This window comes from Arvicanthis niloticus, chromosome 19 (genome assembly GCF_011762505.2).
Source record: "Arvicanthis niloticus isolate mArvNil1 chromosome 19, mArvNil1.pat.X, whole genome shotgun sequence".
Classification (NCBI taxonomy): domain Eukaryota; kingdom Metazoa; phylum Chordata; class Mammalia; order Rodentia; family Muridae; genus Arvicanthis; species Arvicanthis niloticus.
The window spans coordinates 1,145,512-1,430,225 of record NC_047676.1 but is presented as its reverse complement, the minus strand read 5'-3'; the positions used below and the strand labels follow the sequence as shown (position 1 = coordinate 1,430,225).

General features: G+C 48.0%; 6 protein-coding genes and 1 pseudogene across 17 annotated transcripts; 3 read left to right on the top strand and 4 right to left on the bottom strand.

Annotated features, from left to right (window-relative positions):
• The first annotated feature begins 9,712 nt into the window (after positions 1 to 9,712).
• Clptm1l (CLPTM1 like) lies at positions 9,713 to 26,855 on the top strand. 2 transcript variants are annotated; one of them, XM_034523472.2, is made up of 17 exons: positions 9,713 to 10,053; positions 10,579 to 10,679; positions 11,838 to 12,027; positions 13,359 to 13,507; positions 14,554 to 14,632; positions 16,912 to 17,029; positions 17,398 to 17,492; positions 18,139 to 18,223; positions 19,364 to 19,467; positions 20,625 to 20,690; positions 21,167 to 21,217; positions 21,938 to 22,020; positions 22,818 to 22,852; positions 23,535 to 23,590; positions 23,677 to 23,721; positions 24,366 to 24,481; positions 26,289 to 26,855. In XM_034523472.2, exons 1-17 carry the CDS (start codon positions 9,892 to 9,894, stop codon positions 26,371 to 26,373), a joined length of 1,620 nt encoding a protein of 539 aa, XP_034379363.1. In that variant the 5' UTR covers positions 9,713 to 9,891; the 3' UTR covers positions 26,374 to 26,855. The 2 variants fall into 2 exon arrangements, with proteins under 2 accessions (XP_034379363.1, XP_076772446.1); XM_076916331.1 differs by having other exon boundaries at positions 9,748 to 10,053; positions 13,362 to 13,507.
• Positions 26,856 to 35,127: 8,272 nt separating this feature from the next.
• Tert (telomerase reverse transcriptase) lies at positions 35,128 to 56,248 on the top strand. Of its 4 annotated transcripts, none has more exons than XM_034523546.2 (16): positions 35,129 to 35,476; positions 35,570 to 36,893; positions 41,350 to 41,545; positions 43,127 to 43,301; positions 43,927 to 44,106; positions 44,802 to 44,960; positions 46,525 to 46,626; positions 47,361 to 47,446; positions 49,725 to 49,838; positions 50,099 to 50,170; positions 50,608 to 50,796; positions 52,483 to 52,609; positions 53,101 to 53,162; positions 54,244 to 54,368; positions 54,558 to 54,695; positions 55,160 to 56,248. In XM_034523546.2, the coding sequence occupies exons 1-16, from the start codon at positions 35,258 to 35,260 to the stop codon at positions 55,261 to 55,263; spliced, it is 3,372 nt and encodes a 1,123-aa protein (XP_034379437.1). In that variant the 5' UTR covers positions 35,129 to 35,257; the 3' UTR covers positions 55,264 to 56,248. The 4 variants fall into 4 exon arrangements, 3 of the variants coding, with proteins under 3 accessions (XP_034379437.1, XP_076772444.1, XP_034379439.1); XM_034523548.2 differs by lacking the exon at positions 35,129 to 35,476 and having other exon boundaries at positions 35,720 to 35,857; positions 36,472 to 36,893; XM_076916329.1 differs by lacking the exon at positions 35,129 to 35,476 and having other exon boundaries at positions 35,620 to 35,857.
• Positions 56,249 to 68,387: 12,139 nt separating this feature from the next.
• On the bottom strand, positions 68,388 to 82,846 carry Slc6a18 (solute carrier family 6 member 18). Of its 2 annotated transcripts, XM_034523586.2 has the most exons (12): positions 82,553 to 82,846; positions 80,139 to 80,279; positions 79,786 to 79,923; positions 78,910 to 79,091; positions 77,119 to 77,229; positions 75,880 to 75,992; positions 74,180 to 74,308; positions 72,148 to 72,304; positions 70,873 to 71,077; positions 70,323 to 70,482; positions 69,945 to 70,107; positions 68,388 to 68,648 (listed from the first exon to the last, which is right to left on the bottom strand). In XM_034523586.2, exons 1-12 carry the CDS (start codon positions 82,707 to 82,709, stop codon positions 68,457 to 68,459), a joined length of 1,848 nt encoding a protein of 615 aa, XP_034379477.1. In that variant the 5' UTR covers positions 82,710 to 82,846; the 3' UTR covers positions 68,388 to 68,456. The 2 variants fall into 2 exon arrangements, with proteins under 2 accessions (XP_034379477.1, XP_076772445.1); XM_076916330.1 differs by lacking the exon at positions 80,139 to 80,279.
• A 1,677-nt stretch (positions 82,847 to 84,523) lies between these two features.
• Positions 84,524 to 105,919, bottom strand: Slc6a19 (solute carrier family 6 member 19). The gene is made up of 12 exons (XM_034523565.2): positions 105,633 to 105,919; positions 98,390 to 98,530; positions 97,043 to 97,180; positions 94,558 to 94,739; positions 94,343 to 94,453; positions 93,896 to 94,008; positions 90,918 to 91,046; positions 90,621 to 90,777; positions 89,045 to 89,249; positions 88,768 to 88,927; positions 86,802 to 86,964; positions 84,524 to 86,634 (listed from the first exon to the last, which is right to left on the bottom strand). The coding sequence occupies exons 1-12, from the start codon at positions 105,832 to 105,834 to the stop codon at positions 86,431 to 86,433; spliced, it is 1,905 nt and encodes a 634-aa protein (XP_034379456.1). The 5' UTR covers positions 105,835 to 105,919; the 3' UTR covers positions 84,524 to 86,430.
• A 13,120-nt stretch (positions 105,920 to 119,039) lies between these two features.
• LOC117723658 (large ribosomal subunit protein eL13-like) lies at positions 119,040 to 120,627 on the bottom strand (annotated as a pseudogene).
• Positions 120,628 to 143,308: 22,681 nt separating this feature from the next.
• On the top strand, positions 143,309 to 226,917 carry Slc12a7 (solute carrier family 12 member 7). Of its 7 annotated transcripts, none has more exons than XM_076916326.1 (24): positions 143,309 to 143,454; positions 193,052 to 193,146; positions 193,570 to 193,692; positions 197,009 to 197,155; positions 198,436 to 198,490; positions 199,151 to 199,281; positions 200,624 to 200,865; positions 201,958 to 202,169; positions 203,113 to 203,280; positions 203,582 to 203,680; positions 204,930 to 204,987; positions 205,716 to 205,890; positions 206,590 to 206,708; positions 207,102 to 207,200; positions 207,765 to 207,884; positions 208,586 to 208,690; positions 209,164 to 209,332; positions 213,946 to 214,141; positions 214,567 to 214,736; positions 214,843 to 214,974; positions 217,371 to 217,478; positions 219,726 to 219,904; positions 223,660 to 223,793; positions 225,180 to 226,917. In XM_076916326.1, the coding sequence occupies exons 1-24, from the start codon at positions 143,388 to 143,390 to the stop codon at positions 225,269 to 225,271; spliced, it is 3,195 nt and encodes a 1,064-aa protein (XP_076772441.1). In that variant the 5' UTR covers positions 143,309 to 143,387; the 3' UTR covers positions 225,272 to 226,917. The 7 variants fall into 7 exon arrangements, with proteins under 7 accessions (XP_076772441.1, XP_076772438.1, XP_076772439.1 ...); XM_034523626.2 differs by lacking the exon at positions 143,309 to 143,454 and adding an exon at positions 171,861 to 172,064; XM_076916325.1 differs by lacking the exon at positions 143,309 to 143,454 and adding an exon at positions 172,165 to 172,489.
• A 1,843-nt stretch (positions 226,918 to 228,760) lies between these two features.
• Positions 228,761 to 256,900, bottom strand: Nkd2 (NKD inhibitor of Wnt signaling pathway 2). Its single transcript, XM_034523594.2, has 10 exons — positions 256,656 to 256,900; positions 256,524 to 256,559; positions 256,167 to 256,270; positions 236,942 to 237,002; positions 235,702 to 235,829; positions 235,048 to 235,143; positions 234,192 to 234,336; positions 232,740 to 232,824; positions 232,164 to 232,291; positions 228,761 to 230,964 (listed from the first exon to the last, which is right to left on the bottom strand). The coding sequence occupies exons 1-10, from the start codon at positions 256,678 to 256,680 to the stop codon at positions 230,387 to 230,389; spliced, it is 1,386 nt and encodes a 461-aa protein (XP_034379485.1). The 5' UTR covers positions 256,681 to 256,900; the 3' UTR covers positions 228,761 to 230,386.
• Positions 256,901 to 284,714: the final 27,814 nt, after the last annotated feature.

The following is a 284,714-nucleotide window of genomic DNA, read 5'->3' as shown; positions in this document are numbered from 1 at the left end:
TCAAGAGATCGTATAGAATGCAGCAGGTATTGGATGATGTGCCCATGAGCCAAGGAACTAAACCTCTTTCCAGCAGCCTAAGAAGCCCAGAAAGCTGGGGAAGAGTCAATTCTCAGAGAAGAAGGAGCTAAAGACACTATGATCTCAGGTTTATAGCTCCCAAAGTGGAAAAGCCTTGTTCTTATTACTTAGGTCCAAGCAACCTGTTCCTATTGCGATATGTGTGGCTCTCTCACAGAGTTTCCCTTGCCTTCCAACCCTGCAATTACTCTGCTGCTCTTGAGGGAGCCACATCCACTCAATAAGTAGGAATGACAAAGCAGGATTCAGGTCCTACACAACACCCTGGCTGTGGCCTTGCACTCACCAGCTGCACCCATAGAAAGCCAGGAGGCTGTGATCTGCATTCCTTCTGAATTTCTTTCCTTCACTGGGCCAGGGTAAGCATCCAGCCCTTGCCCCATGTCTCTACTGGCCCAAGAGATGTCTGCTTTTGATTTGCTTATGGTGACTTAATTTGTGTACATTTTAATTTTCTTAAAATAAACATGTTTCTGGACAAGTTTGGGTTCACAGAAAAACTAAGAAGGTAAAGACTTTCCACATTCCTCTCTCACCTAGAGTCTGATCCTTTTCCATTACTGCCCCACACAGTAGCACATCTGTCCAGCTAGATTCTCTTTCCTGTGCTGTGCCCTTGACGTTGTGTAGAAAATGCACCTGTGAAGCCTGGGTTTTTTTCCCTTCATACTATTTTCCAGGAAGTTTGATCATTATTCACTTTAGCTTTTGGTCTCATGTGCCTAAAGTTAATTTGTGTTTTTTATATGTAGCCATCTACTGCTCCCTGCTTTTTATTTTAAAGACCCATCTTTCTTCCAGTGATCTGTCTTTCAAGTGAAAGGTAAGTTGACTATACTCACATGGTCCAAGTTTTGAATTCTCTCCACTCTGTTGATCCATCTGCCTGCTCCTTCACTGGGACCAAAGTTTCTTGCCTTCTACAGCTGCCCAACAGGTCATGAAATGGTTTGTCCTGTCAATCTAACTGAGAAGCACCTAGGACATTAGTGACACAGGGATGGATGTGAGGGGGACACATTTCCTGACACAGTTAGACCAGGAGGGAACTGACCTGTTCAGCATGTTAACTCTTCAATAGATTGGCAATGTGATGGTACCACAAGGTGGTAATGAAAGGTGGGTAGGGCTGTCATGGAGAAAGTAGGTCTCTGAGAGTGCCCTCAGCCTGTATCTTGCTATGATTCCTTCCATTTCCTTTTCCTGCTTCCTAACTATCGATGTAAATTGCTCCCCCACCACGACTGACAGAAATTGTACAAAAGGAACAAGTCCTCCTTTTTGGGTATTCTCGGGTACTTTGGTAAAGAAAGGAATGCAGTACTGAAGTCAGTCATGTCAGCCTCCTACATTGTTCTACTTGTCCTGGCTCTGCACTGGCCATTCTAGATCTTTAGAGGCAGTCTGTGGATATAGCTCTGTTTGCTGAGCTCTATTTGGGTAAACTGATTTTAAAATGGTGGAATGTCTCAGCGTTTTGTTATTCTGCTTCTATGGCTCCCTTCCCACAAGGCACCTGCACTGTAATTCTTACACAAGCCCATGTTTTCCTTTCCATGCTTAGATCCTTGGCACTTTAGAGTCTTTCTGGGATTGAGCATGGGCACTGAGCAGGAAGTAATGGTTCAGATCTTTTTCTAAGGGCCTGTACACTTGCCCTAGGAAAATTACAATTCAAGAATTTGTCTTTCCCCATCTTCACTGTATTTTAAACCAAACTTTAGCAGAGTAATTTGGACAAGGGTAGCACTCCTAGTTCTGGTATTCTGACACCACACAGAGAACCACCAGCCCTCTTGGAACACAAGCCATGAGTCTACGGCTAATGCAGATAACCCACAAGTGACCACAGGGAACAGTGACTAAATATGGGGACATTCTGAACAAACCCGAGCTGCCCTCATTGTGTGTGATTTGTGATAAATTCCTGGAAATGTCAATGTATAGTAGAATCATTAGAAATAATGAGTCTCTGCATGCCGGCTAATACTCAGCCCAGGTTTCTCAGTGCCTGGAAAATCTTGGAAAAATGTCCTGAGACCGATCCTACATATGTCTTTTAGGCAGTCTAACAACCAATACTGGAAGGCCAGCCCATTCATCAGACAACCTCTGAAAGCCCCTTAGAAGTTTCTAGTTTCCTCAAAAGTCCTTCAGTGGAGTCTGGCCTGGGTGGAGCGACCTGTCAGCTGTTTTCACCAGTAGGCAGTAGACTCATGGCTGCCTCCATCTGTGGCTGAAGAAGCTCATAGGTTCACAGGCTGTCTTGTGTCTGAACTGCTACTGGTTTTCTTTTTTATTATGAAGAGCCAGGTCAGCCACTATGTTCATGGAAGCCTACCTGGTAAAACCAATGTTAGCCTTTGTAACTGAAAAAGAAAGGCAGAGGAAGTCAGGGGTTGGGGGAAAGGATGTCTCCAACATGTCATCACCCATACCACGACGATGAGAACTGGTATATAACAAGAAGAGTGAGGTGATTCACCAAGGAAACTGATTTTTTTTTCTTTTGTGGATAGAAAAACCTGCAGAGCATATCTCACCTGAAATGCCGTGTTTCTCACTTAAGCAATCCCCCAGGACTCACTCTGTGGGCACTAACTGGGTATCTTACCTTTTAATCTACCTCTGACATCAAAGACTTGGTTCAGTGTAGAGCCTCCAGGATAAGCACTCAGCATCATAAAGATCCCCACTTCACCTTCCAGTCGCAAGTAGATTCCAATCCCCAGTGCTCACACACTTCTATCCGTATTGGCTACAACTTTCCTTCCCCCAACGTTGGGTTTAATAACTTTCCAGGGTGGCTCAAAGGATTCAAGATCTTTTTCCTACATGTCCTGATTTATTATGAGGAATACACTTGGACAGACAGTTACAGATGTCCATTGGCTGAGTCAAGGATGCAGTCCCAGGACAACTGAACATCTCCATGGGTAAGGAATGTAGATCTTCTCCACTGGTTTTATTGCTGTTAAATAATTGTGTCCTCTCAAGTGGAAGCCAGACAATGCCCATGGTTTAGTTATTTTTCTAGTTGTTATAAAAAAATACCTGAGAAGGCAACTTAAAAGAGAAAGAGTTGACTCTGGCTTACAGTTCAAGGATCCAGTCTATCATAATGGGAAGTCCCAGTAACAGAAGATTACAGCAGTTGGTCAAGTTTCATTAGCAGTCAGGAAGCAGGGGAAGATGAATACCATGGTCAACTTACTTTTTTCTTTTTATAAAGTCCAGGCCCCAGGGCTAAGGAATAGTGCCATCCTCATTTAGGGTAGATTGTCCTAATTCAATTTACCTAATGAAGACGACCCCTCAAATATCTATAGGAAACACTCCTTTCTTGGCTCAGTCTCCTCTTCTTCATATTCTTCATGCAATATGACTTTTTGATCCTCACTTGGGAACACTGCATGAACTGACTGAATTATGGGAACTGGTTTCAGCAAGAGGCTGTCACATAAGCTTATCCTTTTTTACCCACTTGACATTGATTCTTGATGGGTTCCACCAGTGTGCCTTGTAGTGAAGTGTGCTCTCTGATGTGCCTGAACAGTTAGGTGCCTGCATCTGCATCTATGTCTTAGGAACCCATTATCTGCTGTGTTTGTGGTAGCTTTTCCTGACTTAGGAAGGGCTCTGTGCCCCAGCACTAGGTCTTGAGGTAGTAGATCCAGAGCTGTCATTATTGCACTTGTCAGGGGGGCAATTACAGAGACAGCCAGGGACGATCCAGTGCTTAGCAAAGGCATTAGCTTGGAGCTTGATGGCCTGACGAGACAACAGATGCAGCCTCATGTCTGCCACAAAAAGAACCATTTCCATGAGCTTGTTGGCTGTCAGAAGATGTTTAGCTCCCCATGAGCTCCAGAGAATGTAATCTATTATTTGCTCAAAACCAGATTTCTTGAGGTAACTATAAACCCCAGACTTGAGTCACACTGACAGCTCTGTGGGAAGCTGGCCTGGCTCTGTGTACAATAATGACAGGGCTGTGTTTTACAGCTGACACTGGCAACCCCATTGATTTCCCTTCAGTAGAATTGGACCATCAATGAGGGTAATGACCCTAGAGGACCAGCAATGTCCACACTACATCAGTTTGCAAACGGTGGAATCAAGAAATCCAAATCTTCTTGTTTAGAAGCCTGCCTCTAGTGCCCACCACCTTCACCCTCCCCCTCTAACTCTAGTGCCCCCCAACCCCATTAAGAGGATAGAAGCTTCTGCTCTACAGCATTGGGGGTGATCAGCCCCAGGACTAGGCAGAGCAGTGAAGAGTCCTGAGCCCCAAACAGAAGATTATAATTAAACATGACCGAATGCACCTGGCAGCCTGGAGTCTGAAATGCAAGCCCTGGGTGAACATGAAGCAGAGGTTTCATGCCTTCCTCGCCTAAACAGCTGACATTTAGTCTCAGTCCTGAGTCACTGGAGACAAATCAGGCCATGTGCACCATGCAAAGCCCAGAGCCTGCCCTACCACCTATTCTCCCGTATCTTTTCTCCCTTACCCAAGACTGCATCATGGGAAAGCCATTTCGGCTCCTTTGTGTCCTGACCATGGCCCAGGATTTTACAAAGGGACAAAGTGTCTTGACTTTGCACTTTCCCAAGCATCCTGCATTATCACTGTGTCACTGCCAGAGTTCACAGTGAAGGCAAACAAAAAGGTTCAGCTATTTTTTTTTCCGGAACCTGTTTTCTGAAATGTTCTAAGGGACTTCAAATGATAGTAATGAGAAGACATTTAAAAGTTAATATATCACCTGCTAACATGGATATGGCACACATTCACATACACATACATGTAAGGGGGAGGGAGCTATGATTGCTGAGGACTTACCTCGGATTGTCTGTAAGAACAGTACATGCTCTTATATACCCATGACGTGTAGTATCTTCTCTGTGAGAATGTAAGAAATGAATCATGTGATTTGGTTTCCTGACAAGGTAAACTTAGAGCTCATCAGAGAACCATAAATAAGTAGGCGGCCTCAGCTGCCTCCTATAGCTGGCAGTTGGTATCTGCTTGTCTGGATGCTCTCAGTTCATCTGCGGGCTGAAATATATCAGGCAGTGCATTACATGACCGAGACCACATATCAGAAAAGGAGACTTGAGGCACAGGAAGTACATTAGGTAAGGCTTTGTGTTCTGAACCGACAGAATGAGGAACTTGGAGAGGGGGCAATACTAGCTACCACGTGATTGTCCCTCCATGAAGAACTGAATGAGAAATTCTGGGATAATAAAAATGTGATGGGGGGGGGTGGGCTGGAGAGATGACTTTGGTAAAGTGTGGAAAGCCATGGCAAGGCCTTACTCTTGGCAAACACTCACCCTTGGCTCTCCTATCTACTATTCTTCTTTCTGCTTACCTTCCATGATTTGCTTGTCAGTTCTCAGAACCTCAAACACGGCCTCACAGCAACCCACCTTAGTAACCCTTCCTCCTGATCTTTAGATTTAGCCAACATCCTGCTAGACAGATGTTTTTAGAACCCCTGGTAAAGGAAAGGCTTTGTGAGAATAACTTAGTTAGACCCCACAGCAGCAGCTAGCTTCCTCCACCTGCAAAGCCCTCTTTCCTTTCCTACCCCTCCCCATACCCTGTTTTCAGAGTATATAACCTGTGTGAACAATAAAATCTTTGCCAGCTTGATCAGACTTCTTGACTTGCTGTGCCTCCTTATTTTCTCCCGCATCTCAGTCCTCTCCACAGGGTCTAAGGGTCCCACTTGATTGTCCAGCTGGCCTGGACAGTAAAGAGCACTGACTGCTCTTCTAGAGGTTCAAAGATCAATTCCCAGCAACCACATGATGGCTCACAACCATCTGTAATGGGATCCGATGGGATCTGAAGAGAGCAACAGTATACTCACATACATAAAATAAATAGGTCCTTTTTTAAAAAAAATGCAATTAGGAATATAAAAACTACTGCTTTGCATGAAATCGGCACGCCAGCTATTTGGTCTTGGCTGATTTCTAGCTTCGGTAAAACCAAAAATAAATCAATTTTACTACTTTGACTCTCCAGTACTCCTTTTAAAATAGTCCCTCTCCCTCTCCACCTCCCTCCCCCCTCCTCCTCTCTGGGTGTGGGTGTGGGTGTACATGAGTGGCCAGTGTCCATGAAGCTAAAGTCAGTGCTGGAAAGGAGGATTATCACTAATGTCTAAACAGACACCGCTACCTAGACTTCAGTTATACCTAGTTGTCCAAGATATCTGAGACTGGATGGGCTGACTGGATGAGCTATGAGAGCAGGAGTCCAGCAAAGGTAGAACACTAGTTTCTGGGATTTGAACAAGAAGTTTCTACCCTGTAAAGAATGTTGAAAGACAAAATGCAAATTCAAGGGGCCCTGATGGAACTGGTGCTTGACAAAGGGTGCCAAGTTGGAATGCTATGACATGCTGACCTAGCTCAGAAGCCAAGCTTCAGTTGGAGCTCCCTCCTGTGCAGGACCCAAACAGGGCAGGGGTGTGTGTGTGTGTGTGTGTGTGTGTGTGTGTGTGCATAGGTACTTGTCCAGGCCCCAAGAGAGATCCACAATAGCAAATCTCTCAGGAAATCTGTGCAGTTGTACAGGCTCTTTTGTAATGAGACCCCAAATGACAAATGCCCCACTCTTGAAGCAAGCAAGGATGACAGCAGAAATGGGGAAAAATGGCCAAGGTGTGACCAAGCCCACTTCAGCTATAAAAATGTCCAAGGTGTGACCAAGCCCACTTCAGCTATAAAAATGGACCTGGGACCTTGACAAAAAAAAAATAGATATTTGAGAAATAGTGGGAATCCCCCCAAGCTCCTGAGTTCTGAAACCACTTCTGAGGACTTCCTGCATCCTATCATTTGTAGATGCCAAGAGCCTCACTCCATCAGTCTACTGAAGATCATAGGTTCATCCACCGGTTAACAAGAATAGGAGGAGTAACCTATGAGCAAGACAATTTTGCAAAGAACTTGAAGGCTTTATGTGCATTAGGTTTACATCACTGAGATCAACTGGAGGGAAGGCCAGAGATGTAGGACTGTCAGATATCACTGAGAGGCTGACAAAATAATAAAAATAAGTGACCCTAAAGAGAAGATTCATTTGACAAAGAAGTCTCGGATGTGTTGAGGCCCACACTCTGCCTCAACACTTTTCCTCAACACTTTTGGGGCTAAGTGCTCTGGTCAAGAGAGAGTGTGGCTCTTGGGGCAAGAGACGCGAAGAATGGAGACAAGACAGGGTGTGATTCAGTCTCTTCTATTTTCTCAAGTCTCCCTTCTTGAAGAGAATTCTGAGGTATTTATATACACAAGCAGGAGAACACAGGTGAAAACATTTTACCACGTGCACCATACAGCTGAGGTCACTAAACAGCAAAACAAGCTATGTGGGATAAACAATGTATTTATCAGAGTGTGCTTCAGCTGTTATAGGCTTTTGACAACCAAGTCTTTCATCAGGGTATATGGTTCCAGATGGCTGCAAAGTTGATCTAGCCGCTTTCTGCTTAAGTCAGCTCCCAACACGGATGGATCCAATGATTCTGCTCCAGCCCCATAGGAGTTTGTGACCAAGTACCACCCCTGTCTTTGTAACCACAAATCCTGCCTCAACCTGTTCAAACCTAGCCAGTTTCCCTCTGATTCCTCCCAAGCCCTGTGCTAGCAGGTTTGATGTCAGTCTGATACAAGTTAAGAGTCTTTTGGGAAGAGGGAAACTCAATTGAGAAAATGTCCCCCCACCAGACTGGCCTGTGGGAAAGTCTGTGGTACATCTTCTTGATTGATGATTAATGTGGCAGTGCCACTCCTGGGCTGGTGATCCTGGGTGCTTTTGTAAAACAGGCTGAGCAAGCGATGGGAGTAAGCTAGTAAAGCAGCATTCCCCCATGGCTTCTGCTTCGGATCCTTCCTTGATATCCTTCAATGATGTGGAAATATAAGCATAATAAACCCTTTCCTCTCCAAATTTCTTTCAGTCATGGTGTTCATCACAGCAATAGAAACCCTAAGATACCCTTAGGCTGAAACAGGTGATCCATTTCTGAATCCTTCAATTTAATGGCACCATTTTTACAAAATGCCCAGTCACACTCCTGATTGCATGTGTGAGAAACATGAGAATGCTGTAACAGGGTATGCCTATGGGAACAATGAGCTCCAAAACTTCAAGGGACAGTTTGTGAGACCACCATAGAGTAAGGAACTGGTCATTACTGAAAAGCACCAATTGCAACAAGCTTCTAAAAATAAGAGGAATCATTTTTTGCCCCTTCCTTGATCTCTGCTGGCCACCATTCTGGGCTCTGTCACAGCATGGGCCATGTCACCCTAGAAATTGTGTATACCATAAACCAAGAAATATTTAAGGAGATTAAAATGAAGCTCAGAAGAACCAATCCCTGTTACTATTCATAATACTCTGTTATGCTTGCAGACAGGAACCTAGTGTAGCAGTCCTCTTAAGAGGCTCTACCCAGCAGGTGACTGAAACAGATACAGAGACCCACGGCCAAACATTAGATAGAGCTCCGGGAGTCTTATGAAAGAGTTGGAGCACAGATTGAGGGACCTGGAGGGGACAGGAATCCACAAGAAGACCAACAGAGTCAACTAACCTGGGCCCTTGGGGGCTCCCGAAGACTGAACCACCAACCAAAGAGCATACATGGGCTGGACCTACAACCCACACTCCACATCATGTAACAGACATGCAGCTTGGTATTCATTCAAGTTCTCCCAATAAGTGGACCAGGGCCTGTCCGTGTTGCCTACCTGTGGATCCTGTTCCTCTAATTGAGATGCCTTGTCTGTCCTCAGTATTGAGAGAATGTGGCCAGTCCTTCAGTTACTTGATGTGCCAGGGGTGGGTTGGTACCCAAGGGGGCTTCTCATTCACAGAGAAGGGGGTGAGGGGAGGGGAAGAGAGTGGGGGCTGGCATGGGGAACTAAAGTGAATAGATAATTAATGGACCCGGATGGTTTTATCTAAGTGGCCTCCCCTCTGGAGGAGAGTGGGGGCTGACGTCGGGATATAAATTGAGTAAGTTCATGAGCCCAGATAGTTTTATCTGATGGGTACTGCGTGCAAGTCCGGAAAAGGTCTCCTTGAGACATAACCTACCTCTGCATATGTTAGACAGGACTAACATTTATATTTTTATTACCCCAAAGGAACTCATTATCCTGACAAAAGGGGCAACTGACCTGTAAAAGGTCTTTTTGACCTTTTCTGGCCATCTTGAACTGCACGTTATCAACACAGTAACCTCACACCCGAGAAATCAGTATTTGAGTTTCCTGGGTCTCCTCTGTGTTTTCCTAACTTTTGGACGCTACCCTAGACGTTGAAGAGCTAGGAGGCCAGCATTATGGTCCCCGCCATCATCCTAGAGCGCCGCCATCAACCTGCAGTAAAGCTGCAGGGGGCCCAGAATAAGGAGAGCAACCCACAGAAAGGAATCTATCCAAGAACCGGGCCCACCTGGGCTCCCCGAGGCATGCCGGGAGGACGGCGCAAGAGGCTGATGTCACGCACGCGCGCCAAGCGTGCGGTCGCGCGTGCGTGGCAGAGCGCCTGGCTCCCAGAGGGCCGCGCGCGCCCACTTCCGCCGGTGGCTCGGTTCCCGGAAGCGGCGGCCGGCAAATCCAACGAATCCCGCGGCGCCGGGTGTGGGTATCGGGAGCATGCGGGGCGGCCGGCGGCCCGCGCGAGGCGCGTTGGTTTCCCCGCGGCGGAGGCGGCGGCGCGCGGCGGCTCTCCCGTGAGCGGCGGGCGGCGGCCCTCGGCCCGCAAGTTGCGGCGCCATGTGGAGCGGCCGCAGCTCTTTTACCAGCTTGGTGGTGGGCGTGTTCGTGGTGTATGTGGTGCATACCTGCTGGGTCATGTACGGTATCGTCTATACCCGTCCGTGCTCGGGTGACGCCAACTGCATCCAGCCCTATCTGGCCCGGCGGCCCAAACTGCAGGTGAGCGTCGGGGAGCCCCAAGAAGGCGCACCCCGGCCAGATACTACCACCCCTACTGACACTGGTCAGAGACGGGTTTCGGGCTCCCAGCGTTGCCCCTTATCACTGATGTCACTGTCCAGTGTTCTGATTAGGTGGCAGTCAGAGCTGGAGTTGGGACTTCTATGTTCTCTACTGCCCTCTTGTTACCCCTTGGTGCCCTGCTCTGCCCGATTATAACTGAGACCGAGTTGCCCTACACTTATGAACTAACGGGACCCCAGTGGAAGCTACCAGATATCCAGTCATACTCGAATCAGGCTGCTAGCTCTGCCCTCTCATCACCTGTGCCACTTCCTGGTTCTGGTGGGAATTCAGGACAGGTCAACTCTACAGTTAGGTTCTTTGTTCACAGCAGTGTCACACAAAGCCATTTTGCCCAAGCTCACCCTCTGAGAGGTAGCCCTTAGATTGCTACCCTCTCACAATAGTTACATGTTTTCTGTCTGGACCTTTTGGCTTTTCATTCTTGCTCACTCTTTCCAGCTGAGTGTTTACACCACCACACGGTCCAGCCTTGGTGCAGAGAACAATGTGGACCTGGTCTTGAACGTGGAAGACTTTGATGTGGAGTCCAAATTTGAAAGGTGTGGATGTGGGACACATTGCCAGAGAGGGGTTCCAGGATGTCATGAATAGCATTGTGTATAGAGTGAGGACATCCTATACGAGCACTCCTGTCTAGGGTCTGTGTAAACAGTCAAGCTCAAAGTAACAGGTGCTGAGTTTGCCACTTAGAAACTAGCTTTTACAGCTGTCTGGTGTCAGTGTGGTTTACCACCGCCCATGTAGTCTCCCAAGGAGTGATACATTGATCTACCTAGTAGGAATAGTTCACCTGTTACTTATAAGTAAGTGACCTTTGGCATTAGAGTATAGATCTCAGTGTTCAGCTATGTACAGTGACTTTTGAGAATTAACATGGTTTAGCATTTAGCATATGATTTTTAACTTGTAAAAGTTCAAATAAAATTTGTAAAATTACTCATCAAATCAAGGTCCTGTTCTGCCCAACAAGCATCGAGCTCACTAGTCAACCAGTCTTCAGGTCCCACCCATTGTCCAGGCCTATCAGCCTGTGGCCCAGGGTAGTTATTAACTACCGATGCCTATCTTGAAATGGAGGTTGGATCTCCAGGTGCCATTCACTAGTTTTATAGGGGTAAATCCTGGCTCCTGCTCATTGACCCGTGCCAGGATAGTGAAACATTCATTTTGGAGCCTGGAGGAAGTTGAAGAAGCATGAACCGGTCCTGGGCTCCGCTTCTGTTTGCACCTGCCAGAAACACCACAGTGGAGCCGTGTGTAGAGTCAGCCCTCTCACTTCCCTGGTGGAGACACCTCGTTTTAGAAGCTTTAGAGGAGTCCACACCCTGTGTGCTTTCGTAGCAGTTCCCACTGTGCCTTTTAAAGCAAGTTGTAGTCCCTTCTGAGGCTCTAACGGAGGTGGGGAGCGCTGTAACTTTCATAGTGCTTGGGACACAGTAGTGTTCTGACGTCAGTAAAGTCACAGGCAGGTGGGTTTCATTTTTAGTAGTTCTGAACTAAAATTAGGGCGTGTAAATCTAAAGAGATGATTAGCTGACGTGTGTATGAACAATGTAAGATAGTATGGTGGTGCACACCTTTAATCCCAGCTACTTGGGAAGCTGCAGAAGGAAGAACTTGAGTTTGAGGACTGTCTGGGCTACATAGTCTACATGGAACCTAACATATGCATGTTTAAAATGACCCTTCTGTTTTAGGACAGTCAATGTTTCTGTACCAAAGAAAACAAGAAACAATGGGACACTGTATGCATATATTTTTCTACATCATGCTGGGATTCTGCCCTGGCAAGATGGGAAACAGGTACACGTGGTCAGTACTCTGACTACCTACATGATCCCCAAACCGGAAGAAATTAACTTGCTCACTGGGGAGTCTGCTACACAGGTAAGGAAGGTTCTTAACAGATCATCACTGTAGCAAGCTTGTCTGCTTGTTCAGAGTTTGTGTGCATGTTTATGATGGCAGCTTAAAGGAATTTGAATGAATTATCTTTCATTTGAATTGTATCCCATTGATTTGTAGATACAGTACATCAGGTTAGTGATGAGTGGTGATTCATAGCATTCTAGCACACTCCCTCTCTGGCTCAAGGCCTTCTGCATCTTTGGCTGAGTGTGTATGCCTTCTCAGAAGGCATACACTTCTTCAGAGTTCACCTGTACTTTCAGGTGAGAGTCATCATATACACACAGGCACATGCATGCACATGCACACAGTGTAGGACTGCATGCCTGGGCATCTATGCTTGTAATTCAAAATTATAGGAAGGATATAAGTACTATTTATATTTTGTTCACCGGTAGAAAACTCTATGCAAAAGAAATTTTACTCAGAAAAGTGGTTGTTCAGCCCAGCAAGATTCCTGATTATCCTAGTGCTTGAGGCTGAGACAGGAAGGTTGCCATAGCTTCCAGTCCAGTCTGAACTGTAGACTAAAACTGTTGGAGGCAAGGGAATCATTCATGGGCCCATGGCAGAAAACAGATCTTCACTGTCTGAGTTCATATTAAGTAGAAGCTAAAACAAGTCATAAAATAAGAATGATGGCAGCTTTGCAGGAAGCAGCCATAGTCTAGGGGTGGGAGTATATTTTAAAACTCTCTTCCTATTTGTGGTTCCCCACTGTCTCCTTGGGGGCAGGTGGAGACGGCTTCATGATGGTAGTGTTGGGAGCCAGCTGGTATCTTGTTTGTGATAGGTATGAAGCTTCTGGAACCATAAGCACAGGCTGTGGCCATTGTCTGGGAATGTGAAGCGCTGTGTGAGAGCTGTTGTTCAGGAGGAAATAGGGTAGTGCTGCTTCCCAGCCGAGTCATCCTGGTTTGAGATAAAGCTGATTTGCCCAGAGTTTTCTCCCTGGGTCTAGTTTTATCTAGAACAGATGTCTGATCCTGTGCATCTCCAAGATTGCACTGTACTCACTCACACCTGCTTTCGTATTGTCTCTTGGTAGTCTTTCCCTAGCCAACAGGGATGCAGGCCTCCTGTTAGATCCCAGTCGCTGATCTCTCAGTGCTGCTTCCTCGTGGTCTCGTAGAACCAGGTGGGAGGAAGTGCTCTGAGACTGGTAGCCCGAGGTCACTAGAACAGCCAAGTAGGCCTCCTTTCTCACTTTTGCCTGTCTAGGGAGCCAGTGGCTTCTCAGATGGATGCCAAGACCACTCTGTTGCCACAGTCTGGTCTTAGGTAGTATAGCCTCAATTTCCATCCTGTAGCAGGAGATAGAAGCAGAGAAGAAGCCATCGAATGCCCTAGATGAACCCGTCTCCCACTGGCGACCGAGGCTGACCCTGAATGTGATGGTGGATGACTTTGTCTTTGATGGTTCCTCCCTGCCTGCAGATGTGCATCGGTACATGAAGATGTAAGTCTCAGATGGAACTCAGGGAGGGCAGCTACTCTTGGAACTGAACTGATAGCAGAGCAGGCATCAGTTTGGTGAGCCCAAACAGAGTGTGCCATACCTGAGTTTCTTGGCCCGGCATGTGTTGTGAGCTGCCCTGCCACAGAACCCATTGAGCTCTTTGCTTAGCCACCAAGAGGTTATGATGATCAGGGTGGTTGACAGGATTGAGGGAAAGAGTGAAATTCCAGCTGGGACATCTTGCTCTTTAGTCTAGGAAAGTAGCCCACCTGCACTGAAACAAAAAGCATAAGTTAGCTGTGGCTACTGTGCACTCTTGGCCTTGTCCTGTCCTCATGCTACCTGGGCCGGGAAATGGGGGATTGTGTAGATTTCCTCTCTAGCTTGTGTGCTTGCCATCCTTAGTTATGTGTACCTGTGATGGTGTTCACGAAGCCCAGTGCTTCATGGTGTCATGTGCTTCTGAGATTGGCTAGCTGAGAGTCACTGCTACTCACAACAGATAATTTCTCTGGCATTGTCAAAAATTCCGTATTTTGTAAGATTTAAATCTTTATGTGTATGTGGTATTAGGGAATCAAATCAGGACATTGTACCTATTAAACAAGAACTCCTCTACCACTGAGCTAAATCCTCAACCCTAAATTTTTTTTTTTTTTTTACATAAATTCTGATTTGTGTACATGCTTCAAATTTGAAGCATTTGGTACAGAAATGGGAAATGGCCAGCTCTGAGCTTGTCTCCAGCCTTCCTCTCACGTAGCTACCGTGTATGGGTAGCTTCCTTCCAGGCTACCCTGTGTCCTACCTAGTGCCCTACCAAACTCACTTAGAGGGAGTTGTGTGGGTCTTCCTACTTGTGGCTATAACTGTTGTCATGGGATGCTACCATCTCTTGCTTCTGTTTGGAAAGTTCTGAGATTCTAGTAGCCAAGATGCAGCCAACAGTGATGCTGGGTGGGATACTCCTAGTTTCTCAACACATTCAGTGACGCAAGGGGATAAATCTGACACGGATTTTAAGTTGTTGTGCTTCAAACCTCCAGGATTCAACTTGGGAAAACAGTGCACTACCTCCCCATCCTGTTCATTGACCAGCTGAGCAACCGGGTGAAAGACCTGATGGTGAGCTATGCTCTCTGTGCCTTGCTCTGGATGCAGCACAGAACTTCCTTCAGAGTGGAAAGTGATGCCTCTTAGCATATGTTGGGCCCACATAGATGTCTCAGTACCTGGTTGGGCTCTAGTGCTTGTGGAAGCTGCTTGTGGGGTCTCCTTCTGGTGATAGACTCTTAGGGTGTTCATCAGGATGTTAGGTGGTAGTCCCACAGAGCTCCAACAGAAAGGCTGCATGCCTGCTCCTAGTATGTGAGGCTTGTGATGCTTCATAGTTTCTTGCACAGTTCTTGTCCTGAGGGATAGTCCTGCTGTGGGACCAGAGATTCGTATCTGAACCAAGCCTAAGATGGAGCCACAACTCTTAGTATAGCCATGAGCAATGCCAGTATCCTGGGGAGGTGAAATGGCTACTCTGATGCTCTTGTTATAGGCAATAAAGATGCTGTTTTTCCAAAGAGAACAGTGGTGTTTTGAGAGTAGTAGAAATGTGGCTGAATTTTGGCTTTGCGTTATAAGGAGAAAAACAGTGGTTAACACCACATCAAGTACCATGCTAAATACCTCCTGTTCATTGTAGTAGTTGCTGCCAGCAGCTGTGTCAGTGTTCTTTGCAGTGGAAATAAGTCGGGATAGGAGAGGAGAGCTTTCTGGGGTCACAGTTGAGCAAAGATTATAAGTGAGCACCTGTGTGCCTCTCCCACTGTCGTTTGTTAGTGTTCCCTAACAGCCAGCCTAGATCTCCTCCTGAACAGAATCAAGGCTTAGAGAGCAGGGAACTTACCATAGGATTCCCCTCAGAGCTGCCTGGGCTTATTCTGTCTGTGGCTCAGTATGGCAAGCCCCCACAGTCCCTAATACAGGGTCGTCTACTTTCCTTGGGTATCACCTTCACCTGGATGACCTGTGGGTTAGGGACAGGGCATTCTGTAGTAAGGACGTCTGACTGACTCCTTCCCCCCTTCTCTGACTTGGTTTCTCCTTATTTAAAGGTCACGACAGTGGGTTCTATAAAATGTACAAACTGTACTTTGTAAACCTGGGGCTGTCTAAACATACTGCAAGACTGCATAGTGCTGACTTCTTGTGAGCAATTGGGAAATCGTGTCCAGTGACTGCATTTTTGTGCCTGGGTATCCATATGTAGGTAGAGGCAGAGGCTATAGGCCAACATCTGCAGGTTGTGTGTTCTAGTGGCCCTTCTTGTTAGAATCCTTACATGCTATAGTACCTTTGGCAAACCCTTCTTAGACATAGGAGTGAGCACATAGGCAACTGGCTTTGCTTTGGTGCCTATTTTTGTGTCTTTTGCTTTGTCTCATGTGTGCCATTTCTCAGGAATATTGTCTTTAGGCGACAGCCTAGTCTGCTAGGGTGGCCCAACCAACAAGCTGTCTGATGGAATCTTACAGTGTCATCCCTGGAACAAGTCTGGCCATTTAGGGTGTGTTCAGAAGCCTCTGCTACCTGCAGTACAGCAGGCGTCTGTGTTGCGAAGAGCCCCAGCTCCTAGCTACCAAGTCCTAAGCCTGGTGGCTGCTTAACCCTGACACATTTCAGGTTGCTAGCTCCATTGTGAGTGACCATCATGCCTCTGACACCAACAATGTTGGTGGCAGGAGGTTGGGGCAGAAGATTAGATGGATGATATGTATCAGCTTCTGACATGTCCTGCACAATCAACATGACCACATTCACCTGCTACAGGGTGTGAGTGAAGAGCTGTCTCTTCATGGTTCACCTGAGAACATTTAGGCATGCCCTGCTTGTGCTCAGTCTCCCACTCTTCTAGGACAGGGCCATGGCACCTCAGCCAGGCATTCTTACCTTCTCTTGGCTCAGCTAGTAAGCTGAGCAGTTTCTAGCCAGGGCTAGTTGTGAGCCTATCTTCTAGTTCTTGGGGTTTGTGCAGCTTGAAAAATGCTGGAGACACAGGAACAGGGTGCTGCTTAGTTAGAAGTAATACGTTGGGATGTAGCTGGTGAAAGGGTGAGTGCCCACTGATGTCAGTGGGTGGTTCAGATTGGAGACAGTAGCCAGCAGGCAGAACGCCATCCCGTGAGAAAGGCTCAGTCTGAACACAAAAGAGCCTAGGAAGAAGAATGACCTTGCATCAGACCTTGAACCCTGTAAGGCCCACTGTGGCTAGCAAGGAGCTGCACAAGGTTATGCAGGGACCTGTCAGGGTATCAAGGTTTATTGGGATCTGGTACATGGCTGCAGGGTGTTGCACTGAGTCCTGGCCTTGTTTGATGGCCCTCCCTCACCTCTGGATTTCTTGGTGGCAGGTGATAAACCGATCTACCACTGAGCTGCCACTCACAGTGTCCTATGACAAGATTTCACTGGGGCGGCTGCGCTTCTGGATCCACATGCAGGACGCCGTGTACTCCCTGCAGCAGTTCGGTGGGTGCCCCAGGGCCCTAGGCCAGGGTGGAATGGGGTGTTTGGTGAATCCAAGCCATGCTGTGGCTCCTTGTTCAACAGCTAACACAGACCCACGCTGCTGTACTTCCTGCTAGGGGTCATTTGTGGGGGGTCACCTTTGGCCGTGTGGTCAAGAAGCGCGCAGTGCTTCAGCTCCTTTTATCCTTTAGAATGTGACTGTAGGAGTTAGCTGAAACTGGCTCTATTCAGGACACCGTATTTTAAATGCTACAATTTCTGTTGACTTTGACTCCAGACAAGATGTACATTTTCTACAGTCGGAAGAATATGCGTGACATTAGATAAGACTAAAATGGCTCTTGAATTATAATGTGTTTTTCTTACAGGGTTTTCAGAAAAAGATGCAGATGAATTGAAGGGAATTTTCGTAGACACCAACTTATATCTCTTAGCATTGACCTTCTTTGTTGCAGCCTTTCACGTGAGCTGTCCCCTGGGTTCTTGTCACGGGGAATCTGGACAGACACTGGGGTGGTTCATTGGCCACTGGCACCTATAGTTGGGGTCAGTTGACCTAGGTCCTGGTTCTGCACAGCCTCTGGTTCCTTGTCCAGGTGCCAGTGCCTCTAGAACTGTGTAGCCCAGCTAGGAAAGTGAGTGGTCCTGTGTGTGTGTCGTGTGTCACGTATAGTACACAGAGAAACTAGAGAGCTCTATGACAGTGTGCTGGGTACAGTCAGGGTGCAAAGTAGGGAGGCATGGGGTATAGTGGACCTTCTGGGTACTAGTTACTCCAAAGCAAATGTAACTTTATAAGGCCACTGTCTACAAGGGTGACTGTAAGAGGTCATACAGTGAGAAACTGAATGTTATAAGTAATGGGTAAGACCTAGGTTGGAGTACCTAGTTGGCCACAACCCAAGATATACTCTACCTGGGATTTGAGTCAAAGATGTGTGTTTGAAAAATGTCCCACTAATGTCTCCCTCCAAGTTCCACAATTCTGACCTTTGAAACGTGTAGCGATGGGTTTGGGCTTAGTGTACTTGTAGACTGCCTGGTCAGTCAGTGAAAGAAGTGCTGTAAGTAACTAGACTGCAAGCTGCTGTCCTGTCTCTGCTTTACAGCTTCTTTTTGATTTCCTGGCATTTAAAAATGACATCAGTTTCTGGAAGAAAAAGAAGAGCATGATTGGAATGTCTACCAAAGCAGGTAGGGCCCAGGAACAGTCCACCTGCCTGGGGCTCCCTGTGAAGCTTGCAGCTCCTGCCTGCTCCTCAGCAGTCCTGGATTTGTGTTTGGCTATGAGATGCTTCTTAAGTTAAGTTATGCAGCATAACCCCGGGCCCTGTCTCAGCAGTCAGTGAGCATCTCCGAATCCCACTGAGGCTGTAGGCCATGGGCACAGGCCTTCTAAATGAGGGTGCCTATGGAGGCACAAGGTGCATGATCCTGTTAGGCAGCTTGGTTGCTCATAGATTCCAATACAGCACCAGACCTTCTGTCAACTAGCTCCTTCCTGCTTGATAGGACTCTGACTGCTGGCTTTAGAGTCAGTTTTCAAAATAAATCACCAGTACTTGGAGCAGTGTCCTATTCAGTGAGGCCTGAACTTTGCAGAATCATTTCACTGACTAAGATCCAGGATGATGGGTTTGCTGTATAAAAGAAGGGGCAGTGGCTAGTAGGTAGAGTTGTCATGATGGTAGCAGGCTTTGAGGTAAGCACAGGTGCAAGTGTAAAGGATCGAATTAAGAGGCTGCTCCAGCAAGAGCTGGACCTGACGGGCAGGATCTGGCCCAGTGAGTGTAAAACACAAGGCTTCCAGGGAAGCCATTCAGTGTCTCATCAGGCACCTGTGGAAAAGCTTCCTGTGGAATCTGGTAACTGTAGCCCTGACCATACTATGTCTGCAAAAGCACATACTATGTGAGCAAAAGCACAGCTTTATAAAAGAAACTCTAGAATGGTACAAAACAAGAGAGTATAGAGTATGGAAGCACTCAGCCCTGGCAGCCAACCAGTATCTGTGCTTATTAGTGTCTTGACTGTCACTCAGATCTGGTACCTGCTTAGACCATGCCCTCTACCCTCCACTCCACTCTGGCTTCTGGTAATTAAAGTGCTTTGAAGAGTTGCAGGGTATCCCTTTTGTCTCCCCTGGTGCTAGGCATAAAACCCAGGGACTGTGTGCTCTTAGGTACAGGCTCTTCTGCTGAGCTCTGCCTCCAGCACAGCTGTTTGTGGCCAACTGGAGAGAGGGGGAGGGGAGACAGATTCACAGGTGGTTGGAGGTATGTGCAAGGGATAGATACAGTTTGCCCTCACCTCCTTGTGTGTTCATGTCCCCAGTGCTCTGGCGTTGCTTCAGTACTGTGGTCATCTTCCTCTTCCTGCTGGATGAACAGACAAGCCTGTTGGTGCTGATCCCTGCAGGTGTTGGGGCTGCCATTGAGGTGAGTCCTGGGCACCATGCTGGGTCAAAAGGACTGGGATTTCTGTGAGGTCTGTGAACTTCAACACTTGCTCAGCTGCTGTGAGTGCTGAAACAGGCTATCTGGGGACCTACACACCTCGAGAAACAGGGTTAGAGAGGCAGCTGCTGGGTAAGGAGGTATCTAAGGGTACATCTTGGAACAGTAGATCATGTTAGACCCATATTAATAAGTTTGATAAGCTCTAAGTGAAACAGAAGGATGATATGACACTGAAAACGCTCCTGGTTTGATAGGAAGTTGGAATGGAACACTCATGTGGACAGTAGTTAATGCCACTTGATACCTTGTGACCCTGTGCTGCTGTGAGGTACTTATAGAAAGGAGCCATGGGCTCCAGCTGTATATGTAGTGGAGGATGGCCTTATCGGACATTGGTGGGAGATGAGGTCCTTGGTCCCGTGAAGGCTGGATGCCCCAGTGTGGGGGAATTCGAGGGCAGGGAGGTGGGAGTGGTGGGTGGGTAGGGGCACACCCTTATAGAAGCAGGGGGAGGGGGATGGGATAGGAGGTTTCAGGGGGGGAGAATGGCGAAAGAATATCTGAAATGTAAATAAATAAAATATCCAATAAGAGGGAGGGAGGGTGGGAGGAAGCCATATGGGGCCCAGTCTGGAAGGAAGGCACCAAGCAGGCCAGATCCAGAGGCCTAGTTCTCAGAGTTGGTTCTGTTGAGAGCCTACTCTTGTAAATACTTGTCAAGATATGGGTTTCACAGTAAGGTGCCTGTCACAGTGACAGCCTGAAAATCCATCTCGGAGGCAGTGTTCTAGACCTGACCTTAGTAAATTCTGCTGGCACAAAGTTACAGTGAGGATGTTGATCCTCAGGCCATGGATCCTAGTGGGTCTAGGGAAAGACTTGGGGCCCAGGATGAAGACTGGCTAGATTTAGGGTAGGTGTGAGTACTGGTTTCCTGGTGTTTTCCAGAGACTGCACATTCCACCTAGTGGACAGCCATGAGTATATGTGGTGCAAAGCCCTCCCAGTCCACAGATGGCCATGAGGGGTGGAGGGAAGAGGGTCAGTGACTAGTGGTCCTCACCCAGGGGTGAGGGTACCAGTCTTCCTTATCCAGCATCTCACAATTAAATGTACATTTCCTTGTCTCCCTTCAGCTTTGGAAAGTGAAGAAGGCATTGAAAATGACAGTGGCCTGGAGGGGCTTGAGACCTGTGTTTCAGGTGAGACCTCTCGTGACTACTCCAGATACAGCTTTTCCTAAGCAGACTGGCCAGGCCGTCAATTTGTAGTCCCCTTCAAGTTAGTGCCGAACCTTCTGGACATACTTTATCCTGTCTTTGCTACCTGGTACAGAGCTTCCCAGCACACGAGCACATGCATGCAAGAGTCTCCACGGGACGGGAGGGGAGGGTCCTCACACAGGCCGGCTCTGCGGTTCGTAGCTGTAGGACTTCACTAATAGAGCCCCATCAGTTTTCTAATCAGTTGCTAATTCTTCACCTGATTGATCAGAAGACTGGGCTGCCTTTTTGATGGTGGAACAGGCAGGAGTGGCCAGTGCCTAGGCCAGAGGCTGGGTACAGCCAGTATTGGCACTGGGGTAGTGCAGTGGCCTACACTGTTTATTGCTCCAGTGCCAGCTTTGCTGTGACGATGGTCTCCTGAGTCAACTGACACTATGTTAATCTTACAACAGTTTGGCACCCATAGTGAATCCGAGAGGAAAACTGAGAAGTATGATGCTCAGGTAAGCAATTGGGGACCCCGTGACACCATAAGATATTGGGTTCTTGTACTAATTTGGGGGAACCTGTCCTAGGAATGCAATGGAACCAGCCTGAAGAGCAGACCCAAGAGTGAGCATGTTGGTGTACCCTCGTCCCAGGGAAGGAAGGAGCTCCCAGGCTACTGGTTCCCAGTTTGTCACCTGGACAGTTCCTGCTGCTTAGGAGATCATTTCTCCTAGCCAGCTGTCTTCTCTGTGCATCATACAGAGGCCACAGGAAGTCCTCTAGCACCCTAGTAGCTTCCCACTGCTGCTAGGGAGTGGGACATGTTGGGTTTAACAGGATGTCTCGGTGTAGGATGGTTTTGGTGTTTCAGTTCAAAGCTCCAATATTTGCATTTTAGATTTTAGTGAGATGATAACAAATACCAAACCAGAGTAAATACAGGGCCTGTGGTGCAGGTGCAGCTTGGGTCTATGACTGCAGGTTTCCTTGGTTTCTCCTGGCTGAATCTGCCACTCTGATGCATCACAGTCACTGCTGCCCATGGTATGCATTGCATTCAGAGTCTCGATTTGGGGGTCTTGGCAGAATTGCATGGCCGTTAGACACAGTTGTGCTGTTATCTGAAATGTTATTGGGGTTCCACCTCTTTTGCTTGCTCTTATTGTTAGATATGATGCATCTGCTGAAGTGGTTGGTGGTTGGGTTATTTAACTGGAAGCTGCCTTTCCTCGCAGGCCATGAAGTACTTGTCTTATCTGCTCTACCCTCTCTGTGTCGGAGGTGCTGTCTACTCTCTCCTGAATATCAAGTATAAGAGGTGGGTGCTGCAGAGTTCACACCCTCAAGTCTTCTCAGCTGAAAGCCTAGTTTGGTTTCTGAACACAGGGCACCTGCACCTGGTAACCCAACACCAACCCCAACCCCCCCAACCCTTGGGCTGCCAGGAACTTAGGTCCCTTCTCAGATACAGGCCAGGATCTGCTGTTGCTCCGAAAGTCAGTACTAGGCCTTTATCTCCTCTGGATTGTGAAGAGGACAAGAACCATGACATGCCCTTATACATCTCAGGAAATCAGAGGGTATAGGGACCGCATGGTAGACAGAGGAATGCATATCTTCAGTCTGGGAAATGCAGGCTTTCCCCTGCTTCATCACTGACTTTTGAGTACAGAGGTTGAACAGTTGAAAGAGGAAAAAGCTAGCAGTAGGCTGTTGCTGTGTTCATTGGTTTCATCTGGACAAGAAGAGTCAGAAGGACTAGGAAAAGAAGGACCCTGTGTCAAGTGGAGAGACGTGGGCAGTGTGTTTCTAGAGTCAGGCCAATACTAGGATGGGTGAGTAGCATGAGCCAGATAGGGTAATACTGTACATTGGTTCTTATCTCACTGAAGTACAATGAATGTACAGAATGAAATCTGTTTATTCAGATTATTCAGAGTGTTGTCTCCCCACATGAGTCTGCTTCCATAGAGAGTTATCTGCAGGCTTCCTTGGCATCCCAACTACCCTGGATGTCAAAATAGTTTTTCAGGAGGGTACTTTCCTTTCATTTTAACATTCAGCAACATGCCCACGGCCTCTCTGGGGCTCACAACTCCTTTACTTCTATTTCAGTTGGTACTCCTGGCTCATCAACAGCTTTGTGAATGGTAAGTCCATGTGTCTCCTTGGTGATAATGTTTACAGTGGGTCCTCCTTTCCTGTTCTCTCCATCACTTGTGGGACAGGTTTCTAGGATTAAAGACTAATTAGTCCCTTACCAGTAGAGTACATACAATGCTGAGCACTGTGGTGCCTGAGCACCAAACAAGCCTGTTCTGAGCTTGAGTAAATACTCCAGTGGATAGTCTATTTCCTTTCCTAAAAACAGGCAACACTAGCATTCAAATTCCATCTGACATTTCATCCATAGAATTTCCCAGAGTATGTTGTTACCTTTTGTGGACATTCTGGGAGGCTAGTCGATGCCCTGCTGCTCTGTGTGTGGTTCACAGCACATGGTCTCTGTATACTGGGTGTGTCCCATGGCTAAGTGTCACAGAGTTGTATTCTCATGCTTTGGGGGTTACTGATGAGCAGTAAGTCAGGCAGCCTCTTCTGGATGGCCATGCTTCCAGGGATGAGTCCCAGATTTAATCCTGGTACCTTCCCCAATGCACCTCTGATGACCCTGTTGCCCAGCAACAGGGGATCCTGGGGACAACAGTCAACAGCAAGCTGCACTGTGACAAAGCCAGATATCTTTTGGAAGCCGGGTGTCCTGGTGTTCATAGCCATTCACAGCAGAATGTATGTTTGGTTCTTTTTCATGGATGTTTTCTGTTTCCACAGGTGTCTATGCCTTTGGCTTCCTCTTCATGTTGCCCCAGCTTTTTGTCAATTACAAGGTAAGGCCAAGGAGTCTCTGCTAAGGCAATACCCCTATCTTCTCTGTGTTTCCTCTGGCTGACCTATGGTCTCTTCCTTGTTTCAGATGAAGTCAGTGGCACACCTGCCTTGGAAGGCCTTTACCTACAAGGTAAGCCACAAGTCTATGCCAAGAGTGGCTGGAAGACCCTTTGCGGGGTACATTCATATGAGCTCACCTATGTACACAGACACACAGTAGTTTTGGCCCTGTCTGCTTTGTTGAAAAACAAAGACATCTTTTCAGACTCTGAAGAGCCACAAACCATGCAGGATGAAGGTTCTCATAGTCATGGTAAGGGAGAATTTAGAGTGAAAGGCCATGTTCCTTTTTTTGGCAACATTATCAAAATGCAGATTTTTGGCCCAGTAATTGAGTGTTTGAAACCAGAGCCCTGTGTCTTCCCAGCAGTGCCCAGAACCCTTCCTAAAGGGTTGGTGAGGCTGAGCGAGTCAGAAGCAAAGTCAGTTCTCTAAGGAGCCAGCCTCCGTGCTGCTCTGTCATCTCTCCAGCTAACTCCTTGGCTTCAAGCCCAGAAAGCTGCAGATCCTTGTGGGCCTGATACACGTGGGCCTGGAGCCTGCTGTCCTGCTGGTGCTGCTCTGCTACCTCTGCACCAGATGCTCACTCACTTGCTGTGACCATTACAGTTCTGGGTCCCGTTCTTCTATGCTGAGGGGCAGCTCACTGACTTGGGTTATAAAACATAGGGCCCCAGCTCTGTGGTAGGTTCACTGCTCCATCTTGCTTTGCAGGCTTTTAACACCTTCATTGATGATGTCTTTGCCTTCATCATCACCATGCCCACATCCCACCGGCTGGCCTGTTTCAGAGATGATGTGGTCTTCCTGGTCTACCTTTACCAGCGGTGGTGAGTGTGTACTTGGAGCAGCACCTCCTCAGTTTAGAGCCCTGAACCTGTCTGTCTTTTCAGGCAGATTTGACACGTGGTGACTTTTCTCTGTTGCCCAAAAATAGGTTCCAGCTGTGTCTTGTGATAACACAGTGCAGGAATGTTCCCTGCACAGTTGTTTTGAGAGTCTAGCAAACAGTCCTCAAGCACAGGGCTCCAATATGAGGTAGTGGTGGGGTGATGGTCTTCTCTTAGGCTGCATACCCTGCAGATGAAGGTCAGTGGTTCCCTCACCTGGGCCTGGACTGTGCCTAGCAGCAGTAGGTAGTAGCAACCTACTGAGTTGGGTCTCAGATCAACAGCACAGCCAAGGAAGAGCCTCTAGGACATAGACTAAAATGCAAATGCTTACCTGCCCTCCCTTCCCCTCTGGGCTGGCATCTGGCCTTTCCATCAGCCCCTGCCTGTGGGCTGTGTCTGGGGTAGGGCCAGGTTTGGGGATTTCCTAAAACACCCCTTAAAACTGATAGAGGTTCAGGCTACCCATCTCCTCTGACCTCAGAACTTGAGTCTGTGTTGAGGAAAAGACTCCCGTATGGAGTGTTGCCGCCTCACCTCCCATCCTTCAATAGCTGGCAGTAAAGGTTGCCCCACCCCCACCTCCTAATCTCCATATGGTGACAGCTCCTTCCTCTAACTTCCTAAGCTGTGTCCATCCAATGCAAGATGAGCCTGTCTTCCCAAAGCTACTTCAGTTGCCTGCAGATGTTCTTGGGCTAGGACTGTTTACCCATGCACTTGTGTTTCTGAGAAGGATGTTGTCTAACACAGTACCACATCCACATGCTGAATGAGTGTTGCTCGCGCCTCCCGTGTCCCCCCTCGCCCGTGGAAGAGAAACATGAGAGGCAGAATTCGGGTATCACCACAGCGAGGCTTTAATCTGTATCAGCAGACGCGGAAAGACGCGGAAGGGCCAAAGACAGGAAGAGGCACAGCTTAAATATACCCTAGAGTGACTTGTTCACTTCTGATTGGCTGTTCATTCATCACCCAATATTATGCCTCGGGATTGGCCTTTGCACCTGCGCAGATAATTGTTTACTAGTGGGAGGACACGATGTCCTCGCCATCTTGGAATGGCGGATACTGACATGGCTCACTGCGGCTCCCAACAAATGAAGTCTGGTTCCTAGGTTTTCTTATCTATACTTGGTTCCCTGACACGCCTGAATGTAGCAGTAAGCTTGTGGGGAACCCTGGCTTACCTGGTGCAGGGTTGTTCTTAGGAGTCTCATATCAAGCCAGAAAGGCCCTTGAAGTGCTTCCAAGTATTTATGCAGAGACCCAGTTCCAAATCTTTTGGTGACAGTGGGCTTCTTTAAAGCTGAGGTCTGGTTGTTTGTGGGGCTCTGCATCTCTCCTTCCCTTGGTGTCTTCCTAGAAGCAGGGTGTGTTGCCAGAGTGGGAAAGGAAGTCTCAGGATTGAAGAGTAGAGCCACTGGGGGCAAAGCACTTAAAGCCTCAGAAGTGTCTAGAACTACTGTTTTTGTAACCGTGCCTGGAAGTTTTCACAGTTCTCCACATGGAGACCTCTCCAGGCCCCACCCTAATGCAGGGCTGCTGTCCTTCTCTGGTTAGCCTAGCTCACATTTCCTAACCCTGCAGAATGGGGCACAGGAGAGATGGGAGGCAGCCCCAGGACCTATGAAGGTGCCAGATGTTGAGGTGGCCCAGATACTGAAGGATGTTTTCAGAGGAGCTATGTTCTCTTGAGGACATAAGGACTTGCCTTGCTAATCATTATCCATCCCTACCATTGCAGGCTTTACCCTGTGGATAAGAGCAGGGTCAATGAATTTGGGGAGTCTTATGAGGAGCAGCCCAAGCGGAAGTCCCACCCAGACTGAGCATCTCGGCCCAGGCTCCCAGGCGGCCTGCACAGCACAGTTGGGCCATGAGTATTCCTGAGGGCTTGGGAGAATTTCTAGATACCACATCTTCTGCGTTGCCAAATCCCTCTGAGCATTTCTCAGTATCCCTGGGCACCCTCTCTTCTTGTGTTCAGAAGGAACCATAGCACTTAACCATACACCCCACATGAACTTGGGTCTTGGTGATGGTGCCAGTGGGCAGTCATCAAAGGGTAGCTCTCAGTGCATGAATGTCCCATGGCAGCCAGTGGACACACCTAAGCACGCAAGGGTAGGGAGCATGATGGATTTCCACGTCAGCTTGTCCAAGGGCTCCTTATGTGGATTTCACACACACAAAAGTCATTCTGTACCAACTCTGGGATCAAATGGCTCTTTTTCCCTTTTGTTTAAAATTTGATTGTTTAAAGCTTAATGTATGTATGTTTCTATTTTAAAATAAATTTCTTTGGCTGTGACATTTTTCTTAACGTCTAATAATATAGAAAATATTGCAGATGTTATACGTTAAACCTTTCTCAGAGATCAGTGCAAAAGATAGGTTTGTTTCTCATTGAAAGGAGCAAATGCCCACTGTATTTCCCAGATAAGGAACCACAAACGTCCTAGGAGCTCACATTGTCCTTTAATGGCTGGACATAGTTGCCAGCATTCAAGTTGGCCATATTTTTAGGAGAGATGCTGTGGAGAGGAGTAGGCTGCAAAGTGCTTCCAAAGGCAAGAGGAATGTGCTGGGAACAGTTGACATGTGCGCTGGTAACATGGGCCTTGGCATCCCTGAAGGTTTGTGAGGAGTTGAAAATGGTTTCTTTTGCTCCTCTACAGCATTCTTCTTCTCTGAGAGTTGGTCACCTGGAAGGCTGCTCTAAGTGGCACACATTCATCCTTATCTGTACCTTCCTGGATGAGATAAGATTCTGGGGTAGTAAACTGAAATCCAAGTCTCAGTATCAACCTGGTTCAGTGATTCAAAAGACAAACATTGGTTTCAGATAGTCCCTTTAATATTACCAATTAAAATGCCAATGCAGATATGCAGTCTCAGATACGTATAGTGGGCGACACATCCCCAAGGATCTTTAAAGGTACCCCATCCAGTTGTTGCAAGGCACATGGCATTCAGGGGTTCATTACACCTGGGTCCTGGGCTAGAAGGTAGGTTTGAAGCTGAATTGGAGGTCCTTGCCAGGCAGAGCACAAGTCAAAAGCAGTAGGATTTGCTTAGGGTGTATAAGGTTGGGTAACCTGGGCATGGAGGGGTGCAGCTGCCCACACCTGTGCCTGTGATAGCATATCCAGTTCTGAGCACTGAGGGAATAGAGGTTTCTACATACCAGTATTAGAACATTCTCCTTCCCAAAGGAACAATGAGAGACAGCCCTGACCCCAGAAGCTGCTTCAGCATGGTAACCTCTGAGAGACACAACCATGGAAGGACCTTGGGATGCTACACAAAGTCAGCTTACACTCCATGGCTCAGAGCAAGTGTAAGATGGGTCTCCATAGATGAACTCTGAGGAGGGACAGGTCTGGGCATGGGGACTCTGGGGACTTTCTTACCTTTTCAATTTCTCAAGCTGTAACTTGTATTTCATGGCATACGGCCCACTGGCCCACCCTTATCCTTTTCCCTTGCCCTTCTACTCCTCTTGATGAGAAGGATCCTGTGATATTGTCTCACATCCCACACACACAGACACACCCATTGGCATGCACAAGCCAAACTGACCCTTGAAGACAGTCTTCAAACGTTCCCACTTGGACTGTGGTTAGATAAGAAATTTGTCCACATATTTTTCATTCGTGGACTGAGGAGCTAATGAGTGCCCAGCTCAGTAGTACAAGTTTTCTAAAAGGATTGTGTTTACGTTTTCACAGAATGAGGGCTATGGTAAAGAGGTCTAGTTCAGACTTCACTGTGACTGACCACATGTACCTTTTTGTGCCCTCTTTGATAATTTGGATGGTCCCTGAGATGGTTGTTTCATTTTCTGTTTTTCCCTTGTGTGTATTTGCAGTGCTGTTATTGTTGGGTATGGCACACACCTGTAGTACCGACACTCAGGAAGCTGAGACAGGATCTCACCTGGGCTCAGGAGTTCAAGGCTAGCCTATGAAACATAGACACCCATCTGGAAACAAAGCAGCAGTCAGTGGAGCTGAGCTTCCAGCAAACTAGTTAGAGCCGAATTGACGCTCTGAAGAAGAGAGAACGTAGACAGGGTACTGAACAAATAACGTTTGGGAAAACCTCAAACATGATGAAAACTAGAAGAGGTGTAGATCCAGAGAACTCCGAGGGAAAATAAATCTCCAAGTTACAATGGTACTCATCAAATTGCTGAGATGCAGCCACAGAAAAATCTTAAAATAGCCTAAAACGATTTGTGACTCTTAAAGCACAGAGAAAATGAAGCCAAGGCTGTCTTGTTGGAACAACTTGAGGTGACCTAAACCACTGCAGTGAATGCATTCTGCTAACTTAGAATTTGCTACCCAGTATAAATACAGTTCATATCCTAAAGGGGTTTCACAAAGTTCATCAACACAAAACAGTAGCAGAATCGGCTAAGGGGGGGACACACTGACAGGAATTCAGAGAAGTGAGGAGTGCTCATATGGGGACATTACAAAATGTACTTTCATGTTGCTTAAATCATTTTAATTGGCAACCACATCAAGCTAAATAAACAATGTTTTGAGGTTCATAACATTTGGAAATTATGTCTACACTAGCAGAGAAGGCAGCAGTAACATCCCAATTGCTAGATTCTTACAGAATCATGAGTCACAATGGCAGAGAGGTTCTGAGAATGTGTCCTTATGTAAACAGTATGCTGTAAAGCTGAGTTGGCTGCAGTATCACTAGGCAGTGTTGTGCCATAAGATTACTATCACATACGTGGACCAGTGATGACCAAAGCATCGTTTAGCGTTTTGCAAATGAAGCTCAAGTCACATATGACTAAACTGACACAGTACAAATCAAAGGTACACTGGGGTAGGTTAGAAGATACATACTATAAACCCTAAAATTTCTAAACCAAACACATGTATTTCCAATAAGCCATCATAGAAGAGTAAGTACTCAAACCAAGTCATGCATAACATAATCCCAGCCTTTGAAAAGCAGGATCAGGAATTCAAGCCTAGCCTCATCTATTTGTGAGGTTAAGGCCCATTTGGTCTACCTGAGAGCTTGTTTCAAAAAAAAAGCAAACAGGTGAAAACAAACACAAGAGAAGACATATGTAAAATAAAGGAAGGGTGGATGGGTCAAGTAAAAAAGAGTAAACAAGTCAAGGCATCCTGCTGGTTACATTAAATATAAATGGTTTGCACACCTCCAATTAAAGGTAAGGATTGTCAGACAATTAAACCCAATTGTGTACTAGCTTTAAGAAACCTGTTTTTAATATAAAGGCAAGACTAAGTGAAAGATGGCATTCATATTCAGCAAAACAAAGCTAGGCTGAGCCTACTGATGTCAGGGAACATAGGTTTTAAGAGAAAAACATTACTAGGGAATAAAGTATGTCTTCTCACCAGTTTGTCATAGGAACATGGCAGTCATGTTTATATGCCCAGCCTCAGAGCTTCAAACAAGTAATCAGAGATTGGCCTAGAAAGAGAAAGTCAAACAAACCTCTATCCATCCAATAACAAAGTCTCACAGCACTGATAGCATGAGCATCCAGAAGGTCTGTAGGGAGAGGCATGCAGAACATGCTTCCCATACCACCAAGTTAACATTCACAGGGCCCTACCCCCACAGACACTAGCAAAATAGATTTCTAAAAGACACCAGGAAAGACCAGATTCCTGGCAGTAAGACAATTTAAGTATCACACTTTGAAATAACCCATGGATCAAAAAAGAAAGCATGGTGACATATGCTTGTTATCACACTACTTGAGAGGCTAAGGCAAGGGGGTCACCATAAATTTGAGGCCATCTTGGGCTACATTAGACCCTGTCTTTTAAAAGGGGGGAGGGGAATCTAGAAAATATTTTCACCTGAATTGAAAACAAAATACCAAAATGTATACCTGTGTGCTAAACTGAAAGTATGGCAGTCTGATAATAGAAAAAAAATGCTGTGTCTATTTTACTTCAGAAACTGAAAATGGTTTAAATGTCCAAGGTGTCTCTCTTAGACTAAAAAAGGAAAAGGAAATGAATCTTGAAGTAAGTTGGATATAATAAAATCAGAGAAGAATTCAAATAAACAACAGAAAACCCACACTGCGAGCCAGGAACTCCAAAGCTGGTTCTTAAAATACCAAAGAAACTGCTAACAACACCAAGTGGGTGGGTGAAGCAGAGACACCAGGTCACCAGGTTCTGCACATTTGGAGCAGTAACAGGAATGTATTATGGGTGGCTTTGTGCCAGTCTATCTGACAGTTTAAGCAAAATACAAATTCTTTGACCTCAGACTTGGGTACTTTTGAGCATCTCTTGCCCTTTGAAACATTGGGTCTGCTATTAAAAAAAAAAATCTCACAAAAAGAAAAGCCCAGAGATGGTTCTTACTTCAGAAGTGCTTCAATGTCAGAAATCTAGCACTGCTTAACTCTGAGACCTGTCCCCAGTAAATAAGCATTTCCCTCATTCCATTCCTGAGAGTCTGGCTTTTCTGGGCACATGAGGAGGAGGGTGGCCCTCTGGCCACAGCTTTCCATGGATGTGTGTCCCTCAGTGGTCCCTGAAGTCTGGGGAAGTCACCCTTGGTGAAAAGTCTGTCTTCTCTTCCTGTAAAGTTTAGGCTTTTCTTCATTGTGTAGTTCTTTTTTATTTCTTTTGGTAAGTGATACATTAATAACGCATACATGTCTATTCAACAGTGGGAAAAGTGTAGCCTGTTTTCCACATGTGTGCCTTCCTGGCTGACCTTGTCTTTCAATCTGTGCTGTGTCTAACTTCCTTAAATTTACTTCATATTGTCTTTTAAGATAAACTTTACTTGATACTTGGTCCATTTATTAAACATCTTGTTCCTTTGACTTATATGGGGGGGGGGACTATTTGTTTATCTTTTGTTTTTTTGAGACAGGGTTTCTCTATGCAACGGAGCATTGGCTGTCCTGGACTCACTCTGTAAGCCAGACTGGCCTCAAACTCACAGAGATCAGCCTACCTCTCCCTCCTGAGTGTTGGGACTAAAGGCATGTACCACCATGTCTGGTGCAATTTATATGTATGTTTTATCTCTATTTGTTTCTCTAGTCTTCTGACCGGTTCTTCAGTTAGATTCTGCCTTCCAGCTTTTGCATTCTAAACATAGCTCATGTCATGTAATGAATCTGTTTCAGTAGCTATGGAGTTTCTACGTCTAACAGCACTGTGGGCACATTTTTCTTGTTTCTTCCCACATTCATTCTTGTACTTTCTGTTTGGACTTTTTAAATTTTGTTCTGTCTTTTTAATTGAGATAGTCCTACTTGGTAGCTCAGAATCACTTTGAACTTCTGTCAATCCTGTTTGGGCCTCCTGAGTTCTATGTGTTTGGAGGCTTGTTTGATTTTTTTCCTTTCTTCATACATATTTTGTTAAACTATGAATTCTAAGACTTAAAATGTGATGTTTGTTGTTATAGTCTAGGGAGGACTTGAGGGCTTGGCAGGAACCAGCACTACTTCCAGAATTGTGTATGCACACAAACACACTCACACACACAGACACACACTCACACAGAGACACAGACACACATGCCCACAGACACACAAACGCACTCACAGAAACACATGCCCACACACACTCACACACAGACACACACAGAGACACAGACACATATGCCCACAGACACACACTCTCACACACAGAAACACACACACACACACAGAGACACACACACCCTACTATGGTGGGGCAGAAGCCACATTGTGAGGATCAGAAACGTAGAGTAAAAGACTGGAAGATAACAAGCGGACTGTTGTGGGTATATTACACAGGATGGTAAGTCCTACCATATGTCTTTCAAAGATCTTTCCAGCTGCTATTAAATTGTGGCACGAAAGAAAACAGTTAAAAACCTCCTGCAGTACAGGAGAAGAGGTTGTAGTGGTGAGATGCAGCATGCAGAAGCACTCAAGGCCATCTCACGGTGGCTTAGGTAAGCCTTCCTCTGCTCTTGAGCAATGGCAGAGTTGCCGCTTTACGGAGGAGATCAGGCACCTTCTTTAAGGACTGAAAAGCTGAACAGTCTTTTCTCAAGTCAGAAGCCAGCAGCTTCATCTTACACCACCCCTCTCCCTTCCCTTGCTACTCATGATTACAACCAGCTCACACTGGATCTGATGATTTGCCCAGTTTGGAAGAAACATCTCTTCTGAAGGGCTTCACAGATACCCCATGGTCCGAGAAAGGACCACGTAGGCTGGCCAGTCCTGTGCTTACAAAGGGAACAATTAAGAAACCTAAGTCCATACGCAAATACAACCTTTCCAAGACCCGAGTGGATGATTTTATCTTACTGGTTTCTTATAGCTCATCAAATAACTTCCAGGGGCTCAAAAATCCAAAGATGTGAAAAAGGAACTGAGTTCTGTTTGCCAAGCCGTGGGGATTAAATAATGACATTCAAAGAGATTTTTGTGCCCTAAGTACTTTTTATTGGTTTTCATAGATGGTTTAATGTGCAAGATGAAACAAACAGAGATGGGAGTGATATCAGCATGGATTAAGGTGGCAGTTGTGAGGGAGGAGTACTGAAAGAACAGGACAAGGTAACCTACCTAAGGAGAGACCAAGTTGGTCAGTGCCAGAGCTCCTAAGCCCAGAACGAGTATACACTCCTTAGCTGCTGTTTGGGAAGTCGGAGTCCCCAGCCTTGGGAGCTATAAAAGTGCATGGTAGCATTCTCTCACATACTTCCTGAGCTGTTTGATGTTGAAGCAGTGGGTATGAAATTGCCGTGACAGTGACAAACTATGTAAATGAGAATTACTGTTTCCACGTTTCCACCTTGGCCACTAAGAAGTAAACAAGTTGCAGTGATCTCCAAACATGGCAAGCTACAGCAGCGCAGCAGCACCATTCAGAGCCTTGCCCTGGTTCTGGATGGGGACGATCCAGCGGGAACCACGGTGCCAGCATGTTGGGGTAGCAGATTGGAGCATGACAGGTCCCCAAGGATCTCCTACACAGACTCGGGGTCCTCTCCTCTACCTCCTTCCCTGCAGTGTTTATAACCTCTACCACTGTCTGTCTCTGGGTTAGCCCCTGGGGTGCAGCCCCTCCCAAAAGAGTCTCTACCTGGCCTCATGTCTCTAAGAACAGCTTTCTAAAGCAGGCCTGTTGCAAGAAGGCTCTCTTTTACTGGTTTCCTCACGGACAACTTCCTGCTTCAGTTTCTTCTAGTCTGTTTTTATTTGATTCTGACACTTGAACCCAGGATCTTATGTGTAGTCAGGAAGTGCTATCCCCCTCCCCTCCTATTGTTTGTTTTTTGAGGCAGGGTCTCCCTTTGCCCAAGTGGACCTTAATCTCAGCATGTAGCTGGCCTGGTTTTGAATGCCTTCTCCGTCCTCCTTCTACCTCCCAAGAGTCGGGATTACAAGTATGCACCACCATAGCCACCTCTATTCTTATTTTTGAGACTGTTTTCTGTGCTGGTTTCTTTGGGGAACTACACTAAGGCAGCTTCATTGTTGCATAAATTTCTCAGCTCAGGCCCATATCTCCTAAGTAGCAGAACTAAGCAAATCTCAAACACACCCCTCGAAAAGACTGATGCCCACTAAATGGGCTTCTAAAATAGATCCTGTAATCCTGAGCATTTACAAGGCGGCAGACCTCCTATAAGGGAGTAAATACAAAAAAGCGCCTGTTCAAATGCTAGGTCGGTGGATAGAAGCAATTTCCTCAGAAAGCTGAAGGCACCAAAGGTTATATTTGTTAGCATTTCAGTGTTTGCCAAATTCAGCTACTGTGGAGACTACAGATTCCCTATTTCCCAGAGATTCAAAATTCAACGGCCCCTCTCTAACTATGACTCAGGGTCGTGTCGTCACCACATTATGCCCCACCAACAACAACCTCCACTCCATCCCACCCCCTGGCCTCATGAGTGCAAGTACTATTGCAGCTGCCAGCCCAGGAGACGGCCATTCTAAGGCTGTGTGTGGTTGTCTGCACACTCATGCGCCCTCACCCAGTGGTCCTGGCCTTGCTATGATGCGCGAGTTGAGGTGATTCTCTGGACCCTGGGGTGAAGGCTGCTGGGACAAAGAGAAAAGCTAACGCAGAGCTTTACCTAGCCTCCTTCCTTTGGTGGTGGATGTTAACGGAACATATTTGGGGTCTGAGAGTATGGCAGCACCACAATAAAGCCTTAAAAACCTGTACAGTAGAATTCCGGCTGTAACCATGAAGCCTGATTGGGAAGAACTGTGATTGCCACCAACCCATAATCACTGTGTCGACCACAACAGGCAGCAGCGGCCAGCTCAGGGACAAGCAAAGCCTTAGGTCCCTTTGCCTACCTAATCTTCAATACGCCTCGCCCCAGTCTAGACCACCTGGAGGCCTCCAGCTCCGGGCGAAAGGGGAGCCCGAGAAGCATTTTGTAGAGGGAAACTGACTGCGCCTCCCTTCGTTACTCCTACACTTCCGGCAACCACTGAACTTGAACACACCAGGTCAATCGTCCCCAGATGTGGGACCATCAACGGAAAAGTGCTACAGCTGCGATCCCACCCCTTCCGCCTGGTCCGCCTGGATCCCGCCCCTTCCTCCGTTCTCCGGTTTATCTTTTTCCGCCGCGGGCTCTCAACGGCCGGGATCCTGACTATTTCCTAAGCACTCCCCTGCGTCTTGGTTTCCGCACGTGGGAGGCCCATCCCGACCCGTGGGCACGATGACCCGCGCTCCTCGTTGCCCAGCGGTGCGCTCTCTGCTGCGCAGCCGATACCGGGAGGTGTGGCCGCTGGCGACCTTTGTGCGGCGCCTGGGCCCTGAGGGCCGGCGGCTTGTGCAGCCTGGGGACCCGAAGGTCTTCCGCACGTTGGTTGCCCAATGCCTAGTGTGCGTGCCCTGGGGCTCACAGCCTCCACCTGCTGACCTTTCCTTCCAGCAGGTGGGCCTCTGGATGGGATCTCCATGGGTCGGGGGCGGAAAGTCGGGAGGACGAAGGATAGCTCATGTGTCAAGACCCTCTTCTCCTTACCAGGTGTCATCCCTGAAAGAGTTGGTAGCCAGGGTTGTGCAGAGACTCTGCGAGCGCAACGAGAGGAACGTGCTGGCTTTTGGCTTTGCGTTGCTTAACGGGGCCAGAGGCGGGCCTCCCATAGCCTTCACTACTGGTGTGCGTAGCTACTTGCCCAACACGGTTACCGAGACCCTGCGCGTCAGTGGTGCATGGATGTTGCTGCTGAGCCGAGTGGGCGACGACCTACTGGTCTACCTGCTAGCGCACTGTGCACTCTACCTGCTGGTGCCCCCAAGTTGTGCCTACCAGGTGTGTGGGACACCCCTATACCAAATTTGTGCCACCAGGGATACCTGGCCCTCTGTGTCCGCTAGTAACAGACCCACTCGAGCCATGGGCGGGAATTTCACTAACCTTGGGTCCGCACACCAGATAAAAACCAGTAGTCACCAGGAAGCACTGAAACCCCTGGCCTTGCCATCACGAGGTACGAAGAGGCATCTGAGTCTCACCGGTACAAGTGTGCCTTCAGCTAAGAAGGTCAGGTTCGATCCTACCCTGAGAGTGGAGGACGGACCCCATAGGCAGGTGGTACCAACCCCATCAGGCAAAACATGGGTGCCAAGTCCCGCTGAGTCCCCCAAAGTGCCTACTGCAGAGAAAAATCTGTCTTCTAAAGGAAAGGCATCTGACCTGAGTCTCTCTGGGTCGGTGTACTGTAAACACAAGGCCAGCCCCATATTCCTACTGTCATCACCACCCCAAAATGCTTTTCAGCTCAGGCCATTTACTGAGACCAGACATTTCCTTTACTCCAGGGGAGGTGGCCAAGAGGGGTTAAACCCTTCATTCCTACTCAACAACCTCCAGCCTAGCTTGACTGGGGCCAGGAGACTGGTAGAGATCATCTTTCTGGGCTCTAGGTCTAGGACATCAGGACCACTCTGCAGGACACACCGCCTACCAAGTCGATACTGGCAGATGCGGCCCCTATTCCAACAGCTGCTTGTGAACCATGCAGAGTGCCAGTATGTCAGACTCCTCAGGTCGCATTGCAGGTTTCGAACAGCAAACCAACGGGTGACAGACACCTTGAATACCAGCCCACAGTACCTCATGAATTTGCTCCGCCTGCACAGCAGTCCCTGGCAGGTGTATGGTTTTCTTCGGGCCTGTCTCCAAAAGGTGGTGCCTGCTGGTCTCTGGGGTACCAGGCACAACGAGCGCCGCTTCTTTAAGAATGTAAAGAAGTTCGTCTCGTTGGGGAAGTACGCCAAGCTATCACTGCAGGAACTGATGTGGAAGATGAAAGTAGAGGATTGCCTCTGGCTCCGCAGCAGCCCAGGTGAGCACGGCTGACCTCCAGCGGCTGACCTCCAGTTGAAAGCACCGTCGCGACCTTGAACGACCTTGAGCTTGATGACCCGCCCAGAAAAGGGAGACAGTGGGTGGCAGTAACCCAGGTCCCCAGTGCTGTGGTGGCTTTATGCAGTCAATGGCTGAACGAGTCCCATCAGATGGTCTCTGACTCCAAGCTCCCTCCAGGTCACCTTTCGAAAAATAAGATTATTGTCCAAGACCTGGGCATGTCCTCAGTGCTGGGAGGCGGGGGGTGGGGCGTGGGTGGATGGGGGGGGGGGCTGTCTTTCTTCCAAGATGGAGAGACAACCAAGTGAGCTCGAAGGCTAGATTTAAAGGGTATTCCTGGGTAGGTGACCTTTATCTTACTCCATCTCTAGAGGCATTCCATCACTGGGGCATGGAAGCTGAAAACTTACTGGGAAGGTCTGTAAACTTGCTGACCCATTGTCCTTGCTTCAGGCTAGGTCAGCTTCTAATGGCAGGATAGTTTCTGACTAGCTACCTAAAGCCTGGGTTTTTGTTTTTGGTTTTTTTTGTTTTTTGGTTTTTTGGTTTTTTGTTTTTTTTTTTTTTATTGTAACTTCCTTGCCTGGATTTGCCCAGTTCTTAGGCCTGGTCTCCTAGACTGCCAATTTGAAGCCTGTAAGGAGTCAGCCTGTCTCACTACTACAGGTTATCCATAATCCCCCTGTGGAACGGTGCCTCGCTGTTAACAATGGCAGGCCTACACGGGAACCCACTGTCCTTGTGGGAAGTGGAGTGCCTGAGTTTCAAAGGTTCTTCTGGTTCTCCCAGTGTGCACATGTGTGCTTTAACTATAATGTTGCAGCTACTTGGTCCACAAAGGGTAGGGTGAAGATGCCTGTCCCATCATAGGTATGAGAAGGGACTGTGGTGTGGAGCCTGGTGCATAAAAGGAGGACTATCTGTGTAACTTGGGAGGCTGCAGAGCCTGGACTCCCATGCCCTCCTTGCCTGGTTTTCTGGGTTTAATGTTGGGATTGGCCCACTGAAGTTACTACTTGGCCCCTTCCCTTTCAGCCAACCCTCCTGTTACAACCTGTGCATGTATGAAAGGGACCAAACTCCTATCCTTTTTCCCTTCTCCCAAACTCCTAGGATATTAACAGCTTATGGGGAAAAGATGGTAGAGCCATGTTATCCACCATGGATGATCTTGGGAAGCTCTGAAGTAAGCCTTTAAAAGTACATGTCTGGCAGAGTGTGGTGACAGACACCTTTAATCCTAGTACTCAGAGGCAGAGGCAGGTAGATCTCTGAGTTCAGGGACAGCCTGGCCTACAAAGTGAGCCCAGGACAGCCCAAGGCTCTGCTGCTAAGAGAAACCCTGTCTCAAAAACAAACACACAAAAAGCATTCCTGCCCTGGAGGTGATAGGGCACACTTTTAATCCTAGCACTCTGGTGGCAGAGGCAAGAGGATCTTTAAAGAGTTTAGGGCTAGCCTAGTCCACAGAGTGAATTCTAAGACAACCAGGGCTGCACTCAGAAACCTTATCTTGAAACAAACAGAACATCCTGACTCTCCAGCTGCAGCAGAGCCTGCTTGGCTATTGCAGGTCATCCCACCTGAGCACTGACATCTCATTCCTTCCAGTCTCTCTGGCTCCCTTACCCACAGCTGTCAGCATGTGTTGCTCAGGGTTTCTGAGACGCCCCTGGAGGAAGAAGATACTATGCAGCACCTCTGCATCATGTCTCCTCAGACAAGTAGAAGCTCTCCTTATTCTGGACACAGTCTCCTTCCTGCTTAGACTGGACTTTGCCAGATCCAATCCATTTACATCCAGTTTTATGATTGCCTTTCCAGACTTGTTTGAACATGTATGTCTCTGCTGCTCCAAGAACCCCTTTGACCTTCAGTTTATCTGTGGAAACTTAAGCATGCTCTCTGTTAGAGTTTTCTTTAAAATTTTATTCCTGTCTCTTCAGGTTCATTCTGGCTTTCCACCACTACCACCACCACCCCAACATCATAGGTATTTGACTACATGTTTCCTTCTGGATACTGCCTTAGCTGCACCTAGTGCTTCTGTATGTGGCCATTTTGATATCAGTGGTTTTGGGGTTTGGAATATATATTTTTTTTCTAGAATTTTTTTTTTTTGAAAGTGCTGGAAACTTGCACCTCTGAGCAGGCAGTTTTTCTAAATGTTCGCTGTATTTCTGAATCCTGAAATTTTTTGTGTCCACTATGCCAAATATATACAGGTAAAGTCCACATCCTCTCTGGTCATGAAATAGGAAGAGGGCTTGGTTCCTCACTGGACAGCTGGGCCTATTGCATCTTACTCTGGTGGTAACATGCAACATTGTTAAGTGTGTGGACTAGTTACAGATTTTTATTTATTTTATGTTTGTTTATTTGAGACAAGGTTTTACTATGCAGTCCTAACTGTTCTGTGACTTGTTTATAGACAAGGCTGACCTTGAGCTCACTGAGATTTGCCTGCCGGAGTGCTGGGAGGTGTGTGTCACCACACCCAGCTGGAATTGTTATCTTTCTGATTAGAGAATCTTTGATTACCAGGATACTAATTACATCTCTAGTAATATTTTGGGTTGGTTTTTGTTTGTCGGTCTTGTTTTTTGTTGTTGTTTTTTGGTTGTTTTTTTGTTGTTGTTGTTGTTGTTTTTGTTTGTTTTTTGTTTTTTGTTTTTTTTGAAACAGGTTCTCACTAAATTGTTCAGGCTGTCCTCAAATTTGTAACCATCTTTTCTCTCAGCTTCTGGGGAAGCTGGGATTAAAGGTGTGAAAACCTGCAGAGTTTCCATCTACTTCATTAGTTTTACATGTATGTGTTTTGCTTGCATGTATATCTGTGCACCACTTGCACGCTTGGTAGCCACAGAAGCCGGAAGAGAGCATCGGCTCTCCCTGAACTGGCGTTACAAGATGCTTGAGAGCTGCCACGTGGATGCTGGGAATGGAACCCCAGTCCTCTGAAAAAAAAAAAAAAAGCAGCCAGTATCTTAACAGCTGAGCCATTTCTTTAGCTGGTTTGCTCTTAACTCTTGCTGGGCCCCTGGTGTCCTGCTATCTGAGCAACTGTAAAGTGCATTTCCTCGATGCACTTGTTTTCATTCTGTCTTTACCTTCTAGCAGTAAGAACTGTTCTCACTGTAATGCACTGATCTCTGTCAGCGGTCACCTGACATTTGAGCCTTAACATACTTGGAACTCTGCAGCTTCTCCACTAGCTCCTATCCCTCTGCTGATTGATTTAGGTCTGCCTTCAGCCTCTTTGTTCCCAAATTAAACGTCATTCTTGTTGTTTTTTTTTTTTTTTTAAGGTCACTGCTTGTTTAGTTTTAGCCTTCCACACCATCTTCTCCATATATTGACTTAATTTATTGATCATTTTACGTGTATGAATGTTTTGCCTGAATGTATGTATGTGCACTATGACAAGCCTGGCGCTGGAGCTGACCAGACTGGAACTACAGTTACAGGAGGTTGTGAGCTACCACCTGGACCTCTGCAACAGCAGCCAGTGTTCTTAACCACTGAGCCAGCTCTTCAGCCCTGTTTCCATCTTTTCTTTGTTTATTCTGTCTTCTAGCTTGTATCTCCTTCAGGGATTCCTCTTCTCCTTCACAAGTTTCCTTTGTATTCATCATTGCTGGTAAACCCACCTTTACTTGGATAAAGAGTCCCTGTCCCCACCCCCCGCCCCGTGGTATCTGAAGATACACAGAATGTATACAGCTGTTATGGTGCATGGAGCTCACATGTCCAACATGGCAGTAAGAGCAGCCTGTTCCCTACTTTGTCCTAGGTATCTCTGAACTGAAGTACTCAGTGGCAATGGGTGTGTGTGGCCCGTGACCCGATAGTATAGCACCAGCTTCCACTGAGGTTTGCCTGTGTATGTGTGTGGAGGTCTGAGATTGATGTCTTCTTTAATCACCTGGAGCTTGCTGATTCAGCCAGAGTCCATCTGTCTTAGTCACTGTCGTATTGGTATTACAGGCACATGGCACCACTCCTGGCTTTTAAATCTGATGATTGAACTCCGTTTAGAGTTGGTAGAAGCTAGGGTTTGCTAAGTCAATCTAGTCCAAAAGAATCACGGGATAGTCACAATGGTGCTAGGTCAGATTCAGAGATTGGTAGTGAATGGCTGCTTATTGGGGGATGAAGGATGTCTCAAGAACATTTCTCTTTCAGTCGGCAGCATTTCATCTGTAGTCAGTAGGCCTGCAGGATCCCCACTACAGACCAGGCTTTGTCATGGAACTTTAGTTTACAGCATGAAGAAAGCACACACACAAAGGTTAAACTAGTTTATTAATACATTTTATTAGAGCCCAGCATGTCCAGAGCAACACCCCGTGGGCTCATTTGGGGACCCATGGCTTCCATGCTGGACATTGCGGGTCTGAGTTGAGTCATGGACGTTGCGTATCTCCTTTCAGGGAAGGACTGTGTCCCCGCTGCAGAGCACCGTCTGAGGGAGAGGATCCTGGCTATGTTCCTGTTCTGGCTGATGGACACATATGTGGTACAGCTACTTAGGTCATTCTTTTACGTCACAGAAACCACATTCCAGAAGAACAGGCTCTTCTTCTACCGTAAGAGCGTGTGGAGCAAGCTGCAAAGCATTGGAGTCAGGTACCACACAGCATCTCTCCGATATCGGTGCCTCCTGTTTGCTTACACAGAGGCTCCGATGCCCACAGTGTGTTGTTGTGCCCGTGCTCTGCCTCAACGCTTTGGGGCTAAGTGCTCTGGTCAAGAGAGAGAGTGAGGCTCATGGGGCAGGAGACTCGAAGAATGGAGACAAGACAGGGTGTGATCAAGTCTCTTACAAAGTCTCTTTTATTGAAGGGAATTCTGAGGTATTTATACGCTTTTGCCACGTGCCTTGTAGGCGCGTGGATACCACGTGCCTTGAAGGTGTTGATATGACGTAAGCCTTACAGGCATCTATAGCGTGGACAGCACGTGCACTGTGTGCCTTGCAGGCGTGGATACCATGTGCGCCTTACAGGCATATATGGCCTGGATAGCACGTGGACAGCACGTGAACTGCATGCCTTGCAGTCGTGGCTACCACGTGCACCTTGCAGCTGGGGGCAGTAAACAGCAACACAAAATATGTGGGATATCAGAGTGTGCTTCAGCTGTTGTAGGCTATTGAAAACCAAATCTCTTATCAGGGTATATGGTTCCAGATGGCTGCAAAGATAATCTAACCACTTTCTGCTAAAAGTCGGCTCCCAACAGTGTGTGGCACCTGCTAGCCTGTGCATGGACCTTGAGGGCATGGACTCCCTGTAGCCATCAACTGGAGACCCTGCTTTCTTGCCTGAGAAATCATAAGTTGGATCTGTACCACCTATAGGATCACTATAGTAGGAGAGCATTTTATCAAACAGGAACAGAGCTGAGGATTCCACCTCATGTCTACCCCTGAAGGAAGTGTCTCCTCAGTGGGAAACCACAAGGGTCCACCCTGAGAAGTGGCTGAGGTTCTGTGAGCTGGAGTTTGCTTTCTCAGCAGAAGGTACAAAGGCTGAGCTGAGGGGGCAGAGGAGCTGCCAGGCAAGGCTTGCAGAGAGACTACCATGTTAACTTTCTTTTTCTGTTTGTTTTTTGTTTTGGTTTTGTTTTTCTTTCAAGACAGGGTTTCTTTATATGGTCCTGGCTGTCCTGAAACTAGTTCCATAGACTGGGCTGGCTTCAAACTCACAAAGATCCGCCTGCCTCTGTCTCCCAAGTGCTGGGATTAAAGGTGTGCACTGCCACCACCAGTTTTCTTGAGGTCCAGCCTTAGCTATGTATCACACATCACCCACCCATTGTGCTTGTAGAGATCCTTAGCAGCTAGCACAGGGCTTCCTGGGGTCAGGCAGAGACACTTTTTGCTTTCATACCTGTGCCTAAGCCTGTATATCCACAAGAGTCAGCAGATTGCTTCAAGTGTCCTGGCCAGTGGGACCCCCAAGAAGGGAACACCAAGGGCAGACTATGGGACCAGATGTCCCTGGTGCCAACACAGGCTACATGTCATGTACCCTGTCCAGACAGTTCTATGGGGTGTCTGGTTGGTGTGGGTTGCCATGGTCCTAGATGTAGCCCCATAGCGTGGTCGGGTGTCAAGTACTCCAAGTTCCCAACCACCCTGATGGGATGTGTCTCGTGAACTTCCTGCATGCTCCTATCGTAACTCCACGGTGCTCTCTGTAACAGGCAACACCTTGAAAGAGTGCAGCTACGGGAGCTGTCACAAGAGGAGGTCAGGCAGCACCAGGACACCTGGCTAGCCATTCCCATCTGCAGACTGCGCTTCATCCCCAAGCCCAACAGTCTCCGGCCCATTGTGAACATGAGTTATAGCATGAGCACCAAAGCTTTTGGCAAAAAGGTGAACTTGGCCCCTGTACTGATCTATACTCCGACTTAAGTAAGGGCTCATGAAGTTCTGAGGGGGGCTAAGTAACTTCTTGTTCCTGAGTCTAAAAATTCAGCATATGGAAAGGTCTTAGAGATGGTCTCAAGAGCCAGAGGACTTGGGACACAAACCCTGGAGATCCCTCAGGGATCCTGCCAGGTAAGGTAGGTACTATATGGCCTCTATGCTAGGGGGCAAAGTAACCAGGGGCCAGCTGCCACCCATCCCCACGTCTGGATGTCAGCAACAGCTCTGACCCTTACCGGTGCCTGTGTAGTCATTAGTAATGCCGCAGAGGACAATGTGAAACTATTGATGTCTCAGCTCACCTGGAGGACCTCTGTGAGTGAAGGTGACCCTGAACTTGACTCTAGCCCAGTGGGAGTGTTTCTAGAAGGCAGTGCCCCTGGGGGTGGGTGAGAACAGGTTGAGGCAGGTTGGATGAGGGTCCCAAATACAGTCAACTGACTTAGTGAGCTAGGTCTTCTAAGACTCTGGCTCTGGGCTGAGCTATAGGAGTCTATTTTGAGAAATCAGGGTGGTCAGGGGGCAGTCTGCCAGGTCCCTTTCTAATGTGTGTTCTATGGTTCTGGCTCAGGCCCAGCATTTCACCCAGCGTCTCAAGACTCTGTTCAGCATGCTCAACTATGAACGGACAAAACACCCTAACCTTATGGGGGCTTCTGTACTGGGTATGAATGACATCTACAGGACCTGGAGGACCTTCGTGCTGCGTGTGCGTGCTCTGGACCAGACACCCAGGATGTATTTTGTTAAGGTGATCATTTGGACTCCTGTCTCTCACATTTGCTCTCATGGTCTGGGCTCTAGGGACCTCCTTGGGGTAGCCAACAATGGGTGAACCTGTTGCAGCCTCAAGCTGGTGATTGGGAGTGTTGGCCTGCTATCCTATACAGGCCAAAAATGTTATGGCCTCCTGTTCTCTCATGATTAGGAAGACCTCATTTGGGGGGTGTGGAGGGAACAATAACTAGCTCCCAGGACAGTCTTGAGCTCGATATGGATTCCCTGGTCAGTACATTCCAACCTCTCTGGGCTCTGCTCTGTGGGCGATCCCTTTGGATGCTGGGTCCTTTTCAGAGAAGTAGCCAAGCCTAACTACCACCAGGGCTTGGATGCTTCAGTATCTATGTTAGCCAGGGGCCCTTGTAAGCCTTGAGGTTCTTCAAGGATAAAGTAGGCTTTCCTTGTCCTAGGGCCTCAATCTGGACAATGGGATAGAGAGAGGACTATAGTCCCACTGTACCCCAGGGTCCTTTGTCTGGCACAGGAAATCTGTGGGATGCGAATGTGTGGTAGTAGAGTAGAGAAGCATGGGGTATCCTCCTGCATCTCTCTATCTCCTGCAGGTTTGCTATGGGCAGGTTGGAACCCAGGCACCAAGGACAGAGCCAGGAGGACACCTGACCCTGGATCCAACCACGCTTAGTAGTACTCACATGTATTTTACAGGCAGATGTGACTGGGGCATATGATACCATCCCTCAGGACAAGCTCCTGGAGGTTGTTGCCAATATAATCAGGCACTCGGAGAGCATGTACTGTATGCGCCAGTATGCCGTGGTCCGGAGAGATAGCCAAGGACAAGTACACAAGTCCTTTAGGAGACAGGTAAGACCATAGTGGACTCTTGTCAGCACTGTGAGCATGTTAGTGGCACAGGCCTGTTCACATCATGGATATCTAGTATCTCTCAGTGACACAGGTGTGGCTGTGATAGGTCCACATTTGTGGCATGTCCATGAAGGCACGGGTGTCCATGGTGCCAGTGGTCATTTGTCTGACCCAGCCTGCCTCCATCTTTGCAAACTCCCAATGGAGCTTCCCCTTCCAGGAGATACCTGCAACTATCCTCCCTCAGTCTCTATGGCAGCTTGAGATGTATGTATCCAATGATCTCTTCAGTAAGCAGGTGGGGTCTGCAGGTTTAAAGGTGGCAGAGTTTGCACTTAGGCCTGAGAGAGGCACAGGTGACTTCCTTTGCTTCTCCCTGAGGTAGGACATACAAGGCTCACAGGCACACCTTATACATGTGTGAGTATGTGCAGTGGCCATATGCCTTCTGTGCCAAGGGCATATTCATAATCACTCCACCCAGGAGATCCCTTCCCTGCTTCGACCAGAGCATCCACCATGAGCCTGTGGAGGGGCTAGAGGACAACATGGCAGAAGCTAGTTTTCTCTTGTCTACCATGTGGATTCTGGGAATTGAATTAAGTCATTAGGTTCGGCCCTGGGTGTCTACTTGTTGAGCCTTTGATGCTCCAGCCCCAGGTCAACAGCTGAAGTTACACATTTCTCTCTAAGAGCCCTCTGTAGTGCCATGCACATTCTGGCACGTTGCCAGCTCACTCTTCATTTATTTATTATAATTTATGACAACCTCTTGGTTGTTTAAAAGCATGTTACTTAGTTATTTTGAAAGTGCAAGCATTTTCTGTATATCTTGCTTCTCTTTTCTAGGTTAATTCTTGTACTTTAACTACTGTGGGTGACTTGACATCTGACACTGCGACAGTGCCACGTGACACATGGGATTTTTGTTCATTTTGTGCTATCACGTGTTAATGGTATATACGTTTCATTACGATAGCTTCATACGTGTGTATAATGCATTTTGACCATATTCACACGTGCATGGGAAATTTTAAAGTTCAAAGGCAATGTGCAATCTCAACCTATGAGAGAATGAAGCAGAAGGGTTGTAAGTTCGAGGAGTCAGGGCCACTTAGAGACTACAGCGATCACACCTCTGGATGCCTCACACCTGGCATACTTGGGCTTGGTCCCATGAGGTATCAGTAGATGGCGCTGTATTCCTTCTGGTGATATCCTGTCTTGCAGACATGGGTCTTGATGGCCACTTTGATAAAATGTCAGGCCTCCTAGAGAGTCTGTTGCAGGAGATGAAGGAGCCATCTTCCCCCTACCCTGTCAGCTCTGCCTCTTGGCCACACATTGTCTCTGTGGAGAAATCAGGGTGCTGCTTGTGTTGCCATCATTGGTAACCACAATTACGGAGACACCTGGCCCGAGGGAAGTTGACTGTGGTGAGGGCTGCTGTTTCTTTGGCAGAGTGGTCCCACGTCGTTCTGTAGTTGGGCTGTGCCTGGCCTGGCCTGGAAACCATTTGTCCTCTGGTTCTTCTCAAGTATTCACCTCTTCTTTGCTACAGGTCTCCACCCTCTCTGACTTCCAGCCATACATGAGCCAGTTTGTGAAGCATCTGCAGGACTCAGATGCCAGTGCACTGAGGAACTCCGTTGTCATCGAGCAGGTCCCCATGCTTCCTATTAATGAGCCACACCTGGGGGAGCTTCCCACCTTTACTTAGCTGCTTGCTTCAGTGCAGAAATGTGACCAACAGGCTCCTTGGTAGTGGGTACCTTGAACAAGGGTAGCAGGACTGGTAGCAGTCCTCATGACCTAACCAGAACCCTCCGACTTAGGGAGGGCATGCTAAGAGTTACTGTGAAGTGCCCTTTACACCCTCTTGTCTCCCATACCCCAGCTGTTCCATGAGTGAACTGGTAAAAATATCTTCTTCCTCAGTTTTGATCTCACGATCATCTGACAGTTCACCTGCTCTTGGAGGACAAGGTGGACTTGATCTGTGGTCCCTATCTTGGCCCATTATGTCAGAACCTGTGTTTCCAGAAGCCACATACATCTCCCACACAAGTCAGTGGTTCTACAGAACCTCCTTTCATACATATTCTGCCTTTGGGGCAGTCATGCTGAGACTTTTGGACAATTGTCTCTTGGCTCATAGGGGTACTGTGAGCTGTAAGGTTCCAGACCTAGTGCTGTGGGTGCAGAAAAGGCTACATCACTGCTTTGTAAGTTACATACCCTGTCACCTTGAGTCAAATTCAACCTAGCCATTCAGTGACACTTGACCCTGGCTCCACCCCGACTTTATCATAAACACTTGGGCTTAAATGTGCATATGGTGGCAGCCCGGTGCAGCCTTCAGCATCCTGATGCTACTCTGTCTACATGCTTTTCTAGAGCATCTCTCTGAATGAGACCAGCAGCGGCCTGCTTGACTTCTTCCTGCACTTCGTGCGTCACAGTGTCATGAAGATTGGTGGCAGGTGGGCACAGGCATGGGGCAAGTGGGCAAGAGAGGCAAGACAGGTAGGTAGAGGCTATCCTGGCTGCTGAGCAAGGTGCCTGCTGACTGGCTACAGCAGTTAGAACTCTGAGTGGCTGCCTCCTCCTCTCCCTTCCTCCCTGCTCCTCCTTATAGAATATTCTTGCCCTTGTGCTGCTGGCTTTTGGGTGCAAATATGTATCAAAGAAGGTTCTGTAGAACCACTGACTTGTGTGGGAGATGTATGTGGCTTCTGGAAACATATAAACACAGAGCTGCCTACCCATGAGGCCTTAGGAGCCCCTGGATAAGCATGGCTCCAGTGAAGTTAATGATTTTGTGTGCCTCGAGCTCATGTTGCCACTTTGTCAGAGCGGCACCTCACCTGTGCAGCCAGGCATGGGGCACATAGAGCACCGAAGAAGAGAGTACAGTGCCCGTGGCTGAATCCGCCCAAGACTACCATGAGTTATGAGCCAGACCAGGCACTCTTTTTTCTTTTCTTTTCTTTTTTTTTCCCCACAATTTGGCTTTATTCCAGAGGCGCAGGATGGTTTGACGTGTGTAAGTCTGTAAACACATATAATGACACAGGTGCTCCTAAAGATAAAAACCACATGATCGTCTCAACAGATGCAGTAAAGGCTTCTGACAATAGAACTCAGAGGCTCTGTAACTTAACATTTACAAAATATGGAACACACTGTAAAATAATCAAGCTTATAACTCATTTTTAAGGAGAGAGAGAAAAAAAAAAATCCCAGGTACTCTTTAAAAAGCACAGCTGTGGTGAAGAGGACCCAGGCTGGCTCTGGGCTGAAGCTGCCTACCAGCCTGCAAAGACCTGTTCTGTGAGTCTGGATCAGATGTGAGGTTGAGTGCTTGAGCATTTGGTTGGGCCTCTTGTACCCAAAGTCCCCACCTGGAGACTGGTACAACGGTGTGCACATGGCTCCTTTATGCTGAGCAGTAGGAACCGACAATGAGTACCAGTGACCGGTCAGCACTGCTCCACTCTGCCTCACGTTTGGGGGCCAGGGGTCCCAGCCCTCGGGTCAGTCAACAGGGTCTACCAAGAGAGAGAGTGGGGATGGAGGGACAAGAGAAGCAAAGAATGGAGACAAGACAGAGGATCTGATCAAGTCTCATTTATTGAAAGGAAATCCTGGGTATTTATACGCTTTTCCACGTGCCTTGCAGCCGTGGACAAGCAGGGGAACACAGCTGAAGACGGTTTACCACATATGCCTTGCAACTGGGGGCACTAAACAGCAAAACAAGATATGTGAGAAAAACAAGATGTCTATCAGAGTGTGCTTAGCTGTTGTGGGCTGTTGAAAAACAAGTTCCTTGTCAGGGTATATGGCTCGAGATGGCTGCAAAGATGATAGCCGCTTTCTGCTAGGAATCGGCTCCCAACACACCCATACAGAACAGGATTCCAAGGTTATTAGAGATGAGCTCAGGCAGGACAAGGAGTGGTTATCTAAAGTCACAATATATTTTAGGATATAATTGGAAATGTCAGATGAGAATGCTGGGACACCACAAGCTACAAGTGTGCAACTGAACATATTTTCACAAACACAGCCAAGGGAAGGGTGCTCCTGAGTCCTGATAGCACTGAGAACAGATTTATGAGTCTACGTCTGTGTGGCAGGAAACTTAACCTACTCCTCATGTGGTTCACTTAAAAGTCAGATCCATGTGCACTGCGCCTTGGAGCTTCCTGGTGGTTACTCTAGAGGATCTGAGTAAATGTGAGGGTGCCTCCCTGGGTGACTGTCTTCTCCTGACCATCTGATGACACCCACCCCTGCCAGCAGCTCATGTCTGCACCTGCATGTATGTTTGGTTCTGTTGTGTTCTCTGAGAAGGCGCTAACTTTTTCACACAGCTGTCACCAAGAAGAATTATTATTTGCTAATGATCTATTGTGAATTTTCCCCCAGATAAATATTCGGTTCAGGAGGCTCATTGCTTGTTATTCTTGTGTCAGTTTTAGAAAAGCCGTGGAGTCAGGAGACAGGGATGTAGTCCACACCACCCCAGGTCATAGCGGGAGTGGGGAATGGAAGAGATAAGGGTGGTACTTAATTTATTATCCTCTTAGGTCTTAGCAACTGACAGTGGTAGATACCACTGTTTGTATATGTGACCTGTGAACATGTTCACTGAATGGCATCTGTTTATTCATGCATACACGGGGAGGGGTGTCAGGTACAAGTGTGAAACTCACCATGGCTACTGCTTCTGACCATAACCATCACCATTACCAGGTACTACATGCAATGCCAGGGCATCCCCCAGGGCTCCATCCTATCCACCCTGCTCTGCAGTCTGTGTTTCGGAGATATGGAGAACAAGCTGTTTGCTGAGATACAGCAGGATGGGTAAGTGTTTCTTCATTTTACTGCTCCCAGGGGCCGGGTCACTGAGTGGGTGTCACAGCTGGTCTATGTTCCAGACACAAAGGCCATTGCCTTCACTTCATGAAAAGCTGTCAAGCATCCCAGAGTCATTTCTGTTAGGATAATAAAACTGTCATTCTCTTCTTTTGAAGAATCACTTTGTTTTGTCTATGTGCATTCCTATAGGTTGGCTACTGAAAGGTGGATGGTCTGTGAGACCTCTTGATGTGTCTTCTTTTTAGGTTGCTTTTACGTTTTGTTGATGACTTTCTGTTGGTGACACCTCACCTGGCCCAGGCAAAAGCCTTCCTCAGGTAAGGACCATCATGCCTGGGTTTCTGTTGTATGATCAAGATATGTGAGGAGGTCTATCCATAGGCAAGCAGTCTGTTGTTTAGCATTTGCCGATAGGGGAAGCAATGCATGTCTACAAGCGTCTCAAAGTAACTACAAGAAAATAGGCTTTAGGGGTCATAGGAAGAGGACTCCTTGCAACATGGATGCTAAGATATGACCCACAGAGTCAAGTGAAACTTTCCACTTGTCTGAGGCTTGGCCAGATGGCCTTATTGCTCCATTGCCTACACAGAAGACAGGAGCTAGGCTACAGCCCAGAGCAAGACTGCCTGGTGTTCCATCAGGGTACCCACAAGCATCTGCTCTCGCTGGTCCCAGAACACCTCTGAGAACTTCTGTGGCATATGCTGGGTGCCTCCAGGCTCCCATAACCAATGTTCCTTCTCTTATTCAGCACCCTAGTCCGTGGCGTTCCCGAGTACGGCTGCATGATAAACTTGCAGAAGACAGTGGTGAACTTCCCTGTGGAGACAGGTACCCTAGATGGTGCAGTTCCACACCAGCTACCTGCTCACTGCCTGTTTCCCTGGTGTGGCTTGCTGCTGGACACTCAGACTTTGGAAGTATTCTGTGACTACTCAGGGTAAGCACACTGAGGAGCCATGAGGTCATAGGAGCAGATGGTACTGTGGGTACTACATTCTGTTTTCTAGACACAAGAGATCATGAGGCCTTATGTGATAAAGGCCAAAAGGTGTCCCCTTCTTCATGGAGATGGGCATGGGTAATATAAAAACATCTTCAGCCTTGTCCCATGTCTCCTGCAGACCATGGAGCCAAGGTGTTCCTCTGTATGAAGTATAAGGGGCTTGGAGGGGATGGGAGCTAATCTCCATCTACCAGGAGCTCACAGCCCAGATTTTGGCTCAATATAGATATGAGAGATTTGAGATGGACACCGGCAAAAAGAGCTGGACCATTTTTTTATGAGTGAAAAGCATGAAAATTCTGACATTACGGTACAAGACGGACAACCTGCCATGTTGACAGCTGTCTATTCTGAGCTTAGATCCAAACTCCCTGTCTCCATTGTGCTCTTTGGAGGGTTACGTTGTAGGGGAAGAGTTGGGTGCAGACAAGCTATCTGTACAGTGCCCTCACAGGCCTGGGCTTCTCAGCCTCCCTACCTTTGTATGCTGAGTTGGTCCAGTCCCTGGGATTCAGCTCGGACTTCTTGACTTCACCCTCTGCCTCCCAGACCCACTTTTGCTGCCCCAGCCCCTAGCACTCTTGGGTGTCATGGAGTCATGGGTAAATCAAAGAAGAATTTCCCCTCTGAACATACTGCTAGAGCCAGAAAACAACACACCCTTATAGGAAGCCAGGCTGGCCCTGGACAGGGGCCATTAGAGACTGTATGTAGATCAGCATGTCCCTGCTTCCAGAGTCCATGTTAAGAGTGGCTGTGATCTCACCCTCTGAGGCTTCAGTGTGGCTGCATCAGCTGAGCTCAGTATCCTTCCGCCTGAGCCAGGGACAATGTGTCTGGAGATCAGCCAGAGTTACTAGCAACATTCTAAAGGAAAAGCATCATGATAGGAATTCCTTCTCCCCAAACCGCAGCTCACATACAAAGTGCGATGACAGTTGACAGAACACCTCTTCCTCTGGCCTCCACCCACATGCACAGGCATGCACTCATACACGTATAAAAATAAGAAACCTGACAGAGGTAACTGTACCTGTCACTTGTATTCATCTTTGAGGATGTAAAGTTATTGGATGACAGGAAGGCACTACCCTTAACCCTGTCCTGCACACGTCCCATCTGTCATCCCAAGGTGACCAAGATGCATCCTGCAGTCTGCAGGTGTTCGACATCACTGTAGTGTTCCCTTAATGTTTGCTGTCACCAAGATCTGGCTGGAGAGAATCTGTGCTCCAAACATAGCCCTGTGCTGTGAAGGTGCTCTGTCAGGCTGCAGCCACTTAAAGAACCACAGGGTTGTGACTTCCTGTAAGTTTCACAGTTCTTTCTGAACTGAATTTTCACAGCTCTTATTTGCCACCAATGAGCAAAGATGTCTGGTAATCCCAAGTCCTGATAAAATGGATGTTGTTCACTACATCTGGTTGGGTTTGGCTGTCCAGGGCTTCTGGTAGTGCCGTAAGCAAGTCTCCAGATCTAGAATGGGTTTCATGTGTGAAGGTCCAACCCCATCTAAGCCTGCAGTATGTGGCAGAGAGGGACAAGAGGTGGAAGGGCACTGGTGTTGGTCTCTCAGGAGGAGCTAGTGTGGGAATCACACAGGATACCTTTGTGCTGCAGTTATGCCAGGACCTCAATTAAGACGAGCCTCACCTTCCAGAGTGTCTTCAAGGCTGGGAAGACCATGCGGTACAAGCTCTTGTCAGTCTTGCGGTTGAAGTGTCACAGTCTGTTTTTAGACTTGCAGGTGAGCAAACGGGCAGCTACCTCATCTGTTGGATCTTAGTATAGGTCCTGTTCTGCGTGGGGGGGGGGGGGGGGGGTCATGTTCATGGATATGCACGTGTGTGTACAGGTGCAAGCTGTGTGTGGGGGGAACATGTAGAAAAGGTGGACGTGTACTGAGGACCCCTGAGCATCTATCCTGCTCATTCCCATCACTTTCCAGTACTGACATTGCTCCCACAGGGAGAGAGGTTCCCTGGATCCTGACCTTGGCTTTGGACTCTTGTGCCATGGCTCCTGAGGTCTCTGTTCAGGAGGGGCCCCTGTGGTGGGCTTCAGCCTCAGCTCTCGCCTGCTTCCTCCCCTCTGCTTCCTCCCGATGGGGGCCTGGCTTGATTTTTTGGGGGTTTTTTCCACAAGTGGCTTTCTTATCCTTCTTAACAACAACACAGAAAGTGTTCATTTGTGATCTCAGGGACATTGCTGATGGTTCTCTTTCTCTCGGGACTCCAGGTGAACAGCCTGCAGACAGTCTGCATCAATATATACAAAATCTTCCTGCTTCAGGCCTACAGGTGAGACATGAGCTGTGCCACCACTAGAGGGAGCCACAGGCCAGAAATGCCAGCCATGCTGTCTGCTGGGCCTCTCAAGCTGAAGGCAGAGCTGCTATTTGTTCCCCCTGGTTGGCATGCTGAAATGCAGTCAGGAAAAAGCAGCATTTAGTTAAGTCTCCACACAACCCCATATCTGTGAGATAAGAACTTCTTCTGATCTCCCTGTGCTGGGAGCACATGTAACCTTATGTGCTGACCAGAGCCTGTAGTCTTGAGACAGCAGGAGATGCTGGCATACGGAGACCCCAAGAACCCACCTCAGAAAAAACAGGATGGGGAAGGGAAGCGGGAGGACTCAGAGCCCCAGAAAGCAGAGAAGCCAGTCTTGCACCAGAAGGCACAAGATGCATCTAGCTGAAAGCAGCTTGGATATCATGGTGCCCTACACATTGGCTTGAGCCTTTGGAACATTCTTGTCCTTGGTAGTCTGCAACTTAAGTCAGGTGCATTAGGCCAGACCCATGTCACTCATTCACTCATTAATTACACAGTCACTACTAAGCATGACTATAGGCAGCATACATCGGCCCTTTCTTCTGAGGTTTCCTGTAGGTGTGGGATTGGTTTCTCTTGACTCATGAAAGGAGAGCTACCTTGCAGAGCTGTAGCAGAGGGCACCACTCTGCAGGGAGTTAGCAGATAGTCACACCAACCACAGGTCAGATTTATGCCGCTGTGGATCTGGCTGCCTCTTACGTAACCTCCCTGGTCACTGGGGCTGGGTGTGGGGAAGAGCTTGAAGATACAGTTTCAGTGTCGGGCAGTCTACCTTCAATGTGATATGATATAGCAGGTGCACAGGGCACCTGGGAAGGGACTAGTTACATGGCAATAGACAGGGATGAAGATATGTGCACACACACATGTGCTTGTGTGTTCACTTATAGTTGTAAGTCATTTGTACATGCAATTATATGATGTGCTGCATATAAATCTCTGTATATAATTCACATGTATGCACAGACAAGAGCTTGTGCTCGTGTATACACATGTGCACAGTTACCAGGGCCTCTTCCCCTCTGCTGTGGCTCCCTCCCAGGTTCCATGCATGTGTGACTCAGCTTCCCTTTGACCAGAATGTTAGGAAGAACCTCGCATTCTTTCTGGACATCATCTCCAACCAAGCATCCTGCTGCTACGCCATCCTGAAGGTCAAGAATCCAGGTGCGTAGATGGCTGAGGGCCAGCATTCTCGTAGGAGGAGTGGGCAACATGCACTCAGTCAGGAGCTAGTGTAACCACCCATCCTTCCTGGGCCTCAGCCCTAGCAGGTCAGGGGGTTGTCAAGAGCTCCTTGGAGGCCATGAGTGTCTGTGGCCAGCTGGGTTCTTCAGCCTCTGTCTGATCCCCCAGGAGTGAAACTAAAGGCCAAGAATGCCTCTGGCTCCTTTCCTCCTGAAGCTGCACGTTGGCTCTGCTACAGAGCCTTCCTGCTCAAGCTGGCTGCTCATTCTGTCATCTACAAGTGTCTCCTGGGACCTCTTAGGACAGGTGAGTGAGCTCCCTCCCCTCAGTGAGTGCCTAGGTGAAACCAAAGTTAGACGGTAGATGCCACACCCATCTCCTGCAGAGGGGTCCATTCACAACTTCCTTCTCCTCCTTCCTGCTTCCTCTGTTCTCACTGTGCCTCTTAGTTCAGGAGAGGCCCATGGGGTGACACATTTCACTCTCAGGAACCTTCTGATCCATGCCTGGTCCTTTCACAGCTCTGCTTGCCTGCTTCCTAGATGCAGAGGGTTAGGGGTTGGTTGTCAGGTTCCTGTCTTGCTTCTGTTTCCAGATTGTCAAGCTTGAGGTCCTTGTGTGTCCACTGTGGTAGTGGTAGTGGTAGTGGTGTGTTCCTGGGTGGGACTCCTGCTTACGCCTGGCCTACACATGGCCAGGACTTGACCCGGGCAGGCTAAAGAACTACCTCACCCCTTTGGAATGAAAGTTGAGTACATCTTCTGTTGCAGCCCAAAAACAGCTGTGCCGGAAGCTCTCAGAGGCGACAATGACCATCCTTAAGGCTGCAGCTGACCCAGCCCTAAGCACAGACTTTCAGACCATTTTGGATTAACTGTATCCCATTTAGCTGGATGACCATGGGCATTATAGCCTCAGCACTCCTGGATCCGTGTCACAAGAGGGACTGACCTATTGTGAGGCTAGGTCATCCTCCAAACCTCTGTGTCATGGGTGGTAGTGTGGGAGTTTTTCCCAGTGCTCTGTTTCCTATAATGGGCTTGATTTCTTTCCTGATACCCTCAGGGAAGCAGATCCCATCCCTCTTAGTGGCAGGAATCCACTAGCACCAGCACAGAGCACATGGGTACCGGCACAATGGACAGATGTGAGATTCCTGGACCCTGGAGTCTTTTCACACCTAACCATGGAGCCTTTCCCAGTACATCAGAGTGTCTCCAAGATGAAACAGGACATGGAGCCAGTGGCCTAAAATATACTCGGAATTCAGGTGACTGACTGCCTTAGCTACTTATCTACTGCTGTGATAAAACACCAAGCCAACTTTTTTTTTTTTTTTTTTTTTTTTTGGTTTTCTGAGACAGGCTGTCCTGGAACTCGCTCTGTAGACCAGGCTGGCCTCAAACTCAGAAATCTGCCTGCCTCCCAAGTGCTGGGATTAAAGGCATATGCCACCACTGCCCAGCCCAAGCCAACTTGTAAAAGCAGGATTTTTCTACTGGAGCAGTAGCTGAGAGTTTACATCTTGATCTGTAAGCACAAGGCAAAAGAGAGGGGGTCAGGAGAACTATCTGGGAAATGGTGGGAGTCTTTTTAAAAAAAAAAAAAAAAAACTTTAATTTTCAGTGGTAGTATCACAAATAATTAGGAAAGGTGGAGGTTTAGATCCAACAGGTCACAGTGAAGTCCACAGGGGTCACACTGGGGATATTCCATGACTTCTCTGAAGCTAAGATTCCTTGGCAGCAGTTGACAGTAACCATGGTGGGTATCTACTGAGATCACTGAGGATAAAATAAGGCGAGGTGTATTTGTACCGAATTTGAAAGTCACACACAAATAAAGAGTAGATCATGGAATTGCTTTCTGTCATCATACTAATTTGAACTACCACTCAAAAGGACTTTTACTTACATGTTTTCTGATTCCCGCCCCCCACCCCCCACACCATAGATCTTACAACTCACTATAACAGTGTCCTGTAACTCACTGTAGATTAGATTAGGCCTCAAACTCACCTGGATCCACCTGCCTCTGCCTCCCCAGAGCTGGTATTAAAGGTGTGTGCCAGCCACTATTCCCCAGCCTGCTTCCTGAATTACTAACCAGTGAGGACACATTATTCACCCTTCAGCACCAAGCCCCATTCAAACTACCATCCCATATCTTTTACATAAACTAATTTTCCCCCACTCTAGCCTGATTCCTTCCTCAAGTTTTATGAGTCTCCCATCTTTGAACCATTCCCTTTGCTGAGCCCACACAATAGAGGTCTTAACTCCTCCTTTTGCTTTGCCCTCCCTCCCTCCCTCCCTCCTTCCCTCCCTCCCTCCCTCCCTTCCTTCCTTCCTCCCTTCCTTTCCTCACTTTTACCCTTTTATTAAAAATAACTCTTCAGCACTTAGGAGGCAGAGGCAGGCGGATTTCTGAGTTCAAGGACAGCCTGGTCTACAGAGCGAGTTCCAGGACAGCCAGGGCTACACAGAGAAACCCTGTCTCAAAATAAGTAAGTAAGTAAATAAATAAGTAAATAAATAACTCTTTTTCTCATACAATATACCCTGAATACAGTCTCCCCCTCCATTCCTCCCACTCTGTCCCCACCTCCTCTCTCCTCCAGACCCACTCCCTTTCTGTGTCATCAGAAGAGAACAGGCTTCTAAGAGGTAACATCCAAACATGACAAAATAAAATATAAGATAAAACAAAACCATCACGTGAAGGCTGGACAGGGCAACACAACAGAAGGAAAAGAGCCCCAAGAGTAGGCACAAGAATCGGAGACCCACTAGGCTGAAACCTATATTATATATGGAAAGGACCTGGTGAAGATCTGTGTTGGCCCTGCAGTCTTTGTGGGTTCATGCGAGCCATTCTTAATTGATTCAGAGGGCCCTGTTCTGGTGTCCTTCATTCCTTCTGGCTCTTAACACTCTGCCTCCCCTTCCTTGGCCTTCCCCGAGTTCTTAGGGGAGTGAAATGAAGAGGTTTTGCCCTAACTCTCTGAGTTATCTAGTCTCTGGTTCTTGGTGACCCAGGCAGTGTTGGGTATGAGTTTTATCGTATGGAGTGAGCCTTAAGTCAAGTCAGACATTGGTTGGCTACTCCCGCAAATTCTGTGCCACTATTGCCCTAGCATGTCTTATGGGTAGAACAGATGGTAGATCAAGGTTTTGTGGCTGTGCCGGTGTTTACATTTGTCTTTTGGTAGCCTGCAGAGTGACTTCCCACACCGAAGACACTAGAATGTAGGGATGAAGGCTCCACATAGGTGCCAGCTTGATTTCTCCGTGTCCAGTGATTTGTGTGGGTGTTGTCCTCAGTAATGGGATCTTGCTGTCAGTTTGCAGAAAACAGCCTATTCCCTCAGCAACAACCCTGGGCTGTTGAGATTATGGGACCCCCTTGGGCAACAACTCAATTGAATACACCTCAGTCTCTTTACTAAGCCCCATTTGGTGACTAATGGCTAGTTGAGACTCAGTATCCCCCGTTATTAGGAGACCTCATTAGGGTCATCTTCATACATTTTAGGAAGTTTCTACTGCACTAGGTTTCCATAGCATCCCTCAAATGCCCGTTAGTTCCAGCTGTCCCTCTCTGAATTCTCTCCTCCTACCCTATCTCCACCCCCACCTGATCTTCCTGTTCTCCAGCCCCCAATCCACCCATAAAATCAATTCTATCTCCCCAGCCAGGGAGATCCATGTGCCCACCCCCAGTCCCATTCTGTATACCTAACCTCTGTGGTTCTTTAGTTTGCAGCTTGGTTATCACTGTCTTCACAACTAATATCCACATATAAGTAGATACATACCATATTTGTCTTTTTGAGTCTGGGATACTTCACTCAGGATGAAGTATCATTCCATCCATTTTCCTGTGAATGCTATAATGTCTCTTTTTTCTGATGTCTGAGTAATGCTCCATTGTGTAAATTTTCCACAGTTTGTTAATCCATTTTTCTATCTAGGGTCATCTAGGTTGTCTCCAGTTTCAGGCTATTATGAGTAGAGCCGTAATGTACGTGTTTGAACAAGTTTTATTGTGATAAGATGACTCGTCCTTTGGGTATATGCCCAACAGTGGTACAAGTGAACCATTCCCAATTTCCTGAGTATCTGCCATATTGATTTCCACAGTGGCACTGTAGCAGGATGGTTCCTGCTGCTACAATGTTTGCAGTGGAGCTGATGGGGGAGGAGCTAATAGGGGAGGAGCGAAGAGAGAGAGAGAGATGAAGGGGGAGACGAAGGATGGATGAGGAGAAGAGAAGATGGTTTGCGTGTCTTTAGCAGTCTCAGGTAGTTATTCATATCTAGGTTAGTTAATAGGGTTAACGATTCTAATTGTGTGGGCATCTGGTTAATTGAGCATTTCCAAACATATAAACCAACTGGATACCCTGTAAGCTCTAAAAAGTCTCATTCCTACTGGATACTGTGAGGATGGCAGGTATTGTCAAGGCTCAGCCAAGCATTGTGGACAGTGTGGTGGATTGGCAGAGCCGGCTGCCACACTGGTGTCTTGTGAATGTCAGGGCCGGTGTTTTAAGCTAGCCAGAGCCGTGGTCCAGAGCCAGAACTGTGGGAAAATGGCAGCTGTCTGGTAACAGCCTGGGCTAGGCACTGCATTTTTTAAATATTAACGGCAACATGGCACTGCCATATTGATTTCCACAGTGGCTGTACAAGTTTGCACTGGTGAGAGTCTTTGGAAACCTCAAAGCCCCCTCCCAGTGGCACAGCTCTTCCAATGAGGCCACACCTCTTGATCCAGTTCCACCAACTGGGAACCAAGCATTCAAATATATGAGCCAATGGGCGCCATTTTTATTCATACCACCACATTCCACTCCCTGGCCCGCATAGACTTGTAGCCACATCATGTAAAATGCATTCAGTCCAACTCAAAAATCCCCATAGTTCTTCACTGTCCCAAAACTGTTTAAAATAAGAATCCGAAAGTCCCTGCTGGATGGTGGTGACATACTCCTTTAATCCCAGCACGTGGAAGGCAGAGGCGAGTGTATCCTGAGTTCAAGGACAGCTTAATCTACAGAGTAAATTGCAGGACAGTCAAGGCTATAAGAAAAACTCTTGCTTAGGGTTGGAGGGGGCTGGGTCCAAAGTTTCTTCGGAGACTCAAGGCAATCTCTTAATTGTAACCCCCTATAAAATCAAAAAACAAGTTATATATTTCCAACATACAATGGCACAGAGTATACTGTTTCAAAAGTAGAGGAAAGGGGGAATCGTGAGGAACTACTGGACCAAAGCAAAACTAACCCCAGCAGGGCAAGTTCCAAATTCACATGTTCTCTCTCATCTGTGATTCCTAGTTCAAAAACTTTATATGTCGCTCTATAATGTGGAGTAACTGCAGACACCAGGAAAGTAGAAAGATACCATGGGAAGGAGGATATCAGGAGTTGAAGAAACTCTAAGAGGAATATATATATGTCTTGGCATGGTCGTGGAGGGTTCCATGCCTCAGACCCATAGCAAAGCCATTATCCAAATTGGCCAGGCTCAAGAGTAACAGCAAAGCTTTCCTCGGGATGTCAAGTATGAGTGTTTATGAAGATGATTCGTGTGTACAACGATTAGCAACTGCAGCTTCCTCCTAAATGTTTAAAGCCCAAAGAGACCTCGTACTGAGACTAGCCAACCGTTTCCCCTGTGCTATACCTAATAAACATGCCAAGACTTCAGTTTGCATTGGTAGTGTGTAGAAAACCTTAGCTGGGCCGGGCAGTGGTGGCGCACACCTTTAATCCCAGCACTTGGGAGGCAGAGGCAGGTGGATTTCTGAGTTCGAGGCCAGCCTGGTCTACAGAGTGAGTTCCAGGACAGCCAGGGCTACACAGAGAAACCCTGTCTCGAAAAACCAAAAAAAAAAAAAAAAAAAAAAAAACCTTAGCTGAATCTCTGTGTGTGTGACAGAGAGAGACAGAGAGACAGAGAGACAGAGAGACAGAGAGACAGAGAGAGCTGACAGTGCTCCCTCCAAGAGCCATAGACTGTTGTAAGATATTTGATCACACCGTGAACTCCAACAATGTGTTATTTACTGTAAAAACTTGTTTCCAGTTGTGATGTGGCTCATCCCTCAGCACACAACTTTAGTATTCAAAATGGAAGTCTTATTCCAAATAGTTTCTTATAATGGTACAGGTATCTCTCTTATGTTGGGGTCCATCTCAGAGGCAATTTCATGGTATCATAAAAGCTTATACACAGGGGCAGGAAGTGCTGTTGGGTAATTGGTTTGGGTCCAGTCTTATTGTAGGTAACTATACAAAATAGTTCTGCTGACTTCTATAGTGATTGGTTTCCAAAGGCATAGAACATAACAGAATATGTAACCAATCTTGGAATAGAAAGTTTCCTAGTTAACAGCAGAAACATATGAGAACATTTCCTTATAATGGCAGGCTAGCCAAATAAATGTTACCTAGGCTTTAACATTCCATCTAGGCCTTAATATTTTACCTAGGTCCTAACAGGCAGTTTTACTGGAGCAGAGATAGAGAGTCAGGTTGCAGAGAGAACAAGCTCGATACAGGTGAACACAGAATGAGCCAGAGAATGAGAAGGAGCTGGATTAGAACAGATTGTCAGAGTTTGATGCCAAGCAGAGCAAGAAGTCAGAGGCTGAGAGAGAGGCCAGATTGAGTCAGTCAACTTGGAGAGGAGTTTGAACCACAACAACTGAGTTGAACCAACCAGCCAAAGTTCAGAAAGGGTGAGCTTACTCAGCAGTAGGTCTCAGAGGCTGAAAACATTATAAGCCTAAATAAGATTGTATGGAGGCTAGAAGGTCCCAGGACTGGGCCTAGGTTAGCAGACAGAGGCAGGAAGCCTTGGAGATGACAATTACTACAGGAGAATAAAAGTTACATTTACAATAGACTATCTGGAAAAAGAACTAGCACCAGACATTGAGAAGCTCCCTTTTGAGTTAATCAAGGGAAGCCAAAAATAATATAGGCTATTGTTATCCTTGGTTGCCTCAGAAGTTGAAGGTAAGTTCCTATTGATGAAGACGTCATATACTTTGGACACAGGACTAAGGATTGGAGTTGGATCTGATCTGAAAGCCTCCTCCCTGGGGACCAGATTTCATAGTCCCAGATGATGCTGAGCAAGCTGTCAAGGGAGAGAAGCAGACAGCACTACCCAGATTTGAAACATAACAGTGACCAGCATGTCAAGGCATCCATAAAGGTGTGACAGGGGCACTCATATCTTGGCAGTAACCAGCAGCTGTCTAGTTTGATTTTTCAAGACTGTTTCATTTGTTAAGGCCTAGGTAGTCTATTAAGGCCTAGATGGAATGTTAAAGCCTAGGTAACAACAGAAAGGACCATGCCTGGTACTGGAAATCTAGCCAACTTCCCAAGGTTAATGAGGTCATGGATTTAAGAAGAACCTAACATGGCCACTTTACTAAGCCAGCATAGTTTATAACTGCAGGGCTAGATGTCTAGATATCTGTGCTCTTATATCTATATTAGTGTAGTTCTCATCCTTCATCAAAGAAGCTTTTGTTTGCAATAGATAAGTACCATTACAGACACCCATGACTCTACAAACCGCTGAAAACAAGGACCCAGCTCCAATGGATTCATCTACAACACAACCAACCCCTGAGGGGACATAACGGATGAGGGGACAAGAAGATTGTAAGAGCCAGAGGATCAGAAAACCTTTTTTTCCTTCTAGAATGGTGGGGAAGCTATAACTATTATACCTAAACAATATGATTACCTAAATAAGACCCAAACAGAACTACCACCAATATACATGGCTCTTCCTTGATCTGGCCCCATGATGGAGCAGACATCCACAGGCTCTGTTCAAGTTTGAGTGTTCAGGTGATTGGGGAAAGCACAGGAGGACAAGGCTACAGGAGCACATCTCAGGGTATGACAAGGCCGTGGATATGCTGAAGGGTAGAAATCTCTGGGAGCCTCTGGTGAATCAGGTCTTCTGGTCCTCAGCCCTGCTTTTGTGCCATGGGCCCCTACAGTAGAGTTTGTAGGAACACCTAGGATGGGTTTGTCCTCATTCCTAAAACCCATACCCACCAGGAGATATCCATCAGTCAGGGCCCTCCTTGTCCACTCTGCTGAGATACCACCTGTCCCCATAGATTAACACAGAAGCTCCCTGGAGAGACGGCAGGTCTTAGTAAAGCCAGACAAATGTCATTCAAGAGACAGCCTGCAGATAACATGAGGAGCAGGATTACCAACATAAAGGGCACAGACGTGTACAGAACAGCCCTCCACTTCCAAAGGGACTGACTGAGCTGGATTCACTGATGTCTCATTCACCACCAATTAGCTTTGAGCAATTGGAAACTCCAGGTTATCACTGGTGAGGCCACTGTACCTTGGACAGAGCTCCCAGTGCTGATGCAGCCTAATTGGCTTCAGCTGGCCCTAATGGCATCGCCTTGCTCATCTGCTGCTTTTTAGTATGTCCAAGTGACTAAGCCCTAGGCATTTACAGCAGAGCCAAGTCCAGGGAGTGGATCATAAATGCACCCAGATTCCTGGAACTTCCATATGGAGGGTATATGTTTGGAGTTCCTGGCAGCCAGCCTGTCGGAGCCAACCCTGTCCCAGGGCAGAGGACACTCAGTAACAGAATCAAAATAGGCTTTGGAAATCCCAGGCAAAGTCACAGCTCAGCACAAGACTAGAAATCTTCCACTTGGCCTGGGTATACCCAGGCTCTCGGGTGCTCCAGTAACATCATGTCATTGACCAACTCACAAGGTGCCAGGATCTTGTCTCTAGTCATGTTGCTCTACTTCCAGCTATTCTCAAGACCATTTGTATTCCTACCAAATTGTTAAGGCCTGGCTAAAGGCTCATGTTCTGATGGTCCCAAATCACAAAATTACTGAGTTCTTTCTTCAACTGTCAGATCTGCTCAGGGTGAAACAAAAATGGCAAAGTTATGGGGGTTCTTCTAGATCTGAGCTGAAGTTCTCTCTCTCTCTCTCTCTCTCTCTCTCTCTCTCTCTCTCTCTCTCCCTCTGCCCCTCCTACCCTCCCTCCCTCCCTCCCACATTCTCTCCCTCCCCCCTCTTCTCTCTGTGTCCCTGTAAGCAAAGTGTGTGTCCCATGCAAGGAAGTCAGGTGTAGTGGTGCATGCATTCAATCCCAGAATTGTCCCAGTGGAGACAAGTGAATCCTTGGACTCCCTGGATGCTCCAGTAACACCTGCTTGATAAGTTCCAGGCTAGGGAAGAGACCCTGTCTAAAGATCAAATCAAATAATTTTTCAAATATGGATGGTGTGGTAGATGGTTTTATGTGTCAACTTGACACAAGTTAGAGCCACAGAGCCATCAGAGAGGAAGGAAACTCAGTCAAGAAAATGCCTCCGTAAGATCCAGCTCTAAGGCATTTTCTCACTAGTGATCAGTGGGGGAGGGCCCAGCTCATGATGGGTGGTGTCATCCCTGGCTGGTGATACTGAGTTCTATGAGAAAGCAGGCTGAGCAAGCCATGGGGAGCAAGCCAGTAAGAAGCACGCCTCCATGGCCTCTTCATTAGCTCTGACATTCGGATTCCAGCATTGCTTGAGTTCCTGTCCTGATTTTTCCCAGTGATGGACTATGATCTGGAAGTGTGAGCTGAGTAAACACTTTCCTTCCCAACTTGCTTTTAGCCACAGTGTTTTTGTCACAGCAGTGGAAACCCTAAGACAGACAGAGGAAGGACACTTTGTTCTCTGACCTCACAAACAAGCACACAGAGTCAAAGAGCAGCAATGAAAAGGAGTTGAGCAGCAAGGTCAATGGAGCCAGTCATGAGCTCCCCTACAGGGTAAGAGTTTCTTTCTGCCCTTCTTTGAACACCCACACACTGGGCTCAAAACTTGGCACCTAGAGGTTCATCCGTGTGGTGGTCTGAATGAAAATGGTCCCCATAGGCACATAGAGAAGGGTGCTATCAAGAGATGTGGGCTTATTAAAGTATGGTGGCCTTGTTGGAGGAAGAATGTCACTTCGGGTTGGGTTAGAATTTTCCTGCTGAGGCCCAGTATCAATCTTCCTTCTTGTTGCCTGAGAATACAGATGTAGAACTCTCAGAACCACATCTGCCTGCACTTTGCCGCACCTCCTGCCATGATGATATGGACTAAACCTCTGAACTGTAAGCTAGCCCCAAATAACTGTTTTTGTTCATAAGAGGTGCCTTGGACATGGTGTCTCTTCACAGCAATAAAAAAAAAAACCCTAACTAAGACAACTTGTGAAGGATACTATAGAACTAAAGGAAGCTCCCAAAACTTGGTAGACTTTTCCAAATCCCCCTCACCCCTAAGATCTTATTGTCTTGGTTAGGGTTGCTATTGTTGTGATGAAACACCATGACCAAAGCAACTCTCATCACTGTTCATCATTAAAGGAAGTCAGGACAAGAACTCAAATAAGGCAGGAACCTGGAAACAGGAGCTGATGAGGAGTGCTGCTTTCTTGCTTGCTTCCCATAGCTTGCTCAGTTCACTTTGTTATAGAACCAAGACCACCAGCCCAGGAGTGTCCCCACCCATAATGAACTTGACCCTCCCACATCCATCACTAAGAAAATGCCCTACAAGCTTGTGTACAGCCCAATCTTATGAATGAATTTTCTCAACCAAAGCTCCCTCCTCTCATATGACTTTAGCTTGTGTCAAGTTGACATAAAACTAGCCAGCACACTTGTGGTGAGCAAAACAACGATAACAACGATGTGTTGGTCCCCCAGAAACTGACTATGCTATCTGATCATGAAGTGTAACTAAAGTTACAGATGGAGCGAAGGGGTTGGTCTGTTGACCTGTAGGTATGAATCATCCTGTTTTATCTGTGTGGGTCTGAGATCATCACGGGGATCGGTAAAAGGGAAAGCTAAGCAGAGCTGGGTTATAGAAACACTAAGACAACCATTGTTGTCTTTGAGTTCGAGGAAAGGGCCAAGCCCAGGAATGAAGGCACTATCAACCAGACTAGCAAAGGACAGGTGTTGCCCAGCTTGCCTCAATCCTGGCTCGGGGAGACCCAAGTAACACTCTGAGCCTTCATGGCAGTAAGAGTACAGATATGTTTGGATGATGTTCTGGTTTTCTGAGGACCAGTGTGGGGACATGTGGAAGGGAACAGAGACTAGACTGAAACATCAAGATTGACATGGGAAAGAAGCCATTTTTCAGAGGAAGACTGGAGTCTTTCTTCACCTGGACTTTTTCTAAGGAATGGATCATATATATATACCAGACATGCGTGGGATGCACAAACTTAGGAGAGCTGGGTGTCACATGAATGTCCAATAAAGAGCCATGGGCCACTTGCTCCCGTGTTCTTTGGGTGATTTTCCAAGCTTACTAGCATAGTCTCATTCTTGGGAGTACTTTCTTTTTCTTAGTAAGCTGTATTTCTATTTATAGTCATGTGTCACTGGAGCAATCCTAGAATAAAATAACCCCCGAATTCAGATCTATAAATTGGCGCCCCTAAATATGCTCTCCCTGAGATTCTGGGATTTTTCTATTTCTCTATATCCCTGCCTAGTTTAAAAGGTGTAACTTCTTCTCCATCTCCCATCTTTTGGAAGTACTAGGATTTCCTTGTTTGTGTTGTTTTTCTCTCAAACTTTAATTTTTAAAAAACGTCCTCAAGCTGCCTTCTGAGTCCATTTTTAATTATTTTATTAATGAGACCAAGAACCCAAAGGAAACTCACTTTTCTGACAACAGAGCCACTTCTGTAGCCCAGCCAGAGCTGCTGCCCACAAACTTACAGACTCACTCCCTAGTCACAATGGAGGTGTCTTTCACAACGAGTTCCAGCTACGTTTGTTGTAAGAGGGGGCTGCTTCCCATACAGCAAGTTGACTTGTTGTGTGAGCATGTCCTCTCAGGATTGCCAGAGATACAGAATTACCTCTCACCCTAGTGTGTAGATGAACACCTCTCCAGGTATGATCCTAACCTGAGTCATAGGATAGAGCTAGGCCGAAGAAAATTACTGAGAGAAGAGTGAGTTTCATGTGGCTGGGGAAGACATAGACACTATGTCTCCATCCCAGAGTTCACAGGTTATTCATAGCAGCTTCATTTCTGTTGACACAGTTGCCCTGAGAAGTAGTGTGTTCCTACAGGTTGCATGTTTTGTGGTCCGGTTTTTGCTGGACAAGCCTAGCCCATGGTTTTTCTCAAGAGTAAGGTCAACTTGAGAATACTTTGCATATAGGTGTGGTCATGCAGGTTCAGGTCATTCACCTTGCAGTCTTGCCCCTTGTTCATCTCATCCTGGTTAGAACTTTTGGCACTCATATCCCAGGCATTCATCAGAGACTCCAAACAATCAGTCTGTTTGATAGAGGTTGGCTAACCTCTGATGGTTTGGACTGCCCATCTATTGGTATGTCTGCCTGTAAGTCACCTATTGGACATGCCTCCTGTCCATTTTTTCTTCTACCTGGATGTTTTCGTAGCTGTATCAAGAACGTATGCAGAATGGACTATTCTGAAGAAGTTAGCATGCAAGCCCTTACTCTCCGTGGCTAAGCAGGACTCCAAATTCTAGGGTCCATGCTTCCATTTCAGTCCTGGCAGAAGACATATTCTTCCAAGGTGCTGGCAGAGCCCACCCTGCTTTTATGATTTCCTACACTGGAAGTATTTCCCTGATAATAGGCCCCTATGACAACCCAATTTTGAAACATGATATGGACATAAAATACCTTGTATAAAGATAGGTGCCTCTTATATTCCTGCTTATCAAGAGTATTTATCAATGGCAGAATGGATGGGCATGGACAGTTGTCATAGTCCATGATGCTGGACCAAGGGCAGGATTTAACCCTCTGTAGGCTTGAGTATGTTCCATTGTGCACCTTGGGGTTCATTCTGTGTGTTAGTGCTCAGTGGATATGCAGGTGGACAGCCACAAAGTAAACTTTCATGTTTGCTTTGGATTCTGGGCTAGCCTTGACAAGGATGGCTTCGAGTAAGAGCCACATTTGCACACACATAAACCTTTCTTGCTTAAAATGTCAGTGCGGTGGGACAGCACCACTGTCATTCTCACCCCACCTACCCTCTCCCCGCAAAAGCACCAGGGTCTGCTGTGCCTGGAAAGTTACTGACATCACAAAGCCACTGGTTGGTATAGATGGCCAGAAGTGAACATCCTCGCCCAAGTCCCCAGGTTTCAAAGATGACTCTGGTTTCACAGTCCTGATAGAAGGGGCAGAAAACAGAACAGGAGTGGGCCGGGGGCAGAGGCTCTCTGAGCCCTGCTGTGATTCTGGAGCCACGGCTGTGCTGCAAGGCTGCAGAGGCCCGCTAGTGAAGAGTCCCAGTGAGTGAACAGATGTGAGTGAATAACTGGTTGTCGCTCTCAAGAGAAAGTAGAAACTGACTGTCCAGGAGCCATTCTGTACCTTCTTGACAAGCAAAAATTACATGCTTGAAAAATAAAAACAACAATATGTCTGGTGAGTCAGGGTGCAGTCAGCACCTCCTCGGCTGTAACCACCTCACCCCTGCGGCAATGATTGTGGACATGGGATACTCGGTCCTCTAATGGTCTGGTATCTGCACCTGTGGGTCTCTCTCTTTATAGATGTGGTGACACTAGGATGATATGGGAGGAGGAGGAAGTTTCCTGCCTGTCAGGCTCCTCCTCCTCCTAAGCTCAGCTTTCCTTTGGAGACTAGCAATGTGGAGTAATGTGGAGACCATTCAGAGAAAAGGGATCCCACAGTCTTGCCACTATGCCAACAAAGTACACTCAGGGCTACCCAAACCAGTATGGATTCTAGGAGAAAGCCATGTCCACACAGTCTGCACCCTGTGAGATCTAGCTTTGGAGCAATGGCATCACACAGACTCCCACTGGGCAACACGCAGATACCCTGAATCTGTGAGTCTTCCACCATACAGAAAGCTGGGAAAGCAATAATCACGTGGTCTCAGTGGTGGACAGAGTGTAATGAGGCTGTGTCTGAGTGGCACAGGTCTTCCTCCCAACCCTGATCTGCCCTAGCTCTTCGCCTCAGCAGCCTCTGCTCTCCTGTAGCTTCAGACCACTTTCCAGATGTGTTTCCCTCCATCTCTGTCTGTACTGGGACAGGAGCTGAGCCAGAGCAACTCCAGGGATCCACAGTGAGGGCAGGAAGGACAGGATCACACAGATGACCTGCACCCAGCCTGGATAGAGCTTCTCCTCTCTTGAGGGAAAATGTTCCTGTGGGTACAAAAGAGCAAGCTCAGATATGTGTCCTGACAGAGACCACACCACCCATCTCCAAGTGGAGCCAGGCTGATCCTTGGTCACCGCCACTATAAGTGGCTCTCTCTCTCTCTCTCTCTCTCTCTCTCTCTCTCTCTCTCTCTCTCTCTCTCTCTCTCTCTCTCTCTCTCTCACACACACACACATACACACACATACACACACACACACACACACACACACACACACACACTTCTTGTAACAACAATAAGCATATGGATTCTTGAGAAAATGAAGTTTGGCCAGAATTTCCTCTACCCCAGCCCCTCCTGAGGGTGGGAACCACCAAGAGGCCAGTTGGGTCTGTACTACTATCCCTCTTGGTCCCCAGCTTTCTCCTCTGTGACATGGAAATACCACTCACCCAACTTCAAATGCTTCTTGTGTCTTTGTGTGGGCAAGTATAAGGTATATCTAATGAGACAGTTCTCATGAAAACCTCTCAAGTATACAGCCTACTTTTCTGGTCCCTGCTGGGGTTTTCTTTTAGGAATGACTTGGAAAGTATTGCTCTCATGATGAGGAGAGACACGGGTGCAGGTGAAGTTCTGAACTGTGCACGTGTGCCTCAGAGGACCAAGTTTGGTGAAGGACAGGACTCACAGATGGAAGAGACTACCCTGCCTTAGGAGACTGGGCAAAGACTGGGGTCATATTGATAGTCATAAGACACCCTCTGCTCATCACTTGTCTTCTCACAGATAGAAAATGGGCAGTTTTCTGATGGTTTGTCCCCAGGCACACTGAGACAGTGAAATGAGACTGTGTCCCTAACAAGGAGGCTACTAGGACCTATGATGTCCCAAAAGTAGTGGCCCTCAGCCTTCCTAACACCATGACCTAATACAGTTCCTCATGTTGTGGTGACCCCCAACCATAAATTAACTTTTGTTGCTACCTTCTAATTTTGCTACTCTTCTGAATCATAATGTAAATATCTGTGTTTTCCAATGATCTTAGGTGACCCTGGCTTTTCGGATCCCTCCCCACAAAGGGTCATGACCCACAGGTTGAGAACAGCCGCCCTAGAGTCTAGACACCATGGAATCCACTCTGCTTACCAAAGCCTTTGCCTTGGAATGCCAGCAGCCTCAGGCCTTATAGGCAACCATCATATCTATAGCTCTAATTTCCCAGTAACCAGAAGTGGTCAGACTACACGGCCGTCTGTAGGTCCTCTAAGCTGTGGGTAGTACCACGGGTGCTTGGTCAAGCCTGAGGGGTCCCCACAGCATTGTGGGAAGGACCTACATATTGGGGGTTCCAGGCCTTGTAGCTGGGTGGTGTCTGAGCCAGAAGGACAATGTAGGACAGGAAGATGCCGAACAGCAGCATTGGGCTCACCACCCTCCATGTCACCTGCCAGTAGAGACTGGGCCGCCGTCCAGTCATCCACTCAATGTCATCACAGAACCTGCAGAAGACACTGGCTCAGGCTTCCTCGTATGACCCCATCAAACAGCCCATCCTTAAAAATCAAAAATCAAGACCAGTAGGCACCCTGACCCCACCCTGGATCTTAGGGTACTATCTCAGAGCGTTTCCCAAGATCTGGACAGCTGTGCGTACATACGCTGCACCACAATACCATTCCCTGCCATGCCCTGGTGAGGCGTAGAAACAGCTCACCGTTTTATCCCATAAACGTGAATGACGCCCACCACCTCCATGAAGGCAAAGATGATCAAATTCAGAGAAGCTGCAAAACTGTCAAAGATCTCCAGCCAGTAGCTTCCAGACTGCAGTGTGAAGCAGATAGCTGAGAGGAAACAGATAAGGCAGGCCACCCCTGGGGACAAAGGTAGGCAGGGTGAGAGACAGTGGGGTGGAGGGCCAGGAGGCCCTGGATATCCCTGCCCTCAGCCCTTGGTGCTGGGCTAGGCTGTGCTAGAGAAGACCTGCTAGGAATGGGGTTCAGCTTGCTTAAGAGTAGGGGAGAAAAAGCTCTTCCTTCTCCCTTACCCTCACTCCTATCTCCCTTCCCTCTCTCCTTTCCTTCTCACTATTTCCCCAACCTGGGGGCACTAGGGCTTCACAGATTCTAGAAGTCGGCCTGGCACAGCCTTCTCAAAGAACATGGGCCCCAGAGCTCTGCTTCCAAATGGGCTGTTGAACAGTAGGCAGGATGGACAACAGGACAAAGTAGACGTGAGGACAGGCCCTCCAGGCAATTACTCACCAGTCATGGCCTCCTTGGGTATACCTTTGGGTAAGATTCCCATGTCCAATAGTGGTGTGATGACACCCTCCATGTTCCCAAACATGGAGGACAGACCCAGGGTGAATAACATCCCAAAGAAGAGCACAGACCACACAGGAGCGCCTGGCATGTGCAGGACGGCTTCTGTGAAAACGATGAAGGCCAGGCCTGGGCCCGAGGCACTCTGCAACACAAAGTCTGTGCTGTGGACATATACACAGCACACACCTCACATCATAACATGTACACATCCCATATCATGATACACGTGCACCCATACCATTATCTGTGAATGTTCCACTGTAACATGTACACACTCACAGTGACATATGTACACACACACAGATGTGTGTATAGCATCGTAATATATAGACATATCATGATACATGTGTGTCCATATCATCACCTGTAAATGCTCCACTGTAACATGTACACACTCACGGTGACTTATTTACACACACACAGATGTGTGTATAGCACTGTAACATGTACACACCCCATACCATGATACATGTGCCCTATAGAATGACATATCTGCTCCACGCTATAGCACATACACACCCTCATTATAACACATGTGCACTTACACTATAATGCATATGCACCCACACCACGACACATGTATACCCTCACTAAGCCATGTTTGTACTCTATGCTGGGACATATACATGCCCCACACCATGACACAGGTAAACCCTGCACTGTGAAGTGTGCTTTAGCCACAGCATCACATTTGTACACCCTCCCACCCACCATGACATGTGTGTCACATACTATGACATATACACACTCTACACCATGACCTAAGTACACATACGTGCCTTCTGGTGTCAGAAGTGCTACCCTCCCCTTCTGGGAAGACAAGCCACAGGCACACCTCTGAGAAAAGAAAGGTTTCTTTTTGAATAAGGAATTTGGAACAGTTGAACAGGGAACTATGACCTTGGAGTCAGGGGTCAGGAGCCACTGCCCTGAGAATCTTCCCCCTGAGTGGTCATCCCTAGTCTGGTGCCTGTGGGTCCCCAGCATCCACTGGCTCTATGGATCAGGCTCTGACTACTTCCTCCTGGGTTCTCTAACCCAACAGTGTTGTCATGCTGAGATCATCCTGTCTGCCAGATGCAGATGGACTGAGCTACTTTTTTTGTAGTTTCCTGTGGGAAATGTCCCCAGCCTTTTGCAGCTCCACATGCTCCCTAAGTGGCCCTGACTTCCTAGGGACACCCCTCCTTTTCCTTCTGTCCCTGTGGGTACCTTATCCAGAAAATCTTCCAGATGGCAGGTCTTCAGGGGAAGTCGGGCCACCCTCTCAGCCTGAGTGGCATTAAGGTACATGAGGACAGATTGGTACTCATCCCTGGAGATGCTAAACTCTGGAAAGTCGAACTCATTGATCAGGCTCAAGATATTTCTGCAGGATCAGGAAAAAGACCAGTGAGGATGGGACTGGATGCTGTACAATCCAGCAGATGTTCCAATGCTCTGGGAAATTTCTGGAGCAAATAGCAGCCCAAATAAGAACTCCAACTTTCCTGAACCCTTTGGTGTATTGTGGATACCTGTATCTGGCCATAATTAGAAAGGGGAAGTTATTTCTACTTGTGAACCAAGAATGGGGGCATTTTTTATGTGGACATGAATGAAGAACAGGCAGATTCTCACCTCATCAGTGAGAGATCTGGCAGTAAGGAGGTAGCAAACCTTGGTATCATCCAGTTGATACCGCTTTTATGGGCGTATAAAATATAGGAGTTACAGGGCAGGTAAGACTCCCCCTACCTCCCCAGATTTCTAAGAAAAGTCTGGGAAGCCAGGAGGTGAAATGAGGTCACCTCAGTCAGTCAGCTGCTGGGAAGACAGCATGGGAAGCTGTGAAGTGAAGCCTAAGTTGCTGTGGACACCTCACGATGCTGGAGATACTTAGACCTTTTGCTAAGGAAAGCTGTAGGCAACAAGAACCAGTACAAGAGAAAGGCCATACAGTTACAGCTGCCAAGGCCATGTAAGTGGTGATGCCAAGGCCTCTCAGAGCTCAGACCACTACTGTGTGTCCTGGGTACCAGACACAGTGATGCGGGATTTCACATCTGCCTCTTCTAATTTTCAGTCTTGCTTTGGTTTGATCCTTCTTCTCTATTCTCCTGATCCTCCCTTATAAAATGAGAATGTTTCCCGTCTTATCTTGAACTATCTCCCTTCTTGATGTTACAGCTAGGAGTTTGTGCCAATCTCAGTGGAGACTTTGAACTTTGACTTTCAAGCCATGCTACAACTGTTGAGACTTTGAGGATGCTTGGACATAGACTGGATGCATCTTTCATTATGATGATAGCCATGTGACTTGGGGGCTGAGGTGGGATGTAACGGTGGAAATAGAAAGCAACCCACATAGGATATGTGTGAAATCCTAGTCTCAAGGCTGGTAGTGCTGTTCAAAGGTTCTAGAGACTTAAGGAGGAAATCAGTGACTAGAAGTGTATCCTGGGAGAGTTTATTTCTAGATCCTTTCTGTTTCTTTTATCCCTGTTCACAGTGAGTTGAGGAATTTCCACACACACATTTCTGATGATCTTTCTTTCTTTTTCTTTTCTTTTCTTTTCTTTTCTTTTTTGAGACAGGGTTTCTCTGTGTAGCCCTGGCTGTCCTGGAGCTCACTCTGTAGACCAGGCTGGCCTTGAACTCAGAAATCCGCCTGCCTCTGCCTCCCAAGTGCTGGGATTAAAGGCGTGCGCCACCACCGCCCGGCCTGATGTTCTTTCAACTTAAGCTTATGAGACCAAGCAACCATGAACTGAGCCCCTTAAAGTTTAGAATCTAAAACCATGAGGAAAATAATTCCTCTTATAGGTTTTTTTTCCACCAGGTAATTTTTTTTGTCAGTGATAAGAAAGCAGCCAATGCATTCCTCTTCTACAACCCAGTGGCCATAGCCATTGCTCAGTTGCATCATAGCCTCTGCTCTCTCTCTGTGTCACAGCTGTCTCTTCTGTGTCCATTTCTGTCCCATAAGGACATCTATCATTGCTTCAGGACCACCCTACTCCAAGATTACATCATCTCAATTTCTACCTTACTTCCATCGAAAGTAGACTTACTTCTTAGACCTACTTTTAATCAAGTCATATTCTGAGGTTGCCAGTGAACAGGAACCTTCAGAGGACACTATTCATCTCATTGTTCTGGAGAAAGAGGACATGCCCATGCATTCTCTGCATGTGTGGACTCCACTGTGGGCATCTGTCTGATGGCCTTGCCCTGTAAATCTCAGAACAGCACCTATGCTCACCTGTCCAGGCACCTCCCATAGTCATTGGATGCCTTGAACCCCATGATGGAGAAGATGGTGATGGATGCATACAGGGAGGTCATGCTGTTGACCAGGGCAATAATCACGGCGTCCTTCTCACAATTGTTCCTGGACACAAGCACATGGCCATCATGGGACTTTCTGGGTCAGAACCAGGTTTCCTATAGGAGGAAATGGAATGGTTCCCTCCTTAGCACCTCTCTGGCCTGAGATATGTTTACTCTGAACCTGGAGGATGGGGTGGGGTTGATCTCATGCTCCCAGGATGACTTCAGCCTCTCCCCACACTCCTCCACTACAACCCAGCTCAGGGCCACTAAGGGCCTGGACATTCATGGGGTGGTGAGCATGACTGCAGGTTTTTAAAGACTGTCTTCCAATAAGAATGTACATAGGTATACTTTGAGTGAATTCAGGCCAGTAAGATATGACAAACACTCCTTTGGACCCAGATTACATATCCTTCCCTAAAGGCTGGTAGAGAAGAGCCACTCAGAAACCTCTGTCCCACAGAAAGGTGGATGATCACACAAAATTGGTTTAGTAGAGATTGTCATAGTATGACCCAGTGGCTTAACTTAGTAGCACTGCACCCTGGGTACTGTGTGCAGACTGGGTATCTGGCAGCATCACCTGCATGTGTCAGCATCATGACTGTTTCAGGAGACCAGTAAGCTTAACACTATATGTATACTTTCATGGTTCATGTACATGTCATACATATTTGGGTCAGCATTCTACCCAGTATGAAAAACATGTGAATACTGTCATCAAAAATGAAGTTACCGGGGCTGGAGAGCTAGCTCAGTGGGTAAGAAAACTTGCTGCTCTTGCAAAGAACACATGTACAGTTCTCATCACCCACAAACAGCTGTCACTCCAGTTCCAGGAGATCTAACACGTTTCTGGCCTCCTCAGAGACCAGGCACACATGTGGCATGGTAGGCAAAACACCCATACACATTTAAAATATGTTAATAAAAATAAAAACTAGTTTAAAATAAGTCATTAAAAATGGAACTGTCTGTCAGCCATAACAAAAGGGGAAAGCAGAGGTCATGACAGAAGGGAGGTCATGCACAATTGCTTAATACAGGGGCTCTCCTTGACTACAGCCTCACACAGAGGCCACCAGAGTATTTCTGCAAAGATGACTACTAATCCCGATATATCTGATCAGCTTCCAACTGTTTATTGGTCACTGTGCCAAGAAAGCCTGTGAAATCCTCATCTTCTTTCGGATCTGACCATGGTCTACCATGTCACATGGTACACACCTTCCCAGTGCAATGCTCTGCTCCTTCCAAATGGATGCCAAGATTCCTGAAGCATCCTCAGTTGCTTTTGTAGCATAACACTTACAGCTCTGTCCAGCCCTAGGTGAGCTGAGTATTCTGGTAGACTCAAGACTCTGCCACCAAGGCCCAACCTGGCAACCTTTAGAGGATACCCTGCCTTGTCTTCAGTGATACCTCAGGAAGTCTTAACAAAAGCCCTACTCAGAATGAAATTCTCACTTGGAGTTCACACTAATTGTGCTGGACAGATGGCTCAGAAGTTAAGAGTTCGCACAAGTTCCCTCATCCAACAGTGTGTTTCCAAGTGGTTGCTACTATCTCAGGTTTGCTGGCTCAACATTGGAACTGTAAAGGCATCCACACCACAAATGGGTTGCATACCTGGGTGGGTTGTAGCTTGCAAAAGCAATATGCCCTCCAAAGGCCAGGGACAGGGAGAAGAAAATCTGGGTGGCTGCATCCAGCCACACCCGTGGATTCTGAAGAATCTTCATCTGGAATGAACGGGGGTGGCCTCATTATGCAGAGGGCAAATTGTACCAGCTGGTCCATCTGACTATTCTAAAACATTTGGCACACTCATGAGCAAGAGGGTGTGGCTTGTTCTCAGAAAGGAGCAGGCCTGGGGGGTAGCACCAGACCCAGTTCTGAGGTAAGTCTGGCAAACCCCTAACTCAAGAAATTGCAGACCCAGGACTTTGGGGTGCCTTGAGGGGTCATTGGAGCAGGATATATATGTGTGTGTATGTGTGTCTGTGTGTCTGTATACATACATATATATACATATAAACATATATGTGTGTGTGTGTGCATGGTGTGTGTGTATGTTCAAATACTTATGTTCAAATATATATATATATGTTCATATATGTGTGTGTTCAAATGTACATATATATGTTCAATTATGAGAATATATGTGTGTATATGTGTGGTGTGTATGTTCAAATATTTATGTTTGAATATATGTGTTCATTATATATATATATATGCTCATATATGTGTGTGTTCAAATATATAGAGAGATACATACATATATACCCTTATGAGAATATATACATATGTGTGTATACATATATATGTGTGTGTGTGGTGTGTATATGTTCAAATATTTATGTTCAAATATATGTGTTCAAATATATATATATATATATATATATATATATATATGTGTGTGTGTGTGTGTGTGTGTGTGTGTGTGTTCAAATGTACACATATATGTTTCCTTATGAGTGTGTGTGTGTCACTATTACAGGGACTCTCATGGACCACAACCTCACACAAAGGCCACCAAAGAATACTTCTGCAAGGGCACACAATATATATGTGTACAGGCATCCTGAGTCTTGTAGCTCCCTGTTATGGGGAGCAGGACAGAGGTTAGTACCTGCTCCAGATGTAGGACACATGGTCCCGAGTCAGCTTCTCCCCCCACTGCACTCAGTTGCTCCCTACCTTCCTTCATGTGCCTCCCACTCAGTTATCTACTTGTCCTGGATCTAAGTACTGCATGCTACGATGCCCCTCCTAGTTCCTGTGGGAGCCCTCACCCTGCATTACCTTGGCAGCCCTTACCGACAACATGCCCTGGCCATGATCCCCGGAGTCATAAGGTCTACTTACATTGGGAGTAAACAGGTAGGTCAGGCCCTCTGTTGCTCCAGGCAAAGTCAGACCTCTGATGAGGAAGATGGTTAGCACCAGGTAAGGAAACAGGGCTGTAAAGTAGATCACCTGAGGATAACAAAGTGTGAAATGTGACCTGGCATGTGTCACAAAAAAGCCTTTGTAGGAGCAGCTGTAGACATTCAGGGCCTGTGTTCCAGTACTCTTCTGAGACCAAGTTAGAAGTGGGTACTTGGGAATGTGAGGTCAGGTTCATGATTTGGGATCATGACCAAATATCAAGTGATCATGTATACCTTCATTTTTCACATTTGAGCCATGTGGAGTCAGATCAGGTGAGCATTGAAGCCCTAGGACGCACAGGTCTCTCTCAACAGCAAGGACTGGTTCCATAAAGAAGCACCCCATCTTCAGTCTCCTCTTCTTAGCATTTGCTCTAGCCTCCCTTCTCACCCTCAGCCCTTCCTCTTATCCTCCAGTCTCTTCTCCCTCATTCCCAGGCTTTGTCCTCTTTCCCCAGCCTCCTCCTTCTCATATCCTAGACTCCCCTCTTCAATTCCCCTTCCCTTTCCACAACCCACAGCTGCCTCCTCTACACCCCCCCTTTCCAGCCTCCTCTTTTTATACCTCTTTTCTGCAATAGCTGGGGGTTCTACTTAATCTTTCTTAGGCAGCTTTGTTTCTGACCTTGTATCCTTCTAAACTCTTCAAACTCTCTCCAAGCCTCCTTCAAAGCCCATCAGGCACTTGCTATGTGATACAGACCCTCTATCTCATCCTCTTTTCCCTAAAACTTCAGATGGCCACAGGGCTAGGTCCTGTCTACTCCTGCCCACACTCTCCCCTCCTACACTGGCCCAGCATGAGTCTTCAGCTGATATTTCAGGCTTCTTTCTGCTCACTAAATGTCCATGTGAAAAGGACTTGCAAGGGCCAATTATCTTTGTGTGTCCTAAATCCCGTGACACAGACCACAGAATCTGCTGCCACATTTTCAAGAGCTTGCTGAGAATAGAACAGGCTGTGTGGACTCTGTGCAGAAGCTCTGCAGCCATCGGTCAAAGGCAGAGCCGGTGTGTAAGGGTTCAAACAAGCCACCCGAACAGAACCTGCACATGACATGGGAGACTTCCAAAACCTCTCATTCCAAAGGAGCTATGTAATCAGAAGTATCTCTGTTCTCAGTCTCTGAAAGACAATTCCCTGTTTATAGAGAACCTGACAATCTTGTGCTATTAACACTTTATAAGCAAAAGCAGTGCCAAGACAGGAAGAAAAAGAGGGGGACAGAAACAGGAGGAGGTTCTTAAAGGGACAGGATAGGTGGGATTAGCTGGTGATGAGTAGGGGCAGGATAAGAGTGGAGCCGTCAGTGCTTTTGGCAGCTCTGTAGCAATCCAAAGAGGACAAGTGGGACCTATGTTTTCAGAGAAAGAGCAACAGAAGCAGTGGTTTGTTGGAACTCACAGAAGAGAAGCTGATAGAATAGCTGTTCTCAGTCACGTACATTGGTGTAAGTGGTTACACTGGCAAAAGTGGTCAGAATGGGATGAAAGAGACCCAACAGGATACTTTCAACAAGAGCACACATCCAACATATACACCCAGAGGAGGGTGGACATGCTGTGTAAACGCACAGAAGAAAGCCGATCCCCATCAGATATAGATCAGTTCCAGTGCAGGCAGGACTGGGAAAAGGAAGCACTGGGTAGCCAGAGAGGGGTCAGTATAGAAAGCATCTCTGGCACACAAAGCTCCTCATCTCAGTATGCATGCAGTGCAGCTCACCTTCCCTGTGCTCTCAATGCCTCTGATGACACACAGGTACACAGTTGTCCAGCAGGCCACCAGGCAGAGGAACAGCTTCCATTGGATAGTGCCTGTGTTGCTGATGTCAGATGTGATATTCAGAGTCTGCCGGTACCAGAAGTAGCTCACGGTGCCACTGCTCTGGCATTCCTGCACAAATCCTGGAGCCAAGATCACTGTCACTGGCTAGCCACCGAGTTTGGGGCCAGTCTATACCATGACCCAAGCATTAGCCAAGAACTGTAAGTGCCAGCATGGCAGGCCCTTCACAGCTAATCTGTCTGGCTGTGTGTGTGTGTGTGTGTGTGTGTGTGTGTGTGTGTGTGATGTGCACATGTGTGCAGGGAGGGTAAGGGATGACTTTGGGTATCATCCTTAGAAATGTAATCCATCTTTGAGACAAGGTTTTTTCATTGTCCTGATAGTCACCAATTAGGCTAAGTTATCTGGCCAGTGAGCCCCAAGGAGCTTTCTTTTTCTACTTCCCCAGTACTGGGAATATAAGCATGCACTACAACATACAACATGAGTTCTGGGGATCAAACCCAGATCCTCGTGCTTGTGAGGCAAGCACTTTGCCAACTGATTTATCTCCTGGGTCCCCAGGAGCCCTTTCTTGTTTCTCTTTAGGCCCAAGGCTAAGATGGAGAACTCTGCAAGAGACTAGGTGCCTCTATGAACCAATCTTTCTAGATGGCTCTGGACTCAGCAGGTAGTCAGAGGCCCAGAGTGAAGGTGAAGGACTGGATTTCAGATGTGCCCTGCAGGGGAGAGACCTGAGTATGTGCTCTGTAGCTTGATCTGCATCTGTCCCAATGCCACACATAGAACTTCCATGTCCCAGTGGGCTCTCACCTGTTCTGTTGAGATCCAGTGGGCATGTGCTCCAGGGCAGCGGGTCTTGGAAGGAGTTGAGGAAGAACCATAGGACCCACAGGAGAACGGTGTTGTAGTATAGGCTGACCAGGAAGGACACTGAGAAGCAGCCCAGGCCTGCAGACATGGGAGTGCACCCAGGACCAGGTAGGGAATGAGTGGATTCCTTCCCTTACATATGGCCTGCCACCGTAGCTTCTGTGTCTTTCCGATAACCTTTACCCTGTTCTCCTATGCCTGCCATGTCTCTCACCATAGGTGTGCCCCCCAGACACAATTAAGAGGTCCCCAAGAGGTCTAAGCAGACGGCGTAGTATGGGAAGAAAGCATACCTACTCCACCGAGGTAGGGGGAGATGGTCTTCCACACTCCAATGCTTCCCCTCCGTAAGCGCTGGCCAATGGCAAGCTCGATGTAGAAAAGTGGGATCCCCTCAAAGACCAAGGCAATAAAATAGGGGATGAGGAAGGCCCCTGCAAAGACACAGGGTGAGGCCATAGCTCCTGGACGCCTGTAGCACCTCAGTGTGGTTAATGAGATGACACATTTAGGTTGTGCTCAGAAGAGTTCTAATGCAGTGCATGTTCCCAGCGTGTACTTTGGCAACATTACCAGAAAGGGAGGTAGCAGAGGCCTCAGGTGTGACATGGAGCGCCTACCCAGAATTTAGGGCCTTTGTTGCTAAATTTTTTTAAGGTATTATCTTACAGGCTAAGAATATAGCCTGGCTGTTAAAGTGCTCATCTTGGAAGCATGAGGGTCTGAGTTCAAGTCTCAGAATCCATGTAAAAAAGGCTGGTCATGGTTGTGCACATTTGTAATCTAAACTCTGGGGAGAGAGAGAGATAGGCAGATCTTGGTAGCTTGCTGGACATCCGGCCAATGCCTACTTGGTAAATTTCAGCTCACTAAAAGATAGTGTATCAAAAATAAGGTAGACAAAACATCAGCTGAGACTGTCCACTGGCCTGCACACACATGTGCAGACACACACACACACACACACATACACACATTCACACATTCAATATAAACTATGTATCTCAGGCTACCTCTGGAATTCAGTGTTTCCATCTTGGCCTTCCGAGGACATTACTGAAATGCCCTAAGAGACCTGTTTGGAGAAGACTCAAGACCAAGGTGCCTAGCCCCTTCCCATTCCCATGGAAACCCCCCTATGAATTGACAAAAGTCCTACTTCTCTCCTTGGTCCTGTTTCTGGATTTCAAAAGGGTCAACACATCGTGAATCTTGGAAGTGCTTTCTTATCAGAAGGGATGGCTCTGTCCATAAGTGTGCCCCAAGACACAATTAAGAGGTCCCCAAGAGGTCTAAGCAGACCTCTATCTGCTCTTAGCCCAGGGAGTTAGGGTCTGCTCCACCCACACATGCACACCCTTCTCCACCACAACTTTCTCTGTCACACACCCCAGTCAGAGCAGCCAGACTCACAAGCTCACACCTCTGTCCGCTTCCAGGCTGTGAGCTTAGAACGGTGGTCCCTGAAAATGATGCTCCCCATGTTGTTACAACCAATGCAGAGATGCCATGGAGTAAGAAGACAGACCTGTGAGGCCTGGGGACCCCAGAACTTAGAGAAGCTGAGAAATCTGAGTAACAAGTTGTTGGGAGCTGACTTTAAGCAGAAAGTGGCTAGAAAGCAGCTATCAACTTTGCAGCCATCTGGAACCATATACCCTGATGAGAGACTTGTTTTTCAATAGCCTACAACAGCTGAAGCACACTCTGACAAATATATTGTTTATCCCACATAGCTTGTTTTGCTGTTTAGTGACCCCAGCTGCATGGTGCACGTGGTAAAATGTTTTCACCTGTGTTCTCCTGCTTGTGCTTATAAATACCCAGGATTTCCTTGTAATAGAGTCAATAGGGGAAATAAAGGAGTAACCAGACTTGACTACACACTCTGGTTTGTCTCCATTCTTCGAATCTCTTGCCCCTCTATCCCCACTCTCTCTCTTGAACAGAGCACTCAGCCCCAAAATGTGGGGCAGTGTGGACAGCAACATAATAGCCCCAAATCGTGGGGCAGTGTGGCTCTCAACAACAAGTCAGCTTGGTATCCCAGCCTGGCCCCAGAAAGTCACAACTATCCTATGACACCTAAGGGATAAGATTGGGAGATGCTCCATGTTAGCTCTCTGATAGCACGACCTGTTTGTCTCCTCCTGCACCCTCAGTATGGAGATATCAGTGTGAGTGCCATGAGTTTGTGGCTATGTGAAGAGACAAGCGCTTGAGAGAGGGAGGCTCTGTATGTGTATGGAGTGGGGACTTGACTCCTTTACTAAGTAATAGGCTCTCATAAGTAGACAGTTTAATGGTCAACAAAAAAAGTACTCATAGTACGAGGTGTCCTGCAGAATCGCTGCGCTCTCAGGGAGAGCTGCTGACTTGGGGGTGAATCATTGGTGAAGCCAAGGAGCTAGCTATAACATTACCAAAAAACCAGGAAGAAGTTCTGCATCCAGCTGGACACCAAGGTGGTGATGGGAAACCCAGAGGCTACTGCTTGCAACCAGAAGAAAGGCACGATGTAGCAGGCAGCAATGGAGGAACATTCTATCCTTACTCAAGAACCCTGAAAGTTGGATACCGGGATGGGACTCAAAGACACTAAGCTATTCTTTGGACAAAAGCAAATTATAATTTCCAAGAAGGGAAAGTTGCCAGTTAAGGACAGGGAATGCCACAGAGAGGGCATGGTGTGAAGCGGGCAGCTTACCTCCCCCATGGGTCTGGCACAGGTAGGGGAACCTCCATATGTTCCCCAGCCCCACAGCAAACCCGATGCAGCTCAGGAGGTACTGTAGTTTGTTGTCCCACTTGGGTCTCTCATCCTCGATGTCCACAAGTGGGTCCATCCCGGAGGCCTGTGCCATGCTGAGCAGTCACCCTGGGTGTGCTGGGAAGGCTGGGTGGACAACGGGCACTTTGCAGCACACTAGTCCAGAAGGCCCTCTGGAATCTCTGCTGGATTGAGGAAGCTAAAGCAGTCAGCCCCTCCTTGAGGCATTTCTCCATATTTAAAGGAGCCCTGTTAATTGATAACTGGCATCAAGTTTCTGCCTACTGCAGAGTCCGTCTTCAACGCCTGCATCTACCGGCCTACCTGAGGTTTTCTGTATCATGTGATCAGTGGGTACTAGAGCCTGCTAGTACCACACTCAATATAGGCCAGATGCTCCCAGGGACCTGCAGGACTCCCAGAATGGGAAGTTCAGTTGGCCACTAAAACCTATTTATTCTGTAACTAAGCCTGTGGTGTAAGTAATACATGCTCACCTTCTGTAAGAGTCAGTAGAACATTCCCCAAACTGTTCTCTTCCTCCAGGTAATACCTTGAAGCTCATGGCAGTATGTGGACAGGGGTGTTATGGTCCAACACACTGTGCCAGGCCACCTTCTGCTCTTCCTGTGTTGCTCATGCACCCCAGTGGCCCAGCAGCCCAAGCTGTCTGCAGTCTCCTCTCATGAAGGTTCCATAAGTGAACTCTGAGTATTCAGCCTACACCTGCTGCCTTTGCCCAGTACAGCCTGGAGTTCTTTGGGTTCTCCTACTAAGCAGTATGCACTGCCCAGAGTGCATACTACTGTCCAAACCACATAGCTGCTGCACCAGTCCTGTTGGGCTGTCTCAGGTACAGCTGCAATGAGGAGCTGACTTGGCTTTGTTGGACATAGTCTTTATTTCCCTGGGACATGAAGTTAGAAGGGGGATCTACCACATGCTTGATCTTCAAGCACACTTATTTTTCAGGTGTCTGTCTAATGGGTTTTTGTGACTAGTTCTAAACCTGCATGGTTTGAGTTTGTCAAGAAAAACCCCACTTCCACCCCCAGGATGTTCCAGACCCCTGGCACAGCCCAGAAGACCTGGACTGGGAATAGCCTACAGCCATTTACGAACAAGAGTTTTGAGGGGTGGGCACAGAAAGCTTCTTCCTCACGTGCAGGGGTTTGAAGGGCTTCTTTCTAACTTCATCCTCTGTAGTAGTGACCCGATTGTTGTCTGGGGTAGTTGGGAAGGACAGGGTGAAGATACCATGTGTGTTTGTGATGTCGATTCTGATACTCCTCTCTCATGGTGAGACATGGCTGGAGACAGGCTAAGAGCATCTTAAGCCCTTGGGACCTATAATTCTCATCCTCCTGCACACTTCTCTGTCAACTATGCAGCCACAGTTCCAAATATGCAGGTTTCAGAGGCTCAGGATCTGGACATTTATAGGAGATCCTATTTTGAGCATGAGGGTACAGCGAGTAAAGGCCTGAGAAGACACAGGAAATGAAGGGAAGTGGAGGGTATGGAGGAGTGTCTTGGGTAGGGGAGGCACCCCTTTGTCTTACTCATTTGCTGGACATGTTTCTGTCATTCTCTGTCCTCTTGCTTCCTCCATCTCTCCACCTCTGTTTCCAGCCGAACTTATTCCCATGCAGCCCCCACGTCCCAAGTCCAAAGACTGCTGGTCACCTGCCAGTAGGCAGGCAGCAGAGTGTGTAAGACTACACTGCCACTGCCTACGTTTTAGTCTATCCCTCTGGGCTGTAGGAACCTTTTCAGATTAAAACCCCAATCTAGAGCTGTCTGAGAGGTAGGGCTGGACTTGCTGACCACATCATCCCTGGAAAATTTTGGTACCTGGCATGGGCCAGGCTCATTCTTCTATGCCTGAGCAATGACTCTTAATCCAAGAGCGTTTAATATGAGTGCTTTATTGAGAGAGAGATATTTTAGACCCAACAACCAACCTGGATTTCTATCACACAGAGACACGAGCCCTAAACATAAGACATGGACCAAAGATAGCAGAGAATTTGGTTGGCCTCCAGCCAGATCACACAGGACCAGAAAGGAATGTCTACTATGCACACAACAGGGCATATATTGATGGCTATAAATACCAGCAGCATTTTTCCAGCTGAGGCTTCAGAGACCCAGGAGGTGGAACCCACAACAACTAGTGTGAGACTCTTCATATTCCCCCAAGGCCAACCCCCATCCTGCGCCTCTGTATGGTTCTTGAGGTCATGGTACTCAGGGGATCAGTGTGTATAGAAGGGTGTAAGAGGACTCCATGATTCAACAATAGGAGCTGCAGCTTGTGGTGGGTGAAATGTGGCTGCTGTCACCAAGTAGGAAGAACATAACTGACATCAGGGCCCACCACAGTTTCTTACGCTTTTTTGTGAGGATTCTCAGAAAGTCCAATCCAACTTAAATGTGGGATTTCCCATGGAATTAGGAGGGCAGTAGCTTGTAACAAACACCCCAACTCTCAAGTATCTGTGGCTGAGGGTAGATGTGAACCCAGGACCAACCAGCCTGTTGGGGGAAGGGGCAGACATAGCCCTCCCTGGCTTCACTGACTGCCCCAGGACTGAAGACATCTAGGCTTCAGTCACTGGGTACCCATTTTCCTTGGAGTGTTCTCAACAGCAGTGGCCACAGCTGAGTTATCCTGTAACCCTCCTTTTCCAACATTTGGCTAAAGATTTACAGGCTCGTGCCCTCTTCAGAAGTGCACAGAGTGGTCCCTGCCTCAGAAGAGAGGGCCAGCTTGACTGCTCAGTGACCAATGATTAAGCAGGCATGCAGGAAGTGAGAGTGTATCAGGTCTGACTGAGACAAGTCTTCTCAGCCTTGCCAGTCCACCAGCTTCCCGTGCTTCTCCTTAAAGAGCCTTGGTCCAGCCCTCATAGCAAGGGGCAGAGGGCTGCCTGGGAGTGGGTAGTGACAACATTCCCAGGAGCCAGGCCAGCAGCATATCCTCACCTCCTACCTTCCACTCAGAGGGAAGGAGACCAGACTGGGCCCTCCACATATTCACTCTTGGCTCTCTGCCAGGATTTTGCAGAGCAAGGTAGGTCCTGAGCTATGTCTGTCCCCAGGTTGTAGTCCATGCCCTATAGTGAGAGCAAGCAGAGGTCATCCAGGCCAGAGTGGTAGGCACTTCCATCAAGACTGTGTAAAAATACTTTCACATCTGTGCCATGTGTGCAAAGGTAGCATAGGCATGTGCACATACCTATTTGCAATGCACACACATAAATGAACATGTGCGTGCACGTACACATACAACACACAAAATTCACATGTGAAGATACACACATACATACAGACATACACATATATAATAAGTTTATGAGTGCATGTTCATACATTCATATACACATATCAGTAGATTCCATTTGTGAGTATATGTGTATATACATGTGTGCACAGATATGTGTTAACACATGAACATATATATACATCTAGACAACACATGTGTGCATATATACATGTGTACATAAATATACCCTCCTCAGAATATAAACACAAACATATGCACATCATGTGTACATAAACTCACACACGCATATACACTTATGTATACATGTGGTATATGTGATCCACATACAACGTGTAAAACTGGTATATACACATAAACATGTCTATGTGCCCCATGTGTTTGTGTAACACTTATGTACACATCTGTGTGACATGAATACATGTATATGTACTCACACATTCACACATATTACAGCCTACTTCCCCCATAGGTCCTGCATCTTGCTTCTTCCACACACCATCTTCTGTCTTATGCAGACTAGGCCCATTCAGTTCTTAAGGTCCCCATTCACAGAGGCTGTGGACAGCGTGTTGACCAGCCCGTGGTGGTCACCAGACTTCTGGCAACAGTTTCTGATGAGCTTGTAGATGGCAAAGAAAGGGATGGTGAGGCAGGGTACCCCAGCCACAATGACCACAACTGCATACACCCAGTTGGGGTATGGAACCTTCTGAGGTTTCGGGAACTCCTCCTGGGGAGAGAACCACAAGTAACACATGTAGAAAAGGCCTGCCACCACCATGATCTCACCTTTCATTTCTCCCAGTGGAGCCCTTCTGCTGCCCTTCCGCCCCACTTCCTGTCTTCTTCCCCGACAGTTCTCCTTCCTCCCCATCCAGCCACTGCCTGGGCACTCACATAGTCAGGGTCCCAGATGCTATACATGAGCCTCTTGTTGACCTCAATCACAAAAAAGAAGAGGAAGATGACCAGCATGATCAGCGGACTGACCACTCTCCATGTGACTTGCCAGAAGATGTTGGGCTTATGGCCAATCATAAATTCGATGTCCTTGTTGAACCTGCAGCAGAGGCCAGAAGGCAGAGTCACCGGTAGCTCATGAAGGCCAAAGACTGACCAGACTTTCTATATCTGGACAGTAGCTGTCATCTTGGAATGTTGTGCCTTGATAAGTTCCTCTAATTTTGCAGGCAAAGGTGTGTCTGCACTCAGAGGGGACCCAGGTTGACACTGTCATAAGCTGCCATTTGACCTTCTTGGAATCCCCACAGCACTGTGCTATGAGTTCCTCATCAGAGGTCTCATATCCTCACCTAGTTCCTGTCATGTGACAATGAGGGCAGGGGGCTGTCAGACTTTGCTCCTTCCAACTCACACAAGACTCGGCAGCCCTTGTGTGAGCAACAGTAACCCGAAGCTAGATGTCGCACACTATTTCCTGGCCTGCTCAAAGGCAGCTCTGTGGCAGAATTCCTTTCCTCATAAGAGATTTGTTGTGATCACAACGAGACATACAGAACTACTGGTGATTTGTCCAGGGCCCTAGCAGACACTAGAGCTTGGTGATAACCTTTGAGAAACCGGCATCGAGCCTATCACTAGTCATGTCACCTCCTTTCTTCACATCCTTGAGCAATGACTTTCTTAGTGCTACTACTTACAACGGCGTGGAATTCAGACCACTGTGCGTATGCCAGCCACAGCCACTCCAGGTATCAGTTGATACATTTCTTATCGATGCTTCCCAGCATCCCAAAAGTCACATGGCTGGTCCTGCGCTCTTCGGCCTCTACGTTGCTTTTGCAGGCTTAGCGTCTGGTCCCCACTCATGCTGGCGTAACCCTGCCCATGTCCCCTGTGGCCTTTCACTTTTCAGTGGCTTGAAATAGGTTTTCCAGAATAGGATCTCTAGCAAAGGGCCAACACCAACTTAATTTTAGTGGATCTTGATAGTTCATTTTACAGGGATCACGACACAGCTTCTTTGGAAGGTGTAGCTTCCTGGATCCCTGTCCAGCAATGGCAATGATGCCTTGAGATGTTGGGTGAAACTGACAGTTGGAAGTGGCCCTTAATGGTGGCCCTCTGTGCCTTCCTATGCTTGAGTCCTAGAAAGCTGCTGAGGCCCTCTTCCACCTAGAAGAGCCTATGCCCAATTCCAGAAGTACTCCTGATGTGATTAGCCACCAAGTGGATGGCGGGCATTGAGCTCCATCTTGCCTGAGGATGTGTGATGTCCATGTCCTACAGAGCCCAAGTCCTGCCACCTTGCATGCCTCCCCTACCCCTCCTCACTTCCTACCTTCTCCCTGCTTTTATTCTAGACCCAGTGCTGCTTACTGAAGATCATGTGTGTGTATGTGTGTATGTATGTATATATGTGTATTACATATATACATGTATACATATACATCATATACACATACATTATATACATATATATGTATTGTTTGTGTAATGAGGTGTGTCTGAATTTTCACTTGTATTTTCTTTCTCTGGCACCCAAAGTTGCTACATGTCAGTTTCTAGTACACCTGCAAATTCCTGTTCTTGGACAGGTAGCCGGGCTGTTGGGAATTATACATTCTGTTTAGATCATGTCTAATAAGAAAGGAGGTATGACTTCAGCAAGGCCTACCCTTCATGCTCCGACCTCTCTCCATCTCTTGGAACAAGTGCCAGGACTAAGCCAGTGCCAGACCACTCCTGCAAAGGAAGCCTCCACTCTTGTGCAATAGTGAGAGCTTCGTGCCGTGGCGTGCCTACTTCCCTTACACCTACTTGGCTGGCTCAGCTTAACAGAGATTCTGTGACTCAGATTTCTGTTAAAGATGGCATGTTGCCACGGAGCTACCCCTCCTACCTGTCAATTCCATACACGTAGACGACGGCAAACATCTCACAGAAGGCGACGACTAGCAGAGGGATGGAACCAGCATAGCTGTCCAGGAGGGAAAGCCAGTATTGGCCCGAATTCAGTGTGAAAATGAAGGCGATGAGATATGTCCCCAAGCAGATGAGGCCTGTGGCCAGACAGGGAGCAGAGCTGTGGCTACAAGTCTACTCAACCCAGGACTGCACCCACCACTGTCATGAGGAACACAAGCGTGTCTCCCTTAGATGGCAAGCTTCATGCATACCTGTCAGCAGTTCTTTGGGCCACTTCTTAGGGGTGATATTGAGGTCCTGAAGAGGTACAACCACACCCTCCATGTTCCCAAACATGGAGGAGAGGCCCAGGCAGAAGAGCATGATAAAGAAGAGCACCGACCAGAGTGGGGACACCGGCATCTTCGTGATGGCTTCAGTGAAGACAATGAAGGCCAGGCCTGTGCCTTCCACACCCTGTACCAATGCACAGCACAAGATCATCTCAGCTTTCTGTTCCTTTCCTCCCTCTTGGGTCAGCTACTGATATTGCCCTTCATTGCTTCCCCAGAGATTAAAGGTTAAGTCTCCATTGCTGAAGACGCTGTGCACTTTGGACACAGGACTCTGAAGAGTCCAGCTGAGTATGATCTGAAAACCTCCTCCCCAAAGACTAGCTTTCATAGTACCAAAGGTATTGAGCGAGCTGCCAAGGGAGGAAAGCACAGCAATAGTCCTCCTCAGTTGTGAACTATAACAATGATCCCTCAAAGTTCAACAGTGGCTTTCATATCTTGGCATCAACCAACAGCTGTTTAACTGAACCTAAGGCCCACCCAAAAGGAGGGAAATTATGGCTGGCACTGGACCAAGCCAACTCTCTGGAATGTTGAAGTCATGGATCCAAAAGAAGAACTTGACCTACTTTAATAAACCAACATAATTTTTAACTACATGCTGAGTGTCTATCCTTATACCCACAGATAAGGGTAGGCCTCACCCCTCATCAAAGAAACTTCTCCTTCAATCAGATAGAGACTCTTAACAGAAAACTACAACTGGCCAAAAATGCAGAGAACAATGGACCTTGGGGTGCCCATCCCCAGTGGATGTATCTACCATACAACTCTGTACCCAAGGTCCAGGGAACATTATGAAGGAGGGGACAGAAAGATTGTCAAAGGCTAAGGATCAAGAAAACAGCCATGGTATTGTGTTTTTTATGACAAGGAAGCAATACTCATAACACCTCAAACTCATAACACCTGCTTAAACAAGACCTGAACGAGAATAACACCAGCAGGCATGATAGTGAGGTAATGGAGACTGTAAATCTCACTGAGGGGAGAGGGAAAGGAGGAAGGCAACCCTATACAAAGAACTGTAGGCAACTGGCGAATGCTGAGAGCAAGAGAAGGGAGTTTGCCAAAGAAAAGCCCGGTCACCGGTTATCCAATACCAAGTGATCAACCCTGAAACAATATACATACAAGTCATGGCAAATTGCCTCAGCAGGCTGTGTTCATATAGCGAGGCGTACATGTGTAACAGTCAAAGAAAAAGAGGTTGTGGATCTGAGGACTGAGGGGGAGGAGGGGAGGGGTTGAAGGGAGGATCAGGGGATGTTTTGTATAATTGATTTGAGAGGCTGGAGGAATCAAGCGGGGAGAGTCATGATGGGTGAACAGTGGCTCCTTCCTCCCTGCCTGGATTTTAACTCCTGCCACTCTTGGAGGGTATGATGCTGACTGTGCAAAGCCTCTCTGCATGACTCGCAAAGACAAAAAAAGGATGTTCTCCCCCTCCCCACACATGAGACTTTGATGGCATGGAGATCGCTGCACCTACCTCAGAAAGGAAGGTGTTAATGTTACAGGTCTGAAACTTCAGCTGTGCATAGGCCTCGGGATTGGTCTCATTGCACCAGTGTTGATAGGCCTCAAAGTTCTCTGAAGTCACATTGCCCTCAGGCAGGTCGAACCCATTGATGAGGGTCAGGATGTTCCTGGAAGTAATGAAAAGGGCTTCTGTGTGTCCCAGGCAGGAGCTGCTCAAAGACTGGACTGGCAAGGGTTGGGCAAAGAGGAGAGGGGTCTATGTGCATGCCCTTTGAACTCATCCCCAAATGCTAGGGTAGCAACTCACATGTTGACACAGTCATCAAAGCGCTCAGTGGCTCGGAAGCCAATGATGGAGTAGACCACGGTGGCTGCATACACAGATGTGAAACCATTGATGATGGACACGATCACGGAATCCATCTCACAGTTATTGCTGAGGATGAGAGGAGTGTCACCTCAGGACAACACGGCTGATGCCCAAGGCCCATGCCCCACCCACCGAAAGTCAGTCTGCAGCACAGCAGATCCAGTGTGTTCTGGTCTAAGGCTGAATCCCTGAGTGCCCATCTGTTGGCAAAAAAAGAAGCTAATGTAATCTAGGGGAACCCAGGTCCTGCTATGTGGACATATGTGGCCACTGAGGACTCAAGATGACCAGAGGGCTGTGTCCTGACCCTGAACCAAGCTGCTGTCTTCTTTTCTGTGTTTCAATCTTCCCAAACATACAGACCACAGCTATGGAGACGCTCTGGAAGCCCAGGATACCAAGAGTTGGAGATTCCTAGAATCAATGCCACCTTAGGCCACAGGCAAAACAATCAGCCTCACAAAAAGCACAAGCCTTGAACTCACACTAACAGGTAAACAGGTCCTCATGGCCAAGAGAAAGAGGCCAAGCCAGGTTCTCTACTGCTTTGAAGCCTCTCTCTTAACCCAGGCTTCTCTAAAGATGAGGTTTTACTATTTATGCCATAGAAATTTGTTTATAAGAGCAATTTGGATTAATATTTATAAAAGCAATTCAGTTTATAGTCCTCAGGCCTGGGAGAACCCCAGAGCTAAATGGACTACCTGCCTGAAGTAAAAAGGAGGAAGAGATTCTAGAATTTTCCAGATGGGACTTGGCCATCCTGGCTGGTATTTGAGGCAGGGTAGGACCATCCTGAACATCTGTCCTTGTAATGTCTATGCACCTCAGAAGGATGGATGCTCACCCACAGCACAGAGTGGAAGGGTCAGGTCCCATATGTATTTCAGATGAGAGACCCAGGTTTATGCAAAGAGGCAACACAGATCTGCATGTTCCTAACTCTTAGGGACATGGACGATGTGGCCACAGCTCAGGGGCTGACCCAACTCTTTGACCCTTATTCACCCTCAGCCCTCTGTGACTTAGACCCCACAGTGACTTCCTGATTGAAGCCTTTGAAGTCCCATCTGGAGATACGCAGTACAGCTTGAGCATGCCCTGATCCCAGTCTCTCAACCCCAACCCCACACACAACTACCATTGTGCTGCCCCATGCTGAGTCAAAAGCACAGTACACAACCACCAGAAAAGTACATGTCACACTGCAGCACAGTGCCACCTCACCTGGAAAAAAAAGGGTATCCCCCAAAAACAGATAATTACAAAAGTTGACAAGAAAGGGAAACAGAAGCCACTCTGCACAGCTGGAGAGAACTTGTAATCATGCAGTGCTGTGGAGAGCAGCCTGTGGGTCCTTAGATAGCTGATCACACAGAGTGGCATGATGGCAAGTCTCCTCCCAGGTATACCCCAGAACACGAACACGAACACGGCAACAGCACATGTGGGGCAAGCACCATTCACAGTTATAAAAGCGGAAGCAGCCGAAGTCCCTGCAGGTGTTTGGGCAAGCACATTTAGGCTGTCCTCACAGCAGGTGGTCAGCCAGCCACACCAGTCTGTAGCACCAACATACTCTACATTAGGGAAGCATCATGTCAATGTGAAACCAGATGCCAAGACCCCACACCTCCAGTTCTACCCACAGAAAATACTCAAGCAGACAAACGGACAGGAGCAGGGAAATGCTACCAGTGGACCTGGGAGTTCAGGAGTACCTGCTCATGAGAATGTTCTCGAACTAAATGGTGACTGAACAACTGTGTGATTGTGCTACAACCATTGGATTCATGTGAATGACTTCATGTAGCCTAGCGTGGGTGAACTGCACAGAATACAAACTGTCTGAATAAAACAGTCATAAAAATAATTCACCCACAGCTCCACTTGGGCTCTACCTGCGGCGGCACTTCTAGGGTCGCCTTCTAGAATTTTCCGTGGCTCCAGAATTCGTTTTCTGAAGCCTGAGATCCATCAGTCAGTGACTAAAAGACCATAATCTGATGGAACACCTGCCCATCCACCCAATATCAACACATCATCTGAAGTGCCTGCACTCCCAGACCATAAGGGACCACAGGCCATGCCCTCTAAGAACAGACTGTTCCTGTGTCATACGTATTGAAAACCACACCTCCCAGAACAGACATGCCCTGACTGTCAGGCCCTGCCTCTTCTCTAGCCTTGTCTGCTGCCCAGGTCTCTCCATGGGGTTGCCTATCCTGATCCATAAAACTCTGATGTACCAAAAGCTTCCATCCACTCCCTGCCCAGCTCTCCCTTAGGCTTATCATCGCAAACCACCAACTGATCCGACTGCTTTCCCCTGACCAACACTGGTCACAAAGGACAGGTCTGGTTGCACCAAGCCTAGCTAGTGTTCCCTAAACCTTTGTGGGAAACAATAAATATCACCTGTATCCTCTCTGAATGTTTGCGAGGGTTCTTCATTGCTTAGGGATTTTCCAGAAGATGTCAGGATGAGATGCGTGCCTAAAGCTGTCAGGGTCACAGTTTTCAGGATCTGTCCTGGGTCCAGGGTGGGCTTTGGGGGACAACAACATACCTGGAGCCTGGAGTTCTGAGGTAGACTGGGAACAATGTGGCCATCAAGTTGGGAGTGGAGGAGGGAGCATGATAGACCAAGCAGCAGAGATTATCAAGGATTCAGCAAGGGGTGATCCTCTCAAAGCCTGTGCCTTCTATTCCTGCCAGCTCTGTGCTTAGACAGGGCTGGTCAAGGGCAGCTGCAGAGTCACACTGGCCAACATTGGTTCTGAGGGCTGTGCTTTTGAAAGCACCCTCCTTCTTAACTGCACAGCAGAGTTGGTTCTACATGGTCTGACAGGGAAACCAGACTCCAGGACCCCAGCTCCTATCTCTGCAGGCCCTCCCTCCATCAATATACTCACTGCACAGAGTTGTAGCTGGAGAAGGAGATGAGGCCCCCAAAGGCCAATGAGAAGGAGTAGAAGACCTGAGCACCTGCATCCAGCCACGTGTTGGGGTTGCTCAGCTCCGTGATCTGTCATACAGGGACTCAGCTGTAACCACAGGAAGCATCCCCCTCCACTGAGGAAGAAGCTATCTTCTTCCCCAGCAGTGGATGCCATTCTATACAAGGGGGGGAAAAGACAAGCCACCCAAGAGTTTCCATCCAGGATATATATGTTAAAGGCCCACCCATAGGCTAACCCCTTTCCAGGCCTTTCTCAACAAGGACACTGGCCTGTGCATCAGAAAGTCAGCTGTCACCATATAGAAATGAGCTGGTCTTGCAGCCAAGAGAATCCAGCATGGACTTCTTCCTTGGGATCTGAAGCCCTGGGATAGTCAGCTGGTAGATGGCAAAGACTCACGTTGGGTGTGAAAAGGAAGACAATGCCGTTGGTGGCACCCTTCAGAGTCAAGCCACGGATGAGAAAGATGGTCAGCACAACATAGGGCAGGGTGGAGGTGATGTACACAGCCTGTGAGGAAGGGGGTGGGGGAGACACAGTGTGGGATGGGTGCAGAGGTCAGACAAGGACAAAGGGCCAATTCAGGATGCAGCATGCTCCGTTGTGTACCGCACCTTCCCAGTGGTTTCGATGCCACGGATGATACAAACATACAGCACACTCCAAGCACATGTCAGGCAGAGCAGGATCCACCACTGGATGGAGCCTGAGTCATCGATGGAAGTGGAGATGTTGAGAGTCTCTCGGTACCAGAAGTAGTCCACGGAAGAGCTCTTGGCACACTCTTCCACGTAGCCTGCGGAACCAGGGTGCACATCAAGGTGTGGGTCAAAAGTGGGGATGAGCTAGAAATAAGCCAGGGGAAGTGGCAGAAACCTAGCCTCTGTCTGAGGCATTAACAACAGGGATACATTTGTGCACATGAAGATAGCCTCACATATATACATGGGCGCTTGTGGATGCACCTACACAACTGAATCCACACACCACACACATGTGCACGTACACACTTATTTGTACATAAGTGCTCATCCGTGTGAAGTCTGCTAAGAAATACTGTTGGGCTCTGACATAGGCCCAAGCCTCTGAGAACCAGCTCCTCCCTGACTCCTGGAAGAAACTATTACCCCTGAAGTAGCCTGCACATGGTCTTTGCCATACCCATGATCACTGCAGTCCAACTCCGTGTTCTCTTACCACAATGGGTGGTGGTTATCTTACCATCTCTTCCTCAAAGAATCAACTGGAGCTCTCCCACCAGAAGAAGTCAAGATCCTGGGGAGGACTTGTCCTTTGACAAAAATGGGTCCATCTTAATGGGCCCCTAAGAGTTCATGTGAGACCCTCAGAGCTACTCTGGTAGTCAGGACGGTGGTTATTAAACAGGCTCTCATACTCCTCGGTAGCTATGTGTATCTGTGAGCCAGACGTGTCCCATAGGTCATGGGCAAAGACATGTGCCTCTCTGTCTTCACAGGAGAGAGGCCTGAGAAGGTATAGGTGACAAAGACACTTGTGGCAGTGTGGTCTCTTTGTGCAGAGACACAGGAAGCACAGGGGAGGGAACTAGAAAGTCTCCAAGATACCAAGGATCTGTACCCCCTACTCTTGCTAGTGATGCTTGTTGATCCAGAGCCACCTACACACTTCTCATGGCTCGTCTACTGATGGTATCAGCCATATGACCCGTATGACAAAGGAAATCATCTTGTGTAAGGCTTTCTTCTTGGACTGTGGATTTCTATTTTGTTTTGTTGTGAGAGGGTCTGATACTGAAGCCCATACTAGCCTGGAACACATGGTGTAGGCCTCAGTCTGTAGCAATCCTTTTGCCTCTGCCTCCTGAATATTGAGGTAATAGATATACCTCTCTCTTTTCTCCCCTCTCCTCCCCTCTCCCCTCTCCTCCCCTCTCCCCTCTCCCCTCTCCTCCCCTCTCCTCTCTCCTCCCCTCTCCCCTCTCCCCTCTCCTCTCTCCTCCCCTCTCCCCTCTCCCCTCTCCTCCCCTCTCCCCTCTCCTCCCCTCTCCCCTCTCCTCCCCTCTCCCCTCTCCTCCCCTCTCCTCTCTCCTCCCCTCTCCCCTCTCCTCCCCTCTCCCCTCTCCTCCCCTCTCCTCTCTCCTCCCCTCTCCCCTCTCCTCTCTCCTCCCCTCTCCCCTCTCCTCCCCTCTCCCCTCTCCTCCCCTCTCCTCTCTCCTCCCCTCTCCCCTCTCCTCTCTCCTCTCTTCCCCTCTCCCCTCTCCCCTCTCTTCTCTCCTCCTCCCTCTCCCCTCTCCTCCCCTCTCCCCTCTCCTCCCCTCTCCCCTCTCCTCCCCTCTCCCCTCTCCTCCCCTCTCCCCTCTCCTCCCCTCTCCCCTCTCCTCCCCTCTCCCCTCTCCCCTCTCCCCTCTCCCCTCTCCCCTCTCCCCTCTCCCCTCTCCCCTCTCCCCTCTCCCCTCTCCCCTCTCCCCTCTCCTCCCCTCTCCCCTCTCCCCTCTTCCCCATTCTCTTAGTGTGTATGCATGTGTGTGTTCATGTACCTGTGTCTGTGTATTTGTATGTACATGGAGTGTGTGTTCATGTGTGTACAGGTTCAGGTGTGTGAAAGCTCATGTGTGGAAGCCAGAGATCAATTTTGAGCATCACTCAGGAGGCCCATCTTATTTTTTGAAACGGGGCTTCTCACTAGGACCTAGGCTCACTAATTAGACTGGGTTGGATGGCCAGCAAGGCCTTACAATCCTCCTGTCTCTGTTTTCCTGGCTCACTGGTATTACATGTGGTTTGTTATGTGGGCACTGGGGGGTTGAACTGAGGTCTTCATGCTTTATAATAAACACTTTAAACTGACTTCACTATCTCCATAGTCCATACAACATGAATTTTTAAATGCCATATGCTTTAAATGTTTCTCTGGTTATTTGCTAACTCTGGTCTTTAAGAATCTAATTCCTAGAAAATGAGAAGGCATCTGGTCACAAGGTATGACCATCTGTCTAAGAAGTTGCCAGCAACCATTTCTTCCCCTCTCCTACTATATTATAAGCTATATTATATCAGATGGACAGAGATAGGGGTGGGGGTGGCATCTGCATCCCACTGTGTAGGGCCAGTGGCTCACCTGTCTGATTCTGGTTGAGTGGACATTCACTCCATGGCAGAGGTTCCTGAAAGGAGTTGAAGAAATACCACATGACCCAAGCGATGATGGTGTTGTAGTACAGGCCCACCATGAAGGACACGAACATGGAGGCGATGCCTGTGGGGAGGGATGGCACTGTGCAAGGCGTATCTCTACCAGGTATCTCTACCTGGTGAGTGCATGGGTACCCATCTATGCTGTCCCACCCCAGGGAGACAGTAGGACACTGGGAGGGGCCTGCTCCTCAACCTGAAGAGCAGACACAGCCCAGACCTAGAAATGGGATATCATTGTATGTTCACCTGACTCTCCCAGAATGAGCTCAAGGTCCCAGAACTCTACACCCTCACCTGCTCCACCTATGGCCCCAAAAGATTTATCCAGGTAAGTGGTCCCAGAGCCCTTGCAAAGAACTTTTTGACAATGTCAGTGGGGGTGGCTCTGCCTCAGGGAGACCTACTTGGCAAGTCCCAAGCCAAAGACAAGTGGGTAGATTCAGGAAAATCTCTGTGAAGAAATAGTGAGAGGCGCAAGCCCAGATCTTAGTGGGCAGTGGCTCAGTATCTGGGGAGAACGGGTTGACCTGTAAGGAGTTTCGTGAATGTGCCGTTTTGATTGTGAAACTAAAAACCAAATGTGTGTGAAAGGAAAGCAAAGCGGGGGAACGTTGAGATCCAGAGAGTTGGGGGAAGGAGGGCGTAAGGGCAGGGAGGGCTTGAGGTCAGGGAGAGGCCGCTGTGTGGGCTTTGGGCTGTCCAGCATTGGGCTTCTGGGATAAACATATCTGAACTCTCTGTCCGTGGACCCTGACCTTCTCTTCCCTGGCTGGAGAGCCCACACCACTTTCTTGCATTCTGAGCTCTCAGTGAGCCATGTCCTCTTAGTGAGGCTGGAGGTTGGACCATCTCCAAGCCAGAGTTTGTAAATGAGTGACCACACCTAGGCTGGTGGCAGTGCTGGGCATCTTTGCTGAGTGTGTAGGAGTGGTCAGAGCAGGCAGCCAGCAGCTCCCCCTTCTGGCCCTGGAGGCTTTTGCTCTAGTAAGGTGGGATCAAGTGCTCTCCCCCAACAGCTAGATCTTCCTTGTGCCCTGGGTTGTGGGGACTCAGGCGACCTCTGCTGGCCTTTCTGTTCCCTGATGACCATGAGCCTGGCCTAGATGCTGTAACCGACACTCCCATGGAAGTGTCTTTCATTAGAGTGGACACTCTAATGAAAGGTTGCAGAGGGCGTCTGGAAGAACATGACCCAGGAACTGATTAGGAAAGCTAAGGAGAAACTAGACAAGCCCTGTAAACCCTGGGCCAGCTGGGAGCATTGACACACCTACACCCTTCAGAGCAGGGTGGATGGAGCTCCACACACCCACGCTGCCCTTGCGTAGCCTCTGTCCGATGGCAAACTCCAGGTGCAGCAAGGGAATGCCCTCCAGCACCAGAAGGATGAGGAATGGGATCATGAAGGCCCCTGGATGGGAAGAAGAAAGACATGTCATTACAATCCAGTATACCACCTGGGGATAGGCACTTTAAAACCTTTGTTCTAATGATGCCACCAACAACCCTGTGGCACTTGAACAGAGTTTATAATGCAGTTGTAAGCCATGTGAGTGGGACCACAGCAAACTTCACAGCCTGGAAGTATTCCTCGGGTAGGCAGTCTCCATCATCACATATAAACACTCCCTGCTGGCTTGAAGAAGAATACTGCCATTAAACAAAGGCATGTGACAGCGCCACCATGCTCATCAACAGAAAAAAAAAAAAACCAAAACCAAAAACAAACAAACAAACAAACAAAAAAAAGCAGAGGGGCCTACTGGCTGTCTCCAGGCCTTACACTGACCAGAGCCTTGTGGACAGAAGGACAGAGTCACAACTTCTGAGAATAACTGTGCTGAGGACAGTGTGTCACTGCACAGTCACCTGATGCTAAATCTGCTGTCAGACAGCAGCATGAAAAGGGACCTCTTTACTGGTGGTTCTGGGGGACTTGAGGAAGAAAGCGCCCTTTGGCTTAGAGCAGCTCCCTTTGCCGGTGTATGTTCTTTGCTTCAAACTGTAACAAGTACAATAATGGCCTCAAAAAACTAGCCACATTGCCCTCATCTGTGCAGACCCCTTTGTACTATAGACCTAACAAGCCCTAATACTAGGAAGTGTGTCTCTCCTGTGATTTAAGAAAGCAATCGTTAATGGTGTCCTGTACATTAATTATACTTCTATAAGAGCTACATTAATGAGAAAAGTTTAAATAATGTATACCGAATAACAATATTGGAGCTAGAGAGCTGGCTCAAAGGATGCTAGGCACTTATGCTCTTACAAGTTCCTTCAGATTCCAGCACCTGCATGGTGGTTCACAACCATCTATAACTCCAGTTACAGGAGATCTAACCCCTTTTTTTTTTTTACCTCCATGGGAACTAGGCATGCACATAAAACATATACATATTTGAAGGCAAAATACTCATACACATATAATAACTAAATAAATCTTTAAAAAAAAAGAGCTGAGCATGATGGCACATGACTTTGATGTTAATAGGAGTATCTCTGTAAGTTCTAGGCTAGCCTGGTCTATATAGCAAGTTCCAGGACAGCCAGGTCTGCATTGAGAAACCTACCTCAAACAAAAAGAAAAGAGAGAGCAGTGGGGAATACCACTACCAACAGAGAACCTGTGGAATAGGAGAAAAGATTTGCAAACTACGAATCTGGTGAGGTATTAAAATTCTCAGACTATTTAGAGGACAAAACTCAAACAAAATCTAACTTAAAGATGATTACAGACCCCCAAAAGATGTTGACCCAGAGAAGACACACAGAGTCTATTAACACATAAGAAGATGTTCACGTTACTGAGCATGCAGAAAATTAAAGTCTAAATTGTGAGTCACCACCTCATACCATGAGGATAGCTACAAAAGCAGGAAAAAAAATATAAGGTCAGGAGAGGTTCAGACTAAAATTGTCAATGCTGTTTGGTGAGAAAACAGAGAAGTACAACCACTATGGAAAATAGTGGGGTCATTTGTGGAGTAAGAGTAAACACAGAACCACCATGCTAGTCAGCAATTCCATTTGTAGGTCCCCAAGAGAATTGAAAGCAGAACCTCAACAAGGTGTTTGATGCCTGTGTTTAGGAGCTGAGTGGACAAACACACCATGGTTTACCTCGTACAGTAGGATTTCAACAGAGGGAGGAAAATGGAGGATTAGATTAAGTTAGACAAAAACCAGTCACCAAAAGTCCAAATGGTCCACTGAACAGGTCCCTGGATACAACATAATCATGGAAACCATAAAATGAAGGCTGCAGGGCCAGGAAGCAATGTGGGGGGTGACAAGGGGGACAGTTTCCTCTGGAAAGGATGAGTGTTCGAGGTGTGGACCGTGGTCATACTGTACAACCTTACAAATGCACCTAAGGCTGTTGAACAAGACATTTAAAAATAGCCAAGAGGTACCTTTTACAGTGCGTGTTTTCTCACACATGGAAATTGAGAGCAGAAAACACATGAAGCCCTCCCTATACCTACAGTGGCAATCTTACTCATCTCAATTTCCTCTCCTCTGAGGGGACGCTTTAGCTACCACATTTGGCCTCAAATTTTGAGCATTAAGAATTAACCTTTGGCCTGCAGTGGTGGCGCATGCCTTTAATCCCAGCACTTGGGAGGCAGAGGCAGTCGAATTTCTGAGTTCAAGGCCAGCCTGGTCTACAAAGTGAGTTCCAGGACAGCCAGGGCTACACAGAGAAACCCTGTCTCGGAAAAAAAAAAAAAAACAACAATTAACCTTAGACATATGCTGCCCTGTGGGCATTTGGAAACAGTTGTAGCCCAGTGCTGGGTAGAACTAGACAGAAGATGACCTATCCCACATGCCTCCGTAACAATGGAAAGACTAAAAGATTAAGTACTTGGGAGCTGTTTTAATATAAGGATGAACCTGTGCTACCCAGTGGGAAGTACTGCTTCCATGAAGGATACCTTTCATCCCCATGTGTGTCTTGTAAGAAAGCCAGAACTCTTCTGCTGCTGACAGAGAGAGCTGGCATGAGCTTTGGGGCGATCACAATGCTTAGGAGAATTTCCACGGGTGTTTACTCCCAACATCATCGCATTCTATCTTTTTAGAAAAACATAGTCAGAGAAGTGCAGCTGAGAGCTGCCACTGTTTCTATTGTTTCTGTTGGAGGTCTCAGTGGGGCTCAATAAGGACAAAGCTCTAGATCCCAGAGCACCCTGAAATTGGAAGTGTACAGGCCCAGCCAAGGCCTTGACTCCCTTCAACACTTAAGAGTCACTGACATGCGATTCTGTCCTGCAAGGACTCATGGAAGTTCCTTGGGAATGGTCCAGAGCAAATAGCTGTGATCCCACCATGGTCCCATACGTATCATAGTCCTTCGTGCCCAGGTGTCTCTGGCATACGCCACTACTGGGTCTGTAACAGAGGAACACCAAGACATCCCAACATTCAGGTGAGGAACACACTCAGGATGCAGCTACATTTCTCCAGGCTAGGGCACCATCATCCAACCTGACAGAGACAGGGACAGACACAGAGACAGAAAATCAGGGAGAGAGGCAGAAAGGGGCAGAGGAGGGCAAGTGGGGGAGGTAGATGAGAAGGTATAGAAACAAAGAGACTGGGACAGACAGAGAGGCAAGAAAAGACAGAAAGAAACAAGGGATGATGGAGAGAGAGAGAGAGAGAGAGAGAGAGAGAGAGAGAGAGAGAGGAGAGACACAGAGAATCAGAGACAACAATGAAAGATAAGGAGAAACAGAAAGCCAGACAGGAGAAGCAGACACAAGAAGAGACAAAGGGATGGAAGAAGGTAGAGAGATGTTCTCGTTTCTCTAGAGGTCCTTGGGTCCCTGGGGTGAACCAAGTAAGTGAACCAAGGATGGTAGGCTAGCACTTGTTTTCCCCTGTGCCCCATACAGGGGAGCCAGTCACATGGGGGTGCGTCAGCTGCTGACAATCTTGAGGTTCCTGCAGTGGTGCCCATATGCCAAACTTGGTGCAAGACCGGGGCTTCTGTGGGAGCTGACAGAGTGCCAGCCCTGGATAGGGTCTTCATCTCTGAGCTGCTGTCCCACCTTTCCACAGGGTGTGGAGGCAGGAAAACAGGGTACAGGTATTGACCACATCGACGCTGGGGCTCCAGGATGGAGTAACAAGGACTAATGTCCAAAGGTTCCCAGAGATAAGGCCTTTCATGCTCTGCCTGGAGTCCTCAGCGTTTGCTGTTTACACAGAGAGAAGCACCAGGGGAGATCATGGCAAAGTGGGGCTGAAGGGAAATGGAATGTGCAGTTTGAATAAGACTGGTTCTGTCTTTGAATCATGGTTGGGAAAGTAGGAATAAGGGGAGAAAAGAAAGGAGAGCAACAGAGGAGTCAAGAGACAGAAGGCAAGTGCTTCAGGTGGAGAGAGGTCTATCCTATTCTCTCTTTTCAGCAAGGGTATGTGTTGCACACACTTGCATATCGTTGTACACAAGGTAACCAGGTCTAGATGGGATGATGGACCCACCATGAGGCTGCACAGAGGATGTATGGGAAAAGTTAGGAACTTTTTGTGGTTGCTAACCTGATCCTTAAAGGAAGGCAGTAACTGGCCAGGCACCCATGGCACCCACCTTAACCACAACCGCAAATGCTGTTGTGGCTTAGACACAGAGGAAAAGTGGTTCCCCAGTGTCCTAAGGCTTGTAGCCAGGGCTAGGACATATATGGACAACCATGTCCAGGGCAGATGCCTACTGTGAGTATATTTCATCCATGTGGGTTCTCGAGTATTCTGGGTAGATATGGCGACTTCCATGGGTGAGAATGTAAGATTAGGGGCCAGCTGAAGGTCACTGCTGTTGGAGACACCCTCAAGATCCACCTCTCCCATCATATTCTTTCCATTTCACAGGTGACAGCACCAGAACGAGGATGACCTAAGAGGCTGGTCCCGGACTGCTCTGCGTCTACACTACCTCTGAGTACGCAGTCTTCAGGAAAATGGCTCAGAGCAAGCCCATCTCACCCAGGTTTGCTGTGGGAGTTGGTGACTGGCTTATATAATTTTTGGTGGACAGTCTGAGCTCTCAAGAGTAAAGCTACAGAGGAACCAGGGCTGCCTGCTTCTCATGTCTGCTCAGCTTCCCTGGTCCATGCTGCACTGGGAGTTTCTATAGCTGACAAACACAGGAGCTATTCGGAGGCAGAATATCTAAGAGTCTTGGAGCCCCAGGGACAGAGAAGTTCGATTGTTCTTGTCTACCAATACCTGCCATAGTCTCTTGTGTCCCCCCCCCCCAAGAGTCCTCTCAGTCTATTTAAGTTTCCTCTGGAGGCTAGATCAGGGCAGCAGCCTCACCTGCAGGCTTTCTCTGCCAGGGTCCAGAGTCTCAGCCCAGAACAAATCTACCTTGTGATAGAATTGTTTGTAAGAAGTCATTAAAGCAGGAAGCCAACTGTCAGGTCAGGAGAACCATATCTGGATCCTGTTCTCCTGACTTCACCTGACCCAAACACAAACTTCCTTTCCTCCTGGGTGACTGTCTGGCGTGTGTGTGTGTGTGTGTGTGTGTGTGTGTGTGTGTGTGTGTAGTGGGGGGGTGTCAACACAGGCCAGAGTGACCCAAAGACACATGGCTCCTTCAAGAGGTGTTCTCTCCACTTTACCTAGGCTGTCCCTCTAAAACCTAAGCCCAGGCCTTCTCAGAAAGTCAAGGCTCAGAACAGTGTGTCCAAGGGACCAAGGCTATGGCCAGAACCTTCACTGCTCTCTCCCTCTGTCTTCCCAGAGCTGGCACAGAAGTCCACAGACCACTACACCACACACCTACAGGGACGGTGCCACACCCCTCAGTCCCCAGTGCATTGTTGGCTCAGACTGGCTCATTGTGGGGCCAGCACCCCGGGTGCAGCAGTGATCTCAGGTGCTGGGAATCTCATCAGATTCCCACAGAAGCCCGAACTATAGACACAGTTCTTTTGTGGAAATCCTGAACAGTTGCTTGTAGGACCGGCTCAGGCCCAGCCCTTCTCTCTTAGGCATAGGAGTGACCTGACATATCTGCTCGGTGCCTCTTACCCTTCATTGATTTGACACCTCCACATCCCTACAGCAATCCTCCTCAGCAGGGCAGTGCAGGAGAGCCTACGGCTGCCCTGCTTCTGTGTGGAAGTGGGAAGAAGGCCAGAGTCTGTTTGCTGTGGGAGTGCCTACATCCAAAAGTGGTCCTCAGAAAGTAGAAGGGATCCAAGAACAGGAGGTTGGAAAGCCTTGGGCCAGTTCTGTTAAAATCACCTGGAATCTAGGTGATGTCACTTGGGCAGCAATGCCTGAGACTGTCAGTCCTCTCACTTGCTGTAGAGCCTGGTCTGAGTGAAATGTGCTGGCAGCATCATAAAGAGCCAACCTACACGTCTACACAGCACACAGTGGCCGGTTCAGCTTAGCTGTGACAACTTCTCATCACAATGCCAGTGTATGACTGCACGAACTGGAAGTAAAGGAAGCTCCTGACTCAGAGAGGAACCCATACAACCGCACCTGTGTCACACCTTGGGTCCAGCAGAGCCAGTTTCTACAGCAGCCAGGCCTGCCAGACCTCCACTGACAGCATCACATTAAGAAGGCAGAGTCTGGGCTCAAGGTGAGAAGGCAAAGGCAGAAGCACCCCCGACACACACACACACACACACACACACACACAAGGCTGTTTGTGATGATGTTTGTAAGTATGTGTGAGTGTTGTGTGAGTGTGTTGAGTGTGCACATACATGCATGAGGGCTTGTGTGCATTTGCTGGTACAGAAGCTCTTGTGGGGATAATAGCTGAAGTACCAACTGGAAGAAGTTGTCTCTGTAATATAGGAGCCTGTGGGGCAGCTATGCCTGTGACCTCTGTGCCCCAGCTGTGTCCTCCTGAGCCACCTGGATGTGTGCTGTGGAACACCTTCAGTGGAGCAAGGGTCAGAGCCTGGGGCTCTCTGCAGAGGGGGTGCAGCTGGGGGGACATGGGGCCTCACTAGAAAAGCCAAGGTTCTCTTAAAGGCTGCCACACAAGCTGTGGCTCGTGAGTCACTGAGTGCAGCAGCTCCCCTCTGCGTGTGCTGGTCCAGGGCCAGACAGGAGTCCAACAAGACAGGCTCTGTCTGTGCCCTGTCCTCTGAGGATCATCCTTGAGAACCCAACTTCCTGTCTTCCAACAGGATCATGCAGTACCCACCTTCAAAGTGGGCCCAGATGGGTGTTCTACTCTCAGGGAGAGACACTAGGAAACTACCTGTATCATCCCCATCTCCAGGGGGAGATTTTTCTGCAGCCCCATATAAACCGCCTCATTCACATGGGCACGAGTAGATAGGACATATCTCTTTTCACCAACAACTTGAGACTATTACCCTGCCTCTTCCTTCCCCATCTGTGACTCTCTTTAATGCTGAATCCTGAGGAATGTCCATCCCAAGTCCTTGACCCATATTGTTTACTCCTGGGTTCTTGCTTTGGCTTCCACCCATGCCTCACCCACCGACCAGGGTCCCAGGTCCTACCTCCTCCATGGCTCTGGCATAGGTAGGGGAAGCGCCACACGTTGCCCAGTCCCACACAAAAGCCCACACAGGTGAGCATGTACTGGGCCTTGTTGTCCCATTTGGGCCTGGAGCTGGCCTCTTCCTTTTCAATGACCTCTAATTCATCCAGAGATGGAATCCTGTCCTCTAGGCCAGGGTTTGGCAGCACAAGCCTCACCATGGTGGTCGCTGGGCTGGGCTGGGCCTGGCACTCTCAGGCAGTTCGGCAGCCAAAGGGCAAGTGGTGGTGTCCAGGAGCTCCGGCTCTTTATAGAGAACCTTTGGCACCTCACCCCAAGCACCTGGGCCGAAAGGAGGCGTCAGCAGATCCCCGGGGCGCGTCCTGCAGTACTGTTAATGCCTTATCTGCAGAGGCACCCAGCCTAACCAGCTAAGCCACCCCCTCCATTCACTGACAGGAGGTCCTGCTGCAGGCTTGGACACACTTCCCCCTGTACAAACCCATATGTACAGGGTGTGGAGGGGGACAGTGTCAGACCACCCCCAGGAAAGAGGGGGTACTTCCAGCAAATAGATCAAAATAGATGGTGTCTGTTGGTGTCCTGTGCAGACCAGCAGGATTGTAGTCTCCCCAGACTATTGGAGCTTCCAGAAATCTGTTTCACCTGTAGGAAACGGAGCAGGAGGTCGCCTACCCCAGCATTATTCCTGAAGGTAGTTGAAGCCCTGTTCCCTAATTGCTGTTAGCATGAAGTGCCACAGTATGGCTTGGGATCCCCCCTGCACAGCTCTGTGCTCTAAGTGTCCCTTGGAGGACCTCTGGCTATCCCCAGTGTCTAGCACCCTACAGTATTTGTTCTTCCTGGGAGCACTTAAGTGATGAGGAAACTGCTTGTGCTGATGTCAGTCAGCGACGATGATGAAGTCCTGCCACTGGCAGAGTGACCAGATGGGAGGTACAGAGAAGCTAGCATGACATCGGGGATGGTCACTGGTTGCCAGGAAAGGCTGAGGGTAAAGGGCCTAACTTGACCTTTGAAGCTAGAAGGCCAAGAAAAGGCTCCCAGGGGTTATGTCTAAACTAAGACCAGAAGCAAAGATAGTGTTCATTTCATGCAAACATTGCAGGGTAGGAATTAGGTGGGGCATGCCCTCTGTTCTGAGCCCTTCCCCTCTGCCTCTCCTGCCTACCCCATGACTCCCCAACCCTAGGAACTATCCTGAGCTTCCTGAGGGCAAAGGATGTTACCCTATGCCCCTTCTCAAATCCCCCCCCACACCTGCCTTGGTCCAGCCTCAAGGGTCAGCTCTCCAGGAGGGCCCTTCCTGGACTCTACTGACCCAGCCTCCCCCACATCATGTCCTTGGCACATGTGACCTTCCTAGAATTCACAGGACTTTTAGTGTTCTGTTGTCTTTTTCCCTTTCCTTCTCATTGTCCTCTCTTATTTTTTTTAATGATGATAGGATTTTTTAAAGTCTGTCTCTGCTTATTTATTTCATCTGTGATCAAAACACCACTATATGATAACACCCAAAGCCCAGCTTTGTTCATTTCCCCATATTATTAGTTCTTCCTGATATTCCTGAATAGCAGAGATGAAAGGAGGGGTATCACTCAGGGTAGAGCAACTGCAGGGGCCTGACCTTTGACCAAACACACTGGGAAACTAACAGGGGGGAGGCTAAAGGCGAGACAAAGTTTACATTCAAAATATCCTGCCTACAGAATGTGAAGGAGAAGGTGAAGAAAGACCCAGAGAGACACAGAGAGGAGACACGAAGCTAGAGATGGAAAGATTCAGAGAGATAGAGAAATAGGGAGATGAAGGAAGAGACAGAAAGACACAGGGAAATGAGAGAGAGAGAGAGAGAGAACAGAGACAAAGAAACAGATACCGATACAGAGATCTGTCCCCAAAAAAAGACCCACAGAGACAGAGATAGAGAGGAACAGAGACCAAGAGAGACACACAGAAATAGATAAAGGCACCAAAGACAGCAATGCAGAGATGAAGAGAAGCTCAAACACAGGCAGAGAAAAACAGAGACAAATATAGAGGCAGATATAATAGAGATAGAAAAGAGGCATAAATAAAGGCAAAGACTGAGATGCAGATAGACAGAGAGACAGACAGACATAGAGACATAAGGAGACAGAGATAAAAACATAGCAATACAGAGACAGAGAAGAAGGAACCAGGCCAGGTGGCAGGACCTGGGAACAAGGAAGGAAGAACAGTGTGGGCAGGGAAGGAGATGTAGCCTGGCCCAAAAGACTAGCAAGGAAGCTAAAGTGAGGACCCAGACCTGTTCTAGAGACACAGTGTGAGGCCTATGGGGGTGGTAGAGAGGACTCTATCTATGCAAGCCTCTCTAAGAAGACCACACTCTTTCCTCCCCTCAAACCCTCTAGACCCTTCCACAAAAGAAATGAGATAGAGAAGCTGGGTTAAGGACCCATGTCACCTGGGCAACAGCCTACACAATCAGTGCAGAGACCTTACTTCCTGTGGGTGAACTGTACACAAGCTGTCTAATGTCAGTCATTTCCTGAGAAAATGGCGGAAATGACTCTTACTGCAAGGCTGGTGTCCAGGTTGAGCGGACGGGTGGGGCTGCGATCCAGGACTGGGGTCCAGATGGGGATGTTACTATGAGCCCTGTGGGGTCCTATCATTACCACCTATGTTTTCTGCATGTGCCTTAGTCACTGAAGGTGTGATGTCAGGTATCTCTCCTGCGTCAGAACCTGAGTGGGCAGATGAGGGCAAGGGCAGCTCTCTGGGGTCAGGGCCAATCCTTTTTCCATCTCTGGATCTTGCCTCGTAGCTGTGTACGGAGTGAGGTTCAGGTAAATGCCACCCTCTGTGATGCCACCATTAAGGGTCTCATGGTATCCTGCCTTTCTGCATGGACAGAAAAGGCCTTCCAAGATCTCAGCTTCTCAGCTGTAGAGCAGCCCAGAACAACATTTGCATGCCCAGATAGATATTGTTACAAAATCCTGCTTTCTCCTCAGAATGCTCCAGTGTCACTATGGGCAGACACCACCAGCCTCTGGATGGTCAGCAGGGTGCTACCTGCCTGGCTCTTCCTCAGCTCTCTAGCCTGTTCTCAGTCCTCACCCCATTTGAAGCCCCATCTAAGTCTCTCTTTTTACACAATGCTATTTCCTCCCTAGGCTATCTATATAGCTTACAGGTTCTAGGCAAATTGCAGAGTCTTGAGTCCGTGCCTCAGGCTGGCAAATCCAGGAGATCTGTGGGTCTCTTTTCAGTAGAAGAATCCATGTGGCCAGAGAATCATATATCCAGCCCCAGATAATCTATCCAAGTTTTAACCTCTCCTTTCTCAGCACGTACACAGAAGCAACTCAATAGGACCTCAGGAGACTGGCCACACAGGGCCTTCCAGACAGGCAAGTTCCCCTTCAGGATCTAGGACAGTTCAGGATGGCAAGTGAGAGGGTGGAGTGGCTTGTGGGCCTTTTGCTTTTTACTAAAACAGCATGTGAAAATAATAATAATAATAATAATAATAATAATAATAATAATAAATATTAAAACTTGCAGAAAATATTGTTGACCCAGTCCTAAAATCTCAATGGTCAGAAAAGGCACCTGAGCTGAGGAGGTGATCAGGACAAACAGGACAGGGTCCTGCAGAATGGACTCCACACTCTGATGGGTCTGTATCCACACACAGCCCACCCCACTCTATGCCAGCACCTGGGAGCAGGTGACTGGCTCACTTTCTCAAGAACACTTTTTACTATAAACACAATGCCTACTATATTGAGAAGACAGGAGTTTCCAGTTCCATGCTGGGGAAGACACAGTGATTCCTCTTTGCCCCTTAATTCTCAGCTGAGTGTGCAGAACACTTTCCATTCATCCCCATCCATCCATCCCTCCATCCGTCCTTGCTTCCCTCCTAAGTCCCAATATCCATACTTTGTTTTCACTTAACATTGTAGCTTGAGAATTTTCCTTTCGTTAATTTTTCAAACAGTTTACTTGACTTTAAATTCTTGGATAGTTTTAAATTTGAACTTTTACTTAGTTTTTCTTCCACGTATCATTTCTGAGTTGTGACACAGAGAGTTCTTAGCATACTGGGTACCCACAAAATTCTTTACCAAAACTTCCCAAGTGCAGCTCATCTGGCTTCTGCCTCCTATCTGTGGTGTTGTGTTGAAATGCCTGTGTGTGTCCAGAGCATTTCCCACAGGACACATGCTTCATCTTGGTCCTTGGAGTGTCGGTATTGAAAGTGATGGGACTGAGGCTTGGGGAGGCCTTAGGTCACTGGGAATGTGACCTCAAGGGGAAAAGTGGAAGCCTGATCCTTTTTTTTTTTTTTTTTTTTAAATTCTTGGCCATGATGTAGGGAGTTTTGCTCTACTGTATGAGACTGTCATGATATGCTGCCTTTGCTCAAAGCAACATGGACTAAAGCTTCCACAATTATGAGGCTAAGCAAGGCTTTCCTCCTTGTGAGTGCATCATCCGAGGTGTTTGTTACAGCAACAGAAAGCTGATTGGCTCAAACATATATTTTTTTCAAGTGGATGACTCTTTGTGGTGTTGATAGATTCATGTAGCTACCACTCAGGTCAAGACCCAGAACGTTCTGTAATTCCATAGCTCCTCCTCTCTCCCAGGCATTGGCCTCTCCTCCTGAGACTGTTTTTTAGGCTCTTGGGCATCTTGAAGGCCCCATGCAGTCTGTGTTTTCAACTCGTAGCACTCTATCAAAAACTTCTGTCAAAACATTTCTAAGAACAAGGAACCAATCCTCAGACACTCCAGGGCTACAAGGGTCTTCTTATGCTCCGTGCCTCTCCTGCATAGGGTCCTGCTCTTACATTTCCACCACAGAAGCCCATATTAATCATGGGTTCTATTGCTGTCCCATGCTGGCCTATGACACTGAATCGTTGAGTTTGGGCCGTGTTAGCACTTCATCATCTAAATCACTTCCCAGTCCACTTCCTAAGGGATGGTGACCCTTCCACATGCATTCTTGGGGCTTATTATTTTTTGGAAGTTAGTGCCTTACAAATGTTTCAACATACTCAGCTGCTGCCTTTCCACTTCTGATGGACAGGAGCTTTTAGTATGAAGCGAACCACCCGCCTTTAGGAGAAGTTTTATATCTTCAAGGTGCTGAGCTACTCTGGGACTTTTCTTGCATTCTTCAGGCTGCCTTGCTGAGAGGCTGTTCCCTGTGTGGGTGGTCAGTCCTTCACTCTGGCTCCTGAACTGTCCTTTGGCTTTATACTGTCTCCACCCTTACAGCTTCATCAAGAACCATGGTGTCTAATGGCCCAGGTCCCATGGCCACATTCATCTCTTCAGGCAATTTGGAGTGTTTTCCCCACTAGTTACCAACCCTCAACCGTCACTCCAGCTCCTCAAGGCTCCTGTTCTCATTAATGAGATGGTAACAAAATCTATGAGATTCTTTTCTACATTTTGGAGACAAGTAGGTTGTGCCCCGTTCTCTTAATGTGACTGCATGGTTCCTTCAGAGTTCTGCCGCTCCTCCATTCCTAGGATGATCCCCAACTGGTCCAGGGCTGTAGCTTTCATATTCCTTGATGGGATCAGCTCATAAATCAATTTTTGCATCTCCGAGACTCCACCATCCACCCCATCCACAATCCTGTCACTCCTTAAAGTCAAATGTCTCTAAGTAATATCTGTGCCCATATTGCTGCAAAAAGCTGGGTTTTCTTCTCCCACTAAAGTAAAGGTCTCTCTCTCTCTCTCTCTCTCTCTCTCTCTCTCTCTCTCTCTCTCTCTCTCTCTCTCTCTTTTCCATCCCCTGCTCCCCTACCAAGCCCTATCTCCAACCTCCAACTAATTCTTTCAGTTTAAAAGGTATATTTAAAGGCCAACAGGAAGGCTCATCAGGTAAAGGCATTTGCAGCCAAGGCTGACAACCAAGTTCAATACCAGGAACCCACATGGTGGAAGGAGAGAACTTCTACAAGTTGTCATCTGACCACCACTGATCCACTTTGGTAAGAGGTGTGTGTGTATGTGCATGTGAGTGTGCGTGTGCATGTGTGTGTGTGCTTTCCTATTGCTGCAATAAAAACACCACAACTAAGACAACTTATAGAGCGAATGGTTTATTTGAACTTACAGTTTCAGGAGGATAAAAGTCTAATACCATCATGATATGGAGCCTTGTCCCTATAGGTTAGCCTTTTGGGGGCTTCTCTATTTTATTGGGTTCTTATGTCTACCGCCCTTCCAACCCCCTATCACTAGGCAGAAGAGAAAGAAGGTTAGAGGGAAATGAGGGGTAGACCTTAGACTACTTCCTACTGAATAGGGGCATCGAGTTCCTTGGGGTAAGTTCAATCTTCACTGTGAGGATATCCAATTTCTTCTTCTTGTCTCTCTGCTCACAACCATTTGACAAAAACACAACAGGAACCAGCAGCTGCCTCAGAGCATGCCCCCGGACTCTTGCGAGGCCCTCGCATTTATACCCTCTCAAAAGTTCCCAGAATTCCAAATGTCAGACACTCACAGAAACTATCCTCAGCTGGCAAAACCACACCTCTGCTAGAGCACGAAGCAAATCATAATCACCTGCCGTGAAGCAGCCTCTTACCCTACACCTGGGATTAAGACAAAAACACATTTACATAACATAACTAGGTTTTTAAAGAAACCAAAATTCTCACTACACGTCCCCAACACACACTTTCTCAGCTGCCATGGGGTAAGTAATTCGTGCTCCACCATGACATACTGCCTCACTACAGGTCTAAAGTAACAGAGCCCAGCAACCAGGAGCTGAAACCTCTGAAATCTTTCCTCCTGTAAGCTGCTTATCTCTGGTGTTTGTCAAGACAATGGAAAGCTGTCCAGCAGGGATCCTTTCTATCAGTACTGTAGACACCTGCAGTTCAAATCATAAAGAGGCCATTTTATTCAACATCTGCTTGGCCCTGGCTGCAGTTACAAACACTCCCAACGATGCAAAGCAACAAGTGTTGATGAGTCACAGAAAGTGTCCTACAGGCTGACCCTAGGACAGCTGTATATTCATATCTACTATGGCATCATGACCGAGGAGAAAGGGCAGGGATGAGCCATTCTGCTGACCAAAGAAATCAGATATCTACCAGCTTCTTCAAGGGGTGAGGAGGGCAGGCCCACGACGCACAGTGGGGGATGGAAAGTCCTGGTGACAGGCACTCATAGTTACCGAGTGGATGATGGTTTATTAGACAGAATGCATTTTCCCAACCCCATGCTTTGAGCCACGGTTCTTAAAGTGTTTTCTACTGTGCATGGCAGCCTCACCCAGCCTTCTGGAACTTGTTTCTGAACATCCTGACAGAATAAGAAGCAGCTGTGTCCAAAAAATGATGACCTTTCAGATTGAATGTCCACCGGCTATGTGGTCAGGACCCTGAAGTCTGTAACAACTGCTTGGTTACTATAGCTGAAGAAGTGGTCAGCCACATGGCCTCAGTCTCACCAATGGACAGTGCTTCTGCATTACCAGGCCCAAGAGCTGGTCCTCAGGTGGTCAACATTGTGAACATTCCTGACCCTCAGAGATATTTGTGTGGCAGATCCTACCACAGGATCACTCTGGTTCCCACCAGGGTGCTAGGAAACAGAAGGACCATTGGTAAGGATGCCTGTCCCTGACCTTGGCTGTCTCAGGGTTTCTTCTCAACTCTTCCCCATCCTTACCCTCCTCCATGAAGAAGAATGACTTCTTCTATTGGGTGGGGACAGTTGCAGAGAGACTACTCTTTCAGGGAGAGGAGAATGTCATGGAAGCTAAGTTTGATCATTGATCCCTGTGTTATACACTACCCCTGTTCCACCAAAGCAGGTCTCAAGGACACCAGTGGCCCAAGGTTAAATGTCTGTAGGACTTAGCATTCTGCAGCCTCTACCCAGATATGAGCAGCAGGCGTGGAAGGGCATTTGGCATGCTCCTGTGTCCTACAGAGGGAGGACCAAAACTCACACTGTTAAGAGATAATCATTCACAGTAACATCCCACCTTCTGTGACTGACAGCCACCCAGGCCTGTGTTGACCAAGGTGAATGGCTGGGGCTTAAATTGTTCTTAACAGCACTGAGAGGTGAACAGGGAGAGTTTGAAGCTCAGTCATGATGCCCTCAACAATATCCACCTTGTGTCTTTCTTATGAGAGCAGAGGCAGGAGTTGGGTGAGGAGCTGGAGACTGAGCAGTAATGTTCTGAAAACTCTGGTGCCCGGGCCATGTGGCACAGAGGAGAATCCACTCTGATGGCTCTCCTGAGCCCTGCGAAAGGGGATAATTGGAGGAAGGCCATGGAGGAAAGCCATCAGGAGAAGGCTCGTGATGGGCAGTCATTAACCTTTGTCTGGAGCAGTTTGTTTACAGGGGAGCTGTGTTTGGAGGTGAGCAGCACTCAGAAGTCACAAGACTCCGGATGCACCAGCCTCTGCTAAGCTCAGTGTTGACTCTGAGCCCACAGTTAAGCCCACAATATTAGCCTCACCCCTTAAAGTCATCTCTGCACATTTGTTTGTGTCTCCTGCCCTTGTCTTCCCTGAAACCTTTCTGTGGCAGGAGGGTGGAAGTGGGATGCAGAGAGAGGGGAGACAGGGGAAAAGAAGGAGAAACAGATATGGAGAGGAGATACAGAAGGAGCAAGACAGAAACAAGGGGAGAAACTAGACCTTGATGCTGAAAGCATCAGAAATTTATTGTGGGCCTTTGAGCTTGGCTACTAGAAGGAGGCTTCCCCAATGAAGCCTTGCCTGCGACTTTAGCCCTGCTCCTCACCTCTCAGGCCTAGCAAGGCAGCATTCAACCTGTAAGTGATTACTGCCAGCCAGGTATTTCTTACTGGGGATCTTGGCAGAAACAATTCAGGATGCAGCCTGACTTTGTCTCTGAGTTCTAGCAACCGCTGACCCTCAGCCTTGTGCAGACAAGAAAGGGAGCCTGAATGACCAGCATCTCCTTGAGCACACCCACTACCTCAGCCCCAGAGCCATCTGCCACTTTGCTGCTAGTGGCCAGGACTTCGCTGCCATCCTCAGCTATTATTTACACTGCTGCAACAAGCACCTTGTTTCAGAAGTCTTTCGTATGTTCTTTGGACACAGGATTTCTCAAAAAGTGGCTGATGGTTAAGAGAGATGAAAGCTATTTCCAGGAAGGAGCCTTCGGAGGGGGTCTCTCTCAACCCTTTCTAAGCACTGGAAGGAGCCTTGGGGAGGATCTTCCTCAACTCCCTGGGAGCACTGGTTAGTTTTTATTTCAGTCTTGCTCAATTTAAGAACTAGAACATCATATCTTATGGAATTGGTTTATGTCTCTTTAACTTCCAGCTAGCTTGGCAGTTTCCATATTCATGGGCTTCTGTACGTTTTCTATGACAAGTTGTACTGCCTATTTCCATGGGTTGGCAGTCTAAGCAGTGCCCCCTTGAGCGTGTCACAACTGAAAGGCACAGATAAGCTCAGAGCAGCCTCCATGGACCCATGTATCTATGGCAGGCTACTGGACTGAGGTACTGGGTAAGGAGAATGGGAGCTGTATAGAAAAACTCTGAGGCAAGCCCTCCCCTGAACCCAGAGCACCAGCTCCCCACTATAAGATGCAGTGAGTGACCTTCAGTGACTTCATGGCAGCTATCAAGCTGTGTTAGATGTTTTACCGGGGACTAGTGGAGCCCACAGTATCAAGGTAGACTGGGTGTTTGGGGAAGAAAGGTGTAAGAAGGGAGGAATTCCTAACTGTAACCTGAGGAGCTTGGCTGATCTGCCAAGACAAGTCCGAGGGGCAGCAGCAGGGGGTCTGGTGTGAAGGTGGAAAGCTGGGGCTGAACTAGGAATAGCCAAGGGCTTGAAGGTTCAACACGAGAGTCAAATAAATGTCTTTGGGGGTAGAAGTGTGGAGTGTAAGACCAAGATTGGGATCAAGAGCTGTTTAAGGAGATGACTGAGAAATTCTATGGCTGTTTACCTCAGAGGGAAGGAGTCCTTGGTCTGTCAACCTAACCCTAGGGACCCAACAGGAAAGTGGAGCTGTGGTAACTAGAACCCGACCCTCTCAGGGCTCCAGCCTGTGAATAAGACCCAAGGTCGCGGCACGACTCCACCCCACTCTGAGTTATCATTTGGCTTCTGTTCAAGCCATGTTTAGAAACTTGCAAAATGGTCTTTAGGTAAATGGCCCGTGCCGGATTAACCATCAACCGAGGGCCTGTCTTCTGGATATGCTCTCTGGTCAGTACTTTTCCAAGATGAATACATGCCTTGAAGATATCTCTGAGAGAAGCCAGGGTAAAGATGGGGCCTAATGCCTGTGCCTGTCTTGAATTTATGGCCTTGAAATCCTGGAACAGCTGTCCTAGGACCAGTAGTGCTTCCAAAAACCTGCTTATTTCTATTCTCAGAGCAGACACACTGTTCTTGGTGGTCTGATCCCTGCCCCCAAACCTTCTGGGATGTCTTTCAGGTCTTCTTGCTTTCTGAGTGTTTTCTATAGCCAACCCTATCCTTCAATTCACCCTTGTGCCTTTCTACATTCAAATACCAGCTCAATTCCATGATGTGAAGAGCCCTGCTTGTGACTTCCCAGAGAGTACTGGCTAGCTCTTTGTGTGTCCCCAGACTAGCCTGGTCACTGTTCTCCAGCAGACTGTACTTGTTAGGAACCTAAGAGTCCTGCATCTCAGCATTTGAGATCTTGCCCTGACCTGGGAGTTGGCTTCCAAGTAATTACAGTTCTGGTCCTGTGTAATTGCAGTCTAATTGACTTCTTGTGCAAAAAGGAACCGCTATTAAAAAGTCACTGGGCTTGGCCCTTTTCACTGACTTACTAATCTCCTTGTAGACAAAGCAAGGCCACATGCAACTGTATTTTCAAATGGAAGTGGATAGAAGGAAACATAGTGAAGGGGACATCTCAGAAATAGAATTAGAAACAGCCATTGCCTCTGAATGAGGCGATAGCCTTCCTAAGGTGCTTCCCACCCTCTACCATAGTTCTCAGTAGGACTTAAGTTCACTTTGAACAAAAGCAACAGAATTGTTTAGCGTTCTCTCTGGTTCATACACTGTGAGGTCTCAGGGCCAACACAGATTTAGCACTGACACTCCCCTTTGTTTTTCCCTTATAAACAGTGTAAGGTGAACAAAGGTTAGCTTCTATAAGCTCTTATTGCATCACACTCAAGGGCCTTCCCACGTGTTACCTGTAGCCAGTGGTGGCAGGAAGTCTGGGCCATTGAATCGTTTCCCATGGGAGTTCAGAGTTATGCCTGAGGGGGCTTCTGCCCCTGGGAACCTTGGAGGGTTTCCAGTAAGGTTGGAGCACAGGAAAAGGGTTTGCCTAAGTAGCTAGGTTTGGGGAAACAGGAGCCTTTTTATATCACCACGGCTTGCTGCAAGATGATGCCAGAATCTTTGTAAACAGTCTGTTGGTGCTTGGGTAGGGGGTCGCTTATATCCAGGGCATTTCTGAAGGAAAGAAAGTCTCTGTTCCCTCTGTTTTGACAGCAAGCTTGGGTGGAGCTAGCAAGATCTGGCCCTTACATCCAGGGCAAGAACTTCCTGAGGACCTTTGTATGCCTGGTCCCTACAGGATTCTCCTACATGTTGAGAGTTTAGGATATAAAAGAGAGAGACACATTCAGGTAGGGTAGAGAAGTAGGGTGCTCACATGAATGCTCAAGTGAAGCAATCAGGTGTAACCAGAAAATACAGAACTCAGGAAGGCAGGAAGAGCTGGCACAGGCAGAGGGAAGGACCCAGGGCATGGTGACAGAGGTGGAGCTGGTGACAGAAAACCAGAGAAACCAGCAGAGCCCAGCTGGACAGGATGGCAGACTCACTGCCTCATCTGGGATGCAAACTGGGCTTTCTAGAAAAGGGCTGACTGTAGGAGAGCCCCCAGGAGACCAAGGAGAGCAAAGCACCAGGGATCCCATAGAGATACTGAGATCTGGCTTCAGTGACCAAGACCCAGGGGAAAACAAGAGGAAGCTTGGGGGACTAGGCAGAAGAGTCAGATAGGAAGAGTAAGGAGAGAGAAGCAGAGAGGGTAGAGCAGAAGTGACTACCAGAGTTCAGGTTGGAACTGTTGATCGCAAGGTGTGGTCTTGAGATTGGTAGCCAGGGTCCAGAGGACAAAGCTGGGGGAGGGATTACTGGGGTGGGGGGTGTAATGAGTCATTTTAGAACTTTAAAGAATGAGACAGGTACTGAGCAGAATTGGGTGGCAGGTGCTAAGGTCACCAGAAGCTGGAGGAAAGGCTGGCAGTCCAAGTGGAACGGGACTTCTGGAGGAATTTTCAGTGAGGGGTCAGGATCCTTGCCTGTCATATCCTGGCAAGTACATGACACTTCACTCCTTGAAGGCAAGGGTAAAAGGGAGAAACTAGATCCCTTCCGCTCCTTATTCCCTCCCCCTTTACTCAAGTCCTCTCCCTCTTCATCCCTATTCTTTTTCCTCTACTTCCCTTTCTTCTCTCTTTCCCTCATCCATCTTTCCCTCTTCTCCCCTCCGAATTCAGAGAGGGCGTGGCCTGTTGTTCCTAGGTCACTCCCATTACCCCCGCTCACTACTCTGTGTCCCTTCTAGCTTGACTACACATGGACCCTTAGTCACTGTAGCCCAGACCCCAGCTCTGCCCTTAGTTCCCACTTCAGGAAAACAACAAAGGCTTCCTGAAAAGCTACCAACCCTGGAATGTGCAGAGACCAGACTCCCAAGCTGGCAGATTCTATTTGACTCCCTCCAGTGGTCATGATGCAGAACTACCTAACCTGAAGTACCAAAGGCTAAAACTCACCTCTCTGAAAAGGACCCCAGAGCTACAGAGAACAGAAAATATGTACAGCAATACCAGAGACAGAATATCCTAGTTAGGGTTTCTTCAAAAAGCAAGTTGGGGAGGAAAAGGTTTATAGTTCATCATTGGAGGAAGTCAGGACAGAAACTCAAACAGGGCAGGAACTTGGAGGCAGGAGCTGATGCAGAGACCATGGAGGGTGCTACTTACTGTCTTGTTCAGCCTGCTTTCTTATAGAACCCAGGACTACCAGCCCAGGGATGGAAACATCCACAATGGACCCCCCCCCCCATCACTAATTGAGAAAATGCCTTCCAGCTGGATCTCATGGAGGCATTTCCTCAGCTGAGGCTCCTTTCTCTTCCTTATGTCAAGTTGACACATAAAACTAGCCAGTACACAGAGCAGTTAGAATTTGCGCTCACAAGGCAGGGTCGTATGGAAACAACACCATGAAAAGAAAGGGGGCCTAGAGAACACTACTGTATTACCTAATCTCTCTAGAAACCTCGAAAGTACAAGAAAGGTTTCTTTTTTCTTTTCTTTCTTTCCTTTTTTTTTTTTCAGCTCTCCATCTGCACATTACTTTTTCTCTTCAACATCTTGCTCTGCAGCTTCCTTCATCCTTTTTGCTCAGATGCCAAAGAGCTGGGCATTGGCATGGGCCAGGCAGAGACTGGCAAAAGCCTTAAAATTCTTTTCTTCTTCTGTGATGACTCTGGTCTTTTCCTTGTTGTACACATTCCAGGTGGACATCACAGGTCCTGTCAGCTGGGAGGCCAATTTAAGTTCTTCAGCAAAACTGTCTCCCGTCTTTGGAGCAGAAGGCTTCTGAGGAAAAGGCTGAGCTTGGAGCGGTACACCTTCAGGCACTGCACGTTTGCCTACAGTGATTCTGTGGATTTGTTTTGGCTCCTTGGGTCCACAGAGATGACGAGGATTCAAGCCATTTTCTGTGGATACCAGCCACACTGCGTTCCTCCAGGCTGAAGTCCCTGCCAGCCCGGACCTTGGTGTAGTATCTAACTGTAGGGCACCTCACGATGGGCCGGGACAAGGGGCATTGCGGCGGGCGCTTTCGCCTGCCTAGCCTTGCGTCTGTGGCTCTTGCATACCAGCTGGCTGAACCAAGTGTCCACTTGTTGGGAGCCAACTTTAAGCAGAAAGCAGTTAGAAAGCAGCTATCAACTTTGCAGCCATCTGGAACCATATACCCTGATAGAGACTTGTTTTTCAATAGCCTACAACAGCTGAAGCACACTCTGATAAATATCTTGTTTATCCCGAATAGCTTGTTTTGCTGTTTACTGACTCCAGCTGCATGGTGCACGTGGTAAAATGTCTTCACCTGTGTTCTCCTGCTTGTGCTTATAAATACCCAGGATTTCCTTGTAATAGGAGTGGGTATGGGTGTAGTAGTAGTAGGAGTGGTGTGTGTGGTGGAGACAGTAAAGGAGACTTGACTATAGATCCTCTGCTTTGTTTCCATTCTTCTCATCTCTCCCCCTTCTTCCCCCCACTCTCTCTCTCTTGCTAGACCCCGACCTGCGGAACAGAGTGGGCCGCAACATCCACTCGATGCTGCCAATCCTTGTGGAATTGGGGCTTTGGGATCATGCCATTCCAGCTGGGTGCCATGGCTGCCTCCTGTACAGGAGAACCCTTACAGGGCTTTTTTGCTGAGCGCTAAAGGTGAGGCCCTGGGGAATCTCAATTCTGGGCACCATCTCCTGTGTGTAGTCTGCTCCTGGCCTCTGAGCATAGAGAGGTTCCACCAGATGAGTGACTGAAAGATAGATAGGGGCTGATGAATGTGGAATGGGCAGATGGATGGATGAAAGGTAGATGGATGGAGGATGGTGGGGTAAATAATTAAATAACTAGATGGTATGTGGATGGTAGGTAAATGGATTGTGAACAGGTAGTTCAGCGGTAACGTATAGATGGTGAATGGATAAATATGATAGACAGATGTGTAGAGCTATAGATGGTGAAGCTATAGATGGATGACGATTAATGACAGATATGGAAGAGCTTAGTTCTTTATGGGCAGTGCTACCCTGGACAGGTGGTCCTGCAGTGCATAAGAAAGCAGTCCTTGGGCTGGAGGGATGGCTCAGCAGTTAAGAGCACTGATTGCTCTTCCAGAGGTCCTGAGTTCAATTCCCAGCAACCACGTGGTGGCTCACAACCATCTGTAATGGGATCCAATGCCCTCTTCTGGTGTGTCTGAGGACAGCAACAGTGTACTCACATATATAAAATAAATAAAATCTTCTTTAAAAAGAAAAGAAAAAAGAAAGCAGTCCTTGGTTAATGCCTCTTTAAGTTCTGAAAAACCTTCTAGAACTTAGAAATCCATTCAAGTTTAGTGAGTCCCTGAGACTGAGTTTCCTTGAGGGCCTGGTATAGAGATTTAGCTATTTCTGCATAACCAAGAACCCAAATTTTAGAATATCTGGATGCTCTATTTAGAAATGTTCTCACCTGTTCAGCGGGGTTTTTGTTTGTTGTTTGTTTTGAGTGGACAATTAAGATGGATTTAATCTATTTGGATTCCAAGGCTCTGGTTTGTTGGAGAAAAAAAAAAAAAAAAAAAGCAAATGCAGCTGGGCAGTGGTGGTGCACACCTTTGATCCCAGCACTTGGGAGGCAGAGGCAGGCAGATTTCTGAGTTTGAGGCCAGCCTGGTCTACAGAGTGAGTTCCAGGACAGCCAGGGCTACACAGAGAAATCCTGTCAAAAAAAAAAAAAAAAAAAAAAAAAAAAGAGCCAAGCCAAAGTAAGTAACCTTGGTTTTCACAGAGCTGGACCATGACACAGTGTGTAGTTCCTGTCAGCCAAGAAATTAAGAGTGGATTTTGTTCCTAAGGCAGTAAGTTCTACAGTTGGCCTGCATAGAAGGAGATTATCTGTACATTGGATGAAAGTGGTATCTGTATTTAACTGTTCCTTCAGGCTCCATGGTGGTGGTGTATGCCTTTAATCCCAGCACTCAGGTGGGCATATCTCTAAGTTCAAGGTCAGTCTGGTAAATAGATCAAGTTCTAGGACAGCCAGGGCTACACAGAGAAACCAACCAACCAACAAAATATTCCTTCACGTCTTGGGAAAGTGCTAAGTCAATTAAGTAAGGGCAGTCTGGGAACCTTGGTGGAAGGACAATGCAAGTGGGTTGCCCTTGTCACTGAGTGGCACCCTGAGAAGAGAATGAAAGTGACTTAACTGGATGGGACAAAATGAAAGCATCCTTAAAATCTATCAGTGAATGATAGGTCAGAAGAAAGGGACTCTAGGTGAGGAGAATCTAAGAGTAGGAAACTACATGTGGAATTGACCCACAACCTTGTGGATCAGGTGAAGATGGTGTAGTCCCATCTATTTATTGGGTCCTTAACAACAAGGATTCAAGTATTATATGGGTTAGAACTTTTAACTAGGCATCCTTGTTTCTTTAGTCTTTCTATCATGAAATCAATCCTATTTTGCCTCTAGGCTTGAGGAGATAACGCTCTTGATAGAGGAAATAGATAATTCTCTTTAAAAGTGTGCCCACAGGAATGGCCACATTAATACCTCCTATCATATCCCCATTTGTCTTTACTGAGACCTTGGCCCTGGAGGGAGACGTAGTTTAATTTTGAATTTAGACAGAGGTACTTTCCAATAAGGCATGGGCAACAATAAAAAAGAAATGGCAGAAATGGTGGCCCAACCTTGGGGCTACCCAGTACATCCTGAATAGTTGTGGACTTTCGAGATTGGAGAGTAGGGGTGCTAGACAAGGAATAGAATCTCCCTGCAGAGTCTATCATAAATCAAAGCTCACAATTGCTCACACTCAAAATTGTCCAGGGCTCCTTGAGATTAATGGGCATACCATTAAAGCTAGGTAAAATGTTAAGGCCTAGGTAACTGTTACCTGGCTAGACTGTCATTTTGTGCTGTTACTAATATTATAAGGAAACTTCCTTATATATTGTTTCTGCTGTTACTAAGAAACATTCTCATGCCCAAGTTGATTACATAATCTGTTGTGTTCTGTGCCCTTGGAAACCAATCACGATGGAAGTCAGCAGAACTGCTTTGTGTAGCTACCCGAAAGAAGTTTGGACCCGAACCAACCACCCAGCAGCACCTCCTGCACCTGTGTATAAGTCCTTATGGTATTTGCTTTTCTAAGCTGCTCCTGGGATAGACACCAACATAAGGGAGACACCTCCATTTACTTAGAATAAGACTTCCATTTTGAGTAGGGGGTCAAGTAATGTTTAGGTTCCCAAGACCTCCCAGGGAACTGACATCCTACTTAACAGAAAGAGACATGTATGTGGACAACTGACATCCTGATTGGCAAGTTAAGGCATGGATGTTAGGTAAGGTTCCCTGCCACAGTTGAGTACCCCAGCCAGTGGAAGCAGGATAAGTATTATACAACAGATACCTGTCCCTACTCCTAAATCCTGATTGGTGGAGTAACTTGGTACACGTGTTTGAGCTCAGGCTTAAAAACCCCTATAGGATTTTGACTCAATGCTATAGTTTTCAGCTCCTGAGCCTGGAACGTGGCCCTGATTGATCAGTCTTGGCGTATGGCATTCAATAAATGCTACCTATTTGACTGAGATTGGTGTTTGAGTGGTTTGTGCAGCGATTCCCAGACCCCCAACACATAATAGAGCCAGCCCATTTCATTTATTTATTTATTTATTTATTTATTTATTTATTTATTTGGTTTTTCAAGACAGGGTTTCTCTGTGTAGCCCTGGCTGTCCTGGAACTCACTCTGTAGACCAGGCTGGCCTCTAACTCAGAAATCCGCCTGCCTCTGCCTCCCAAGTGCTGGGATTAAAGGCGTGCGCCACCACTGCCCGGCTTCATTTTCATTTAGAGGTGTGGTAAGCACAAGGGGAAAAGTAGCTTCAGACAAAATCCTGTGGCTAATAAAATAAAAATATGCTTAACAGAATCAAGCTGAAAATCTCATCCAAGGTTAAAACTTGTGAAATTTTCCTAGAACCAGATGTCAGTGATTATTAACTCTAAGATCTCTCTGCACTGATCCCAAGGGAATAGTTGCTAGCTGAAGGGCTTGACAAGAGCTAACTGGAAAAAAAAATTTTGTTTTCCCAAACAGGCATTGAACCTATGGTCTAAGGGGGAACCCTCGCCTGTCAGAAAGAAAAGAGAGAGAGAGAGAGAGAGAGAGAGAGAGAGAGAGAGAGAGAGAGAGATTAAATTATCAGCCTGGAACTCCTACCATCCCTAGATCATGCTGAGGGGTCTCTCCTATCCCAGTACGGGGGAAGAGTACTGGGAGCTCAGTGATTACACTTTCTGATCCTTTTGCTTTTGGGCTTGGCTTATAGTGACCTTGATGAGTTGGTGGTCCTCAGAAGAAATCCTGAAGCAAGATTCCCGAAATAGTACAAAATGCATTCTCACTTACATCATGCTCCCCCTGCTGGCTCAAGGCAGATTACTTCTCGAAAGCAAGATCTATTACTGAAGGATACATGCTCAGAGACAGCATCCTTCCCTAAGCCTAACCCTGAGTTGTCTCTCTCCAGCTTAGAGCACTTTATCTATGGCAGGACAAGAAGAAGTTCAAACCCTGGCCTTCCTATCAAACGTGAGGAAAGAGAAGAAAGAAAGGCTTATGGTCCATCTCAGAATAAATGAAAATCTCAATTCCATACTCCATAAAGGAGAGAACTGATTCCAGCAAGCTGTCCTCTGATCTCCACACTTAAGCTGTGGCACATGTACATGCTCATGCGCGCACAGGGGCACACACACACACACACACACACACACACAAAATAATTAAATGAATAAAAAATAATAAAAATTTTAAACTTCACTTTTTATTACAGACATTCTCTTCTTCGCCTTGTGAATCCTGGATATTTCTCTGTGGTGCAGGCTGAGATGTCTGACAGTCGCTTATAGTTAATGTGCTTGGTGTAGTTACATATTACATATGTGACTTGGCTTCAACCACCCCCACCTGCTCTCCCTTCCATGCCTTTTCTAGTTATGTTAAGCATGTCTTCCAAACATGGCCACAAGGTGGCAGCATGGCTGCACGCTTGTTTCCTAAGAGCACCTTCGAAAAATCAGGCTGATAGAACTAAGGAAAAGCCACCAATAAAGCAAACAGGTTAATTTCCCTCTCTCATTAGATGACAGACCAGAGCTAAGTTAGAAACATTTGCAATTATAACTGAAAGGCCCCTTAAAGAAACGCTTGTCAAATGGGCTTACAAAGACTGCCCAAGTTACTAGCTTAAAAAAATTTTTTTTTGTTTTTTAAATTGTGTGTGTGTGTGTGTGTGTGTGTGTGTGTGTGTTTATACATTTTTCTAAAAATACCTCTTGCCTTTGAGGAAACTAAACATTTTCCAAACCTTGCAACTAAGTTGATAATAGCCCTTGAGGTAATTTAAAATCGTATACTCTATCTGTTGTTCTACTATGTATTCAACCAGTTTAAGCATAACATGTCTTCAGAAAAACAATGTAACCAACCTTATTATGCCTTAAATTCTTCATGTAATCAACTTTCTCAACTGTCTTAGGGTTTTACTGCTGTGAACAGACACCATGACCAAAGCAACTCTTAGAAGGGCATTTAATTGGGGCTGGTGAACAAGTTCAGAGATTCAACCCATTATCAGCAAGGTAGGAACATGGCAGCATCCAGGCAGGCGTAGTGCAGGAGGAGCTGAGAGTTCTACATTTTCATCTGAAGACTGCTAGCAGAATAGTGACTTCCAGGCAGATAGGAGTAGGGTCTTAGAGCCCATGCTTACAGTGACACACCTACCCCAAAAAGGCCACACCTCCAAATAGTGCCACTCTCTGGGCCAAGCATATACAAACCCTCACAACAACCAAAGCTAAATGTATAACTTTACTCTTAAATAATGTACTCTTCCATGCCTTGACCCAGAATGTGTGTGTGTGTGTGTGTTGGTATTGATCATTTGCTGAAAGCAACCAACAGGCTGAAATCAACCTTAAAGTCAACAAATATCACATAAGTGTTGAAAGCAGCCTGTGGATGTAGCTTGATAACACCTGTGTGAGGTTTTGAGTGCTGTCTTGGACCAGTAAAGAAACTTTTATAAATCTCTGTTAAATATTTCTGTTTTGTTTTTAAAGTGTTCACCTTCCTTTCTCATAACAGGTTTTTTGTGATGTTCAATAAATATAGGTCAACGGCAATTTTAGGGACCAACAACAGGGTCAAACACAGACGACTATGAACAGACAGAAGATGCAGGGAGGAGGGAGAATTCAGATCTGAGCTGGATCTTGATCTAAACTACCCGTTTCATGTGATATCCACACACGTGTTTATATACCACATGTGCCAGAGGTGTTTGTCTTCCTAGTGAGAGGCCAAATCTTTTAAGTTCAGACTTCATTTTAGAGAATCTAACCTAAGTTTGAACCCAGGTAAACTAACAGGCTGGTACCTAACATTAGTTTCCAAGTTGACCCCCCAACAAAACCGGAGCCTAGCTCCAGTCTTTAGCTAATCCCCAAGACCAGCGTCTCCAGGTTATTCCCCCAACAAACCTGCACCCCCAGGTTACAAGCCCACCCCCTGCCTAACAGCCACCAATACAGAGGAAGCAGAAACTAAGTTTATGATATGACTCCCAGCACCAGCCAATTATGTTAAAGGCCACAGTAGCTTTCCAATTAGATGCTTGCACACTCACCCCCTGCTTGCTGCTTACTATAAAGCCTTGCCCAGATAGATATTCGGGGCTCAACCACCAACAAAACCTACCTGTGTAACAGTGGGGGGGGGGGGGGGCGGAATCCTAACTAGCTCAAATAGAATAAAGACCCTACTGTGAGTTGCATCAGATCGGCTCCTGACTGTTTGAGGGTGAGGGGGATCACTATCATTTCCCTGGCACTACACTAGGACTGGAGTTGCAGTCAGGTGAAAGATCTGTTGGGAGCCGACTTTAGTAGAAAGCAGCTAGATCAACTTTGCAGCCATCTGGAACCATATACCCTGATGAAAGACTTGGTTGTCAAAAGCCTATAACAGCTGAAGCACACTCTGATAAATATATTGTTTATCCCACATAGCTTGTTTTGCTGTTTAGTGACCTCAGCTGTATGGTGCACGTGGTAAAGTGTTTTCACCTGTGTTCTCCTGCTTGTGTATATAAATACCTCAGAATTCCCTTCAAGAAGAGAGACTTGATAAAAAAGAGACTTGATCACACCCTGTCTTGTCTCCATTCTTCGAGTTTCTTGGCCCAAGAGCCCCACTCTCTCTCTTGACCAGAGCACTTAGCTCAACCAAAGCGTTGAGGAAGAATAAAGGCCACAACATTGTGGCGCCCAACGAGTGCAGGTTCTCAACATTGTGGCGTCCAACGTCGGGCTCCAGTAAGCGGGATACAGTGGAAGACACCCTGTGCTGGAGAACCAGTGGACTGACAGAGTCTCAACGTTTGAACTCCAGTAAGCGGGATACAGTGGAAGACACCCTGCGCTGGAGAAACCAGTCGACTGACGGAGCTGGCTGAATTCGGAAGTGAAACAAAGGTGATTGCATAGTAACAAAAATGGGGCAAAAAAATAAGCAGAAACAGATGAAAAAAGGTTTTAAAGATGCAAGGAGTAAATTGCAAGCTGCTCTGAGTCAAGAGAGCCAAACAGATAGATAAAGGTTATAGTAACAAAAACGGGGCAAGAAATAAGTAAGCAGAAACAGATGAAAAAGGTTTTAAAGATGCAAGGAGTAAATTGCAGGCTGCTCTGAGTCAAGAGAGCCAAACAGATAAATAAATAAAGGTTATAGTAACGAAAATGGGGCAAGAAATAAGTGAGTAAAAAACAGATGAAAAAGGCTTTAAAGACGCGAGGAATAAATAGAAGGCTGCTCTAGACAGAGAGCTAAGAAGAATGATAATGTTAATTGATTTAACTTTCAAAATGGGTGTGATTCTGAGTTATATAGTTATATTTTTCTGGATAAAAACTCAATGTAAAGGTTTTTCTGGTTACTGGCTTAAGAAAAGGCTAATTTGGAAAAAAAGGTTTTTCTATGAGTTTTCTGATGAGGTCATTAAGGTAGTAGTTATGTCTTCCAGAATTATATGGATCAAACATGACAGAGGTAGGCCTCCAGAACACTAGATGTCAGAGAATCAAAATAATTCTTGATACTAAAACTTGTTTTGAGATTTGTATATTGCAGAATACACAGCTTTGGAGAATGAATCTTATCACCTGCATGTTCACTGATGCCCTGGACTTCCAGCTGGATGCAGTTAAGACAGACTTCAGATGCTTATCAATTTACCCTTCCCCTCATCCCTCTTCTAAAAGTCAACGCCCATGTTCAGCTTGAAGAAGTTAATGAAGAGTCGGTGCCCCAATTCCCTGGACTTGGGGACTGAGGTGGTTAATATTAGGCTGTCTTTATCTGTATAATTGTTACTAAGCTGATGCAAAATTCAAGGATTTCATTGGTATAAATTTGTGGGTACAAGGCATAGACCTTTTACTTCAACAGGGGAAGTTGTGTGTTGCCTTAAAGAGTGTTGCTTTTATATCAACAGTCTAGATATTAAGTCTCTTGTCTCTTGGGTTGATGCTGTTCAACAGACTGATGGCTTTGGTACGGCAACAGATAACAAATGAAACCCATACAGGTCCAATATTACAGGCTGGAAGTAGGGGACTCTGACAGGCACGGTTTCTGTAAGTTTTCCCAGCCTTCCCTTTTGAAAAAATTTAAAAAGGGGGACCTGTTGGGAGCCAACTTTAGTAGAAAGCGGCTAGATCAACTTTGCAGCCATTTGGAACCATATACCCTGATGAAAGACTTGGTTGTCAAAAGCCTATAACAGCTGAAGCACACTCTGATAAATATATTGTTTATCCCACATAGCTTGTTTTGCTGTTTAGTGACCCCAGCTGCATGGTGCACGTGGTAAAATGTTTTCACCTGTGTTCTCCTGCTTGTGTATATAAATACCTCAGAATTCCCTTCAAGAAGAGAGACTTGATAAAAGAGACTTGATCACACCCTGTCTTGTCTCCATTCTTCGAGTCTCTTTCCCTGCAGCCCCACTCTCTCTCTCTCTCTTGACCAGAGCACTTAGCCCCAAAGCGTTATGGCGAAGTAAAGGTCACAACAGATATCTGAGGTGGGTGGGTCCTGGGACTCAAACTCTGGTCTTTTGTAGGAACAGTGTGTGTCCTAAATACCTGAGCCATTATTCCAGCACCCCAAGGTTATTATTTAATTATGGACTCTGATTCTTCTGGTAGAGCCCAAGAACTGCCTCCCCCTCAAAGTTTCCACTATTGTAAAAGGCATCAACATCGAACTGAGCTGGAGGGGCATGTGTCCCTCTGTGTATATCTGGGAAAAAAAAAAAAAAAAAAAAAAAAAAAAAACCTCAGATCTTGAGCTTTGTCATTAACAATATTAGGCAAGTTCTAATTGAGGCTTATTTTTTTTAAGTTGGCTAATATTCTCCCAAAATATTAAAGACAGCCAAATGTTGTGTTAGAATATGTTATTTGAGCAATTGAGAGCCTTTGGCTCATAAAATTCCAGGCCAGCTTGAGCTACCTAGTAAGACTTTGTAATAACAACAAAACAAAATGCTAACTGGGTGTGGTATCACAAACATGTGATCTAAGTACTTAGGAGATGGAGGTGGCAGGATCACAGTTCAAAACCAGTCTCCACAGTGCAACAATTTCAAGAAGAAACTGGCCTACAAGATGAGATGACATGGTCTTTTTAAAAAGCCCAAAAAACAAAGCCTAAGGAGGTATTGCAGGCCCTTAAATCAAGTATCCAGGAGGCAGAAGCAGGTGGATCTCTACAAGTTCAAGGCCAGCATGATCTACATAGGTAGTTCCATGCATACCAGGGCTATATAGTAAGACCCTGTTTGGAAACAATCAAACAAGCAAAACCAGTGAACACACACACACACCAAAACAACCTACCCACAACCAACACAAACTACCAAACTAAATATAGAAGCCAAACACTGTGCAAAATCTTTAGGACCATTGCTTAAAATCCCCAGATGTTAGTTGAATAAGTCCCAAGTCCAGCTTGAACCACATAGTGAGTACCAGCCTAACCTTCCCTCAGGCCTCAGGCAATACTCCAGGTAAAGGATCTTGTCAAGGTGGGACTATTTATTATTAATATTATTATTATTATATTTATTTATTTTACATATGTGAGTACACTGTCGCTGTCTTCAGACACACCAGAAGAAGACATCGGATCCCATTACAGATGGTTGTGAGCCACCATGTGGTTGCTGGGAATTGAACTCAGGACCTCTGGAAGAGCAGTTAATGCTCTTAACCTCTGAACCATCTCTCCAACCCCAAAGTGGGACTCTTCAGCAATGCCGTCTAATCTTTCTGCTTACCACAAGGCACCTACTGTCCTTGAAGCTTGCCTGGCCTATTACTGGGTTGGCTAGACATTTGACGGAATGTCTAGCATAATGTAGAGTAAGCAGCATAATGAATTTACATTTACATAAGACATGAATTACATCATGTCTTAGATCCTCTTCCTGTGATAATATACTGAGAAGACAGCTAAAGTAAATATAAATAAATAAATAAATAAATAAAAGGTGATTGTTCTGGTTCAAGAATACAGTCCATCCTGGTGGGGAAGTCAAAACATCACCTGGTTGCATCCTATTCACAGTCAGAAGGCAGAGAACCATTCAGCATGCTCTCTCCACCTTACAGTATCTCCTGCCTAGGGGATGGTTCCGCCCACAAAGCTAAGTCATGCCATGTCACTTAACATAATCAAGATAACCTCTTACCCTCAGAGGCTAACACTTTTTACAGGATCCTTTATAGGTGTACCTAGAGGTTTGTCTCCTACGTGATTCTCTCAATTGGCAGGACTAACCATCACAACTACCCATTAATAACATCTAGGAAGTTTAGAAATTGCCAGTGGTTGGGTTGGTTCCCTTCTAGACAAATTAAACCAGAATCTGTGAGTGGGACCTAAGCATCGTTTCTTTTTATAAATTTCTCAAGGATTTCAAGGTGTGGCCACATTTTCTATTATTTTTAAAGATTTATTTATTTATTTATGTGAGTATACTGTAGCTGTCTTCAGACATACCAGAAGAGTGCATCTGATCCCATTACAGATGGTTGTGAGCCACCATGTGGTTGCTGAGAATTGAACTCAGGACCTCTGTAAGAGCAGTCAGTCTTCTTATCTGCTGAGCCATCTCATTTTCTATTATTCATCAGATTTTTCCAAGTCTTGTTGCATGATATCTGATCACACTGTGTACCCTGAGATTGTGGTTTTTTACAGTAAAAGAAAAAAAAAAAAGACCTGTTTTCAGTTGTGGTGTGACTCAGACCTTAGCATACAGGAGCCAGAGAATGAGAAGGAACCAGAAGATTAGAGCTGATTGCCAGCGTTACTTTGAGGTCAAACAGAGCAAAAAGTCAGAGACCAAGAGAGGAGCCAGTTTGAATCAGTCAGCTTGGAGAGAACTTTGAGCCAGAACAGCTGAGTTGAACCAGCCAGTCAGAGCTCAGGAAGAACTAGAAAGGGTGAGCTTATTCAGCAGTAAAGCAAGCTGTAATCCCAGCGGTAAGGAGGTAGAGGCAGGCAGGGATCATAGCAAGTTCCAGGCCAGCCAGGAGTACACAGTGATATCCATAGCTTCCTGGATGAGAGATAAAGAAGACAGCCATGACTTCTGAATAGAGGTCGACAAGTAGGCACATGGCAGACAGGCAGTCCCATAAGGGAGGGAAAAAAATTATAGAAAGACCAAGTAATCCCAGAATATCAGAAAAAGCATGTCCAGCCTTCTTCTAATATCTGAACTAAAAGAAAGGAGTTAAAAACAAGGAAAAGAAGTCAAGCATAGTGGCACATGCCTTTAATCCCAGCACTCAAGAAGCAGAGGCAGGTAGATCTCTGTGAGCTCAAGGCCAACCTGCTCTACATAGTGAGTTCCAATAATGTGGAGAGACCCCGTATCAAACAAAACAACAGCAAAGAGGAATAACTGGACGTCCCTAAAGGAGAAAGAATGCTTCAGGCTGCTGCAGGTGGCAATGTGAGTTGTTGTCTCTGGCCTGTTCCTCTGCTGCTGGCATCCTCAGGCTAGTGCTGCTTTGGACAGAGTCTGGCAGAAATGATTGGGCATTTGCCCTGTTGCAGTGCAGAAGGAAGAGTTGGGGGTTAGGGAGTGAGGTAGAGTGGAGTGCATGTGCAGGCTTGGAGGACCTATTTACCAAAACCTCTAACCTTGATAAATCATCCAGAAGCAGGGTCAGACAACTTAGGCCAACGACGGGGGAATAGTGTAGGAAAGTAGCAACTTGGCAGGCAACCTCTCACCTCCAGCAGCGTCACTCAAGAGTGGACATGTTCCTCCTCCTCAGGGCTGCTTCTTGCTGGCAAGCCTGAATAGCCACCTAGGGGCCATACGGACAGGGTTCACTTGCGGCTGGGCAGTCTGTATTCCTGATCTCAGACAAGTCTACTCCAGCTCTGACCCTCATGCTGGAAGGAGAGGGTGGTTTACTTGGGGTTGGTTTAAAGCATTGAGCAGGAGTGAATCCTGTGAGTTTGTGCTGAAAGGGCTAACTCAGGAAAACAGCTAGCAGCACCACACAATTGGACCAGCAGAGGGCACCAACACAGAGCAAGTTCACACGAAGTTTGTACTAAGGTGGGATTTGTTCAGCTTGAGTGGGGACCCAGTGTGGGTTGTTGATCATCCTGGGAAAGTCAGGACTGAGAGCAAGTTTGGCCAAAATGTCTCTAGGTCCCTGGGGGGTTAGTGCTGCCGTAACATGGGAATAGAGGCAGGCCCGTCCCACACTCATCAGGCTGAGTAGTCCTTACACATCAAGTCACTTGAGACAATGAATTATAACTAATGCTTTCAGAGGGACAATCTAATTTCCACAGAGGCAGGGGTGAGCAGTCAGGATCCTCAGAATAGTCAGCTCCCTGGACCTGACATCTGTACACTAGTCCATGGAAACCCTGCTGAACAATGTCACCCTCCCTCCAGCTCAAGTCACCCAAGATTAGTCCACTTACGTCATAAGGACTCTGCTTGGAACTCCCAGGTCTCTCCTGCCGTCCTGGCTGCCCCATGCTCCCACCTCAATACTGCTGCAGTAGGCTCCCATCACAGAGCCTTCTCGTCCACTCACCCAGAAATCTTAGGCCTGGGTTTGGATATCCAGGACACAGGTGGACTATCAGGAAGATGCATGTTAACGCATGTTAAGTTGAAGAGTGAACCTCATCTGAGGAATTGCTTCAGTGGGATTAGCCTGTGGGCATGTCGGTTGGGGGTTGTTTTCTTAATTGGTAATTGGTGTAAGAGGGCCCAACCCACTGTGAGCTATAGGCTTGTATGTTTCAAGCCTTAGGGAAGACCTCAAGGAGGCAGAGCCAAGGACAACTCAGGGTCCTTGCAAGTTGAGACATCTGAAAAACTAGACCTTGCCAAGGAAGGAAGGACCCAAGAAACACAGGAGACCCATTTGGTTGTTACGTGAAGAGAGATAGTCAAATGGCCCAAGCTTCTGTTTACATTCTCAAAGTGGGCAGATCTCATTCAGGGAGGCCATAGCCAGGGGCTGAGCAGCTGACCTGAGAGTTGTGTAGCCAGGGATGTAGGATGGATGTCTCTTGAGAGCTTCTGGGCATCATGACCTTGAGAGTCTCTAAAACTGATATGTGTTCTCAAACACCTGTGATGTTCCTACTGACTGCCAAGTACTGGTCACCACTGCTCAGTAAACCTAGACAAGGACCTAGCTACCTCCACTGACCGCACAGTGTCTCTCGTAGGTAGAACCATCCTGAGCAGACCTTGCCTGGTCCCACTGCTACCCACACCCCACTCTGACCACGTTCCTTTTCATAGTCACTGGGAAGACGCCACACACATAACACAGGTGCTGAGGAAGAGCAGAGAGGAGCCCTGAGATGCTCCAGCACCTCTTAGAAAGACAGTTTATGGCCAGGACTGTGATACATCAAGAAAACATCTGGGATGTTCTAACTGACCCTGTACCGATCTCATGTACTCTCATGCATGTACATATATACCTTTTATTCACCTGACACAATTGTCTCAGAAGCTTACCAACCTAGCTCTAATCCTGGAAGCTTCTAGCTTCCATACAACCTTATCTAGTCCTAGATTGTTTTCAATCTCTGAGACTTGCTGCTAAATAAGCTCTCCACTTCCTAGTTCTTTCTGATCTCTGGCTGTCTGATTTAACTCAGTTGTTCTGGCTCAAACTCCTCTCCAAGCTGAGTCTGACTCTTTTCTTGGCTTCTGAATTGCTCTGCTTGGCCTCATACTGACTTTGGCAATATGTTCTAATCTTCTGGCTCCTTCTCATTCTCTGGCTCACTCTGTCTTCACCTGTGACTAGTTTGTTCTCTCTCTCTGCAACATGTCTGTCTGTACAACTGTCCTGGTAAAACTGCCTCCCTTCTCTCTCTGCACTGCTCTCTTAAGAAACCTTTCTTTTCCCTCTGTTCTCATGAGAGTTGGGCATATCCTATACTGTCTAATCTTTCTCTAATTCATCACTTTTCTGCTTCTTAATTAGACATCACATTCAAACATGGGTGCTTCCTTCTACAAACTAACATTACCTTCATTGTTTGGGATTAAAGGTGTGTCCTAAGGGTATGTCTATATCCCAGCCAGAGTAGCCATGTTGCTGGATTAAAATTCTTGTACAATACCAAAAGAAAAACCACCTGTAGGTCTCGTTTGAACAGAGCTTGTCTTTGCTCCAATGCCCAGGAAAGCTCAGGAGACCCTTTGCCTACCCACTGTGACCCCTGTAGCTGGAAAGCATCTTCCAAAGGCAGTAAGGAAAGAAACACCAGCTCTCCTGGGCCTTCTTCCATGGCCAAGTGTCAGATACAACCAAGATACTAGCTGACTCCTTCCAGTGTCTCAAGAATTAATGTGTCCCATTGGTTTGACTCTAAGTTCAGATCTCATTTTAAAGAGAAGTTTAGAATTACAGAATTTAGTGAAGAGAACAAGGCAGATCCCACATGTCTGTCTCCCCCACCTTTTCCCCATTGCTCCAGTGAATTCACAGAAAAATGCCACACCTTTGATAAATATTCGAAACACTGTTTGGCTGACTAAAGTGTCTTGGGATTTTGAAGATTTGGAACGTTGTAGCTCTGGAGTCAAATTGTTCTGGGCTATCTTTAATACCCTTAATACTTAGCTACTCACTGGCTACCTCTGGGTCTGATATAATGTCCTTATGATTGTTAGATAAATTCTTGCAATGTGTTAATTTAGCAGACCACTAGCTTTCACCAACCCAAAAGCTAAGAATGTCATCAGATAACATCTAAGACTTCTGGTGGAGATTCTCCCACTTTTCTATACATAGTCTATCTGAACCAATGTATTTGGGAAATGCCTTGATTTATGACCGTATTTGTAATTAAAAAGCTTTGTGAATCCATTTCGTCATTGGTGCCTGGTGTTTTGGGGGCAACCTGAATCTGTGTTCTGGGTCTGTGGTCATTCATGTTTGGTTCAAGTGTAAACTCTGCTTCCCTCTGAGCTATGTACCACCTCCACGAAATGCTGAGCCACACGAACTACCAGTATCGGGGGCCATCTGGCCTTTACTTACCCTGTAATCTCTCCCATCCATGTGGAGCTAGGAGTAGGGACAGTGAGCTGAATGGGGAGGGGTCGCTCTGCCTCTCTCAGCATCCCAGGTCTGACAAGACAACCTCAACACTGCCACCAGGACAAAATGAGAGTCTTGGAACAAGGGGATGAGGTCCAAGACTTCCAGGAGAGGTGTCTCAGTGCAGGGACCTCCCGTGAGCCTTGGAGATACAGATCTCAGAGAGAATGCCATTTCCAGAAGAAGAGGCCAAAATCAAAGAAAATCCTGTAGGAGCACATGGTAAGCAAGGATGCCATTTGAAATGGAATTTCCCTTTCTGCCCAGACTGGTCTACGGCAAATCAGATGCCTTTTCCTTTCTCCTCTGCTCGGGAGAGGCCCAATTGTTTTTCTGGGAATTCAGGGTTGGCAGCAGGGTGTCCTAAAACCCATAACTGGCTGAATCTGGTTACTGTGGGAACAGAGCCTTGGGGAAAGGCTGACCTCCTGCTGGGTGAGAACATCCAGGAATTGTTATAATAAATGGCAAGCTCCAAAACTGACAAGGATCTGTGAATATTTACAATATGTACACAACCCCTCTGCTGGCTGGGATTTGGTCCACCTTAATACCTAGGGTGCAGGGTGGGGACAGGACAATGGATAAGAGAGTTGGCAGGATCTCACCATCTGCAGTGTATCAGTGTGAAGCAACAGCTTCTGCTCTCACCACCCCACAAAGGCAGCTAGCCAGACAGGCTCCCCTGGGACCCTGGCTCACACTAGATCTGCAGCCTCTGGTTCACAGCTCTGGCTGATCTTCTCCTGTGGAGAAGAAATGCTGCAGGGCCTGAGAACAGTTGACAGCATCTCCCAGGCTACTTCCTGGTCCAGGTGGATGGTGATGAAGGTCCCTGACCAATCATGGGCAAGCTTCAAACCTCCTGTGATTGGCATCTAGGGTCTCCTTGTTCAGGGTCGGGCTTCTTTATCAGCACTTGATTATGTGCAGACATGACACAAATCTCCATTCAGGACAGTAAATGGAGACCCAAAGATGAACAGGGACCATCTAAGCATCCAAACCCCACCGCCCTCTTCTGAACAGGGCTTCCAATCTTTGTCAACTACTGTAGTTGCAGCGGGGCACAAAGACCCTTCCCAAATGGGCACCAATGAGACTGACTTCCGAGAACCACGCTGGGTCTTGGGGAACCAGCATTTCAATCCACGGGCCACGTCTTTAGCTTATGTGGTGGTAACTGTTCTTATTGCCTCCACATTCCACTCAGGAAAGCACACCCCACGAAAGCCCTGAGACACCCCAAGCCCAAAAGACCCTGTATTGTGTGGTATGTGGGGCACCTGTCATCTTATAGAGAGGTGGCTGGTTACAGCGCTTTCTCTCTGCCCACACTTCTCTGTCTCTGTATCTTTGTTTCTCTGACATCTCTCTGTGACTTCCTTTCCCTGACTCTTCGACCTTCCTGCCTTTTGATCACCTCACTTCCTTGAAAACCCATTCCTGGCAGGAGGAGACACACCCTGGAACACTCCCCACCTCCAGGGATAAGATTAGATGTGCTCCCTGAGTGAGATCAGAGGAGCCTGGTTCTGATTCTGGTAACCTTAGAAGTAGCTTCCCAGGCCAGCCCTGGAGTCCTGCTCTGCCAGGGTCTCTCTGAAATAGTTGAAATAGGTTCATTCTGTAGTTGCCCATTTGAGATAAGGTCTGAAATAGCCTAGTTCACAACTCTTCGTGGCTTTCTGTAAAATGAGGGCTTGTGGGCTTCACCTCCCTTTGGTCACTATCTCTCTCCCTCTGCTGCCCCCAAAGGTACCATCTTCGCTCCTGGCCCCAGAGATGCCTGGTGCCTTTGCAAAGGTTCCTGAAGCCTCTGTCAGCTCTCTTAGTAGCCTGGGCAGTGATCAGACATGTCTTAGTGTCCTTTCTGGAGGCCTTGGTTCAGGCCTCAAAAGTGGTATGAGTAGAGAGGTCACTGCTCAGTATGGTTAGTAGGATGTTCTAGGGGATCCTTAGGACATACAGGCTTGGTTTCTGTCGCCAGGGCCTGTGGCTGATTGGGGAATGGAGAGGCCTCCTGCTTGTGAAGCCCCATGATGTGAAGTGTTCTAGCTCTGCTATTTGCTTTCATCTGAGTCACCGCCACACCCAATGCTTCCTGTGCCTGTCAGGGTGACATTCAAGGTGCATCCAAGGATCCATGCATTGGCACCTCTAGTTTAGAGAGGCCTCTGGGGTCCTGATCTGACAAAAGGGCTAATATTACATGGCCAGGGAAGTGTCTTCCTGATCAAAATGCTCTGTGCAGTAGGAGGTACCCTTCAGAAAAGACAAACTAAATGGGCAGAGTGGGTATGAGGGATTGTGGGTATGATCTATGGGACTTAGAAAAGTATGCCACTTGCAGGGTTAGGTCAGACCTCATGACAGTCAAAAAATTGCAGAGGCTATAAATAGTCTGCTGGCCATCAAGATTGGGATTACAATTATAGACCAGGAAAGTGTGGCACTGAGGCCAGGTCTGTGTTGGAAGGACACTGTATTATCATCAATGTTTTCTTTATTTATGGAGACATAACAGAGACAACTTAGTGAGAGCTGGGTGTGGTGGCCCATGCTTGTCCCCTCAGTATTTGAGGACTGCCAAGGGTCCAAGGCTACCCTGAGCTATAGATTGTGTTCTAGACCAACCTGGGCTATAGCTTGAGCCCACACTTACCACTCAGATGGAAAGAAGAATGAACAAGCTAAAAGAAACAATCACTATGGGAACCCACTGATGGACTGGAGAAGAGGCTGGAGAAGCTCTCGTTTCCTCAGGACTGTACTCCATCCTGTGCCCTACCTTCCACGTGACACTGTGTCTTCTGTCTCCACCTGTGCCCCCTCCTGTCACCCCATTTACTGCTCAAAATTGGGGTCTTATGTAAAGCAGGTTTCATTTCCCTATTTGTCATTGTAAAAACTCACTAGACTTTGATGGCTTTTCTCTTGTGCAGAGCTTCCCACGGGTCAGTCATGTCTGGCCCCAGCCTAGATGTGCCCAAGGCCTATAGAAGCCTTTCTAGGACCCCACACTCCCTGTGGAAAACTCTTGGCTGTGAACAGTTCGAGGATGCTCCCCATGGAAAACTCCTTAGCACTGGCTGTGAACAGTTTGACTAACACTTCCAGGTGGCTACAGAGCCTTGCAGATTCTTGGAACACTTGCAAGCAGAGTGACGAGGTAAGTAGGGGTTGTGTCCAGAAAAGATAGAGCTGGGCTTTTTTTTTTTTTAATTTAAAGGTGAAAGTATTAGCTGTCTTTGAGGGGCTTCCTGGGGAGCCTTCACCCTTCCAGACGCCAAAAGGAAAGAGGTTGTGAGACCTCTTCATGTTCATCTAAAGTCATATCTGAGCAAGAAGGGTATGTCTAAGGTACACGCCACTCTGACCTGGCCAGTGACTGTCTTAAGCAGATCATAGCCTGAGTCTAAGTCACAGAAGAGACACTCCATAAGCAGTGACTGTGAGGGTTGCCCTGAAATGTCTTAAAATTTTCCAAAATGGGCTGAGGAGATGGCTCAGTGGCTAAGAGCACTGACTGCTCTTCCAGAGGTCCTGAATTCAATTCCCAGCAACCACATGGTGACTCTGTAATGGGACCTGATGCCCTCTTCTGGTGTGTCTGAAGAGAGTGATGGTGTACTCATATAAATTAAATGAATAAATGTTTAAAACAAACAAACAACAACAAAAAACCCAAGAAACACACATGCAAAAAACAAAACCTCCAAGAAAAAATTTCCAAAATAAGATGAAAAGAAAACAGGAGAGGCCGGGCAGTGGTGGCACATGCCTTTAATCCCAGCACTTGGGAGGCAGAGGCAGGAGGATTTCTGAGTTAGAGGCCAGCCTGGTCTACAGAGTGAGTTCCAGGATAGCCAGGGCTACACAGAGAAACCCTGTCTTGAAAAAACAAAAACAAACAAACAAAAAAAACCCACACTAAACAAACAAAACAAAAAACAAACAAAACAAAACAAAACAAAAAAAAAAAACCAAAAAAACAGGAGAGGTTTGGTGGGGGGGTGAGGGGTGGAAGGAAAAGGTTATCATTATTTATAACCTAAAAATCAATCCAATGCCATGCAGAAAAGCACTTGAATAATACAATTTAGAATTCCATGAAGTAGTAGTCTACAAAAGAAACACAAAACCACCAGTGTCCTCTTTTGCTTTTCTCTTTCATCAGCACTGCAATTCCTTCTAAGAGTAACACGGACAGATGTGAGTCAGCGTGATGAAAATGCAGGACCTCAGTGAGACATTCATTTGACAATGTAAAGACATCGGTTTTCAGCAAGTTAATGAATGCATTTCAGCATGAATGGGCTTGCATGTAGAATCACCATGGAAACATACAACTGTAGAAGGAAAGATCTACTTTTGGTTTGGTTTGGTTTGGTTTGGTTTGGTTTGGTTTGGTTTTTCAAGACAGGGTTTCTCTGTGTAACCCTGGCTGTCCTGGAACTCACTCTGTAGACCAGGCTGGCCTCGAACTCAGAAATCCTCCTGCCTCTGCCTCCTAAGTGCTGGGATTAAAGGCATGCACCACCACTGCCCGGCAAACTCTCTCTCTCTCTCTCTCTCTCTCTCTCTCTCTCTCTCTCTCTCTCTCTCTCTCTCTCTCTGTGTGTGTGTGTGTGTGTGTGTGTGTGTGTGTGTGTGTGTGTGTGTTAAGGTGTTTCCAGAGAGGTTTAACTGTAGAAGGAAAAATCTACTTTTTGTTTTGTTTTTTGAGACAGGGTCTTGCTATGTAAGCCAGGTTGGCCTTTTAACTCCTCCTGGCTCAGTTTTCCAAGTTCTGGAATTAAAAGTATAAGCCATCGCACCTGGTAGCAAGACATTCATTTGACAATGTAAAGACATCGGTTTTCAGCAAGTTAATGAATGCATTTCAGCATGAATGGGCTTGCATGTAGAATCACCATGGAAACATACAACTGTAGAAGGAAAGATCTACTTTTGGTTTGGTTTGGTTTGGTTTGGTTTGGTTTGGTTTGGTTTGGTTTGGTTTGGTTTGGTTTTTCAAGACAGGGTTTCTCTGTGTAACCCTGGCTGTCCTGGAACTCACTCTGTAGACCAGGCTGGCCTCGAACTCAGAAATCCTCCTGCCTCTGCCTCCTAAGTGCTGGGATTAAAGGCATGCACCACCACTGCCCGGCAAACTCTCTCTCTCTCTCTCTCTCTCTCTCTCTCTCTCTCTCTCTCTCTCTCTGTGTGTGTGTGTGTGTGTGTGTGTGTGTGTGTGTGTGTGTGTGTGTTAAGGTGTTTCCAGAGAGGTTTAACTGTAGAAGGAAAAATCTACTTTTTGTTTTGTTTTTTGAGACAGGATCTTGCTATGTAAGCCAGGTTGGCCTTTTAACTCCTCCTGGCTCAGTTTCCCAAGTTCTGGAATTAAAAGTATAAGCCATCGCACCTGGTAGCAAGAGTCATCTTGAATATGGGAAGCACCACCAGCCCACGGGCTGAAATTCCTCACTTTATAAAATAGTGGGAATCAGCCAAGCACTGGCACTTATTTCTCTGGAGGGTTCAACATGACCAACTGCCTCATGACATCATCATGACTTCCCACCACAGCGGGCTGTGTCCCTTCCTAAGCCATGAGCCAAAATAAGCCTTGCCTTTCTTAAGTTGCTTCTGTCAGATATTAAACAATAAGCTTAATAAGTAATAGTTACTTAATAAGTAACCAATACATGGCAACTTTAGAATATGACCCAGAAAGTTCATCTTGGGAGAAAGGGCCAAGAATGGCCTTGGAAAACTGAAGAAGATTGATTGGAGGAGAGCTTCTTCCTACAGGGACAGGCTCCCAAGAAGATGCCTGTGCAAGTGAGAGAATTCCCATCCTGGTTGGTTTTCCCCTCTCTGGCTGCCAGGCAAATGGAGGCGGGTGGTGAAACTAACTTCCTAAGAAAGACACCTGGTTTTCAAAAGAGAAACTATCTTTCTCCTTAGCTGGATACATACATCTTGGAGAGAGGCTTAACTCATCATTAACAGTTCTATATGTAACATCCAGTTACATGTACAGTATAGGTGGGAGCAGCTAACTGACCTTCTCCTGTCAGCCTCTGTACCGCTGAAGGACAGATATGAGAGCTGATCGACAATTAACCATAGTGGGCTGTGATGACTGTAAGAATGGAAGCCCATGCCGGGCAGTGGTGGCACACGCCTTTAATCCCAGCACTTAGGAGGCAGAGGCAGGTGGATTTCTGAGTTCGAGGCCAGCCTGGTCTACAGAGTGAGTTCCAGGACAGCCAGGACTACACAGAGAAACCCTGTCTCGAAAAACCAAAACCAAAACCAAAAAAAAAAAAAAAAAAAAAAAAAAAAAAATGGAAGCCCAGTTTCATTAAATTTCTTTCCTTAATTCTTTGCCTCTTTATAAGATACCTCCTTCCTACTCCGCTCTACAAGATGTGCTTCAGAGAGGCTTAATATCTACCTCCTGCCACTTTCAGAGCTTGATGCAAGGAGCTTCTGATTAATGTTTGAGTGAACAAATACACAGCCAACGTTATATAAGGTGAACGTCTTAGTTAGGGTTTTCATTGCTGCGAACAGACACCATGACCAAGGCACCTCTTATAAAGGACTGGCTTTAATAGGGGTTGGCTTGCTGGTTCAGAGTATTCCAGTCCATTATGTTCATGGCAGAAAGCATGGCAGTGTCCAGGCAGGCATGGTGCTGGAGGAGCTGAGAGTTCTACATCTTCATCCAAAGGGTGCAGACTGACCTCAGGTAGCTAGGAGGAAGGTCTCAAAGCCCAGCTCCACAGTGACACACCTCCTCCAACAAGCCCACACCTCTTAATAGTGCCATTCCCTGGGCCAAGCACATTCAAACCATCACAGTGAAGAACTATGTAACAACCATGGGCACAGAGTACTCGGTGTTCCCCTTCCAATGTCCACTTGTTCTAAGTCACCCGAGTAGCTCTTTCCCACCCTTGGCTCTCCCAGGAGTCTGGCAACCCTTATACATAAACCTAGGAGGCCAACAGTATCAAAAACCTTATGTTGTGATTGATGCCCAATCATAAAATTATTTTTGTTGATACTATGAATCCGAATATAAATATTTTTGGAGGTTTGCCAAAGGGATTGTGACCCACAAGTTGAGAACAGCTGCTCTAGGACCAGTGGCCAGAAAGGCCTCCACATGCCCCTACTTCCAGAATCCCTTACCTTGGTCCTCATCAGACACTGCATTCCCTGACCCTCCTAGACCCTGAATGAACTGTGCTTGGCTGGAATATCTAACTGTCCATTCCATACCCTGTTCCATCCCAGTCTGGCCCAGTGCCAGATCCCTCTGACTTGGTAGGTTGTTGGCAGAGGATGATGGTGGTGGTGGGACAGAGGTGTGTGGGGGATAGGAGTATCCTAGTCATTTATCAAGGCAGGGCGGGGAGGGGCAGGACAGGACAGGAGCAGTGGGGGTGGGGATGGCTGGATAGAAGTGGGTGAGTCTGGGAGAGTGTAAGAGAGGGCTGAGAAGCATGGGGGCTGTGAAACATTTGGGCTAGGGGCAGGGGTGGGACCCAGGCAGGAGAGCTACACTGAAGTGACCGTCCTGGACCAGTAAGATCTGTACCGCCATCACCAGGTAGGCCATAGAATGCCCCTCCTTCCCAGGCCATATGCCCTGCGTCTTCCTGCCCAAGCATCGTCTGTTTAGGTCCAGGACAGGTCCTTCCCTTAGGTCCCAAATCGTCCCTGTCCCTGCCCGCAACCTCATTCAAGTCCAACTCCACGGCCGGCCGTTCTCAGCCTTCTCATGTCTCTTCCCTGCCTTCTTCTATTTCGCTCCCCTGTCCTACCCATGTCCTTGTTTCCTTTCCCATTCTCTCTCTTTTCTGCTCTCACCTCCTGTCCCACCCACCTGCCCCTACCCCAATTTTCCCACAGCCCGGATGCCTCTCAGCCCTCTCTTATACTCTCCCAGACCTACCCTCTTCTATCCAGCCATCCCCACCCCCACTGCTCCTGTCCTGCCCCTCCCCGCCCCTGCCTCGGCTTCCTCCTGCCCCGCCCCCACCTCGTGCCCCGCCCCTGCCCCGCCCCGCTCCCCGAGACCCACGGTCAGCACCGGCAGACTTCGCATCCAGCAGTCGTCGCGGCGCCTGGCGTTCCGACGCCAACATGTCCCAGCGCTTCGTGGTGATCCCAGCACAGAGCGGGACGGGGGACGCTGGACCCAGGGCAGAAGGTAGCGGCGGCGGTGGCAGCCAGAGCCTGTGCTCGGATCCCGACCCCGACCCCGACCCTGACCCCAACCCCGACCCCAGCTTGGCGGCCGCTCTGAAAGCACAAGAAGTAGATGCGCTGCCCATTCTGCGCTACTGCCGCGAGCCCAGCCGCTATGGTAGGTGCAGCTAAGCCGTCCTCCCAGTAGGTCACTGCTGCCTCTGTGGGAGCAGCGAGTGACAGATTCTCTGCCTGCTGCCCAGGTGTCAGGAGATAGCCATTGCCTGCTGGCCTTGGGAATAGCTACAGGTCATCAAGTGTTACAGCGCTGGCTCTGGAATCAGCTGGTGTCCTTTGTCCCACAATTTAGTCCTGCTAATCCTTGGCCCTGCCTGACTGATGTCCTGTGGACCTTGTAGGTCGTAACAGTCTGTAGAGTGGTTGTAAGAACCGTAGAATATTGGTGTCTGGTGGAGGATAGCTTCGGGTTGCCTTCTGATCACTAACTCTGGATCCCCCACAGTTAGGACTACCACTGAGAATAGGAGCTGTCTCCTCTGTCCTGGTGAGGGATTCCAAGGTGCAACAGAGACAGAGGCAGCCAGCCTTTGGTGAGAACTGTGTGTGTAACTTCACTGTGGATGCCCACTTGGCTTGCTGTCCTTTAGAATGACTTGTGACCCATGCTTGCATGTGGGAATCCTGGAACAGTACAATTTATTGTTGGCCACACATGTGCTAAGCCAGTTTTTCTGGGGAAATGAGACAGGAGCAGGCTCTCACAACGCACTCTCTAGATTGTGCTAGAGCCCTACTTTGGGTCTCAGAGTGAAGATGAAACCAGATCTGGCCCATGAGTTGGTGTTTGCCCCACCCACTTGGAGGACAGATGGCACTGGACGGGCATTCTGTGAAAGACCGCTACCTTCTGAACACCTGTCTGTCTTCCTGAGTACAGTCTACAGCTGGATTGGTATTGGTCTAAAACAACGTATCCAGTACCCAGATGCTGTGCCTTAGTCAGCTAGGGAGAGGCCCTATCACAGGTACCCATGTTCATGTTGCACACATGCAGTCTTCCAGAGACCTGGGTGAAGGTATGCTGTGACATTGTGACTAAGAACTTAGAACTGTCACTTTTCTGGGGAGTTAATGTATACAACAAAATCTGATCAATTGCTTTCCCCTGTGAACTTGGGCATTGCAATGATGTGTGTGTGTGTGTGTGTGTGTGTGTGTGTGTATACATACTTGTTACACTTACCCATCCCCAAGATTGCCTAGACTGTAGGCATGCTGAGCTATGTCTCCACCTGTCTTTGTTCTGAGCTCTAGGTCAGGAGTTGTCTCATGCTTTTAGAGGACAGACAGGGTTGCCAAGATGCTTGTCCTGCTGGATAACAGTTGACTTTCCTTAATCTTGGCATGGCAGTGAAGTCACATGTGGCTATCTGTCTGCTGGCACGGGGTGTGGGTAGGAGGAAAAAGCAGGACAGCCGCAGCTACTAGGGTCCCCTTGTTACTGAATTAAGGAGTCCCACTGTTCCCCCACCCTTTAGACAAAGGATATGCTGATGGATGGTGTGATCGAGCTGGGGTCTATGCTGACTTTGACCTGGGCTTCCTGGCTCCCACCGTGATCGTGAAGAACTCAGGCCTCTATACTTAGTCTCCTCACCTTTTGGGTAGGAGATCGGTGCCCAGGAATACTGCACACCTACAACACCTTGAGCCAGGAGCCTGAGTCAGGCCAACACTGTAGTGTCTTCTGCCTCTCATCCTCCAAATCCTTTATGCTGGACTATAAATCCCATCAGAGGCCCTTGGAGACAGGATGCCAGGGGACAGGCATGGGTGGAAACTTCTCCATGGTCTCCTTTCCCATTTCAGGCTGTTAAAGTAATGTAGATGAAGAACACAACCCAAAGTCCTGGATGTAACAGATGAGACGGGGTTGGGCGGGCCCACCAGGAGACCTCTCAGCCCTGAAATCTCCACCCTCCTCTCCTCTCTTGTAGGTGATGTCTTTCATTTCTGTCTAGAAGACCCAGAGGTTAGCTGTTCAGGGGTCAGACCTCACTGGAGGCTGAAGATAGGGCTGGGCCAGTCCCTGTCACCCTCATGTGGGGTCTAGGGATATGGGACTCAGTACTCTACTGGGACCCCAGCTCTGCAGTCTCCTGGCTGGTTGACTGCATCTGTCCACGGACAGCTGGCTCCAGCTGTGTGGGATTTCGTGTGACAGTTCCAGACAACGGTCAATCCAGTGGTTCTGTGTTGTGCTCCTACATGGGAACAGAAGACCTATTATTTGGTGTTTCATTAACACAGTGTAAACTAAGTTTGAAAAAACAAACAAAGGTTTTATTGGTCCGACTTAGGCACAGTGCCAGGAGCCAAGCACTGGATAGGGTATTGTCCTGAGTCAACCTTTGATTACAGATGTGTGGCAGGTGATGACAATGAACTTTCTAAATCTCCAGAGACATCAGGTCTCATGGCTTGCAATTTCCTTCAGAACCAGCTCCCAAAGCTTTCCACTTTTATCGGATTCACCATGATACATGGATGCTGGCCCAGTTGATCCTTTGACTCAGACCAGCACCCTTCTCTTGAGTATTTTGGTCTTATCCCATTGGGTGGGGTATGTAGGAGTAGATTGCACATGGTGACATGGTCTCCCTTTGCTGTATGGAAGGACATGAGTGTGATATTATGTCTCGTGTCTGCAGAACTTGTGATCTCGTGTCAGCCTATGTCCCATAAGACATGTGTCTTAACACTGAGCCTTCGAACTGTGTTCTGTTTACTTTGATGAAGATGACACTCCTAGAGGGACAGAATTGAGTCTGCCACTTGCTAGGTGTGACTGCCTGCTCTCTGGTTGTTTTTGCATCTCCTGTGAGCAGAGAGGCAGAAGGAAGGGTGCATGGGAGATAACTCAGCCTAAAAGACCCACAGGAAAGATCCTGGCCCCATGGCAAGGGTCCAGAGAGAAAGCCCTCTCTGCTTTCTAGTTGAAGGGATTCTGGTGAGAGTTCTCATGGCAATGACAAAGGTGGAATAGTCCAAAGGTGGTCTCAGAACCATTTACTAACATAGTCACCAAGTGGACAGTCACCAAGAGAACCCCCAAGACAGAAGGGCCAAGGAAGAGAGAGAGCCCTATGCACAAGGCTTCCCAAGCAGAGCTCCTGGGAGATCACAACAGCCTGGAAGTTCATAAGTGGCCTGGAGCATTCTCTGTCTTCCCTTGTTCCCCTGCCCTGCCTGGCATTTGAGCTGCAGACTCCTGTGGTTTCACTCCTGTCCAGGACAAAGACCAATATGGGTCCCTGATTGGAGGTTGGCATTTTGCTTCCCGTCACTGTTATGGCTGGTAGGACTACATGTCTGCCAAACCTTGATAATTATATTTGGAGGGGTGGTGGTTCAGGGCTTGGCCACAGAGATCTAGTGAAGGTATTCCTGCCTCCTGGAGACCCAGATCAAGAGAACATCTCACCTTCTACAAAAATGGCCTCTCCAATGAGTCCAAGCTGAAGTATCCTGATGTGTACATTTATCATCCACATGTGTGTAGTTGTGAGTCTATGTGTCCTTGTGTGTCTCCTTACTACCCGCAGTGTCTCCATGCTGTGTATGTATCTTTGTGTTTTCTTGTGTCTCTCTATACTACCGTGTTGTCTTCATATGAGTCCTATGATGTGTTTGTCATGTTTCTTCTTTGTGTCTCTGCCTGTCTCTGTATTATCTGTGTGTTTTCATGTTGTGTCTGTGCTGTCTGCATGCGTGTTTGCGTGTGGTCTCTGTGTCATCTGTGTGGACGTCTGTATGTAGATCAGTGCCGTCTTGTCTCTGTGCTGTCTCTTTGTTGTCTCCAGTGTCTGTGTGTGAGTTGGTGTTGCCTTAGTGTGCCTGTCTCCATGTTACCTATGTGTCTCTGTGTCTCTGTGTTCACCACACGTGGCTCTGTGTCTCTGTGTCTCTGTGTTTGCCACATGTGGCTCTGTGGACTCAGCTCTCCTTAGTGTGGCTGTCTCCATCTTACCTATGTGTCTCTGTGTCTCTGTGTCTCTGTGTCTCCGTGTCTCTGTGTTTGCCACACGTGGGTCTGTGGACTCAGCTCTCCTTAGTGTGCCTGTCTCCATGTTACCTATGTGTCTCCGTGTCTCTGTGTTTGCCACACGTGGCTCTGTGGACTCAGATCTGTGGTTTCTTGCTTAGCATATTTTCTGTGGCCTCCCAGGCAGTTTCTACCAGAACACTTCTGAGTTAGCACTGTGAGGAATGCCAGCCAGCTTCTCGATGTGTTCAACATTAGGCAACGTCTCTCACTACAGCTCTAGGCCCTGCTTAGGGAGAGTCTTGGTAAAATTGTATCCCAAGCCATACCTGGGTTTCCTGGACAGAAACATTACTAGTCTGCCTCCCTTCAGGCTACTGAGGCTGGAGAGCTGATGCCAAGAGATGGCCGGGCTCTGGTGCCTGAAAACCTGCGGCCCGCTGGGCAGACTGTTTACTTTTTGCTTAAATATTTCATAGGGTGTGGCCCTCCTGGTAATGGGTGAGATGCCTCTAGCTCTCGGTGAACAGCGCCAGCTCAAGTTCTGTCACTTTGCTGTGAAAGAAGCCTTGCTTCGGTGATTGTTAACTTGGCCTGACAAGAAAATGCTCCATGCACGTCCTGTTCTCTTTTTTGCTACATAATATTTAACTTGGCTTCTTCTCTCCCCCCCCCACACCCCGCCCCCTGGGATAAGCTAGGGTTCGAGACATCACATCCCTTTTGGGGAAGGAATTTTCTTTAAATAAAGCAACAGCATCCAAAGGAGAATCACAACCAGGTCAGGAAGAACCTGTGTTGGAGGCCTGGAGATGGGATTGGCCCTGGGCTGGCCTCCTAGAGCTGGTGCAGACCCTGCAGCGAAGCAGGGAATCTTGACCCCAGGGCATCCAAGATGACAGCCATTCTGGTGTCTCCTGCCCAACAGGAGAAACAAACACATGAAAACTTTCATGTCCAAGTGACACCCACCCTCTCCAACCTACTAGAGAAACAAACGCACAGGAACGTTTGTGTTCAAGTGGACACATGGCCTTCCCTAACCTGATGGAGTAACAAACACATGAGCATATCTGTTGTCCAGTGTACCCCAGCCTGAATCAAAGCAGCAGCCCAGTTGCAGAGGAAGCAACTGGGGGAAGTTGGTAGTGCTGCTCACATCTCTCTCTCTCTCTCTCTCTCTCTCTCTCTCTCTCTCTCTCTCTCTCTCTCTCTCTCTCTGTGTGTGTGTGTGTGTGTGTAGTGTGATGCCAGTAACTGCGTGCATGATGTTAAAGTGGGGGGACGACAGTTCCTAAACCCACAAGGTGAAGTATACAGCTGCAGAGTCAGAAGAATCTGTTAAATATTATGAATAGGTGGGACACCGGCAAATTATCTACCTGGTACTAGCAATGGGGTTAACTTCCGTAACTTGGCAACTAAAACGCCCAAATAAACCAGTCTAGAAACTTGTTAGAGGGACTAGGAACATAGCTCAGCGACAAAGCATTGCCTAGAAAAGGCCCTGGGCTTTATTCTCAGCACCTCAGAATGAGCAAAAGGGCTTGGTAGCTGGCAAACAAGCTCAGCCGACTGGTCAGTAGAGCAATGCAGGTTGGGAACCGTAGCTAAAGGTGAGGGTGTGGTTCACTGTTAGAACCCCTGACTCCTATCCATCCCAGTACCAAAATACAACCCCAAACCAAACTAAAATAAAACAATCTGACCCATAATGAAAAATTACTTTATACTCCTGATGGCTATTTTTAAAACGTTGAAGATATCAAATATTATCAAGGCAATGGAGAAATGGGAACTGCGGGTTTTTTTGTTTGTTTGGGGTTTTTTGTGTGTGTGTTTTGTTTTGTTTTGTTTTGTTTTGTTTTTTCGAGACAGGGTTTCTCTGTATAGCCCTGGCTGTCCTGGAACTCACTCTGTAGACCAGGCTGGCCTCAAACTCAGAAATCTACCTGCCTCTGCCTCCCAAGTGCTGAGATTAAAGGCGTGCACCACCCGGCGGGAACTGCGGGTTTTACTGTTAGATGTCAAATAGTATAACCCTAGGAGAAGACAGTATAGAGCTCCTCACGGGTTTAAAGATAGATTTGGGGCTTATCAAGATGGCTCAAAGGGAAAGGCACCTGCCACTAGACCTGGCAACCTGAGTTCAATCCCTGGGACCCCATATGGTGAGAGGAGATTGCTGACTACCATATATCATTGTCCTTTGACCATGCAAGTGACATGGTGCCTGCTCTTCCCATTTTCCTGACACACATACCACAGATGAATGGGATACAAATTTTAACTTAGTTATGTGATAACTAAATTAACAACAGTTGCATCCCCACGGGTTCCGGAACTCGGTGATACAGAGAGATCTCCACACACTGAATCCACAGCAGTGTTGTTCATAGCAGCAAAGGTGGAACAGCCTAGTGTCTCTCAGAGGGAGAGTTGGGAGCCACAGTGAAGTAGTAACGATGTGAAAATAATTCACGGAGGATGTTGTCTAGGTAGAATTTCTGCTCTAGGCCCCAGCTGTTGAAACCAGACCAACATGGAAACCACTCATGCCAAATTCCATATCATCACATGGACTCTTACAGGAAGAGGCAGGTAGCCAGCCTGACAAGGCTGGTAAAGAAGTCTCTGCTACTTTAACCCTTTAAAAAGAGGAAACCTGAGCTAACCAGTCAGGTGTTTCCTGTGGTTCTATTTCCCGTTCCCACTTATAAAACTCACCAGCCAAGACTGGTGACTCAAAATAGCTTGGTTCATTAGAATTTTGCCTTTTGATAATGGAATGTCACCCAGCCTTTAGAAAAGGACACAGGTGGACTGGAGAGCAGTCTGCCTAGTGACAGAAAAGGACATGTCTATATAGACCTGCTTCTATGAAGCTCTGGGACTGTCACATTATCAGAGACAGAAGATGGTCCAGAGGTGGTGGGCGCTGTTACTTAGTGTCATATAGAGTCTCAATTTTGAGATCTGGATTTTACCAGGTGGATGGATGCAGGTACGCAGCAGGGTCCATGCACTTCATGTTGCTAACTTCACTTAGAATGGGGGGTAAAGTTTATAAAATTTATACTTATTTTAAACAAATTTATTCATTTTTATTTAAGAGAGAGAGAGAGGAACAGAGAGAGAGAGAGAGAGAGAGAGAGAGAGAGAGAGAGAGGGTGAATGTGAATGCCACATGTATACTGGTGATTTTGGAAGCCAGAAGAGAGTGTCAGATCACTTGGAGCTGGTGTTAACAGATATTTGTGATTTGTGAACTACCTGATGCAGGTACTGGGAACTGAACTCAGATTTTTTAGAAAAGAAATATGTGTGCTTAACTACTGAGACATCTCTCCAGAATGAGCAGAAAATAACTTCTGATACACTAGATAGGACTTCCAATACACCAAAGATAGCTTGCCTGCCTGCCTTCGAACACAGGTGTGTGTGTATGAACACACATGATATAGCCACATCCCACGCTTGAATATTTTATCACACACACACACACACACACACACACACACACACACACACACACACCGAAAGAAGATGTAAACAGGAAGTAGAGGTCTGAATAAACCACATCTTCCCTGTCCTCCCCTCCTGGAGGTGAGAGCACCTGATGCTACCTCCTTTCAAGGAAGTAGGAGGGGCGTCAATCTGATTAAATCAATTTACACCAAGGCAGCTGTTCTCAGAGGAGCCCTTTATCATCTAAATTACTCTCAGCAAGGTGTTCTTTGAGCAGATATTTTTGTCTAAGGATCTTCCTGTTCCAAATTACATCCTATTACCTGTAACTGTGGTCCTGTAGAGGCCAAGTGTGGGATTGGGGTATGGGTATGTCATGCGTATTCATGTACACACACACACACACACACACACACACACACACACACACACAGAGAGAGAGAGAGAGAGAGAGAGAGAGAGAGAGAGAGAGAGAGAGAGAGAGAGACTGTGATTGCAGGCAGGCAAGCTATCGTTGGTGTATTGGAAATCCTATCCAGTGTATCAGAAGTTATTTTCTGCTCAGAGACCCTTTTATTTGCTTTGTGCTTTCTTTCTAATTTTAAAGGCAAATCATTATACCTTAGCTTACAGTCTCATGTCTGTAATCTGAGCACTCAGGAGACTGAGGCAGAAGGATTTTTAAGTTTGTTGTCACCCTGGGCTGCATAGTAAGTTTCAGGATGACACAGTGTCCATGATTGGCCATAGAATGAGACACTGTCTATTATAAACAATATAGACAAAACAACAACAACAAAAACTAATTGTAAACCCAAGCAGACAAAATTTAAGAAAGCACATGGCTGGTATGTTGGTACACACCTGTAATCTCATTACCCAGGAGGTAGAGGCTAGTAAGCTCCAGCCTGGTTTACAGAGTGAAACTGTCTCAAACAAGCCACAAAGGGAAATATGACTGCTGATACTGGAGGTGTAGCCACTCTTCCTTGTGACCCCTAGAAAGGCCCAGCCTCAGTTTCCCTCTGTCTAGACTGCCATGACTCAGAATTCTCAGGCACTAAAGCAGATGAAGCCAGCTTTCCATGCAAGCCCAGAAGTGATGGGGCCAACTCTGTGTCCCCAGCAGGCTGTCAAGTGGCTTATGGCCTTGTGTCCAGGCAACAGTGTGGGCTGCATGGGATGGGGCCTGGTACTGTAAAGTGGTAAGCCTTCTGCTTTAGGCTCTGGCTTCATCCTGGGAGGAGACAAGTTTCAAGTAAGCTGATTTCCACAGGTATTCCTAACCAGTCATACCTATGTGCTCTGTATTGTGCAGTCAGTATTGTGATTGAACAAGTTGGTCTGCCGTTTTTATGTGATGAAATTAGCATAAAGCTGGCTGTGAACAGGACATTTGGGTGCTGGCTGTTTTCTCCTTGGTTGCTTTGCATACATCACTCTCTCCTCTGAGATTATTGGAAGCCCCAGCTGGAGGACTGTGAATCTGCAAGCAAGAACCAGATGATAAGTGTACACTCAGTAAGCCACACAGTATACCATTATGTGTCTGCTCCTTCAGACAGACAAACAGATAGACCCCTTGCAAAGCAAGTGTCCGTGGGGACAGCTCTAGCATCTCATTTTCATTCTGGTGTGTCAGTTCCTGCAATGTGAGGACCACTCAAAGCCTGTGCTGATGAACAGTGGTGGACGAGGAAGGCTTGTATGCTCAGAATTTTGTCTATGGGATGTTTGCAGAGCAGCTCTCTTCACTGAAGTCACTACTGTGTCAGAGGCCCCGGTGGTGGCCGGCTGTAGACTCGGGTACTCGACAACGCTCCCTGGTGGATGCTGGTGTTTTGAGATGCCTTTCTAGAAATTCTACATTTGAGTTCTTTCCTGGCTCTGGGCTTCAGCTTGAGAACATGTCAGGTGAGCCTGCACAAGCCAGGGTATAGGGCCTCCTTGCTTAGTGGAGAGGTGGGGTGAGCAAAGAAGCAGCCAAGGAAGACCTTTTGAGCTGAGATTTTGCTAGCGATAAGGCCCTACTGTACTCGGTTTGTTTGATAGACTGAGGGAAATCTGTGGTGTGCTGAGACCAAGCAGTGACAGGCACCCAAAGGTGAATGAGGGTTATCTAGAGGTGCCAACAAAGATCCCTGGATGTGGGAACAAGACTGTAAGGTTAGGGGATCCCTCAGAAAATGAATATAAATGATACATCCTGCTATGTACTGATGTGTAGGTTAAAGCCCTTGCCTCCAAGTGAATATCCAGGATAGAGCCTCTAAGGAGGTTGTAAGGAGGCCCTGCAGTGATAGAACTGTGTCCTTACCAGAAGAGAGGGTCCAGGGACTCTCACAGGGAATAAGTGAGGACACAGAGTATTGGGGCCATCAGGAAACTCAGGGGCACCAGCCCATCTCAGCTTCTCTGGAAAATACCCTGAAGTCATGGCTTTTGTACCCATGTCCCCATTTAGCTCCCCCTATCAGTCTTCCTGTTGTGGTCCACTAGGAGATCATTGTAAGCCTGCAGGGTCAGCACCCTGACTGTCTCTCCCAGGCCAGGTGTTTGTCAGTTGCTTACCAGGGAGTCCCCTGAAGCCACCTCTGCCAGGCTCTACTGCACCCCCTCTGCTGGCCACCTGTGTCCTCCCTGGGGCCCTACGCTCTTCTGATGCTTGCATCTCGTTGCTTGGCAACTACAGCTTTCTTGTCCCCCTGGGCTAGACAGCCCAGGGCTGGGACAGCCAGTGTTCCTGGGCAAACCAATGCCCCCATAGCGCTGGGCCTTCATCTCTCTGTTTACAGAACAATGCTCCCTAAAGGGGGTCAGGGGAAAGCAGAGTAAATTGAGCAGGAAGTACCAGCAGCTTGAAGTTAAAACCACCTCCTGCAGTTCACCTGTGTCCATCAGGCCTGGGGATAAGTGGGGATCAGGACACAGATGGTCCTGGTGTGCAGGAACTTACAACCAATGAAGAACCTTGGAGACTTGATGTCTTCTCTTTACCTGGGATAAGTTAGCTAAGGGCTGGACCTGCACTGGTATGGGTGGGGAGGGGTTGCGAGTCCTTCAGGCTTGGGTCTCCTCCAGCTTCAGTCACAAGAGATACCTATGTCTTCCTAGGAACAGGTCCTTGTCACACTGGCTTACAGGCAGGCATGCCCAGGACATGTTCTTTGTACCTGTCCAACCCAGCACAACTCTGCAGTTCCCAGTACTTGTGAATTCAGCCTGAGCTGTGGGATGCTGATCCCCAGCCACCTGCCACTAAACTTAGCATTTCACAAGTGGCTCCAGAGAATAGGATGGCTCCTGTGGGAGACTCTAGCAGATACAGAGGTAATGTGGCTCCCTGGTCAACATGTGCTGGGTATTCTGGGTAATAGCAGAGTTCAGCTGGTATAGCCTCAGCTCCTTGTTTCCTGTGTGCTGTGGCTTGAGGATGCTCTGGATGCGGGATGCAGGCAGGACATATACTGAACATTCTGGCATATTCTGTGACCACAAAGGTATTCGTGGACCAGTAGGGTCCACAACAGGTCTCAGTCACAATGACTCATTTTCTGAAACTCCTGGAAGGAGACAGGGTGTAGAAGTGGAGTAGTCAGTCCTCCACTGGGTCAAGCAAGATTCCTTCCCCCCACTCATAGGACATACAACTGAGTTGACCTCTGACAAGTATCACTAAAGGTCATTCTGACCCCTCTCCTTAGGCATACATGTTTCTGGGACCATTGGCCAGCCAGTTGTTGAGGGGACTCTGTGTGGCACTGTTACTGCAGTGTGGTTCCATTCTCAGAGGAAACAAGTCTCACTATATAGACTTACCAAGTCCCAGGTAGTAAAGGCTATCTATCTCTTCATAGTCCTGGTCTCTGCCAGCTATGCCTTTGTGAGGACATACTGAGCCACATTGACTGGGAGTGTTCCATGTCCCTTGGGAACTGCCTTTCCATTCAGGCGTGGTGTGGCCATTGTGTCACTAGCCAGGATCCCTCTTCGGGAAGCCCTTCCAAGCACCAGCAAAGGCCAAGGGATGCTATCTCCTATCTCCAGAGTTGGGGGTAGCCTGGATTATAGTATCAGAGAGGCTCCCACAGGGGACCTGCAGCTGCTCAAGGCCTCCTCATATTTGGCAAGACCCTGAGCCAGTCTGCAGCTCTAGTGGTCAGAACTGCGAGAGGGTCACCTGTATATGAAGCTATCCAGTTGTGTTTATAGAAGCCCCAATGTTATCAGGGTAAAGGTCCAGGCTGCCAGCTGCTCAAATGCCATGTCCTGGGGGAGCTGAGCATTGGTAAGAAGGAGACAGATTTTAGGAAGGGCAGCAGCCCTGAGAAGGCAGTAGCTTCCTCAAGGCTCAGTCTTGGGCAACTCAGAGCCACAAAAGGCTTTCTGGGAAGGCAGGAGTTCTAGAGAGACAATACGCAGGGAGGTGACTGCTGCCGAGCAGTCGTCAAGGTGTGTTTGATTCTTCTGCTCAGGAATGAATGCACACTGGACTTAGACCTCCTGGGGACAGATCCTGCCTCTCTCTTTTTAGACCAATCCCTTCAAGAACTGAATATAAAGCGGGAGGGAGGGCTCACTAAGGTCATTAGAGGTCCTGGGATCTGAATCTAAAGAAAGCTAATGTGCTGGGACATAAAAGGCTAAGAGAGGCACAACAGATTTGTTGACAGTTGCCAGGGACAACCCTCAGAGTTGTTTGTCCTGCATCAGGGTGGCCCATGTTGTAGGGAGGTACCTGTCTGGGACATGTTTCTAGGGTGCTCCTATTCTGGGGGGGATTTGCATACCTGTTGCTCCTGCCTCATAGGGCCATCTTAGCACCCCCATCAGTTCTTCTGTCACTCCTTGCTCCCCATATATGACTGCTTTGCATGCCCTGCTCAAGCTGAACAATACATCTTGTCTCCATGGAGACTGAGCATCTAAGCCCTTGCCCACTGAGGTGGTGCCCTTATTCTATCGGATATCATGGGGGACTCTATATGAGACATTTCCAGGAGGGATAAGCATGGTATCCTAGCACAAGTGGACAGCAGTGTGGAGTGGAGAGGATTTAACTTATGGAGCCCCCAAGTGTGGACCTAAGTCAGAAATTTAGTGACCAGGGCAGGGCAGCCAAGCGGGTACTCAATGGGCAGGCCATCTGCTTAGAAGGGAATAGAGGTAGGCACCCACGTGGGTCATTATTCCCAATGGGCGGGGGAATTTTTTTTTAAGATTTATTTATTTTATATAAGTTTTCTGACACACCAGAAGAGGGCATCAAATCCCATTATAAACAGTTGTGAGCCATCATGTGGTTGGTTGCTGGGAATTGAACTCAGGACCTCTGGAAGAGCAGCCAGTGCTCATAACCATCTCTCTAGCCCCTCCCAGCCTTGTCTTAGCAGAGAGGAGCCCATGTTAGCTTCTCCATTCATATATTGTTCCTAACTCTAAAGCTTCAGTCTTAAGAAGTGGGCCCTCAGGGGATTTGTGGGGAAGAAAGGTGTCTTAGTAAAGCATGGTAGCATCCAGGCAGACATGGTGCTGAGAGTTCTATGTCTTAATCAGAAGGAAGCCAGGAGAAGATTGTCTCTTCTGCAGACAGCAAGGAGGAGGGTCTCTTCTGCACTGGGTGGAGCTTGAGCATAGGACCTCAAAGCCCACCCACACAGTGACACATATCCTCCAACAAGGCCACACCTACTCCCGCATTGCTACACCTTGTAAGAGTGCCACTCTCTGGGCCAAGCATATTCAAACCACCACAGGGGATCAGCCCAGAGAATTGGCTGTTGGGCCTTCCCCAGGATGAGTGACTAGTTTTGACAATGGCTTCTGTGAGCCAGGATGCTGGCCATCAGCAGACACTTTGATCCTGACCTTCCAGGACTGTAAGAAATGTGTGCCCTTCATGAGTTATACAGTCTAGGGTGTCTTGCAGCTTAAAGAGGCTAAGACACAAGGCCATATGCTATGTTCTTCTTTTGGAAGTTTACTTGAAGACTGTGATGGCTATTTTTGGTTGTCAATTTGGCTACATTTGGAATTAACTAAGACTCAAGCAGCGAGTAAAACTGTAAGGGACTTTTCTTAAATTATTTGAAGTGGGAAGACCCACCTTAAATCCAAATATTTTGTGGTGGGAAGATCCACCTTAAATCTGGGCCACACCTTTTGGTGGCAGCCTGTATAAAGGATGTGGAAGAAGATGTGCTCCCTCTTTGCCTGTTTGCCCAGGTTCTTTAAAGTTCATTCTTTCACTGGAATTAGAGCCTACTTCTTTGGGATTCCAGCATATATTGAAGACCATCTGAGATAATATCCAGCCTTGTGGACTGAACTACTGGGTTCTAGGCTTTCTATGGGTAGACAGCCAATGTTGGACTAGCTGGACCACAGCCTGTAAGCTACTCTGGTATGAATTTACCATATATATCATATAATATATGATATATATGATAAATCTACTTATATACACACAACAACAACACACACAAAGCTTTGACTACTACAAAGACAGGATGTTTGCGTTTAGCTCAGTGTGCAGCTTCACTTTATGTAGGCTGATGGGACAGCTGGATATTCTCCCTTTTTATCTGGGCAGGGTCTGTTTTGATGGAGTAGCTAAGGCTGATGAACCCTCTGGGGAGCAATTCCTGGTTGGGGGTGTAGGGGTCACTTGGCTGGAAAGTGACTCTTTGGCTAGCAGGTTTCCTGTATGTTCATGTATCCTGTGTGTAATGATCTCTAGGAAGGATCCTCATGGTCCTGCAGCCTCTTGTCCTTGGGAGACAGAGACACCTTCTAGTAAGGACTCTTCCCTTAGCCACTGGCACAGGAGGGACTGCTGAGGAAGGAGGTCACCAGGTGGGGGCCACAGGTGTCTGAGGAGCATAGACCTTGGGCAAGGACAGCTGTGGGCTATGCAAGTGTGCCTGAAGCTCAGAGTTGCCCAAGTCCCACGGGGCCTCCTCCTGCTGTTTGTTGCCTAAGAACAAGTTCCTTCCTGATGATCTGCCTCTCCTGAGTTTTCCTGGAGTTCTTGCAGGATCTCCTTGCACCTGGGAAAGCCAGAGCCCCTCCTATACCTTCCACCTGCCCAAACCAAGCACAAGAGGAAGCAAAGCAGCAGCTCCTTCCTCTCCGTCTGCTGCTCTGCCCAGCAGATGTCGTTAGAGCTCAAAAGCTGCTACTCAGGTGCTGAGGCAGGAAGTTGGAGGGGGATCTCCCAGGTAGGGGTCCTTGAGTCACAGGCTCAAGCAAATGCCCTGGAGATACTGCAAGGTTCTGATCTGCCACCTCAATGGAATAGCCCGAAAGTTACTCAGAGGTGAACTCTCAGGTCAACCAAACAAAAGCAGTTTTAGGATTTGTTTGTTTGTGGCAAGGTTTCACATAGCCTAGGCTGGCTTTTAACTCATTAGGTTGGGGAGGCTGACCTTGAACCCCTGATCCTCTTATTCATCTCCAAAATTAAGGTTAGTAGTGTGCACTACCACACCCAGTACCAGTGTGAGTTCTGACCCACATAGAGAAATAAAGCCAAGTTGGAAACATCCAGACCCACATGGCAGTTTACACTCTCCTGCTTAAGGGGGAAATTCAGAATGAGCCTCTATTTTCTGCGTGCTTTGTTTCTGACCCCAAACCCACAGCTTTATGGCCAGGCATAAGTTGATGGCTTCAGGTTTGGGGACAATGACAGAGCTGAGCTGCCTCTGACAACAACAGGAGTGGTTAATCACTAGTTTCTAGCAGTGGGTAATGTAGAACCTGGAGAGCTAGGCTTCTGAATGTAATCTCAGCCAGAGTCTTTTATTTCCTTCCTGTTTAATCATGTCCAGAAATTATATCCAGCAGAGTGGAACTGCAGCCTCCTTCCTGAAACAGTGGGTGGTTCCTGAGAGTTCTTGGGTTTATTTGTGTGACTAAATCCCTGCCTGGAGCTGCCAGTCATTCTGGGCAGAGGTTGGCTGCTACTAGCCAGACACCTGGCCCATGCTTCCCCATCTTCTGGATCTCACAAGGATGGAAAGGACAAGAAGGTGACCTTGTATCAGGGAAGCACTGAAAGTATCCCTGGTCAACCTGAGGTTGGAGTTGGGGCATATTCCTTGTAGTCTCATGTGCCATGAGCCCTTTGTTGGAGATACATGACTCTGTCCCAGAAGGAGGGGGAGAAGTATCACTCACTAATGCATCCTAGGCTTCCCTCAGAAGTAAGGCAGCACTTTCTGCCACCCAGGCTGGTCCACGAGGATGGATGAAGGAGCCAGCATCAATAGCAGTTAGAATTTTGTCTGGGCTCTGCCCCACAGTTACCTGGCAACAGCCAGGTGTGCCTGACTCACTATAAAGGGGGCTGCTTGCCCCCCCCCCTTGCCTTCTTGCTCTCGATCTGTCCTCTCATCCTGCTCCCTCTCTCCCCACATGCTCATGGCTTCTCTCTCTCTCTCTCTCTCTCTCTCTCTCTCTCTCTCTCTTTCTCTCTCTCTCTCTCTGCCCTTCTCTTGTCTTTACTACCCTCTCAACTCCCCTCCCCATGCCCTGAATAAACTCTATTCTATCCTATACTGTTGTGTGGCTGGTCCCTCGATGGAAAAGGATGCTTCAACATGGACCCGCAGAGGCGCCCCCTTCCACCACACCTGACTGCACAGTCACCAAACATTTCTTCTTTCTTTATCTTTTTATAAAACACAACGGTTGTGGGCTGGAGAGATGGCTCAGCAGTTAAGAGCACTGACTGCTCTTCCAGATGTCCCGAGTTCAATTCCCAGCAACCACATGGTGGCTCACATCCATCTGTAGTGGAATCTGATGCCCTCTTCTGGTGTGTCTGAACACAGCCACAGTGTACTCATACATTAAATGAATAAATAAATCTTAAAACCACACACACACACACCAGTTGTGACTATGTGACTATGTGACGCACATTGGGGGAGGACATAATCGTGCTCCAGGAACAGCAAGCTCTGGGTGCCAGTTGTTCTCAGGACTTTCGAGGGTACAGTTATCACAGAAAAGTACCATGTATGCTTATCAGATTTGTAATCTCCACATCCTACCGAAACTGTGCAGGAGTGGCAGGGGTATGCCGGCTGTGAAGAGAGGACAGCAGAACCAGAGCAGGCAATGCCTGCCATAGAGAAAGAGAAGGTGTGGCACATCAAGCCACAAAGCGCTGCAAGGATGGGACAGCAGCCAGGGTGACTCCGAAGCTCCCTTGAGTGTCTGTGCAAGCATGTTTGCAGTTGTGCCCAGTCTAGAACAAGCCCAAGGGGAGGAAGCAAGGCAGTGCTCTTAATGCATCTGAATCTGGTACTGTGGAGAAGAACCTAGGTTACCACAAGTAGATTTCAGTCAGGGTATCTGTGCCTAGGGACATTTTATGAGGCATGTTTATATGACATTTAAATAAGGATTAAGTCTAAGTGTACAGTTCTGTAGGAGTTGTAGAACCTGGTTTCAGCAGGACTTCTCTGGACCACAGCTCAGCCTGTTTTCCCCAAAGACTCTAGTTATGGAAGACGTCCACCTCAAGCTATCTCTGATAGGTCCTTGAGGAGCACATGCCACTCACACATGATGGCACATTTATACGCAGTGTGCATACTTCACAGATGTTAGCCAATGGTCACACGGATGTGCCAGTGGTCACACGCATGTGCCACACCTCACTGGAGTTCTCGGCCTGTCAGATTCTTGATAGTTAATGCAGTTCTTAATTTTTAAAAATTAGTTTTAAGGACTATTGTTCTTAAAGAATTAACTGGATGTACCGAGTGAAGGGCCTCCAGCCAGCCTGAGCATGGCAAACAAAACTACAGCAGGCCTTGCCCTTCTCCCTGATTACCTCTGCCTTGCTAAAACAAACAACCAAACAACCATTAGATTACATTCCTAAAGCTAGCCAGCAAGGTCTATTCCTTGGCCACTTCTGCCTCCTGAGGCTGACTACTAAGGTCCAGGAATCAAAGTGTTGAAGTCCAGCAATCAAAAGCCCCTTTTGGGTCATCTAATTAACATGCCCAATTAAAATTAAACACCTCATCTTAACAGGGAGCTTCCTATTTTACATTTATAAACTGCCACTTGCCAATGGGTCACCTCTGTCACCTCTCTACCAAAGGCAGTCCTTTGTTCCCCTCCAGGACAAATACCCCTTCCCCTTTCCCTTGTTCCCTTCTCCCTCATCCTCTGTCTCCTGTGTTTGTCTCTTATTCCCTGCCCTCTTTCCCTCTGGGGCAATTAAATCTCCTTTGTGCTGAAAATGTGGTCTTGGGGGCTCCTGGACCTATACCACTCCTTCCAAGAGTGTGGTAGTGTTGTTACTGGAGTATGGAGAATTGGAGCCTGGACCTTGGCTGTTCTAACATTCCAGGCTCAGTCTCCTGTCCTCAACAGACCAATTAAACAAACAGGGAATAGTGAGAAGCAGAAAAAGATTTATCTGGTATGGTCACACTTGGAAGAGGAATAAAGAGATGCAGTCATTCTCCTAACCCAGCCTCTCTCTGAGGAACTGAGGGGAGGTTTAGGTTTAACTAGAAGCCAAGATATCTGCTCGACTAAGAGTCCTGGTCCAAGGGTTCTTCTACCTATCTCATTGTCTGAGCTCCAGTCTGCCCTGCAAGGTGGTCTGCCGAGTTGTCACAAGTGTTAGACATCTCTTTCCTGGAAATAAGCTTTTCTCCTGCATAGCACTAGACTTCATTCAGCCTTTTCCATCCCCAGCATGAGATTCCTGAGAAAAATTCCAACTTCTTCAGGGTCCAAAATTTCAGTAGTTTGATAGCCACAGGGAGGGGCACAAATGTCTCAAATATCTTTATTTCTGCCAGGATGGTAAATGTTGTTGCTGGATTCATCTCCACTCAAAAGTCAATATTCAAGAAATGTGAGCTGGAAGGAAAATCAGATTTATCCAAGGTCTGGGCCCTAGAATAAGAATGAGGGCCTCTCATTCTCAATGTTCTGCCCGAGGGTACTTGGGGATTTTATAGAGTGGGAAGGAAGGACACAGGACAATAGTCTGGAAGGCTGTGTGCTGAATAGAGTCTTTGTCATCTCTTGTGAGTCCTGTGTCTCCCTTCAGAATCTTCAGATCTTTTTCCATAAGGGTGCCAGGCATGGAATTAGTGCCCACCTTATACCACAACATCACCTCATCTCAACTAAACATTTGCAAAGATGCAGGTTCCCATCATGGTCTGTTCCTCTGGGTCCACTGACGTTGCCCCTGATTTCTGTGCTAGAACCCACTGCGGTTGTATAGCCCAGTAAAGTGAGAGCTGCTATGTAGAGTAGCAAGGCACCTGGGATTTGATTTCTAAATGGCTCTCTGGAAACACAGTGTAAACCCCCTGGATTGTCTTTGTAATCACTGCTAGACCCACAAGGAGGAAACTCCCCCACTCCTACCCTGGGGAAGAAGATAGTGTTTGATTTCAGTCAGGACTCCTGCAAGACATCAGGTCCTTGGAATGCGTTGCTTAAATCCTCAAGGCTCTAACAATTTTCTTGTGGTCTTTCTGTGGCTGACTTTCTGCTCCTTCCTTTGTGAACAAAGGTCACATTCTCTTTTGTTCCCATGCTAGTGGAGGTGAGACGCCTCAGTGGAAGGGGGTATAGCACTTGTGCCAGCTTGTGCAGTCTTGTCTTAATCTTAATCTCTGATTTTTTTTCCTGCCCAGTGTTTTTTTTTTTTTTTTAATCAGTTACCAAGTCCAGTGTTTTGAAATCTCTAGCTTCTCACAGCAAATTATCCATTATTTATTCTCTTGGGTCTACAGCCTCTACAGTGAATGCCAGGGATGTTTTCTTTTGACTCCTTTGGGACTGAACAAGCAGTATTTGTTAGTTGCAATACTAGGGATTGGACCTAGGCATGTGCTAGGAAATTGTTCTACAACCGAACCATATTCCTCTCACAGAAGATTGATTTTTAAAAGGAGGAATCACATTCTTAGTATATGGCCCTAGCTTTCGTTGAAACAGCTGCCCATGACTTGCTCAGAAAGCTTGTAATTAATGCCATTTGCACCTGAGACCTCTGTGCTCTTACCTTGAAGGCATCTCTGGTTTTTGGACTCTGTTCCACACAGCTGCCATGATGAGGCGGTGGCTTAGAATGACCTTCATGGCCAGCCCCCATCTCATGGTCTGCATTTCTGAACTTTCTCTGGGCCAGGTCTGTGGTTTTATGGGTCTGGAGATGTCGATTCTGCTGTTGTCTTCAAGACTTTTGCCGAGTGGTCATGTAGGTAGTAGATATCTCAGTCTCCTGGGCTGACCCTTCCTTTGACCACCAAAAATAAGAATTCTGCTATGGTCAGAGATGAGGTTAAAGTTATTTTTGCTTTTGTTCTTTTTTAAAATATAGTTTACTTACCTGATAACCTAGAACACCAAGTTAGAGAGGGAGAGAGAGAGAGAGAGAGAGAGAGAGAGAGAGAGAGATTGATTTTTTTTTAGTCAGGGTGAGCATATCTATCTCCTCATACACCACGCCTACGATAAAACATTCATAATCGTAACACTGTAGGGTACAATAGAACTACATGTACCCATTAGCAGAACTAACGGCTACTTGGTGATCTCTTCCCCCCCCCCCCATCTAAGTATTGAACTCAGAGCCTCATGCATGTATATAAGCAACTGCTGTGCGTACCTCAGCTGTGACCCTGCCTCTAGAGTGGTTTTTGTTTGTTTGTTTGTTTTCTGTTTTTTGTCTCTGAGCTTGGCCATAACCTGGTATTGTACATCCATGGACTGTGTGCAGTTTGTCTTGTACAAAGGATGGAGCTTGCCGTGGGGGGAGGCTGACCTGGTATAGTGAGTTTAGAGTTGTGAGGGCCATGTGATATTGCTGTACTTCAATAGCAATCAAAGCTCATTCTCAAAATGTATTTTTAACTCATGCCCCGAGGAAATGGAAATTAATGACTTGCATTATTTACACAAAGAAGTTCATTCTTGATGGCAGCAATTTTTAACATTATGTTTGTCTGGCTCTGTCATGGGATGTAAGTCAAATATTTAAGGTTTGAACAAGGTGATTAAGCCAAGAGAGTTATCTAAGTCAGCAACTGCTAAACAAACATATTTCTCCTTCTGTCTTCTTTTAATGAAATAGAAGAAGAGAACTGGGGGGTGGGGGGGTGGGGGGGAAGGTAAATTTTAAAGGTCTTTAAAGCAAAATTCAAACTTTAAAACGTGTGAAGATGAAAACGGAGTCAGTTTGGTAAGAATTCGCTGCCCTTAGCAATGTGTATGCAGGTCCTCCAGCACACACAGAAATGCTCAGAGGTTGAGTGTTCCTCAGCCTATTGGGAAGGGTCCACCCACAGTGGACCTTTCAGTCTCCAGCTGCCCTGTGGTCTCACTGAGCAGTTGCCCCTTAGGGTGTAAAAGGTGGCTAGAAGGGTTTTTTTGTTTTTGTTTTTGTTTTTGTTTTGTTTTTTGTTTTGTTTTGTTTCGTTTTCTTTAAAAGATTTATTTTCTCATTTAATGTATGAGTACACTGTGGCTGTCTTCAGACACACCAGAAGAGGGCATCGGATTCCACCCCAGATGGTTGTGAACCACCATGTAGTTGCTGGGAATTGAACTCGGGACATCTGGAAGAGCAGTCAGTGCTCTTAACTGCTGAGCCATCTCTCCAGCTAGTTTTATTCATTTGTCTAGAAGTCCTGGGAACTCTCTGGGTTTTTGAGGAGCTGGTATTATTTCCCAGCAGGGCTGTACTGCAGATGTTGAGTTCCAGGGTTCAAGGGCCTTAGGTTGGTATCTATGGCTCCTCCAGTGGGCTGAGGGTCCTGCAGTAGTTTCTGCTCTGCTTGCTGAGGTGCCTTTCGGTGGGTGCAGCAACAACATTCCCCCAGTGTTTATAAGACTGCCATCTCCACCTGCCTGCAGCCAAACAATGACCTGTGTCACCTTGCTGATGCTAGTTTAATAATAGGACAGGGATCATGGTGGGAGGTAGCCTGCTTATCTCTGGGCAGTGGCATCTGGTTACTAAAGGACAGTGCAGTATTCTGTCTGGCCAGCGCTGTGCATGTTACAGAATATGCTTGGTTTAGGCAGGGCAGGAAGTCATCCCTTAGCCCCTGCAGACAGACCCCACCATACTGTGTCTTGCTTTTCCCAGATAGGTTGTATGTGAATGTCTGCTTCTCTACAAAACAGTGGTACCCCTTAACCACTTTCTTTCTGCTTTGACATATACCCCAGGAACTGTGCTGTTCATTCCATATAGGAGAAACGCCTAACAGGAAAAATTATTCACAATAGCTAAGAGGTTGAAAGAACTTGAGTGCCCATCAGGTAAGTGAGACGTGGTCCATCCCATGGTGTTACTGGCTCAGAATGTTACTGGCTCAGAAAAGGAAGGACACTCTGACACAACCCGCACCATGGATAAGCCTCCAGGACATTGTGCTCAGTGAATCGAGCCAGTTACGAAAGGACAAATGTGTGACTCCAGTCCCGTGATGTCTCTAGAGTCACTGTGTTCATAGACGGGAAGAATGGCAGGATTGGGGGCTGAGGAGCTACAGTCTGAGAAGAGAAGGTGCTGGTGTCGCTGTATAGCTGTGGGAAGCATTTCAGGCCAAAGCATGATGTTAACATTTATTCTATTTGTATCTTTTTCTTTGCAATTAAACAAAATAAATTATTTTAAAAACAAAACAAAAAGCTGTGTGCGGTGGTGCATGCCTGTAATCCCAGCACTTGGGAGTTAGAAGAGGGTGAAGTAACTTCAGAGGTCTGTCTGGTCTACATATTGAGTGGCAGGCCAATGAGGGCTATTCATGGAGATTCTGTCTGTCTCAAAATAAGCAAGCAAGCAAGCAAGCAAATACTGCCCACCCCCTTTGCCCCCAAAAACCAACCCTTCCAAACCATGAAAAAGCAACCAAATGACTAGATTAATTTTTTTCTTTTTTATTCATTAGCATATATGAGCAATGTTGGGGCAGGGATATCTCATGGCATGCATGTAGAGGTCAGAGGGCAACTTTGTGGACTTTATTCTCTCCTACCTTTGCTTGGAAGACCAAACTCGGGTTTGAGTGGCAAGTGTCTTTGCCAACCAACTGAGCAATCCTGCCAATTCTAAGTAGATGTTTTTAACAATCACCCACAAGGTGCCAGCAACCTGTGGACAGTGATCTGCGGCCAGCTGTTGTTAGTGTGACATGTGACAGACAGCTCAATGGCCACAGTTACTCTGCAAGGAGGGATTTTCAACTTGGATAGATGTTAGCCATGATTCTGACACTGAGTGGGTTTGTGAATCTCACCTCCAAAGTCTCCTTGACCTTGACCAGCCCACGAGGGGAGGGGCCTGGCTTGGTCAATAGGGGCATCTTGTCTTGATCTTCAGTCAATCTGGAAGGAGATTGCGTCAGTCAATGCAGCTTGAATGTGAGAAACACCAAGTCTAGAGCATTCGGGTGTGGGCACTGTGTGGGAAGAGCTGGCTCTATCTCTGTAGCCTGAGACAGAACTCCTACTGTGTGCACAGTCACAGCTGTGATGCCATCTGGGAGCTGTGACTTAGGAGTGGACTGCAGGACTGAGGAGGTTGGTATGGGACTGTGAGGACACCCTGATATTCAGAAGCCACACTTATCTTCTGGGCATCCCACAAGTCACTGGATGCCAGAGTGGGCATCTACTCTGTGGCCAGGATGTGCACATAACGGCCTCTTCCCATCAGAACCTTCTCAGTTCCTACGGGCTGCCCAGGCACGTCTCCCATGGGGCCTGGGCAGGGCACCAGTGGGCAGAGGCTTCCTAGACCTTCCATCCACTCGAGGCTCTTAGAACTTGTTTCCTTGTCCTGACCCTGCCCTCCTTTTTGAGCAAGTGACTTGGCCACCCTGGAACCCACAAAAAAAAAAAAAAGGCATGTTATTATTGTGCTTATAGATGTGTGTCTTCTTTTTGGGGGGTTATTTGAGGCTACGTACAAAAAGGGCTTAGGCTGTGTATTAGTCAGGTTCTCTAGAGGATCAGAACAAATATACATAACGGACACACACACACGTGCTCACACTCACACACACATGCAACACACACCCCAGTGTAATTAAAGAGCATCAAGTGTTCCTGGTGTAAATTAAATATTAGACTTCTGACTTGCATAGAGAGAAAGCACTGACCTTGAATTTGGGCCTCCTCCCCACCCAGTGTGGTTAAGGTTGTGAGCTCTACACCACACTGGGGTTGATAGGGAAGATAAGACAAGGGCTCTTCCTGTCCTTGATGCAGGCTGGTCACCTTGGGGCCAGATCTTTGGTAATTCTGCTTCTAGAAATTCATGCCTTGGAGCTAGGCACCCTTTGTCACGGACTGGGGACCAGATGAGTTCTTATATACTTTGTCAGCTTTGTGATTTAACAAAAGTTTGCTGGATTGTCCTGTTCTGTTGACAAAAGGATGTGTCAGAAATAACCTAGTTCTCTCCTTGTGTGGAACTTGCCGACTAGCAAGCAGTCACTTAGGCATAGTGGAGGGTACTGGGTTAGGTAGTTCTGAAATCTCTGTTACAACAAAAAGCACAGCTTTGGGCATTGCGGTTAGAATAATAACCTGGGCTAACAGCTCTATACTTTTTAAAGGCTGAATCAACTTCCATTTTCTTACTGAGGGCAGCTCAAGCAGAGTGAGACCTACTTCTACAGTCTGAATTCTGTGCATATAACCAGATCGGATCAAATGGCATGACCATCTCCTGCACTGGAGCTATCTTCTATATAGTCCTCAGTTCTGGGGTTTCCACTTCAAGCCACAAGTGGACAAAATTGCACCTGCTTTAGCCTTCAGCAAGGTCACAAAGGCACCTGTAAAATGTGTGCCACTAGCTCCAATTTTCAATACTGTGGACGTGGATGTGCTGGGGAACTCTGTTTAACATTTCTGTGGACTGAGCGCTCAGTCTTCTGGTCTCTGTTGAACTGGTGTTTCTGGATCATTGGCTTTTCTGGTCCCTGCTATACAGTGTGCCAAGGTGGCTGCAGGTTACACGTGCCTCTGGGTGGAAATTGGGTTTGCTACAACAGGGTGGAACTATGGCTTGGAGCAGTCTCTTGCATGTGCCTACAGATGCCTGCCCAAGCATGATGTCCTCGGTAGAGCAGCTGATTAGTCTTGCCCTCTTTTGTATTGTGCTGTGTCGTATGCACCGGCATACAGTGGCTGTCATGTTTACTGGGCTCCCTTCTCCACCCATGCTATGGGGGGAACAGAAATGTGCAGATTTTCATGGAGAACATTTTTCCAGTTTTCCCTGGGAAATGATTAAGTTTGGAGGTCACAAAGGGTTGCTGATGGCCAATTTGCACTTGGCAGCTGCTGCTGACAAACAACATTGAAAGCTAGGTTTCTTTGTCAGCCTCTAGAGGCCACGGTAAGGGATCTCCTGCCCAGCTGGGCTCCCATAACTTGAGAACATCTGAGCAGTGAATTGGACTTTCCAGTCTCTACAGCTGGGCAGAAGGCCCTGAGCTGATAACAGTGATGAACAGTGGAATCTGAGATAGTGACCAGAGAGTGGCATTTAATGGTCTTTTCGGTGACACTCTATGTATATCATTGGTCTAAGTGGACCGGATTTTAGATGAAGAAAGAATAGCATTGTGGAGCTGGTTGACTGAAGGCAGATGGACCTTATCAGAACCCAAGGTTCCTATCCGTAGCTTACCCCTAACAGAACAGTGCTAGGTGGTCCCTTCCTGACCATTGCTGGGATAATGTGCATTGTGGAAGTCCTATGAAGCAGGCTATGGCCTTGATTTACCTTGAAGACAGCCTCCCAAAGAAGGGTTCAGCCTGGGCTAACCCTCAGGTTCCAGAGTTTTGTGGGTGACAAAGCCAAGACAGAGGCTACAGGAAGTTCCTTTCTGCCTATGACTATGTGCACCAAAGCCCTGGACCTTTATAAGACAAGTGGTCACAGGTAGGAGTAGGTGTTGCCGGTGTGCCTTGGTGTCTTGAAGCTAACAGCTTGGGGTGGATGATACCATATATCAGTAGCTGGGTATCAGTGCTTCATTGTGACCTTGCTGGTCCCTGTGAGCAAGAGCAGACTCATCTCTGAGGGTTAGGCTGCGGAAGACAGTGACAGAAGAGCCAGGCCTTTGCATTTGATTTCTTGAGTGCTTTAAAAACACTTGGAAGTACTGGGGAGAGGGCCTGATTGCAAGTGTTTTACTGAATCCTGTAACTCATGTAGAAATCTGAGTACTCCTTTTGATCTGTAATCCCAGCACTTCTGGGAGATGGTACATGGAGACAGGTGACTTCCTGGAAGCTCAGTGGCCAGTTAGACTAGGCTCTGTAACACGAGTGCCAAACCAATGACAGACCCTATCTTGAACAAAAGGAAGAAGAGGCCTAAGGGCTCACAGTTGTTGCCACATGCACTATCCATGTGCATACCTACAGCACAAGCATGCAAAAGCACACTGGCGCACACACATGCTCACACCTCACACATGGAGAGGGGGTAGAGGGAGGGGGCACAACGGATTGTATGATGCATATCTTACTGCAGCTTGAGAAATTTTACAATGTAGTGCTCATTGAATGACATGTTCTCAGAGTTTCCTAGTCTTTAACCTCAGCATTCATGGTCTCATGTCAAGAAAAAGGTAGTTTCATAGGTTGAGTATTTATGCATCAGACTTTGGTGTCCTGTCTGGAGCAGTTATAAAGCACAGTTACATTCCGTTTTTTGTAACCCTTGAAGTCATCAGAACATCCCTCATGTTAGATGTCTAGGAAGGTTTGGTTCTGTGTGAACCACTTATTTTCTTTCAAGTTAAAACACTTGGTGCTACATTGGTCCTGAGGCTCTCCATACTGGGTTGATAGAAACCTTACATCTCTACATTGTGGGGATTAAAATATTTCCACAGGCTACTCTGCCCTGTTCCATGGGCTCTTCCTTCTGTAGGTAGCCAAGCTCAGTGGGCACCCCCTCTCCTCAAGCTCCCAGTGTACCCGAGTGTATTGATAATACTCTTCCTTAGTTTCACTGGGTGCAATGTTTGTATTGTCTGAGTTCCCAGCTTGTGTGTATCATGCCATAGTAATAGACCTTGCTGGTGTTCAGTCAGCCAGAAGAAATGGGGCTGAGAGACAGATACGTTTGAAAAAAAGAACTATGGCTGGGCATGTCTATACGTGTATGTAATCCCAGTACTTGGGAGGTGGAGGCAGGAAGATCAGGACTTCAGTCATCTTTGGATATATATCAAAATTTGAGGCCAACCTGGGCTATGAGACCCTGTCTTTAAAACCAGTAGAGGAGAAGTGCAGGGAAAGGGGCAGGGCTTTCCTGCTTAAGTGCTTGCCTGTCTGGACCTTGTTCTGAGGAAGAGGTCACTGTTTCCACCTAAGGTCCAGCTGATCAGGGGAAACAGGTGATAGCCCTTCCCTATTTTCTATGGTATGGTTAACTCCTGGAGGGAGGTGCCGTGGCAAATGGCAGTATGGCCTGAACAAGCGGCACCCTACCCCCTCCAGGAGCTGGAGTAACTTTATAAGAGGTCATTCCTGAGCAACTTGAGTTTTCCTCAAGCTCCTTCCTGGCAGAGGGCAGAAAGCAGGCCATGCTGGGCCCAGTTGGGCTTTCACAGAAATGCCTTTTCTGAGTTGGTTTCAAAATGTTTTTATTCTCATTGGTCGGATATGCAAATCCCTGTAACTTCCAAGTCACTGGTCTGGCAGCTGCCTTCCAAACCTTGTCCCTGATTGAACTGGGCCAGGCCACCCGCAGCTGGCACTGTTCCACAGGTTGTGAGCTACTCTAGCTATATCACCTGTGTTTCTCTTTGAGCACCTAAAACAGTTTTGGTTGACTCATTCCACCTAGGGGCTATGGCTTTTCGTAGGATGTGTCCGGTATGACACCGGGGTCTCTGAAATGGTAGGGAACCCTCTCTTACTGAGCTGTACCCCAAGCCTGCCCCTAACATTTTAGCTCCATTCTCTCTTGATGAGTATTTGTCTCCAGTTTTTCACCAGTCTTTCACTGAAAATGCACAAGGTACTGGAATTTCGGGAGATCTGTGACCTCCTCCGTGTGGTATTCTGGAACTTTTTGCTCGTATCTTCATGTCACACTACCCTCGGAATTTACTTGTCCTCGGAGCCAAATGTAAGGAAGTGCCATCCTCCAAGTTTGGGCTGCAAGGGTTCCCTAGGTTGGATCGTGAACACTCCTGTCAGCAGGTACAAAGAGGCTGGGGCTTGGCTGGCTTGGCCTGTCCCAAAGCCCAGTGACCTTCTTGGGTGGGATTACTTAACCGTAGGGTGCACAGCTTCCCCTGAATAGCCATGGATTACTCGCTGGGCTACGTTAGCAGCCTGACCTGGTCAGGGGTCGGGCCGAGATCACCAGCGTTGGTAGGGATGGGGAGTTGCAGACAGGCTGAGAGAAAGGGGCCATGATCTGTGGGGTGGTGGGAGAAGAGCCTCACGGGAGTCTGGAGTGAGAACAGGAGAACTGAAACTGAGGAAGTGGGGAATGACCAGCTCTTGGAGGGCGGGAGGGCTCGGAGCCTGTGTTGTGAGTAGGGGTGGAGGGAGAATGGGGTCCTGCGGGGCAGAACTGGTGTCTCCTGTACTGAGGGAGGTCTGCAGCTGTCGGCAGTTCATTCGGCGGTGGCCTCTAGAGGTTGGGCTTGTGGGTACGGAGTCCTTGAGGGTACACGGTTCTGGCGGGGCAACCCTGGGACTATGGCTACAGGGGCGGAGTTTCAGGGGCGGGGCCTGCAGTGGGCGTGGTCACCCGGGAAAGCCGCCCGACCCTGCTCCGGGCAAACTTTTCCTGCGCCGTGGGGGCGGGCAGGTGAGGTCACGTGGCGGGCGGGGCGGGCCGGGCGGACCCCGCCCCTGCGCCGGAGTCCGGCGGCAGCTCCGGAGCAGCGTGTGGCTGCGAGGGACAGCAGAGTCTAACGGAGCCATGCCCACGAACTTTACGGTGGTGCCGGTGGAGGCGCGCGCCGACGGCGCCGGGGACGAAGCTGCTGAGCGCACAGAGGAACCCGAGTCCCCCGAGAGCGCGGATCCTGCCTCCCCTACGCCGGGTGAGCTTGGCCGCACCTGCAACCGGACAAAGGCAGAGGCTGGGCCCTTCTGCTGCCGCTGGGCCGCTCTGGGTCCTTGGTTGGCCGCGGCCCGCGCGGCGCGTAGCAGGGCGATGGGAAGGGATCAGAAGGGCCAGCTGGTGCCTGCCTGGCTTGGAGGAGTGACCCGAGACCGGGAGAAGATTCTTGGGCTGGTAGTTTGTTGGCTCTGTTCATTCAGTCTCTTGAATTCAGTGCTCTGCTCCTCGCTCCGGTTGCATGGGACACCCATTGCATGTCTCCCTGTTGGCCTGACTCAGTCAGCCCTGGGGGCGCAGTTCCCACCTCTCTTCATGGCCTGACTGGAGCACTGAGGCTGGAGCACCGGAAACTACTTGGTTCGGCAACTCTGACGGGACTAGGGAGGAGTTGCAGAGCTACTGGAGGTACCTATGGAAACGAGAAGGCCCAGTTGTCTAGGTAGTACCTGGGAGAGCTGGAGGTACAGACCCCTGGATGGGTCATCTCGTTGACGTACAGCTTTCTCTGGGCAAGCTTTCCTTTGCTCCAGGATGGCCCAGTGCGGTTATCCAATAAATCCGACTGGGATCCCAGATCTGCCTCCACTGACCTTGGACCAGCCAAACCTCCCTTGGGATCTTAGAGGAAGGACAGAGGCCCATGTAAGCCTGGGGAGGGGGCTGCGCACTCTGAGCGCGGGCTTCTCTTTGCTGCTCTTTGTTCCCTGGATCCGGAGCTCTCTGGCACTTTCACTTTCCACAGGGTGGGAATGGGCCTGAGAATCTCTCTCCATCCCACTTCTAAGCACCCCCTCTGCTGATGGCAAGTCACCTTGAAGTGACTGCTTCCTCCCTGTTCCAACTCTCCTTTAGACCTAGATTCTAATAGGCCCTACTCCGCCCGTGGAAGTGAGAGGACCCAGCACAGACCCACAGCTGCAGCTGGCCTTGCACATACCCCACGTCTTACATTGGAGGCTCGGGCTCCAGGCTCTGGGTCTGGAAGGAAAAGAGGGAGCAATCCTCAAGAGAGGGGCCTTTCATATGGCCTCAGAGCTTTTGCTGCCCAGAATACAGGCAGTAGAAACTGCGCTTCCTCTAGGTACACTTTCAGGAGCCTGCATTCACAGGCTAGGAGTGCTGGCCCGGAAATGGCCTAGCCCAGGTCAGCAGCCTGCCCGTCTCACTCTGTGACCTTCTCCATGGGATGCTGGACTGTTCAGCTTTCTCTGCACAGACAAAGCATGCTATGTCTCAGGACTGCTGCCTGGCTAAACACAGAAAATCAGTTGTAAGGTGGAGTCAGAATCTAGAGGTCGAAACTCAGTGTCCTGCAGGGATCTGTGGAGGGTTGGCAGCATCACATAGATTCCCCAGAGTAGAGCACCACTGGTGCCCAGTGGCCTGAGGTAGACAGTTCTACACATCTTCGGTCGTCCCATATGACTAGTGTGTCTCAGGCAGAGGTAATTTTCCTTTTGATTCATTTCTTGTTCCCGGCACTATCAGGGCCGAGGATTCAGCTTCTTAGAAGGGAAGTAACTGTCAGGCTTCTTACGACATGTTTAGGCTAACAAGGGGACAAGCGTGCACTTTTTTTTTTTTTTGGTTTTTCGAGACAGGGTTTCTCTGTATAGCCTTGGCTGTCCTGGAACTCACTCTGTAGACCAGGCTGGCCTCGAACTCAGAAATCCGCCTGCCTCTGCCTCCCAAGTGCTGGGATTAAAGGCGTGCGCCACCACTGCCTGGCAAGCGTGCACTTTTAATTTTAAATTAATTAGTTGTTTCGAGACAAGGTCTTATGTAGCCTTGAATTCAATATGTAGCTGAAGATGACCTTGAACTCCTGATGCTGGTGCCTCTACCAACTGTATTACAGTAATGTGTTGCCACACCCACTTTTTTTTTTTTTTTGTTAATTGTATTGCTGGTCAGGATTGAACCAGGGCTTGGTATATTGCTAGGTAAATGCTCTACCAGCTGAGCCACATCCTGAGTGTATGTGTTTTAACGATCCTTTTATGGAAGGTCCAACCTCAGCTTAAATGCTCTACCAGCTGAGCCACATCCTGAGTGTATGTGTTTTAACGATCCTTTTATGGAAGGTCCAACCTCAGCTTAACTTGGCTGAGCTCAGATAGCACTTGCAGTTTGGAGCTGTGTATACTTAATATTTCTGTAACGATGATTTTGGGAACTTCAGCCACTGCACCATGACAGGGGTGAGTGTGTTGTAGTCACAAGTCTGCTGGGGTTTGTCTTGATTTTTTTTTTTTTAATTTTTTAATTTATAGTTATTTATTTTTGTTTGTTTTCAATTTTTATTATTTTACTTAATTTACATTCCAGTCATTGACCCTCCCCTCCAAAGTTCCTCATCCTATTCCTCTTCCCCCTTGCCTCCGAGAGGGTACTCTCTCCCCTTCCCCCCCCCCCCCAGGCCACCCTCTTCCCTGGGGCCTCAAGTCTCTCGATTAAACGCATCTTCTCCCACCAAAGCCTGACCAGGCAGGCAGACTTCTGCTGTATTTGTGCCAGGGGACTCCGACTGACCCATGTATGCTCCCGGTTGGTGGCTCAGTCTCTGGGAGCTCCCTGGGGTCTGGGTAAGTTGAGACTGCTGGTCTTCCTATGGGGTTGCCATCCCCTTCAGCTTCTTCAGTTCTTCCCCTAATTCAACCATAGAGGTCCCCGACATAAGTTCAATGGTTGGGTGTAAGTGTATCTGCTTCTGTCTCAGTTAGCTGCTGGTAAGGCCTCTCAGCAGACAGCCATGCCAGGCTCCTGTCTGTAAGCACATCACAGCATCAGTAATAGTGTGAGGCCTTGGTGCCCTTGCATGAGATGGATCCCAATGGGCCGGCCATTGGACTGACTTTTCCTGATTTCTGACAGGGGTGGCAGACCCCAGCCAGGGGTAGGGAAGGGACCTCACACTTAGTTTCTGTGGGGAAATTCTGTACAGGCAGGGAAGAAGGCTTTCCAAAGGTCGACTGTGTGGATCTACACCATGTGTGTGGGCATGTGTATGGTCATGTATGTAGACATGTACGTGGATAACAGGCTAGGGCCAACTCACCTGATCACAGGCGTCATCCTTGTCTCCTGCAGCCTTGTCCTGTCTCCTATTCAGATCCCTTGGCAGTTCTTGGAAGTATCATTTTCTAGACATGTCTCCTTTGTGTTGCTTGTGATGGAGTGAGTTTGGAGACCACATTAGGTCTACACAGATCCAGGCTGCAGTTGAACTGGGGCCTCCTAGGCCATCCCAGCTTACACCGCCAGTGTTTTTGGAACCAGGAAGTGGGTCTGGCATTGGACCTACATTCTATCTAGTCTGCTTAGGGATCTCCTCAAGCTGTGAACACATGGCTATAGGGAACCCACAGCCCTCTTGGGCCTGGAGCAGCTTCTATCCCAGGTAAGCAGGTAGTGTGAGGGTAGGAAGTGGACCTTTCCCTGGGCCATATATCAGGCTGAGTCTTAGACTTGACCTCCCCTGGTGCTGTGTGACCCAGGCAGGGGCTGGGGCTGCCAGTTTAGTGGCAGAAATGCAGTTGGTCCTATATTCTAGATAGTGTATTGTTGTTGACCACACTGCCCCACGCTTTGGGGCTAAGTGCTCTGGTCAAGAGAGAGAGTGGGGATGGAAGGGCAAGAGACTCGAAGAATGGAGACAAGACAGGGTGTGTGGTCAAGTCTCCTTTACTGTCTCCCATAGACTATATTCATACCTCCTACTGACCACCACCAACACACCACTACACCTACTACTACACCCAAACCCTTACAAGAAAATCCTGGGCATTTATAAGTGCAAGCAGGGGAACACAGGTGAAAACATTTTACCACGTGCACCATGCAGCTGGGGTCACTAAACAGCAAAACAAGCTATGTGGGATAAACAAGATATTTATCAGAGTGTGCTTCAGCTGTTGTAGGCTATTGAAAAACAAGTCTCTCATCAGGGTATATGGCTCCAGATGGCTGCAAAGTTGATAGCTGCTTTCTAGCCACTTTCTGCTTAAAGTCGGCTCCCAACAGTATATGTCTACTTATAAAGTCCTTGGCCGTGTGTGAAGAGCTAGCCTCCCAACCCATATAAGTGGAAATCGGTGGCAAGGAGAAGGCAGGCGTGGTGAGTGTGACATTCACATTTTGCTTCCTCAGTTTTTTTTAGCTTCTGTTTCTCTTTTGCTCAGGGCCCTTCCCTTAAGCATGTGTTCTAGAAGCACTTGGGATTGTGCATCTGGGCAGGGAGCATATCCCTGCGCCTTTCAGCAGGATAGATGTTAGACCTGGATTTTATTCATTGTGAAATTCCTTAGAAGTGGGAAAGGATGTGTGAATTCTTGGTGTTCCGTTGGGATTTTTTTTTTCAGTGTGTAGGAGTGGAGAGGATACTGCTTGGGTCCAGGACCCTTCCTATCAGAGTGGGGCATCATTAGATCTCAAGACCTATGGGGAACCTGTCAGGGACTGTGCAGGGCTCCTAGTGAGGTGCCCCAGGCCTGAGAAAGGAGATTCCATAATGGAGTCTTTCTGGATTTATTGCACGGTAATCACTATCTGGGGGCCCTTCCACTCCAGGTCAAATCTGACGTCTGTGCCGGCTTCCTTTCAGTCTGGTTGCAGGTCCCCTTTCAGATTCCAACCACGTGGTGGCATACTCTGTAGCTGACTGCATGTTAGTCACCTGGGGACTTCTTCCCTCTGTAGAGGTGACCCTCTACCAATACACTAATGGAGGCAGTCCCGAGTCACCTTTGTTCTGTCTGGAGGTTGAGTGGAGGCTGGGCAGAGGATAGTGTTCTGTGCCCTCAGGGCTGCTGCTGACAGAGGTCATAGTTAGGACAAAAAGATTCAGAGAAAAGTACAGTTAGGAAGAGGACTGAGCAGGAGACTTTAGCCTCTGTTATGCTAGGCTAGGACAAGAATTAACAGCCTCATCCTGGGATTTTCAGAAAAGGGTGTGTCACACTGGTACTGGAGATCCAAGCAGGGGCTGGTGGGCATGGGCCTTCTCTCCATCTTGCCTGGAGTCCTTGAAGGTGGGACTGAGTGTGTGAGCACGGACCCTAATACCTTTGGGAGTTCTTCAAGGTGGGGTTTGAGGGTCATTTACAGAGATAGCAGCACCTCATGTGTGTGGAATCAGAGTAAGAAGGAAACAGTTTTCTTTTTCAAACCAAAGAAACTGCTGGGTTATTGTTCAGTGGTAGGGTGCTTGCCTTGGGGCCATAGCTTTGATCACCAGTATGCCTATTGTATGACAAAGCTGCACAAAACAGCTGGGGGAAACAAAGGATCTCATGGAGCAGGTGACTGCTGGGAACCCAGGTGGCTCCTCTCAACTGTATCTATGCAACAGGCCCTTCCCTTAGGAATCAGTGTCAGCACAAGTCATCTTGCTAGGCTCATGTTCATGTGGGTGAGCATGCATCCGTGTAAGCACTTTGCGGGCACATGAGGGTTAGAGGAGCTGGTTCCTCTACAGTAGAAGGTCACATGGTATTAGGCGTTGTCATTTTCCATTCTCCATAGTCAGACTTCCTAGTAAGTGGTTTGGTATCACTGGCGTGGCCTTCAGGACTGATGAGAGACCTGAATGTTCTGACTCTTTCCCCAGTCATTGCCTTTTTTTTTTTTTTTTTTAAATTAAATTAATCTGAGGGTCCTCCTGGATCCGGAAATGCATCCTTTTCTGGAATGTCGCCCAGGCTTCCTGACCACTGTGCTGGGTGGATGTCTTAACTGCTCCAAAGGGTTGAAGAGACAGCTTTTATGATGATAATGCCATGTGCCTCAGGCCTAGCAGACTTGGGCTGTCTGGGCACTGGGCGTTGCAATCACATTGATCCAGAAAGATCACCTACTGAGGTAGTGTTTCTCTTGAGCCTGGTGCATCTGTGACCAGATGGATTCCCTGCCTCATCCTGGCACTATAGGAATCCAGCATGGTATGTAGGGCAATAAGTGATGGAGAGTGTGTTCTGTGGGGCTGAGCATCAAGGGAACATATGGAGGAAGCTGATATCTTGCCTGCAGAGCAGTGGGAGAGTGGGCATGCGCTCCTTGGGGCATGGGAGCAATGAGGAATCCTAGTAGTGTGTGCAAGGACGATATGGACCACGCGCCAGTGGTGGCATAGACAAACTGATGGCTTCCAGAAAGGCAGCTTTTTAGCCTTAGAAGACTTGTGAAGGGCCTAGGCTGAGGATGAACTTAGCTTTTGTTGGTGGTGACTCAGGGTAGCCACGTGGTGCTGAGGTGGCTGGGGGGAATTCTTAGGAAAGATGGCCTTGAGCCTGGCAGGTGGAGTCTTGTGTGCAAGTGTGTGCATGCTACAGGAGCTGAGGCAACTCTTATCAGAGCAGGGCTACCATGGATTCTAGTATGAAGAGGCTTCCCTTAGGAAGAAGCCAGTAGTGAGTAGCATTGCAGGAACTGCTGGGCTCTATGTCCTTAGCATATTAATTCACCTGTTTGTGCTGGGTGTGGTTCTGTGACATTGCCTGCTGTTCATAGTACACCACAGGTGTTATATGTGTAACCTAAGAGCTGCTTTGGGTGTTAGACTCTGGCTGAGGAGCATCAGACATAGGCAACCACATGTCTAGACACAGTGTCACCTTCTGAACCTGGAGAGGAACCCCATTTTGCTTTTTGTTCTGGACACAGCTATGGGAGAACACCAGGAACCATGCTATGCCCCCTCTGTGAGTGGTGCTCATGAATTTCAGGGTGGTTTTTCTTTAGGTAGGCAATCCCAATATCCCTTACTTAGAGTTGTTTGGCTTCAGGTGTACCTATTTTGTCAGGAAGGAGTGGTGCCCAGGAAGAGAGAGCTGGTTACTCAGAAGCAGCACTGCAGCTCTCAGCAGTGTCTGACTTGATGGGATTTTTGCTGTACCCCAGAAAACATTTCAGACGTCAGCGGGGTTCTGGCCACAGTCATCTTTAAGACCATTTAGGAGTTGTTTCACTCTGCCTGCCTGGCAGTGAATGTGTGAGAGAGGTCAAAGAGCAGACACGATCTGACCAGGGAGTGTTTTGGCAGGCCCACGCTCCAGTGTTGAGGGGCAGAGACATTGGTCCAGGCCTGCTGCCTTCTGGTGCTTCGATGGCTCCCTCTTGTTAGCTGTACAGTTGGGTGCAGCATGGGGTCAGACACCCAGCAGTATAGCAGGGAGTGCAGCTGGCAAGACAGCCTGCAGTTCCTGTTGCTCTTTGGACATTAAACCCTTCCTTTGCAAGCCTGGAGGGCAAAGTTTGGTGTAGGGTGTTAAGGATTAACCACTGGTCCCATGCTCCTCTGGTCAGGCACTCACCAAGTGACTGGGTGGTGTTCTCTGTCATTTAGAGTGACAGCTACACAGGAGGCAGCCACTGGAGTGTGAGATCTGCTGGGCTGGACTTCATAGGGAAGACTCCTCTATGTAGAGGCGAGGAAGCCCTGTGTAGACAGGAGTGGATGACACTCAGGAGTAGGTAGATGGTCTTGGGGCTATGGTGGCTTATAGTGCCATGTCCTAATGGGTGTTGACTTTGAGTCCCCACTAGGGATCAGTCATAAAGCTTGCTACCTTCCTGTTATGCAAAGGAGGGAAACTGCCCTTTAGGGTAGAGACTGGGATAAGCCTTCCAGTTCTGCTCAATGACAGAGGCTTCCAGCTCTCTGTTCATGTGTATGTCCATGGTGGCCAGGATACAAGCAACTCTGGGGTATCCAGGTTTGGGGGTTCTGAGTATGTAGTTATGGTGTCCCTGGATCTGAGTTGCTTAGTAAGCATGTCAAATGTCCCCTTTGGCGGGGGGCTTCTTCAGAATCACATCCTTCCTAAGTAAGGGCCTGTGCTGCTGGTGCTGGTATCTTAGGATCTAAGATTCCTATAGGTAGGAGGCAAGACTGGTGCCACTGGCCAGTTGTTGAGATACTTAGGCTGTTTCCCTCCTTCTTGGCTAGGCTCCTTTTAAGGTGTTTCAGGTGTAGAGGTGGGTTGGTATATTGGGATATGAGCTGGCAATGTCGCTTCTTGATCTGATATTCTGAGAATCACACATGCCTTTGATCACAGCCCCATGAGGGAAGGGTCTGAGGAGTTTTAGGGAGGAAAAAGGGTGGCAGTCCAGACCTGTGTTTTCATGGTTAGATACACTTTCACTTCCTTGCTAGTCTGAGATGCTTTAAGCTTTCAATGTAGGGGCTTGGGAGTCACCATCTCTGGCCTTATGTTGGCCTGAGCTCCTGTCTTTGATGTCTGCCTACTTTAGAGTGACCCATTTCTGAAGATGGCAAATGACTTTTGAGTATTTCTCTGTGCCTCAGTTTTCCTCACCAGGGCCTCGTCTCTTAGAAAGGCAGCCGTGACCTTTCATCTTTAGGCCCGTCCTTCTGTGGGTCTCTGGCGCCAGCAGGCTGGGGCCTGGCTTTCAGGGAGGCTCAGGAAACATCTGATGGTCACTGGGGAGGACTGAGTGCTCTGGAGGCCAGAGGAGGGAGTGCCAAGTGGCTCTTGGGTTTCCCTTTTCATTTAATGGAGGGATTTGACCACAGCCCAGACAAGTATGTAACTGAAGCTGCCCCTGGGAGGATCTGACTGATGTCCTGTGGGGGTGCTGATGCAGGCACTGGCCCCATCCTCCTCTGCTTTGTTGTGGACCTCTTTCATCTGGGCATTTGGGAAACAGCATGCCCCTTCTCAGGTCTGATGAAGCTTTGGTCTCTGAGGAAGAGAAACAGGATCATGGCTAGCACCAGTTGTATGACATGGGATGTTGGAGAGTGAGGTCACCAGAAGCTGCCTTCCTGAAGGGCATGCCTTTTACATTAAAAGTCCCATACTGCTAGGCAGTAGTGGTGCACATCTTTAATCCCAGCACTTGGGAGGCAGAGGCAGGAGGATTTCTGAGTTCGAGGCCAGCCTGGCCTACAGAGTGAGTTCCAGGACAGCCAGGGCTACATAGAGAAACTTTGTCTCGAAAAACTAAAAAAAAAAAAAAAAAAAAAAAAAAAAGTCCCAGACCTACCTGCTTAGGTGGCTTCTAGGGCTGTCGTCTCATAGATGACTAATGTCCTGAGGTTTGCCCCCTACAATGGAACAGTCTGGAGCTCTGATTTCTTTTGGCCTGTGTGGTGAATATGTTGCCATGCAGATGAACAGTGGTCATGTTTCTATGCACATGTGTACATGTAAGTATGGTGTATACCGTGAATAGGTGAAAACACGAATGTGTGTGAGTATGCATGAGTACACATGTGTAAGCATATACATGTGTATGTATGTACACTCATGCAGGTATATATTGTGTGTACTGTATCTGAAGTTGTGTAATTGTAGTTTATCAGGCTCTGACCTCTTGTCTACATTGGCTGCTTCTTTCCAGAGAACCTCTTGGATGGCAGGCTGCAAGTCTCCTCTGTGCTTCTCTGGGTTTTAGCTGGTTTGAATGTAGATTTAAAAGCCTATTGGAGGAGATGCCTACCCAGGCTGCCTTGTAAGTGGACATAAAGAATGCCAGTGACCTTTATGGTCATGTTTTGAGGACAGTCCTACCAATCCCAGGGTGGGAGGTAGAACAGGCTTGCCACATTGTTTGGGAAGCCTTGCTTTACTACTCCCTGGGCCCCCAAATCTTTTTACTATTCCTCTGAGAATCTTTGCCTTTCAAACTATATGAGACCCAGTGCTACTGAGTTAGGTTAGGGTGAGCAGGAGAGTGGACAGCTAGCTGTACATTTAGGTACTAACCGAGGTTGCAGGGTTTCCAGCCCTCCTAGGCATTAGCCTTGCTCGCACACTTGGTTTGCCAGTTTCTGTTTAAACCTGGATCTGTTCCCATGGAGCCTTGTGGAGAGAAGTGGGGCTGCCTGCCACTCTGGTGCAAATGTTCTTCCGCCTGTGCATTAGAGCCCCATCTGCATCCGTGCAACCTTGAAGTAAAGTGTATTGCTTTGCAGGAAGAAGGCTGGGCCTGATTGCACAGGAAACACTCTAAGCCGCTAACTTCAAAAGTTCCCACACTGAATCAGAGTGATAGAGAGGTCAAGTCAGGCCTGAAAGTGTTGAGCAGGACTCAGAACAGATGGGAAAGGACTGGGCCTGTTCCCTGAAGGACAGAGTGGCTCTATTGGACTTCACTGTCCTGGAAACCTGAGATGGGAGGCAGGGGTTAGAGGAATGTGCATGGAAAATGCCACAAGAAGTAAGTGGCCCTCTCTGGCTGGAGCTGTGGGTGGTTCTTGTTTCTCAATTATTTCCTTTGTTTTCTCTTCAGAATGTATTGTTCATTCAGCCAGCAATTTGCTGTTGAGAGTGGAAAGCTGTCAGCCTGGGGCCTGTCAGTCAGCCTGTGGCTCTCTGTCCTTAACCATGCTCTGTGGTCTGTCCCACTGGCCTGGATTTTCCAGGTTGCTTGGTTTTTAGGATGCATGAAGGTTCTGAGAATCTGGAGGGCAGTCAAGAGGTGGTGGGTATTCTTTTTGAGTTTTCAGGGCCCTGGAACTGAAACCCATTCTAGCACAAAACCATTTTACAATGCAGCCACCAGGGTGGTTTTATGGTGGTGGTCCTGGCTCGGGATAGGCTGTTCTTAGGAAACCAAAGAGCACCTTAAGGTTACCAGGCGGGACTTTATTTTATTGTGGGTGCTTAGTAGTCAGCCCTATGAGCTAAGCAGTTTGCCTACCTCCTCCCCCAGGCCTCTGTACACAAACTCAGCTCCTCTGTGACCCATGCCCCATCTCCTGTGTTGCTAAGCTGGGTAGACCCGCCTACACTTGATGGCAGGAAAGGGAGGAGGCTGCTGGTCTTTGCAGCCAGCTCTACTGGCCAGGCTCTTCAGCCTATCAGGCGATATGGCTCTGAGTCTCAGGGGTTGCTTTCTATCCCTCTCTTGAGCCATTGAGGGATTAGTAGTAATACCCTGGAGCCCTGCCTGCCTCAAGAAGAACAAGGGTGGGAGGAGGCTATGCCTGCCTGGGTCATGCTGTTAAGGCCTGGCTGCCTGTGAATGAGTCTGTGGGCCTGCCAGGTTGTGCCTGGCTTCTCCCTACTAAGACACCACTCAGCAGGGAGCAGGCTGGGAATGGGGAGTCAACTTGCTGTCCTGGAGCAGATCCTGGGCTGAGGGCCAGAAGTGGCTCTGGCACTGCTTGGCTCTGCCTATGAAACTTGGCTGGATTTCACAAATACCTGATGCTTATCTAGTGGAGAGGTTGTCTCCTCCCATGCCCAGGACCCTGGCCACCTCTGACCTATGCACACACCTCTCAGACAGACATAGTCAGAATTTCTGAAGGGACAGGGTTCCCAAAGCTTAAAGCCTTTAGTCTCTCCTTCAATGGGACCAGACCAGAGAGACTGCAGCTACAGGAAGAAGCTGTGCATTTTGTTATCTGCTTGGTGAAAAGGGATGCTGCATTTGTATACCTTAGAAGAATGCATTAAGAAGTATGACCTGAGAAGCCAGACCTGAGGTTGCCTCTGAGGACAAGGGTCTTAATGAGAAGGTGCTTGAGGGGTTTCTACGTAAAAGATGGATAGGTGCTGGTCTTTGTTAAAAGTCAGCAAGTTTGTATTTCCACAGGTAAGTCACATCCAAAAACAACCTTGCTTGTTATATCCACGTCGCAACCAAACGCAGCGTGGGAGCTTTCCCCGGGCGTTGTACTTACAACTATCTCTGGTCATATCTGTACACTTTACAATGTATCAGGCTTCAGTTGGACATCTCTGAAACAGGGACAGCTTACATCTAGTGGGCAGCTATGAGCAACTATCCCTAGGCTATCATTGGACTGTCCCCGTGTAAGATGACAAAATGAAAAACCAAGGTGAGGCTTTTCCTACAAGTTGAAACACATGCTGTAGCCTTCATGACAGAGGTCAGGGTTGGCCCAGGTTCCATGCAGCTTATAACATGTCTTCCTGAAGCATTTGATGCACTTTTAAGAAAACTCTATGATCTCTGTGGGCCCAGGGCTGTGGTGAGTTACCGTAGGAGGCTCTGGCATGGCTTTTTCCCTGTGAAGAACTGCAGCCTATGAGGATACATAGGCTTGGGGCAGTGTCCATAGAACCGCCAGACCTTGTATGGTGGTAACAGTGGCTAAATCCTTTTATGCCAGAGACTGGGCCTCCCTGGTTCCAGTTAGGAATGATACAGTCCTCCTGACTTCATGGCGGGATTATGGAGCTGTGTTGCACTAGTCAGCTGTAAAGAGTCATATGATGCTACTGTAACTCTCTCTGCAACTGCTGCCATATTCCCTGGAGGTTCTCTGTCCACTGCTGCCTAGGTTCTGTGGGGTTTCCTTGTTTTCCATGCGTGTTTTACTTACACGTATGTCTGTGTACCATGCGAGTGTCTTGTGCCACCTAGTACTCTGTAACCTGTTACAGTTGGTTGTGAGTCACCTTGTAGGCTCTGGGAATTGAATCCTGGTCCTCTGAAAGAGCAGAGGATTAGTGTCTTAGCTGGGAGAGTTTCTTTTTTTTCTTTTTTCTTTTCTTTTCTTTTTTCTTTCTTTTTTTTTTTTTTTTTGGTTTTTCCGAGACAGGGTTTCTCTGTAAAGCAAGCCCTGGCTGTCCTGGAACTCAGCTGTAGACCAGGCTGGCCTTGAACTCAGAAATCCGCCTGCCTCTGCCTCCCAAGTGCTGGGATTAAAGGCGTGAGGCAGCTGGGAGTGTTTCTTACACTTACTCATTTCTGGTAACCTGATGTCAGGGGAGTGAGGTCAGGTCTTGGAGAGTTTCTTCTGTGGGGATCATCTCACTACCATCTTTGTACAAGATGGTTTGGGGAGTGAGTGCTGTTCTTTAGCATAACATTGGGTCTTTCACTGTCCCAGGATTCAGCCCTCTTGTCCTCTTGATCACTGGGGACAGTTGTCTGAGGCCCCTCTAGGTCTCTCTCCCTTAGTGAGTTGGCTGCCCCATCTCTTCACTGAATTGTCCACAGTCAGACTCTTTAGCCTTTGTGTCTGACATTGAGCCCTTTAATTTTTCTTTCTCTTTCTACAAATGATACGAGGCATGGGTACTCAGCTGCCGTTCTGCCCTCTCTGGTTTCTGTTCGGGCTAGCTGCCCTTGGAACGGTCCTTTGCTGTTGAGGCATGAGCTGGCAGGTTGTAGGTGTTACACAGGGAGGAGGTGCTGGCTGCCACAGGGGGCAGTGAAGGATTATGGAGTCGCTGCCGGAGATGGCTGGGACACTTATGCATGCATCTTAAAGGCCAACAGGATACAGATGTCAGAGGATAGCTGCCTGTGGCACAAGGGAGTCATGGTACCTCCAGTTGTTTCTTTCTAGGAGTCTGTTTGGCTTCCCTTGGTTTTGAGGTTCTTTGCTGTTTCTGCAGTTGATTGTTTTATAGTTTTATACATGATGTTGCCAATGCAGGCACCAGCTTGGCTGGAAGGTTTGATAGGGTTTGTGGCTCCCTCTACTCTAAAGGAAAATTCCCTCAGTATCTTAGGTCCTTTCTTCTGTGGCTCTGTAGGCTCAGAGGCTCTAGGGTTTGCAGCAGATACTTGACAGCTCAGCCAAGCAGTCTTTGTCTTTCTGTTGTTTCTATGAGTGAGGCTTGCAGGGAGGAGAGGTGCACATCTGTAGCTCATTTGTTCTATTCTAGACTTTATGGCTGAAGATCCTGACCTGTCATTTGTTGTTGTTTTATTGTTGAGTTTCTGAGACAGGGTTTCTCTATATAGTTCTAGTTGTCCTGGAACTCGATATGTAGACCAGGCTGGCTTCAGACTAACAAAGATGACCTGCCTCTGTGTGCTGTGATTGATTAAAGGCATGCATCCCAGCCATCAGACTCTGTCACATTCCTTAATGCCAGGAAAGATACACTGTGAGGCAGAAAAGGGGGAGGGTTGAATGACTTATCTGCATCTGTATTCTATCACCAACCCTTACAGACCCCAGGTATCTCCAAGTGGTGCCCTCTGTTTCCCCATCCTGCATTTATAGGGAGTGCTTGGCTTTGCAAGTTTCTAAATCTTGCTGCATCTCAGCTATGGAAGGTTCTGGGCTCCGCCTGTCCCCTGACTTCTTAGTGAACCCTTTCTGGTTGTTCTGTCGTGGAGTAAATGGCAGGCCATTGCTAACCACGTGTGAAATAGACAGGTTTTTAGAAGTATTTCTGTAGTGAGGGAAATGGATTACTTCTGGTTCACAAGTGTGGAGGTTTATCAGAAGAATTTGTCTTTGGTGGAGACTTAGCCTTGTGGTCTCTTGACCTGGCCATATCTTACCCACAGGTGGAGAGCTTCTGTCTGCCTACCAGCAGAGTACTGGTGCCTAGATTTCCTCCCAGCTGGCGGAGAGGCCATGTTTAAGTGTTTGGCTGGCAGCCGGTACCTGACCTAGAGTTCATTCCTTCTCATGCCATCCACTCCCTCTGCCTCCTTGGCAGCTGTAGACTCAGCTGTCCCCTGCCCAAGATGCTTCTAGTTTTAGTGAATGTGTAGTCTGATGCAGAGAGACGCCACCTCGGATGAGCAGCTTTGCCTCAGAGCTTAACAGCTTTCAGCTCTGGTGACTCCTGAGCTCTGGGTTTGAGTGTTTGGGTGTTGTGTGTTTAAATCAAGGTTTCCTCTGTGCAGACCTTAAGTGTCAAATATCCTCTCAAAAATATGATTCAGACTTAGGTTTATTTAGATATAGAAGTAATTAGCGGAGACCTGAAAATTAACAGTCATCTAAATGACAAAGGGACCCTGGTGTTTTCTTTTCATGTAGATGCAGGTGCACTTCTCATGGAAGTATTTCATTCATTCATTCTGTCTGTCTGTCTGTCTGTCTGTCTGTCATCTATTACCTATCATCTATCAATCTATCTATCCATCCATCTATTACCTATCATCTACCTACCTACCTACCTGTCTGTCTATCTGTCATCTATTACCTATCATCTAGCTATCTGTCTGTCTGTCTGTCTGTCTATCTATCTATCTATCTATCTATTTATCATCTATCTAATGTGTATGAGTACACTGTCACTCTCTTCAGACACAAGAAGAAGAAGACATCAGACCCTATAACAGATGGTTGTGAGCCACCATGTGGTTGTCAAGAACTGAACCCAGGACCTCTGGGAGATCAATCAGTGCTGAGCCATCTCTCCAGCCCCTATTTGATTCTTAGTTATCTTGTGACTCTTGTGGAATTAAGAAGGGAGGACCTTGGATGTCCTCTCAGTGTCCTGAGGATGAGGTACCATAAATACATCTGTTTGGTTTAGGTATGATCCCACCTGTGATGTAATCTCTTCGGATCTGCCCAAAGCCAGAGCTTGGTTTTTGATGATGGGTGTATCTGTTAAAGAATTGTAGTTGGTACTTGGCGGACTAGAGAGAATGGTCGATTGCAAACTTACTGTCTTTAGCACAGCCCCCAGCTGGAGGGATGTACTGAAATTCTCATGATGTGTTTTACTGTCTTTAAGATTTGTGAGTGTGTGTGTGCACGAGCATGCACATATGTGTGTTTCTGTGTTGTGCGTTCATACATCACTTTGATAAACGTTGAAATGAAAAGTCAGAGGTGTACAAGCTTCCACAGAGGACGGCTTACTGTGAGCCAGGTTGAGGCTGTGTGTCACGTCTACCCACCCCAGTCTCCCCAGCATCTGTTTGTATCCTTACGTTTCTTTCCAGGACTAGCAGCCTTGGCCATCCTGTATAGTCATCCCACTGAACTGTTGTTCAAATGTCATCTTGTCGACAGCTTCACAAGTGTCTTGCCACTGCTCCCTGGAGTGTTGGTCAGGCTATGGGAGTGCTGCTTCCTCAGACGAGTGATCATCGCTATACCTGTGCATCTGGGCAAAGGGTCAGAAAAGTTTCTTGAGAACAGCAGCTGTGACTGCTCAGAATGGCCTTATGGCTGCTTTCTGTGAAAGACCCAGGCAGGTGACTCCTAAACTCAGGCTATGGGTGGAGGCTGGAGGTATGGTTTCTGAAGAGCTTTTGCCCTTCCGTGTCTTTCCACGTAGCCCTCCTCCCTGGAGACTGGTAACCTGAGCTAAGCAGGAGGTGAGTAGCAGAGACTTTGTTCAAGGTCATGAGCTTGAGTTGGCTCTATCTGAGCATCTGAGGGAGAATCTGAAACCCTGTCTCCTGACTCTCTGGAGGGTTGTTGGGCTATGAGTCACACCCTGGTCCTCTGTCCCCAGAGCTGGTGATACCAGAGTGGGTTGCATTTATATTTGCTTTTTTTGTTGTTTATTTGTTTCCAAAACAGGTTCTCACTGTGTAGCCCTGGTTGGCCTGCAACTTGCCATGTAGACCAGGCTGGGTAGCAACTCACAGAACTCTTATCTGCCTCTGCCTCGAAATTTCTGGGATTAAAGGTGTGTGCTACCACACCTGGCTTCTTTAAACCTGATATTAACTTATTTCCAGACATCAGAAAATCATAAGAATACAAAGAAGTCTCTCCTATGCTTGGCCTCAGCTCTCTGCATGTGACTTTTTTTCTGTGATGAAATAGTCTTTCTCTTTCCCTTCTCCTGCATCTATCTTCTCTCACACACATGCAGAGGCTGTGAGGCTCTTTTGGGGCATACCCTCTCCAAAAAGACACATTTTCTTTCAGAATCTCTATAGCATTTAGCAGGTGAGAGAATTAATGTTCACACAACAAAGATCTTATTTGAGTTTCTCTGGATCATATAGCGTTGTAATGTCATCACAGAAAGCCTGCTATCTTGCTTCATTCTGGAATTTCCCTGTGTGCCTCTGCTTTCTGGGAAGCAGGAACTGCAGGCTTGTGTCTGTGGCCCTATAGTCTGGATAGTGGCATGGTGGAACACCCCATTGATACGTAGGGTCAAGAATGCTTGCTGTCCAGCTACCCTTTACTATGATATGATAGCTGTGACCCCTCGATAACTCAGCCGGGCCTACCCCACTAGGCTCTATATCCCCCATTGTCTCCCAGCTACAGGATTCCAAGGCAGTTTGTTTTAGCCTGACCACTGGTCTGTACACCAAGGTATTGTAGCAAGTCTCCATGGCTTGTGTTGTCCTCAGATGCTTGTGTGTTTCTGTGCTCCAATCAGTTGATCCTTAGATGGCCTCAGAAGTGGTCATGGGTAACTATCCAGATGGTGCCTCTTGGCTTTTGACATGTCACTGACATTTCCTGGCTACATTTAGTTTTAGCATCCATCCCCCTGCCTTAGCTCTGTAGTCAGTGGTTCTCCTGAGATGGTCTAAGTTGAAAATGATCTTAGCAAGCCAGTTGTAGGTGCTGAGTATACATTTAGCTACTAGTATGCCCTGTTCCTTTGCCTGTTAGCTAACAGAGGTAGGAAGCTACACATATGTATGCATGTGGGTAGCACACCCTGAAAAGCCCAGTTTCCATTCATTCTTCAGATGTGTCACGCCTCAGGGCTTATCTGGCCCTCCTTTTCCAGGAGGGGTAAAAACTGGCCTCCACTGTCCACAGTGTACTTGGGTGTTTGTTAAATTTATATCATTTATTAGGAGACCTGGGATGCTGTTCTAGAATGCTTTACCCATACTCTGGAGAAGGAACTGACCAATGAGGATTCTGTGTTTGGTTATAGTGTTTTGAGTGGTTAGCATAATATTTATGTAAGTTAAAGGTTAAAAAAGGAAAAGCATTGGCTCAGGATCCCCAAGACCAAGTTCTCAGCACAAAGATTTATTTGCCCCACAGGGACAAATGGTAGGGAATAAGAAACAAAGGCAGGAGATAGAGGATGAGGTTGAAGTGGGAAGGGACCAAGAGAGAAGATGGAGGGTTATTTTCCCTTGAGGGCAAAGGACTGTCTCTGGATAGTGAGGAGACAGTCAAGGCCAATTGGCGGCTTATAAAGGTAAAATAGGAAGTCTCCTGTTAGGATGAGGTGTTTAATTTTAATTGGGCATGGTAATTAGGTGAGCCAAGGGGGCTAAATAATCACTGGACTTCAGTGCTTTGATAGCTAGACTTCTGGCAGTCAGGCTGAGGAGGAAGGATTGGCCAAATAAGGGAATAGGCCTTGGAGGCTAGCTCTAGGAATGTAATCTAATGATTTTTAGCAGGGCAAAAGGAACCTGGGAGAAGGGCAAGGCCCTCAAAGGCGATGCTGGAGTTGGCGAGAGTCCCTTCAGGTTATACCTTGTTCCTTGGAAGATTTAAGCTACTCTCATCTGCTTTCTCTTGGCCAGGGTCTCTTATACCTATTAAGTCTCTGCCTTGCCATGATCCACCCCTCCCGTTTCTTTTGGTGCGACTTCATCTGTCCCTTGACTCTCTTACATCTGCCACATGTAAGATTTGAAGTTGGTGAGATGAGGAGATCTCACACTGGGGACAGTTGAGAGTACAGGCTCTTGCCTCCAGATGGAAGGGGGTTGTTCTGTGGGATGCTGGCCTGGTGTCACTGTGTGGGGGGCAGGTATGGGTTTGATGAGAACCCAGGGAGGTTGTGCCTTGGCCTGTAAGCCTTCTCTTGTAGAAAGGCTCTGCATGATTTCGCAAGGGTGAGCATGTATGCGTAGGCGGATCAGCAGAGCTCACTCTGCCCCCAGCTTCCTGACCATCCAGGAAAGGACCAGCCTGCCATATTTTCAACTTCAGTCCTTGATGTGGCAGACAATCTTGTCCCCTCCTACTTGCTCCAAGGTTCTGATGTGAGTGGAATTTGAAGAGTTTGCGGTCCCCACTAGGGAGGATAGTGTATACAGAACACACAGGCTCTGAGCTCTGGGTGGGGTTATGCCTTGCTGTGTATATTCCGCCGTCTTTAGAGCTCCTGTCTTATCAAAGACACTCTGCTGAGAAGGTAGTGTGGCTGTGTTCTCAGCTGTCTGCGCTGCCCGTGAATTCTCTGCAGAAGACTGTCAACAGTTCTGTTTCTACCTTATTGTTCCTTGGTGATCTGGGGGAAGCTAAGGGCCATGAATTAGGAGGAGGGGGACACCAGGGGGACATTTGGGTGAGTACTGGTGAGGGAATTTGTATTAGAACACTAGAACAAAGTCACTTCTGCACTGTGGGCCCTAACAAAGGTTTCTCCCTCTGCTTTGCTTTAGTATGTGTAATCAGATGCCATGGTTTAGGGGCCTACTTAAATTCAGGGCAGGGCACTTTGTGTTCCTTTGTTCCCTGACCCCTGATGACCTTGATTATTGGAGTTTGTTACTAGGACCTGGGTCAGGTGTATCCTGAGACAGAAAGGGTCTAGTGAGCTTCAGGGACCTGCGTCAGCCTCTTCTGTTTGGGTACCAATCCCGATTGGTGGTTAAACCGTGGTCTGAACTAGCTAGCAGAGTAGGAGGTGTTGTGTGGGCCTTCCCCCGGAAGGCCAGCATAATCCCATTGGGATTTGAGGAATTTGAAATTCAAAGCTACTGTCAAAACAAAACAAAACAAACCTCAGTGTGAATGGTGTTCCCTCTCAAAGAGGGCTTTAGTCTTTAATGGGGCCAATCTGTTTGTGAGGTTCTTGGTTTTTAGGATAGTCATCCCCAGAAGTATCACATGCCTGGTTAGTAGGACTTGAAAGGGGACGTAATGTAACTTGCTGTTCCCCAGCTGGAGACTGTTTAGAATCTTTACCTGGTGCCTCCTTCCAAGTAGCTACCTTGAAAAGGTCCAAATAAAGAATCATTTCTCTGATCCTAGTATCCTCTACCCTATGCTGCTGGCCCACGGTATGCTCAGGGATCAAGCAAGGCCTGGTTCCAGATACCAGCACAGGGGACTCAACCTGTCACATCAGGACTCAGTTCTCGGTCCCCCTGAAGATCTTAGTTTCTGTCATCTGAGTTTGTGAGCTTAGTCTTAAAAGGTGACCTGGGCTTGGGGAGAGGTGTCACAGCAAAGATCTCCTTCAGGTTTGTTCCTTCTTCAGGGATGCTCCCTTTCCACCCACCTCTGACTTCGGTGCCTCAGGGTCCTGACTCAATGGATGCCAACCTGTAACCCTATGTTTTTTATGACTGAACAAATGTCTATATCCTTGGGCAGCTGGAACATGAGGTATCGAGACCATGTGCCCAGTGCCATGGTACTCCATGCTCAGGAATCCAAACCCCAAGGTGTGTTCTCCTCTCATCCTGGACATCATAAGATTACACTGGTTACTGGACCTGCCTGTCAAGGGCCTTGAGCGTCCAAGACTCCCCATTGACTCTGGGCATGGAGAGGAAGCAGAGCTGAGGATCCTACTTGTAGGGTACTAGTGTAGAACACACTTCAGGACCTAACCTGTCTCCCCCATGAAACCACCCCCTCTCCCAGCACCATTTGCCAAGACTGTTCTCGATTTTTTTTTTTTCTTTTTTTGGTCCCCTTCTTACTATCCCTTGTTCCTAAGATTAGCAAGAGTAGGATCACTCCCTCTGCCTTGGGTCTGCATTTCCTGACCCACGTAGCCCTGTGCCCCCACTCATGCCTCACCAGAGGTCACACAGCTGTAGCCAGGCTAAGCTTCCTTTCCCCTTATAAGGTCATGTCCAGCAGCCCCTGAAGTTCCTCCTCATGCAAATGAGACATCCCTGGCACTGTGGTCCCAACCAGTGATGTCCATTCACCCTTGATTGCCTGTACTCACCCCCCCTCCAAAGGTTTAAATAAACAGCCTTTGATCTCTCCCCATAAGCTGAACCTGTTCTCTGAAGCTGTCCCTGGGTGTTTGTGTTCTTTACTTGAGTACTCACCAGTCCAGTCAGTGTACAACATGCCTGGCTACCCCGAGGGGAGAAGCAGACACAAGATGTCACCGTCTCATGAATAGAAACTGAGGCAGAGAGGACTGGTCTAGGAACCTGGCAGCATGAGGATGAGGCCTGTCCTGTGTACCAAGGGCTAAGGAGTCCCTCAGAGGCACATCTCTGCCAAGATCCTGATGGGGAAGGAATTAGAATACAGGGTCCCATATCTGCTGACTTGGCTACTCCATGGCTCAGGGCTTGCATGGCTTGGGATCCTTAGACTAACCTGACTGTCTTCCACAGGAGATGGAAACCCCAGGGAGAATAGCCCGTTCATCAATAACGTGGAGGTGGAAAGAGAAAACTACTTTGAGGGGAAGAACATGGCACTTTTTGAGGTAATTTTGTTTCAGTTTCTACAACAAGAAGGTATGTTAGTGAAGAACCTGTGGGAGAGTAAAGGAGCAGCCATCTCTCGTGTCCCAGGCAAGGGCAGCCTGGGCTGATAAGGAAGGAGCAGGGTGCTTCTGCCTGAGATCCACTGAGCTTATCTGTTTCTGATAAGTGAGCTGCAGCCTGGGCAGGAGCATTCCCTAGAGTTCCTGAAGCCTTGAGGACTCTCTCAGTGCCCCTGACTTCTGATTCCACACTGGCTGGACAGATGTCCTAGGGCACACGGATCCGGGGGGTTCCATTCATTTGACTGTGGGCTCCTGGGCTCTACACAGCCCTGGGGACGATGCATGTGCTGGGCCAGGAAAGTATTGTCCTAGTATGTTGATGAACCTGGTTCCTGCATATGTGATGCTTTGCACCCATAGGAAGAGATGGACAGCAACCCCATGGTGTCATCACTCCTGAACAAGCTGGCCAACTATACCAACCTGAGCCAGGGTGTGGTGGAGCACGAGGAAGATGAGGACAGCCGGAGGAGGGAGATCAAGGTACACATTCTGTGGATAGTAGTCTTCCAACTTTCTACACAGAGAACACCCTTGCCAGGCTTTCAGATCATATGTATCCTTTCTCTTCATGAGGCTTGGCCACCTTCATTTTCTGGCACTGTGTCTCAGTGGACACATCCAATGTCCTGTGCTTCCGGGAAGGGACAAGGTCCTAGAGGTCCTGTGTAGGCTTCCCTGCACAACTTTGAGTGGGCATCCATGGGGGCATATAGCTCCAGTGAGACTTCTCAGGCACTAAGCTCTGCCTGAGGTCTGGTTTCTGTTTAATTTTATTATTTGGTTGTGGTGTTTATTTGTTTTTGAGATAGTCTCACTCTGGCCAGGAGCCCACTATGCCACACAAAGTTGGCTTTGAACTCACAGTAATTCTCCTGCCTCAGCTTCCAGGTACTGGGATTACAGGTATGTGCCTGCCATTATGTCTGGCTTAAAGCCTTCCCTAAAGACTTTTGAGTTTTATTCACCTCATGCTCTAGCTCCCTGAGGCCCCTGCTTTGTCTGGAGGGAGGAGTTTAATGCTGGTGAGCAAAGATGAAGGTGATCTACCCTCTTTGTCACATCTAGCCTCTGCCTAGGTGCTTCTCACGAGCCAGTTCCCAGCCTGACTGTGGCTCTACCAAAGTCAGGCCACAGAGTGGCACTGGCTGTCTTCTTTCCCCCTGCTGCAAACACAGCAGGATCAGTACTGTATTTCAAGTTTAACACAGTGTTCAGCGCTTTTGAGACTGGGTTGTCTTCCTGGCAGAGTAGGGCAGTGGCTTCCTCAGAAATGTTGTCTGGGCCATGCCTTTTCCTGCTGACTCCCAGATACTCTGGGCATCCTTAGCTGACCCTGCTGAGGTGGCAGAGTCACAGCTGTCCAGATGTGCGGAATGATGGATTATAAAGGAGAATTTAGGGGCTGCTGTGGTGGTAGGTTTGTCACTCAAATGCATTAGTGGAGTTTACTTGTGTCCCCCATACTGACTTACAGCCTAACAGGCTCTTGGACTTCAGAAGCCCAGGCCTTCCTTGTCCACAGTACACATGTCCATTTGTCCATCTGTCTGTCTCTTTTGTTTGTTGGAATTTGTGTCCAAGGAAAACTTGGCCTGTGCCAGGGAACAAACACTGAGCTGAATACATCTTGGAACTGACCCTCAGCCTCAACTCTCTGCATAGTCAAGGTCCTGCTCAGGTTGATCCCACAGTTTAGTCTTTATTTCCTAAGAGTAGAGCCCAGCAGGCTTGGCTGCCCATAAGGGCACCGTGGAAAGAATCCATCCTTGTAAGCATAGCATCCAGGTTTGGGGATATTATACTTAGTATGGCCTTAGTATATTTTGCCCTAACTCAAAGTATGGCAGTTCTCTGGCTACTGTTTCCCAGGGAAACATGCTTCTGGACTGGATTTCAGATTAATGGACAGGCCCACTGCAGAGCTGCTTATCTTGGTTGAAATGTCCCACTTAAGGATCCATTGGGTCAGCAGGACAGAAGTAGAGCCTGCCCCTGGTATCTCCTTTGATGGCAGAGAACTTGTCCCTAGAGACAGGAATCACTTTCTTTTGAGCTCCACCTGGGTTGTAAACAGATCCGGATCATCTGGACAAAGCTGAGAGTTTAGAGGTGGCCATCCCCTCTTCTCGAAGGGTCTGGGAATCCCAGGCACTAGGATATTGGGCAGACAGCTAGCTCCTGAGCCCATGTCTCAGTGGGATCTGAAGCTAAGCCATGTGACCTGGCAGCCGCTTGTGTATCTCGGGCTGCCCATCAATGGCCTGCCTTGACAAGTTGTTTTCTGCAATGTTTCTATTAGAGACATTGACTCTCTCTAGTGTCCATCCCACACTGTGGTCTTGTACACATACATTCTTTAGTTTAACTGAGAAATTAATAAGACAGGCTAGAGAGATAGATGGCTCAACAAGTGCGAGGAGCTGCTACTCTTCCAGAAGATGTGTGTTGGACAGCTCACAACCACTTAGGACTCCATTTCGAAGGGAGCCCTTTTGGAATGTCCTTTCTTTTGTCCTCTGTTGGTACTTGCACTCATGTGCATTATACCAACACACATATGTACGTGTAACATAATAAAGATGAAAATAATCCTCACTCATGTGCATATACCAATACACACGGATGTATACATAACAGAATAAAGATAAAAATAACTCTTCAAAAAGTCCCAAAAGCCTTTTTTTTTTCATCTGCCGGCTTGCAGAGTCTAAGTCCAAAAAGACTGTATCTTCTGACCCCAGAAGGCAGTGTCCAGGCCTCAAAGATAGGGAGGGCATGAGGTCAAGGCCTAGGCCTCCCTCCTACTATATATACTTCTCCCTTCAGTGTGAACCCTGATGCTCACCGGCCTTGGGCTCAGGGCTAAGGCCTCCAGGCTTTCAAGCCCAGAGCTCTCCATACACTCTCCTTTTTTCCTGTGAAATCTTTGATCTCGAGTTGGTGGAAGTTAAGCTGCCCTGCCCCAGGTGGCTCACAGTGGCAGGGCCCTGTGCAGGCCTGAGCTGCCATCTTGTCCTCTCAGGTTTAGGTGGTCTTTTCTCCTTGGACTCTGCCCTCTGGCCAACTACAACCATCTAGTACCATTCCTCAGCTGCTGGGCTCTCCCTGTCTGGTCTCAGGATGGATGACATTCTCAGCCAGGCTTCGGTGTGAGCATTGCTCTGTGCCAGCCTTGTGGTCATCACCACAGTCTGCTCAAGCTGGTTCTCTGTGTTCATGCTGTGTTCACCTAAACTGAGATGAGCCTCCTTTTTTGGGGGTCTGGTTTCTCAGCTCTTATATTCCCAGGTCTCTAGTCTGTTTCCTATCATACTGAGACTTCTGAACTAAATACCAGTAAGGCAGCCTTACTGGTATCTAGCGCCTCTCTGGCCTCCTTTCTTTCATGCCTCAAGTTTCCTGGCACCAAGGTTCAGGGCCCTAGTTGTCCCACAGATATAACAAGGACCCCATCTTACTGTTCCAAACTTCCCACTCTGGTTTTCTCCCCAGTTGGAAAGCAGAGCCAGGTGGCTTAACCCTGTGCCTGCCTAGGACAGTTTTTTTCCCTTCCAGCACAATGCCCTAGATGTCTGTGGTCTGCTCCAGAACCATGGAACCTCATCTTATTTGGGACATAGATTTTTGTCAGACATCTTTGCTATCCTTGTAACTTTAATGGTATGGCCATCATGTTCCTCCCCAGTTTCTCCTTTCTTGTGACTTCCAAACCAAAGCACAGGGTAGGTCGGGTTCCAGGCTGAGTTACTTAGGTACAAGCTGTGAGCCTCTCCGGACATCTGATACTCTGTTCCAGGCCCCACGCATGGGCACCTTCATCGGAGTCTACCTGCCGTGCCTGCAGAACATCTTGGGTGTTATTCTTTTCCTGCGCCTGACCTGGATTGTGGGGGCAGCTGGCGTTCTGGAGTCCTTCCTCATCGTGTCCATGTGCTGTACCTGTGTGAGTGTTCTAAGTTAGTCCTGGGGCACTTTCTCAGGAGCGAGACTACTATTGGGAAATCCAGGTCTGCCTTTTTGGTCCCTCACTAGAAACTAGCTCCTATAGAGGACTCGGGAAAGATGGGCCGGCCCATTCAGCCTGGAAGGCCAGGTTTCCCACTAGTCTGAATATCTTATCTAGCTGTATCTATGTTGAGGGTGGCATTTCTACATCTGGGGATGTGAGGGGCTGAGTCAGGAGCAGGTGCCTCTTACTGGGTTATGATGAATGAGACTTTCCCTAGTTTGGAAGGATCATGAATATTTTCAGGGTTTCTCTTGAAGAGAAAGGGGCACAGGTCTGTGACTTGTTCAAGCCCAGGCCTCCAGCATGTCTCCGTCTCCTTATTTCTAGTGACATTTCGTCATGCTGGTTTAGCTTTCACTCACAGCCCCTTTGTTTACCAACTGACTGTCTCTCCCTCCCCTTTCTCTAGTGAGGAAGAGTATATATTTGTTTTACTTACCTAAGTGTCACTGGGTCCTTTCTGTAGGGAATTCAGATAATATGGTTGAATGGGAGTCTCTTTGACTCCTACCACAGGCTACCTGACTACTTGTTCCCTGGTAGCTCACACCTGTGTGTCTATCCCAGGCTACTCACTGTCCTTTGACTGGTCATTCCTTGTGAATACCTGCTCACTTGTCCCATGACTGGTCAGTCTATGTTATTATTCCAAGCCTCCAGCCCATGCTTCCCAACTGGTCACTTCATGTGTCTGCCCCACCATGACCACCCTAAGGCATTCGACTATTATTTCCAGACTGGTCATTCCATATGGTCACCCCCAGGCTGTCTTTTGGTTTACTCTGTGTGGGTACCTCTGGCCACCCACTTGATTTATCACCTGAATGCCATTCTTTGTGATATTGGCATTCCTGGTACCCACAAATAAACTTTTTGAGCAGAGGGTACTTGCTGGAGGCAAGGTGGATACACAGTGAGGTGCTGTATTCCCTGTTGGATGCACATCTGGATAAAGTGTCCTTCTTGTGCTTCATGGGTTGGTAGAAATGTGATTGGGTCAGCTTTCAGGGCTGTGGCGAGCAGGGTCTGAAGCCTGTGTTTTCTGTGACCTTCAGGAATGGATTTGTGGGTTGGGTAGAAAAGGGTTGACAGGCAGGTCGTCTGTCTTACCTGGTCATTTACCTCCTTTGAGGTCAAAAGCCTGCAACCTCAGGCTGGGCGTGTTGGAGCATCTTAGGGCACACGTTTCCTGAAAGAGCTGCCTCTCTTTGCAGACAATGCTGACAGCCATCTCCATGAGTGCCATCGCTACCAACGGTGTGGTCCCAGGTGAGGGTGCTGCCAGTGCCTGTGGCCCTTGAGTTGGTTTATTGGTCTTTCCATAGTACAGGACAAGAGCCTACATGCGTATGGATGCCATTCCTGCCCCAGGCTCATGTAGTGACAGTGACGTTAACTTGTTTTCACCAGGGTGGCACTGGAGTATTGTGCTGCCCGTGGAGAGAAGAGAGAGGCTCTCTCCCCAGAGACTCTGGTGTAGACACACCCTCACTGCTTGCCTGTCTGTTATTATGAAGATAGAAACCACATCCTTGAGTTGGTTACAAACCTAAGTAAAATGCAGGTTCTTCTGAAGCAGTGTACTCTTATGCACTAGCAAGAGACACCAAACAGTACTGCCTGTCCTCTGCATAAAAGAGTTGGCAGGCCTGTGCCAGTCTCTCCCCTTTAACCAGCTGAGGGCACAGCAGGTTTTCTGAACACAGATGAGTTACTGTACCTGCCTGTTTCAGACAGTTCTCATCACGCTTGAGCTAGCCTGTGCCTCTGGGCAGGGTAGACATGAATTCATAGCCCAAGGCTTTCTAGTGGTTCTGTTTTGAGGGCAGACTAAAGCTGCTTGTCCCTTAATGGGGGACACATCTTTTTTTATGAGTGTTCAGGAATGGCACCCCCTGACCCATATTTCTCTTTGGACTATCTTTACAGCGGGAGGCTCATACTACATGATCTCCCGTTCACTGGGGCCTGAGTTTGGAGGGGCTGTTGGCCTCTGCTTCTACTTGGGTACGACGTTTGCAGGCGCCATGTACATCCTGGGTACCATCGAGATCTTCCTGGTGAGTCCGTCTGTGGAAGTCTTCCTTACCCGGGCACTTTGCCTGTGAGCTCATTTGTATGTTACCTCTGATCTCTATCCTGCTGCTCTGGACATCTGGGCTTTCAAAGTTGCTGTCTGGGCTGAGGGTCTGGGTGCCTGATAGGGGAGACCAGACCTCATAGTCCGTGCTGTCTCAGGAGGCATGGCTAGAACTGGACTTGTGTAACTCCTTAAGCAGGACTCGAGTCTGAGAAGGCAAGGCAGTTCTGCTCATCACTGATTCTTGCAGCTCCCATTGCAGAAGGGCTTCCCTGCAACTTGATGTTTGTCTTGGGCTCAATGTTTGATGGGCTTTGTAGCATAAGTTTCACCATGGGTACCGTTGATCACAGTCAGGAAATCATGGGGGCAGGAGCTTGAAGCAACTGGTCAGCTGATTCCTGACTAGGAAGAAGACAGATGAATCCTGGTGTTCAGATAGCCTTTTACTTTTTAATACAGTTCCAAATCCCAACCCAGGGAATGGTGCCACCCACCCTAAAAGTGGTGGGTCTTTCCATCTTTAGTTAACTCAAAATAATCCCTCACTCCTGTGAGGTAATCTAATCCCAGCTAATCTTGTGAACTGATCCCAGAGGCTAATCTAATATGACACAGGTCTTCCCAGAGGATTTCTCCTGGGTGAATCTAGATCCTGTCAATTGATAATAAATATTAACCATCACTATAACCGTCTCCATGAAGTTGGCTCTTTTTTTCTCTGCAAGCTTCCTAGAGCCAGCAAGGAAGCCTTCCCATGCTTTTAAAGGTTTCATGGGGGCAAATGCATATTCTAATTTGGGGAGTCTGGGCAAGGACCTAGGGTTCCTTGTCTCCCTATGGGTCCTGGATCACAGACTCTAGATTGTCATGCTCATTCTGAGGGTCTGGTTGGTTTCTAAGGAAGCCCCATTCCTACAGTAGAGCAGCTTGAAGGACAACCTTGCTATCTGGTAGCTCTCTGGAGATTGCACTCAGCAGTCAGCTGGCATTAGTAAAGACAGAGGAGCTGCGCTGGACTCTGCTGAGGCTGTTGGCAGGAGTCCTTGGCCCCTCACCACAAGGGTTCTCCCCTGCCTGTTAGTAACATGACCAACGTTACAATCTGGCTCTGGCAGTTTGAGGGAACTGGACAGGAGTGACTGTAGGCCCAATGCCCTGGGTCCATCTTGGATGGTACACAAGATTCTGTCTCTGTGCACCCAGTGGCCTCAAGCCTGACAGGCCTTCTTTGCCAGTATCAGGGAGGGAGCCAGTATGAGGTCAAGGCTGGGTGAGTTCCTGGACAGGACCTTCTTTGCTGACCTGCCATATTCCCACAGACCTACATCTCTCCAAGTGCGGCCATCTTCCAGGCAGAGACGGCAGATGGTGAGGCGGCAGCACTGCTGAACAACATGCGTGTGTATGGCAGCTGTGCGCTGGCGCTCATGGCGGTGGTGGTCTTTGTTGGTGTCAAATATGTCAACAAGCTGGCACTGGTCTTCTTAGCCTGTGTTGTACTTTCTATCCTGGCCATCTATGCTGGTGTCATCAAGACGGCCTTTGCCCCACCTGACATCCCGTGAGTCTCAGGCCATCCTGGTGGTGGTGTGGGGGTGTGAGAGTGGCTTTGATCAAATGCTGGGTTCTAGTTCTCCTCTCCTAGTTCTAGGGAAGAACATGGAGGTATCCCTGATAATCATTCATTTCTGGGTTCCAGTGTGGTTTTAAGGAACTTTGAGTATGTGGTGGGCACAGTGCCCATGCAGCTGGTTCTGAGTGCATCTGTGAGGTTGGGAGGCTGGTGAAGGTTGTCCATATGTCAGGGTGGACAGTTGACTAGTTACTTTTTGGTGCTATGATAAAGTACCATGATTGGAAATAGGCTATGGAAGAAAGCGCTTATTTTGGCCTGTGGTTCTAGAGGGGTGAGAGTCTATCATGGCAGGTAGAAATAGCAGCAAAAAGCGGGCACAGGAGTAGGAAGCTGAGAAGGAGGGTGGTGGTGGGGGGAGCACAAACTGAAAGTGAGACTGACAAAGTTTGTCCCCAGAACATAACTTCCTGAAACAAGGCCATATGTCTTGAACCTCCCCACAAAGCACCATCAACTGGGTATCAAGTGTTAAATGTCTGAGCCTATGGGAAACATTCTCATTCAAACCACCACAGTCAGACGGCCTGCCATTCTCATCCCATGAGACATGGCTTCCTCATCTTCATAAAAACCCCTCAAATGGGCTGCCTCTTGTCCTCCTATGGGATTGAGGAGGTTAACCAAGGTGGCTGGTATTACAGCAAGTGAGTGAGCATGGGACCAAGGTGCCGTCTGGGCGTGTTGGGACTGACTAAAGCCATGGCCCTTGGTACAGAATGTGGGAGCCAGGATGGGATGAAATCCACAGAGCTATAATTTCACCATCTTTGTGGAGGGTATGGCCACCTTCCAGAGTGAATTGCCCTGGGCAGGAAGAGGACGACCCTGACCCATGGAGGGTTTGTATGTGAGATCAGTCTTCAAGCTGCTGGACTATGACTTGATGCTTGCTCCTGACATGTGCACCCTGCAGTAACATGGGTCAGGTTTATTAGAGTTACTCAGGAGGTGTTGAGCCCCGCAGTGAGTCTGCTGAGCAGCTTGGTGAAAACAAGCTCTGCCCTTTCTCTGCTCCAGGGTCTGCCTTCTAGGGAACCGCACTCTGGCAAATCGCAACTTTGATACCTGTGCCAAAATGCAGGTTGTCAGCAATGGCACAGTAACCACCGCACTTTGGCGCATCTTCTGCAATGGCTCCAGCTTGGGTGCCACCTGTGATGAGTACTTTGCACAGAACAACGTCACTGAGATCCAGGGCATCCCTGGTGTGGCCAGTGGTGTCTTCCTGGGTGAGTGTTGGTGGGGACGGCTAGGGCCAGCTCTCTGGGTTGTTTGAGGTCACTCCCAGGGTCCTGGTTCCTCTTGCTTAGTCATATTCCTGGGGTCCCATCCAGCCAAACCCTAGGCTGGAATGGCCTTCTTCATCTGCTGCAAATCAGCTGGGTAAGGCCAGGCATTCAGTGTTTGTTTGCAGCCCAGCATGGCCTGGAAATTAATTGCTAGGTGGCCCTGATTGGTCTAGAACGTATCCGTGTCATCACCATCCACATCACCATAATATATAGGTGGCAACTTCATCTTAGAGAGAAGGACCCAGTCCTGGGGAGCCTGAACATTTGGTCCTCATAGTCTACTCTGTATGAGGTTGGGGTTCTGTATGCCCCCCAATGAATGGTGTGATGTCAGTGGGCAGCTGAGGGCTGTGTCTGGGTGATGGGGGAGGAACACATGGGTCCCATACTCAGGACCTGCTGGAGTCTCTGAGGCAAGATATCTGGAGAAAGCAACCCTCAAAGGATCTCAAGGGAGGCAGCAAGGGCATATGGATTGCTGGCTGGAGGCCACCCATGGTGTGGTCCCTATGGGGTGTTCACAGTCAGTGCAAGACTGCACTGTGCCAGTCTGGAGTATAGTAGAGAGTGAAGGTGGCCACACTCCCTGGATCATTGGAGGAACCAATGCAGTTGCAGGCTCTTATGTTTCTGCCTTGTTGGTGGATGCCTAACAGGGAGGGCACGAAGACTGGGCAGCTAGCTGTTTAGGAACATGTGGGTGCTGTGTGAGAGGATCCCTTAGTGCCAAAACCTCCTGATGAGGTTTGGGGAGAGTGGCTTCTTGCATGTGGTCCTCACAAGCTGAGTGCCTGCAGTTGTGAGTGGTGATGCTGAGTGTGGACAGTCCAGTGGGCAGTCTTGACCAAGGGCTGAGAAATCCTGACTGTTCTTATTACAGATAACCTGTGGAGCGCATACTCGGATAAGGGGGCATTTGTGGAAAAGAAGGGTGTGTCCTCAGTGTCTGTGTCTGAGGAGAGCCGGCCTGGTGGATTGCCATATGTCCTCACAGACATCATGACCTACTTCACCATGCTAGTTGGTATCTACTTCCCCTCCGTAACAGGTGAGGCCCCCCAGCCTCCCCTCCCCCGTCTCTGTCTGTTTCTCTCTGTGCTCCCACCATGACTGTCTCTCTCTCTGACTCCGTCTTTCTCTGTTTCTCCATCACTGTCTCTGTCTTTTGGTCTGTCTCTATTTTCTGGTCTCTGTGTGTCTGTCTCTGTTTCTGTCTTTCTGTCCTCAGAGACCACCTTTCCAGCAAGCAGTGGTGGTGTTGGCTTCTCTTCTCTGACCTACAGATGAATCTTTCTGTGGGCAGCATCCTCTAGGTTTTCTGTCACTGTTAACCCCTGTCTGCTCTGCAGGGATCATGGCAGGATCCAACCGCTCTGGGGACCTCAAAGATGCCCAGAAGTCCATCCCAACAGGGACCATTCTGGCCATTGTGACCACATCGTTCATTTGTATCCTTAAAGGGGCCCTGTGCCAGAGGTGTTGAATTCAAACGCTGCTGCTTTTGCTCCCCTCCCCTCAGTCACATCCCTGTTGTGCCCATCTGTTGTGCACTGTCCAGATTCAGGTCCTGACCACAGCCTGCCTTACTTGTACAGCCTTAGGTGATGTGTCATGTTAAAGCATGACACCTGTATACCTGTTTTCTTATGATTGTATTTGATACAATGTCCCTTTAAAAAAAATCCAAGAAAGGACCAGGGGTTGTAGTTCAGTGGTAGAGTGCTTATCCGGCATACACAAGGCCCTGGCTTCCAATCTCCAGTAATACCAAAGGAAAAAGAAATACAACCCACCATTAGATTGGTGCACACTAAGGATGTATAACCTTGGTTGGGTGTAGTGTGGGATATGGCATGTCTTAGGGTTTTACTGCTGTGAACAGACACCATGACCAAGGCAACTCCCTTTTTTTTTTTTTTTTTTTTTTTTTTTTTTGTTTTGTTTTGTTTTGTTTTTCGAGATAGGGTTTCTCTGTGTAGCCCTGGCTGTCCTGGAACTCACTCTGTAGACCAGGCTGTCCTGGAACTCAACCTGCCTGTCCCTGCCTCTCAAGTGCTGGGATTAAAGGTGTGTGCCACCACCGCCCGGCTTCCAAGGCAACTCTTAAAAGAATGACATTTAACTGGGGCTGGCTTACAGGTTCAGAGGTTCAGTCCATCATCATCAAGGTGGGAGCATGGCAGCGTCCAGGCAGGCATGATGCAGACAGAGCTGAGAGTTCTATATCTTCATCTGAAAACTTCTAGTGGAAGACTGACTTCCAGGCAGCTAGGAGGAGGGTCTTAAAGCCCATGCCCACAGTGACACACCTACTCCAACAAGGCCATACCTCCAAATACTGCCACTCCTTGGGCCAAGCATATTCAAACCATCATATAGCATAAGCATAGACCATAGTTGCTTTGGGGAAACTGATGTTCCAGGAGTCCTGTCTTCCCTGCAGGGTGGTTTGGTCACCAACCAAGCACCTTTTGAGTACCCTGTGGCTAGCACTCTGTAGCTAGACAGATGTGAGGACAGTACCCAGAAGACTGTGGAGGTGTTGAGCACATCTGTGAGGACAGGATATCTAGGTGGCCCTGGCTACAGGGTTGCTCCAGGCCCATGGGCTGGGACCCGCTGGCCAACATGTATCTACCTGGAGCTTGCATGCTACTCTCTTGCCCCAGGACTGTCTATTCCTTGACTTCAACTCAGATCTTTCCTGCATAGTGCTGTTTGGGGCCTGCATCGAAGGTGTGGTCCTGCGAGATAAGTATGTTGGGTTTTTACTGCATGGAATGACTGTAGTTGGTATTGTCTTTCCTGAGGGAGACTTCAGCTTTGAAATTAAACTACCTCCGGGCCTCACAGTTGTATATAAGTTAAACGCTCTTATCAGAGGGTGACACTGCCTTTTTGCCTGATTAAAAAGCATTGATGTGTCACCTCTTGGGCCTGGAGCCTGAAGACTGCTCAGAGCAAAGTTGGGGCCTGATGAAGCTGGTGATGAGGAATGAATACTGGTGTGAGAATGGGAGAGATGGGACCTAGGGACTCCAGTCCTGCTGCTCAGTCAGCCGAATCTTAGTGTGGATTATGGTGGACCCTTCATTCTTAGGGCATGGGCTTGTCAGAATCTCAGGGCTTCAAGGGTTCTTACAAACAGCATGGTGAAGTATAGTACCACCAGACCTACAGAGATAGGACCTCTGCAGAAATGGCAGTGGCCAGAACCACCTTAGTATCAGCCAGGGTTTCCTGCTCTTAAGAAGATTCTAAGGGAACAATTTCAAGCCACCTAAGCCCTTTTTTTTGGGGGGGGGGGGAGGGGGATCTCAGGCTGGCTGGGTCCTAGTTGGGTTGGGCCTCTGAGATGAGCTTTTTACCTTCCTTCTCCCCAAGCCCAAGGGTTGACATTCAAATAGGGACAGATTTTTTTTTTTCCTGCCTTCAGATCACTTTTTGGAATCTCTACTAACCATCTCCCCTACTTACTTATAGGTTTGGGGAGGCCCTGCAAGGAAACCTGGTCATTGGCATGCTGGCCTGGCCATCTCCCTGGGTCATCGTGATTGGCTCCTTCTTCTCCACCTGTGGTGCTGGTCTGCAGAGCCTGACAGGAGCACCCCGCCTGCTGCAGGCCATTGCACGTGATGGCATCATCCCCTTCCTACAGGTGAGTCCTTCACACAAGCTGCAGCAGATGATGCTGGCTGCCCTGAGAAGGGACCGTGCAATGTCAGGTCCAGGTGTGTAGAGGTCCCTAAGAGTCTGTCCTGCATAGCTGGACAGATAGAATGAAGACAGCGGACATATGTCCTGCTTTTGGACTCTATACTGGTTATCTCTCATGAGCTGCAGGGCTGAGGGTGCAGGCCCAGGGCAGAGGTCACCCAATACTATAAAGTTCTTTTCTAGTCAGCCATGTTTATCCGTTGACCTATTGAGACCATGCCAAGGATGGTCCCACTGGTGTTAACCATGGACTTGGTGTCCCTGAACCTGGCCTGTATAACTGGGACTGAGGTTTCTGGAATGAACTTAGAGGTACAGGATGTAATGAGAGTCCTGGGATCATGTCATCAAAGTATCATATTAAACCAAAGGAAGTTGTTTCCCAAAAGTTCTGGAGTCTGGATACTGACCACACAAAAGTAATTTGAAGATAGAAAAAAAAGGAAAAAAAAATGGAGGTTTGGGTGTGGCAGGACTGTCCCCTGAGTGTGTCTATCTATCTGTGTGGCTGTTGGGTTTGGGACTTGGCTGCCAGCAGCATGGTGACATGTGACTAAAGCCAGGTTTTGCCTGTAAGCCTTGTAAGTTGTTCCACAGGCATTTTCCTAACCCAGCCCACCCACCCCTCTGCATACTGCAGGTGTTTGGCCATGGAAAGGCCAACGGGGAGCCCACATGGGCCCTGCTGCTCACGGCCGTCATCTGTGAGACTGGTATCCTCATCGCCTCCCTGGACAGTGTGGCCCCCATCCTGTCCATGTGAGTAGCCTGCAAGGACACCAGGCTGGAGGGTGTGAGGAATTGGTTACTCTTCCTTCCTATCTGAATACAGAGTAAGGATTACAGATACATAGAGGGTAGGCACAGAAGGCCAGGTAGTTGTGCTGTGGGCAGACAGCTGTTGGGCCAGCTGAGGATAGACAGACGTTACGGTAGGTGCAATGGCTGCTTCTGTGGTATATGAGGGACAGTAGGCATGTGACTTGTTCATAGGGTCCCTCAGCTGCTGTGTGGAGGCCTGTAGAGGAGGCTCCATTGTGTAAACAGGGAGGGTCTCCCTAAAGGGTGGTGAGCAGTGAGTGGAAGAACAGCGGCAGGATACTACTGTGTCATTATGAGTGGTCAGCAGCCTCACTGGACCTTCCGCTCCAGGTTCTTCCTCATGTGCTACATGTTCGTCAATCTGGCCTGTGCTGTACAGACCCTGCTGCGCACACCCAACTGGCGTCCACGCTTCAAGTTCTACCACTGGTAAGGCCTTCTGTGTGGATGCTCCGAGGGACCCACAAACCTGAGCACATGCAATCTGTTCTGGAGGCTGCCTGCTGCTGGGCTTAAAACCATTTTGGTGAAAGGAGCCCCAGATGAAGTCCACGAGGCCATGGCCCTGTCCTGGTCTTGCATTCCTGAGTACACTTGTGCTTCATATGTCAGCTTGGTCCTCTCTAGCCAGAAATGTGGAGATCTCAGAGCTGGGATTCCAGAATATCCCAGTGTTCTTCAGGCCCCTTTCTAGGACAGTGCTGGGTGGGTGGGTAAAGCCCATGCTGTGTTCTGCACGTAGCTGGGTGTCTTACGCACATCAGGAGGGAAACAGACAGTTGCACTGTCTCCAAGCTGCCACAGCAGGATCCCTGGGAGCCATTTCGTATTTCAGGGATGACTGAGTGGCAGCCCTGATTGCCAGGGGTCATGGGCTGATATCCTGTCTGTCCAAGGAAGAGTTTCATAATGGGGAAAGTGCCATGGGTGAAGCAGGTTTTCAGGTGCCAGTTAGGGCCTGTATGGGCCGGGTCTGAACTTCATGTCCATCAGGACCCTGTCCTTCCTTGGGATGAGTCTCTGCCTCGCGCTGATGTTCATCTGCTCCTGGTACTATGCCCTCTTCGCCATGCTCATCGCCGGCTGCATCTACAAGTACATCGAGTACCGTGGGTGAGTGGCAGTCCCTCAGGAAGCTGTGACTTCATCACACTCCTCCTGCTCACACAGAACCAGAGCAGTTACTTGACCTGCCTGTGGCATGAGTCTGTGTGCTGCTGCTGAGGTCTCATGGAGGTTAAACACCTTGTGAGTCCTCAGTGTCTTGTGTTGTCCCCTGGTCCCAACCAGGCTGACTTACTCAGGTCTATGCTGATTTCCTGCCCGGGATTCTATTGTTCAGAAGCTGGGCAGGGTTTTCAGGTTTTTTTGTTTTTGTTAATTTCACTGTATTCTAATTTATTAACAGGCACATCTGTGGCTTCCACTGTTGACAGTCTGTTTAAGGAATCTGGCCCTCTGTCAACCATAGCACTGGCATGTCTCAGGAGCTATGTTACATTTCAGAGTTCATCCCCACAGTGTTGTCTTTGTCCTTCCCTGATAGTTCTGTCCTCACTCTGGGCCTTGAGACCAATCTAGTTCAGGGCTCCCAAGTTATGATCTCAACCTCATTCTTCTCTCTGTCCCTGGTGTCCTCAGTGAACGGTACCACACAGGAAGTTCTGCTGCTTGAACCTTTTCTTTTACCCAGTAGCCCTGCTTGTCCTGGGGAGCCCCTTCCTGTCAGGTTTACCCACATGTGAATGTCCCAGCTAGGTTACATTCTTAAGAGTGTTCCTGTGACAAGGTGACCATCCTCTGTTCCCACACAGGGCTGAGAAGGAGTGGGGGGACGGCATCAGGGGCCTGTCACTGAATGCTGCCCGCTATGCCCTGCTGCGTGTGGAACATGGGCCCCCACATACCAAGAACTGGAGGTGAGTGCACCGCACAGCCACAGCCCCAAGATAGCAGAGTGGAGCAGAGACCCTTATCCTGCCAACTGGGTAGTGCTATCTCAGAAGCTATCTGACAGGGCATCATTGCCAAAGAATGGGAGACTGTCCAGAGATGGGTCCTGAACATCCAACAAGCCACCAGCAGTATGGATTGGAGGCATGATCCACTAAGGGATCCTCTGTCCTAAGGCCAACAAAGTAACAGCTGGGACACCTGAAGCCTCAGACACAAGGTCCCAACTGTCTCACCAATCCCATCAGTCCCACCTGTCCCTCCTATCCCACCTGTCCTTCCCATTCCACCTGTCCCACCTGTCCCACCTGTCCCACCAGGTCTTCCTGTGCTGTCTGTCTACTTGTTCTCCCATCTCTAACCCATCTGGCTCAGTGAGCATGGGAGCCCTGGCTGTGTGTCGCTGTTGTAACTCATGTCCCTGCCTATCCTACCACAGACCCCAGGTGTTGGTGATGCTGAACCTGGACTCTGAGCAGTGTGTAAAGCACCCCCGCCTGCTGTCCTTCACCTCTCAGCTGAAGGCTGGCAAGGGCCTGACCATCGTAGGATCTGTGCTGGAGGGCACCTACTTAGACAAGCATGTGGAGGCCCAGCGGGCTGAAGAGGTAGGCAGGTGGGGTGCCGGGTGAATGAGGTACACATGCTGACACTGGTTTCTGTCATGGTGGCTACTTAGTCTTGAAGAGATGCAGTGTGTGGTCTCCTGAGACAGATTGGGAGTGACAGCTGCCATGGGACTGAATCCCTGAGGGCCCCTGTGCCTAGCCTTGGCACTTCATTCCTGGTGTCTGTTAGCTCCCTGTGCACCTCAGCTCCTTCTTGTAGGTAGAGATTGTGGGTCATGAGGCTATGAACTGCCAGATGTCCTGATCCTTTGGGTAAGGGGTGAGTAACCAGGACCTGCTTCTACAGCATACTGGAGCTATCTCGGATGCCTGCTGCCCACAGTTTGTTGGTCCTGTAACTCCTGGGTTTCTACACAGGCTTTTTTATTTCTCTCCATTCAGTTGTGACAGGAAACCTCCAGCCTAAGCAGAAGCAGAACAAGTAGTGTCATCAGTCCCTCGTGTCCACCTCCAGCCTCTGCTGTCCTCGCCAGGCCAAGCAGGGTCCTGTCACTGCCAGTGTCCAGCTACCCAGATTGTCAGAAACCATTTTACTCCTCTTTCTCTGTTTGTTTATGGACCTTACCTAAGGCTCCATCATGGCTGCCATGTTTTGCTGGTACTCTCTTCTCTGGAGGGGGTTGATCAGTGTCCTTTTTCCTTTTCTTTTTTTAAAAAATATTTATTTATTTAATGTATATGAGTACACTGTCACTGTCTTCAGACCCACCAGAAGAGGGCATCTGATCTCATTACAGATGGTTGTGAGCCACCATGTGGTTGCTGTGAATTGAACTCAGGACCTCTGCAAGAGCAGTCAGTGCTCTTAACCACTGAGCCATCTCTTTAGCACATGTTCTTTTTTCTTACGGCTATCCTTATCTGGTCTTACTTGTGTATCCAGACTTCTTGTCTCTGTGTCTGTAAGCTGCATCCCAGTTTCTGAGTCTAGTCCATTCTGGGTGGAGTGTGGAGTAGATTCTGTCGAGTGGATTCTGAGGACTGACTGTGGGCATTGATGGTAATGACTATTGATAACTCTGGTCTGGAGTGATAGTCCTGTGGCATTTTTAGTGATGACATCACTTGCCTGGCCAGCCTGTCTCAGGCCGCTTTGAGATTCAGCAAGTTCAAAGAGGACAGGAGAAGTGATGGATCATTTTCTTTCCCCTCCAAAAGGACCAGCAATTGTCCCTTAGCATGTGGAGCCTCTGATCTGAATGCTGGCTGCTGCTGACTCCAAACCCACGAATATAAGCATCATAACTATCGTCTTTAAGGATGGATGGTTTTCTGTCTTGTCCTTTGGTGTCTGACGTGTAGCTGCTCTGAGGGGCATTTTGTTATGGGAGAGAGGATGGCTCTGTCTTAGAGGTGCTCTGTGATATTTCTTGAGTACTAAAAGGCCAGTGTCTGCTTTAAACACAAATACCTTTCCAGGTGTCTCCTCCACACTTTAGAGGAGGTCCCTGAAGCTAAGGTCACCCCTTGGACAGATTCTAAGGGTGTGCATGGACTCTTGTTAAATCTGATGTCACTGGCAGAACATGGGGAAAGGAATTTGTATTGGAGTGAGTGAGTGCCTGCTCGGGACCCTCTGACCTTGGTTTCAATCTCCATCCTGATAAGGAATGAGAAGGGTACCTGTGGCTTTCTCACTTATGTCTGTTAGACTCATTTATATTCTGTAGTCCTGGGGGTGGGACCCAGGACCCCAAATGTACTCCAAAGCTGGTTGGATGATTTTAATCTCTATGTACTTTTAGGTGGAAATGTTCTAAAGAATCTGAATCAGGAACACATGTTGAAAAGCAGAAGCCAAGTGTTTGCCTTTCCTGGTAACCATAGGGAAGGTTTAGCATTGGAATTACTCATTTCTACTTATCAGCAAAAGTGAGGCGCTGCCCAAGGGTCCCCCTGTCCCTCGTGCTAGCATCTGGGACCTGTCACTTTTCTAATGGAGTTCTGCCCTATAGTTAGACTATCAGTAGTATAAAAGAAGGCAGTTTGGGAAAGCCATTTTAAATGATCAAAGCTTGTGTAAGAAACTTGTTATTGGCATTTCCTTAACATATCAGGATTAATATTGCTTTCCCTCCACTGCAGCATTTGCATGAGAGGGCTTGAGGGTTCGAGTCACCCTATCTTTTCCTAACTAAGGGTTCTATCTTCCTCTTCTGTGAGGTTTCCCTGCCCACAGTGGCTTTGGCAGATGCCTGCCTGGTCAGGGCTCTGGCCTCTAAAGCTTTAGGCTGGGCAGGAGATTCTCTATCAGGAAGGCAAACACTAAGATCCAGCTCCAGCTCCTTGGGTCTAGCATGGGGAACTTAATGTTGAAGCCAATGTCAGGGACACGGGCATCACAAAGCCAGGGCAGGGGTGTGTAGGTACCCTGTACGGTAGGCGTGTCCTTCTGGTCAGTCCTCCACAGTGTTCTCTGTGCTGTGACCTTTAGCCAGCTTCGGCCCATAGGAGGACAGAGTAGCCCTGCCACATGCCACTGAGCTGAGTCAGCCTCTCTAGTACTTCTCCTGTGAAACCCCCATCATGGTCACTGTCCTTCCTGGCTGGGAGCAGCTGTGTCCCTATGACCACACCTCCCTCCTGGGCTGCCTCTCACTCACTGGCATGTTCCCCTTTTAGGACAGTGTGTTTAGATTGTTTCTGAATTACGCAGAATTCTATAAGTGGAACATGTTCCTGTGAGCCTGGTCTACCCTAGATGGCTGGTGGTTGGTGGAGGTGAACATAAAGTAAGGGAGGGGGTGAAAGAGGATGGCTGGGAACCGTGTGTATTGTTAGTACAGCTTTAGTTGTGGGGACGTAGTGCAGGGCAGTGTCATGTGGGGCCAACATAGGAGGCAGTCAAAGGCAAAGGAGGGAGGAAAGTATGTCTTGTGACCAGTGGAGCAAACCCAGACTGGGTGAAGTCTAAATTTGAGGTGTGGGCAGGGTGGGCTCAAATCACTTCCTTCCTCTTCTGGCTTTGGGGGCTCCAGGGATTAGGCTCAGCCTGTCACCATGTAGCTGCCTTCCTTCTCAGATCTGTCTGTTTGTCTTCTCAGAGTTACTTGTTACTGGGTTCAGGGTCCCATTGAACAGTTAGGATTCCTCTGCAAAGATACTTATTTCCAAATAAGGTCATGTTTTCCCGTTTTGGCTGTAGCACGGTCAAAACGAACCCCTCTTGGGAACACCATTCAGTCTCTCAATAGTCCTCGTTCCCCAAGCACATCTACCTCCCATGCAAACCACGTTCATTGCACCGCAGTCTCCAAAGTCTTCAGCATCAGTAAGTCTGAATCTTATCACAGACTACACCAAGAGGGACTCCTCTCTGATGTGGAAAAGCATTTGCCTGACAGTAATGCGGTCCTCCTGTTCTAAAAGGGAGAGTGCAAAGGCATGAGGGTCACTGTCCACATAAGTGTGAAGTTTACTGGGGCTGCTTCTCTAGGTACCATCCAACACCCTGCACCCAATGGGACCTAGTAGCCTGCTTACCATAGAAGGACGGCATCTCTAGGGCTGTTGACTAGTGAGTGACGTGTCCTGAGTCATAGTGTCCAACCTCTCCATTGTTCCCAAGCTGCTCTAGAGATGGAGGAGTTGCCAGATAGATCCTGGTAGATCCCTGACATAGTGATGGAATGATGGAAGTGGACATTGTGGAGACTGACATTGTGACTTGTCTGATAGCTCTTCCATTTGCCCAAAGGCTGTTAAAGACCACCCATGAAGCATGACCCATGAGCATTTGATGCTTATTGTCTGATATGACCCCTCCCCCCCTGAATCCAAATGATAAGGGATGGTTGGTAAAGTCAGAGATTACCTTAAGGCACTATCTGGTCTGCCCTGGTGGTGATGTTCCTTGACACCTGTACATGGCTGTGGGTAAAAGCTGCTGGGGAAACGCAAGAGTTCCTCATGCCAGTCTGTGGTAGTTGGCTGGGAACGCTCTGGGTTTCTCCAGTGAGAAGTTAGGCCCGGCTGCTCACTAAAGGCCTCTCCATGGCTCCTCATGGCGAGGCCCCAACACACAATAAAGTCCTTGGGTTTCCAAAAACGGGTTTATTGACATGACGGATGGTGGATGGATCTGGATGCACCTCCCCAAACCCAGGGCAGTCCTGAATTAAATAGGGAGGGGAAGAAGGGGGAGGGGCTGGGGAGGAATGCTTAATTGGCTCCACCCTCTGGCCTTCTGGTACCTCATTAGTATGTAAATCTCTCTAGGGCCTGAGGCCTGTTTATCACCCCCCTCCACCTGTGTACTTGACTGAAGGGCGAAGGTTGAATGGAGATTAGGCCTCATGTTAGGAGCCTGGGTTCTTGGGGCGTGGCCGAACCCACAACCCAAGAACCAGGATACCCTTCCACCACGGCCTGACATCGCTCCTGACACACAGCTGTGTCTTAAGGTGTCTGGTTCACTTTGTCTCTTACACATGTGTGCAGACACACATGGCCAGCAACTCCCGAGTCTCCATCCCTAAACGTCAGGCTATGGAATATGTGTGGGGCTGCCTCACTGTAAGGACGAAGGACATGTTGCTCTTGACATGTGTCTTGGCATCATGTACTAACACCCACCTCCACAACTTCTGCAGAATATTCGGTCTCTGATGAGTGCAGAGAAGATGAAAGGCTTCTGCCAACTGGTGGTGTCCTCCAACCTGCGAGATGGTGCATCCCACCTGATCCAGTCAGCTGGCCTTGGTGGCATGAAACACAACACTGTCCTCATGGCCTGGCCAGAAGCTTGGAAGCAGGCAGATAACCCTTTCTCCTGGAAGAACTTTGTGGGTGGGTGTGGCAGCCATTCTCCTCCCAGGTTCCATGATAGTCCCAAGTGTTAATGACGCACTAAGTATGGCCAGAAAATATATACTTGGGGCCTTTGAATGTGTTGGCCAAGTTGTTAGTTACTGAGAAAGCAAATGGCAGCTTTACATTCTTAAATACTTTCTCCCTTAATGTCCAAGCCCAATCCCCATTTGGGGGTTTTCCTAGAATGTGACACACAGTCTTCTGGAGATCATGGAGTAGCTCTGATATGGAAAGTTGTTATTTGATGGCCCCCTGGGTAGATGACTTCATGGGACCCTACGTAGCCTGTGGCAGTCTCCCCACTGCCTGGAGGGAAGCTAGCTCCCTGCTCGTCCCCCCATGAGATCCCATGGTCCCGCTGGCCCTTTTGGTAACTTACCTATGGATACCTCTTTCCGCAGACACTGTCCGTGACACTACAGCAGCACATCAGGCGTTGCTGGTGGCCAAGAACATCGACTTGTTCCCACAGAACCAAGAGCGCTTCAGCGATGGGAACATTGATGTGTGGTGGATTGTGCATGATGGGGGCATGCTCATGCTGCTGCCCTTCCTGCTGCGCCAGCACAAGGTGTCTGCCACAGGGCCGTAGGCTAACACCTAGGCTGCAGGGCTACCACTGTGTGGAGGGTTTGGCCTTGCCTGAGTTCCTGCAGAAATGTCCCCCTCTTCCCCAGGTGTGGAGAAAGTGCCGGATGCGCATCTTCACTGTAGCCCAGGTGGATGATAACAGCATCCAGATGAAGAAGGACCTGCAGATGTTCCTGTACCACCTCAGGATCAGTGCTGAGGTGGAGGTGGTGGAGATGGTGCGTGCACAGCTGTGTGCTGGGGGTAGGGGTGGGGTGGACAGACAGACAGACAGACCTACCTGGATGTCATGCTACACTTCTGGACTGAGAGATAGTACATTCCGACATGTTCCTTAGGGTAACAGTCTTAATGTCCCCATCCTGGCTGAGCGTGTCTCAGTTGACAGCAACTTCTGTGGAGAAGACCTATGGGGTATAGTCCCTGGGGGTGAGGTCTGGAGCCTGAGGCTCTGTTATTACTATTATTATTATTAATCATTCTATTCATTTACATTTCAAATGATATCCCACTTCCCGGTTACACCCATCCCACAACCTCCTTCTCTTCCCTCCCCTTTGCCTCTATGAGGGTGCTCCTCAGCCCACTCACACTCTCCTGCCCAACCCACCCTCTCCTGCCCCACCCCTCCAGCATCCCCCTGCACTGAGGCATCAAACTTCCACAGGACCAAGGGCCTCCCCTCCCATTGATGTCAGACAAGGCCATCTTCTGCTACATAATGTATCTAGAGCCATGGATTCTTCCCTGTCCACTCCTTGGTTGGTGGTCCAGTCCCTGGGAGCACTGGGTGGTCCGGTCAGCTGATGTTGTTCTTCCTATGGGGTTGCAGTCTCCCTTAGCTCCTCCAGTCCTTCCACCAGCTCTCCCACCAGGGTCCCTGAGCTCAGTCAAGAGGCACTTGCTGACAGGAACTTGATGTGACTGTTCCCCGGGAGGTTCAGCCAGCAATTGACCAATGCAGATGTGGATGCTTGGGCCTCCGTTTTTATCTATAACTTCATAGTTCCTCTGATAGAAATTATCTGCCTGTCTGTGTGGGTATATAGGGGCATGAGTGAAGTCACGCTGGGGCTAACAGGTTAGACTAAAGTGACTGGGTTACAGTGGAGGCGGTTTACTGTGTCTGAATGACTGAGGAGCGAGGTTGATTCTGAAATGCCCACTCCAGCTGTCCTTGAGGACCCAAGATTGTTCCTATGGACTGAGCAGCCCCGTGTGGATTAACTGTATCCTTTGTTTCTTACTGCCTTCTGCTTTCTCAGAATGCCATGTTCTCACTTGTGTGGTCTATATGGCTTTTCCTCCATCAACTGATCATGGATGACATACATGATCGCCCTGCATGGTCTGTGCATGGCTGTGCAGCTCAGTCCCTGGAGTAGAACTGTCAGGGAGTCACATTCGGTAGAAATAGCCCCAGAGAGGCCTGCTTTTCTACAGTCTCACAGAGGGATCATGTTTGGTGAAGGATGTCCCCAAGGGCTCATTTCTTTTCCGTGGCCATGTAGAGTGCCACATTAAGTAAAGGGACCTCCCACTACCCTTCATGGTCACATAGAGCCTTAGCTCCAGGTCTGTAGAGGCACTTCTTAGCTGGAGCTTGCAAACTGCTTGTCTCTGCCTGTGTCTCTTTAATCATGGATGAGGTCTGGCATCTCTCTGCATTATTGACGACCTCTTGCATTTTCTTGTCAGCTCCCAGGGAACCTTGTAATATGGGTCTATGTTTTCGCCCTCTGTAGGAGCTTTGTGTGAGACTTTGAGACCTCCGTGAGAGTTTTTGGTAAAGTGCAGGTTAGGTATCACTGGTTTGTGTACTCTGGGTGTGCTGTTCAGAAATGCATATCCACATTTGGACATTTCCCAGATATTTGGAGTTGCAGACTCACTCTCTGTGGCTTCTATTTGTAACCTCCTCTGTAGGTGGCACTCTCAGGTCTGTCTGCATTATTAGTAGTAAGAAACTACCTTTTTGACTAAGTAACAGGAGCTGCCCAGAAAGAATTCCTGGAAGCAGACAAGGTCAGTCCAGGCTAGGCATGGAGACCAGCAATCTGTTGGCCTGGGCCAGGGTCTATAATGTACAATGCGTGAACTGCCTAAGCACTCAGCTTCAGTCTTACCTCAGGAGCTTGGCTTCTAGAGCTAAGGTCCCTATGAGTTCCCACTAGAATACAGACCTCTGTCCCTAACCGGGGGACATGGTCAACTGACAAGGGGCTACTCAGAGTGTAAGGTGTTAGGTGTTTGGGTATAACAGGCAGGGCTATTCTGAGTGCCACCAGTCAGGATCATTAGATCACTAGTGCTCAAATGCTGCTGTCCTTGGTTTGTTATCTCTTCCCTATGGATTTAATAACTCTGTGAAGAGTGAGCCTGTCTGAGACAGGAAATGACACTGGTTATTTAGGAGTATGTGTCACACATTCTCATGTCTTCCCAGGCTGTTCTGGGATAGAGCTCTGACACTCCAGGGACAGAAATCTGGGCCTGGGGTACGTGGCCACTGCCTTCTCAGGTCCACTTGACAGAGCGGGTCTGGTAGGTGGTGGTTGGCGGTAACACCGTGTTCTGTATACATTGTCTACTTCTGTGGCTTGTTGTTCTTTAGGTTGAAAATGACATTTCCGCATTCACCTATGAGAAGACGCTAATGATGGAACAGAGGTCACAGATGCTGAAACAGATGCAGTTGTCAAAGAATGAGCGGGAGCGAGAGGTATGTGCACTGGGGAGGAAGTAGGAGGTGTCAGCACCATCTGGTTCCAAATGCTCTGTGCTCCCCTCAACACAGAGCAACCTAGCCACAAATGGCTCTGGATTCACACAGTTTCTGTTCGTCTTTGATTGATAATGAAGAGCAAGCATGGCCACCTGTGCCCATTGGTACATCGTGACTCTGAGGGTTGGCGTCTTTGTGGTCACTTCATGCCTTGGAAAGACACAGATGGTGGATAACGTGACATCTACCTTGGGACTATGCCCTTGGGTCTTTTGTTGCTCAAACTCCAGACTCTTACATGTGATTCTGCGGTGGCCAACTGGGTGGAAGAAATGATTCTCTATGGAATCAGTGATACCACACTGTGGTCACAGAGGCACAAGAACCCTCTGCCTCCTACCACCTTATAACCTCGTATGTTGTTCATGAGAATTGGCCATGGTCAGCACATAGGTCATATGACTAACAGGTAGAATCAGAGTAGTGATTGCCCCAGGTTTCTAGGTGAGTCGGGGGCATAGGAGACAGAAGACCTAGGATCTAGATGGGATGCCCTCCATGTCTGTGGACAGAGACTATAGCATGGATGCCTGGCAGATAGCTCCAACATGTCTGGAAAGACTCAGTGGCTTTGTTTCTCACTGTCCCTTTGGGCTGCAGGGAGTCCTAGTGCAAGCCAGTCTGTTCTGGCCTTAGCCAGGCAAAGAACCTATAATAGATTAAGTGGTATCTTTAACCTGGAGAATTGCTAAACTCAGATAAAGAAGGGTTTGGGGTACGGGGATGACATTCAAGAGTCTGACTTCAGCAGAGATGTGCTTCCACGTGGGACAGAGGCCACTAGTTTGTTTGGGGCTCGTCAACAGGGTGGGTGGGAACCTTTGGTTGCACTATTAGACTATACTGGATCTACTATGGTAGGTGACCAACAGGCTATTCTTCCCTATGGAAGCTGTGGGAAAGTTAAGGCCATGTTGGATAAGGACACTAAGGGACTATGAAGTTCATATATAGCTGAGTTGACCCATGCCGCCACCTGAGGAAGTCAAGGCTGAGCCTTACCTCATAGGTCTTCCAGTGTCCATCCTGGAGACCCCTACTAATCCCTGATATATATAGACAGTACTGAGTGGCTACTGAGTAGCATTCCCTGATGGATTTTGACCCACCTTGGCTGGAGCTCTGCAGGTGAGTAGGCAGTAAGTCCTTACCCACGCAGGCTGAGGCTGTGCAGGTTAAGCAGGTGGCAGGTCCTCACCCAGCCAGACTCACTTGTCTGGATCCCACACAGGGCATGTGCCCTTATGTGCCCTCATTATTCACTGGCTCACTCACATTGTCAAGTATGAAGAAAGCATGTGGCTACCACTTGCTGTTAGCTCCTCTTGGAATACCAATTTGTCATGCAGCGACATTGAGACCTAGTTATGAGGGGCTTCTGTGTGGGGGTTTCTGTGTCTTCAGCTGCATGCTGTCCCACTTAGCCTTCCTGTGGGTGGATGTTCTTACTGGAGCAAGGCCTCCTAGAGTCTTGTCCTCAGTGGAGCTCCAGAGGTCCTTCTCTCTGAGCTTATCTGTGGCTCTATGAGACAGATACCACATTCCATTTTGTCCTTGGTTGTTGACATCCCAGATTTAGAGCATCAGTGATGACTCTTATAGCCCAGACTAGAGGAAGGTCTGTTCAGACTTTTGACCCTTGACCTAGGGTGCAGGTTGGTCTCAGATCTTTAAACATTCATTTTGTTCCCTCAGTGCCTAAGCTACAGGAGGGGGCTACGTAGGAAGGCACTCCCCATTTTCTCCCTCCCAGGGCTACCAGGCACCACCTACTTATGACCCTTTAAAGCCTCTGTGAGCCTGCCAGCCAGAGGGGTTGTTGAAGCAAGTCCCTCCCTGAGATGGAAACTGCCACAGAGGTGCTCCATGGTGTGTCCTGGTCAGGGTTGATGACAGAGAGGTCAGGGGCTACACCAAGTAAGGGGACTCTGGCACCAGTGTTCTGATAGCTCAACAGAGTTCTGGACAGGAAGAAGCAGTAGAGGGAACCCCCATCTGGTAGTATAAGAAATAGGGGTGGTCCTCATGGGATGGGGACAGTGCCAGACCCCTTTGTGGAGTTGCTGTCTACCAGTTGTGGAATCTCAGCCAGCTGCACATGAATCCTTGGTTCATTCTGCAGCCTGCTTGCCTCATTGGGTTTCAAGAGCCACTCTCTGTTCTGACCTGCTCTTCCCTCACCAGGCCCAGCTGATTCACGACAGGAACACGGCATCCCACACCACAGCAGCTGCTAGAACCCAAGCCCCACTAACACCAGACAAAGTGCAGATGACGTGGACGAAAGAGAAACTCATTGCAGAGAAACACAGGAACAAGGACACCGGCACATCAGGCTTCAAAGACCTCTTCAGCCTAAAGCCGTGAGTGTCTGTGTGGCCTGGGCCAATGCATAGTGAGGACAGACTTCCAGCCCCGCTCTCTAAGGAGTTTTGGAGGACAGCCCACTGGCTCACAGGTCTGCAGAGAACTGGGACCAGCCCAAGGCTATGCTGTCAGTGCCAGTGAGCCAGGTCACTAGAGGATTAGGTTATTAGCACAACAGAGTTCTGGGTTCAATTTTTTTTTTTCTTTCAAGGCAGGAAAGTGAGGTAGGCAGAGGCATGGGAGGGGAAACCGAGAGTCCATCTGGTAGGACAAGAAACACAGGAGATCCTCGTGGGATGGGGACAGCTGCCATCCTTTCGGTTTCAGTGAGAAAGGGTTGTGGGATCAATTTTATATAGTCAGACCTATGGGGCCTGGATGTCAGGGCCAGAGTCATAGGCTGGGATACAGAGTCCAAGGGTCTATCTGCAAGCCCACGGGTGGGAGTGTTCTGGGAGGACATATGCTGAGGTTGCCTGGAGATGCTACTGATGACTTCCTAGACCCTACCCCCACCCTCATAGTCTAGGCTGCTATCATAGACTTTTGGGGTCCTGTCATCTTGGCTGACTTAAGGATCCCAAGACTGAGGTCCTTGTGGCTGTCACAGGGCTATGGGGATGCCATCATGACTGATTCAGTTAAGTCTTCTTAACACAGCCTTCAAGCCCAAAAGAGAGCCAGAGTCCCCTTTGACTGGGTCTTTCTGGCGGGATTATTCTAAAGCTCTAAGTTCCTAGGGAGAGAAAGAAGGTTTTAGGGTCCCGAGGAGTGGGAATCGGTTGAAGGGCCAAGGCCAGCCATTTTACCACTTAGCACAGCCACCACCAGTGCTTGAATTGGTTGAATCATGTGGAGTCCTCTGCTGGAGTAACCTGCTCTTTGTGTTCTCTTCCATGTAGAGAGTGGGGAAACCTGTAAGTGCACTTTCATTTTTTAGACTGCCTTAGACTGAGTTGCCTTGCATGCCTGTGTGTGTACAGCCCTCTGTGTGTAGAACATCCTGCTGACCTTACTGCCTCCACTCAGAGTGGCTCAGGGCACATACCCAGATGTCATTCTCTAAGTGACACCAAAGGCAGTGTGGGAGAGCTGATTCTGAGCTGCTCTGAGACGGGGCAGGTGTGTGCTTCCTGCATCAGTGAACAAGTTCACCCCCATCCCTCCAGGTCTACTCAGTCAATATAAAATTGCTTCCTCGGCTCTCTGTCCATCTGGGAAGCTGCCATCCTTTCCTCTCCAGTAAGAAGGGGTTGTGAATCGATTCTGTGTAGTCAGAACTATGGGGTCTAGGTGTCAGGGCCAGAAGTCATAGGCAGGGATGCAGAGGCTGAGGGTCTGTCTGCAAGCCCACGGGTGGGAGCATTCTGGGAGGACATATGCTGAGGTTGCCTGGAGATGCTACTGTGGTCCTTTCATCTGTGTTGTCCATGTCCTGTCTCCCTCCAGTCATTCTGTGCCATTGTCCCTAACAGGCAGGTAATGTGCAAGGTGGCTGGTTAGGTGGTCACATGACTGTAGCTGAATTACTCACTGAGGAAACTTTGAGAAGCTTGGACAACCGGAGAAGCTGAGAGCACCCCAGGCTTCCTGCTGTCTGCAAATCTAAAAGCCCCCTTCCTCCCACAGTTTATTAAAACACATAATCAGAAAGGCATAGTAACAGAGTTTGACCTATACCACTTGTACACATGTGTCTGTACATAACATACAGATTCCTGGACACATACATGGGGACTGCTGGTGGGATACTTCTCTGTCAGGACCCAGGCTTAGCCAGGGTCAGGAAGAAGTTCTAGGATTCAGAGCTATTTCTTGGTTAGTCTAGCAAGAGATGTGTTTCCTTTCACAATCTCCCTGGAGCATATATGTCTGTGGATGTGTGTTGGTTAGAGTGCATGTGTGAACCAGTTAGAAAACATGTAAACTGGCTAGTACATGTATGCACCATGTTAAAGCTCATGCATGTTGTCCGATGAGCATGTGTGCTGGTCTGAGAACATGTGTATTGTGTACACATAGTGTACCTACCTGCATGTGTGTGTTGGTACACTGTTGGCACTCGTAGACATTTACATGCATGTGTTTTCTACTTTGGATGGTCTTGGGCAGTTATTCCAACAGCCAGCCAAGGACATGCGACTTCACTTCCTGCTTCCAAGACTCTTGTGTAGACTTATGCTCCCAGGTGTAGACACTGTGTAGAAAGTTCATCTTGTGCGAGGCATTTTACTGATTAATTCTGTTAGATTGCTAGGAACAGAGGCAGGATTGAGTTAGCTTTCAGAACTCAGGGGCCTTTCCTGGACCCTCTGGTGTTTTTCTGGCTTCAGCAGGGCATGCCACAATGGATTACAGGCCAGACCCAGAACTCGGGCTCCATGTGACTGCTGTACTCTCCCCACCGCCAGGCTCCTGCATTTCATGCTGTTTGAGAACGGCTGTTGGGCCAAACACACAGTAATTGTGCCCTTTCCATGGAGTGAATTCAGGGTTCCTGTAATGAAAGGCCTGACTGGTGCCACAGAGACTCACCTATAATTTTATCAAATTAAACTGAAGAGAGAAGATAAAGGGCCCATGACTGTTTTCTTCCTGGAGAATGGCAGTTACAAGCTGTTATATTTGGCTCAGAGTTGAGTTGATCAGTGGGTGTGATGATGGGGTATCTCGGGACCTCTCTGTGACCCTCAAATGGCAGCTTCGTCTGCCTGTTCCTCTCTCTGAGGCACAGATGCCTCTACTCAGAAGAGCTGCAATCAAGACTGTATGGGGGAAATTAACAGGCTAGCCAAAAATTCTGCCCTGTGGCCTGAGCCCAAGGATGCTCCAGATGTCCCAGTACTAATAGAAATACAAATTTATTGGGACAGGTAGCACTCTGTGGCAAAATTTCCCAAGGTAGTTTCGTAAACATTGGTCCTGTTCTCTAGAGAGGGGATGTGTGGTAGATGAGAAGCTGACCTCTGCCCTACAAGCACCTGAGTGCTTATATGTGGTAGTGAATATAAACCTGTGACATCCTCACACTTAAGTGGCTGTGGTCCCTCCTACCTGGGACAGGGCCCCATATGACAGTAGAACACATGTGAGAACTCAGTGATGTTCTGCTCACTTCAGAGGCTAGAAACATGAATCTAAACCGTGTAGCGCCAGAAGCGCTTGTTTCTTTGTCACGGCTTGACCATGTAGGAAAGAGGGCTGCCTAAGCCCAGACCTCGTTCTCTGCTGAGTCCCAACTTCCACACAGAACCTGACAGCACCAGGATGGCACTGACTTGTTAGAGGACACTCTAGAGCTCTCCTCTTGAGTACCTAGTTCCAACTACACCTAAGTACTGTGTACTCAGTTCAACAGATAGGCTACTTGGCAGCACCAGGCATGTCAGGAGGATGCCAGGGATCCGGCAGTCGTACCAGTGCCTTAAGACATAGGCTTGTTCTCATGCCTGCCCAGATAGCTACTGGCCCTCATATCCTGTTTCTGCCTGTACCAATGGTTGCTTTGCAAATACAGCTTATTGAGTGTGTTGTAGTTTACCTGCATTACTTTATGGTCCCTAGAAGCTTAGCGGTTTAGTGATGCTATGCTCTAAACTGTCTAGAGCCAAATGCTTTCTGCTGCTAAGTCGCCCCACACCCCATCCTCAGCTAATCTGCTGAGCCTTGCCCTTCTCATGGACATAATGGGAGGGCCAGGCAGACTACAGGCCTCAAGCCCACTGTGCCCATTCTGCCACCCTTCTCCCAGGGACCAGTCCAACGTCAGGAGGATGCATACAGCTGTGAAGCTCAATGGTGTAGTTCTCAACAAGTCCCAAGATGCCCAGCTGGTCCTACTGAATATGCCAGGCCCCCCCAAAAATCGCCAGGGGGATGAGAACTGTATCCTTTTCCAGTGTTTCCTGGTGGTGGTGGTGGTGAACAGTAGTACAACTATGTCACTGTCAGGCCTGGCTCCTCTTATTTACAGAGCCTCAAATCCTGTGAGTTGGGGAAGATGGGGGGCGGGGGGGGGGTGTCAAGGCAGGCAGGGGTGTGTGGTACAGTGAGAGGTCCACCTAGGCCCATCAATGCCGAAACATGTTTTTCTACCTGTTGTGTATTGTGCATTACCCTGGGGACCTTGGGGGATCTTGGGACAGAGGTAGGCAAGTGCCATAGTCTGAGCAGACTGGGGAGGGCTGGGGAGTCATATCTTTCCTCAAATTTGAAGGAATGACACTGCGTTTGAGTTCCTAGGATCCGTGATGGGGCCCTTCCTTACAATGCTGGGATCAAACACAGAGCCTTGAGTATGCTAGTAAGCACTCCCATCACCCCATCCCAGGATATTCCTTTGATTTGCTTGATACCTGACCGAGGCATCGGCAAATCCACATGTGTGTCCCTGAGTGACAAGCTATGATGCAGAGCAGTATACATTGGGACACAGACTGGGTCCTCTAAATGTTTAGCAAGTGCAGTGTGACCCTAAGCCTGCCTGAGTAGAACAACCCCTCACAGGAAGAACTGCGCCTTTGCTCTCCTGAATGTACCTGCCCACTCTTGGTCTCAGTGGCTCCTTGCCACACACAGAGTTGTCACTGGGTCAGTACTGAGTCTCCCTGCCTACATGCAGTATCCTCTCAGGATGCTTTGAGCTTAGTCTCCTCCAGTAGCAGTTCAAGCAGGACAGATGGCCTGCTTTCCCATTTCATAGCTCAGGCTATTGGCCACAGCTTTAACAGTTTGTGCTTTGCTAATGTCAAGACATCTCTGGGGGCCGGGCAGTGGTGGCGCATGCCTTTAATCCCAGCACTTGGGAGGCAGAGGCAGGTGGATTTCTGAGTTCGAGGCCAGCCTGGTCTGCAGAGTGAGTTCCAGGACAGCCAGGGCTAGACAGAGAAACCTTGTCTCAAAAAACAACAAAACAAAACAAAACAAAAGGAGATCTTTGGGGCCTGGTTGGACAGCCACTCAGGACCTCAGAATGACAAATGATGGAGATGTTTCCTTGTTTCCTGGTCAGAGACCACTGAACCACCAGGGTTCCTGTGACCCAGTTGCCTATTGGTTTCACGTGGATGGGGTTAATAACTGGAGGCTCCAGGGATATCTCTGCCCTCTGGAGGTGGCAGCTTCATTTCTTTTCTTTCATGGTACCATCTCTAGCCTCTTGGGATCTGTCCATCTCCCACAGGCCTTGGTTTCTCAGAGTGAGTCTGTAATATGAACTGGGGTCCCTGATATGGCTAGTTGAGATTGGTATGGCCTTAACTATCAATCCAGACATGGAGTTTCTTGAGGTCTTGACTGAAGGGCTGAACAGGGTCCTCCTGGTCAGGGGTGGTGGCCGGGAAGTCATCACCATCTACTCCTAACACCTGCAACCTGGACACACCTGGATGGGGTCAGGACTGTGCAAGCTGCCTGTGGCCAGGCTGGGGCTCACCAGCATGCCACTGACTGATGGCCACTGTCCTGGCACTTGTTGCCTGGCCTACCAAGATGTTGCAGTGATTCTGGTCACCCTGACACACATGGCTTCCCACAGACATAACACTCACTAGGCTTCTCCAAGCATAAGATGCTTCATGGGGGCGGAGTATCTATAGCTGTTCTGACAGGAATGGCTCCTTGATGTTGCTGTGGGCAATGGTAGGTATACCCAGGGGGTCTGAGGCAGCTCTTCCTACTACTGCAGGGCCTCACTTCAGACACTAGGATCACCTTTCTACAGATGACTGTCCAGCATTTTGTGGCAGTTACATTTTACTTCTACTGTGTACAGAGAAAAGTACAGAGGCACCTCTGTACTTTTCACGAACCTGACAGATGAACCAGAACACGTGAACAAGCACAGTTTCTTGGGGCTAGAATGTCACTGAGCTGTTACCCATTGGCTTCTTTGTTCCTTTGAATATCCGTCCTGTGCCTTCTGTATAGTAAGCACACCGAGGACTGTCCACCCTCACCTCCTCATTCCCTCCCCACACTCCTCAGACTTGGCTCAGGGTACCGCTGGAAAGTGAGATAGTGTTTACAGGGTAGGAGTGGGTCATTATTTGAGCTGGTGGTACCTGCCAGCTGTGTTCCCATTTGAGTTGATGCCCTAGGAGCTCCTGCAGAGAGAACCTTTGTTCTGCAGGACTATCTGCAGCTAGCCTGCTTTCTCTCCTCATGGGAACTCAGCCACTTTCATTTCATAAGCACTGAGCTGGGACCCTCAAACAGGTGACTACAGAGAGCCACAGTGTAACAAGCAAAACGGCAGGAACATTGAGAATTCTGCACACAGCCCATGACAGCAGGTGCCTTCCTGAGTGCGAACCATGATGGGTCTCAGCTTTGCACATGACATGCTGTCCCTTCCCTCACCCTCCTGGAGAGAAAAGCCAGGCCCAGCCCAACACCCTCAGCATCAGCAGCCACAGCCCTGGGTCTTACTGGCTGAGTCTCCTCTCCTGCTCAGCCAGGGCCATCGGCTCCTCTGCACTTTTCAAGAACCTGACAGATGATTTGCACTTTACCCTTGGGCATTCTGCTCTGTAGGTCATGGTTTGTTCACAGACTGCAGGCGTCAGCATCGATCCGTTCCTCGCGTTCTGTATGGCGTGTTTATTTATTTAACCCTCCCTGGGGAAGCTTGATAGAGATACCCTCTGTGTGGATGGCCCGTGGTGCCAGGCTCTGGGCTTCTCTGGCTTCCTCCCAGAGAAACAGCTCTGTCCACATTCACGATGTTCCAGTTAGGGTAGAGGCCAAGTTTGCACCTGCACAAGTTCCTCAGACTTTGTTAGGCAGCCAGAGGTAAGCTTGCCAGAGTAACTGCTGCCCAGTATGTGTCTCCGTCAGCATAGTGATTTCCACACCTGCTTTTGACTCAACTCTGAACTTGGCTCAGGCTCCTGAGCCCTCAATGTCTAGAGCAGAGCAGGTGGGGAGTCTCTCCCAGCTGTTAGGAATGCCTGGGCAGCTGGCCTTTTCAGGTTCTGGGTCACTGCTTACAAGAGCTGCCTGTCAAAAGTCTCCAGCCTCCTTTCTGTTGTAAACTCCATGTTCCTGGTAACTGGCCATTCAGATCAGTTTCATGGTTTTTTTTTTTTTTTTTTTTTTTTTTTTTTTTCCTTTTTATAGGCTTTTGTCTTTGTATGACTTTGTTAGTAGAAAAGTTCTATGAAATATAAATGTTTAAGGAACTCTGTGTGTCTCATTTCCATAGAATTCAGTGGTGGGAGAAGATGCACTTACTTAATCCTTCCCAGAGGCCCATTTCAAGACTGACCACCCAGGGGGATTGACGGCCCAGGGCACTCAAGGTCAGGGGTGAACCTCCTGCATTGGAAAAGCTCTATATAATATTAGGGGAACTCTCATGCCAGCTTGTTAGACTCAACTCAGAATTTTCTAAGGATGGGAACCCTGAAATCACCACAGTGCAATCTAGAAATCTATAATCTAAAAAATGGGGAATGGGTAGGAGGTATTGAGTCACTGGGATATAAAACTGTGCAGCCATGGGAATGGCATTGGGGTCCCTACAATTGTTAAGTACGGTTATCTCTGTGGCCCAGGACATATCCCCTACAAACCTACTCCCTGGCATTCATCACGGTGTCTTCCATACCCAGACATTCTGCAGTAGAGCAATGTTTGACTATAGGAACGGGGCTCTTGACCCGTGGTAGCATGCACAAACCTGACTTAGAGAAGCTGACACTGCTCCCATAGTATGGGAGTCTACTCATGTTATGTCCTAGAAGAAGCAAATCCAAGGAAACTGTTCGTCTATAGTTTGAGGAAGGAGTATAGTTCCGGAAAGACTACCAAGGGAGCACAGCTGCTTTTTGGAGGATGTTCTGATGTAGAAGCTTGACATGCTAATGACCGATGTGTGGTGTAGTCACTCTGTCTGTGGTGAGCCATGAATACCATGGACACAGTAAGGACTCAGCATAGCCATGTGTTGGCTATGGAATGGCCTGGGAGAGAAGCTGTCCTTTGGCCCTACTGGGGACCAGAGTTGTCATGCCTGGCTTAGAGCACATAGGCCTGGCATTCATTGCAAAGATTAGGAGCTCAGGAATGGGGAGTTGTCATGGGGAACATATAGACACAGAGAAGAGCTCGGGTATTATCCAGAGTCCCACAATAGGTTCTATGGAAAGTATGAAGCTTAGGCAGGCAGTGTAGTCTTTGTAGCCTGTTACACCTTGCAGATGTGATTTCATGAATATCATTTGCCTTTGGGAGAAACGCCATGGTGCAGTTTCCAGAGCTGAGGGACCATAGATGTCTGTCAGTGACTGATACTTTCTGCTTAGGACACTAGAAACAGAGGGTACCACCTCAGAATCCCCCTGAGGATGGCCTTGGTTCACTGACAATCACATTCATGATAATACCACTGTATCGAGATACCCCAGGGCTGGGGAACAGCAGATGGTCTTACAGGTGGGAGACAGCATGGAAGGGCTTGCTCTGTCACCAAAGTAGAACATGGGCCAGGCAGCAGATACCTTTGAGGAGCTGCCCAGCATAGGCCTGAGCTGTGTCAGTTCACATGGAGATGCTCCAATGGATGTCAAAGACGGACTCCTCATTGGTTCTGAAGCCAGCTGAGGATGGCAGAGACTGACTTCTACTCTTAGAACTGGCCTTTGTAGCAGGCAGGAGCATTGTGTCTATGAACCTTGACGGGACAGAGTTACCTAAAGGTTTAGAAGAACGAGGACCCTACACGTGCCTGAATTTGCTAGGAGACCTCCATGTGTGAACAAAGGACATGGCCTGCTCAAGGCAGCAGGATTCCAGATCACACTTGAGAGGTTAAATAGAAACTGGAGTCAAAAGATTCACCCTGAAAGCGATGGGGTTACCTGCTGAGAGCGGGGCATCTTGGCGACACCTCCGTTCCCTTGATGGTTTTTATTTGGGAATGTACACAGATCAGGTTGTTCAGTTCTGAGAACACACAGTAGTCACAGCCTCCACATGCACAGACACGGTTGTTTTCCTCACAACAAGCCACCCTCTAATGTTGCCAGGTACTACCAACTGCCACAGAGACACCATCTTGGCACCCAGCAACAGCTTACAGAGGGCTGATGATCCCCAGGTCAGAGATACCACATTTAGATCTTCAGGAATTCCTTAGAATAGGCAAAGGGTTTGGGGGAGAGGGGGTAAGCACAAAGTTGTGTTGCTTCTCAACGGTCTGCATAAGCTGTAGCCCACAAAGCCCATATGGGGCTTGGTGTTCCTTGTTAACATGAGCTGAGTTCCAGGGTTGGAGTTCTGATTTTTATTAGTCTAAAAATCCCTTAGTAAGAAGTACTATTATGGCCGGGCGGTGGTGGCGCAGCACGCCTTTAATCCCAGCACTTGGGAGGCAGAGGCAGGCGGATTTCTGATTTCGAGGCCAGCCTGGTCTACAGAGTGAGTTCCAGGACAGCCAGGGCTACACAGAGAAACCCTGTCTTGAAAAACCAAAAAAAAAAAAAAAAAAAAAAAAAGTACTATTATGGAGTCATGTGTGTCAACCAGCATAAGCCAAGATGGTTCTACAGCACCCACCCTCCACAAGTACCTGTCATCTTTACCTGCAGCTACGATGTGTCTGTAGACTGACCACAGCTCTCAAAAAAGTGTTTTTAATACAAGGGTATGTATTCCATGTTACAGAACACACAGTCTTCTATTACGCCAAGAAGGCATAATACCACCTGCACAAACTCACAAGGGGTAAAAAGTTCCCCTTGGTATGTCCTGTTGGTAGAACCACAAAGATCATGGCTTGTTGAGGCCCCCATACCTTTGGAGGGACACCTAAGTGTCACTTGGCTATGCACAGCCTGGATGGGGACCTTCAGCATAGTACCTGATCCATCTCATCCTAACCTGTCTGGGTCTTATCCACATCTACCTAGTATGCTAGAAGCTCTGGACACCAAGCCTCAAGCTGCCCACTGAACATCACCCTGCCCCTCTGCTCAATCGTGCCCCCTCCACATTTGCTGATACTCCGGCCTCTTTGTTCTGCTTTGTACACTGAAGAAGAACCACTTTCCAAGCCCAGCCTGCTGACTTTACAACGTATAAATGTCACAGAAAGCATTGCCTTTCTCATTCAGGTACCCAAAGGTCAAAGAACCACGAGGATACAAAGAATGTCCAGGCACAGTCCCTCAAACATCCCATGGCCACCCTGCAGCAAAATGGGGAACAGATATCTTGTGCCCTCATGTATGGGCTTTGTGGACCAGACAGGAGCACATGTTACTGCTAATCACCTGCTGCATCAAATGTACTGGTATCAAATGGCATGGAGAAAGGTAGCTTAGTCCACAAATACCAGCCTGGTGCCATCTCCCTGGTACCCACTTGACATCTGCAGCTGCTGTTGGGCCAGGAAGGAGATGCTGTACTCTCTACTGGGCACATGCCAGCACCTGCTGTGTCCCCAAGGGCATTTGGGCAGAGTGCTTGTTTGGGTGCTAGGATGGGTGGAAGTGGTGGTGGTGGTGATGGTGGTGGTGTTCATGGTGATGGTGGTGTTCATGCCTCTGGATCACAGGTACCACGTAGCCCTCAGGCCCCAACATGGGAGGCAGGTCCCGTACCACTTCATGCTCCACCATGGTAGGCTGGCCATGCCCTTTAAGTGGTGAGTGGCCTTCTCTGCCTTTCTGCCGGTACCGCTTGTGACCATAGGGCTGTGGTGGAGGCTGTGGTGGGGGCTGAGGAAGATGGTGGCTGTCCTGAGCACCCTGAGGCAGTGGCACAGCCTGCAGGCAATAGCTGAGCGCTTTCCCTGGCTTGCTGCTGCTTGGTGCCCCAAGAGGTTTTCCTGGACCCTTGGGAGACCTGAGGAACTGCTTCTCCTGCCCCTTCAGCCGGGGCTGTGCAGCCAGGGCCCGGGTAGCAGGCTCATTAGCTGGTACGACATGCTCAGCCAGGACTTGAGACCTGCGGTGGTGTACAGCATGGGCATCCGACTCCTGTGATCGGGACCTGCTTGGAATGTGTGTGGCCCTGCCATGATGTTCTTGCCTGGCCTGCTCAGGTGGTGACCCTAGGGACAAGACAAAGAGTAAGGCTTGGTACATGTCATATATGTACTGTGGGTTTGCAATAAAGCTGGCTTTCTGGCTAGGTCACATCTCAGATGGCCACATGCCCCAAGCTGGGCAGGGAGAAGTAAAAACTCAGTCCCCCATATATTCTACACTCCATCTGGGAGTCAGATACCTCATTAATGCCACTCCTTAAAGGGGTTTGGCCACCCTGGTAATTCACTGCTTGGCTCAGCTGGTCCTGTGTCCCTATTGTGGGTCCTATGAAGGAGAGTCTCTACTGGGATAGCCAGAACCTTTCTAGGCTATAAGGAGGGGTGACAAAGTTGTATCATATTAGAGGGCACTCCAGTGAAGGAAAATAATTAATATATACCCTTCACCCTACACACAGGGAGGGATGAGAGAGAAGGCAGGGGAGAGAAACAGAGATCAAGCTGACTCCAAGAATAGCCTGGTTGCAGCTTCATGAAATGCTTAAACCCTTAAGGTCAGCCCTGTGCAGTGGCCTTAGAACATGGGGCCAGTTGAGGCCACACTTCCCACTAACCCCTTTAGAGTCCCTCTCCAGATGCCCCCATTGTCAGAGGATCTAAGCTTTAGTACAAAGCACTTCCCAAGTGTGGGTCAACTTCAGCCAGGGACATCTAGCTGATCAGAGATACCGCCACCATGTACAGATTGCCTGAGTGGATCCTCAGGGATTCCTAGTGGACACTGGGTGATAGCAGAGGACCTGGCCTCCAGCTTTCAGAGTGCCAGCCAGGTGGCACTTCATGAATCTCTAAAGGTTACAAGAGGCACAAAACCAGACAGGAACATTGTGTCTACAATGCTGGCTGTCCACTTGTACACAAGCTGGTAGTTCTGGCCTAACTGCCAGCTTCCTCTGACCCCACCCCCCACAGCCACAAGGCTCCTGAATATACTTCTAGTAGTTTTAGATCTTCCCAAAGCCAGAGTATGTCTCAGACATATACCTGGATGCTGAACCACCTTGATTTCCAGGCCCCTGCCAATGACAGAAGGGTAAGCTGTGAGCTCACATCTAGGCAGAGGATAACAGGGTGCCCAAGTAGGGTGGGGACACCTGGGACGAAACACCATGGGAATTCCAGAGCCCCTCGCCTACCTGCACCTTTAAGGAGGCATCTATACCCAGAGGGTAGATACAGGGTGGGAGTCCTTCAGTACCTACCAGGACCAAACTTAGACGTGTAGTTCTCGATGCCAGCAAGGTCTAGGTAGTGGTTTCTCCGCTCCGTGTTCTCGTCCACACAGTAGGGCACTCGCACAGAGCAGGGCTGGGGATCGGCATTGGGCTTCCTGTGTGGGGCAGAGAGAATAGGCCCGACAATTTGCTTGAGGCTAGACCTTTAGTCATATGACAGGGGTGCCTGCAGAGGTGGATGGCGGTCTAGGAGGCGTAAGTAGGGACTTTGACTGGTACCCACTACCCAGAGAAGGCAGAAGGGACACAGTTGGGCAGTGTTGTACGCTGTCCAGAGAATTAAGGTCCCCAGCTCGTGGAAGGGCTTCCAGCACCCAGCATTACTACCACAGGTCTCACAGTGGCCCTAAACTTAGGGTGTTCTCTGTTTACCTAACTGGGACCACAATGGCCCCTGCTCCCTTCTTTTGGACAGACATGGTTCTCGGTCCCACGAGGTACCCTCACACTTCACAGCACACACAGTGTCTACCTGTTTCGGCACCCTGCCTGACAGGACACTGGGGAGGCCAGCAGGAAGCAAACGCCAGCTCCACATCTCACCTGCTGTAGGCAGACAGCCTTCTGTCAGCCACTCGGGGGTCATCTGTGAGCTCACTCTCTGTTCTGCCACGGACGGGCTCCCGGTCTGAAAGAAAGGCATTATGTTCATTCATTCATTCATTCATCTTTTGCAGTTCAGTCACTCACGCATCCCTGACCCACTCATTCATTCACTCATTCATTCATTCATCTCATTCATTCATCTTTTGCAGTTCAGTCACTCACGCATCCCTGACCTACCTGCTTATTCACTCAATGCATTTCTTCTGCCTCTTCATTTTACAAATCTGGACATCCACCCACTCATTCTTTGTTGGTTTTTTTTTTTTTTTGAAACAGGCATGCTATAACCAGTGCTGACCCTGAACTCCCTCCCTCCCCTGCAGTGTTAAGGCATAGGGTTTATTTCACATCATACATCATTATACAAGACATTGCCTCTTGTACACTGATAGTTTAGGCTTTCTTAGAAGCACAGTATGTGTGGAGTTAATGGTTTGAAACAAATTAATTTTGGATACAAAGAAAAATGATTTGACTTGCAGAGCACATGTAACAGAGGTGAAGTTGAATTTTATCAATGTACAGGATAAAGTGTGGGAGACTGTCCATGCTGATATGAACAGTTAAAAAAACAAGTTAAAGCTGGCCTTGAACTTTGAACCCGGTTGCTTCCCTAGTGCTTAGATTGGAGGCCTACACCACTATGCCCTTCGTTAATGAATTACTTTTCTTGCTCATCCATCTGCTCACTAAGCAAACAGTTTCATCCCCTTCCAGGTACCAGCTTCTGCTTGGGACATTGTGGAAATAAGAAATTTTTGGCTGGAAGTAGTTGGAGAATGTGAACAATGTTGGTGGGGGAGATAAGTGTGAAGTCTTTGGGAAAGGCAAGTGTGAAGCATAAATTAGGTGGCTGAGGGCGTGGCCTGTACCTGCAGGCCTGGCTCAGGGGTAACACTGCCCCTGTAGGCCTGGCTTAGGGGTGGTGCTGCCCCTGCAGGCCTGGCTTAGGGGTAATATTGCCCCTATAGGCCTGGCTTAGGGGTAATACTGCCCCTGAAGGCCTGGCTTAGAGGTAAATACTGCCCCTGCAGGCCTGGCTTAGAGGTAAATACTGCCCCTGCAGGCCTGGCTTAGAGATAAATACTGTCCCTGTAGGCCTGGCTTAGGGGTGGTGCTGCCCCTGCAGGCCTGATTTAGGGGTAATATTGCCCCTATAGGCCTGGCTTAGGGGTAATACTGCCCCTGCAGGCCTGGCTTAGAGGTAAATACTGCCCCTGCAGGCCTGGTTTAGAGATAAATACTGTCCCTGCAGGCCTGGCTTAGGGGTGGTGCTGCCCCTGCAGGCCTGGCTTAGGGGTAATGCTGCCCCTGCAGGCCTGGCTTAGGGGTGGTGCTCATGGAGATGACACCGTTTGAACAGGAAAGCTCCTGGCATAGATCCCTCACCTTGGCCAGTGATAGGACATTCCTTCTTGCTGGAGGGTTCAGGGCTGACAGTTAGCTTCACTCGGAGGGTCTTGCTGCTGCCCGAGGAGTGATTGACAGAGGCGTCGACCACCTCATAGATGGTGTGCATCAGGCTGGACATGTCCTGGGACCAAATGACAGACTTTAAGGAACATTTTTCCTTTCCTTACCAAGCATGCATTTACCCCCTATCCTCAGCAGGCATCTTAGGTCCATTTCTTCTTCACCTGAGACTGACTTATACCCAGATTAGACCCAGGAAGTTGTACATGCTTAACGGTAGCGGTAGCCAGGTAGCCAGTATCCCCCGGTAGCCGGTAGCCCCGATGTCTGTCTTTGAAGCCATACCTCTGACTTTTATATTCTAAAACATTAGATAAACAAACAGATAAGCTTTCTACCTAGATACACTCTTTTTTTTTTTTAAGCACCAATGTCACATGGCCAATGAAGGTGCTTCTTCTGCCTCTCTTAGACATTGTTCGATGGAGCAAGGGCACTCCACAGACTCAGGCTTCCTTGTGAGGGACCCAGGCTTGGCCTAGGGGTGTCAGCTATAAAGAAAGACCATGCTGGATTTGGTGAGGAGACATATGCCGACTGCAAGAGTAAGGAGACACTAGCTAGGTCAGGATGTTAGAAATGGGCCCTGCCTCCCCTTCTGTCTGAGGAAAAATTCTAGTCTCTTCTTTCTCTCTAGTCAGGGCTCACTCTGTCTCTCTAAGGATTCAGACATTATCTATCTGTCCACCGAACCAGACTGGTTCCAGATCTCAAGAGGCCACACCCCTGGCTCCCCATCCTATGGTTGGACTGACAGATGTGGGCACATTACCTCTCTGGTGACTTTCCCACTGTTGTCAAAGTCATACAGTGTGAATGTCCACTCTTGGCGGTTGTCTTCTTCCACTGAGACGTCACACTGCAGTGCCTGTAGGCAGCATGCAAGGGCAGGAGGCAAGGAAGAATCAACTGGGGCTTGAGACTGGAGTGCCCCAACTGTGGTTCTTCCTGGTTTTCAGCCAGGAAAAGGTAGCTCAAGAGCAGTTGGCCTGCATCCCTCAACTCCTCCTCTTTGCCCAACTCTATCCCCCCTCCAAGTGAGGAACTGATTCTGTGCCTCTTGACTCAGTTTCTCCTTTATGGCATCTGTCTCTGCTCATGCAAATACTTAGGATCACTTTGAGTTGGAGGAATTAGAACCATTGTGTGTTCCTGCTGCTCCCCTGTCTGTTGGGGTAGGAGATCCCCCTGTTGATCTCTGACCAGTAGTGCCAGATAGCTATTACATCAGCCCAGCATTGCCAAGTTCACAACAATACCAAGCAAACCACCAGGGCAGCACATTTTAGTCCTGCTGTAAGGCCTCAGAGAGGCTGAGGAAACCGCAGGGCTACGGTGGCCATGGTTCCCGTTTAGGGCCACCGCTATTCATCCTGGGGCCCAAGGAGCCACTCATGCAGGTGTACACGGGAGAGGGAGGACTTACGTCAATGTTCAAGTGCTTCTTGCCGAGTCTTAGTGGACCCTCACGGCTTGCTGCCTTCTCCCCATCATCTGAGCTGAAGAGATGGCCCTGGCCCTCATGGCCCTCAGTCTTCTCAGGGGGCAGCACAACTGAGGGGACAAGAGGAGGTGAGGGAAGGGCCTGTCCCATGTGGGTAGTGTGAGGATAGAGGGGAAATGGGTTGACTGTCTCTGCTTTCTTACATGAGCCCTGAGCTAGAGCCCGCTCCCGTAGAATAGGAAAGTAGAAAGAAGAGAGAGGCCTCACTTGGGTATACCCTTGCTACACCACACAGTCCATAGTGGCTGCCAGTGAGCAATCTGTCACCTCAAGGATGACACTGTACAGATGGGATGGGAGAAGGACCTTCAAGATCAAAACAGAGTAGTCTCTCTACTCCTGAGTCCTCCAGGAGAGTGAGTCCCTGTATTCCCAGCTTTTCTCCTCATTTTCTAATGCCTTCAATCCAAAACGTACCGACAAGGCCACGAGTGGGCTATCTGTTGGCCAAGCAGCGTTGTCTCCTCTGACTCCCATTATGGACAGATAAGAAGCCCTGTTTCTGGGGCTCACATATTCTCAGGGTCTCAAGCTGTGTCTTGAGAGGGGCCTAGGCTGTTGGTCAGATATCTGTCTAGTTATGAGCTGAGAGGATGCCCAGTGCCTCAGTTCTAGCAGACACTGCTAGGAAGTCCCTCTGGGCTTCAGCAGATGTCTGAAGGTGGATCTATAGGCTAGTGCACCTACTGACTAGAAGAAGCCGATAAGAAATCACCATATCTCTGAGTGGGGCTGACTCCACCAAAGATATACACATATGACAGTGACTCATGCAGGGCTCAAGTCACAGGTGGCATGTTAAGGACAGCTCCACCACTCCACTACTGGTGCAGCAAGTGGCCAGGACACTAGCTCAGAATTCAAGAACACCAGTCCCTGCAGCCCGACCTCCATGCTCAGCCCCAGAACTACATACACAAAATAAACCACTGTCTGAGAACCCTGTAGCTCAGTATTTTGCTTCTCCCATGGACAGATCTGAGCTGCCTGCTTGGTAGAGAATCACATGTGACTGAGGTTCCTGTTTATTAAAGAACTAACTTCTCTTGAGACTAGGAGCCAAATAGGATCCAAGCTTTTGTATGCCAGTGTTGAAGGTTCTGTGGTGTGAGTCTTAGGGTCAGGGTGAAGTCTTGGGAGCATTTGCTGGAGCTAGACTCACCTTCTAGAGAACACTTGTCTTCCCAGAAAGGCCCCTCCTTAGGGTCTCCATTGGGCAGCTCCTGAAAAAAAAAAAAAAAAAAAAAAAAAAAAAAGGTGGCAACATACAGCTACGAACTCTCAGACTTAGAAGAGCAGAAGAAGACAATAAATAAATAAATAAATAAATAGGCGCTCTGTGAGCCCGAGACCGAATAGAAACCAGTATCAGACCTCTAAGGGGCCTCGATCAATCTGTGGGCCCACATACACCAGCTCCTTCTATCTTCACAGAGCAGAATGTACAAATACCATGTGCTGGAATCATTTCTAGGACTTGGCCCCATTGTCTGCAAGCAAAACCCACTTTCAAATGAGACTTGGGATCTCCCTGGTCTCAGCCCAAACACTGCCACCCACAAGGATAAGAAGCCTCAAATCCAAGAACCCTATGTGGCACTCTCTGTTCCTGGCCTAGCTTGCAAAGCTTTCCATCAAAGCTGCCCCCATGGTACCCATGGGGCAAACTCAGGGTGGCATTCACTGGAGCGGCAAAGGGGTCTCTGCCTCCTTCGGGGCTGGGTTGAGGAACAGGGATGGCTGCCAAGAAACATCCTCAGCCCACAGCTGATCTCAAGGCTAGTTACGGAAAACGTGGGAAGGACTTCAGACACATCCAGGGGACGTTTAAGCCAAGAAACTCTGCAGAACAAAAGCTCACATGGTTCTTGTAAATAATCCACAGGAGCAAAGGCTACAAGAAAGGAAATATAAAATGTGCCACGGAAGCCATCTGCAATCAAAGGGCCCTTCGGGACAGGAGAACTCGCAGCCGCCCCAGCCCAGCACTCAGGGCCTCCGGGAGCATTTCTCACCAGCTCCCTGGCATTTCTGTTTGATTCCAGGTGGCTTCAAAGTTTTGAGAGCCCTCAAGTAGGGTGGGAAGTTGATCTAAGACCCATTCATCTGGCGAGCTGGCAATATCCCTGGGGATCACATGGTCCAAATGATCTCTTTGGTTTGTAGCTGGGAACAGGAGGAAGAGAAGGCTCCTCAATTTTGTTTCTCATCTAGAAAACTGAGTATCCCAGGTACAGTATGACACATTGTCACCGTGTCAGGGACTACAGGGTGGTCACTAACCCCTACCCTACTCCTCACTGTGGATAACATGGGATGCCCGGCAGGCGGCTCAGGCCCATCTGCAGACCTCGAAGGACATAGGTCTCATTCAAACCCAGAGCATGGAATGACAGAGCATATTTTAAAACCTGATGCCTTTGGGATAGGATGGGGGAAACATTCTGTATCTAGCAGCAAACAAGAAAATAACCTTGAAGCCCCACGCCTGAATGGGCAGGTTGACTATTCCGAATGTGATGAGGAATACCAGAAATGCCCAGGTGCGTGGGACAAAGACAGAATTCAGCAGTGTTCTGGGCAATATTTGCTGTGAGGAGGCTTGGTGAGGACAAACCCAGTGTTTGTCTCCTGAAAGGAGAAGCCAGGATAGGATTGAGGGCTCTTTAAGACTACCCACAATGCAACATGGGGAAGAGAGAGGGGTTCCTCTCTAGGTGGTGTTTGTTTGTTTGGGCTGTGCAGCAGTTGTAGGAAACACAGCATTTGAGGAGCCCTCACTGCCAAAGACCAAAGGCTCAAGGCTGAATGACTAGGGCCAGGAAGTAGGGGACACCCCTGCTCATATATACATCTTAGAAGTACCCCCAGAGTCTTCTCTCTGGACCTCCCAACTCATGGGAACCATTATGAACAGGATGCACACACAGCTTGTTCTTAGGATGTCACTTAAGGGATTAGAGACTGTCATCCCATTGAGAAAACCTCCTAATTAATAAAAAGTCCCCTTTCTAGCTACATATGCCAGCATGTGTCTTTAATCCCAGCATTTGGGAGACAGAGAGGCAAGGGATCTCTGTGAGTTTGAGGCTGGCCTGGTCTACTTAGCAAGTTTCAGAATAGCCAGGCCTACATAATGAGACCCTCTTTCAAAATGGAGGAGGAAGAGGTCCTCATTCATTCACTGATCAAATAACCCACAGACTGAAGGCTCAAAAGGATCTGATTTTAATGAAGAGTAAGGAGTCTGTCTTAGCTCTGCGGAGCTCTTTTAAGTCTGCAATGCATAGTGGCATGTCCTTCTGAGATTGGAGGCGGGAGCTTAGAGAGACAGGAACCAGCTTGTCCCAACTGAACATAAGCTATAAAACGTAGTAATTTCTAAAAACCTGATTTGAGGCTCTTTTTTTTTCTTCTTTGAAATCAGAGTAACTTGTAGAGCCTCAGTTCCAGATCCTATGAGGTATGGAACCTGGGTTCGAGGACAATGAACCCCAAGGGTTCAGCTTCATCCTGGAGGAACCTCAGGTGCTGTGGCTGACAGGTCCATGTCTGATTACAAGTCCAGGGGTTACAAGTTGCTGCCTACAAAGGTGTGCAGGGAAATCAAAGCTGGTGGTACCAGGGAGAGGGTTGAAGACCTGAGTTGATGTCTAGCCCAGAGCAAGGGTAAATGGAGCAAATACCACGGCGTCATCTTCTGAGTCACCTGCAACTACCTTCAGTGGCCCTACTGGGCCTGAAAAGTGATACAGGTGATAGCAGGGAAGATCCCTAAGATTCTTTCCCCATGGGACTCCCCAGACTTATCTCTTCCCTCAGAGAGCTTGAATCCTTCATGAACAGGTAAGTCTCCTCTTACTAAGAAACTGGTGAGTACAGCACCCTCAGATGGAGGTACAGCTGAAAGGCCAGAGCCTAGAGTTGCCAGTCTCTGAGTTGCTACAAACCTCCTATCACTACCACACTTTATCCTGTATGTGAGGCTGGAACCACTAGCATTCATGAACACCTTCCAATTCTTTCTTTTTTTTTCTTTCTTTCCTTTTTTTTTTTTTTTTTTTTTTTTTTGTTTTGTTTTTTTGTTTTGTTTTTCGAGACAGGACTTCTCTATGTAGCCCTGGCTGTCCTGGAACTCACTCTGTAGACCAGGCTGGCCTCAAACTCAGAAATCTGCCTGCCTTTGCCTTCCAAGTGCTGGAAGGCGTGCGCCACCACTGCCCCGGCCCATTTCTTATTTGAAGACACAGTCTTGAGTTTTGGAGCCTTGCATGCGTTATAGACTTTAAATGCACTGTTAGACAGGGTAGCAAGGACATGCAATTCAAAAAGGGAGCTGGGAGTTGGGCCTAGTGGGGGAGCATGCTCAGGATGCACTCCTCTAGGTGCAATGCCCAGCACGTCAAGAAAAGAAGAAAAATAAAATAAAACAAGAAGATCCTACACAAACTCTCGGTTGGTCTTCTGGGACATTCCCAAGGCTACAATAACAGGCCAGGGCTGCTATAATTGACCAAAGCCGCACCATCTGCGGGCAGGGCCACTGTAGCAGATTCTTTCAGCACACACCAGAACCCAGGACATGGATGACTCTAAGCACTAGCTGAGGGGTGGCTGGAGAGGCTCTGGATCAAAGGAAAAAGTGAGTGTGTGTGTGTGTGGGTAATTCTGGCCTCTGCCTGGTGATTTAAGTCAAATCTGTCCTGCTTACATAGAAATGCCTTTAATCTGCACTGCTTTAGTTAAGTACAAGAGCCAAGAGCTTTAATTACATCATATAAAACCTGTGCAGGGCTGCTAGCCCGACATGCAGCCCCTTCCCCAGTGCAGCCAAGTCCCCGTGACTGAGGCTACCAGACAAGGCTGTCAAAGGCAGGCATTACACACCCCTGTGTGACAGGGTCTGGTGACCTCAGGACCTAGCAGATTCTCCTGAGGGTTCCACCTCCCCATTCACCCCAGCTTCTCTTAAAGAACTGCAACCGCACCCTCTACCGGAGCCTTCTTGCTCTGGCCTTAGAAGTCACTCCTCTCTGATCAAGCTTTCCTTCCTCTTTATACTGTTGGGAGCCAACTTTTAGCAGAAAGCGGCTAGATCATCTTTGCAGCCATCTGGAACCATATACCCTGATAGAGACTTGTTTTTCAAAAGCCTATAACAGCTGAAGCACACTCTGATAAATATATTGTTTATTTCACATAGCTTGTTTTGCTGTTTAGTGACCCCAGGTGCATGGTGCACGTGGTAAAATTTCTTCACCCGTGTTCTCCTGCTTGTGCTTATAAATACCCAGAATTTCCTTGTAATAGAGTCAATATGAGTGAATAGGGGAAATAAAGGAGTAACCAGACTTGACTACACACTCTGGTTTGTCTCCATTCTTCGAATTTCTTGCCCCTCCATCCCCACTCTCTCTCTTGACCAGAGCACTTAGCCCCAAAGTGTGGGGCAGTGTGGACAGCAACATAATAGCCCCAAAGTGTGGGGCAGTGTGGTCCTCAACATTAGTGGCTCCCAAAGCGTGGGGCTGCCAAGTGTGGAGAGTGCAGTTCTCAACATTATACTTTTGTGGCTAGACACTCCAGATGTCCTGTCAAGGTCAACTGCTTGATGAGGCTCCAGCTTAGCATTCTGCACACGTCCTCAGTGCCTGACCCATAGGTCACACGCCCTACAGTGCACACCCTACCCCAGGTTGTTTGCTGCCTTTGCATCACTTTCCAGTCTCCAATGGGCGTTCCCCTAGTCATTGGGGACCAGTGTCATGATTGTGAGGGGCCCACGCCACAGTGTAACCCATAAATAAGGTGGTAGCATCTAAGGTATGTCTGGGACCAATTTGTGCTGGCCTAAGGGCCTCCTTGCCCTGCTGCTACATACATGGATAGTCCCCATACTAGAAATACCCATTTATTCACAGCCAAAATGAGGGGTCCACAGTTCTTCACACGGCTTTCACTGTTCAGTCACCCCACAAGGTGTTGAGGAGGTGACAGGACCCAGGACAACCACAGTCCTCAAACATTCTCTGTAATTGCCACTAGGTGGCAGTAGCGAGCGGGGGAAGTTTTTGACAAACCCTAAGTCCTCGTTTTTCTAAATAAGATGACAACTTGTTCTACTGTCAGCAAACAGTAAAGTCAAAGATGGTGGTATCTACACACACCTTTGAAAGAGGGTCATGTTCCTGAATCGTATCACCTAGTAGACCTGCAGGCCCTGGGAGATCTCACCTCAGCTTCTTCCAAATGCCCAGCCACCTTAGACAGCTATAAAAAACAAGGAACAGAACAAGCACAGGGCAGATGGGCATGTGCCAATTGTTCACTGCCTGAGGTTTCCCTGGACTCAGAAACACAAGACCACTGTCTCCACCTGGGCCTCTCATGCAAGGAGGCTTTGCTCCTGTCCAGAGAACAATCTGTGTCCTTCCTGAAGCCAGGTCCAAGGACTTCTGTAAGGAAAATCCAGTCTCAGGTAGAGCACCAAGTCAGGCTTCAGGTGGAAGGACAGGCCATGGCAGATCCCATAAAACCCTATTCTCTGTGACCTTTGATGATCTCTAGGCTTGTAGAAGCTCTGGCTCCACCTGTCAATTTTAAGGTCAAGGTTGTACATCCTCAAACACAGACCTTGATGAAGGCAAGTGTCTCAGAGATGGGGTGAGGTTGTGGGGAGGGATACACTAAGAGACAGATTTCCCATAAAGAAATATAGAGTCAGAACCAGGCAGGGGTGGGGAGAGAAAGAAGTGGGGATTAGGCCGTAAGTGGGTACTTGAGGGTAGAGGAGACAAAGGAAGTGAGCTAGAGCAAACAGACTGGAGCCACTGTCCAGAACTGTGCCCAGCAGGACAGCTGGCACCACAGGGCCCCTGGGGAGGGTGTGTGGTCTAGAACGCCTGGTTACCGAGTACCAGACACTCTCCAACATTAGCCCCTGACCATCAGAAAAATCACCCACATTAACTTCTTAGTTGTTTCTACTCAGATGCAGAACTCTCCGGAAACACACCATCACAGAGGCCACCAGGATGAGCTTTGGGGCATGCAGTGTCAGACCTGGCCACTCTCTAAGACTTAGCTGGGTACGAGCCCGGGCTAAGAATAGCCTGCTGGTGGGAAGATAGTACTACAGGACCTATAAGAGATTCATGCCATGTTTGTAGAGTCAGACAGAGGTAGAGACATACAGAGGAGTGTAGGCTGCAGCTTCCTGGGGGCCATGCAGGAGAGCCCGGGGAGCCAGGAGAACACTTGGGCTCCTGCCTGAAGGCTGTTGATTTGCTGGGTGTGGAGTTAAGGTGAGCATCCCTCACACACCTCAAGTTTAGGGCATCTCCCAGGGGATAGACTACCCTTGGAGAGCCACAAACAGCTATGATGCCCTGAAGGAGGTGACTGAAGTCAGGACGGTCACAATACTGGAGCAGGCAGGGTCATAAGAGAAATGAGAGAAGAGGCTGCAGGGTAGAGACAGCAAGGCCACAGCCTCTTCTGCTGAGGAAGATACCAGGTGGAGTAAGGACTAGCAAAAAGCAGGGAATGGGAGAAAGGGGGCTGCAGACAGATTTGGAGCCGGGAAGCAGCCTCACACAGGCTTCCAGGTGTGGTATCTAGCTCCAGGCTCTGAGGAACAATGTTTTCTTAGGGAAAGGTGAGGAGGCCACTCTGCTTGCAGCCAGGGGCTGGAATTCCACTTCCAGGTGCCGGCCCACTCTCTGTCTGGAAACGCTTGGCCAGCTTTGAAGTCTCGACTCAGTTTCAGCAGCTAAACAGTTTCAGATGTGACAATCTAGTTTTATGGGCTTAATAATTCCGACACATGTGCAGTAGGGGCCCAGCAGTTCCTGTGGTGCCTGGCGGGTCCCTTGCAGGGGCTGAGAACCATGAAAGTCTGGAGTGCCTGAGAATCTAAATCGAGGTGTTTAAGGACAGTGAGTCCAGAGCCTCCACAGGAAGGGAACACAACAAGTGCATGTTAGTGACTTACTTTCTTCTAAGATCTGCAGGGTGTTTTTACTCTACACACACATTCATTTTGTTTTAAATTGAGGGAGGGGAGGCTAGGACCATTTTCATCAGGGGTTGTATAAATGAACCCCTGATGAAATTTATATAATGAAATCTATAAAGGGTGGGTAGTTGGGAATAACAGGGTTTCCTAAAACACACACTCCTTCACACCAGTGTCTGCCCTCCTCCATTTTCTCTCCAGGCCAGAAAATACAAATATTTCCATCACCTGTTCCTACCACAGTCTCCCAATTGTTTCTATCATTTGATTAATAATAGAAGATATAACATGGACCACATTCCCAACACCTATTCATCCAAAACTACACTAATCCCCAGTTTGTGTAGGAATTAATCAGACACATGTACCATAGGGAGTTGACCATCTACTGTCCACAAGGAAGTGGACACCAAAGAAGCCCAGTTCACAGAGAGTACCAGACAGATGGAAGAGGGTGGATGAGTCCCTGGATGGGTGCATTACAGGAATGAGCCTGGGCCACTTGCTGGAGAAACTTCTGCAGCAAGAGATGCTGCCAGGAAGGTCATAGGCCGTAAAGGGTCAGCAGCCTCCCTTTAAAGTCTGGCAGTCAAGATTCCTTATCCCTCACTCAGAGAAAAGGATTCACGTGACTTGTGTCACACTAACCCAGACAAGTGGGAAGCCCCACACCTCAGCAAAGAAAGAAGACTCCACATCCTCCCAAGAATCATCTCCAACAAAGACATCCACAGAGGACCGACCATGAAACAAACCGCTTCCAGCACACACAATAAGTCTCTGTGTGAGTGTGAAGATTACATAAGAATGTCTGCACTCACTGTACATGCAAACACACGTGTATGTGTGCACACATACACGCATGCACACAAATGTGCACATGTGCGCACAGACACATGGACGTACAGACACACACAGGTGAACATGCACCCATGCACACACATTCAAGTACATGTGTACATACAGACGTACACACCCATGTATATACATGCACATGTGTGCACACACAAATACATTACACACAGGAACACACACATATGCACACGTTCATGTACACGCTAGCACACATACTTGTGCACGCATACATACTTATGTTTTTCCAGAGACAATAATCATGAGCCATGCTGAATACTTCCCTCGTTCTCACTCTTGGCACACTGAAATTGCTTTGCTTTAGTCCTTCGTGTTCCAGTCACTTTGCAACTGGTCTACACCTTGATCTTCTTTAGCCTGACACCATGATTGTCTTTCACAGAAAACGATGGTCAAGGCTGGCCAGCCTTCCCTAATGGTGACTATTCACAGTTCCTATTCATAGTTCACAGGCCACAGAGGTTGCAAAATAACAAAATGGAACCCATAACTCAGCTCTCCCAGACTCAGATCCCTTTGCCTCTTGCTTGGATGAAGGTGGACTCGACAGACCCCACACAATTTCTTCCATCTCGACTCTTACTCAGGAAACCCACTGGCCATCTTTGTTTCTTTTCATTCCTATTAAAGCTTTATGTTTCCTATTTCAAAGGCAGATTAATTCCCAAGCTGGAAGAGAACACGACTGAACCCTAAGTTACTGTTTTTGTTTTACTTTAGAAGGTACTGTGTGATGTGGTGTTCTTACCAGAGATAAGCGGGCTAAAAACCGGCGCCAGGCTCCTGGGGAGCTCACAACTCAGAAAAAGCAATAAATGGTGTTCATTTTTGTTAAGTGCTCTCCGTAGAGCCCTGTGGAAACATACCCTCACTGGCTCTGCTGCCTGGCTAGGCTGTGAAGATCAAAGAGGGCCTCATAGCTACCCTGTCTGGCAGCAGCTGCATGAACTCCTTAAAGGGAAAAGAAAAAAAAAAAAGCCAAACCTATATCCTTCAAACACACTGTAAGGAAGTGTAGTAGGGTCCCGGTGACAAACTTGTATTGCAGATCTTAACAAATAATATTGTTTCAGAAATGATACCAGCTCCGGGCAACTGAAGGTTGCACAGCTGCAGGGAAGTAAGCCCAGGGCCATCCAGACACAGAAGGAAGCCTGGACATAGCAAGGGTTCCTAGGATGTAATAGCTACTAGAACAGCTCCAAGGGACTGGCTAGTGGGCCAAGGACATTCTGGCTGCCAGGACTGGCCAGGGATTGGTGAGAGCTCTGACCTGGTTATTTCATCCACCAAGGCTCTGGTCCCCTGCACCACGGGCAGATGTGGTACCCAGTGATCCCCTCACTGTTTCCTGAAAAGCTCTTCCACATAAACAGAGGCTCCCGTTCATTCTGTCCCATGCTAACCTCGGCCCCATACTCTGTGCATCACAAACAAAAGGAACCCCAAGTCCAAGTTCACAGAACCTTTTGAGAAGCTTCCTCTCCCACAGATGAACTAATGCCCTTTCTGACAGGATGCAGATATACAAAGCAAAGCCAGTGGCCAGCTCCTGCTGCCTTGCCATGCCTGGAAGGGATGGGGTCCCTAGTGCCACCACTTCAGTGGTCTCCCCACAGAGGGCGTGACTCCTAAGGTCATCAGATGCCGTTGGTTCGTTATCCCAAGCATGCCCAGTCACAACCGACCCCACCAGAGCTGGCTACTCTCAAAACACAGCTAAGGAGGACCAAGGATAAAATGCCGATAGGTTATTTTCCCAGAGCTAACACCAGCTGTGTTTTTAAGAAAGTCCAAATCATTACAAGTCTCATGTAAAGATAAAGTTATCCCACCTTCCTGTTCCACAGCCATAGAGTGGGTCCTAGAATCCCCATAAGGTTAGCAATGGGGGAGGAAGGGGTTGGGGTGGGGGGATCAAGACAGATGATGGCCCTCCTCGAGGGCTTCCTGTATCCTTCCAGCCGTAATGCCTGTCCCAGACAGTAAGTAGCCTTCTAGAGCCACAGAAAGGTTGGCATACATGTCTTTGTTAACTGTAGCTCCTAGGAGGTAGGTGTAGGTCACTGTTAGTTCTCTGTGTATATTTCCCCTCCTCTGTTTGCTTCTGCCTAGGGGTCTTTCACTGTGATGTCTGGACAACCACCCTTTGTCAATGCTGCCTTTCGTCTGAATCCACACCAGGGCAATCCCCTGACCATCCTCTAGTTCACCCTCTGAACCATCCAGGAACCCTTGTCTGGCTCCTCCTTCAGTCTAGGTGAGATAGTGAGCAGGCAGGCAACCTTGAGGCAGAATAGCAAGCAGCTCGGGGGTGAGTGGAGGGTCAGGAGGTTATGAAGATTAGAGTCCAGGCTCCAGGACTCAACACAGCATGACTCAGTAAACTGCCAAATCTGTTGTACCTTAGTCACCTCCTTTCAAAAAAGGTCTTGGGGCAGGATCTGAGAGTCCATAGGTAACCCTGCAGGAGAAGCTCAGGCACATGGGGTCTGTATCTGTGTGAGCAGTCTTCTTCTCACCTTATTCCTAAGACAGTTCCTCTTTGACCTTTTATCTTTTCTCTTCAGATGCACCCGGATGTGGCTTCTCTCCTACTTGGGGCACTCCGCTTTCATCCCCAATACCTCCTTACCATCATTTCCATTCCAGTCTACACAGGCTGGGCTGCTCGACGGCGCCCACTGCAGCTAGTACTCTGTTAGTGATGTGTTCTGGTACCTTCTTCCTAGGCCTCATGTTGAGCCGCGCCTATCCCTGTGGCCTCACCCCATCATTTTGGACTCCACACTCCACTAGGGCTCACCAGGGTTCACCATTCTCCCCTCCCACTGCTCACCTGCCAGTGATCCTTGTGGCCTTCTGGAACCCACTGCTTCCTGTAACACAACTCTTAAGCATGTGGACGCCCCCCCCCCCCACCCCCCACAGCTTTCCAAGGGGTCCAAGTACAGTGAGTGCAGTTCTCTTTCCTCTACTCGTCTTTTTCAGAACACAATGTCATCTTCATTCAGATTAAAGCTGGCTCTCCCAAACCCTAGGAAAATAGGCTCCAGGACTCCCAGCATAGGTGAGGCTCACCTTAAGTTGATGGAAGCAGAAGGTAGCTCCAGCCTAGCCTAGGCTCTTCTCCTACTAAGTCACTATAGGAGTCCAAGGGCTAACCTTGCCAGCAAGGGGATTTCGGGCAACCAGAGAGAGCACAGGGGTATTTATACAGGGAATGATAAGAACGGGCCAAGTGCAGAGACACACCACTCACCTGGGAGACCTGTGGGCCAGACACCCTGAACTGAGTGAGATATGTAGGAGATTCTGAACACCCCCGGAAGGGCAAGGGCCAGGGTTGGATGGAGCCTCAGAGACCAAATGCCAGTCCAGCTAAGACACCCAGTCAGCCATGGGAAAGGAGGGCTAAGTGGACAGGGGACACTGACCAAGATGTGAAGACAACAGTTTTGGGTGAGCAGCCAGGACTTCCCTACCAAGAACACAACCAGAGGAGGAAGGCTAAGGAAACCTATAAGAGCCCACTGAGCAGTGTGAGCAGAAGGGACTAGCCAGCCCACCTGTACTCTCAATTGCCCTGTAAGAACACTGGCGGTGCCTGTAGTAGGGGCTGCATGCCAGGTCCTTGGGGCAGGAAGAAAGAGGTACTGTTTACCAGGCTGACTATTTCATGCCATTTCTGAGCAGGTTCTTCTTCAGAGCCAAGCCGAGGTCAGGCTTTCACTTCAAGGAGATACAAGTAAATCACATCCCTTCAGTGAAGAAATGTATCAACTCTGGGCCTACACATCACAGGCATGAGAGAAGCCAGGAGGGCCCTGCTACCCCCTATACATGGGCAAGCAGCACTTACGATTCTGGAGACAAAGAAGACAGGAAGGGCTGCGATTCCTAGCACACAGAACATCCTTTACAGAGCTCTAAACACTGATCAACCAGGATGCCTAATGGTATGTTAAAATAATCTCCATCTGAATTTCTGTATTAAAATATTACATGCGTCTTTAGCTTCTCTGATTTCAGGGCTCAACACTCACTAGGGCTAACTGAGGAGATTCTGAAGAACAAAAGTAAAATTAAATCCTCCCTTCTGGCTGCCAGGCTTCATTGCCATTAGTCCATTCCAGCTGTGCGTGGCAAACAGGATCGAACAGACCCAATTTGTTCAGTGTTGGCATGAAGAGCTGCCAGGCGGATGCTGCCAAATCTCCCATCCAGATGAAAGCTGATTACAGCAAACATCATCCCAGCAGTAGGTGAGGGTTTTTGATTACTAACAGGCTTACCTGTAAGTAGCAGCTCCAGCAAACCAGTCATGCCCAAACCAGTGCTGTGCTTTGCCCAGGATGGTCCTAGCATCTAACCATGTCTACCAACTACATGAGAGACCAGACGACTCTGTGTAGCAGATCAGTCCATAGCTGTTCCTGGTGAGGTAGCCAGCACATGGGATAATCACTCTCAACTCTCATAGCCTAGGGCAGTGTCGTCCTCCTTGAAAGTAGCCAGTCCACGTTCCAGGCCAGGCTTCAATGTTACCTGGCACCAATCTCAGTTGATAAAACAGAATAGAGTCTGAGGATTACCTTCGTTTCCCCACCCCCGCCCCCAATCACTACTGGGTGGCCCAAGAGGAGCCACTTGCTCTGACCCATGCTGGGTCACAGTTGGCAGAGAGCATTCATGTTTTGACAGCACAAGGATAACCATAGAAAGCCAATCAAGCAAAGGGCTGGGAAGGGTGTGGGGGCTGTGTGAATAACCTTTCCATATGCCACCTCAAGTATGAGGAGCCTAACTTGAGCCACATGTTCCAGTGACCCTGTAGCCACCCCAGGCCCCAAGTTCTTCCTGAAGCTATGGCCACCTGGGCTCCACCTGGCTCTGCTTGTCAGCATGCCTACCAACTACCTGACAGACCAAGCACATAAACAGTGCTCTACTGGGACCAGATGACTCCATGTAGTGGGAGGACTTATCCCATTCTTTCACACTAGTGGTATTTCAGTTTCTCACATGAACCAGGACAGGTTCTGGGTACCCGAGACAGGCTTGTCCTCTGCACCCTTCTAGGGAATCCTTCAGCCAGTGGGTAAAGTTGACACAAAACTCACAAGACACAGAACTGAATTCTCAGAAGTATTTGGGTGGGAAGGATAGGGATCTCTTGGGTTCAGGTCCCTCCCTCTTGTAAGAAAAAATGTCTACCAAGAAGCTATAAAAGGGAGGCAGGCACAGTAATAACACACCCATCTGAACCTCCAGGCACAACTGTACTGAGCGGTTTTCCTGTTTGTCAGGGTCTCAGGCCTTACTCTGGTTACTGGTGGAAGGTTCTGCTCTGGTCTCAGAGCAAAAATTTTGTATCGATGAACTCGATGGCATTGGGTGGGGGGCGCTGTACCATTCATTGTTGTCCACTGTAAGAGCAGCCCACAGAGCACCCACAACAGCTCAATGAACTGACATTACCATGTGATGCTAACTTCACTCTCAGTAGCACAGCATATATCCAGGGGTTATACAAGGGGATCTCCCTCATGAACAACTCTTTCCTGTGATCCTCAGAGCCACAAAGCTCTATAGGGCTTCACCACCAACCAGTTAGGGACATCAGCCTTCATGAGCTGCTGTGTGTCAGCGTCTCCATAGTCTCCTGGGGTGACACAAGCCTGTCCTCATAACCCAGAGACTTTCTGACACAGGCAACCTTCTGGGAACTCCTCTCACCTGTACAGAGAAGTGGTCTATGTCCACAGGGCTTCGCTTTCCCAAGCACAAGGCTGGCCACTGTGTTTCCAAATCACATGTGGGTGGTTCTACTGTGTGTTGGCACTGACTCCCTGGTCCTGGCCAGGATGAAACACAGTGGACAGCCTCTGCCAAGCTCCTGCACCCCATTCTAGACCCTCACATCTGTCCTCTCACCGTTGCTAGGGCCAGTTTGCTGCCTCCTAAACATAGGGGAAAAGAGAGTCATGTTTTCACTAGACCTGGCATGGGGCTCCCAATGTTAGCTCTAACCAGGACTTCAATAACCTCTGTGCAGATGACTAGTGGGTACCCCCTGACCCGCAACCTCACTACTGAGGCTTGAGACTGAAGACACAGCTCTGTCCTCTCTTTCTTTCTTCCTTCCTTCTTTTTCTTTCTTTCTTTCAAAGATTTATTTATGTATATGAGCGCTCTATCTGCATATCTGTGTCTAGAAGAGGTCATTACACATGGTGGTGAGCCGCCATGTGGTTGCTAGGAATTGAACTCAGGACCTCTGGAAGAGCAGCCAGTGTTCTTAATCTCTTCTTGCTTACCAAGAAATAGAAACCACCAACCCCTGTCCCCAGACTATAGAGCAAGTGGCAAGAGATACAGAGCAAGTATGCCCATCCCTAATGCTGGGAAAGGACTGGGTCTGGATATGTCACCTGCATTATCTAGCTCTGGACAAGCTATAGTGATTGGGAAGTTGGGCAGCCTGCTCTTGCACATGAAACTGGCCCACAGTGCTAGAACAGAACGCTGATGAGACTAGGCCATTATCTTGCGTATGGTTGAAACCGTGGTTCCTAGCCGTGCCATTGGCTGGCTTCCTGCTAGCCTTGCTCCCAAGCTCATGTCAGACACCTCCCTCCTCACCAGGGCTCCAGGTTGAATAGGACTTCTGGTCAAAAGTGGTCATCACAGGCTAACTCTTGGACTGTCTCAAAAAAAAAAAAAAAAAAAAAAAAAAACCCAAGGTGGGTAGTTCCTGAAGAACAATGACAAAGGTTGACCTCTGGCCTCCACATACATGTGCATGCATGTCGCATATACATGTACATGCACACACACGCGCACATACACACATATAAAGCACAAAATGTTCATATATAAACTACTCAGCTATAAGCAAAACTGTAGGAAGTAACCTGAATTCTAGAGAGGTGGCACCATTTGCCACAGTGGCCAATCTGCTGACAGGGCAGGGTGAAGCTACTTTTCCACTTTTATTAATACTTCTGGAAAGCCAAGATTTTAGCTCCTTCAGCAGCACAATGAGTGGCTGTGTCTTGAAACTGTTTTGGAAATCTAGATAAAGACAAGTTACCTGGTATTAGTCTTAGTCCTAGCTGTCTGTGAACTCCTCCTCTGGCCCCCAAATCCAGGTGGTGCCCTGAGGCAAAATGTCCCACATTCTGAGAGCCTTGACCTAGACACTTTATATGGGGCTTTTCAGGTGCAGAGGTGTGTAATAAGCGTATCTGCACATATCCACTCCCTCTGTGCCTATCAGAGAGCACTTTCAGATCTTCCTGGGAGCCTCTCAAAGAACTTGAATCCCAGGGGAACACTACTCCAGTGACCAATGACCTTTATAGAGAGAGGCTGTGCCAGCCAACTTTATTATAGACACCAGGAATCTGCTCCTCCAGTCTCTGTGGCCACAACCCTAACCATGGCCTCATATGGTCAGTGTCCCAGAGTCCCTGTCATAAGACACCAGAGAACCAGGCAATGAGCAAAGGCAGAGGCCAACCATACACTGTCCCTCAGTGGCAGAGTACATCAGAGCAGTCTCAGTGGGTCAGACACTGACTGCATGGCACTTGGCTAGTCCTTGAGGACTTTGCCTCGGAGATGACTCCAACACAGAGATAGCCCCATGGCCTCTTTTCCCTCCTCTATATAGTCCTATCCATATCCATAACCTTCAGCCATGTGCCTAAAAACATTGTTACCAGCTCCCTCGGGTTCAGTCCTCAGGCCAGTTTTGTTTCACCTCGCCTAGAGGCCATTTCCTCCAAATCAGCAAGGTGATTCCCGAGGCCTCTGCTAATTCAAATCCCCTTGGGTAAGAACCACTCAGCTTATCACACATTTGTGGGGTTCGTCGAGACCCCTGCACATTCAGAAGCATAGAAGGGGCAGGTATTCGGTGCCACCTGACCACTTGACCATGGGAATCCTCAGTGCTCCTTGATGTTGCCAGTCCCCCAGGCTTGTCCTTGATGTTCCCGAATCAAACTGAGCCCCTGGATCCTTTTGCCCCTGGATCCCTTTGTACTTCTGTGCCAACGTCTCAAGACTCAGACTGGGTCCCAAAAGCCAAACACAGAAGGCGTAGAGATTATGGGGAGCAATGAGAATGTGCTGTGTTGGTTGTCCCTGACACCCAAAGTATCCCTCTTCTACCCAGGTGCCTCCAGGGCCTCCACTCCAGACTTTGTGTAGGCACTCCCAGGGAAATACTGCTTCTTCTTGTGGGCTGTAAAGCTTAGCAGCTGAGGACAAACCATGAGGCCCCCATCAGTTCCCTGGAGCTCCGTATATCCCCTGCAGATGTCTTGTGGCCCAGGTGCTATGTTTCTGTGTCATCTAGGATAAGGAGATATTCAGGCAGTGACAGAAACATGAGGAGTGTCTCAAAGGCTAACATCCCTCCTTCCTTAACAGAAGCATGTAAATTTGCGGGTGAGGTGGCTCCTGGCTCAGGTCAGATAAATGACCCTGCCTGAACAGGAGCATCAGAGTTAAGGGGCTGAGGCTTGACAGCCAGCTCAAGAGAATTCTAGCCAGTCAGAAATGATCAAAGCATGAACAAGAAAGATTTCCAATCCTGTGGAACCTATAGACAAGATGATGAGGAGGACTGATGGGTTTTGTTAGAAGCCAAGGTCTGCACAGTAGATTCAGCCCTGAAGGTACCACAAGGTCTCACATTGATCACCCCCATATCTTACAAGGTTATCTACCTCCTTGTGAAAGGTATAACATGTCAGCACACACAGAGTGGCTATGGAGATGTGGTTGGAGCTGGGGAGTGGCACTGTGAAGCTCCAGTTTGCTCAAGACAGCCACACAAGCCCTCAACAGGCTAAGCAGCCATGTCCTTTCCTCTTGCAAATATGGACAGCTGTAGAATGTCCACAGTCAGCCATGGTCATGGTTCTCAGTGGCCTCCTCAACTTACATACAGAAAGATCCCTCAAAGTCCAAGTTAAAACCCCACCACTAGAATGAGCAGAATGTTCCTTCCTCAGGCTCAATGGAAATCTGTGTTTAATTCACAGCAACAACAAAAATAACAGTGACTCTTGTCTTCTTAGCAATTTCCTGCCAGCCTGGGGGGGGGGAGGGAGCTGAAGAAATTAAAGACAGTCTTGTGGAAGAAGGGACACACATAAGGAGACTGTCTTGTGGATGACTACTCAGCCACTTTGAGAAAAGCCTTCACCATCTGCTGTTTGAACTACAGCCCTATCAGTACTATCTCAAAGCCTGTGACCACAGTACTGAAGTCACATTCTCTCCAAACCAGCACTTGGTTATTGTTAACAGACCCATGCCCCACCCCCTTCATATCCCCACAGGCAAGGAGCCACACAGGTGCTGACACACAGCAGAGCTTCTGGGAATAGCAATGGTGGCCACTCAAGGCAGGAAGTAGCATCCAGGAGACTTTTAGATGTATACAGATGCACAGACCAGTACAGACTTTTAGATGAACACAGGTGTACAGCTCAGTAACAAAGTCTAAAGCAACTTCATCCTTCTGGGTTTAGGGAATGGGGAGAGCAGATGAGAAGCAAGTCTCCCGGTGACCTGTCATGCTTCACTGGGAGTTGGTGGTTGGAAGTGTTATTCAGTATAATCGGGGCTGCCCTTCCTCAGGGTACAGCTCCTGGAAGGACACTAACTTGAGCAGAACTCTGGACACTGTGAAAAGAAGGATTTCAGAAAGGACATAGACCCAACACTAACTGTCCCTACTGAGCTTTCCAGATAGAAGAAAGAGTATGGTGATATAGTCCCTCCCAGACCTGAGCAAGAGCTACCTAGTGCAGCCCAAACTTGCTAGGCACAAGGACAGCAATGTGGCTTCAAGAATACCTGAACCGGGGCCTCAGCTCAAGGTCTTGCCCGGCCAGGAGCCACAGACAGATAAGAAAAACCCAGGAAATAGAACGTTGCTTATAGCTACCTAAGCCGAGTCAGCCTTACTAACTCTGCTCTTAGCCACCTTAGAAAAGCTTTATTGGGCTGGAGAGATGGCTTAGCAGTTAGGAGCACTGTCTGCTCTTCCAGAGGTCCTGAGTTCAGTTCCCAGCAACCACACGGTGGCTCACAACCATCTGTAATGGGATCTGATGCCTTCTGCGGGGTATCTGAAGATATCGACAGTGTACTCATATACATAAGATAAATAAATCTTTAAATAAAAAAGAGAAAAGCTTTATTATAAAAGGACAAAGCTAAAAGAAACAACGTAAGCCACAGCCCACACAACTAAAACAAAACAAAAATGACCGAAAAGTGTAGTGTTCATGGTGCTCCTACCTTCATACTCCAGTGACACCCACTTCCTCGTCAGCTAAGGTGTGCCCCATTCTGAAGTGCTCTCAAGTGGGGATTCTAAGGCTTGAGCGTAGACTTACTGCTAGGGAGAAAGACCTTAGGCTTGACAGCTAAGGGGTAGGGCCAGTCTAAATGCTCTACCATGGCATGAACAGGTTCCCAGAGACCAGCCCCAATTTTGTATCTCTGGCTAATACGCATCTGAGAACCAAGCTGTCCTGAGGCATCAACTGGCCACCGAGAATTCCTCTGCAAATGTAAATGGTAGCAAGATGGACCTCGGCAGCACTGGATGTCAGGCCTGGCTTCCTCTCCCAGAAATGGACAGCACATAACTGTAATCTCCACATAACTGAATATCCACACTGGACCCACAATACCTCAGCATCCAGAAGTTTCTATTCATATGCCAGAAGGACTGATGCCAGTCCACTTGCTGACTTCACAGAGCTCACAGCCAGTAAGGGGCCTGTCTGTAGTGGGAGCCGGTAGTGGTGAACCAGACGTAGGTGACCAAGTGTAGTGTTCTTGTCCTTTCAAACTCTGCTCTCCCTAACACCAATAACCCAATGTCTACTTCCTCTTGCTGGCAGATATACGGGTGTTCCACCCAAGGTCTACCACATCTCATCCCTTTTCTTTTAAACACAGCACATGGATCATCTACTCTGTACATGGGGTAACACTTGTGGTTTGGAGGTACCATTTTCCCACTGCCCATCTGTCCAGGAACCCTCCCTGCAGGACTGTAGTCAGTTCTCTAAAAGATGGGCGGCAAGGGTAGCCCTTACCTCTTGACAACTTCATTGTGCAAGCAGTCAGCCCTATAACACCCATCAACAGATGGAGAAGGTCCTCCAACTCAAGCCTGGAATTCTGAGATCATGGCCCCCAGTTGAGTCCCAACTCTGCCTTAGAATCCCTTCACCAGCTCCTCCTGCCTGAGGAGTGGAGCCACCAGTCCAGCCTAGGGCTTGGAGGTTCCAGTACCTCCACCCAGCCCCCTCTGGGATACTATGCCAGATGCTGGGAAGGGATAGCCTATCCAGGCCAACCATATGAGTCTTCTGCATCTCCCGGTGGTAAAGAAGCACGACTCCGTTGCCGCGAGGCCCCTGGTTGCGCGACCCCGCCCACCTTCCCCGTCGCCTACCTGCTTGTCCCGTGCGCGGTGTTCCACACCACTGCCCGCGCGCCGGTCGTTCTCTTCCGCTCCTTTGCGACTACTCGCGTACGCTGACACCACGAAGCTGTCCCCTGCGGCCCGCCCGCAGACACGCGGGAAACACGGCACCCACGGAGAAGGAAGGAGACCGTGAGCTTCGCGGGGTGCGCTTCTGCCCAGCCTGACTCGCTGCGCCCACCCGGTACCCAGAGCCCCGGGGCCACGCGCTCCCGGAGACCCAAGGCGTGTCCCACCCGAGGGCGCGAGGCAAGGCGCGCCCCAGGCTTGGAGCTCTGCGCATCCGGCCCCGGGGCCGCCTCGCGCCCTGGCCTCGCCCGGGCTCACCTTCGGGACTCTCTCTCCTCTTGCAGGCTGCTGCGGCTGCGGCACGGTCGGAGGACACAGGGAAGAGGGAAGGGGCAGTGAGTGGCGGCTCCCACCCGCCCCCCTCTCTCCCGCCCCTGGCCCGCTCCTCACCGTGCTTGGACTGAAATTTCCCCATGTCTCCGCTGGGCCTGGACCCACCCTCCGGCCGAACTCTCAGGTGCACGTCCGAGGTTCGAGCCCGGGGCACATGGACCGCGCGCCGAGAGCGACTCGTGGAGCCTGGATCCGGGGCCGGGCAGTCGGGTGAGCCTTGGCCCGGCAACCGGAGACACCGGCGCGGGCAGCGGCCGGCCTCCCTTTGAGCGCGCGCGCCCGCAACGGGGCTTTAACAGCAGTTCTCGCAGCGCCCCACGCGGCCGCGGACCATAGCGCAGTGGACCCTTTACCCTACCTAGGACTTTACTAGACAGGCAGTTTGTAACCTGCTCTGAGCAGCGACTGGCACAGGGCATCCGTGAGTGCAGACAGGGCCTGCCTGCACTGGACTCCAGGTTTCTAGCTCTTTGAGATTTCTTATGGGGGAGACACCCTCTACCCCTCACCAAACTTTTTCTTGAATTCCCAAATTCAAGAGGTCGGTGTTAAGAGTCCTACTTTGGCAGAACCCTGGAAGAGAGTTACCTAGGTCTTAAAGAATGTTCTTGATTTCTTTGTCTGGGAGAGGAGTTAGGCACAGGCTCATTGTGAGGGGGTTGGGAGTGATTAGGGTGCGAAGATAGAAAGCCACAGGAAGGTACCTGGAAGAGAGGGAGAGCAGGTAGGACCAAACTGTGTCCTGGTCTGCTGGAGTGGACCTTCCGCCCTTCTTCCCACATTGATGAAGGGCCAGCACTACCCAACAACGTGGACAAGCCCTGCACCCTTCCCTTTGACTTTGGCTGGGACAGGGTCCTTGCTGGGCTGTGGTTTGGACCATATGGCTCTGACCAGCTCCTCTTTGGCTGGCTAGCCAATCTCAAAAACCCTCTCAGTATTCCCTCCTGCAGCTTCCCCCTTAGAGGGGCTCACCCACTCTTGTTTATCTTGCTTATCTTCAGAGAAATCTCATTTCCCCCTTCTTCCTTGGGCTCCAGCTTGTTCTGGTGATACTTCTCTGCTTGGTTCCCTCTTTGCCCAGAGAGCTCTGTAACACACAGATCAAGAACAAGTGCATAATTTTCTTTCGCAGCTTTCTTGAGATGTGGTTCATATACCCTACGACTCTCCCACTCAAGAGTCACTACCCAGTGGCCTGTCATCTGTTCATAGATGTGTTGGCATAGTCTGCTCTGGAACATTCAACTCCTAGAGTGACTTAATTTTATCACATACTTTCTGCAAAGAACTGCAGCCGGGAGTATAGTCTTTTATGGCTGGCTGGCTCCTCCCTCCCTCCCTCCCTCCCTCCCTCCCTCCCCCACTCTTTTATAGCTGTCTGTCTCTCTTTCTTCTTTCTTTCTCTCTTTCTTTCTTCCCTTCCTTCTTTCTGGCCTTGAACTTGCTGTATAGCTAAGATATCCTTGAACTTCTGAAGTTCTTTGGAGTTGTTGATATTGAGGATTCATGACTGGGGGGGGGGAGGGGGAGTGCAAAATGGCTTACCTTGAACAGGGCTCTCTCACAGTCATGGGTGTGACACAGGTAGAATGGACTCATGTAACTATGGGGACTCCTTACCCACCAGGTCACTCACCTAGCCTCATCCCCCCTTTATCCTCATCCAGGGTTCCACGACAACCAGCAACTGAGGAAGAAGGAATGGGGTACCAGGAGGAGACTCAATGATCAGGGTCCACAACTGTGTTTGGGGGAGTGTTTGCAAATACAGCCATCAATGAGGCCATAAATAATGAGGAATATTCCCACAAGGGCAGGCTTCACTGTGCTCCACTGCCTACCACAGTCCAGGCTCACCTTTGGGCAAACCAGGTGAGGTTGGCTTGGTTTATACCCTCTGCTTCATCCTGTTCAGGCGTAGAGAGCGTGGCTTCCTAGTTGATGAAGACAGACTCGGATGGAAATTTCCAGAAATGGCCATTCTTTCCACCCTCCCAACTCGCAGAGCCACTGCTCAGTGAGGAAGGTACATTATTGGCGTAAGAAGACAAGACCCAGTGTAACTGTCAAACTGGGCAAAAGTAGCCTCAGCCCCAGGAGGCAACCTGGGGTGAAAGTGAATTTCCATTTACTGATCCTGTGTCCAGATCTATCTCCATCCCTTGAAATCTAACCCCCACCCCATGCTGCTGTAGTCTCTCTGAGCTTTAAACCAAGGACTTTTGACATCAACAAAGAGCACAAAAACTGTGTGTGGCTTCCTAGGGAGAAATAAAGAAACATCTTTTCGCCCTAGATAAAGAGCACATACAGACCAAAACCAGTTCCATCCAAGTGCAGCTTGGTGAATCAATTTGTGTTTTAGGGTTATTCACATGAACATAGGCAGCTGTACCACCAAGAATTCCAAACCCTTGGCTTTGCTTCTTACATAATATCAGAAAGGGGAGGAGCTTAAGGGGGTCTCCCTGAAGGTTTCCTGAACCTCATGACTTTCTCCCTCATTCCATGATGTAAAATTAATATAATATCATGAATATCCAGAGAAGGTGGCTGCAGCTTCTCTGCTTTAAGATAGCAATGGTCATTTCCAGTTAAGAGGAAACTGCCATACTACAAATCCACAGGTATGAAAGACCCATCTCAGACTGTGGGTTCATCTCGAGTCCAGTGGAGCAGACACCTGCTTTTACATGCAGCCAGCCTGACGTGTCCTCTCTGGACCTGCCTCTGGTTTAGCCTTGGCCCGGAACTCAAGCTTCTTCTCAGCTTGTTCCCACCCCCCATTTCCCACTCTCATCTTTTCGAATAGCCTGAGCTTGGGTCTCTGGCTGGAGCAGTCAAATATCCTCTCCCACGTGGCTGCTCAGTGTGAGAAGATTGAACACAATTGGGCTAGCTATATGAGAACTTACCTCTGCCCAGTATCCAACATCCTGTGTCCTTGGTCTAAAATCTTGAGTCCTGCATCCCACACCTAGTATCCTGCCTTACTCAGGCCTAAGGCTCTGGGAAGAGTTCATCAGTTGATAAAAATCAACTCTCAGGACTTTCAAAGAGCAAGGCTGTGCTACAGCCACACCTGTCTCATTAAGTCGTGGGCTTGAAGCTGTTCAAAGCACTTTGTCATTAACTGTCAGAGGTGGGTAGGGCAGTGCCCTTATCTCTAAGATGAAGAGACGCTGCCTGGCGTCCATCTCTGCGTCCAAGCCTCAGCTACTCACACCTGCCCATGCTGGTGTCCCATCTTGTGCCACTCACTTCCAACAGTGAAAGCTCAACAGCTCCAATAGTAGTGTGGCCTTTGTTCTTCACAGCTGGGCCCCAGTCTAAATGAGGCATAGCTATGGGGGCTCTCCATGAATGGCCCTCCACTTTCCCATTTCTGCCTGTGGTGGTGATCTCTTGTTGGGTCTATTTCAGGCAGAGGAAGGGGACCCTTGCTTTCATAAATCCTTCAGAAAGAAGCCCACTGTGTGTGTTCTTCCCTGGGAGAGCATGCCATCATGTGGCACCTGTTATGAACTGTTCTTGCATGGTGTCCTTAGGGCCCAGAACTGAGCACTGCTGATTCTGGCCTGTTTGAGGCCACTCAGCACACAGGGAGACCACTTGAATTGTGGACCAGGGTGCACGCAGGCAAGTCTCCTTGGGAGCCTGGGATCTTGTTTAAGAAATAGGGCCTGCTCTGGGACAAACACAAAACATTAGGTAACAGAGTCAGATAGAGTAACCCAATCTATGGCTTCAACCTCTTCCATGAAGGTTTCACACATGGAGACAGAGATAGAGCTTGAGGGACTAGTTCCTTCACGAACTATGTGCTCATTATTTTGTGGCTGGATTGTTGCTTCTGATTGTTTGTGAAATATTAGCTGCCAGCTCTCCACAGGCATCTGTTTCCATTCCACCAACACACTCTGGTATTTTACAGATCCTTCTAAGGCCTGGACAGAAAAGCCAACACTGATTCACAGAACACAGTGTCTTGTATTTGAAGCTGTGTCTTCCTGACTATCGCGACATAAGACCTTACCCTGAGCACAGAAGAGTTACAGTGTCATTGTGCTGGTGTGGCAGCTGCTAACAGCTAAAGGGGCACGAATTTGAGGTAATAAGCCCTACCTCAGCACATCTGAAAGTTTCTACACAGTGAGGTTCTTGAAGCATTTGCCAAATTACTCTGACTGAGAGTCAGTCACCCCAGTAAGTGAAGTGTGTAACTCTGCTACTCGAAGAGACTGAATTGGTTTTACTTTATGGATGGGAAAGAGATGTAGCTTTCAATATCAAACCATATTTGTGCAAACATTTCATGCAAGTTTGTATTTAGAAATCAAAGAGAGGAAAATCTACCCTATTCACAGAGTGGTTTTTCAAGCAGGTCCTCAACATAATTTTGTGTGTGCGTGTGTGTGTGTGTGTGTTACTTGTTTTAATCACAGTTAAGATTGAGTTTTGTAAGCTGTAAAACAGGGGCATCTGGAAGGTGTAAGTGAGCAGTAAAGGGTATGGAAGTTGAACCATCTCAGACCTAAGTGCAAACATGCATTGACAGGTGCATACATAAAAGCCTATAAAAACCATCACTCATGGGTAGAAGATTATTTAAGGAAAGATATATGGCAGAGAGTGTGAGCCCCGTGCACTCACTTCTGAAAGCCTGTCCCATCTAGCAGTGCAGAAGGTTGCCAGATGTCTGAGAAGTGTATCTGAGAGCCAGTAGATCATGACTAGGCCTAACCACTTGCATACCTGTAATTCCACACTCATCCATACAGAAGTTTGGATTGCTCGCTCTCTGTGTCCCCATCAGCTCTTAGATGGAGAAAACCCCCAATCTGAAAATAATACAGGTCTATGGGTAAGCTCCTGTTATTCTCAGATTATGATTCAGGCTTCACGTCCCAGGTACTGGACAGAGCTGACCATTGGATGAGGGTGGTCTGACAACATCTCTGTTGGCCTGACAGAGTAAGGCAAACACAGGAAATGGACATCATACCAGTCCAGTGTGACTTCTCCCAAAGGTGTGTAAACAAATGTTGACCCCCAGATAAGTAACAGACTGAAGAAAAGAAACTTTCACCCAAGCCTAGTTTAGTGAACCAGTGAGTTTGTTTGCGGTTATTTACAGGACAGCTCAGGGGCAGCCCCATTACCAGAAAGCCCACCACAGCATGAGTAAAGACTCACAAAAGCTTCTGTACTGGAGCACCTTGCGTGACTGGCAGGCAGCTTAGTAGTCAGAGAGCACTTGTTATGCAATTTTGGGGAAAGGGGTTCATGAATTTTGTTTCAAGAGCTTTCTGAGACCCGTAAGTTCTGTTTACTTCCAAAGACTTAGCAGAAGAACTCTAGGGTCCCAGGTCCACAGCCCATTTCATCATCACTGGAACAACTCCTCCAGCGTCCCTGAAATGAGAACCCCAACCCCAGAGATCCCAGGAAGTGGGATGTGAAGCACAAGGTCTTCACAGGAAGGATGATATGGTTTATATATACTTGGTCCAAGGAGTGACACTATTAAAAGTAGTAGCCCTGTTGGAGTAGATATGACCTTGTTAGAATAGGTGTGTTACTGTGGGAGTGAGATTTAAGATCCTTATCCTAGCTGCCTGAAAGACAGTCTTCTCCCATCAGCCTTCAGATGAAGATGCAGAACTCTCAGCTCCTCCTATACCATGCCTGCCTGGATGCTGCTATGCTCCTGCCATGATGATACTGGGCTGACCTTCTGAACCTGTAAGCCACCCTCCTTCCCCAGTTAAATGTTGTCCTTATAAGAGTTGCCTTGGTCATGGTGTCTGTTCACAGCAGTAAAACCCTAACTAAGGCAGATGATATAGAGTCAAGGAACAAATGCAAGCCCCCTTTAAACTCTTGCCCACAAGTTCTCTTCCTTTGAAGAAAGTTCCTTTTAAAGTCTTTTCTTCCTGGTTTCCCCACTGCATTTCACACAGAAAATGATTAAGTACAGGCACCCAAGGGTGTCTGGGGGTAAGAAACACATGGTGGCAGTTTATGGGTCAGAAATTCTAGGCCAAGTGGGAACAGATTCAGATGGAGTTGCTTTGAGGTACTCCAAGCTCAAGCAGGCAGACCCAGGAGACAGGGGCCAATGAACTTGTCCTGTTACAGGGACTGTGCATCTTCTCCTGGGGCTAAGAGTGTGAAGACACAGGAAACAAGACTGACACAGACAGAGTACCTGTCTCGGCTGGCTGGAGGCATTCACAACCCTTTTGTTGGTTGCCTGGAGTTATTTACATCATAGTTCAGGTTAGGAGTGTCTTCTACCCCAGCCCTCTGGGCCTTTTGGGCCTGGGCCACGAACTAACTGATATCCTTGTAAAGCAACAAGGGGTGAGTCTCCTCATGGCCTCGGGCACTGCCCTGCTATCTCCTGCCCCACAGTAGAAGGTTGAACAGCTGAGGGCCCCTCTCACCTTCTATTTCCCTTCCCACTCTCTGCCTGTAGTGAGGCTGGCACCTCCCATGTGTGCTGGATCTAGATTCAGACAATGCATTTATTCAGGGAGGTAAATGTCTATACCATTTAGGGTGAACATCTGTACAGTTGGCCCTTGGGGAGCTTGAGGGTAGCTTGTTTTGTCCCCAACTTTCACCTCAATTTAGAGCCTGGCCCTTTGTGACTGGTCTCACCTAGCATGCCCCAATCCTCCCGAGGAGTTCTGCTTTCTTAAGGAAGAAGAGATCTTACTCTAAATATGTCTAAGTGAAATAAATACTCCTCACAGTTATGAGACAACAGGAAGTACATCCAGAAAACTGCTTGGTTTATGGAGAGTTACCATAGGGTTACTAGGCATGGCTCAGCCCTGGAGCAGAGAGCTGAGGAGGTATCAGGACAAGGTGGACTTCCCAGGGAGTTCCCTGTTGAGACCCACTCCTCATCTTGCTTTCTCTATCAGACAGTACTAAGCCTGTCTTGTGGTTGACAAGAACAAAGACTGGGGAATGACCTCCAACAGGCATGTAGCCATGCCAGCAGGCACCTACCCATGCACAGGGAGGCAGCCAGGGTACTAGTGCTGGGCAAAATGGCATAGCCTGTGGAAAGCCTGTGGCCTAGGGAAGGAATTGCTAAAACTGTGATCCTGTTGTAGGCAGTAAAGCACTGCATCCTTAGCAGATTGTGTGGTCCCTCTCTGGTGAACACCTAGTGTAATCTTGGGTGTTTACAGCAGATACAGTCTTCCTTCATGTGGTTCAGTTGTCTGTGGAAAAGGATTGCCCTAGCCAATTGGCCTGAAGGCCTGTCTTAGTGTCTAAACTAGGGCCTAAAATATATTCTAAATATAACCAGTTACATATTCCACATTGCCCTCTCTCACCACCCCTTTTTGAAACCAAGTCTCTCTCTGTAGCCTTTGCTGGCCTAGAGTGTGCTACGTAGCTCAGGCTGGCTGGCCTGGAACTCAGTGAGATCTACCTGCCACCACATCTGTCTTGAGCTACTTATGTCAAATCCTATGAATCTGTCTTAGAGCATCAGTAACCGCCATCTCATTTGATACTAGAGGCTAAGCAGGGTCAGGCCTGCTTAGTACTTAGATGGAAGAATGCCAGTGTCTCTAAAAGTCACAGATATGAGCATAAAAGGGACTGTAGAATTCCAAGGCAAAGGGCAGATGCCAATAGGGAGAATTGGGCACAGGAAGGCAGCTTCTGCAGGGAACACAGACTGGGGAGAGTGTGTCTGAGATAATGTCCTGTGGACCACATTGTGTGAAAACTGAATATAGAAGGAGGAGGCTGGAAAGGTTGGAGCAAGAAGGCGGCTCATTTTTGCAGACTCTGTGTCATCTGTAGCCCTGAGGCCTTCCCTAGGGCAGAAGCTGTTCAGCCTCTCCACATCATAGCTCCTTCCCTGTGGTAACAGAACCTCTGAGCTCTGGGCTTCTAGACTAACAACATCTGGTTGTGCTTCATGATGTACTCAGATCAACGGGATGCTCAGGTTACTTTCCAACAGGCTCCCTAAAGGATAGAGTAAATAGTGTTCTGGGACAGAGAAAAGATTGAGAAATTCACTGCTCCCTCAGAAGGCTCTCTGTGATGGATGTCATGATCCAGGTCCCCAACAGTGACTTCAATCGGGATCCATGCCCAGCTAAGTCAGAGAGCTGGTGCCACCCAGGCAGTGTATTCCTCAGGGTCAAGGACCAAGGCTTAGGCCACATGTAAGAAGCCATGTGTTAACATAAAGGGCTGTATTCAGATGACTGCGGTAAGTTGCCCCAAACATCTGCACAGGGTCCCCTTAGTAAAATAAAATCTTTTCTTTTATTCTATGTGAGAGTAACCACAGCTGCTCTTCACCCCAATGAAAGGCCTAGAACCTGAGCCATCATGAGAGGCTCCAACTCCTCAGGCTCCGCCTCAGGAGCTGTTGGTAACAAGCAGAAGAAACTTATTCTAAGTACTACCATTTAATTTTCAGACTCCATTTAATCATAGGGAGAAACTAAATTCAACATCCCAGGCCCTAAGGGAGCCAGGGACTTCCCAATAATTGAACAGTTGTCTGAATCCAGACGTTTCAGGGACAACTTGTAAGGAGACAATGTCTGAGTCCAGCCATCTCAAAGATAACTTCTCTTTCTTGCTGACAGGGTTTAACAAGTTCATGTTCCCAGGCCCAAGAGACTAACATCTATCCTCATTGATGGTAGCTCCCTCGCTCAATCCCTATGTTGAAATATGATTGGACAATGCTAGAGCCCACCCTGCTTCCCCCCCAACCCCCACTCTCCAGCTTTATCTTTTAAATATGCTGTACAACATCCCTTCAGGGTTGTAGTTCAGCTCCCGAGCCTGTTCTGCAGCCTTAATTGATCAGTAGTAGCTTGCTTACAATAAATTTTTGTCATCTGCATTGACATGGTGTTTGAATTATGTTGGATTGAAACACACCCCACAATAAGGTGATTCTACCTGGTCTTCCAGCATCAATGGCCATAAGCTCCAGGCTCCTTCAGGGCCAGCTCAGTGGAAGACACATTGTACACATCCATTAGGCACCAGGCTTTGATGAGAGGCTCCTGTGTGAGCTGAATTCTGCCTTGCTGGGGTAACCTCTTGGAGCAAGGTCAGTCCAGAAGTGCATTCTTTTTTAACCTTGTATCTTGCAACAGCTCCACATGACCAGAACCTCAGTGCTGGAAGTTTGCAGTGTTCACCCTCAGCCTTTGCTGCTGCTTGAGGTTTAATTACCTCCAATCAAAATGTCCAGAGCCTTATTCGGCTCAGAATTGAGAGGCTATAGCTTATGCAATGCTTGCATCCCACCTCAGCCCTGTGCCTGATTGCTCCTCTGATATATGTCTGTGTCAGCCTCTCTGATAGTCACTATCACAGCCTAATGAAACCAATCCAATTAACTGACAATTTGACTACATTGAATGTTTTTCTCATGAAGATAATAAAACCGTCTTGGAGGGTGTGTGCGGCAGAACAGGTGAAGACAAGCCCCTAGAGGCCATGTTGGAGATCCTGAGAAAGTCTTGCCTTGGGATAGTGAACAGGCTGGGTCAACAGCTAACTAGGAGCTCACAGCAGTGGAGGTCATGGCAGAGAGACAGCTGGCTGTGTCTAGACCTGCTGTCTCTCTCTCCTATAATGTGGCTCCATAGGAAGGAATAAGAACAGATGCCTAGAACCACCAAGACCGACCGAGCTGGGCATCCATAGTAACGAACACTTCTGCTCAGTACAGCAGTGGCCAGTGTTCACATGCAGGTTTTTCTGGGTCACTTTTTTCCAAGGTTTGTAAGAAAAAAATATTATCTTTTGTTACGACCACAGGTCTATATGATCATGCAGGAGAGTCAGGAAGTACAGAAGAATATAAAAGGGGAAATACAACATTCCTTCAATGTTAGGGTATGCCTAGGGCCCACCTGAAGGACTGTACGGGACAGCCTTCTCCTTCCACTTGTCCCTAAATATTCATTTAAGTACATACAGTACCTGCTTTGGCGTGTGTGTGTGTGTGTGTGTGTGTGTGTGTGTGTCTGTGTGTCTGTGTGTGTCTGTGTTAGTCTGTGTGTGTGTGTGTGTGTGTGTGTGTGTCTGTGTGTGTATGCCTTCCCCAGAAGGTGTTGAGCTAGGCTCTGCTGCTCTACATTTGCTCAACGGGGACCTTGGAGCCCAAGTGTTATTTTCTTCATATGAATGTCCTCAGTCCCAAATTCAAGATTCCATCTGGTGGGATTCCAGGACCAGAGTAGCACCTGTGGGATGTATCATCTTCAGGGCTTGCAACTTAGCTTAGCCTCATCCTCCCCAAAAGGTCAGACTTTGTAACTCTACAACAACACCAGTCTCATAGTTTAGAGTTATAAGTTTCTGGTGATTAACATAAGATAGAACTCACACACAGCTGGCCACCATGTGGTTCTTACTAGTCCCTGTGACATGTGATCCTGTGTGAATGTGTCTGGGGTGAGGTTGAGTCTTAACTGACAGGACAAGGGCAGGGGACTGTCCTTGGGGTAGTGAAATTCTCTTCCCTTTATTTCCTGGCAAGATAGATCAATTTGCAGCTTGTGTTTGTTCTTATGTGCCTCTGTCCCACAGCTCTAGGCCCTCCATCCCTTATGTCAGGCAGAGCCACTGAGACCTCCGTGGAGAGAAGAGTGAGTAGCATGGCTCAGTCCTGTGGATAGGAAGATCCTGGCAAAGACAGGATGGGGATAAAGTGGAGCAGATCTGCCTGGCCTCTGTGGGTGGAGGAATCTCTGGACCCTGAACCGAGTGAAAAGCCTGGAAGGTCCCTGAGCAGGGTTTTTGTCCAGATTGTCATATGAGGCAGTGCACATGTGTGTTTTTGTCCTCATTAGACTTAATCTGCTCCAGCACTCAAGGACTCTGACGCTTGCCCTTGGTCCCATTCTACCTGAGAGGGCAGTAGAGACCTCTTGGAGCACGGGTGGGCTCCATCCGCAACAAGCTTCTGAGCTTGAAATGGTTAGCTCTCCTCAGGACAGGAGTGGCTGCTATAAGTGGGATGTAGCATTACACGTTCAGGGAGATAGCAGACTTCCTCAGTAGTCAGACAGAGATGGGGAAGCATTCCCCGTGGAGGAACTATCTGGACTGGGTCTCAGGCAGCCATCCAGGCAAGACCCTAGGCATGTTCAGTTCAGTGACTCATAGCGATGGAAACCCCAGGCATGTCATGTACAGTAACTGGGAGTATATCCCAGGAGTGCCCATGGGTCATAGTCAATGCTCCAGAACATTCTCAGCCTCCAGTTAGCTGAGGACCAAAAGTGTTTTTTACCTTTTGGTGCAACTGTGGCCTAAGAAACGTAATTGTACTCCATGTGGATGATCTTGAGCAAGGTCCCCACTATTCCTAAGGTTCCAAGTAGAATATATATATATATATATATATATATATATATATATATATATATATGTGTGTGTGGGTGTGTGTGTGTGTGTGTGTGTGTGTGTGTGTGTGTGTGTGTGTGTTAAAGGGAGCCAGCCCAGAAGATTTGAGAGGTTCTGGGCACTGCCCCCACAACTTTCCTTCCCAGCACATGACACTCAATAGACTATGGTGGCATATGTCTATATCCCTTCTCAGGTATCTAGAATTGAGGATGCAGGAGTGAGAGACCAGGGCTCCTTTTACCTAGGGGCTCCCTGATTTGGCTGCCCATGAAACCAGACTTAGGGTCCTTGTGTCAGCAAGGTTCCACACAGCTGTAAGCACTTGTGTACAGTTAAGGTTCCACCCTGACTATAAGCACTTGTGCACAGTCAGGGTGGGGTCTGGCTTAGGGTTGTTAGGTTGTGAAATACTGGGCAGGTTCTTCACTTTGTGGTTTGGTAATAGGTATAATTATGGACCTCTCCAGCCAACAGATTGATTGTAAGGATAGACCAAGGCAACTATTAACAAGGACATACAGGAAGCTGATATTGTCCTACCTTGTCCTAGTGCTAACCCAGCCATATCTGGACACTGGTGCAGGGGTGGGGTGGGGGAGCTCTGGATGGTCAGTGACTAGCAGGAATTCACACCTTCCTTCCTTGGTCTCTCTTGTTGAGACCTTCTGCTGTGCCTGGGTCACAAAGGTCATGTTAAGACATGCCATTTGTCTCCAGGGACTCATAGATGAACACTGTACCTGGAACTAATTGGGGAAGGCTTAGGTGTCAGGTGGCCTTCCTGCCAGACAGCTACTGGCCCCCTTGGGTAGGCCCCATTACTGAATGCCTCCTGACATAATGAAGCATTTATTTCTAAGTACGTGTGCTCTGCTTCCCAGGACCCTTAGGCCTCAGTTTAGTGCCATTCCTCAGGCTAGGGGCTATGGGTGATATCTCATCAGTACTGTAAGTTGCTGGTGCTACTTCAGTGTAGGTAAATCCCAGGACTGAGACAGAAAAGACACTGGAGAAAGAACATGTGATTCTGTTCTGAATACCAGAGGGGATTCTGAAGCTTTACAGAAGAAGCCACCTTTCAATTACTACTGGAATAATATGGGTCAGCTCAACCTCAGAGAAAGAAGGGGCCAGGGGCTTTCACTGAAGACAGAGGGTCCCACTTCCTACCCCGGGCTAGCTATTCTAGGAATTTTATTTTTGTCCAGATAAAAAGATCAAATAACACCATAGATTCTCAGGTGCATGTAAACAGGTATGGCCAAGTACCACCAGGTCCTTTGAAGTGTTTAGACACAAGGCTGGGCTGGGTAGGAAGAGAACCATCTATCAGGTCCCAGAGGATAGACTATGGCTATTCACCTTTCTGCCTCCTGGTACATAGAGTACCCTTTCCGAAGTGTTCCGGTAGCCTCTTGCTGCTTCTAGCTTTGGTGTTTGTCTTAGTCAGGGTTTCTATTCCTACACAAAACATCATGACCAAGAAGCAAACTGGGGAGAAAAGGGTTTATTCAGCTTATACTTCCACATTGCTGTTCATCACCAAAGGAAATCAGGACTAGAATTCAAGCAGGTCAGGAAGCAGGAGCTAATGCAGAGGCCATGGAAGGATATTACTGGCTTGCTTCCCTTGGTTTGCTCAGCTTGCTTTCTTATAGAACACAGGACCACCAGCCCAGGGATGGTACCACCCACAATGGGCTAGCCCCCCACCCTTGTTCACTAATTGAGAAAATGCCTTACAGCTAGATCTCATGGAAGCATTTCCTCAAGGGAGGCTCCCTTCTCTGTGAAAACTCCAGCTTGTTTTAAGTTGACACACAAAACCAGCCAGTACAGGGTTCTAGCAATGACACTTGCCTGATAGTCACCACCCCAAAGAACATGCAAAGCAGTGTAGCAGACAGAGGCTTGTGACTATAAATCCAGCTCTGACTTATAGCTCTTGTGCCATTTAGCAGACTTTTCCCAGACAGGAAGTCAGCAGGGAAAATCATTCCATGCCTATGAAGTTTGGGCATAATGTGTCCCCCGACAGGTTCATGTTTGAACACTTGTTCTCTGGCTAGTGGCACTGTTTTGGGAAGTTGTTGAACTTTGGAATGTGGGTCCTGGCTGGTGGAGGCGGGCTATGAAAATGATACCCACTCCCATTCCTTCAGTGAGGGCTCTGATTCCTGCTTGCAACCACAATGCCCCCGGTATCTGGTATCTGTCCTGGTCTACATAGAGAGTTCTAGGTCAGACAGAGCTACATAGAGAGAACCTGTCACCTGTCTCAAAATACACACACACACACACACACACACACACACACACGCATGCATACATACAGGTACTCATGGTGTATCAGTCTGTCCTTTTCTTGTTTCTTATGCATGATGTTTGTTGAAGATTGCAAATCTTTGAAGAAGTGGGCTATTATTTCTTCGAATGTTTATATATTTCCAGTCTTTGGAAATCTTATTTAACGTAGTTTCCTCTCCTCAGCATTTATTGGCTGATATTTTTATTTAAGGAAGGGTCTTGTGAATCTTACTGGTTTCCCTATGCTTTGTATGTTTCTTTAGCTTTGGAGAGAATGTTTCAACTTAGAGCAAACATCTGTGCACAACACTGTTGGGAGCCGACTTTACGTAGAAAGCGGCTAGAAAGCAGCTATCAACTTTGCAGCCATCTCGAACCATATACCCTGATACAGACTTGTTTTTCAACAGCCTACAACAGCTGAGCACACTCTGACAAACATCTTGTTTATCCCACATAGCTTGTTTTGCTGTTTAGTGACCCCAGTTGCATGGTGCACGTGGTAAAATGTCTTCACCTGTGTTCTCCTGCTTGTGCTTATAAATACCCAGGACTTCCTTGTAATTGGGTCAATAGGAGGAGTCAATAGGTGGTGGTCAGTAGGAGGTGTGAATATAGTCTGTGGGAGACAGTAAAGGAGACTTGACTACAGATCCTCTGGCTTGTCTCTATTCTTCTCGTCTCTTCCCCCTCCATCCCCACTCTCTCTCTTGACCAGAGCACTCAGCCCCAAAGTGTGGGGCAATGTGGACAGCAACATAGTAGCCCCAAAGCGTGGGGCAGTGCGGTCCATGACACAACACACTCAGGATGTTCAGAATTTTCCACTCTTCTTACTAAATTCTCTTTTTCCCACTTCCTTTACCTGTGTCATTTTTTTGGATAGATTTTTTTCATTGCAACTTCCAGGTCAACAATGCTACTTTCTGGAACATCTGTTTTGCGTCCACCACATCCCACCCCAAATTTAGTTTTAGCCACTAAAATCTCGTGTTTCTACATGCCTCCTAAGCCTCTATCCTCTGGTGTTTTGAAATGTGGTCACATTGTTTTGATGTCATTGTCTGTGGAATTTGTGTCATTTAGAGATACATTCTGAGTCACATTTTCCTGCGTCTTTGTAGCTTGCCAGCTTCTGGTTGACTCTCAGGCAATGTAGACTGTGCTGCATAAGGTACTGGGCATCTTCCTATAAACATCCCAGGCTTTGCTCTAGGCTTAAGCTATGCAGAGATAGTTTGGCTCTTTCTGCTTTTGCTTTGAAGCCCTCCAAAGTAGGATCAGACAGCATTCAGCCTAGCGACAGTTCTGTGCCTCTGCTACTGGGGGCTGAACTAGATCTCCACTCACTCCTTAGTTGAAATCCTGATGCCTGGTATCTGAGAATCAGACTGTATTTGAAAATAGAGTCTTTGAAGCAGAGTCAGATAAGGTCATTAGGTTAAGTCTTATGCAATGTGAACTAGGATTCAGATGCACATTGGAGAACCCAACCGGATCATCAGATGATGCTCCTGCAGGACAAGAGTCAAAGCCATCAGGGTGGAGTCTCCTTATCTCCAGGAGAGTCAGCCTTGCCCATGCTTCTTCTCAGCCTTTAGACACCAAAACTCTGGATGGAATAATTTATTTTACTTAAAACATTTGCTCCGTGTGCTTTTTACTGACAGTGCTAGCTAGCAAAGGCAAACACCTGTGGAGCAAATCCCTCTGGGTGGTGAGATGGATACTGGGCTTACCCTGTGCAGGCCTTGAAGATGGGGCCTCTGTTGTAGTAGGCAGCTTCATGCTGAGGGACTCATGTCTCCTGTCTTCTTTCAGGTGGCTTTGGCATCCTGTGCCTTCTGTTCTTCTCAACCTGTCTGGACTAGCATTTCCCTGGCTTAGTGAGACTCCTCTTGAGCTCTGCCTGAGCCTTCCTCCCTCAGACTATAGAAACTGAGGCAGAAGGACACTGAGGACCATGGCTGTCCTTGTTTATTCTCTCCGGTGTCATTATCCTTTGTTGCCCTCTGACTTGTGTCTGGAAAAGCACTGTTTCATCTACTTTGTCTGATATTTTAGTGTTCAGATAGGAGGGCAAACTCAGTTCTTACTATACTGTGTCTGAAAGCAGAGGTGTTAGAACATCTGAACTGAAAATCATGTTCAGGCAGAGCATAGTGTCTTTCAGTTTTGTTCATTTTATTTTGTTTTGTTTTTGAAAATCTTCTCTTTGTGTTGGTTTATTTAGGTGCAAGGCTTTTTTTAAGGTGCAAGGCTTGGTCTGATTTTCAGTTACTCTGGGTCTCTTGAATATTATGTAGCTATGCATAACCCTTTCAGAACTGCTTGACTGTATTCAGAGGTGACTAAAGACTGTGCTTTGGATAAGCCTTGCTTTGTCTATGTACTGATCCTTATTTCTTGCCAACTCAACACAATGCTTATTAAATATACAAAAGAGTTTTTTTTTGTTGTTTTCTTTTTTCTAGCTAATTAAAACTGTTTGTACTCTGCGATATAATCTGTTAATCTGTCTACCATTAATCTCAGCACTCCTGAGAAGCAGTATGATCTCTGTGACCAGCCTGGTCTACATAGTTCCAGAACAGCCAGTGCTATGTAGAGAGACCTTGTCTCAACCCCTGCCCTACCACACACACACACACACACACACACACACACACACACACACACACACGGGGCACACAGAGGAGGGGAGGGAGGGTGGAAAAGAGAGAAGGAGACGGGGAGGGAGAAGAAGAGGGAGAGGGATAGGGAGAGGGAGGGGGAGAGGGAGAGGGAGAGGGAGAGAGGGAGAGGGAGAGGGAGAGGGAGAGGGAGAGGGAGAGGAGGGAGAGGGAGAGGGAGAGGGAGAGGGAGAGGGAGCCTAACTGCTTTACTTCAAGATAAGGGGGGAGCTTGGTTGGTTGACTCTGACTGGGAGGGGATCAGCAAGTGGAATGTAAAGTAAATAAGTAAAAAAAATTAAATTACAAAAGAGAGAGAGAGAGAGAGAGAGAGAGAGAGAGAGAGAGAGAGAGCGAGAGCAAGTTTGGAGCTAGCACTGCTCCTGACTCACCAACCTTGTCACATGTCACATTCACTATTAGTGAACTTAGCTTCAACTTACCCTCCAGAGTTGGGAGCACAAGGAAGGACAGCTAGCTTTCGATTCCTGTGGTTAGTGGTGGGAAGCTCTGCCCGTGAGATCCTGTGGCCAGGGGTGTGGATCTCTGCAAACAAGATTCCTGTGGCCATCAAGACAAAGAACCACAGGTAAGCAGCTCTAACAATGAACATTTATTGTCTCACAACCTTACCTTCAAGTCAAAGAACAAGGGGTGTGTAGATCTGTCTCCTGAAGGCTGAGGAGTTTGGCCCCACCCTTATCAGCCCTCAGGCTATCACAACCCTTGAGATCTTCAGTGTGTAGACCTTTACTTGAGCTCAGTCTTCAAGTCCTGTACACTCCCCATCTGCAAGTCCTTTAAAAGTTTTCCTTTTCATAAAGACACCAGATACCAGACTGAGGCCACTCTAACTAGTTCACCTTGAATGAGCTTGAATTCTGAGATTCTGAGGGGACATATCAGTGCATGACCCTCATGCCGCTCTTGTTCTGTAAGATGGTCTCATCTCCCTGTCTTCTCTCCCTTCTATGTGTGTGTCTGACTTTCACTGTGTTACTCCATCTTGTTTTTCTATATCTCTTTGTCTTTCTATGTCCTTTTATGTCTCTCAGTCTTTTCTTGGTGTCTCTTTCTGTATCTCTGTTGGGAGCCGACTTTAAGCAGAAAGCGGCTAGATCATCTTTGCAGCCATCTGGAACCATATACCCTGATAGAGACTTGTTTTTCAACAGCCTACAACAACTGAGCACACTCTGATAAACATCTTGTTTATCCCACATAGCTTGTTTTGCTGTTTAGTGACCCCAGGTGCATGGTGCACGTGGTAAAGTGTCTTCACCTGTGTTCTCCTGCTTGTGCTTATAAATACCCAGGATTTCCTTGTAATAGAGGGAATAGGGGAAATAAAGGAGTAACCAGACTTGACTACACACTCTGGTTTGTCTCCATTCTTCGAGTCTCTTGCCCCTTCATCCCCACTCTCTCTCTTGACCAGAGCACTTAGCCCCAAAGCGTGGGGCAGTGTAGACAGCAAATTAGTAGCCCCAAAGTGTGGGGTACTGTGGTCAACAACATATCTCCCTATCTCTGACTTTACAGCTCTCTGCCTACCTGAAATTTTGCTCCTTTGGAGGCCCTCATACTGTCCATGAAAACAGGTCCAGGCTTTCTCTAACCCTGAAGTGAAGGAAGCCACTCTGTTTCTGACGCCTCCCCAGGTTCAAGGGAGGAGCCAGAGATACCCCTTTACATCTAGTGTCTATGAATTTCTGCTCCAACATTTATCAACTCTTTTGTTTTGTTTTGTTTTGTTTTGTTTTTTTCAAGACAGGGTTTCTCTGTGTAGCCCTGGCTGTCCTGGAACTCACTCTGTAGACCAGGCTGGCCTCGAACTCAGAAATCTACCTGCCTCTGCCTCCCAAGTGCTGGGATTAAAGGCGTGCACCACCACAGCCCGGCAACATTTATCAACTCTTAAGGAAAACCTCCGAACAGATTGCCAGTGACCAGCCTTGCAGATCTCCCCTGCATGGGGGCGAGGATGTTCTAAAACCCAGGGTTGCTCCTGTAATATGTATACTTGGCCTTACGGCAAGAGAGGATTGCGGTACTAATCTTCTTATAGACCTGAGACATCTTTATATGGCTCTCACTGGCCTGAGAACAGGTTGTTGTACCTGAGACATCTTTATATGGCTCTCACTGGCCTGAGAACAGGCTGTTGTGAGTCAGTGGAGAACACTAACCTTAGAATTTTCAAATAAGAGCAAAAAGATAGACATTGCCTTCTCAAAATCCAGCACCTTCACTCCTGTGACTTGTCTATGAGCTGGAAGTGATAAGCTACACTCAACATGTAGGTGGACTCCGACGTGTCTCTTTGTTATTGTCTACATCATTCTCATTTCAACTCTCTGGCTAGCACCAGATGAGAATAATTTGGATAGAGTGGCAGCTTTCTTCTCCTGGGAGCAAGCTGAAGTGTCGTGTGCTCATAGCCTGGTTCACAAACAGATTTAAAGATTAGAAACACTAGATGTTTACCCATGGAGAGTTGAAGAGGGACTGATCATGTCTCTGGTATAGAATACTAATCAGCCTTTTAAAAATGGTCAGATCTAAGACTTGGTTGTCTTAGTCACTGTTCTAGTGCTGTGAAGAGATACCATGACCAAGGCAACTCTTATAAAGAAAGTATTCAATTAGGGGATTGTTTACAGTTTCTGAGGTTTAGTCCATTATCATGGTGGGAAGCATGGTAGGCAGCAGGTAAGGCAGGCATGGTGCAGAAGTAGTTGAGAGCTACATCCTGATCAGCAGGCAGAGCGAGAGAGCGAGAGCGAGAGCGAGCGAGAGAGAGAGAGAGAGAGAGAGAGAGAGAGAGAGAGAAACAGACAGACAGAAATGCACATACAGACATATAGAGACAGACAGAGTCAGAAAGACAGAGAAAGTGACACAAAGACACACACACACACACACACACGAGAGAGAGAGAGAGAGAGAGAGAGAGAGAGAGAGAGAGAGAGAGAGAAACAGAAGCAGAGAGACCAGGACTACTACAGGAGTTTGAAACTTCAAAGTACCTCCTCCAACAAGGCCACGCCTTATAATCTCAAACGGTTCCACTATGTGGTGACTAAGCATTCAATTTTAAGATCTTATGGGCTGGGGTCCGCATTTTCATTCAAATTACTATACTCAACATACCTAACTAACCATTTGTTCTATCTTGTGGTCAGTGTCCAGAAAGATGCACATTGGATTGTAAATGGAAGGTACTTATTTTAGAACTTGTTTTAGTTCTGAACTTGTAGTTGTAGTAACACATCTTTTTAATAGGTAAAGAGAAAAATTTCTTTAAAATTTAAGAGTTGCACTTAGGGCTGGAGACATGGCTCAGAGGTTAGGAGTACTGACTGCTCTTCCAGAGGTCCTGAATTCAATTCCCAGCAACCACATGGTGGCTCACAACCATCTGTAATAGGATCCGATGCCCTCTTTGGGTGTGTCTGAAGACAGCTAAAGTGTACTCACATAATCTTTAAAAAAAATCAAATATATAAAAAAGGATACACTATTTTAAAAAAATCATATACCAAGCATCTATCTGGTAGCTCCGTCTGACTTAAAAAAAAAAAAAAAAAAAAGAGTTGCACTTAATTTAATTTAAAAGGCACACATCTTTAGTTTCAGCATTTGGGAGGCAGAAGCAAGGACATTTCTGTGAGTTCAGAACCAGCCTAATCTACACACAGATTCCAGGCCAGGTCAAACAGGGAGACCCTGTCTGAGGAAAAAAAAAAAAAAAAAAGAGTTGCACTTAATTTAATTTAAAAGGCACACATCTTTAGTTTCAGCATTTGGGAGGCAGAAGCAAGGACATTTCTGTGAGTTCAGAACCAGCCTAATCTATACACAGATTCCAGGCCAGGTCAAACAGGGAGACCCTGTCTGAGGAAAAAAAAAAAAAAAAAAAAAAAAAAAAGAATTGAAAGAAAGGCAGATGGCAAAGCATGCTGCTCACTCTGTAGAATTGGCCTGGGCAGAGTCCCCAGTCCTGCTCAGTCTGGTTGGTTCCATAGCTTGTGAGTCTTGAGCAGTTCAGAGGTAAGAAGGATAGCTCCTTGTTTCCCCAGAAGTTTCACAAAGGATGGTGTAGAAAGAACAGAGTTCTGTGTCCTAGTCTCTTCTGTACTGCTGTGACAAAGCACCATTTAAAAGAGAGCATTTAATTTGGGCTCATGGTTTATAACCACCAACAGGGAGCACGGCAGTAGGCAGGCAGACATAGCCCTGGAGCAGTTGCTGAGAACTTATATCAGGTCTACAAGCACAAGACAGAAAGAGAACAGACTGAGCGTGCTGGGAATGGCATGGACTTTTGAAATCTCAAAGACTACCACTAAACACACCTCCTCTAGCAAGACAACACCTCCCAATCATTCCCAAACAGTTCCACCAACTAGATATCAAGTATTCAAAATTATAAGCTTATGGGAGCCATTCTTATTCAAACCACTACAACCTGAAGGGTAAAGAGATGTTTTGATGACAAGTCTGTGGAATCTGAGTATGGATAGCTGAGATAATGTTTCCTTTATCATTCAGTTTGCTTTAAATGAATAAAATAAGCACCCATATTTACTCCAAAAAACAAAAACAAAAAACCCACACATCGAGATCTGGCGTCAGTTTTTCCTCTCTGCCCCATACCCAGACCCCAAAGGCTGGCTGTTCTTACTGAAGACACAGAGGAAAGGCACGTGGTGGGGCAAGGTCCCCAGGGCACAGCCACTGGGGTTGATACTGGACATAGAGCTTCTGTAGCTTTATAAACTACCAGGCATAAAGCATTTCCCTTAAACAAAATGGAGTGGATAAAGTGGGGTTTCTCTTGTCAATAACAGAAATAAAAAAAAAAAAACAAGTTTTTTTTTCCTAACTTTGAATTTGTACATAGTACAGAGAAGGAAAGTGGAGGGAGAGGGTGAGTGTTTTTCTTTTGTTCCCTCTCCCGGGATTTTCTTGTCTGCTATAACTATGCTCTCAGCTCCCAGGGCTGCTTTCCAGGAGGCTAATACAAGAACAAGGGCCCCAAACGGAGAGGCTCTTTTTCCTGCTTGCTTTGAAAGAGAGTTAATTAGAGACAGAAGGAAGAGGCTACATCCAGTCTCTCAGACTTCTCAAACCTCCAGAAAAAAAAAAAAAAAAAAAAAGGCAGTCCCCACCCTAACCCCAGAAAGCTTCAGAACAAATACATAAATAGATAGATAGATAGATAGATAGATAGATAGATAGATAGATAGATAGATAAATTCTCCAAGGGGAAAGATAACACGCCACAGCCACCGTGGTCCTCCAGAGGTCATTGCTCTTGCCTCCACGCTGTGGCAAATGGCACAAGGGGCACAGTTGGAGTCCACAGATAAAAGCTCTTGGCCAACTGTCTTCTTAGGCTTCCAGAAAGGCCTCTGTTATCTCTAGCACCTTATAAACATCAGCTAAAACAGCCCAGGGAAGACATACTGATCCTGTCCCTTCTTTCTCAGACTCTCGAGATAGTTATCTATGTACCCTTGCGATATCTTTGATGGGTGTCCATGGAGGACAAACAGTCTCTGCTTGATGGCAGCCGAGTCTGAATATTTCCTCTGCCATAGGACACAGTTCATCCCTGGCTGAGACGCTGGGAAGTCAAGATAGAGCAAAGCCTGTGGGTGGTGTACACTGCTCGCCTACATCAGGATGAAAGGAGCAGCCTAGAGAGAGAAAGAACAAAGGGAGACTGGCTGGCAACCATCTAAAGGACCCTTCCTTCTCTCAGAAGACGGATGCTGTTGGCAGCACTGTGAACACTGACAGCTTGTATCAAGCTTTAGACAAATATCTGAAAATCCCAGAGGCGGAAGAAGGAGGGAGATGGTAGTTCATCCTGAGATGTGGAAAAAAGATGACCCAGAGTTGCTGGAGAGATTGTTCAGTGGTTGAGAAAGTATGTGCCGCTCTTGCAGAGGACCAGGGTTCGTTTCTCAGCACCTACATGGTGGCTCAGAACTGCTTGTAGTGCCAGATCCAGGGGGTCCAATGGTGTCTTCTGTCCTCCACATCCCCCTGCACACTGTGACAGAAACACAGATGCAGCATGCACAAATAAACAAATCCAAACATACTTTTAACAAAAAAGTTGGCCCTAAGGGCAAGGCAGAAAGGAAACTTTCCTCCCTGATGACAGCCAGGGTGAAGGAGATCTATGGAGATGGAGGTGCTTTCTCAGGCATCTCCATCAGCTCCGAGACCAGCCTCCCTGAATGATAAGACAGGACATGTTTGACGTTAGCATCAACACGTCAGGTTTTCATCCTGGATTCAGATTTACAGCTAGACAGTTCATCTCTGCAGGAAGACAGCCGTGCATTCTAGACATCTCTATGAACATGCTCTTCTCTGTCACTTCATACATCTTAAATTTGCCTCAGCAGCTAAAGAAAAAACAAAAAACCCAGGCTGTTCCGCAGCCTCCCTCAACACCCTGGCTGGGCCATCCTCAGCCTCTGGGTTACTGTTCTAATGAACCCCAGGGAGCAGGACCAGACCCAAGCTGGGCCTCCTGTGGACACACTTCACAGACATACCTGTGAATTTTGGGGGGCAGTCACTCTGCCCTTATTACCATAAGGGCAGAGAATTGGGGAGAATAAGAAAAGGCAAAGTCAGGCTTTGGTTCCTGTTCTCCTGTTCAGTTGGTTGTTGTGGTGGTTTGAAAAGAATAGCCCGCATACGCTCATATATTTGAATTCCTGGTCCTTAGAGAGTGGAACCAGCTGAGAAGATTAGGAGGTCTGGCCTTGTTGGAGTAGATATGGCCTAGTTGGAGAAAATATGTCACTGGAGGTGGGCTTTGAGGTTTCTTTTCTTTTCTTTTCTTTTTTTTTTTTTTTTTTTTGTTTTTCGAGACAGGGTTTCTCTGTGTATCCCTGGCTGTCTGGCTGTCCTGGAACTCACTCTGTAGACCAGGCTGGCCTCGAACCCAGAAATCCGCCCGCCTCTGCCTCCCAAGTGCTGGGATTAAAGGCGTGCGCCACCACCGCCCGGTGGCTTTGAGGTTTCAAAAGGCCAACAGAGGCCCAAGATCATTCTTCCCAGCACATCCAGGTATAGAACTCTTAGCTGTGTCTCCAGCACCATGTCTGCCTTCATGCTCCCTACCATGCTGGCAATCAACTAAACCTCTAAGACTAAAAGCAGGCCCCCGATTAAATGCTTTCTTTTATATAAATGTCTTTTCACAGCAGTAGAGCACAGACTGACTAAGATAGACATTGTGTTAGTAATACTTTTTTCATTGTGAGTTACTAAAAGGAACCATGGAAGGAAGGAAGGAAGGAAGGAAGGAAGGAAGGAAGGAAGGAAGAAAGGAAGAAGGAAGGTTGGTTAAATTGGCTAACTTTCAGAGGTTTTAGTCCACTATTGTGGGAGGGGAGTGGGAGAGCAGAGGGGAGAATATCTGTACTCTCTGGCTTCTTCTTTCTTCTCTTACTCTATCTGGACCTGGTTATAGATTAGTTCCATTGATATTGAGGAAGTTCTTCCCTTACCTTGGTTAATCCAATTTGGAAAGAGCCTCACAGATACCTAGAGATGTACTTTATTAATCTCTTGGGCATCTTTCAATAAGATAGTCAAGATGAGCTATAGTCTATACTCAGCACCCCCTGCACGCTCCCACCCTGTTCCCGAAGCCACAGAAATCTCCACAGCACCCAGGAGAGGATAGGAACTCTGACAAGCCAGGAGAACTGTGGTAGAGCAGAGGTCTGCAGCCACTGTAATGCTATCATCATATCAGTGGTAGAAGGGATAGAGCATGATTCTTATTGCCCACAGCAGTGTGACCCTGACTTAGGTAAAGCCAGACTTTCAGAACAAGCAAAGCTGGACTTTATTGAAAACAGAAAGAAGGGCACTTAGAAAAGAACACGGACGTGGGCTTCTCCAGAAGAGGCACACTTGACTTTCTACGAGAGTCATATATAGGATGTTGGTGGATCCTGAAGTTATCGTCTTTAAAGGGAACATAAGTGAGATCACAGGGTGATTCCTGGAGAGGCACTGACAAGGTTACAATTGAGACGCCAAAATTCCAGCTCACAGAAAAGCAGGACAAAGTTAATAAAGAATGATATCCTACCTAAGATCATGTACACTCAGGCCTTAAATCTGGGTCATTGCTTTTTTAACATAAAACGTTTGCAGATAAAAAGAACATTGTATGTATAACAAAAAGCTTTCACAGCAATGTTAATTGTGCTGGATTCTTTGATTTTTTTTTTTTTTTTTTCTGCTAGCAAGAAAGCTTAACTGGACTTTGGAATGAGGAGCTCCTCCTCCTTCCTGTGTCGTCCTAACTTACTGGTCTTTCTATCCTGTCTTAATCACACTCAGCCAGCTCTCCTCCTGCCCATATGGAATCCTTTTCTAAGGTACAACACCACAGGTAACTTTGCCAAAGCTTCTCTCATCACACTCTGACCAGGCCTTCTCCAAAGGCTTTTCCCACTCATAGCCTCCCACCCAAAGTCACTTCTATGCCTACTTAGCCCTTCCTTCCATCCATCATTGTCTGTCAAAGCTCATCAGATGAGGTGGACTGAATGGTAGTGAGGATTCAAGGAGCAGCATGGTTCTGCGGGTCCATGACAGCAACCACACAGTTACACATGTATGTATATGCAAGCAAATGTACACACAGGTGCACACACATACACATGCACACGCACACGCACACACACACACACACACACTCCAGGCCCGTATTTGTATACTATGTACAGTGAGTTCTCATAGTTCTGTTGTCAGCCAGGAAGCAGTGGAAACTTTCAAACTTAAAAAATGAAGACCCTACAGACTCCTCCCCAGATACCACATGTACAGATTATACGTATCACACAACTCCAACCCTCTTCATCCCACAATCTCAAAAGCAAGAACTTCTCCTGGTGACTAGGGAGTAAGACCCTGCCCACAGCCCAAGCAGAAGCATCAGTAATAAACAATACGGCCCTGTTTCTTTTGGAAACACTGAACACCAGGTATAGACACATCCCCAGGAGTTCATACAAACCAGATTATTTCATGTAGCATCCCTTCCAAGAAGCAAACAGAAGTCTGTCCTCCAGGTCCTAGAGTGCCTAGAGGCACTGGAGACCACTTGGATGCCTGCATACTTACAGAGTTCTTGATGGGGGTTTCTGACCAGCATGACTGGAAGGAGTAGACCTGCATGGTAGCATTCGGCAGGGCCCAGGGCTGGTCTGTTTTGTTTTAGGGTGCATCTGCTTATGGCAGAAAGTATCATCCTAAGCTAGTCAGATATGTAAGATCCTCGATGATAGTCTAGGCATCTCCACCGAAAGCTCTAACCCAGCCACACCTATTCTTTCAAAACAGGTCTTAGGATCTGGAGCCTGGGCATAGCACCAACTTCTAGAAAGTTCTAACTACCCAACACAACCTTTCTGGGATGTTCCCGGGAAGGACAGGGTTCCTCTGGGCTCAGGCTCCCTACTATCTCCCACTATCTCAAGTAGCACAGACGTGACAAAAGACTTAATCCTGTCTGAGATAGGGTTCTGGAGTGAGTTTCTGTTACTCTCTCACTAAACTTTGATGATAATAACACCTGAAAGATACCCTGAGAGGTGGCCTGGACCTCACCACAGGGTGTGGACCACCACAAGCCAAGGCAAGACTCTAGACTTTCTCTGTGAGTGGATAAATAAGGCTGTGCTTAGGACATGAGAGAGTTGTGGTCTTGTGTCTGTGCTGGGGTTATGAATGGCTAAGTATCAGCTATGGGCCAGCAAGTATGGTGATGTTCCTCTTCTAAGAAGGAAGAGAATCGGTGCCCCTCACTTCTTTTGACATACTTCATGTATTCCAGCCTGTCCTTGATATATAACTAAGAATGACCTTGGCTTTCTGATTCTCCTGCCTCCACTTCCCAAAGTACTGGAATTGTACTCATGTACCATCATACCCACTTTATAAGTGCGAGGAATTGAACATTTAAAAACAAAACTAAACTAGGTCACTCCACAGCAAGCAGAAAGATCTCTGATATGTCTGAGCCAATCAGAAGAGACTGAGTTGTTTGGGCAAGAATCCTGGGGGAAATGTTTTGAATCACAATGGAGTCAGTGAGTCCTTACAGTTTTATTCTGTTTCATTAAGGTTTGTTCTTGGTAGACTCCTACAAAATCAAAGCACTATATGTTCTCTGTTTAAAAAAAAAAAGTGTGTGTGTGGTGGGGCGGGGGCTGGGGGAGGGGATACCAGATGCTACTAAAAATAAAATCACCTCATATCTCCATGCACTCAGAAAAATGGCTTAGGGTCTAGTATTTGCTGCTCATCTTGGGTCACAGGCTAAGCTAGTCTTGAGCCCTTTGTGTGTGTGTGTATGTGTGTGTGTATGTATGTGTGTGTGTGTGTGTGTGTGTTGGCTAGACTGATGAGCTAGTGAGACCCAGGGACCTTCTTTCTCTCCTTCCCCAGTGCTCAGATTACAGATAAATGTCACTGTATCTGGCTTTTTGGTAGTTAATTTCAGCTGATGTTTTGAGACTTAGCACTTTGATTTGATTAAAAAGTTATTTCAATGCTCCTGTGAAAATAGCTTTATTTTATGTAATGTATTAATGCACTGCGACAATTTACAACCTTCGTATACAACTATTCGAACCCTGTCTTCATTCCGTTTCAGGTCTAGAAGCTTACTTCCTCCTTGTGTCTGGCCATTTGTTCTGTGGACTCTCTGAAAAGTCTGTATTTTGAGTGCTCTACACAAAAACAGTGGTTTTAGATGATGTATCTCCTTTCAAAGGTGATCAAATACATTTATAGGGCAAGACAAGCCCTTAGTCAAGGGCACTACATCAAGAAACTCAAACAGCATATAAGAAATGGATACAAGCTAGAAGCCAGTGGCAGGTGAAGTAGCGATTCATATATCATGTGTCCTGTGACAGAGGGACAGATAGTCCAGAGGAAGTGCATCACATTCCTCAAGTCAAGGCAAGAATCAACAACATGAAAAAAAAAAAAAAGACTGAAAAGAAAACAACGTGAAAACAGAGGAGTAGAAATCTGAGCGAAAAGAAGGAACTATCTTAAGACACAATAAAAATATTCCCACAGGGCTTCAGAAGATCTTCCAGTACAACCCACAATAAAACTCCCAAATAAAAAGAAAAATGAAGGCAGGAAAAGCTGCACGACATGAGCAGAGAGGAAGAAAGATTAAAACAATATGAAGTCTGTTGTTGACTTTGAAAAAGCCAAAACCACACACACGCAAACAAGAGTCCCAGCCAGATTGACAAGCAGGAGGCAGGGAGCAGATAGGAGAGAGTGGCCAAAAGCGAGTCTGGACAGGGGTGCCTCACAGTGTCAGCCGGAGAAAGAACGCAAGAACAGGGAAGCAGAAAGGCAGAACAAACCAGAACTAACAAGGTTCAGAGAAAGCCCACAGGCATTCAGCTTAGGACTGATGTTGCCTCTGGATATAACAAGGCCCTGGAGTTTCCACAGGGAAGGGCACCAGTATAAGACACGGCCTTTGTGGGGTTTGCAAGACACTCTTCATTCTGTCTCCCATCTGCCCGACTTTCCTCTGTACTGTCGTGAAACTTGCTCTACAGTGTGGGTGTGGCTCAGAAGGAAGGCACTGTCCTGTTAGCTAAGGGCCTGTGGCCCTGTCTAT

Excerpts from the sequence above, each read along its gene's own strand:
- Nkd2 (XM_034523594.2), bottom strand. The coding sequence starts at position 256,680 with ATGGGGAAATTTCAGTCCAAGCACG. Across the intron at positions 256,560-256,655 it reads GAAATTTCAGTCCAAGCACG|CCGCAGCAGCCTGCAAGAGG; the intron begins GTGAGGAGCGGG and ends ACCGTGCCGCAG. Across the intron at positions 237,003-256,166 it reads ACCGCGCACGGGACAAGCAG|GAGCTGCCCAATGGAGACCC; the intron begins GTAGGCGACGGG and ends TTTTTTTTTCAG.
- Slc12a7 (XM_076916325.1), top strand. The coding sequence starts at position 172,339 with ATGTCTCCCTGTTGGCCTGACTCAGTCAGCCCTGGGGGCGCAGTTCCC. Across the intron at positions 200,866-201,957 it reads TTTGCCCCACCTGACATCCC|GGTCTGCCTTCTAGGGAACC; the intron begins GTGAGTCTCAGG and ends TCTCTGCTCCAG. Across the intron at positions 203,681-204,929 it reads TGTGACCACATCGTTCATTT|ATCTTTCCTGCATAGTGCTG; the intron begins GTATCCTTAAAG and ends ACTTCAACTCAG.
- Tert (XM_034523546.2), top strand. The coding sequence starts at position 35,258 with ATGACCCGCGCTCCTCGTTGCCCAGCGGTGCGCTCTCTGCTGCGCAGC. Across the intron at positions 35,477-35,569 it reads CTGACCTTTCCTTCCAGCAG|GTGTCATCCCTGAAAGAGTT; the intron begins GTGGGCCTCTGG and ends TCTCCTTACCAG. Across the intron at positions 44,961-46,524 it reads ACAAGTCCTTTAGGAGACAG|GTCTCCACCCTCTCTGACTT; the intron begins GTAAGACCATAG and ends TCTTTGCTACAG.
- Slc6a19 (XM_034523565.2), bottom strand. The coding sequence starts at position 105,834 with ATGGTGAGGCTTGTGCTGCCAAACCCTGGCCTAGAGGACAGGATTCCA. Across the intron at positions 94,009-94,342 it reads TCTTCCTTTTCACACCCAAC|ATCACGGAGCTGAGCAACCC; the intron begins GTGAGTCTTTGC and ends CCTGTATGACAG. Across the intron at positions 89,250-90,620 it reads TTAACACCTTCCTTTCTGAG|GGTGTGGAAGGCACAGGCCT; the intron begins GTAGGTGCAGCG and ends GCATTGGTACAG.
- Slc6a18 (XM_034523586.2), bottom strand. The coding sequence starts at position 82,709 with ATGGCACAGGCCTCCGGGATGGACCCACTTGTGGACATCGAGGATGAG. Across the intron at positions 79,924-80,138 it reads CCCCTACCTCGGTGGAGTAG|GCCTGGGCTGCTTCTCAGTG; the intron begins GTATGCTTTCTT and ends CCATGTCTGCAG. Across the intron at positions 68,649-69,944 it reads AGGCCTGGAACCCCCAATAT|GAACATTTTCCCTCAAGAGA; the intron begins GTAGGTCCTTCC and ends TTGTACCCACAG.
- Clptm1l (XM_034523472.2), top strand. The coding sequence starts at position 9,892 with ATGTGGAGCGGCCGCAGCTCTTTTACCAGCTTGGTGGTGGGCGTGTTC. Across the intron at positions 12,028-13,358 it reads CTGGGGAGTCTGCTACACAG|CAGGAGATAGAAGCAGAGAA; the intron begins GTAAGGAAGGTT and ends TCCATCCTGTAG. Across the intron at positions 17,030-17,397 it reads GTACTCCCTGCAGCAGTTCG|GGTTTTCAGAAAAAGATGCA; the intron begins GTGGGTGCCCCA and ends TTTTTCTTACAG.